Source organism: Pinus tabuliformis, chromosome Q, assembly GCF_031772625.1.
Source record: "Pinus tabuliformis cultivar Carrire ecotype Pingquan chromosome Q, CPIR1, whole genome shotgun sequence".
Classification (NCBI taxonomy): domain Eukaryota; kingdom Viridiplantae; phylum Streptophyta; class Pinopsida; order Pinales; family Pinaceae; genus Pinus; species Pinus tabuliformis.
Genome location: NC_142296.1, coordinates 767,255,895 through 767,544,252, shown reverse-complemented (window position 1 = coordinate 767,544,252; position 288,358 = coordinate 767,255,895). Strand labels below are relative to the sequence as shown.

General features: G+C 37.4%; 2 protein-coding genes across 2 annotated transcripts; both read left to right on the top strand.

Annotated features, from left to right (window-relative positions):
* Positions 1-48,201: 48,201 nt before the first annotated feature.
* Positions 48,202-49,218, top strand: LOC149221751 (uncharacterized). The gene has a single exon (XM_089387470.1). It carries the CDS (start codon positions 48,202-48,204, stop codon positions 49,216-49,218), a length of 1,017 nt encoding a protein of 338 aa, XP_089243596.1.
* An 8,843-nt stretch (positions 49,219-58,061) lies between these two features.
* LOC149221750 (uncharacterized) lies at positions 58,062-160,772 on the top strand. The gene is made up of 4 exons (XM_089383025.1): positions 58,062-58,352; positions 114,095-114,197; positions 160,094-160,255; positions 160,387-160,772. The coding sequence occupies exons 1-4, from the start codon at positions 58,099-58,101 to the stop codon at positions 160,531-160,533; spliced, it is 666 nt and encodes a 221-aa protein (XP_089239151.1). The 5' UTR covers positions 58,062-58,098; the 3' UTR covers positions 160,534-160,772.
* The last annotated feature ends 127,586 nt before the right edge of the window (positions 160,773-288,358 follow it).

The window sequence follows — 288,358 nt, the reverse complement described above, 5'->3', positions numbered from 1 at the left end:
CAGAACTTCCTGTAGAAAGCCCCAAAACTTCCTGTAGAAAGCCCAGAACTTCCTGTAGGAGGTGGAATCTTGACCCGAATGTGTTCAAATCCTGGGAAAAGTGAGTGGCTATGGAGGGAGTGTCTGTAAGGAGATCCTGTAGCCTGGTACAGACCCCTATCCTTGTTTTGCGTGGCCTTCTTTATCTGCAATGTATTCCCTGCAACCTGCAATAATTTTACAGAGATTAGACCTGTTTCTTTTTCTTTTTTCTTTCTTTTTTCCTTTTTTCTTCCTTTTTTTTTTTTTGAGAGAGACAGCAGGGGTGCCTCCCTGAGGTTTTCACCCCCACTATCTGCCTTGGGCGCCTGAGAGAGGTTTTCACCCAAGGATCTTTTTTATTCCATTTCTTTATTTTTTGAGGGACAGCAGGGGTGCCTCCATGAGGTTTTCACCCCCACTATCTGCCCTGGGCGCCTCAGAGAGGTTTTCACCCAGGGATATTTTTATTCCCTTTTTTTTTTTATTGATCAAGGTGTGGGCGGAATAGAGGCAGAGCCCTGCTCCACTACCAACACTGATTTTTCCAAAGTTTCAATGAACTCCTGCCTCGAAATGGGTTTCCTGTAGATTTTCAATCGATGCCCATTGACAAGCATGGGGATGACCTCTTCATCAATGGTCCTGATAAGCACTGAACCATTGTCATTGCATTTCTCCACTGTATACGGTCCTAACCATCTTGTCCTCAGCTTCCCTTTGAAATCCTTGTATCTTGAGTCATACAGCAGCGCCCAATCTCCCGGCTGGAATTACTTTTCGTTAAGGTGCCGGTCATGCCATATCTTCCTCTGGAGTTGAACTACTTCTAAGTGGAGGAGGGCCTGCATTCTATGTTCATCTAATCCATTCAGCTGCAATAATCTTTCACGTTGAGCATGGCTGAGATCTAGGTCTAGCTGAACTTCCATCCTCAATGTGTTGTACTCGAACTCTATGGACAACAAAGCTTTCTTCCCGTAGATCAGCTCATAAGGCGTGAAACCTGTTGTAGTCTTCCAAGTAGTGTTGTAGGCCCAAGTGGCCTCAACCAAGCGGTCTACTCAATCATTTCTGCTGCTGCTCACCACCTTAATCAAAATTCCTTCCAATGCTCTATTAGTGACTTCCACCTGCCCATTTGCTTGAGGATGATATGGGGTGGAAGTCCTGTTCTTGATCTTGTAATGAGCGAGCAAGTCTTCAATCAGGTTGGAGGTGAACTGGCTTCCTTGATCGGTGACTAACTCTCTTGGGTAGCCAAACTTGTAGAAGATATTTTCCCTTAAAAACTCAGCCACCTTTTCTTCTGTCGTTGCTTTGATTGCCTTTGTTTCTGCCCACTTTGTCAGATAGTCGGTGCACACAATGATGTAAGATCTTTGCTTTGAAGGAGGGTTGATAGGACCCATAAAATCCATGCCCCACTTCTCAAATGGCTCGAAGGTCACTTGAGGTTGGAGAGGCATTTCATCCCTTGAAGTCGGTTTCCCCATCCTCTGACATCGGTCACACTGGCTGATGTATCTTTTGACATCTTGGTGAAGAGTAGGCCAATAGTAGCCTGCCTGTAGAATTTTGAAGGCAGTCCTTTTTGCTGCAAAGTGGCCTCCATAAGGTCCATCATGACAGGTTAAGAGGATGTCAAAGACTTCCTCCTCCCTAACACAACGCCTCAAGATCTGATCTGGGCCAAGTTTAAACAGGTTGCCCCCGATCCAAGTGAATGGGGCACTCTTCCTTACAATTTTGCTCTTCTCCTTTGAGGATAGATGCAGAGGGAACTGTGCTGAGACCAAGTAATTTTCTTTATCAGCAAACCATGGAGAGATTACTAAGATAGCAAACATGTGTTCATCTGGCATCTAGTCATCCATTGTCCCTTCTTCACCTGCAGACAAATCCAATCTAGAAAATAAGTTAGCAACAACATTTTCTTTACCTGGCTTGTCGACAATAGTCAAATCAAATTGCTGCAAAAAAAGTAACCATCTAATGATACGAGCATTTACATCAGGCTTATTCATTAAGTATATAATCGCAACATGATTAGTGTGTACGAATGTTTGATAACCAGTGATGTAGTGTCTGAACTTGTTTAGGGAATGGACTACAGCTAGGAATTATTTCTCGGTTATAGTATAGTTCATTTCTGCCTTGGACAGGTTTTTGCTGACGAAGTATATGGCATATGGTAGTTTCTCCTCAACTTGTCCTAAGGCTGCCCCTATGGCTTTGTTTGAGGCATCAGTGTGGATGCGGAAAGGTAGGGCCTAGTTTGGACCTCTCAAGATCGGGGCGGACACCAGCTTATCTTTCAACTCTTCCAGAGCCCCTTGACAATTGTCAGTCCATTTGAACTCAACATCTTTCCCTAAGAGGCCAAACAATGGCGAGGCTAGCTTGCTAAAATCTTTAATAAATATTCGATAATATCCTGCTAAGCCTAGGAAACTCCAAACATCTCTTACCTTTTGAGGAGGTGGAACCTTTTGGATGATAGCAATCTTGTTAGGATCCACCTGTAATCCTTGCCGAGAAATGGTATGACCTAGCACGGTCCCTTCAGTCATCAGGAATTCACATTTTTCGGGACTAAGGGACAGGTTCATCTCAATGCACTTGGTTAGAACTTTTCCCAGATTAGTCAATGCTTCTTGGAAGTTGGACCCATAAGGAGTAAAGTCATCCATATAGATTTCTACCGAATCATGGACCAACTCAGAAAATATGCTCAATACTGCTCTCTAGAAAGTGGCAGGAGCGTTGCATAGCCCAAAGGGAAGGACTCGGTAGGCAAAGGTACCCCATGGACAAGTGAAGGTGGTCTTATCTTGGTCCTCCGGGCTGATTTGGATCTGATTATACCCGTTGAACCCATCTAGGAAAGAGAAGAACTTCTTCCCTGCCAGTCCATCCAACACTTGATCTATGAAAGGCAAAGGGAAATGGTCTTTCTTGGTGGCTTTGTTAAGTTCTCGGTAATCTACACAGATTCTCCACTTCCCGTTTTTCTTGGGCACAAGCACTAGAGGTGAGACCCACTCACTATCGGAGATGGGGTAGATGAATCTTGCATCCAACAATTTTTGCAATTCTTCTTTGACAATGTCTTTAAGGGCTGGATTCATTCTCCTCTGCAGCTTCCTGACTGGTTTACAATCTTCTTTAATGTAAATGTGATGGGTACAGACCGAAGGGTGGACTCCTTTCATCTCCTTATAGCTCCAAGCGAAAGCATCCAGATGATTGTTCAGTAAGCTACACAGCTCCTTCTCCTGGGAGGGAGATAGGGAGGAGCTGATCTTTAAAGCTCTTTTGGGGCCAAAATCCACATTCTTAACTGTGGGAGAGGTCAGATCAATCACACAGAGGTCCACTAAAGTGCTGGCTTGGGTACCTTCCACCAATTCCTCTAAGGACAGTGCACTGGGAGGTGGATTTTGAATCAAATTCTCAATCAAATCATCCTCGGTTTGAGGGCCTCCCCTGGTGGTTTCTACTATGCACAATGGAGCAAAGTAGACCTCATCCTCATCTCCCTATTCCAACCAGAGTGGTAAGTCATGTTCTAGCAGAGGTTGGGCATGAGGGTATAGGACTAGCTGCTTGGACATGGGCCCATTCTTGATGGTCATGCTTCCAGCTCAACAACTGATGTAAGCATTCGCAGTGGCTAACCAAGGCATTCCAAAATGAGGGGGTATCCAGTGAGCTTTGCCTTTGGCTGAAGGACCAAGAAGTCTGGAGGGTACTCCCAAGAGTCAACAGAGACCAAGTCATCTTCCACAATCCCTTCGGGAGTCACGGTGGAGCGATCTGCTAACTGCAGGACTGTCGAGGTCTTCCTTAAGGAACTCTGAAGGTTGAGTTTAAGCATGGTGTCCTTGGTCATCACATTAATGGCAGCCCCTAGATCAATCAAGGTATGGGAGATAATGGTGCCATTGATGTGGACATCAACTACAGGACTCCCAGGGTCCAAATACTTTGGATAGATTACTTGCCCCAACATTAGATCGGACAGTTGTCCTATGACATTGATAGTCGAGGCATCTCTCTTTCGCCTGCCTGGGTGCCTGAAACATTTCTCCTTAATCAATTTGTTGTATATTGGTACATCTTTTATGGCCTAGAGAAGTGGTATTTTCACACACAACTGTTTAAGTTCTCCCAGAAGTTCAGTCTCCTCTGGGTTTGGTTGCGTGGTTACTGTTAGTCGCTCAGGAAAGGGTGGAATGGCTTTGGGTTCACTTTCCTATTTCTCTTCCTCGTCCTCTGAGGGAGGAGGTTGGCGATATGGAAGGGTCTTCCTAGATCGCAGGTTGATCTCCTGGATCTCCACAGCATAGGTGGGGCATGTTGTCTCCCTAGTGTATACCTGCTGGGCCTGTTGGTTGTTGGGGTTCAGGTTCGGTTGAGCAGGCATCTGGGGTTGTCTTGGAGGAGCAGGAGGTAATGGTTGTGGCTGAGCCTATGGTGGAGGCAAAATGGCGGGAGGAGAGTTGTATTAGGGCCTCCACCCCCATTGAGGTGCATTCCACTAAAGTTGTGGTTGGACATGTGAGTGAAACGAATGAGCAGTGGGTTGAGTATGATATTGAGATGGATAAGACCACGGAGGAGGTGTGGAGTAGGAAGGATGAGCAGGGGGACCCCAAGAAGGTATGTGAGCAGATTGGTTGGGGCTATAATAAGCTTGGGATGTCCCTTGTATCCCTTGCTGGTAAGGTCTGGGCCCATGCGGCCTCCTTTGGTTGAGGAAGTAGAGAGGTTCAGTGGTTGCCTCAGTCCCTTGGTACATGGCTTTAAATCCGGGTAAGGTTGGGCATTGGTGTGTGGGGTGTTTTTCCTCACAAACGAAACATACCTCTACTGCGTGCAATGGACACTCGTTCTTAGGGTGCTTCCTCGTACATCTGGGACAAAAAATGGCCAAAGCCCTCTCAACTTCCTCTTTCTTTTGTTGGATTCGGAAAGTATCAAGTTGCATGGAAATGGTCTGTCTCATCTCACTTTTGAGGTCTTCCATCTGATTAGAAAACTCATGCTTGGAGAAGGTGGTACTCGCTGAAAGTGGATTTCCCCTACCTCTTTTCCGGGTTGCCCTAGAATGGTTTCTAAACACAGTCTTTATGTCCTCATAAGGTAGCTGGTAGATGTCTCCTCCAGCTAGCATGTGAAGGGTATCTAGAAGGTCTTCAGGGACTCCTCGGAGCAGAACCAGCTTTAGAGATTCAGGGTCAAGTGTGCACCTGTCCCATTTATAGCTGAGTTGGAACCTTTCCTTGTAGTCTTCTAAAGACTCATCATTTCCCATGGTCAACCGAAAGATTTCTCCCTTTGTTTCCTTTGACCTACAGTAGTCCCGATACTTTTTGTTAAAGGCTTGCTGCATCTTAGCCCAAGTGGTGATACTGTTTCCAGGTAACCCATGAACCAGCGTAATGCTGCATCCTTGAGGGTAGAGGGAAAGAATTTCAACTTTTTCTCCTCTTCTGCATAGTCATAAGTTCGACAAAAGACAACAAACTCAAACAGGAAGGTATCAGGGTCTTCAGTGGTCAATCCATGGAAATGAGGTAAGGCTGAGGGACTTATGTTTTTCATTTTCATGTCCCCGTTGGTCTCTCGGATGGGGAAGGTACCTTCTATTCTCTCATCATCTTCTCTACCGTTTCTGTTTTCAGCCATGGTCTCAAAAGGAATGTTTTCTTGCTCTTCTTCTGTTATAGGATCTTTGTATATCTCAGGAGGTTCACCTATAGGTTCTTCTGGGTCACTGCCACCAAAGAAGAGAGAAGGGTGACTCAGTGAAGTAGTGGGGGTGTTGGGTAGGAATTTTCCGGTATTATCTCTATTCCTACGAGGCATGAAAATATTTTTGGTTGATTTTGCTTTTTTCTGCTTGTACTTGCAAAACTGAAACAGATGGAATTGCGACTAACTAAAATCTATCTTGCGGAAATGAAAATGTGGAATTGAAATGAAATCAGGAAAGGACTAATCTATTTTGCTGAAATCAAATTGCAGGAATGAAATGCTAGACTACACTTGCAGAATGGAAATGCTATTATACGCTTGCAGAATTGAAATTCTATCCTACGCTTGCAGAATTGAAATTCTATTCTATGCTTGCAGAATTGAAATTGCGGAATTGAAAGGCTAATCTATGAAAGCAGGAAATGTCTAATTTACTTTTGCAGAAATGAAATTGCAGAATGGAATTGAAATAAACTACTTAGCAGAAGGTTGGAGTAGAAAAAATAGAAGAAAAGCAGCAATCACAAATACTCTGACGCTTCCCCGGCAACGACGCCAAAAAGATGGTGGGCTCCAGTATTGCAACAATAATGCTGCAACTCCTGGGACTCCCTTCTTTACTTTTATCAACCCGGTAGTTCGTAACAAACTTGGAAGCGGTGGTGTTGTATGCACAAGTACTAGCTCTTGCCGCAACTGTCACTTGGTCAGCTGGCACAAGTCCGCTAGGAGCTTAATCCAACTTCTATGAGCTCTGAAGAGAAGCTTCTTAACTGATGGATGAAAGCTAACTCAAAGAAGGCTGATCTACTTGCAGAAAGAAACTGGAAAGCTTAAAGGAAACGTAAACCCTAGCAAACCCTAATTTTACCAGCTAGCCCTACTGATGCAAGAAAGAGGATGAAAGCTACTGAAAGAGATGCCATTGACTTATAGGAAGGTAAAATGCATGTGTATAAGCTAATTCTACAGTAACATCTGAAAAAAAAAAAAAAAAAAAAAAAAAAAAAAAAATTTGTATTTTTGAATAAGTTGTCAGAATGATCATGCATGCGATTTAACTATTTTTGGCTATGCAGAGGTGGATTGGCGAGAGGAAATGCTTGGAGGAGGTCGGGAAGGTTCAGAGAGGGCCAAAGGGTCCCTAACACCCTTCCAAAGAGTTTCACAGAGTTTGGCTATCAAGAAGCCTCATTTGTGAGCTTCTACAGGAAGTCTGCAGGGGTTCTACAGGGTGTTCTGGAATTTCTACAGGATGTCTGTAATTTTCTACAGGATGCTCAGAAATGCGTTTTTGGAGAATGGATGGAGAGAGAAAGGTGAAGGAGTGAGTATGGAGGTAGGACAAGGATGTGAGGAGGTCCAGGACTTGGTGGAGGGAGATGGGGAGAGATGAAGATGGCTAGATCTGTTCAAGGAGGAGTGAAGCAATGTTGCACAAAAATTAGGGTTATGTGAGAAAATGGAAAACGTGAGGCAAGAATCCGCGTTAGGGGATGGAGCAGATGGGATTGATGGAGTATGGGAAGATAGAGAAGTGGTACGGGTGCTCTGCAAGTTGTTCTTCAACTGAACCAACGAAGAATTGGAAAATCAGAGACCTAGTTACATTAACCTAATCTGATCTAGCTAACAGTAAAGAGAATGAACAGAAGTTTAATTGCAATGAAACCATGTATACTAACTATGCAATGAAGCAATCAAGAATCTGAACATGTAACCAACTTCTGCAAATAAAAAAAAAATCGAACACTAATGATTGCATGGCAAAGAAAAGACAATGTTTTTGGTGGCAGCAAGGTCACCTTGATCCCAGCTCCTGATCCCACTGAGGGAGAGGTGAAATCAGAGGTGCTTGATGGCCTTTTTTTAAAGCTTGTCCCTGTTAATAACCTATCAACTCAATCTGAACATCAAAATTCTTTCTAATCATCAACAGTGACCTAGTTAATCAGCAAGATTTTAATCTACTTAACAGAAATTATTTTGCAAAGACATAAAAAGAAAATAACAGTACATAAGGAGGCCTTGGCACTTGGGTTGGGCCCAACCCCTAGAGCTACAGGCTCCTATAAAGAACTCAGAACTAATGCCAAGTAAAGCTGCTCTTCATTACTCAAAAATAATCATCACAAGAAAGTTATACAACAGTAGCTACAAAAAAATGAGGTGAGACAATGATAGCACTATAGTGCAAAATCCAACAGTTCAAAAAGTAAACTATGAAGGTTGAGGCCTCCCTATTTATGCCCTATGAAGGTCCTAGCAGCCCTCCTTAACTCAAGGGACTCGGCTATTCAAACTGCCAGTAAACAATCACTCTTCACAAAGCTGCTCAGCTGCGTTTAGGATTCGTTTTGGTGGCCTGCTGAGCTTCGAGTTGAGGGTGGAGATTTCGAGAAAGGGCCATTTAATGTAATAGAAAACCTCCCTACAAATCCTCACCCTTGCTTCCTCATGCTTGGCTGTCACCTGGCTCATAATTGCTTGGCTTTGCTCCAAAATTTGTCCAAAAAACCTGAAATAACCACGTATTAGCCTCCTTAGTAAAGTGACCACCCTTATTCGTTCAAATAACATAAACATACTCAAAAAACATGCATAATCTATTAAAAATGGTGGATTGATCAAGGACAATTAGGCAAAATGAGCCCAAGAAGTTACTCAATTCGGGGCTCATCAAGCACGACGATACAAATGAAAACAAAGGTGGTGAGTGTGGTCGAGAGAGCGTACTTAAGCTTACGAGAGAGGTTTGCGGTGGTGAGATGAGGTGGAAAGAAGGGTATGCTACCCTTATTCAGACCGTTGGTCCCCACTGCATTGTCATCATGAAACTTTATGCCACCTGCCCGCAATCATTTCCATCATTGGCATTGGAGTTCAAAATATCCGCCACTACCTATTTTGAGATTCTTATGGGTTGACTGGACACACGTGTAGAGTGAACTCTGGCTGAGCGCTATTGAACTTAATGAGGGTGGCCAGTTAGCTGGCCACTGATCTAGTTTAATCTCAACCATCCCATTTGTTCATGCTTTTTGGATCATACAGATGCAACAGAGGAATGGGTTTAGACACTTACTTGTAAGTCAAAATGTGTGTGCTATAGTGTTGCTGCATGCTTAGACTTTGGTGCTATATCCATGTATTTTTGCTACCATATGCTCATGGCTTCTAGATAGGTAGCTCAATTGCCTTGTACAGGTGATCTTAGATCAGGATCTGGCTTCTTACATGTTTTACATACCTGTGGCTGCACCGATTCTTCTTCTGGAGCTTTATTTTTAAGGGAATCAGCTGCTACAAGAATCCTACAGGAGTTCTTGTAGCTGCTTCTCCCTCTAAAATTTTTAGTTGAGGTTTATGCAGGGACTTGGGAAGAGTCTATTGAAGATTCTAATGATCATGGAGAAGCAGTCGATATGCTGTAGGTAAGTGGTAGGGGTGTTGTTTTTCTTATTTCCCTTAAAAAAAAAAATAGGATTTCTGTGTTTTATTTGCAGGGAGGAAAGAAATGATTAGAAATGTGGTGGTGCAGGTATGGAATGGAGGGTTATGATGACGGATGGCTGTAGGATGGCCCATAGGCCTTCTGTGAAAGTTTCCAGCTCTTCAATCCCTTCTTTGACTTGACTTTGAGCTCTCTATGATTTCTACGGGAGCCTCCTATAGAATACACAGTGCCTCCTGTAGGATGCACAGATTTCAGAACAAGCAATACCAGGGGATGGAAAAAGACAAAAATGATGGAAGAGAGTCTAGAAGAGGTGTAATAGGCTTGTGACATGTCCTCTTTCCGTTTGTGGTCCTCCTGCAACCTGCAATGCACTCAAAAGAAGTTACTTTTTCTTTTTGTGTTTTTTTTTTTCAAGAGACAGCTAAGGCGCCTCCAAGAGGTTTTCACCCTACCTGCCTACCCTGGGCGCCTCCAAGGGGAGGTTTTCACCCAGGGATATTTATTCTCATCATTTTTTGTGTCTGTGTGTGTGTGTGTTTTTTTTTGTCATCTCTGGGCTGCCTCAAGAGAGGTTTTCAGCCCTAGGATGGGACTCAAGTGCCTCATAGAGTTTTTCACTGGAGTCCTTATTATATATTTTCTTTTTTCTTTTTTTTTTTAATGAGTGGGTGAAGTGGAGGTAGTGGTTTTCTCCACTACCAACACTGTTTTACTCAGCTCTTCAATGAATTCTTGCTTGGAGAGGGGCTTCTTGTAGATTTTCAACCTATGCCCATTGACAAGCATGGGGATGGCTTCCTCATCAATAGTCCTGATCAGAACTGAGCCATTGTCATTGCATTTTTCTATAATGTATGGTCCCAACCATCTTGTCTGCAGCTTTCCCTTGAAATCTTTGTACCTTGAGTCATACAGTAGCGCCCAATCTCCTTCTTGGAATTGTTTCTCCTTGATGCTTCTATCGTGCCATATCTTCCTCTGCAGTTGGATTACTTCTGTGTGGAGAAGGGCCTGCAATATCTGTTCATCCAATCCATTAAGCTGGAGTAACCTTTCCCTTTGTGCATGGCTGAGATCTAGGTCTAGCTGAGTTGCCATCCTTAGTGTATTGTATTCAAATTCTATTGACAACAAAGCCTTCTTTCCATAGACCAGCTCATAGGGTGTGAATCTTGTGGTGGTCTTCCATGTGGTGTTGTAGGCCCAGGTGGCCTCAACCAATTGATCTACCCAATCTTTCCTGCTGCTGCTCACTACCTTAGTCAAAATTCCCTCCAAATCTCTATTGGTGACTTCCACTTGTCCATTGGCTTGTGGATGGTAAGGGGTGGAAGTCCTGTGCTTGATTTTATGATGGATGAGCAGGTCTTCAATCATATTGGAGGTGAAATTACTGCCTTGATCTGTAACTAGTTCTCTTGGATACCTGAACTTATATAATATGTTCTCTCTTAAAAACTCAGCTACTTTTTCTTTGGTTGCTGCCTTGATTACCTTTGTCTCTGCCCATTTTGTTAGATAATCGGTGCACACAATGATCTATTGTTTCTGGTTTGAAGGAGGGTTGATAGGACCCACAAAGTCCATGCCCCACTTCTCAAATGGCTCAAAAGTCACTTGAGACTGTAAGGGCATCTCATCCTTTGGAGTAGGTTTCTCCATCCTTTGACACCGATCACATTGGCTGATATTGTTGAGCTCTGAAACTACATCTCTCCTACACATTTTCCTAGACTTTTCCCCCTCACCAGTACCTCATAAGCTATCATAGATCATTGCATATTGATTCTAAAAGAGCATTTAAGTGGTTTTCTAACTATGTTTTTGTGTTTGCTATTTTAATTAGATTTTGCTCATTAGTTATGGAATGCAGCCACTTTCTGCAGCTGATTCAACTTTCTGCAGCTGTTTTTGTTGATCTCTATATTACAGGTGTCATCAAGCAAAATGAGGCACATGGGCAGTTCAAGAATGATCTGGACATGGATCAGGTCCTATTGGTTTAGCCGGATTCATAAAGGAAAGTTGTGGTCAAATGGTGGTCAAACGAAGGAGTCTTACAGCAACAGGTCTCTGTTTTTCAACATGTGAAGGGTCCAAGGTCGTTCCTAGATCCCTGGGTTCATTTTGACAGCTGTAGACTGCCTCCACGACGCAAATCCAACAACCATATTTTGATAGATTGAATGATGTCGGCAACCATCATGCTAAACCCACGGATGCCGTCATTTTATGTGTCCTCTGTTGAAAGTGTTTCATGAGAAAATAGTTATGTAATTTCCCTTATTAATAACTAGTTTGCAAATGCATGTAGAGTTAGTTTTTGATGTCGTTTTGCTATTAGTCGTTGTGTTGTGCCATGAACTAGTCCTGTTGTTGTAACGAGAGGAGTCTTCCTCTGTTTTGCAATATAAAAAGACTTTGTTTTATATGACTATGTGAGCGTAATTCCAAACTGATAGCGTGTTGACCAAGGCCGCGCAGAGGGCCCCTGCACGCTTAGGTTTTGTTTTCTTTATTGTTGTAAAGTTTTTATGTATTGTTTCCTTCTTTCCATTGTACATATTTCATAATTTGTTCACCTGTGTATATTTCATAAGATAGTTATGATGTTAACATTACAGTCCTGTACATGATTTTTCAAGCATTGTATATTATTACTAACACTGATCAGTGTGTGTGTTTCAGGATAGGCTAGGCCCTGGTATTTTTCATACAATTTTTACAATAACTAGTGACATGAGATTAGCCTCTCTGCTGACTTTGTTTTTCTTAGCTTTTGAATTTCAGTTATGCTTTGATTTTAGTTTTATTCATTTGCTTTGTCAGTTAGTTTAGATATCAAATTCCTCATATCATTGACGTTATGTCCAGAGCCATAGCTTAGACTACTTGGCGAGCTATCAGACTATGAATGATGTGAATTGATTTTAGCTTTATTTTTCTGCAATTAGATATCAAATTCCTCATAGCATTGACATTATCTCCAGAGCCATAGCTTAGACTACTTGGCAAGCTATGGGACTATGAATGATGTGATTTGATTTTAGCTTTATTTTTCTGCAATTAGATATCAATTCCTCATATTATTGACATTATCTCCAGAGCCATAGCTTAGACTACTTGGCGAGCTATCATACTATAAATGAAGTGAATTGATTTTACTTTCATTAGTTTGTAGTTTTTGATTTGTTTAAGTGCAATAGCTTAACTCATTTTTATTTTTGTATTTAGATAAGCAGCGGAGATAGTGATTTCATGATCAGTAGTTCATTATTTGTTTGATTTGAATAGCAGCACATTTCCATTCTTGTTCAAGTATTAATTTCATTACTAGTATGTTTTAAGACCTTCTAAAGTGTTAAGTTTTGGAAATCATTATAGAGGACATAATTGCCTTAAAATCTATACCCAAACTTGTCTTCTAAAAGTATTCTTAAAACTTAGGAATAGGATTATCATTTGCATTAGGAGACAAACCGAGATAAAACCCCTAAAAACAAGATAAAATTGATAAAAAGTAAGAAAGAGGCTGTCTTGCACATATAGTGCGCCCGACTTCATCAGTTTACGACTCCTGGATTGATAATTAATGTAGCAATTTAGGACATACTAAATTGACTAAACATTTTGGCGTCATTGCTGGGGAAGTGTAACTAGGTAGCCAATCTCTTAAAAAAAAAAGAAGAAGGGAAAATTGATAACTTCTTGAAGTATGCTCTCCTCTTGCACCTAGCGTGATATGGAGGATCAAAAAAGAGAGTTATTAGTTCAATAATTTCTTGATTATGCTCTCTTCTTGCACCTAGTGTGACCTAGAAGATTAGAAAGAGAATTATTAGCCTGACTTAAAAAAAAATAAAAAAAATAATAATAATAATTAATTAATTAAGTAAAAAAATAAAAAAAAATGACATGCATAGAGCAAGAGATTCTAGGGGAAGGTTTATAGCTAGGGCCAAAAGTTCAATTTTCACAACTCCAGCTACTTCAAGGCATAGACAAGATACACCTCCATCATCTCCGACTCATACTCCCAGCCTTAGGATTCCTGGAATTCAAGGGGTAGCAGCCGAATTAGGAGACTCTCCCACACTATCTATTAAATCTGATCTAGGAGAAGAACCTTTCTTCACTTCTACAGGGGAACATATTGTAATCAAAGAAGTAGAATCACCTGAAGAAGAGGAGGGAGAAACTCTTCCTCGTTCACCATTAATAGAAGAACCAGAGGACTCTGAGGACTCTGAGGAAACTATCATGACAGAGGAAGTAGTAAATGGATTTGGAGGAGGGGGTCGAGGTAGAGGAAGAGGAAATAATGGAGGAGGTAGAGGTAACAATGGGGGAAATAGGGATGGAGATAACTCATTTGGATTCCCTATAGCCGATGAGGAAACTCATACAACAATGAAAAACATTTCACCATCTGTCCTCCCAAACTTTTATGGGTTGCGAAGTGAGGATCCTGAAACATTTCTATTTGAGTATGAAGTCTTGTGCCAAACCTATGACTATATGGAAGACTCTCAAAAACTCAAACGGTTTCCTTCAACATTGAAAGGAGCTGCTTTGAAATGGTTCATGGGATTAGTCACTCAATCTATTAGGACTTGGAATGATATGAAATAAATATTTTTGGATAGATACCTGGATTATTGTATGCCCACTAATCATAAGGAAGAGGTATTCAAGATGATGCAAAAAGAAGATGAAAACTTGGAGTATTTACTTGAAAGATTTCAATACAATTTAAAGAGAGAAAAAATGAGTAATTTAGATGAGGAAACCTTGAAGGCCCTTCTACTGAAATCCATTAGAGATGAATGGATAGATATTTTAAACATGATGGGGAAGGGAGGTATTTCTCAACTTCCACTTCATGACATAGTAGAACTATGTGTCCATCTCTCGAGGGGAAAATCTAAAATTGGGAAAGGGTCGAGAGATCCTTCTCTTATTAGAGTAAACAAATCTACAACTAGATCAGTAAGTAGGGCAAAGATTGGTAATATTCTTGATGAGTTCAAAACTGATATTCTAGGGAGCCTTAGTGAACAACTAGACACCCTTAAAATACAAAACAAGAAAAAGAAGAAACTGATGCCTTGGCCATCTTTTGTCCAAAATGTAGAAAGAAACATGCTCTAAGGGAATGCCCCTTGGATGCAAAAGTTGTAGAAACATGTATGATTTGCTCAGAAAGCCATGAGACCAAGGATTGTCCCCCAATTCCTGGGCTCAAAGCTGTCTTTCAGGAAGATCCAAATTTAGTAGAGTCCCTTTGTTTTGTTTCAAGAAGACCATGGCAGGGGCAACAAAATCAGGGATTTAATAATCCTATGGATTTTCAGCTCCCGCCAAATTGGAATTCTTGGCAACAACCTTGGCCCCAATCTCAAAATCCATATCAATCATGGGCACAAGGGATGCAAAATCCTTATGGGAGATTTACTCAATTTTATCAATATCCTCCATCTTTTCCAAATCAACAAAATCCACCAATTCCAAATCAAAACCCACAACTTTCATTACCATTCCCACAACAACAACCTTCTCAAAAAAATCCAAATTCTCAACTCTTGCTTCCATTTCAACAAAAGACAAATCAACTACTAGCCCAGCCATTGTCAAATCCCAACAACAAAAATCCTCAGAATGCTTACATGGTAGAAGGACAACAATTTCCTACCTATATGATTGTTCCTCTTAATGATGTTCAACTCAGATCTGGTAGAGTTTTAGAAAAACCTTCTATAGATGCTCAAGAGCAGGGTACTTATGAGGAGGATTCTCTTAAAGTCAATAAAGGTTCCGAGGAAGCATCTCTTAAAAACCCAATCATTCAAAAAGAAAAATAAAAAGAGTCAACCCCCACAACTCCTATAGTTGAGTAACTTGCATCTTCATCCACACCTCCTTTCCCTCTAAGATTACAAATTGACAAAGGGGTGGAAAAAAAAATCCTGTTGCCTGACTATGATTTTCTAGATGAATTGAAGAATGTATGTATCAAGATTTTCTTGCTACAAGCCATTCGAGAGATTCCTATTCTAGCGAAAACAATAAAGGAGTTGAGTCTTAAAAGACCAGGAAGGAAACCAAGAGATACAAGAAGAATCCACCTGGTAGGAAAAATTGCAGATATCATGATGGGAAAAATTACCATGCAGAAGTATGTAGATCTAGGTAGTCCAATTGTCAAGACACATATAAATGGGATAGAAATTTCAAACACTTTGATTGACTTAGGGGCTACTATCAACATTATGAGTAGACAGAATATGGAACAACTTAAACTTCCTAATCTTCTTTCTACACCCACCTTATTGCAACTTGCAGATAGATCGATAATCAAACTAGATGGTGTACTAGAAGATATTTTAGTCTCCTTAGATTCTTGGGAGTATCCAGTAGATTTCATGATTTTGACTCGCAATAGTAATTTAGGAGGACATCCACTCATCTTAGGAAGACCTTGGCTAGCCATAGCTGATGCTTTCATTAGTTGTAGATCTGGAGATATGTACATTTCTGATGGTAGTTCGACAAAGAAATTCAATCTGTATCCTCCAGCAAAGGCAATTACAGAAGTAGGAGACAATGAATGGGTTGACTATGAAGATATTATACAACATGTCCTTACTGTTTCTGAAATTAGTGAAGATAGTCAAATTTTGAACACATTAGAAAATTTTGAAACATCTTCAGAATATGACCACACACAATTTCAGTTAGATTCTGATATTGAATATCTATCATCAAGACAAATATCTCTTTACTCTATGGAAGAGTTTGGTAGCTCTACTATTGAGATTTTTCCAGGAAAAACACTGAATATCAACAAAAAATTGGAAAAGTCACAATAGGAAGAGCTAACCAAAATCTTGCAAAAACATTCTACTACATTTGCATGGGAGTATACTGATATGAAAGGTATTGATCCTAAGACTTGCATCCATCATATCTATATCGAGGAAAATAGTAGACCAATCAGACAACCTCAGAGAAGGATGAATCCAAATCTTAGGGAGATAGTGAAAGAAGAGCTCCAAAAACTACTCAATGTAAATTTCATTTACCCAATTTCAGATAGCCGATGGGTTTCTCCTTTGGTTATAGTACCCAAAAAGAATGGTAAATGGAGGGTATGCATTGATTACAGGGAATTGAATAAAGAAACTTTGAAGGATCACTTTCCCTTGCCCTTTATCGATCAAGTATTAGATACATTAGCAGGCAAAAAGTACTTTTCATTTCTGGATGGTTTTAGTGGTTATAATCAGATTCAGGTAGCACCTAAAGATCAGGATAAGACCACATTTACCTGTCCATGGGGAAATTTTTCTTATCGAGTGCTTCCTTTTGGATTATGTAATGCACCTGCAACATTCCAAAGAGCAGTACTAGGAATTTTTTCTGATCTAATCCATGATTGTGTAGAGGTTTATATGGATGCTTTTACAGTTTATGGTGATTTGTTTGAAGAGGCATTAGAAAATTTGGAAAAGGTCCTTATAAGGTGTAAAGAAACAAACCTTTCACTAAGCCATGAAAAATGCTTTATGATGTTTACTGAAGGTATTGTTTTGGGACATCATATTTCAGGGGATGGGATTAAAGTTGATAGATCAAAAGTTGAAGTCATCTCCAAGTTGCCTATTCCAAATTGTTAAAAAGATGTTAGAATTTTTCTAGGATTTACTGGATATTATAGAAGGTTTATAGAAAACTTCACTAAAATAGCATCTCCACTCTTCAAACTGCTTACAAAAGACTGTGAATTCAAATGGGATCCTGATTGCCAATCAGCATTTGAAACTTTGAAAACAATAATATCTGAAGCGCTTATCTTGAGAGGACCAAATTGGAAACTTCCTTTCCATATTTCTACAGATGCTTCAGATACAACTCTAGGGGTTGTATTGGGACAAAAAGATTTAGTTCCTTATGCCATTTACTATACCAGTAAAAATTTAACTCCTACGGAGTTGAACTATACTGTGACTGAAAAAGAGTTCTTAGCTGTTGTTCATGCAATCAATAAGTTTAGACATTATATAACAGGGTATGAAACTTTTATTCATACTGATCATTCTGCAATTAGATATCTAATGAACAAACCCATTACTAATGGCAGAGTTACAAGGTGGCTCTTACTTTTACAGGATTCCAATATTACTGTGTTAGATAGACCAGGGAAACAAAACACAGTAGCTGATTTCTTGTCTAGGATTCAGAATGCTAAAGAAGATTCTCCAGTAGAGGACAAGTTTCCTGATGAATATTTATTTGCAGTAACTACTAAGATTCCTTGGTATGCAGATATAGCTAACTATTTGGTTATAGCGAAACTACCTCCACATTTATTTCCTAGTGAAAGAAGAAAGATTATTCAGGAGAGTTCAAATTTTCATGGATTTCTAACGAATCGTTTAAAACAGGGCCAGACTTTGTGATCAGAAGATGTGTTATGAAAGATGAAATGCCTGATATTCTCAAAGCATGCCATGATGAACCATGCGGCAGACACTTTGCTGACAAAAGGACAGTTTATAAAATCCTCTCTTTAGGATATTATTGGCCATCCCTTTTCAAAGATGCAAAACAATATGTCAAAAGGTGTGACAGCTGCCAAAGAGTAGGGAAACCTACCCTTTCAAATGAAATTCCATTGCAGCCACAGGTACTCGTCGAACCCTTTGAAAAATGGGCTTTATATTTTATTGGACCTATTAACCCACCATCTAAACAAAGAAAGTATATATTGGTATGTATTGATTATGTCACTAAATGGGTAGAAGCCAAAGCATTATTTTCTGCTACTGAGCGTGCAGTTGTTAGTTTTCTTTATGAGGATATTTTTACTCACTTTGGTGTTCCAAGAGAAATTGTGATAGATCAGGGAGGACAATTCACATCCAAACTGGTGGAGAAGCTGATGGAAGAGTACAAGGTCAAGCACAGAAAATCTACTCCTTACCATCCGCAAGCAAATGGTCAAGTGGAGTCTACAAACATAGTTCTTGAAGGCATCATTACCAAGGCTGTTCATCTACACAAAAGAGATTGGGCAGAAAGGCTTCCTGAAGCCTTATGGGCCTACAAAACTACATGGAGGAATACAACAAGACATTCTCCCTATGAACTTGTTTATGGGAAAGAAGTCCTGCTCCCCATTGAGTTCCAAGTCAAAACTTTCAAGATGGCAGTTCAGTTGGGAATGGATCTATCAGAAGTCCAAAAGCATAGAATGGAGCAGTTGAATGAGCTAGATGAGATTAGACAAGAAGCAACCCTAAGAATTGATCTAATTCAATATCAAAGAGCTAAGTGGCATGACAAATAGATCAAGGAGAAAAAGTTTCAAGAAGGAGATTGGGCATTGCTATTTGATTCCAAGTTTAAAGATTTCAAAGGAAAATTTCAGACTCATTGGCTTGGGCCATACGAGATTGACAAAATCTTTAGCAATGGAGCTGTAAGAATCAAAACCATTGATGAACATCAAAATTCTCTTATTATGAATGGCCATAGATTAAAGATCTATCATAAGCCACTCTCAAAGGAGGAATTTGTCAAAATCTTTCAAGATAATTCTGCAATAAGGCTGGTGAAGAAGAATCCTTCTTCTCCACCAGCCTAGTCCTTGTTCTTTTCTGTTTTAAAAAAAATAAAATTGTATAAGCCTGAAAACCAATCACTAATTGGCAGTCTTATACAGAAAATACAGGGCGAAAATCAGAAACTTCTGACGCCCTATATTTTATTAAAAAAATTTCCTCATTGTATTCATAGTTTCATGTCATTTCACTTCATTTCACTTCACTCCATTTCATTTCATCATCTCATTTCGCCAATAAAATTCCTTTCATGACCAGTTTTACTATATCATTCACTCAGTCATTATTCATTTCCATCCATCTCCATTCAGTCATATGTTCACTGTGTCAGTTTCTACAGCTGAATTCAGTTTCCGTGGCTAGAAACTGATTCCATAGCCAGTTGATTGATTCCGCAGCTAACACTGTTATTCAACACTAACAGTCAGATGTTAGCCAAATGATGATGAGAACCAAGTGCAGGTATGACAAAGGAAAATATTTTGAAGTTATAAAGCACCTAAAGCACCAACAGGAAGCAGCTAATCAAAGGTTAATGGATGAAAGTGGCAAAAATTCCAAGGTATGGGCAAGATTTATTTCAAATAGCATTTAAAAAAAAAACACATTCTATATAGTTATGAAACCACGACTCCATTATATGTAATGATTAGCATTGATAGCTTCCATAACCGCTCCATGACCTTTACATGATTTCTCCACGAACCTTGCATTAATTTTTAAATGGCCTCATGATCCGCCTCCGAATTTAACTCGTGTTTATTTGTACGTTGGCATTCCACCTACTGAACCGGGTAATTATGAGGACGTGATCTATTTGATCACGGCTCTGTCCTACCGCACATTCCGCAGCCATTTTGAGAACGTGTTCACGCTTATTCCGCATCCGTCTATCTCAAAAGCTAAGCTCACTCTATTCCCATACTATCTCGTTTGTTATTTCCGGCCTGTTTACACTTCTGCGAACTCATTCTCATTACCTGTTCTCTGCTCTTTCGTTTAAGATTACTGGTTTTTATCCACAAACCTTTGCCATTCCCCCACTAACACAGCCATTTCACCTCTGTCAATCCATTATTCACTCAGATGTATTTTAAGGCAGGAGGTAGGAATGGGTCTTTTTCTAAGAGCAGAACCTGAAGGGCCTAAATTCATGGAGGGGTATCCCCAATTGAAAAACATATTAAGGAAGACACGATGGCTACGGTTCATCCAAAAATTCAGAGGCTGCAACAAAGAAATTACGAAGAATTTTGCGAGGTCTTTTAATGACGTGGAAGTTGAGGTTGGAGACCTTAAATTTTCAGTCACAGAGGCATCTATCGCTGCAGCAACGGAACTCCCACAAGAGGGGGAACGGTGGTTCAAAAACAAAAGCTTTGACGAGAGGGCCTGGAGGGTTATCCTACGCAATCCAGGTATGGATATAACCATTTTCAAACGTGGAATCCCTGTCTCTGCTTTAGAAGAAAAGTGGGCTAGTCTATTATTGATAATCCAGAAGTTTATTACATGTGAGGGACGGTTCAGGTCCATGTATATGTACCACACCCGGTTGCTAATGAATTTTCTAGAAAATCAAACTATCAATTTGCCTTACTTTTTATTGAATAGTCTGAAAAAGATGTCCATAACTGTCCAAAATAATCTGGAGGACATAGAACCTCACCTATACCATCACGGCCTTGTGAAAATTTTGATAGAAAAACAGTTAAAGGAAAAGAAGGACACCTGGGAACATTTTTTGGTTAGGAACTTCTTTCAAGATCCACCTGAAACACCCGAGAGCAGCTCAGCAAGGAAAAGTAGGAGAAAGAAAACAAATGTGAGAATTCAGGACACTCCTACTAACATAGCTAAAGAAACTAATAAGGAAGAAAAGCTGCCATAAATTAGGAAAGAAAGAACTGAGGATAGGAAGCAAAGAAAATTAAAGGGGAAAAGAAACATTGAAGCTGTCTATAAACCCCAGAACCTTCCTCAGAAGAGGACCACCAAATACTATTTGAAAGACTAGTTTATCTTCAGGAACAATCAGCTGCAACAAAGAAGAAAGGGAAAGAAAAACAGAGTGTGGAAAAAGAAGACACTAGCTCACAAAATTTAAGGAGGAGCTCTAGACTTAAAGGAAAACTGAGGAAAGTACAAACTAAAGGGCCCCACTTCATTGATTTAGGAGGGGAAACACCGGAACAACCTCCAAAAATCCCTCCTGGTCGTGGCCCACACCATACTCCTATTCCTCAGCTAGATTTTGAGATTAGTCCTTCTCAACCAGATCTTGAGATCAGTCCTTCTCAACCAGATTTTGGGGACAGCCCAAGGAAGACTACACTTGAGATAGATCCAACCCAGTAAGAAATGTATGATTATATTGAAACGTTAGAGAAAACTACCACAGGTCAAGGCACTTCATCTGCCCAGCCTAATACAGCCCAGGAAGCTCAAATCCAATCACTAAAACAGGAAGTTTTTGAGTTGGAGGTCCTAAATAGACACATCAAAAGAGAAAATGAAACATTGAAAGAACAGGGCAGGTTAGATAAGATTATTCACGACAACACCATGTTGCATCTTGGGAAATGGCAAAAGAAAAATAGAAAATTGAAGAAAAAGAATAGGAGGTTGAGCAGGGCTCTCATCAACCTCAAATTCAAGTGCCTAATGAGGAAGCCGAGGATGACAGTGGTCCCAAGAAAGAAGAAAAGAAGGCTGGATGTGTTGGCAGAGGTCTCAGAACACATGAACTGAAGGGAGGATGGTCAAAGTTTTGGTTGCATGAGGACATGCAACACCTTCACAGTGGGGGTATGTTGAGCTCTAAAACTACATCTCTCCTACACATTTTCCTAGACTTTTTCCCCTCACCAATACCTCATAAGATATCACAGATCATTGCATATTGATTCTAGAAAAGCATTTAAGTGGTTTTTTAACTATGTTTTTGTGTCTGCTATTTGAATTAGATTTTTCTCATTAGCTGCGGAATGCAGCCACTTTCTGCAGCTGATTCAACTTTCCACAACTGTTTTTGTTGATCTCTATATTACAGGTGTCATCAAGCAAAACAAGGCACGTGGGCAGTTCAAGAATGATCTGGACATGGATCAGGTCCTATTGGTTTAGCCGGATTCATAAAGGAAAGCCGTGGTCAAACAGTGGTCAAATGAAGGAGTCCTACGGCAACAGGTCTCTGTTTTTCAACACGTGAAGGGTTCGAGGCTGTTCCTAGATCCCTGGGTTCATTTTGACAGCTGTAGACTGCCTCCACGATGCAAATCCAACAACCATATTTTGATAGATTGAATGATCTCGGCAACCATCATGCTAAACCCACGGATGTTGTCTTTTTACGTGTCCTCTGTTGAAGGTGTTTCATGAGAAAACAGTTATGTAATTTCCCTTATAAATAACGCGTTTGCAAACGCATGTAGAGTTAGTTTTTGATGTCGTTTTGTTGTTAGTCGTTGTACTGTGCTGTGAACTGGTCCTGCTATTGTAATGAGAGGAGTCTTCCTCTATTTTGAAATATAACAAGACTTTGTTTTATATGACTGTGTGAGCGTAATTCCAGACTGATAGCGTGTTGACCAAGGCCGTGCAGAGGGCCCCTGCACACTTAGGTTTTGTTTTCTTTATTGCTGTAAAGTTTTTATGTATTGTTTCCTTCTTTCCATTGTACATATTTCATAATTTGTTCACCTGTGTATATTTCATAAGATAGTTATGATGTTAAAATTACAGTCCTGTACATGATTTTTCAAGCATTGTATACTATTACTAACACTAATCAGTGTGTGTGTTTCAGGATAGGCTAGGCCCAGTCATTTTCATACAATTTTTACAATAACTAGTGACATGAGATTAGCCTCTCTGCTGAATTTGTTTTTCTTAGCTTTTCAATTTCAATTATGCTTTGATTTTAGTTTTATTCATTTGCTTTGTCAGTTAGTTTAGATATCAAATTCCTCATATCATTGACATTATCTCCAGAGCCATAGCTTAGACTACTTGGCGAGCTACCAGACTATGAATGATGTGAATTGATTTTAGCTTTATTTTTCTGCAATTAGATATCAAATTCCTCATATCATTGACGTTGTCTCCAGAGCCATAGCTTACAATACTTGGCGAGCTATCGGACTATGAATGATGTGATTTGATTTTAGCTTTATTTTTCTGCAATTAGATACCAATTCCTCATATTATTGACATTATCTCCAGTTCCATAGCTTAGACTACTTGGTGAGCTATCAGACTACAAATGAAGTGAATTAATTTTACTTTCATTAGTTTGCAGTTTTTGATTTGTTTAAGTGAAGTAGCTTAACTCATTTTTCTTTCTGTATTTAGATAAGTAGCGGAGATAGTGATTTCATGATCAGTAGGTCATTATTTGTTTGATTTGAATAGCAGCATTTCCATTCTTGTTCAAGAATTAATTTCATTACTAGTATGTTTTAAGACCTTCTAAAGTGTTAAGTTCTGGAAATCATTATAGAGGACATAATTGCCTTAAAATCTACACCCAAACTTGACTTCTAAAAGTATTCCTAAGACTTAGGAATAGGATTATCATTTGCATTAGGAGACAAACCAAGATAAAACCCCCAAAAACAAGATAAAATTGATAAAAAGTAAGAAAGAGGTTGTCTTGCACATATAGTGCACCACACTTCATCAGTTTACGACTCCCGGATTGATAATTAATGTAGCAATTTAGGACATACTAAATTGACTAAACAGATATATCTGCTCACATCTTGATGAAGAGTGGGCCAATAGTAACTTAATTGTAGAATTTTGAAGGCAGTCCTCTTTGCTGCAAAATGGCCTCCACAGAGCCCATCATGACAGGTCAGGAGAATGTCAAAAACTTCCTCCTCCCTGACATATCTTCTCAAAACCTGATTTGGGCTAAGTTTGAAGAGATTGCCCCCAATCCAAGTGAAAGGGGCACTTTTCCTCACGATCTTGCTCTTTTCTTTTGAGGACAGATGTGGCGGTAACTGTGTTGAAACCAAGTAATTCGCTATATCAGCAAACCATGGAGAGAGTACTGAGATAGCGAATAGGTGTTCATCTGGCATCTGATCATCCACCATTCCTTCTTCACCTATAGACAGATTTATTCTAGACAAAAAGTCAGCAACAACATTTTCCTTACCAAGCTTATCAACAATGGTTAGATCAAACTGCTACAGTAAAAGTAACCACCTAATAGTGCGAGCATTCACATCCGGTTTGTTCATTAAATACCTAATTGCAACATGATCAATGTGTTCAAAGGTTTGATAACATGCGATGTAATGTCTGAATTTATTTAAGGAATGTACTACAGCTAGGAGTTCCTTCTCGGTTACTGTGTAGTTCAACTCTGCCTTTGACAAATTTTTACTTATAAAGTATATGGCATAAGGTAACTTTTCATCAATTTTCCCTAAGGCTGCTCCTATTTCTTTGTTCGAGGCATCTGTGTGAATGTGGAAAGGTAGGGCCCAGTTTGGACCTCTCAAAATTGGGGCAGTCACAAGTTTACTTTTCAAGGTATCTAGGGCTTCTTAATAGTTGTCAGTCCATATGAACTCGACATCTTTCCCCAAAAGACCAAACAATGGAGAGGCTAGCTTACTGAAATCTTTAATGAATCTTCTATAATATCCCACTAAGCCTAGGAAACTTCAGACATTTGTCACCTTTTGAGGGGGTGGGACCCTTTGGATGATGGCAATTTTGTTAGGGTCCACCTGTAATCCTTGCTAAGAGATTGCATGACCTAGCACGGTCCCTTCAGTCATCAAGAATTCACACTTTTCCGGACTGAGGGACAGGTTCATTTCAATACACTTGTCCAAAACTTTTCCCAGGTTAGACAAAGCTTCCTGGAAGTTAGAACCATAAGGAGTAAAATCATCCATATATATTTCCACTGCATCATGAACCAGTTCAGAGAATATAATCAATACTTTTCTCTGGAAAGTGGCGGGAGCATTTCACAAACCAAAAGTAAGGACCCGATATGCAAAGGTACCCCAAGGACAAGTAAAAGTGGTCTTATCTTGGTCTTCCAGGCTGATTTGGATCTGATTGTACCCACTAAACCCATCTAGGAAGGAGAAAAACTTTTTCCCTGCCAGACCATCTAACACTTGATATATGAAAGGCAAAGGAAAATGGTCCTTCTTGGTGGCCTTGTTTAGTTCCCGATAGTCGACACAGATTCTCCACTTACCATTTTTATTTGGCACTAGCACCAAAGGAGAGACCCATTCACTGTCAGAGATGGGGTAGATGAATCCTGCATCTAGTAACTTTTGCAATTCTTCCTTAACAATATCTTTAAGGCTGGATTCATCCTCCTTTGAGGCTGCCTGATTGGTTTGCAATCTTCCTTAATGTAAATGTGATGAGTACAGACCAAAAGGTGCACTCCCTTCATCTCCTTATAGCTCCAAGCGAAGGCATCCAAATGGTTTCTCAATAAGCTACACAGTTCCTTATCCTAAGAGGTGGATAGGGATGAGTTGATTTTCAAGGTTCTTTCTTGGCTGAACTCTATATTCTTAACTTGGAGAGAGGTTGGGTCAGCCACATAGAAATCAACTAAAGGACTGTCTTGGGATTTTTTCACTAGCTCCTCTAATGGCAACATACTGGGGGGTGGATTCTGAATTAAGTTTTCAATGATATCATCCTCAGTTTGTGGTCCCCCCCCCCACCCACCCCGATGGCAGCTTCTACTACACATAGTGGTGTAGAATAGACTTCATCCTCATCTTCCTCCTCCAACCATAGAAGTAGATCATGTTCTAACAAAGGTTGGGTAGGAGGGTATAGGACTATCTGCTTGGACATATGCCCATTCTTGATTGTCATGTTCCCAGCTCAACAACTGATCTAGGCATCTGCAGTAGCCAACTAAGGTCTTCCCAGGATGAGAGGATACCCAGTGAGCTTTACCTTCGATTGGAGAACCAGGAAATCAGTAGGGTACTCCCAAGAATTGATGGAGACCATTACATCTTCCAAAATCCCTTCAGGGGTCATGGTGGAGCGGTCTGCTAACTGCAGTACTATTGTGGTATTTCCTAGGGAACCCTGGAGGTTGAGATTGATCATAGTGTCCTTGGTCATCACATTAATGGTAGCCCCCAGATCAATCAGGGTATGGGAGATCATGGTGCCATTGATGTGGACATCGCCTACTAGGCTTCCAGGGTCTAGATACTTCGGACAGATTACCTACCCCAACATCAGGTCAGACAGTTGTCCTATGACATTGATGGTTGGGGCATCTCTCTTGCGCTTGCCTAGATGCCTGAAGAACTTCTCTTTGATCATCTTGTTTTATATAGGTACATCCTTTATGGCTTGGAGAAGTGGTATCTTTACACATAATTGTTTCAATTCTCCTAGAAGTTCAGTTTCTTCTGGGGTAGGTTGTGTTGTTCCGGATAATCTCTTAGGAAAGGGTGGAATTTCTTTCGGTTCACTTTCCTCTTTATCTTCCTCATCCTCCTTAGGGGGAGGCTGGTTATCTAGGAGAACCTTCTCAGATCGTAGGTTAATCTCCTGAATCTCCACAGCATAGGTTGGGCATGATGGTTCCCCACTATATACTTGTTGAGCCTGTCTGTTATTTGGGTTCGAGTTCAGTTGAGAAAGCATTTGGGGTTGCCTTCGTGGAGCAGGAGGCAATGGTTGCGGTTGAGCAGGTGATGAAGGCAAAAGAGCGGGAGGAGAGTTGTATTGGGGCCTCCACCCCTGATGAGGTGCATTCCACTAAGGCTATGGCTGAGCATAGGAGTGAAATGAATGAGTAGCTGGTTGAGCATGATATTGAGATGGATATGCCCAAGGAGGAGGTGTGGACCAGGAAGGATGAGCAGGGGGGCCCCAAGAAGGCATGGAAGTGGCTTGATTGGGGTTTTAGTATGCTTGGGATGTCCCTTGCATTCCCTGCTGGTAAGTTCTAGGTCCATGCGATCTCCTTTGGTTTATGAAATAGAGTGGTTCAGTGGCTCCTTCGGTGCCTTGGTATACAGCTTTAAGTCCAGGCAAGGAAGGGCACTTATTTGTAGGATGATCTTCTTCATAGACTGAACACACCTCTATAGAGTTCAATGGGCATTCGTTCCTAGGATGCCTTCTAGTGCACCTAGGACAAAAAATGGCCAAAGCCCTCTCCGCTTCCTCTTGTTTCCTTTTGATATGCAAGGTATCTATTTGCATGGCAAGAGTCTGCAACATCTCACTCTTGAAATCTTCTAGCATGTTTCCAAATTCACCTTTGAGGGATGAAATGGAGGAGGAGGTACTGGCAATGGGTTGACTCCCCCTACCTTTCTTTCTGGCTGCCCTAGAATGGTTTCTAAAGACAGTCTTGATGTCTTCATAAGGTAGCTGGTAGATGTCTCCCCCACCCAGTAAATGGAGGGTGTCTAGAAGGTCTTCTGGAATTCCTCTGAGTAGGACCAACTTTAGAGATTCGGGGTCAAGTGTGCACCTAGCCCTTTTATAACTAAGCTAGAATCTCTCTTCATAGTCCTCCAAGGATTCATCACTTCCCATGGTCATTCAGAAGATTTCTTCCTTGGTATCTTTTGATCTATAGTAGTCTCGATATTTGTTATTAAAGACTTGCTGCATCTAAGCCCAAGTTGTGATGCTGTTGCCGGGTAACCCCGTGAACCAGTGCAATGCTGCATCCTTGAGGGTAGAAGGAAACAATTTCAACTTCTACTCATCTTCTGCATAGTCATAGTATGATAGATAACAACAAACTCAAATAAGAAGGTGTCAGGATCTTCTGTAGTTAATCCATGGAAGTAAGGTAGGGCTAAAGGGCTTATGTTCTTCATTTTAGTGTCTCCATTGGTCTCTCGGATGGGAAACGTACCCTCTACTCTTTCTCCATTTCCCCTAGCATTTCTATTTTTAGCCATTGTCTCAGGAGGGATGGTTTCTTCCTCTTCTTCTCCTATAGGTTCTTCAAATATTTCAGGTTGTTCTCCTAAAGGATCTTCTGGATCACTGTTGCCGAAGAAGAGAGAAGGGTGGCTTTGTGATGTGGTGGGGTTGTTGGGTAGGAATTTCCCTGAATTATCTCTGTTCCTATGAGGCATGAAAGGAAATCTCTTTTTTGGGTGACTTTTGTTTTTTCACTGCTTGTTGCAAAACTGAAATTGATTGAACAAACAAATTGCAACTACTGAAATGAACTTGTTGAAATGAAAATTGCAGAATGGAAATGAAAGCAAAGAAATGACTAATCTACTTTTGCTGAAATGGAAATTGTAGAATTGAAATGAATAATCTACTTTTGATAAAATGGAAATTGCATAATTGAAATGACTAATCTACTTTTGCTGAAATGGAGATTGCAGAACTGAAATGAAAGCAAGGGAGTGCAGAAATTGAAAGAAAAACTACTTTACTTTTGCCAAAATAAACTACTTAGTAGAATGTTGCAGTAGAAAATAGAAGAAAGCAGTAATCACAAAATACTCTGACGTTTCCCCAGCAACAGTGCCAAAAAGTGGTGAGCACCAGTATTGTAGCAATAATGCTACAACTCCTGGGGCTTCCTACTTTACTTTTATCAACCTGGTAGTTCGTAACAAACTTGGAAGCGATGGTGCTTTATGCACAAGTACTAGCTCTTACTGCAGGTTGTCACTTGGTCTAGTGGTGCAATATCACTAGGAGTTCAAGCAAACTTCCATGAGTTTCCAGAAGAAGCTTTTAACTGTGATGGAGGAAAGCTAACTCTACAAAGACTATTCTACTTGCAGAAAGAGAAAGAAGACTGGAGTGTAAAGCAAACCCTAATTTTTCCAACTAACCCTACTTTTGCAGAAAAAGAGATGAAAACTGATGAAATGAGTGCCATTGACTACTAAAAAGGTAAATTACATCTATTCAATCTATTCCTAGAAGAAAATGAGAAAAGAACATCTTGTTGCATTTTTATGTGTTTTATGTGAAATTGTTATGCATGTGATTTTGTCTGTTTGTGACTATGGCAGAGGTTTGGTGGCGATGGAGGGAGGATTTGTTTTTGCAGAGGTGTAAGAAGGTGTGGAGGGGTCCTAAGAAGCTTTTGGTAACCTTCTGAAGACTTCCCCTGCAATCGTACTTTGAAAATCACTCACAGGAAATTCTACAGGAGGCTGCAGAGGATCTACAAGAGGATCTACTAGAGGATCTACAGGAGGATGTCGAGAGCTGTTTTTAGAGGTTTTAAGAGTGGAAAAATGGTGGGAAAGGGTAGCTAAAGACTAGAGGGATGCATTGAGGTGTTTGGGGCTTGAAAATGAGGATCATGAAAGAAAATGATGGTTGGATTTGTTCAAATGACGAGAGGAAAGCTTATGGAAAAGTGCAGAAATTAGGGCAGATTAGTGAAGGACTGTGAATGACTTGTGAAACCTGTGAGAAATGAGATGATGTTGGCTGCTTTATTGATTTATTGTGAGCTGATGTGTGTTGTAAGAGATCTACACATTTAACTACTAAAACTGAGCAAGAAAAGGACTAGCTGCACCAAGAAGATAGAACCATATCTCTTGTTAACCTAATTTCTGACCTAGAAACATGAAGTGTTGAATAGTACCCTATGAATAGAAAATATTGCAAAGAGATTTATTACATAAACATGAAACAATCTTGGAAAAATGAATATGAAGCAACCATTTAACTTTTCAAATCAAATCATGACACTAGAAATTGCATGGAAGAAGCAAAATTGTGTTTTTGGTGGCAGCAATGGTGCCTTAACCTCAAATCATGGTCCTAGGAAGGGAGAAAGGAGATAAGGGCCTGTTGTTGGCCTTTTTGAATCTTAGCCTATCAGTGTATTAACCTACTTCAGCTACTGAAACAAAAAGCAGCTATGCAAACCATCAAAAGCAACCTATTCTAAACATGGTAAATTGAATCTATGTAACAGAAATTAACTCTTGAATTGAAGAAAAAACATATAAGTACAAAGAAAGAGGTGCTGGGCAGCTTGGGTTGGGCCCTAATCCAAGAGCTTAGCCCTCTGAAATAGATCAATGCTGGCTCAGAAAATATTTCATCTCCATTATCAAAATAAAAGTCACATTACAAAAATTGTTCACAAAAATAAGCTCGAAAATGAGCTTAACAAGAGTTGCACAAAAGTGTAAAAATTATACTAATAACTGGCTAGCCTATTGAGGCTCTAAGACCCCCTATTTATACAAATGGATTCTCCCAATAGCCCTCCTAAAATCAAGGGGCTCGACTTCCCAAAACTAGAGATAGACAACAATTCTTCTTGACTTGCTCGGCTGCCCCTTGGATGCATCGATGTGGCTGTTGGTACTGCGAGTTTCTAGTGGAGGATTTGAGGTAGGGAGTCATAAATGAGGGGGAAACCCTCCTACAAATCATCTCCCTTGTTTTCCTCGAATATTGGCTGCCAAATGCTCATTAATCCTTTGACTTTGTCCTAAAATTGACCAAAAATCTGCATAAAGCACACATTAGACTTCATGGCATAATGACTAACCCAATTCACTCTATTAGCATAAATATAATAAAAAAAATGAAATAAGCTAATGAGAATGGTGGGTTAAGCTGAGTTAGGAGGACAAATGAGCCCATATAATTACCCATTTCTTGGGCTCATCAACCACCATAACCCTACGCGCAGAATCTTCTGTGCGGTCGCGCGTCCTGCATAGTGTTCTCCCATAATGCCCCCATGTGATTCCGTGAGGATTTGACCTTGTTCAAATTTAGGTACATATCTTCGCAATATCTCATCATTGCCCATCTTGTAGAGGTGCCCCACGATGACAGAAAAATCTACGGTGCACACCACCAATTCCTTCTTTTTTTGGATTGAGTATTCCTTCGGTGCAGTCCCTGTTGTTAGAAAATGGATTATATCTTCAAAGTGTTCGTCCACGACGTGCACTACAAAGAGTTGTGCATCAGGTAGTCCCTCCTCCATATTTTTTGGTTCGTCGCCTGTCTCAATTTGTGACAAGTGGTCTGGTCCTGCGTTTAAGCGTCCCAGCTTGACTACGACCTCAAAGTCATATTCTTGAAATAGTAGAAGCCATCTGCATATTCGTCCCCCCAACACAGGCTTGCTCACTGGGTATTTCAATGCGGAATGGTCGGTATACATCTTGAAATGTCCTCCAAGTAAATAGTGTCGGTATTTTGGAACACGTACACCATTTCCAACCCCTTGCGCTCGGTGGTAGAGTAGTTCTTTTTTGTTTTGGAGAATCTTTGACTCACAAACGCGATCGGGTGATCCACACCCTCCGCACCCTCTTGTGTGAGTACGTGTCCCAACGCGATACACGACACATCCACATGTACATGAAATTCCGCATCCCATTTTGGGAAGTCCAGGATTGGAGTGGAGGCCAGTTTTGCCTTTGAAACATCCAAACTCTTCATGCAATCATTATTCCAACAATATGTAACATCGTTTTTCAATAGTTTTTCCATCGGCGTGGTTATTTGGGCATAATTTTTTATGAACTTCCTATAGTATCAAGTGTGTCGCAAGGTAGCGCGCAGTTGTTTAACACTCCATGATGCTTTCAAATTTAGGATAATGGCAATCTTCATAGGGTCCACCATCAGACATTCTTTGCAAAGCACATGTCCCAAAAGGTTTCCAAAGGGAACGAGGAATTTGCACTTCTTCAAGTTCAATGCAATATGGTGTCAGCGACAAGTATCCAACATCAAGCATAAGCTCGCTACATGGTGCTTAACTAATTCAAAAATAGTCCAATCATCCAGATAGACCTCCAAAAACTTATGGATGTATTCTTTGAATGTGGCTACCACGATGCGCGAAAATATAGCTGGCACATTCTTTAGTCCGAATGGCATAACGGTGTACTGAAAGCAGCCCCATTCTGTTGTGAAGGTCGTTTTGCTCCTATATTCTGGCACGATCTTGATCTGGTGGTACCTTGAGAATCCATCCGTGAATGAGTATGCCTCCTGACCACCAACATTCTCCAGTAGTTCATCTGTGAATGGTGTTGGGAATGAATCGTGTACATAGGCATTGTTCAACTTCCTGAGGTCTACACATATTCTTATTTCACCCTTTTGTTTTTTCTCCTGTACTACCATAGGACTCACCCAGTCGGATTCTTCCACTGGTTCAATAATTCTGGTTGCGAGCATTTTGTCTAATTTGTTGCAGGCCTTTTCTTTGTATTTTGGATTCAAGCAATATGGTCACTGCTTAACTGGATTCATGTCGGGTTTTAGGGTGATCTTCATCATCCCTAAATTGCCCATGATCCCTTTTAAGTCTGTAATTTTAGTCAGGAACAAGTCTTGGTATTTGCAGAGTAACTCAACGACTTTATCGACCTTGGAATCGTCCCAATAGTCCCCAAGTGTTGCGTACTTTGGCTCTGCCTCTGTTCCAATATTGACTTGCTTCGTCTTTAGCGGCGTGGTGATGTCAGGGTCTTCAAGTGATGGTCCACAAATCTTGCGACAGGCTTCCGCTTTTGAAATGTTAATGTTCTGTGGGTCCTCATCATCCTCCTCAACATTCACGTTATAACACTCTAGTGTGCTGCTTAACCGTGTCACCCATTCTGGCTGAAGTACTCCCATTGGCTCTTGTGGTATTTTGAAGATAGCGGCTTTTACTTCTTGTAGCGTATCGTCAATAGTATTCGACCAATGATCTTCAAATGTGAACGTTAACAAGAATCCCTCATGCAAGACATCCCATTCGCCCATACCATGATGGAGCTCCATCTCCGTATACCAATTCATGGGTATGACGTCCAGGGTATGGTAGAATAAATGTACCCATTCAGGCTCTGGCTCTTCCCCATAGACCTTGGTCCATTTCGCAAGGTGCGTGCGTGGATCATCTTGTCCATCATATTTGTCGACTAGCCGTATTTGTGGTTTCCCAAATTGTAGGCACATCATTCTTCTGTAGCCACGTCAGTCCTCAAAATTTCCTTGATGCGTACCCCACCATCGTATGGGTGTTGCGCGGAGGGCCCACTTCAACGCATCGAACCACTGCTGTTCTAATACTATGCTTTCAAATTTTCTCAAAAATTCATCCACCGCTGTTAATCCATCATATGTCGGCAACTCCCTTGCCTCTGTTGTCACGCAGCGCAATGATCTAATCATCATGTTGCAATTAAGCGTTGTTACTTCGTGCAGCCAATTCTACCATCGCTCTATCTCTTCGTCTGAATTTGAAGTGCAGGAGCTTTCGCGCTCCCATGAAATCCTTCCATCTGCAGTCGGATTCACCCAATCTTCTTCTTGCACAGTTATCTTGTAAATACAATCGAGATCGTCATCACTATCGTCATCGTGCACTGGTTCAGTGTATCGCTCTCCTTCAGCTGGATCTAGCGGTATTACCACGCATAGTGACTTTTTCTCAAAGATCATTTTGTGCTTCTTCAGATTTATAACTCCGTTCATATTGGTGGCCCAGTCTATTCCTAGTAGCGCAGGATAGGGATTACTGCCATCGAAAATCTCTATCACTTCAAAATCAGCATGCGTGCTCGCACCTTCAATATCGACTATTACCCCTTGCAATCTTCCCATGGGAAAAATATTCTATTGGTTCTCCATTCGTAACTGAACAGGGTACCATTGTAACGCAGGTCTGCCCATGCATTCCCATGTTTACTTTGGTAGTACATTCGTGTCTGAACCCAGATCCAAGATTACCTAATCCATTTCGTACTCACATATTTGTGCAGTCAACCTCATTTCCCTTCCTGTGCATAATGCATGCTTTCCAAGTTTCTAGACCACGCGTGGTTCTCCTGACCCCGCGCACCTGGTGATAAGTTCCTATAGTCCTTTGACTACCTTTCTGTCGCGTATCAGTTTCATGCATGTCTCCAGAAAGGTAGTGAGCATTGAAGGATCCATCCCTGGTTCTAGTTGATCCTTATTACCTTATGTGGAGGCCTCCGTGAAGCTCTTGTTAGCTTCCATGAATGTCTCCTTCGTGCATTCTAAATCAAACTCAAGTTCCTTTATAGGAGCCTTGTGAACCCACACACTTTCTTCTGGTTGATTCCCTTTATCATCTCCCATGGTCATATCGCTCCTGAGCATCATGTTTACATTCGGGTCTTATTTGCGTGGCTCAAACCTCATCATCTGTAAATTCTGAGTCAGAGGGGGCTGGAGTACCCCCTTTTCGTGCATCCTCGCTATCAACGAAGGGCAGTCTTCTACCTCATGATCAAACTAAGTATAGTACCAAAATGATATTCTTTTTGGGTTTGTACAATCATAGGCATAATGCCCTGGCCCTTCGCAATTGTAACAAATTAGTTGTCCGCAACCCCTTCCTGGTCCCATTCCATGTTGATCCCCACCGTGTCCCTGAAATCCAACGAGCGCCATCCCCGCATTTAGGTCGAGGGCTCGTGTTTCAATCTGAACCCTATAGGTAGGAGTGTGATCCATCATTAGTTCGTAGCTTCAGTAGGTGCATTTTTCATGGCCTACCAACCTGCAGAAATTACAAAACAATTGCTGGGATGTCTGCATATACTTTTGCAACAGATGACAATTATTTTTGGTGTGTTTTCCTCCTATCTGGCAGATCACACACCATAATGTAGACGCTATGCTTGGCCCTACATGTGCCTCAGGTCTTACCGGCATCAACCCTCCTCCTGCCAAGTAGTTCACGAACGTTGGACAATGGCCCTTGTCGTGCCCTTGGCCTTTGCATTTTATGCACCATACTTCCTCGTGCACCTCTAGCCGAGGTGTCCTATCCTATTTCAAACTTTGCATTTCTATACATAGATTTTGTAGTTGCGCTTCGATTTGTTGGACTCCCAACCCAGGGTCTTGTATAGGGGTCTCACGCAATCTCATTTCCATATCCAATGCTTCGGCTTGGGTGGAAAGTTTTTGCTGTGACACCGCCGTCTTTAAGTGTGGCGTAAGTGAGGCCACAAACCATGTACAATGTTGTGCATCTATTAACGTCATATTGGCTTGGAGGATCGTACTCTTTAGTCTTTGGTCCAGATCCCAAGGGGTCTCACCTGGGATCATCGCGATCTCCTTAAACCCGATGATTGATTGTGTTCCTGATTTTGGCCTGCTAAATTCCCTGTTCAGCATGGCCTGGATTTCTACAATTCCTACGTTCGGGTGGTCATTAGAATGCTTGATATACCACGTTAATACGTGATCCTGCAACACGCTCACCAGCGTAGCCTTTTTAATATTGTCATCCACGACGCCTTGTGCTTCCCATACTGCTCTTATCACGAACCAGAATTGGTCTGGATCTTCATTCCCTACTCCTCTGAACACCGGTAGTTTGATTGCATTCTCCATACTGAACTGTGGTGGTAGCAAAGGTGGGGTGGGTGGAGATGGAGGTGAGGAGGGTGAGACGGGTGGTGGTGTGGGTGGAGGTGGTAACCGCGGAATGCACTGCCTTATCAGAGTAACCGCACTTCTTGGGGAAACTTTCGTGAGCTCTTCCTCGTTTTCCCATGAGGTTGAGATTAAGGAATTGTTTTCCAGCTCTTCACTACTTCTGCTTCTATAGATCTTCCTGCTTCGCGTAGTTCTAAACATTAATTTATTCGCATAACCCACTTTTCACACAATAGCATCTTAATCCAAGTGTTCAAAGATTTAATATACTTACCTCGCGGTCCCTTGAGAAAACTTCATTCCGCCTCACTGTAGCTGATGGTTGTGTCAACCGCGAACTTAGTGATAAATCCTCCTATTATTCAGTTGAGCCAATGGTCCACAACTCGCGCTATCTTATCTCTTGATGCTTCTAGTCTGCGCACTAATTCCAAAGTCCACACTAATGGTTTGTCAAGCCTACGCCTCCCTTGGTTGTCTGCTAACTTCACAATCCACTCATACAGCTCAGAAGGAAAGGATGCAAAGAAAATTTCATGGATTTCCATATATAAGTAGTGCTCCAACCATTATTCCTTAGATACTCGCGGATTCCTATTCTCTTGTGTTGTGAACTCGTGAATCTTCTTGTCCAGCCACTCTTCAATTTCTTTCTTTGTTGGATTCTAGTGGATGGACATCAGACATCCTTTATGCAGATCCTGGTCCTGGAAACAGAACCATTTGTTGGCTTGTATGGGCCTGACCCAGGTTCATAGGTGATTCAGCCAAGCAAATCCCGGTACTACTGGCCCTTTCGGCAACAGTCCGCGGAGCGCGGACTGAGGTCTCACCCGAAATAGTATGGGAGGGTGCTAGAACTAGGTTTCCTCACCCTGGGGATGTCCGATGAGCTTCTGGAGGTTCGCGATCTAACCTGTCGCTATGCACATTTGCTATCCCTCCACAACCTGCAATGCTGCTTCCGTGCAACCCTATTCGGGGTGCAACCCATATAATACCCAAGTTCCTTGCTATTTAATCTGTTATTATCTGATTACTTAACTTGTTTATGCAAGACTAATGATTATTATGGCATATTCAACACTCATATTAGTGTGCACGATAAATAAAACAGTATAAACGTAAAGAAGGCAAGGCATAGCAGATACATAGAAATAAGAATTAACCTCTCTTTATTAATCTTCAATCCATATTACAGACTCGACACCACCCTGCGCACTCAGCTGCAGGGGTCCGCGAACTCAGCTGCAAACTTTACTAGGCCTCTGTGCACTCAGTTGCAGAGCCTCTTCCTACTACTATGACCCAATACACTTAGAATCCTACTCTAAGCTCGAATCATTTGTACTCTTCTCTTTTATTCCTTAGCTCCCTTTACAACTCAGAGCCTCACTCTATTTATACAATCCCATGGTCTACGAACCATGGGTAGGCTGACAAGACTTTACATTACTTTACAATATTTTAGGGCGGAAAACCCTATGACTTAACCTATACTTCACGCTCCGTGCCTGCAATTCGTGGAGTCTTACAAAACCTTTGACCAAAACTTGGGCTTTGAGCCCTAAAACATGATGTGGGGGGATTCCATGCCCAACACCCAATAGAACCACTTGTGGGAATATTTAGTGAATATTCCAAGTAATATTCCCTAGAATATTATTTTTTTTTACTAGGTTGTACAGATGCCTAGTCAACATCCCAGTCAGCCTGTACCCAAAATTTCCCTGTTTGATAAAACGATCAAAACGCGATATCTTTCTCATACGAGCTCTGTTTTGAGTGAAACGAGTTGCATTGGGATCTTATCACCGAGACATATCTATTCATTCATGTTTTGAGCAATTTGGAGCACTTTTATTTTTGAGTAAATTTTTTCCCCTAATTCGGATTCTGATAAAAACATCCCAAGTTGTGGGATGAAAAATAGCCTTATGTGCAACATGGATACAATCGAGAAACACATTCATCTACATAGAGCTCACCGTTTGAGACATGTTTTGGCTATCTACCTAGAGATCCCTTTGACAAGGTCTTTGGGAAAGAGGAGGATAGCAATGGACAAGATGATAGGGACAAAGCACAAAAGTTCATTCAACGGATACAGGTGATTCATCAGGTAGTGCAGGAGCAATTTAAGAAGAGTCAAGCTCAGTATAAAGCTCAACATGATAAACACCGATTTGATCATCAGTTTCAACTTGGGGACAAGGTATGGCTCCATATTAGCAAAGATAGAATGAAGGGAGAAGGGAAGAAACTGAGACCCATTAGATATGGTCCCTTCACCATATTGAAAAAGATTGGAGACAATGCTGTTTGTCTTGCCTTGCTTGCTTATATGCAAATGTATTACGTGGTAAATGTGGAAAACCTTAAGCTTTATGAAACTCCATTGATTATGGATACGGAGGAGGTTGCAAAAATTCCTACAGTTGATGATTTTGCACTAGAGTATCTAGATAAGCTGCCTGAAGATATCATACTCGACCGGAGAATCAGAATTTCACAACGGGGAGCTATGGAGTATATCCGTGTTGGCTTCAAAGGAATGCAGCCAAGCAAAGCTCGATGGATGGAGAAGGAAAATGTGAGGGAGCAATTTCCTCACTTGCCAATTGACTTAAAAGTCTTTTGGTGGTCCAAAAGCTCCCAGTGGGGAGGATTGGTCTAGGTGGATCTTCAGAAAAGTACCAGTGGCATGGTGAAAGGCTCAAAACTCAAAGTGGTAGAATATGGATAAAATTAGCATTGGATCAAAGTGCTCGTCATCCTGATTCCAACGGTGTGAACAACACTCAAATCCGAGTACAGATGACAAAGTTAGAATAAGTCAAAGTTTGAGTTTGACTTGTCCAAGTAGCAGGGAGAAGATGACATGGCAAAGTAACAGTGAATGAGGGAGCACCACGTGGAAAGTTTCCACTAGGCCTCACATATCACATATCGGTGAAAAGGAGGAATGGTGTAAGGAGAATCGGCCCTTGGCGTTGCCGACTGCGATTTCTTATCGCATATCAAAGGCTAGAGGAGGAACAAAAAGGTTAAGAATTGGCCTCGGCAAAGACCCAGTTGCGATATGATATTAGCGCATATCGCAATCACAAACAGGGATATTGCTACAAAAGGCCCTAGCAAAAAGCACCGATTGCGATGGGGGGCCAGACCTAAAATGTGATGTATTGTGATTTATAAATCTCGGCCAGTCTGCCATGTCGCAAAGCATTGGAGCTGGGTTGATACATCGATGCGTTCTACGCCGATTGCGATTTTCTAGGAGGATCCAGACACGATATTTTGTATGGTGTGTTCTATAAATCCGACGGGTTCGTATATTGCAGGATGCTTGTGTCTTGGCTTAGACTGTGCATCGATAAGTTGAAAACGCCGAAAGACATGTCACCGAGACAGATGCGAAGTTGAGATGGGTTTGCCTTGTTGGGAAGGGACTTCACTATTGCGGTAAGGTTGTTGTCGTGAATACTTCCGACCCGATTCCGCCTGTTAACTTGCGTTCTTATGTTAGAACTACCCCAATTTTGAGGGATGTCGCCATGCTTATATATACGATTGTTTGTGTTGGGAGAAAGCGGAGAGGACTAGCCGAATACTTAGAATATATTACACACAGTAGACCCTGACCCTGGTAGCAGGTTGGAACCTCCCCTTGAGCAGCAGGGAGGTTTCGAGAAGGTTGTAGAAGCCCTGATTATCCAAATTTCGAATTTGGATAGGTGTTTTTGCACTATTTTTTGTGAGGAGTTCAGTGGTACGATCTGTTTCTAAAGATGGGCTCTCCATTCTCTACCCATCTTTCAGCTTGGAGGTATAAGGGTTGTAATTTCTTGTTGCTTGTACTTTAATCTCTTTTATGCCACAAATAGAAAGAAGGCCTCCCCAGTATTCATCAGGGCCCAGAGACTTAGTCTGAATTGGAAAAACTCCATAATAAAATCATTATGTCATGGGTTTTGTGTTTTTCTAATTATTTCCACGTTTTTTTATGGGATTTTAAGTTCCATGTTTGATTAACTTTGTTATATGTAATTTTGATGCATCTATAAGTAAAAGATCTTGGATCAATTGAGCTCAGATCCCCTATGATATCAAATCATTCTTCTTCAAATTCAAGATTTCTCAATACTTGGAGAAAAGTTGAGACAAGTCAAGATGAGATATGACTTGATGACAATGATGATTCTATTTCAACGGACCACATGCTTCTCTATGATGATGAAGTGGGTTGAGATGGATTCCCCTATGATAATTCTTCTTCTTCTTCTATTTAGATCGAGATTGTTCAGTTGATGATCAAAGGAAATTGAGATGAGATGTGATGAGGTGGATGATTTGCTGATATAGTTGAGATGGAAGTCATTAACAAGGGTTTGAGGATTTATCTCCCATACTATTGTTTAAGGATTCTTCTTCTTCTAAGATGAGATCTAATGTTGATCAACTACCTATCTTCTTATAATGAGATGGCATCTGACATGAGTTTATTATGATAAGAAGTTGAGCAAAGATGAGATGAAATGAGGCTTATGATGGTAATGGAAATTCCTTCCTCGCTAAGAGGGAGTGTTGAAATTTGGTAGCTAGGAGACAAATTTCTCTAAAGGAAACCCTAATGAAAACCCTTGTGTCCCATGATAAATTGTATTGATCAAAATTATTAACTCAATAAAGCATTTATTAAAAGGAGGAATATATTTGGAACAAAATTTGAAATTTAAATTATTGTGTTTCCCTCAAATATTTAAAACTCTGCTTCAAATGGCTCGTGATCCTTCATCCATGATAATCAACTATAAATATCTGGATGAGTCAATATCTAAAAGGTAATTTGATGCTTTGGGGTTCGATGAGTTTGAAGTTCAATGGCTGATATTTTAGATGCTTCATCAAGGTACCATGGTGTTTAGGGTATTGTTTCAAGGGTTATGTTCTCAAATACACTCGGTCATCCACAACGCTATAATGTTATTCCACTCTACTGATATTGCATGAAATCTCATTGTAATGATGTACCAATTTTTTGCATCTCACTGTAATGGAGTATGACTTTGATGAATGTCGACACTATATTTGGCACCTCTATTGTTTATATGGCACCACAGTTGTATGCGAATGGTAAATAGACTCAACATTGGAATAATGAATGATAGGCTCGAACCTATGGTCATCACACGATGGCTTTGGTTTGTTCTCATTCATGACACTATGGAATTATATATTCGATCTCTATCATGAAACTATATATTTTTTCCTTGCAATTATGTTATGTATTTAGTATCTTCAATGGCATGATGTATTTGTTCTCTTTGGCATAGAACCTTCACCCTCACTATAAATCTTGACCATCACATTACTATATGGCACTCATCACAGTAAGTATGGCATTCACATAACATTTTTACATCACATCATTATTCGTAAAGATATGGTCTCGTACATATTCTTAGTTATGGTCTCGTCACTATATTGGTATGATATTCACTGTATGGGAATATTAGTAGTCTCACACAACATTGTATATGGGCACAATCTACAGTCTATGCATATCATTATACAAATATATATGTATGGCATCATTGGCAACAAATGTATAGTATGCTCTTTGCATAATGTATGGTATGGTCTCCGAATAATCTTTGATCCAATAATTAAATATTGACACAGCCATATCTATCTATCTATCTATATATATATATATATATATATATATATATATATATATATATATATATATATATATATATAATATATATATATATATATATATATATATATATATATATATATATATATATATATATATATATATATATATATATATATAGAGAGAGAGAGAGAGAGAGAGAGAGAGAGAGAGATACCTTCGATATGCAAAGACCTCTTCAACAGTATGTACATGGCATCAATTCTCAGTTTCCCTGTATTTAAGGTATTGTACAACAATATTGATATTGTATTGGCATTGGTATCAATAAATATGACATAACTTGATTTGTATGGTATCGTATATAGCCCCCGTACCCTGAAACCCTGAAGAGAAACCTTTACACTCAATTCAGACATATGCAGAAGTATTCTTGGTTGATGCATCTCTCCATGGCATGGTTGCAGTTTAGTATATTGGTGATAATTATATGTTGTAACCCTAATGCCAAGTATGGCTAGCTATTGATGATAATATTATGTAACAGCATTGTCAATGAATCTTGTTCACAAATGAAGTTGTGAACTAGACATATATATAGGCCCTAGGCAGGCTGTTGATATTTGTACTTTGTATCTCAGTTAAAAAATTGATGAAATCTAATAGAAGAAGAAGAATTGAATTTTTTGTTTTCCCCCTTGTGGGGTTTTTCCCTGATCTTCGACCAATCCTGGTGTCTCTATGTGTGAATGCTTTTCTTTTCTTGTTCCTTATTTTGTTCTGCTGAATTGTTGTTGATATTGTTCTTTCTTCATAATTACATATGATGTAATAATGTTATAATGTTGTTGGGTGGATTCAATATGAGAATGATGTAATGCAATTACCAAAGAAAAGAACAATGAAGCCCTTAGAAATATTAATACGAGTAAGAGATTTGGCCCATTTCTTTACAAGAGAAGCCTTAGGAGGCATTTCATTAGGAATTAGGGAATCGAAGGATTAGATGCTCTCATGGTGGTGACATTTTGAGATGGGGTAGGCCCCCATTTGTTTATTTTACTCTAAAATAAGCATACGTGTTTATAACGAACCATTTAAATATGTTGAGAGATATAATTTGGATTCAAATTTGGTTTGAGATATGGTGGCCAAATATTTCTACTTTTTTGTGCCTAATTGCATGAAAAAAGCTTCTCACTTGGGACAACATTAGGAGGAAAGGGTATATTGACCCATCTCTATGTTTTCTTTGTTTTCAAGAAGAGGAGAATGTGGATCACTTGTTTCTTTCCTATATGTTTTCGTTGGAGGTTTGGGATATTTTCAACTGCGTTTTTGGTATGAATAGATCACATTAGAAAAGTATCAATACCATGTGAAATCAGTGGCATTTTATGAAGTTTAAAAATCCTATAGTTACTAGGACATGGAATCTAGTGATCAGATTTATCCTATGGAATTTATGGAAGGAGTGTAATCTTTGGATTTTCTAACAAAAAAAGAGAACAACGACGGCGATCAAAGATCTGGTCATGATGAATTTATGAGAAAATGTCTTAATTGTTTCTTAGTCCTCTAAATATCAATGGGAGAACATAGTTACTAATCAAACAGGAACTATTGCCTCAAAACAGGTACTCGAGCCCAAAAATCCAAAAAAAACAAGAAAAGACAACCCAAAAATAAAAAGTGTTGATTCAGCATCACCATTTATTTTTTTCAGAGTAAATTTTCAATATTTTTTAAAAATAACAGTAAAAAACAATAAAAAGCCATTTTGTTTGGTGCAAAAAACACCTTGAAATCGAAAAGTGTTGATTCCAAAATAACATCTTTTTTTTCATGGTACATTTTCAACATTTTTTAATAATGACATTAAAAACAAAATATTGTGACTCTGAAAAACTTTTAAATTTTGATGATTTTCAAGCATGACATTAATGATAAAATATCACGTCTTTGAAAAGCCTTAAAATTCCAATGATTTTTAAGCATGACATTAAATTTAAAATATCACTTATTTGAAAAACCTTAAAATTCCAACAATTTTCAAGCATGGTGCTAAGAAAAAATATTTATAATTGTTTTCAACCATAACATTAAAGATAAAATATAATGACTTAGAAAAACATTAAAATCTCGACAAATTTTTCAACCATGGAATTAAAACCAAATATTATGACTACAAAACAATCTGAAATTTTCAAAATATTTCAAGCATGACATTATGGAAAAATTTTATGACTATTTTTTTTTTAAATGAACACATGAATGAAAGATTTATTATACCATATGTAGTGATTTGGAGAAGAGGCGGGAGACGGAAAATCGCGCAGAGCTCTGAGACACGCAGTCTGTGACCCTAATGGCGGCCCGCAGAGGAGGGAGCTCCACTCCCTCCTACAAAAGAGTTGTGGCTGGCAGAGACAAGACCCATCTGAGTAATGTCAGAGGTACAGGGGAAGAAGAAAACAGAAGTAAGGAGAAGGAGACAGATGGGGCAGAGTCAAAGGAAAAGGGCAACACTAAGGACAAGGAGGAAGAAGACAAAAACCAGGGAGGCAAAAAAGAGGACGTCAATCAAAAGGGACCGTGTAGACCCAGAGTGAACATCACTCCAAGAGTAGTTTTAAATAATCTGGCACTGCAGGAGCACAGGGAACATATGGAAACGTACGCCATCATATGCAAATTCATGGGAGTATGGCCCACTGAGAAAGCTTTGCAAACCTGGATCAAATATCACTGGAAACCTAAGGGCAACATCGATCTTCACCTTGGGTCAAAGGGTTTCTTCACAGTGGTGTTTACAAACATCGAAGACAAGGATAGAATATTCGAAGGAGGGCCCTACTTTTTTGTAGTAGTAGGCCTCTATATGCGGCCTTGGGTGATGAACTTTGTTCCAGAGAGGGAGACCTTCACCTCAGTTCCTGTTTGGGTAAGGATTTTTTCGCTTCCCCTGGATTATTGGCAAAATGAATCACTTGTGGCTATAGGAAACAAACTAGGTCGTTTTATCAAAGCCGTAGAAGCCACCAGAAGGGGTAAATATACTTCCTATGTAAGGATTTGTGTGGAGATGGACCTTTCAGGAGCTCTTCCAGACGAGGTTATCTTGGAAGCCTTTGATGAGGAATGGGTGCAAACGGTGGACTATGAGCATATTCCGTTCAGATGCCGTAAATTCCATGAACATGGACACTTGACCAGAGACTGCCCTCTCAGAAGAAGAAGAAAAAAGAAAACTAAAAGCAAAGAAAGACACTGAAAACTTTCAGAAAGTTTCAAGCAGAGGAAAAGGAAGCAAAAGAGAACCAAAGCAACAACATAAAGAGGGACAAAAGGCCAGTCAAAATAAATTCCAAGTGCTGGTTGAGTTGGAAGACATGCCATATGAAAACCAGTCTATGGAGAAAGACCCTAAGGAGAAGGAGAAAGAAGAAAACAACACTCCAGCACAAAATATCAATGAAGAGGAAGAAACCATGATGAGTGAAGCAGAGCTAGAAATGGACCAGGAAATGGCCCAGAGCGAAACAGATCTGGAGGATCATGAACTACAGGAAATACTAGATAAGGAAAACCTAGATCTAGAAGGATTTCTACAACAGGGAACCAGGGTGGGGATAGATTCATTACCTCCAGATGAATGCAATAGAATACAACAGCTGTTTCTGTGGAAAACCCAGGAAAAGGGGGCAGTTAGAGGAAGAAACAATGACGGGCAGGAATATAGAGGTGTGAAAATGATGAAAGCTAATCCAAGTTTAGCAACCAGAAGTACAGGTAAGAAACGAGGAAGAAAGAAGCAGAAGGAGCTTTTAATGGAGTGTGGGAAGCTGATGATAGATTCAGGTAAGATGAAAGACCTGACTAGTTACTCCTTCACAAATCTTTAATTATGAAGTTTACATCTTGGAATATAAGAGGTCTGGGTAGTAAAAGAAAGCAAAGAATGCTAAGTTTTAGAATGAAACAAGATACGCTGGATATAATCTTCATTCAGGAAACGAAGAGTTCCATTCAGAAAATAAAAGCAATCCATAGCAAATGGCTTCAAAGATTTGAGTTTTTAGAAGTTAAAGCAGATAACACAGCAGGGGGCATTCTCACTCTATGGAACCCTCAAAAAGTTAGAGTTTTAGATGCAGAGGCATCCAGAAACTACTTGTCAGTAGTCATTCAACCAGAAGGGGTGGCTGAAACCTTCCTAGTCACTAATGTTTATGGTCCTCAAAGAGTAGAGGATAAACTCAGATTGCTAGAATCCCTCACTGATCTCAGGATCAGACAAAATGGCATCCCCTGGATCTTGGGAGGGGATTTTAATATGATAAAATCTCTTTCGGAAAAGAAAGGAGGAACCAGAGTGCTAAACAAAGATTCATCAGCATTTCAAGCGTTCACGGAGAACTTGAAATTGGTTGACTCAGACTCAGAGAATGGCCTATTTACTTGGAACAACAAGAGAGGAGGGGAAGCCCAGGTGGCCTCCAAGTTAGATAGGTTCTTGGTATCAGAAGAGCTTATGCTTATAAATAATGAAATTACAGCAAGAATTCTTCCCTTTGGTGGCTCAGATCACTGGCCGATACAATTGGAAATTAAGGGTTTGGATTCTCCAAGGAACAAACCCTTCAGATTCGAAAACATTTGGCTCACCCACCCGGACTTCTTGAGTAATATCAAAGATTGGTGGAGTGAGGACTTACAGATCCAAGGATCTAAAATGTTTCTCCTTCACAAAAGACTAAAGCATATTAAGAGCAAACTCAAAGACTGGAATAGGAAGGATTTCGGAAACATTTTTGTGAATAAGAAATCTGTGGAAAGTAAAATTCAGGAACTCAACCAGAAGCTGATCCAAGAAGGCTTTAACTATGACATAAATGAACAGTCTGAAAAACTGCACCATGAGTGGGAAAACCTATGTAAACAAGAGGAAATATTCTGGAGACAAAAATCCAGAGTGCAATGGCTCAAAGAAGGAGAGCGCAATACGAGCTTTTTTCATAGATCCACCATGGCCAATAGGGCATTCAACAGAATCTCGGCAATAAGGGATAAAAAGGGAGAGACTCAGAACACTCATAAGGAAATTGAAAAAGTGCTTGTTCAACATTTTCAAGACATTGCACGAGAAAACAATCTAGACAGGGAAGATTCCATAAAGGAAATTACAAGATATATCCCTAAGCTGGTGTCTAGAGAGGACAATATCAACCTAAACAGACCAGTTTCTGAAGAGGAGGTTAGCGAAGTACTCAAAGATATGCAGAATGGCAAAGCACCAGGCCCAGATGGTTTTAATGTGGATTTCTTCAAAGCTTGTTGGGATATAGTTAAACTGGATATTTTAAATGTTGTGGAGGATTCCAGGGTTAATAAAACTATCCTGAAAGCCCTCAATACCTCCTTCATCTCCCTGATTCCCAAACAGGACTCGGCTCAAACAACAGATAAGTATAGACCCATAGCTTTATGCAATGTTGTTTACAAGATTATATCCAAAGTAGTGGCTAATAGACTCAAACCCCTCCTCCCTAAACTAGTGTTTAAGGAGCAATCTGGTTATGTGGAGGGCCGACAAATTTTGGATAACATTATTCAAGCTCATGAGGTGGTTCACTCTCTCAAAAGAAAAAGCAGGCAGGGATGATCATGCAACTGGATATTGCTAAAGCGTGTGATAAGGTCAATTGGGGGTATATCAAGAAGATACTCACAACCTTTGGGTTTGATCACAATTGGATAAGATGGGTAATGGCTCTGGTAACTACTTCTAGCTTTTCTATCTTGGTTAATGGCTCTCCCTCAGATATCTTCTTTCCCTCTAGAGGCCTGAGACAGGGAGATCCACTCTCTCCCTTTCTCTTCATCCTCATGATGGAAGGACTGGGTAGGGCTATCAAGCAGGCTAAAAACATGGGAAAAATTAAGGGTCTTCAAGTATCGGAGAATGGACAGACTCTTACTCACCAACAATTTGTAGATGATACCATGTTGCAAGGTATTCCCACAGTCAAAGAAGTGGCTGCCTACAAGAAAATCCTCAATGCTTTTGCAAAGGCTTCAGGTATGGAAGTTAATCTCACAAAATCAAAAATATTCTTCTTTAATACTAACATTGCTATTCAAAGGAACATCTCAAGAATCCTTGGCTTCCAAAGGGACTCCCTCCCCTCAAAATATTTGGGAGTACCTCTCACAGACAAACCAATGCTTAAAAACATTTGGGAACCTGTGCTAATTAAGTTGCAGGATAAAGTTAAAAAATGGACCTTCAGAGCCTTGAACTTGGCGAGCAGATTGGTTCTGACAAAGGCAGTTCTTCAATCCATCTCGGTTTTCATGTTATCAGCCCTTCCAACTCCCAAAGGAGTCTTAGAAAAAATCAGAAATATTCAAAGAGATTTTCTGTGGGGTAAGGAGGAAACAAGGAAGAAATGGGCCCTGGTTTCCTGGGAAAAAATCTGCAAACCCAAAAGCCATGGGGGTCTAGGCTTAGATGATCAGGAGATTCTAAATAAAGTACTAGGAGCCAAGCTTTGGTGGCGATGGGTGCAAGAGCCAAGAGCCCTTTGGGCAAGGGTCTGGAAAGAAAAATATGCCAACTCTTGGCACACTAATAATCTCATCAGAATGTCAGGAGATATAAGGGGCTCTCTCATCTGGAACAAGGCTTGGGAGAATAGAAATATAGTGCAACAACACAGTTTCTGGGAAATCAGAGATGGTGAGCAAGCACTCTTTTGGGAGGAAAAATGGAAACAAGAACGGTGTTGTTAAAGGAGGACTTCATAAGTCTCAAACAAGAAACAGATTCCCAAGGATTGAACAAAGTTAAAGATTTCTGGAACATCCCTCAGGGCCAGGACAAGTGGAGAAACTGGAGTAACATTGATTGTAGAAATAACAGCCTCATAACAACAAAAGCAGAAGCACTGAGAAGCATTTTAAAACAAAGGATGATCATGGTCACAGAGGGGCAGGATCAATTGAGATGGGGTAACAACAACAAAGGTACCTTCAATCTCAAAGAGGCAAAGTATATTCTCCTGGGGCTGGAGTCCTGTGTGCCAGAAAAATCTTGGAGGCAACTCTGGTCTCACCAAGGTTGGATGAAAATCAAGCTCTTTATGTGGCTGGTGCACCATAAGAAAATTTTGACTTGGGACAATATTAGAAAAAGGGGTGTCTTGGGGCCTTCTAAATGTCAGCTTTGTGAAGAGCAAGAGGAGACTATGGAGCACATCCTCAACTGCTGCTCTTACACCACCTGGTTGTGGAATTCCTTTTCTAACATTTTCCAACAATCAGACAGGGACAGAGAGAGCATCACAAATACCCTAAATAATTGGAGGAGGAGCTTTTCGAAGAATGAGGTGCTTAATCGGGCATGGGCTTTCACACCAGGATTCATTATCTGGAATGTTTGGAAAGAAAGAAATAAGAGAATCTTTAAGGATGAAAAAGCCAACCCTCAGAAGCTATATGATTTGATTCTAAAGCAGATAAGGGAAACAGTCAGCACCACAGTGCGCAATATCCCAGAGACTCCTCCCTCAACAATGGAGCTGAGAACACTCAGACTGCTGGGATTGCACAAGATCATTCCGCAAGGGCTTGGAAAAAAGAAAACGACAATGAATACAGAGAAAGATTGCTGGCAGCCTCCTCCAAAAAACTACCTGAAATTCAATATTGATGGAGCCTCCAAAGGTAATCCCGGATTAGCTGGGTTTGGAGGAGTTTTAAGGAATGAAGAGGGAAGAATCATATTAATCTTCCACAACCATTTAGGTAAAGCAACCAATAACATGGCGAAACTAATGGTGATGGAGCAGGGCCTAGAAATTCTTATTAAAAATCGTAGCTCAAATGTTATTATAGAGGTAGACTTAGAAATCACCATCAATTCTGTAAAAAGAATCAGCTGTGGATCCAAACCGGAGAAAGTCTCAAATCATTGGAGACTAATCCAGGTTTATCAAAGGATTCAAGCTCACCTTCAAGGTTTGGGATCTGTTAGTTTCAATCATGTGCGCAAAAATGCTAATAGGCTTGCGGACATTCTAGCCAACCAAGGGGTGAACAATGAAGATTGTAGGATGGTGAAGAAGTGGCAAGATCTGCCCCAGAATCGTTTAAAGGTTCTTTGCTATAACCAAGCGGTAGAGGATAGTCAGGTGATCCGTCATAGTGGGAGGGTTTCTTGCAGAGGTGAAGTGTCCCCAGCCAATGTTTCCTTGGCCTCTTGATTTTCCCTTTGGGCGCCATTGGTTCGCGGATGGGTTTGAGACAATCCTTTTTGCCTCTTCAATTCATTCTCCAGTTATGGGTCCTTCGTTAGAGTGGAAGTGGTGGGAGAACTGTTCTTTCAGTTTCCAAATCAGTTTTCCCTCTCGGATTCGTGTGAAGAGCTTGGCTGGTTTCGTTCTTTTGGGGCAAACAGGTAAAAGAATGGCCCTGGTGGATAATGGTAGGTGGTTTATCTCTTCTTCTATAATCCTCAGTGTTTGGCATAAGTTTTCCCCAATCCAGGAAAATGCTTTAGTGAATAATCGTCGGCAGTGGAGTTGGGGGCTTCCGCATCCTAATTCCTATGGTCGGGCGAATATTCAGCAGGTGGAGCGGTATTCAGGAGTTCACACCACTTTCCATCAGAAAGTGGTTTCGGAGTATGGGCAACGATTCCATATAAAGAGTGACACGTGGTGGTGGGATGGATTCGAAAACCACCCTCATCGTGCCTTAAAGTTCGGTGCCTTTTGGCTGTGCGACATCAAGCACAACCGTCCTTTTTTTCTAAGCCATCCGACGGTCTGGATGGATCGAGCAGTTTTGTGGCACGGAAGTGGTTTTCGCGGCCCCAACAAGCGGGAAGTGGTTTTCCCCATTCGGGAGCGATCACAATCGTTGAGCTCCATGTGGCGGTGGGGTCGGGAGGAAAACTGCCCTCATCGCAAGTTATCTTCCGTGCTTGTTGGCTGGTCTGATATTAATATACACCGTCGGCTGGCTCTTGGGGTTTCAACGGTTCAGATCTCCCGTGCAGGTTTGTGGTCCCGGGTGTACAGGCAAGCAGCTCTTCAGTACGTTTTTGGACCGTTTTGTCTAACCCAAGAGGTCGAATCATAGTTTGAGATCTCGGGCGTTGGAGCCACCTTTTCTTGTCGACCGCTTTGAGTTTTACGACTCCATGTCTAAACTCATTTATTTTTCTTCTTTAGAAAGGTTAAGTTTGATGGTAGGAAGCAAGGAAAAGTTTTGCTTTAGTTCTTTTCCTTAGTCAACGACCTTGAGGGTTGTGTTGTAACTCTATGTACTATATTTCTTGATTAATGAATGGGAAGGTCCGACTCTTGCATTAGCAAAAACAAAAAGAAAGATTTATTATACCAAGAGTAATTTTTTTAGAATGTTAAATGTATAGCGATTTTGAAAACTGAGCCTAAGACAACTTAATACATTGCAAAAAAAAAAAAATCAACTATCAAATTGCACATAATGGGATCGGGTTGCTAGACAAGCATCGACACAGACCCTACAAAAAAGGTTATATATATATATATATATATATATATATTTGAAAACAAAAATTGAAAATATTGGAAAAAAACAATAAAAAAATACAAAAATTCAAATATTGAAAAAAATAAAAATAAAAAATAATAAGAAGTAATAAAACATAAAAAAAGGACATGACAAAAAAAATCAAATATAAAAAATATATAGTAATGACATAAAAAAAAAACTATAAAATGAAAAAAAAATTAACCATACCATGTTAAATTTAAAAAAAGAGTAAAGTAAAATAAAAACCAAATAAATAAATTAAAAAAAAATAGCAAAAAAAAAATAAAAATAAAAATCTCTAGCCACCCCGAGGCGGCCCAACTACCCAAGGGTGGCAAGGGGATGATTCATGACAAAAGATAAATTAAATTCCATAAAATATATATTATAAAAAACCATTAAAAAGGTAAAAAGAAATCAATATTAACTTGTAAAAATGAAAAATTTAAATAAATAAAAATAAAAACATATATGTGTGTGAGAGAAAAATCAAATAAAAATAAAAAAATAAATTTTGTAAGTTAAAAATAAAAAATAAAAACATCATTTAAAAAAATGTTAAATAATTACCAAAAATAAAATAAAATAAATAAATATATAATATATATATATATATATATATATATATATATATATATATATATATATATATAATTCAAAACAATTAACATTTTTTTTTAAATTAAAAATATTTATTTATTTTTAATTATATTATAAAATTTAAATTATAAAAAAAAAAAAAAAAAAAAAAAAAAAAAAAAAAAACAATTAAAAAAAACAAAACAATTAAAAATAAATAAATAAATAAACAATTAATGCTACCTCACTACTCCCCTCCCTAACCTCGGCCCACCCCTCTCCGCTCGCCCGCCCCTCCCCCATCTACCTTGCTCCTCCCTCCCTTCCCCACCCTCGGCCCTCCACTCTCCCCTCTGGCTCCCTCCCCTGAACCCTGCGCATCCCTCTCCCCTCCCCACCTAGACCCCAAGCCAACAACTTTTTGGCCACTAGTTGGGGGCCCAGGTGGGGAGGGGAGAGTGGTGCGCGGGGGTTGGGGGTGAGGGGGAGGGAGTGGGAGAGGATAGGGGAAGGCTGAGGGTGGGGAGGGGAGTGGTCAGAGTGGGGAGGGACGGGGATGTCAGGGAGGGAAGGACGGGGAAGGGAGAGGGGAGAGGTAAGGGGGGTACGGGTGGAATGGGAGAAGGGAGGGTTCGGGGTTGCAGAGGAAGGGGGAGCAGAGGGTAGCGGGTGGTTTAATTCTTAAAAAAAAAAATTGTTTTTTGTTTTTTTTTTTCTTTTTAATTTTGTTTTTCTTTTAATTTTTAAAGTTAAACTTTTTTAATTTTTTTTTTTGAATTTTTTTATTTTTTTTATTTTTTATTTTTATTTTTAATTTGCTTTGAATTATTTTTTTTTATTTTTTTTTTAAATTTGTTTTGAATTTTTTTTTAATATGTTTTGAATTTTTATTTTTTTTTGTTAATTTTTTTAAAATTTAATTTTATGTTATTTCTTTAATTTTATAATTTTAATTAAAAAAAATAATTCTTAATTTTTTATTTTATTTTGTTTATTTAAATTATTTAATTTAAATATTTTTTAATTTTAATTTTAATTTTAATTTTAATTTTTTCTTAATTTTTTCTTTTTGGTAATTATTTTATGTTTTTTTTTTACTAATGAAGTTTCTCCTTTTTATTTGTTTTTTTAACTTAAAAAAAAATGTTTTTAGATTTTTTTTTGCAGTTCAATTTGTTTTTCTTTAACTTACATGTTTTTTTTTTTGAAAAAAATCATTTTTATTTATTTATTTATTGTTTGGTTTTTTTGTCTATATATATATATATATATATATATATTTATTTATTTTTACGAGTTAATTTTGGTTTTTTTTTTTTTACTTTTTTATATATTTTTATGTTTTATTACTAACATGTTTTTTTTTGTCATGTTTTTTGTTTTATTTTTATGTTTTATGTTTTTTTTACATTTTAATAGGTTTTTTGTTTTTTTGTTTTTCATTTTCTTATATATTTTTTTGTATTTGATTTTTTTTTTGTCATGCTTTTTATTTTTATTTTTATGTTTTATTACTAATATGAAAATCACCAACATTTTAAAAAAATTATCCACATTTAATTTATTAGAAAATTTAAAGTGTAAAAATTAAGCCCTTTAAACAAAAAAGGTTGATGCAACACTTTTCAAAATCAAGTTGGAATTCACTAACAAATTTTTTTTTTTCACACTTGATACATAAAAAAAATTAAAGTGTCAAAAATAAGCCCTCTAAAAAAATGTGTTGATGCTGCATCAACACTTTTCAAAATTAGCATGAAAAACACTAACATTTAAAAAAATGTTCATACTTGATACATAAAAAAGTTTAAAGTGGCAAAATATGCTCCAAAAAAAATGTGTATTCTGAATCGCCATTTTTCAAAATCTAGTGATTTTTTGCTACCTCAAAAAAACGGGTACTAGGTCATTTTCTCGTTTGATCGGTAACTATGTTGGAAGCGGATGAGACATAATCACTAATTTTGAAGAACATCAATTTAGACCAATTAAGGATTCCCTCCACATCGAGGCCAATGAGGAATTCACGTTTTATTATTAATGTTTTTTTTATCCCTCCTCCCTGTAATCATGTCAAATTGAATTTTGATGTGGTGTCTAAGGGCAACCCTAGTGTGGCATGGTTTGGGGGGACTTTTCGTGATCAAATTTTTGATCCCTTGAGAGTTTATGCAATGAATTATGGGATAGCTAGTAATGACTTGGAAATGTTCTTGGCATTGGAAAATGGTCTTCAACTAACTATTTAGGAAGGCTTTTATTTGTATAGGTTGGAGATTCTCAGATTGCAGTACAATGTCTTCAGAAACTCTTGAATGTTCATCTTGCTATGCAATATGTGAAAAGTTGGCGTTTGGAGGGGGTGGTGTCAAATATTACTTCTTTGATTGATAATTTGGAGTATGTAATTGTTCAACATACTAGACGAACAAGAAACAGGGTTGTGGATTTCTTGGCTAATATGGGATGTCGATTTAAGGAGTTAAATATGGATGAACCTTGGCTTTTGATTTCTAAGGCAGATGAAATGAAGACTCTATAGATATTGATTGAAGAGGTCAAAGCTCCCCAATGGGCGTGTACAACCGAAGCATGCGAGGTTTTTCGAGATGGGCACTAGTGTAACATTTGTTACAAATTTATATGGCAGTGGACAGAGCGATTTAATGCACCTTCGTTAGTTTGTGTGCCATGATGAGACTTAAATCTTGGTTAAGGATGATGGTTGTTCATCGTGCAGGTATTTAGTGAATGGAGGTAAGGTTCCTAACTCGTCCTCTATCTCTAGTAGTTCTTTGTGCATATGCTGGCGGTTATTCTTTGTTCTATCCTCTTTGTAATTATATTATGGTTTTATAGCTATTCTAGCTTAGGTTTATATGGTCCAAGCCTTGGTGAGGAATTCATTATTCGTCTCTTTCCATCAACTTCTTATTTCTATCTCTGGCTGTTCTCTATGCATTATTCAGTCGCTATTATCTAAGTTTGGCTTACAACAATTATATACAGGCCTTATAGTTGTTTTGGTTTGGGTTTCAATGCTCCAAGTTTTAGTGTGGAGTTAATTGTCTGAACATTTTCACCAGCTTCTTCTTTGGGTGTGTCTTAGTCTTAGGGTCCTTGTGTTTCACCTTAATTTCCATTTTCTAAGGTGGATGTATATGCAAATTGGGTATCAATTTCTTAAGTTTTAGATTCTCATTTCTGGGTTTAGTTGGGGTCAAGCATGGAGTCACTCCAATTCATTTAGATATCTACCATTTTCTCTATTATGTGATTCACTGATAAGCTTTGAATTATTAATTTGGGGTCCTCATTTCTAGGTGGTGGTTATGCTTCTATTCTTATTGAGTACATATGGACGATTTGTTGGGCTCTATATTGGATGTGCACTAAATTTCATATTGTTGGGCCTGGGTCCTATGGAATGCTTTTATTGTGGATGGCATTATTTTCTATAGGTTAAGACTACAGGGTATTCCTTTCTATCATTCAATGTCCTTCATAGGTTGTGGTATCACTTTTGGTTGTCCTCGTCATCTTTCATTAGCAATGCTTGTGGCCCCTCGACAACGAATGGTCATTCGAAGAGGAGGCAGAGGCAATGTGGGATAGAAAAGGTTATACCCCTTTTCTTATAACTCTATTTCCACTTCCTTTGATTTTGTCCCTCTAGAAGTTCATAAATAAATTTTGGACCTGGAAAGTGTGGAGTTTAGGGATCGTCCTTATGGCTCAGACTTTGAGCTGGCTAGTACAAAGGTGGGGTGGCTTCCAAATATTGGTCATTTTCGTAAAAGAAGGTCGTGTTTCTTAATCTTCTTGGCATTAAATCAACAAACTACCACATTCCTTCGTCTTCTGTTCAAGTATAAACAAGTAGAGAATTATACTGCATTCTTATCTTTGGAATATATAATGAGAATAGTTTGCAGTATACGGTTTTGTTTAAACAATGTGGATTCATGTCTATCATGAGTGGAGTCTTTCTTGGTTACTGACTCAGGCTCGAGTGACCTCATTGACCCTCTTGCTAATAGTGGGAATACTCCAACCTTGTTTTCTTCTGACAATGAATCATATGGAAATGATAAGTGAGGGTAGGTACCTCTTTGTCTTTTGTTTAGATAGTTGGCTTAGACTTTTGTTTTGACTTCTTATGGTTCTCATTCTGGTGATGTATATGGCAGCTTTCCGTTTATTTTGCGTAATTTCTAGATCTGGTATTATGGTGCCTGCATGGAGGGCATTTAAATTATGTTCAATGTCTCTTCACAAGTCTCCTTGGTTTAATTTTAGTGTCGGTGGCATTCTGAGAAATACATTGCATTATCTTTTTGTTGTAAAACATGTAAGCTGATGTATGGAAATGTCCTATAGTATCAAATATCTCCTCTCTTTTTCTCGGCGAAATTATAAGTCTGGTTATGTTTGCGGATGGTAGTTGGGTATCTTTGATGACATAGATGGGCTTGTGTTTGTATAATGATTGTATCTCATGAGGCAACTTGTGTTATTGGATAAGTTTTTGGATATGGGTTATGATACTCTGTGATATTGTAAACATTATGGGTTGGTAATAGGTTGACCATGCTTTAGCATGTGTTTCTGATGTACATCTTTTTTTGATATTAAAATACAAAACTATATATTTACAAAGAAAAATTGATTGATTGCAAAAAAAAAATGTATACTTGTTTTTTTAACCATTTTTTCTTTAATTTATAAAACATGTTATATATGAGTATTATATATATAAGTGTGAAAAAAACAATATTATAATAAAAATATATGATAATTTCTAACAACAATTTCAATTAATTAAAAGGTTAATTTGCCATTACATATATATCCTAATATAGCATGATTTTTATATCAAAATTTATCTTTCTTCACACAATACATAAATAAACCTATCTTTTAATGTTTTGGAATAATCATAATAAATAATTTATAATGTTTCGAAATAATTAATAATTGATTTTGAAATAACCTTGCATACATTTTTCAGTTAATGTTTTAAAAAATGTTTTTTACAATTCAAGTAGGTGGATGTATCATTTCTACGATAATAACTTATATATATATATATATATATATATATATATATATATATATATATAAACTTATATTTATATTATATATTTATATATATATATATATATATATATAGATATATATATATAGAGTAAATTTATTTTTAATCAGTCATATTTCCATTGACTAATTATGTATTGCAAATGCAAATTTTTGTGTCATTTCGATAGTAGTATATAGTAGTTAGAATCTTCTCTATCCTTGGATGTAATGCAAAATTTTATGGCTTCATGTTAATATATCTTTTTAATATAGATATATATATAGAGTAAATTTATTTTTAATGTTAATGTATTTAGTTTTGTCTTTGATTGTATATTATTTTCTCTTTGATCAAAACTTTATGGTGTTTATTCATAATTTAATATTGAGAATTCAATTTTTGTTATTATTTAAATTTATTTATTTGTAAAGTGATTGGTATGGATTTTATTATGGGTTGTTTAGTAACTTTTATTTTTATTAGTTACACATTTTTTCTGGATATTTTCAATTTAAAGAAACTTATTATTATATTAAAAACATATTTTAATAAATTTAACTATAAAAAATTATATATATTAATAAAAAATAAAACACACATATAATATAATATAATATATTTATATATCTATATATATATAAACTTAATTATAATTTTTAATTTTTTATAATGATATTGAAAAATACAATATTTTATTAATTATTTTAATTTTATGTTTATTGTTTTTAATTAAATTAAATTATATTTAAATTAAGTAACCAATACTAATTTTAATATTAAAATAATTTAACATATATATTATAAATTATAATTTTTATGATATAACATTTAAAAGTACATATAGACATCAAAAAACTATCTCTTTATACATTCAATGAATCCGAAACTAAAATCACGCTATAATAATACTTTCCATTACCTCTCTCGAACGCGAAATTAGGAAGGAAGGGAAGATCTATAGAAAGCTTAAAGTGTGCATACTTTTATGAGTGTGCCATTTTGTTTGTTACCACATTGCCACTCGTAAAATAAAACCAACATATATATATAAAGTGTATATATGTTAATATATATAATATTAATTAATTATATTTTTTAATTTTTCAGGATGACATTTAACAATATAATAATTTAGTTATTTTAATTTGTTGTTTTTAATTTAAATAGATTATATTTAAATTAAGTTAGAAATATTAGTAATCTAATTTATAGAAAATAATGTTTTTCAATTAAATTCATCAAAATTCAACAATATAATTTCAAGTTTTTTTGTTATTTAAAATATATTTTTGAATGGATAAATGAATTTAGCACCCTGAAAAACCCAAAGACACTAGAAATAAATGTGCAAATTAAACAATTTAAATTCAAATTTTTAAAAATCATTATCTTTTAGTTAAAATTAATCGTGAAAAAAATATTTAATATATAAATTAAACTACACCGTTATTTAATATTAAAAAAAATAAAAAGTACACATAGACATCAAAAAATTATCTCTTTATAGATTCAATGAATCCGAAACTAAAAACACGCTATAATAATACTTTCCATTACCTCTCTCGACGCGAAATTAGGAAGGAAGGGAAGACGTATAGAAAGCGTAAAGCGTGCATACTTTTATGAGTCGGTAGCACATTGCCACCGCTAACATAAATTCTGATACATTACCACCGTTTCCGTTACAATTAAAAGAGGTGCGTGCACCATATTTTCCTGATTACTGCATCATCACTGACCGTCCGTTACCAATGCCGTGGGCTGGGCGCCGTCACGATTTTTCGTTGAATTAAATTTAGGCGGACTATACAGTTTTTTCGTTACAATTGCATCATTTATAAATTCTTCGCTGCCTTTAATGGTGACGTTGACACAGAAACGGCGAGAGCAGATAGCAGACACGATGGCTTCAAAGGGAACGCTGTTCGCACTGTTAATGGTGGTGTTTACAGCACAGAGGATCACGGCGCAGCTTCCAATTCCTCCACGATACGATGGATTTTTGTACAAGAATCGTCTACGTGCGAATTCAGTGCTGGTGGAGGCGTTCTTTGATCCCCTGTGTCCAGACAGCAGGGACTCATGGTGGCCATTGAAGAAGGTCCTTCGCTTCTACGGTGACAAGCTTACCTTCATTGTCCATCCCTATCCGCTACCGTATGCTCTCTCATCCTCTCCTCTCCTCTCTTCTTTCTCCCTTCAATTTCCATGTCCTGTGTCTACTGTTGTTAAAGAAAAAGGTTTTTAATTATTTCTTATACATATTAAATCTGTAGGACTAAATCTTCCCATCATCTAATTATTGGATTAGTTAGTCTAACCATTGTACCACGTTCGTTTTATTACTATAGTTAGTACTAGAGACTTACCGTTATTGAATGTAGAAATTTGGGAGATAAGGAACAACTTTTTATTAATTGAATTTTAAAATACTTCAAAATCTCCGATTAAAATAAAAATATCAGACCTAGATTCAGCTTATCATGCAAATTATATACAACTAAGAATACTAAATTTGACAAAATCAAGATAAGAATACCAAACCTAGAACCACGCAAGGCCAGGAATACTAAATTTGACAAAATCAACATAGCTTTAGGCAGAGTCTCTTTCAACCAATAAATATCGTAGTTACCACTGTAAAATTCAATAGAAAAACTATTTGAGATTAAATTTCTTATTAATACTTGTAAACAGAATTGTTTGTTATTTAAATTTAGTTTTTTTTTAGCAATTATAAATTTTTACTATAATTTAAAGTGAAATTTATTGTTTTTTATAATTGTAAATTTTTTAATATATAATTTATTGTTTATCATAACCTTTTTAATATCGAAATCTCTATTTTATTTTATTTTTAAATTAAATTTTTTATTAATAATTTTTTATTATTATAAGTGACTTAAACGGTCAATTAAGTCAGCAAAAATATTAAGGGCTGCTATGATAAATATTCAATGACTTAAATTGTCAATTAAATCACAGAAGTATTAAGCACGATACACTAAAATAAAGGTTAATCCAGTATCTTTTCATCTAAGCAATTCTCTCTGGTCAAAATAAAATAAATTTGAATTTTGACTGTACACTATTGAAATCTGCCTACCTGCAATATAATTGCATATACTTCTAGGCAAGAAATCATGGGTGTATTTCTCATTTTTAACTCCCGCTTAAGTCAAAGGCACTTTGTGGGCATCCAACCTTCAGTTAACTGATTGAAATATTTATCAATGAGAAGTTCAGGCTCAAGAACTCTGATAAAGTGGTCTGATTTCTTAATGAGAAGTCCATGCTTAAGAACTCTGATAAAATTGTCTTAGATGAAATCAAGGTTAATTCCAGACTCCCTTCGTTTAAGGTAACTGGAAAGATTCCTCAAGGAAGGAAGGAAAAGTTCAGAATGAAGAACCCTGATAGAATGGTCGTAAATGAGATTAATGAGTTAATTTCAGACTCCTTCCATTTTATCTCTTATGTCCTCTTCTCTCATCCACCAGATTCCAGCAGGGCCTGGTGTAATATGGTCAACGCAGCATCGCCCTGAGCAAGTATAGTACACGTGTAATTTTCTTTTTCCTTTCTAAGGCCTATGATATCTCAAGGTGGCATTCACCTAACCAACTCAGTTTTTGTGTTGAGACAACATACTCTATTGAGGTAAATGTTCATTGCTACTTCAAGAGGGAATTAGAGATGAACAGTAAATTCATTGCCAAGTGTCATCAACTTTCATTCTCTCGCATGCTCCCCTTTTTAGATTGTATGGTTTTGTACTAGCATGCAATCAAGTTCATGTGAAAAAACTCTATACCATCCACTACATCTTCTGCCTCTACATTGTGCATGACTCCAACCTAGTGGAAATGGCTATCTCTAGCATTCTTGTTGCACATATTAGTTGTTTACTTGCATACATGACAGGATTATAGTGGGATACATAAATAGGAAACATCTGTATAAGCTAATGATCCATAATTAAGGGATTAGGAATATATATATTTAATTGATATAGATTCTTAATCTAAAATAAAAAATTGTTTTAATCAAGTTAAGAATAAGTTAAATTTGTTTTATCTAATCATTCACAATTTAATTAAATATGGAAAAAATGTCTTTCAATATGGTAAATATAGTGAAAAGGAAGTGTTATGTATCAAGAGATTCAAGGCTCAAACACCCCCAAGTTACATGTGTCTATGGAAGAGGAATATATAGGCACATAGGGGTTATAGTGGTAATGGTTGGAATCGATCTCATATCACATGAGTATGAAACTAGCCTAGTTGTCGATTCCTCTAGTCACAAAAAACACCTTGAAGATAGAAAACTAGGCACACTTGAGAGTTGTATGCCAAGGAAATTTGAGTTGCAAGGAAAGTTTGATGACTAAAGAGGAGTATTTTGATGCCTTCAATCAGTTGGGAAAATGAGGTTAAATGCATCCTAAGAGACGGGGGATGCTCTACTATAGAGAGGAGGGTGCTCTAGCCCCAGCATATAAACCACTAACAAACCCTAATATAATTTCTTAAGAAAAAAAAAAATTTATTATGTATCTTTTCCAACTAGATAAAACCAAAGACTATGTAATCTAAAGGACTACTAGGAAATGTTCTTATGAGGGTTTTACCATTTGTTGAGAAAAAACCAACATATAAAGTGCTTCTAAATGATAGTTAGCCGATGAGTTGCAGCAATGCTACTAGGGTGCATTATTTGCAAAGCCAATGATGAAAATATTCCCCAAACTAAAATGCTTAAGAAGTAGTGTGGACTCCAACCTCTAAGGTGAGCATTGAAGCAACCATAAGCTATTTTTTTAGAAAATAAAGTGTATATCTCAAATTTATATTTGTTGAACAACATTTTCACAAGTGATGGGGGTTGCATAGATAGCCAAAAGGTCAAACCCCAACGGCTATTTTTTTTCAATGGCTAGCTCAATAAGAGGTGCAATTGGCTTCTAAAGAGGTTATGGTCTCTCTTATAGAGGCTAGGATGACAAAAACATCCCCTTAAAATTTTTCTTCATGATGAATAAATAGATATAAGAAGGAGGAGTGCACCTTAGTTTTTAGCTTGAAATGCTAGATCATATGTGATATGGCATCCATGTGGGCCCCAAGGTGGCACTCCCTCCTTCATTTTCCATGGTTAATGTTGCATGACACCCTCTTAGTGAAATTGGGGAAAAAATAGCTTGTGCACCCAAAGCATAATGATTATGAGTTTTTTTTAATAACTAAAATTAATTACTTTAGACATGACTTAAGAAATCAATCAAATGACCATAATTGGTCCAAAGTATATGTTATATTCATTAGGAATGTGCAAATACATGTAATATGTGTCCTTTATGGATTATATACACGATGAAAGTTCTAGAGCTCAAAATATGACTAACGTACTAAAAAGGCTTGTGAAATGGATGACATGGTAGATCCTCTTAACCTAGCACACCACTGAGGAAACCATCCATGTACTAGAAAATTGGTACTCAATCTTCGATAATGACAAAGGTGTGATGAATGATGAATATATGCTATAATATATACGCATGCATGCTTCTTTGGATTTACTGCAAGACCATAGTATTATGTTGCATGGCCCCTATGTGATGTGTGTGGTAACAATGACTTCAACATGGGGCCATGCACTCTAAAAGAGAACATAAGAACTTTGGAATATCTGCTAATACCTGCACCTACAACCACCTTAACCAATCAAATAGATAATGCAGGGTGGTACAATCACCTTCAAATCCATATAAAAATAAAATCAAAATATAAACATAAATAAATGCACTGGGATGTAGAACATCAAAAATGGTCGAAAAGGAATGCAAGGAGCCAAAATGATAACAATTGCAAGAGATTAAAGCAACTACTCCAGCCTACCACTATAGGGAGTTTATTTATTTATGCAACCATTTTTTTATTGTGTGTGTGTGAAGACATTAATCACATTTTGTATATATAACTTAAAAATATTCCCATTTACATATAAGGGAAACTTCTTACCATTCAAATGACTTAGATTCAAATAATTATTTCATATTTTTCCATGGATCTTTAAGTGACTAAGTTATAACTCTTAAAATTTCCATGCATCCAAGAATTTTTTTTTCATTTGTTTCGTAGCAAGACCAAGTACCTAACTTCAAGTAATATTTCACGAGCTTTTTCAAGTAATATTGCAACAATTGGTATGCAAGAACATTTAGGTGGATGGGAAACTTGAAATTTAGTCCATTTACAAGCTAAAAAGGATTCATATCCATGGCTTGATTCTCGGTGATTATGTTTACCCACCATGCATACTTTATCTTGCAACCCCAATTCTTCTTGTTGTCACTGATCACTTTTTTTATAGTTTTCATAAGGTTCTTGTTATTCAATTATATTAAACCATTGCTTTATCGGTGATAATTTGAAGAATTAGATAATATGATTCCATAATTAAAACAAAATGTGGATAGCTTGGTAGACTAAAGGCCTTTGCATTATCAATTGTAATCCTTAATGGAACACCAAAACTCATTATAATTTTTTCTTTATCAACTCGTTAATTGTTCTTTTAGTTGGAATGGCCTCAACCCATCTAGTAAAGTAATTGATATCCATCAAGCTCCACTTATGGCCATTGCTAGAGTTATCCTCAATTTTTTTGATGAAATCAAAACCCCATTAATTAAAAGCTTCCTCTATCACCACCACTTGCAAAGGAAAAATATCCAAATGATTCTTCCTAGGGAAGAACTAACATGGTTTACACCCTTTCACAAAATTGTGTGCATCAATGAATAACATGGGCTAATAATACCCAATTCTTAGTATTTTATGCATTATGGTATGAGCAGTAAAATCATCCCCACATAAATCTTAATGGAACTCCTCCATAAGATTTTTTAACTATATTTTTATCACACATACTAGGATAATTCCATCTAGATCCCTCCATCCTAGACTATCTTGGATGAAATAGTACTTCGTAGAAAGTATTTTCGGATTTCATCTTTTGTGTCCTACTAATTGATCTAAACATGATAATTTTTTGAGAAAATACATGATGCTTGCATACCACTTGTCCTTTTCAATATCCTTGGTTATCACAAAAACCATCTCAATGAAATTAAGACCGAAAAATTTCTAATTGCGTAAATATAACATCATTTGTGGACCCTATCTATTAACTAACTTCATGGATTTTAATTGAAAATAATATTTCTTTAAGTAACATAATTTTATATCAACTTTAGAGGGAGATAAAAAAATTGAAAGTTAAAAGAAAACTTATATTATCGCTTTTGAGTGTCAGGAAGATGTATAATTCTTATAATTTTAAAAATATTTCAATATAGGACATAGAAAAACTACTTGAGTATCCATGTTAACTAATACATCTTAATAATAACTTCATATATATGTATATATAGAGAGACAAAGTAACGAAAAATTTAGTTTAATGTGACCATAATAAAATATTTCAATGCCTAAAGAGAAGTGATTGAAAGTAAGAAAAATCAATTACTTCCTAATATAATAGATATGTGTAATTCATTGAATTGTTAATATAAAATTGTATGTAGCATTTAAAAAAATACTAATAATAAAAAAATTCAATTTGAGTCATAAATAAAATATTTCAATATACAGGGTTAAGTAATATTAATGTCTATATAAAAATATATTGATAACAAAAAAACATTTTAATGTGGACAATGTAGTTCATACATAAACTATTTCAATGTCTATTTTAAGTAAAAAATATTCCAATGTCCATGGTTTTAAAAAAGCTATGTATATTTTACATAAAGAAATTGAAAATATATATTCTTATGGTTCAAACATTTCAAGTTGACATTCGATATTGTACATTTTGTGCCTTTCTTGGGTATATTTATTGGGCCAATTTTGTCTAAAATCCAACAAAGATTTGTTGGAATTGCAAGTTTAAGATGTGTAGTCTACACAATCCAATTCCAAGTTCCCAAAGGAATTTCCAACAAGTTCAATAGATTTATGCATTCAAAAATGAAATTTAAACAATGTAAAATTACACTGTGTGTATGTAGAACCAATATAGATCCATATTAACAATGAATCTATCAAGCACCAACAAGGATCAAATCTCTTGACGTGCAAACCATTTTTCAAGTTTTTCACTCTAAAAGAGGTTTGCACTTCAAGAGATTTGATAAGTCTCGACGCTTTTTAGACTAATGGTTAAGATGTATCTATACTAGTATGTACAACACCTCTTGAAAACTTGCCTCATACAATCCACATGAGAACCTCCATCTTTTGAAAATATTATATGATTATCTTTATATATATTATATGATTTTCCAATAAAATCTATGAATGCAAAATCCATTGCCTCTTCAAATGTAGATCCAATATTTAGTAACCCAAAGGGAATCCTAATGTACTCAAACATCCTCCATGGTATTATAAATGTTGCCTTATTGTTGTCTTCTTATTTAACTAGGACTTGATTATACCCAAAAAACCATCTAACATATAAAATATATTTGCACTAGTGACTCTGAGTAATAGTTGCTCCATATTTGGGAGGAGGAAATTATTTGTAATGGAGAGTTTATTTAGATTTTCAAAGCCCATGCATAGTATAATTTCACCATTCTTCTTTATCAAAATCACCAGATTTGAGAACCATGAAGAATGTTTGATGGGTTCCCTGTTGTTAGTTATGAATAGCTTCAATAGCTCACAATTTTCTATAACTCAAAGGAGGTCACCTAAGAAAAAATTAAGAAATTAATAAAATAATGTCATGTAGACAATTTTTGTAATATATATATATATATATATATATATATATATATATGATTTAATAAAATTAGCTCCAAGGGAGTCTGCCTGGGGTAGCTCAAGTGGCGATGGCTATGGAATGAAGTCTCACTGAATCAGAGATGTTGGGTTCGAATCTTGCACTACCCTCCCCCCATTGCGGGGTGAATAATGAACATGTAAAATAAAAAATGAGAGGGTCTTGCCAAGCTTAATAAAAAAAAAATTAGTCACAAAGGATAACTTAGTTGGTTGAGTTACTATTTCTAAGTACCTTGCCCATCAAGAGGTCACTGGGTCAAATCTCCTTGACGCCCTTGGGGTTAGGCCTTGCTAGTTTGGCTGACATGTAGATCCCTAAAGGTTGATCTACCTGGATTTTCTAGTGGATGTAGCGACCACTCAGAGTTCGTGAACCACCCTTAAAAAAAGATTTAATAAAATTTGGTAATCCAAAATTTAATATATTGTTCCAAATTTATTATATAAATTCCAAAATATAAGGAGCAAATCTATCCTATAAATTCATAAATATAAGCAACAAAATTAGTTATTAATAAAAAAAATTTAAAATTAATTTGTTTTAGCAATGTCACCTTTTTAATATGAAAATAAATATGCACAAAAATTAACACTACTAAACACATTTTTCAAATATTTGAATGGACAATATTTTATTGTCAAAATTTGCTTTTTGCCACATTTTTTGAATTAATATTTAATAAACAAGTTAAGAAAGTTTCAATGATAATCATGACAAACCGTCTCCAAAGTTTTTCCTATATGTAATGAGGCTAATTTAGATTCAATCCATCCAACGTCCTTTTTTGGTGCAATATTAGCGACTCTTACATTATATAACCACTTATATTAATATATATTTATAACACATTATGGTTATATTTTCATATATCCTTTTCAGTTTTTATTATTGTTGTGGATAAATTTACATGATTAAAATTGTAATTAAGTTTGAAAAATACTAATACCCATCTAAATCGATCATGATTCTATCTTATTAAAAAGTGGACCAATGCATTCATAAGTTTCTAAGGCCAAGACCGGTCAAGTGATAATAACTCTATGGGAAAATTAATCGATAGAAATGAATGCTAAAGTTTGATGCTAATTTTTAAATAGGGCCATGTAATTTTTTAATATTGTATTACCTTAGTTGTAAGGTGTAAGGTAACTATCATTATTAAGTATAAATTGTTGATAAATCAATGCTTATAAGAATTAGGGTTTGACTCCTCTTTCTTGATAATTATATGTGAATTATGTTGGTTTTTTTTAGTTCTTTATTAGTTAATTATTCATCAAGAAATTACCAACTTGTATGTATATGAAGACCACAAGACAAGAGACATAAGATGTAGGCACTTAGCCAAGCAAAACCCCTTCAAGGGGAAAACCCAGTCCAATTCTTCCACTAGTAGATTCAAATCAAGATGAGACAATCCAAGACCCTTTTGACCTAGACAAAGACCTCCTGCAATCACCAAGTAATCCCTTCCTTCCAATAGATGATCCCTGTCAAAGTCTCCAAGTGACAGCTTGCCAATAGAAATTATAATCTAGAATTTTGGCCCCCAGCAACATATTTTCAGCCCCCAGCTTCAGAATTTTGGACCTGTAGTAGATTCAAAGTTTCAACCCCCAACAAATTCTTGAAAAATTCGCACATGTGAGGGATAGATAGGTCAAGAACTCGTTTTATGTATTCCTAACTTTTTTTGTCCTTCTGCAGCTACTTCGCTCTCTCTTATTCTTCTCTTCCTTGTAGATCGAACTTGTTGAGTGAGTGTGACTAATAGGTTGAGATGCCTCTCTATATATAGCCTTTATACTGAGTTTAATTTCCCTGATGTAGGCCAACTTCATGAGGATAGGTCCGACTTGTTGTGGAGGTGACAAATAACCTTTTCGACTAAAAAATAATTATTTTTACATGAGACAAAAGCCCAAGAAGTGTATAAAAAAAATGACAATGACCCTATTGACTCAAGAGAAACCCTAGAAGCATTCAATGGAGGCTTAGACCTAGAAAACACTGACCCAAACATGAAATTGATGCTTTAATAAGTTATTTTCTTTAACAATAAAATTTCTTTTGATAAGTACAATTATAAAAAATCCCTCTTAACTAGGGAGGTATTCATAATTACATACATATAAAAGTACATGGAATATCCCAAGGTTATACTAATTATAAATAATTCTAGCACACACAATGCTACAAATTAGATTCCTGACCAGGGTACTCTAATCGGGTGGGGCTAAGGTGAAATCAATATTTAGCCACTCTAGGTACCATCAAGATTTTAAGCTCTATCACCAACCCAGGGATCTAGGTGTGTATCCAAGGTCGAAGCTCCATGAAAAACACCACCCTCCCTATTTTAGGATCTAGACATCAACACATAAGTCGACCAAATGTCCTCCCAAGCATCTTGTTGCCACAAGATGCTTCATCTCTTCATATCAACTAAATATGTAACATCAATCAATATAAGCATGCTTTTAAAATATTCAAACTTATTATTTGGAAGAGATTTCATCAACACATCAACTACCTATTCATCTGTTAGAATATATTGTAGCTTCATGACCCCATATTGTACCAAACTCCTAATGTAGTGGTACTTGAAGTTGATATGCTTTTTCCTAGCCTAGAATATGGGGTCTTCAGACATCTTGATGCTACTTTGATTATCACAATTTATCACTATAAGATCTAGAGGCTTTTGAAACAAATTTTACAATAGTTTTTGTTAGGGCCTAAATCTACCTCAGGCTGAGAAAGGTAGGTCTAGGGTAACATCAAACCATGCTTAACCTGGTAGCTAGCCCTACCAGGTCGGGAGAGGGCTCTCTCCTTGTTAATCTCAAAGAAAATATGGCAAATAAGGCTTGAGATGACTGATATGAATACTAATTTTAGGCTAGGTATGTTTGCTCAAAGGAATTTGTTTGATTTTAATGGTTGGTTGTTGGATCAAATGAGGAAGGCAACTTTGGGTCTGGGAAATCAACATAGATTTGTAGAGGTTTTTGTGGGACGAGGTAGGCAAGTGTTTTAGCACTTTGAAATGAGTGTAATGGTGATTCTAAAGACTGGTGAGGAGTTGGAGAGGGCATACAAGTGTCATGAGTCCTTTTTATACAGTAGAGAACATGTAAAACTAAATAAACCCTAAGGCAGAGCACTGAAACACCAATGGATTCTACCTTTTAAACTTGATTCATTTAGTTATACAGAAAGAGAGAGATGATGGCACACATAAACATAAGATCAACTGAATTATAGAGAAGAAAACAATGCTAATTCACATTACCACAAGAATCCCACAAAATGCTGCAAAACCCTGGTTTATTTCCTTGCCAAACTGCAGAAGTGATGTACAATAGTGCTCAATGCATCCACAAGAGTCCAAACTTGACAAATGACTAAGAAAGTACAAGATATAGGGATCAAACTACCTATTCTAGCCATCAGGGGTCGAATCCATGAGTCAAGGAGCTGTTTCAACAAGATCTAAACTAGGAATTGAAAAATAGCCAATCGAACAACTTGCCTCTAAAATTATGGAAACTGATTCATTCATCCTTAAACCAACTCTAAACTGATGTATCTACCTCCTCAAGTCATATTTCATCATATTTATATCATAGTACATCAAGTTACATCCTATTACATCATCAATTTACCAAAGAGAGAAGAAAAAGTCAAATTGACAGCAAACTGGGCGAAATTCTGAACAAAGAGGCAAAACTAGCAAATTTTTCTCCTATGTGTAGTGCTCTTTCCAGGCCAGTTTTGGTAGGCTTCCCTAAGTCCAAATCAGTTTCAGAATAGTTCATTGGAAAGCTTGGTGAGTCTACTTTATGGGACAACTTGAATTTTTTGATTTGGAGTCCATTTGCCCTGCCAAAATTGAAATCTCCCAAGACTGCTTCCTGTGTGGCAAAAAAGTGGCAGAGAGGGCACTTTTTGGGTGTTTTTGGCCCTTCTGGAGGTCTAGAACTTGTCAAAATTTCTCATCCATTCTGAGCATGCATAACTTTTCATTTTGATTCCAAAAGCGTAGCACGCACTTGCTGAAAAAACTTGTTTTTGCATTAAATTGTTCAAAAATGACAAAAAATGCTCCAAATTCCTTGAAATTTGGCATGAGTGATCCCTTTTAGGTGCTTTGTTGGGCAAATGATGCTTCAGCCAAGATCTTGAGTTTATCATGCTCTTTCTTTGCTCCTTAAGGCCTTCCATGGAACTGTCACTAAGGGTTTCTGCCTCCATTTCATACTCACTGTCTATCTCCATTGTTTTCCCTTGGTTTTGAAAAATGTGGTTGTACATGGATGTTTTATGGATAATAGTGTGGAAATAAGGTGAAGGAATGAAATGGGCAGAGTGTGTGTGAAAATGTATGCTGAATAGAGTTTAGGGATGAGTAGGGTTTTAGGGAGAGTGGGTAGAGTTTGATGATGTGAGTAGGGCTTGTAGGGTTTGGGAAATTATATGTGGAGAATGGGATTAAGGGGAAAATGTATGAGGGGAATGGGATTAAGGGGATAGGGTATACAACCACTAGTGCAATGAAGAAAACTAGGGTTTCACCCTAGAAGCTAGGGTTTCAGTTTGAAGAACACAAAACACCAATCTTAGTAAACAAACCCTAACACACAAGATAGGATTCATGTACTTACTTGTTTAGAGGGAGAAATTGAAGTTTTGAGGAAAAATGGTGAAATTTGCAACAATTTTTAGCCCAACTTCCAAGTGCGTAGTGCACTTTGTATGCGTAGCGCCCAAACAAAACCCAGTGTAAAACCTGCACCAGGTGCATAGCACCAATTCTATGTGTAGCACCAACTGACAGGTGTGTAGCTATTTTTACAGGACACTTTTGGAGGCCTTCCTAGTGTCCAAATTGGGCGTGTGATATCTCGTTGAAACTTTTATTGAGTCTAATTTCCAACAAAACTTTAATTTTTCAATTTGGAGTTCATTTTCTCTATCAAAAGTCCAATCTCCCAAGAGTGGTCAAAATGTGCAAAATGAGGCTACCTAAATGTAGAGTGCTGTTGCAATCAACTTTTGAAGGTCTTTCTTAAATCCAAATTGAGCTCAGAATATCTCATGGGAAAGCTCTCTATGTCTAGATATCATTTCACTCATCAAGAAAGTCATTTGGCCAACCATGCTAGGAGAAATCTTGATTTTCCTAAGGCCACTCCAGAAGTGCAGCAACCCTCCTGAGGCAACTTTATTTTTGACATTTCTCTAAAACCATGACACCTGTGTAAAAAATGAAGGAGGTTTTTCTTACTTGGCCTATTTTAGACAAAAAATTCTCTCATTTTTCCCAAATTCATTTTTTTTGTTCAGAAAAATCATTTTAGTAAAACCTATCCGAATGTGTGGAACAGGGGATTTGTCGAAATGAAGTGAAATGAAGGGGATAAGGGGCTTATAAATTATTGAGGAAATTTTGGGAAGTAGGGAGGGATGTTAGGAAATATGGGAAATTTTAATTTCAAAGATTGAGTGAGGGTAAGGGGTCCAAAAGGGAAAAACACAGGCTTAGCCTAGAAAATTGTCAAATTGTAGCAAGAAACTAGGGTTTGTGGAAAAATGGGGAATTTGAGGGATATCAGTGATGGGAAGTGTTTAATAAGGTACATTAAGGATAGGGGAAGGTGTATGAACATCAGGACACAAGTTTTTTTGATGATTTGACCATCCAAGAGAAATTACCTTCAAAACCCTAGGAGAGGGAAATGAGCTTTACCTAAGCACAACTGAAGCATGAACAAGGTTTAAAATGACCCATTGGAACCTGAAATGATGTTGACAACTCTCTGAATGATGGTACACTCAGATGAATGGTGACATGGACTGACATTTGGACAACTTTGAAAGGAGTGAAAACAAATCCTAGACCTAATACCTAGTGACCAAATTTTACTTGAAACCTCACTGAAATGACAAAATTTGACTTTGACACCCTAAGACCACTTTGTAAGAGCATATTTGATCACTGGTGGAAGGTTTCAAAGACTGACACTAACATTGGCTCCAATGGGGATGGTAGCTCCTTGGAGGTGCCAAGAACCACAGATCTTTGGGAGAGCAGACTAGTGCCTTATCCATTGGGCATGGAGTCAAAAACTCAATCTGAAATGCATGACTGAAAACTGACGACTTGACGACACAAACTGACTTGAAACTGACTCAATACTAAAACACAACTGACAAACTGGAAAATATGCTCAAAATAGAGCTTATTCAATAAAACCTACTCTAACTGTTCCATTCATCACCTGATCAAGTGAAATGAAACAACCAATGCAACCAAGTAAGCATTCTGGCTACTGTTTGCATTCTCCACAAGTGCTTTCTTATGAACAACAAGAAAGAACTACTGAAAGGCAACTCCCATGAAAACTTGTAAACAGATCCGTTGAATGATATGGATTCTCTATCTGACTCCAAAAACACTGCATAAGGATCTTGAAATTCATGCACATTGGGACTTATCTCATCCAATGGATTACTTTTCTTCTCCTCATACCATGAATACAAACTTTCATCTGAGCTTTGTGACGAGACTCCTACTGAAAATGACAAAGAAACCGACTGCTGGATCAAGTTTGTATCAATACTTTTTTCAAGCTCATAGGTAGCTAATGGAGAAGGAATTTAACTACAGACATCATCCAACGCATTAGCTATTGGATCATGAAAAACTTGAAAAGACTGTTGCAACCCATTTTATATTATTTCCAATGAGATTTCATGATTTTCTACAGGCTGCTCATTTGAAGATATACTATGCAATTTTCCCTTCAAAAACTGAAATGATTCAAAACAAAATGGTATGGAATCATCCTGCATCATTTGATCATATGTGCCAGCTTCCAAGTCTTCATCTGCAACTTGACAATCAATGGCATTCGGGGGCTGCAAATCTGGATATGACAAGTCTTGAACAAGGTTTTCATTGCCATCAAGATGGTCCAAATCAAAACTCATCGACAATTGATTTCTGATTGTATGAAATTTGTCTCTGATGAACTGAAATGAAGAAAAACAAAAAGGTAAAGATCCTTCACTTACTTCAAAATTTGCTGCAATTTCCTCGTCATTTCCATAGCTGATATGTAACGGCTGATCACTATACTCGATTTGCTGAAAGTGAACTTCCTCCTTCCACAAACTAGCTGTTGGTTTGTCTACAAGACTAGCTTCTGTTTGGAGAACATAATCATCATCATACTGATCAAATTGAGGCAAATCATCAGTATAAAACACATCATCAAGCATACATGTCATATCAACAGATCTCTCTTCTCCAAGATGATCTATAAAACAACCATTATCAGGTCTATGACAACTAGGATAAGAAAGAAAATGTTTTGGATTAGCAACTTGTTCTTTTTCAATCAGCGAGCCATGGTCTTGAAAATCATACTTATTCCTTGTGGTGATCTTTTGCATCATCTCTTCCATTGCAATTACCAATATGTCGAGCTTTATCTCTAAAGATGTCGATTCCTTTGGGTCTATGTTCTTCATCTCTTCTTCCTTCAACTTTGACCTTCTGATCGACAAATTAGCCTTTTGCATCTACTGCACTGTTTTGCATCTCTTCAAGTGTTGCAAGATTCCTTGCTCTTAGCTAAAACTCCATTTCCATATCAAAGGCTTCCGGGTAGTGCAAGAGAGCGGATCCAAGAGGAGGTATTATATTAACCGGCATCAAAAAGTAGACTTGGTTAAACCTGGCAGAAAACTGTTGCACCGTCTCCCCTGGCTATCTTTTCAGCTGGTTATACTCTTCTATAATCAAGAAAGGGTTCTGTCTGATCATCCACTTGTCGTGGAAAACTTTGAAGAACTACTGGAAATCTGAGATGCTCACATCAGGAAGGGTTTTGAACCAACTCTTGACTTTGCCTTGCAAAGAAAGAGAAAAAAGCCTAATACTGACATCCTCTTCATCAACTTCAAAAAGATCAAGAAAAGACTCAAAATTCAATACATGTCCCTCAACAGTGATGTTCCCGTAGTCACCATCAAATCTTGGTAGATATAGATCATGATTTTTAGGGAAAGCATGGGATATAGGAGGTAAAATCATAGGCTTGTATCGATCTGGAATTTTACAAGGTATAGGAGTATGTACAGAAGCTGTAGAATCAATCTTGGTCTCTTGAGGCTCATGAGTTTGAAGACGGTCATCATAAGATTCAAAAGAAGGGTCTTGATCAAGCTCAAAGGCATGTAAATCTTTAGTATTCACGATCTTCAAAGGGAAGGAATCAAATGCAGGCCGAGGATCTTTTCTCAAATACAATATACATTGCAAAGCCTTCTTGACATTCTCGGGAAAAGAGAAGAAATAATTTATAACAAAGAACAAAATGTCTTGGATGAAATTCCAACTTGAATACTTGATCTTTCCATTTTTTCCTTTCATGTTTCTTCTGGTCAAGTTCATCTTCCAGTGGAGTCCTTGGATCTGATCTCGAAACTGATTTAGAGTTGCCAGGTGAATGATTTCAGCCTTCCGATGTCTGATCGTTGTCCACCATCAACAATCAGATCTGAACTTGATTACATTTTGCTGAGGAACACAAAACTACGTTCCCCAGTATGGTCGCCACTATGTTAGGGCCTAAATCTACCTCAGGATGAGAAAGGCAGGTCTAGGGTAACATCAAACCACACTTAACCTGGTAGCTAGCCCTACCAGGTTGGGAGAGGGCTCTCTCCTTGTCAATCTCAAAGAAAATATGGTAGGTAAGGCTTGAGATGACTGATATGAATACTAATTTTAGTCTAGGTATGTTTGCTCAGAGGAATTTGTTTGATTTTAATGGTTGGTTGCTAGATCAAATGAGGAAGGCAGCTTTGGGTCCGGGAAATCAACACAGATTTGTAGAGGTTTCTGTGGGGCGAGGTAGGAAAGTGTTTTAGCACTTTGAAATGAGTGTAATGGTGAGTCTAAAGAATGGTGAGGAGTTGGAGAGGGCATGCAAGTGTCATGAGTCCTCTTCAGAAAGTAGAAAACATGTAAAACTAAATAAACCCTAAGGCAAAGCACTGAAACTCCAATGGATTCTACCTTTTAAACTTGATTCATTTAGTTATGTAGAAAGAGAGAGATGATGGCACACATAAACATAAGATCAGCTGAATACAGAGAAGAAAACAATGATAATTCACATTACCACAAGAATCCCACAAAATTCTGCAAAACCCTAGTTTATTTCCTTGCCAAACTGCAAAAGTGATGTACAATAGTGCTCAATGCATCCACAAGAGTCCAACCTTGAAAAATGACTAAGAAAGTACAAGATATAGGCATCAAACCACCTATTCTAGCCATCAGGGGTTGAATCCATGAGTCAAGGAGCTGTTTCAACAAGATCTAAATTAGGAACTGAAAAATAGGGAGTGGAACAACTTGCCTCTAAAATTATGGAAACTGATTCATTCATCCTTAAACCAACTCTAAACTGATGTATCTGCCTCCTCAAGTCATATTTCATCATATTTACATCATAGTACATCAAGTTACATCCTATTACATCATCAATTTACCAAAGAGAGAAGAAAAAGTCAAACTGACAGCAAAGTGGGTGCAATTCTGAACAAACAGGCAAAACAGGCAAATTTTTCTCCTATTCGTAGCGCCACTGATCCTATGCGTAGTGATTTTTCCAGACTAGTTTTGGAAGGCTTCCCGAAGTCCAAATCAGTTTTAGAATAGCTCATTGGAAAGCTTGCTGAGTCTACTTTCTGGGACAATTTGAATTTTTTGATTTGGAGTCCATTTGCCCTGCCAAAAATGAAATCTCCCAAGACTGCTTCCTGTGTGGCAAAAAAGTGGCAAAGATGGCACTTTTTGGGTGTTTTTGGCCCTTCTGGAGGTCCAGAACTTGTCAAAAATTCTCAGCCATTTCTGAGCATGCATAAATTTTCATGTTGATTCCAAAAATGTAAACTTTTTTGCAAATGGAGGCCCCCATCAAAAGCGTAGCGTGCGCTTGCTGAAAAAACCTGTTTTTGCATTAAAAATTTCAAAAATGACAAAAAATGCTCCAAATTCCTTGAAATTTGGCATGAGTGATCCTTTTTAGGTGCTTTTCTAGGCCAATGATGCTTCATCCAAGATCTTGAGTTTATCATGCTCTTTCTTTGCTCCTTAAGGCCTTCCATGGAACTATCACTAAGGATTTCTTCCTCCATTTCATACTCACTGTCCATCTCCATTTGGTTTCCCTTGGTTTTGAAAAATGTGGTTGTACATGGATGTTTTATGGATAATAGTGTGGAAATAAGGTGAAGGAATGAAATGGGCAGAGTGTGTGTGAAAATGTATGCTGAATAGAGTTTAGGGATGAGTAGGATTTTAGGGAGAGTGGGTAGAGTTTGATGATGTGAGTAGGGCTTGTAGGGTTTGGGAAATTATATGTGGAGAATGGGATTAAGGGGAAAATGTATGAGGGTAATGGGATTGAGGGGATAGGGTATAAAACAACTAGTGCAATGAAGAAAACTAGGGTTTCACCCTAGAAGCTAGGGTTTCAGTTTGAAGAACAAAAAACACCAATCTTAGTAAACAAACCCTAACACACAAGATATGATTCATGTACTTACTTGTTTAGAGGGAGAAATTGAAGTTTTGATGCAAAATGGTGAAATTTTCAACAATTTGTAGCCCAACTTCCATGTGTGTAGTGCACTTTGTATGCGTAACACCCGAACAAAACTCAGTGTAAAACCTGCACTAGGTGCGTAGCGCCGGCTGACAGGTGCGTAGTGCATTTTGTAGGACAATTTTGGAGGCCTTCCTGGTGTCCAAATTGGGCGTGTGATAGCTCGTTGGAAATATTATTGAATCTACTTTCTAAAACAACTTGAATTTTTCAATTTGGAGTTATTTTCCCTGTCAAAAGTCCAATCTCCCAAGACTAGTCAAAATGTCCAAAATGAGGATGCCTAAATGGAGAGTGCTGTTGCAGTAAACTTTTGAAGGTCTTCCTTAACTCCAAATTGAGCTCAGGATAGCTCATTGGAAAATAATCTCTATCTAGATATCATTTCACTCATCAAGAAAGTAATTGTGCCAACCAAGCTAGGAGAAATCTTGATTTTCCCAAGGCCAATCCAGAAGTGCAGCAACCCTCTTGAGGCAACTTTAGTTTTGACATTTCTCTAAAACCATGACGCTTGTGTAAAAAATTAATGAGGTTTTTATTCCTTGGCCTATTTTAGACAAAACCTCTCTCATTGTTCCCAAATTCATTTTGTCTTGCTCAAAAAAATCATTTGAGTAAAACATATCTCGATGTGTGGAACAGGGATTTTGTCGAAATGAAGTGAAATGAAGGGGTTACGGGGTTTATAAATTCTTGAGGAAATTTTGGGAAGTAGGGAGGGATGTTAGGAAATAGGGGAAATTTTAATTTCAAATATTGAGTAAGGGGAAGGGGTCCAAAAGGGAAAAACACAGGCTTAGCCTAGAAAATTGTCAAATTGTAGCAAGAAACTAGGGTTTGTGGAAAAATGGGGAATTTGAGAGATATAAGTGATGGGAAGTGTTTAATAAGGTACATTAAGGATAGGAGAAGGTGTATGAACATCAGGACACAAGTTTTGTTGATGATTTGACCATCCAAGAGAAATTACCTTCAAAACCGTAGGAGAGGGAAATGAGCCTTACCTAAGCACAACTGAAGCACGAGCAAGGTGTAAAATGACCCATTGGAATCTGAAATGATGATGACAAATTTATGAATGATGGTACACTCAGATGAATGGTGACATGTACTGACATTTGGACAACTTTGAAAGGAGTGAAAACAAATTCTAGACCTAATACCTAGTGACCAAATTTTACTTGAAACCTCACTGAAATGACAAAATTTGACTTTGACATGCTAATACCACTTTGTAAGAGCATATTTGATCAATGGTGGAAGGTTTCAAAGACTGACAATAATAGTTTTCTTAACCAAACAACTTATTTTCCTACTTCACATGCAACAACATATACCGCTTCAACACTACTTAATGCAATAGGATCTTGTTTTCTACTCTTCCATGAAATCATTGCATATCCCAAATTGAAACAACCATCGATAGTGTTTCTTCCATCAGTGTCACTTCCACCCTAATTGAAATTGGTAAAACCTATTAACTTGACTTCCTTTCCATAATACTTTAGGAATTGATGAATTGTTCCACGTAGGTATCTCAAGATATGCTTGGTAGCTATCCAATGGTCATGAAGAGGCTCCAACAAAAATTGACTAAGAACATTTACAACAAAACATATAGCAGGTCTCGTATTCACCAAGTACACTAGAGAACCCACCAACTTACGATAGCTTGTAGGATCAATGAGACTAGAGTCAGAGCTTCTTAACTTCTTGAGATTTGTGATCATGGGAGTAGTCATAGGCTTCGAATCCATCAGACCAAACTTTTGTAACATATTGATTATGTATTTAACTTGGCTAATATATATAGCATTGGGTTGTTGCCAGAATTCCAAGCCCAAGTAATAGTGCATGAGCATGAGTCCTAAATCTTTCATTTCAAATTCTGTTGCCATCATTTTCTTTCATTCAAGAATTTTGTGCTCCACACCTGTAATAAACAAAATCATCCACATATAGTAGTATAATGACAGGTTCATTCTTCACTATCTTGATGTAGAGTTTTGCATTAGAAGAACTTTTGACGAACCCAATCCGTAAGAGATATGCATCCATTCTTGCATATCGAGCCCTAGGAGCTTGCTTCAAGTCATATAGAGCTTTCTTGTTTGCAAACATGTGTATCCCTACTATTTATTTCAAATCATTCTATTTGTTCAATGTATACTTCTTCATCAATGGTTCCATTTAGGAATATTGTTTTTGACATCCATTTGATGGATATTCCATCCCATAGTAGAAGCTAGTGAAACCAAAGATCTTAGAGTAGTATAATACCTGGAAGTAGGAGCAAAGGTTTCTTCATAGTCTATTCCTTCCTTTTGTGAGAAACCCCTTGCGACGAATCTAGATTTTTATTTGTCTATGCTTCCATCAACGACATGTTTGATTTTGTAAATCCATTCGGAGGTGAAAACTAATTTGTCACTTGGTCTAGGAATGATTTCCCAAACCCCATTATTCATGATAGATTGATATTATTCCGACATCGCCTTCTTCCATTCCTTTTGATGAGAAACTTCTTCAAATGTAGTTGGTTATGTGTCTACAATTTCATCATGTATGTTGCATATTCTAATTATCTCTCCAATATTTTCCTTCTCTAAAATATCCTTTAGTTGCTCCATGTCCTTTGGCATCTTCAAGTGTAGATTTTAAGCAATTTGGCCTCTTCTTCATTTTGGGAATGGTTATAGGTTGAATCGGCTCACTTGGTCCTTCTTCTTATTATTATTGGTTTTTAGTTGTCTTGTCATGATTCTCTTCTTCTTCAAATAGTGGTATATCTACCTCATCAGATTCAATTGGACCTATATCCTTGGATCTTTTGTAGGCGTGACTTTCATCAAATATAACATCCTTGATAACTTTGATTTTTCTTCCTTCTTTGATGTAGATTCTATAAGACTTTTATGAAAGGCTATAGCCAATGAATTTCCCTTTTATGCTTGTATATTCCAACTTCTTGCACTTGTCTTTTAGAACATGGATGTATGTGGGAAACCCAAAGATTTGGAGATGATCTACACATGGCTTCTTCCCTGCAAATGCTTCTTCCAGTGTCATATTATAAAGGATTCTATGAGGAATTCTATTTTGTATATATAATGTTGTCATGGATGCCTCTCCCCATAGAAACTTTGGTAGGTCTTGATAAAAAATTATAGTCCTTATACACTCTTTAGTGATTCTATTCTTTCTTTATGAAACTCCATTGTACTCGGGGTTGTAGGGAACAATGATCTCCCTCTTAATGCATGCTTCTTTACGATATGCAATTAGCTCATTTGAAGTGTATTCCCCTCTATTATCAGATCTCAAAGTATTTATATCTATTTTGGTTAAGGTCTCAACTTCGTATCTAAATTCCTTGAACTTTTCAAATACGCTGTCCTTTGTCTTGAGAAGATAGAGCCATGTCTTTCTAGAGTGGTCATGAATTAATTTCATTTAGTAAAGATGACCTCCAAGAGATTTATTAGACATTGTCCCACACACATTGGAATGTATGAGGTATAATATATCCTTAGACCTTGTATTGTTGCTTGTAAAAGGTTTCCTAGTATTATTTCCCAAAGCACATCCCTTGCATACTCCTTAATGATATTCCTTGATGTTGGGGATGCCTTTTACCATTTGAATAAGAGAGGGTATTATATTATAATGAATATTCCCATATCTTCTATGCCACAATTTGGTAGGGTTGATCTCCATGTGAACTAAGGTTCGATGAGATGGTGTTATAACTCTATATAGTCTTCCCTCACAAATTCCAATAACCTTTTCCTTTTTAATACTTGAATCCTTTCCCAAAAACTAAACTTTTCCATCTACAAAAGAAACCCTACCTCCTTTATCTTCTAAACAATTAAAGGAAAGAAAATTGTTTTTCAAACCTATGACAAAAGGATGTTGTTGAAATGTAGATTTTCTCCACTTGCTAGCTTTAATGATGTATATCCAAGGCCCTTGACTGTATAGTTGTTGTTGTCTCCTAGCTCCACTACATGTGGTGATGTTTCTCTTGATAGAGTATGAATTTTTCCACTTTCTCCCTTAATATGTATTGATGCTCCACTATCAATGATCCATGTGCTGTCATAATCAAGAGTACCTGTAAGTGCAACCAATAATCCTTTACTCTTAACTTTCCTAGATAGATTGTAGATGATATTTCCAATCCATCATCCTGGAACTTTTATGATATTGAGACCCATATTCAAATAACTTTCCATAAAGAGAGTAACCTTTTCTTCCAAGACTACTTTTCCCTTCTTCAAATGATAGTCAATAAAGTAATCTTCAACCTTCTTCCACCTTAGCTTTGATACCATGTTGAGAAATCAATGCTTATAGGAATTAGGGTTTGATTCCTCTTTCTTGATAATTACTTATGAACTATGTTGGATTATTTTACTTATTTATTAGTTTATATTTCATCAAGAAATTACCAAATTATATGTACATGAATACCACAAGAACAAGAGACACAAGATGTCAGCACTCAGCCAAGGAAAAACCCCTTCAAGGGAAAAACTCGGTCCAACTCTTCCACTAGTAGATTCAAATCAATATGAGACAATCCAAGACCCTTTATACCAATACAAAGACCTCCTCCAATCACAAAGTCATCCCTTCCTTCAAATAGATGATCCATGTTAAAGTATCCAAGTGACAACTTCCCAGTAGCAACTACAATCCAGAATTTCGGCCCCCAACAATAGATTTTCAGCTCCCAACTTTAGACTTTCACACTTGTAGTAGATTCAAAGTTTCAACCCTAGAAATTTCCCATAAAATTTGCACGTGTAAGAGATAGATAGCCCAAGGACTCATTTTAGGTCTTCCCAACTTCTTTTGTACTTCTCCAACTACTTCTCTCTCTTTTCTACTTCTCTTCCTTGTAAATCAAACTTGTTGAGTGAATGTGACTAATAGGTCGAGTTGCCTCTCTATACATAGCCTTTCTGCTGAGTCGAATTTCCCTAATCTAGGCCGACTTCATGGGGACAAGGCTGAATTGGTGTTGAGGTGACAAATAACCTTTTTGACTAAAAAATGATTCTTTTTACATGATACAAAATCCCAAGAAGGGTCTAATAAAAGTGACAATGACTTTATTGACTCAACAGAAACCCTAGAAGCCTTCAATGGAGACTTTCACCTAGAAAACATTGAACCAAGCATGAAACCCATGCTTTAATAAGTCATTTTATTTAATAATAAAATTTCTTTTGACAAGTAGAATTATGAAGACTGGCACTAGTTACATTCTTAAACATAAACTATGTAAATTCTTTAAGCATGGACTAATGGATACAATTATTACATTAATTAAAGTCATGGAACATTAGACCTTAATGGGAACATTGCGAGGCAATTAACCGAGATTCATATGTTGTTGTCACTCTCAAGGCTTAATTTATGGGATGGAATGATAGGTATATATATTTAATTGATCCAAATAATTTACAATGTGTCATCTGAGTAAATGCTTCTTTGTACACTATTAGTATATATCTTGTTTATGATACACAAGAAGATAATTGGATATGTATGATGAGTACAAACAAACCTTGGCAATGGTAGCATCAAATTACCACACTCATAATAGATGAATAATTATGAGTCTATCATGAATAACTTAATAATTCCTATATGTGGGACAACTTATATCTTTTAAGTAATTTTTATATATATTTAACCTTGAATAAAATCAATTATAATTAATTACATGAATACAAGTTTATCAACCTCTTATATTGCAAGTGTTGTTACTTCCAACCTTCAAATTCGTATTTATTAGATGGTTTGATGTTCACATAGTGAATTAAACTATTTAAATTCCATAAATTTGAAATACAACACTATCCTAGCGAGATGGTTTTTTTAACCCACATTTTTTTGCTTCTTACATTCATGCTGAATTTGTTTTTTCATGTTTCTAAATCCATACACTTCATGCCTTTTGGGGCTCCATCACCTCTAGGTTTGGACTGCCCATAGTTTGGCTTCCAATATTGCATCTGCCATGACTGCTTGGGCCTTCACACTACTCACCATGGGAAATATTCCATGACACGTTGATGCCTCTAAGAACATTTTGTAAAACCCCCCGAGCTCTAGACTTATATGGGTTTTCTCTAAGCTCTTTCACATATTAATATATAATATTTTGAAAGAGATATAAGATTAAACAAAGTCCTTCAGTAGAAATCACATGAGATCATATTTTGGCCGACGCTTTTCGAACTAACAAGTGTGGTTCATCATCAGGACCAGATGAAGAGGCAGACCGTGGCAAAGGCTTAAATAGAGAGAAGATATTCATTCAATTTCTTAAAATGAAAAGAGTGAAATCTATAAAAAAAGATATTCATTCACATTTTTCTTAAAATAAAAAGTAGAAGATATTTAAAAAATTATTCATTCATATTTTAAAAAATAAAAAGAGAAATATTTTTACAAAGTATAAATTTTAATTATAAAAAAAAATCAAAATTAAATGTAAAATGTTATGAATTGGAAATGAAAATTAATATTTATAAATTTATAAATATTATTAAGTTTTGGTATTCTGTTTTTAAATATTTGTGCATAGAAGAATATTCTATTAATATTGTATGGTTTGGAATTTTCAAAATTCTTTTCTAATTAATTTTCATCCTAGGATTTACACTTCATTAAAAAGACACTCAACCCATGATTTACTTTTCATTAAAAATATTCATGATATTTCAATTTATATATATTAAGATATTATTTTTATTTTTAATTGCACCAAGATGCGCTCTCCAACATGGTATGGAAGTGATGTTGTAATGTCTTGTCTTAAAAAGCATAAAAATAATAAAAGTAAAAATAGTCCTACATTAAAATAACAATAACTTCAAATTGAAATAATAAAAAATAAGAATTATTTGTTATTATTATTAATTTTTGTTTGTCAGTTAAGGTAAACTTGACTTAGTCAAGTTACTGGTGGTTTTTGAGCTTCAAGTTTACGATCACCCTTGGTATTGATCCATGGTATTCATGTATAATATATCCTATTTAAAGGGGAAAATTAAACAAGCCTAGATCCATTTTAACTCTGGATCTACCAAGAACCGAGAGGGATCAAATCTCTTGAAATGCAACCTATTTTTATAGTGAAAAGAGATTTGATCTCTTTTGATGCTTGGTATATCCATACTTAACATGAATCTAGGTTGGTATTTATATATTTTTAGGTCACTTGGGCACTATTCACGCTTAAGGTAGATAACTCATTTTATTAAAAAAATTCACCTATACCCAAATTAAATAAATAAATTTTTCCATGTCATATTTTTTTTTGTAAGCTTGGTAGGAATTTTCATTCATTTTCTTCAAAAAGCAGGTTACAACCATAAATAAAGTGGTTAGGTGGCCTCAACCCGCCTAGAGGGAAACCAAGTTTGATGGCCACCGAACATCATTATAAACCATCCAAAAACATAAATGTTTAAGTCTATCTAACAATGCCTTATATGACTGAATGTCTTGAAGCCTTCTAAGATCCAGGTACTTAAAACAAAATATCATAGCCAGTAGATTTCCATATAGATTTAACAAAATTTAAAACAAAACTGAGCCAAGCATACTACTATTCATCAGAGGAGTCCATGGGCGTTGGATCTCTCACAGTGGAACCGAATAATTCAGACTGGGGAAGACAGGGAATGTGTTTCTCGATGTGGCTGAGACGAGATTTTTGCTACTAGATTTGAAGTTGAATAAGTTGAAATTCCTTATGAATTTCCTAAAGACCAAGATCAAACTTGGATGAGCGAGCTAGAGGGTTCATTATGTCCTTGGCCAAAATATTCTTCATTAACTAGTAGAGGTGTACAGTCTGCTTATATTGAGAAGTTCAGACTCTGGAGTGGCCAGGTTCTAGAATCAAATCTCTCCATCCTTCCAATTATATCTCATCAGCTGCTTGACAATTTAGTTATTCCTCCCAATTAGAAATCAGTTGATGGATTTGCGTCGATGTGCCTGTCTGATATGACTGAGCAGAGTCACGGATAAGCCTTGAGGAAGATTTGTGTCCCCTTCCCCTTGCATGGCAAGGATGGGCTTGAATATTTTCACCTTGCTTCCCCACTCTTCTTCCACACCCTCAACTGAATTAAAAGAGGGACAAACCATCTTTCCACTTGAACAATATGTATGGAAATAAAAAACCTTGTGACAGACAGCCTAGACCTTGAGCTTGTAAAAACAAGATTGCTTGAGGTCCCGACGATCACACTGCAATTTAAAACCTAAACCGGTACCAAAGCATAAAGGAATAGAATACTGAACGTTAGGCCTGAACCCAACAATTATCCCAAGAATGATTTGGGTTTGTCGCCAAGTTCCAAAATAATAAATCGAGGCTCCTCGAGCCCTCTTAATACCAGACATAGAATTAAAATGAGAGGAACCATACACAAGAAACCCTTAATCTTAATAACCTTCCAAGACAACGAATGAGCCAGATAATGAACATAGACATCCATAAGTATGATATATAAAAAGATACATGCCAAAGAGTTATAATACATCTCCATGCAAGATAGTATATTCCAAAGAAAACAAAAACAATGAGATGGTAAGAAGACAACTCATAATAAAACTTGGAGTGCGCCTTCCAGAAATCACGACATAGATTCCATTTGCTTGCAGGCTCCAAATTATCAATACTTCCCCATCAAATTGGCACGGGAGTATAAGTCTCAGGCAACATACTATAAAAGGTGCGGAGAGAAAGAACATACACGTTGACTTTAGTCATATGGCAAGAGGAACTAGCTACATCATGGTGAAAGACCACAATAGCCTCCCTCTCGTACTACCTCGAGCTAACCCGAAGCCCAGAACCGATACCAAAACCTAGAACAAGGTAAGTTCTGCCTGGGAAGGAAGATTTTCTGCCACCAATATTTCACGATAAGGTGTCTCTTCAACCAGTCCTTACAACATTTAATTGTTGCATGCACAATGCCACATTACGACGCCAACCAAATGTGCGAGGGATGAAGTGAGGTCGTCATACCACCCATTTTGATTTAACTTTAATCATGGCCCAGATCCAAAAGGCTCCTTTATGCTGGCACACACCCAATTGGGGAATTTTTCCATGTCATATTAAGTACCTATATCTCTTTTAAATTTTAAAGGATTTTTATTGGTGTACACAATTTGATGTGGAAATTCAATGTTAACTTTTTAAAATAATATTTACTAAAATATGTGATGCATGAAATATTTATATGTTTTTCAATCATCATTAGACTAGGGAAATATATCCTTGTATTCCCTTCTTAAATTTTCAATCTTCTTCCTTTTTTAAATGGAAGTACTTTTTCCCATTTTGGTTATTCTTAGGTTTTCCTCTGAACCAATGTTTATCTCATAGTCATCCCCAGATTTCTCCTCTCCAAGTGGCTTATTATAAATACCATGCCTATTAAACATCCTCTCAAAAGTGATCATTCTTTGATGAATTATCTTGTTTGGAAGGTATTTTAACTCAAAATCACCAACAACATCCTCATTTTACCAATTGATATAATTGTTTTCAAATTTACTCCAATTATTCAACAACCTAGAAATCATTATGACATTTTCCAGTGCTCATGGTTATCTAGTAGTAAGGCCTTAAAAATAAACTCCATCTTATAATATCTAGATATTAACTCACAACACAACTCTAAAGTGGATGCTACTATTGCTAACAAGATAGCCTTGTTATTCTATTCTATAGGCACGACTCTAATGTCAAATTCTTTGGAAAGCTAAATACTATCCCATATTGAATTTATATACCTCTTCATCCTTTAATTCTATGTAGAGAAATCTCTTTTAAACTACAAGACTATAACATATCAATCACCAAATGTTTTCAAGTTCTTGATTCCCATGTCCAAGTCCAATTATAAACCAAGGAAAAAAGCTTCATACTTAGCTATTTTATCTGTGCATTCAAATTTTAGGTGATATGAAAGTGATCATTCTTTTCCTTTAGGGGATGTGAATGCAATCCCCACTCTAGCACATCATCATGACTAAGCTCCAACAATATTATTTCTCCAAACCTTGTTACGTTCATCATTTAAATGAAATTTGTCATCAAGTGTTATTGATTTTACTAAGATCAAAAAATTCCACTATCTTCCTCATAGAAAACTAGCTCAATCATTAGGTCCTCTGGATCTTTCACATGACATCTATAAGAAGGATCCATATAAAGAGTAACAAATGAATCCTCTTCACACATTAGGATGGTGGTGTAAGATAGATCAATTTGAAGAGTACCTTCCAAATTGTTACCTACCTCTTTAATAATAACATTCCCTAGGCATTAGGTTCATCAATAACCACCACATCCATCAAAATAGAAATATTTGGATAAATAGGAAAGTTAGCTTTTAAGTATGCGATCATAAAATGGAATTTAATTTGTTAAGAATCCACAACAAAAACATTTCTATAGGAAATAGTGTTTTTTAAACGCAGTTTATTCATAACCTTTAAAGACATTACGTTTATAGACACTCTAGAATGTTGCATACTATTATGTAAGAGGAGGCCATTAATGCCCAATATTATATAAAAATTAGGATTTCCCCATCTCTTGCTCCATGATGTGTAGGAATTATTGTGTAGATCTCAAACTGCTCATGAAATTTACTAAAACACAAGACTCAAATTTACTCTACTTTTCTCTAGAATTCAATTCACGATGAAGAATACAAATCATAAACATGCAAAAGGAAACATCATACATGCACAAAGATTTATCTAGGGGATATCAACTACTCAAAACCCCTTCCTATATATATTTCATTAATCAAAGAATAGAGATGAATACATATGCTTTCTCAAGCCTGAGCACAACCTAAGTGTATAGTCTATCTCTTTTCCTTACTGACTGATTATGGCCAACACTTAGAAAATTTTCAAGCCCTCCAAGCTCCTATTTCCTTGCATTGTTCCTTGAGTAATTAGGCCCCTATTAATTAGGAAATTCCTTCATATGGATTATGAAATTATTCTAGTATCTTCCTCTGACTGCATGCACCACCTGTACATGTTGGAATAGTCTACAACTAATAGTACATTTCCTTGGAATCTACATCTCAACTGGGTAACTCGAATTCTCTGCATGCATGAGCTAATTTAGGTTGATTGACCGGTTATCTCGATGATTACTGAGTGTGGTTGAAGTCACACTTCCACAACTTGACATTCCACTAGTTCCTCCAATAGTTAGAACTAGTTTAACTAACTGTAACTCAATTTAATTGAATTAAATTGCTACAACTGAAATTAACTGAAACTAGGATCCTAAAATTTAGGAGTCACAACACACAACTGAACTCTATGCCCCTAACTCGAATTAACTGAGTTAGACTCCTATTTTTTAGGAACCATCTCAAGCAAACTGAACTTTAACTCATTAACTTGAATTGAGTGTTCTTAACTGAGTGAAAAGATCCATGTTACCTTAGTTAACTCCTCCCAGTTGTCTATTGATGTGGACTTTTGAATTTCATCAATTTGATTAAGGCAAAATCAATTTGAGACTTTATTGATGCATTTTCAACACTCCCTCTCAGCAAGAAATGGATTATCAACCACCCCTATCCTACACCTATGGAATGTACTACATGCAACACCTCTCACTATTGTTGCTACTACTGCAACTGAGAAGAATAAAAAAGAAACACTGAATCAACTGCGTCTGCAACTGTCTACTTGGAAACTGGTGTTGTTGTTGACTCTGCTACTGAGCCTTCTAGTCTGTTGTCAACACTCCTTTGCACTTCTCAGTATATGATTGACATTGATCCTGCTACTACTAAATATTGTGGGCCCCTCTAGCAAGGTAATGATCCATGAGGAGAATGGCTCAAAGGACCCTGCCCAAATTTATGCAATTCTAGGACTAAGAATCCACATTTCCCCACCTCACTCCTCCAAGTATAGTTGCATGCATGGAAAAATATGCTCTTCTCATATTGTTGTTGCTACTACTCTATTGTTTCTTTCACATTGTTGTTGCAAACATTGCAATAATGAGTATGATCTCCCCAGATCCTAAAGTAATAGCTTCCATAGAGTTGTTCCCTCTGAAACTAGACTCCCTTTGAGTTTCAATCACAACCTGCAAGTGTATAGTCTATCTCTCTACCTAACTGGATGACTCTAACCAACACTTAGCCAATTTTCAAGCCCTCCAAGCTCCTATTTTCTTGCATTGTTCCTTGAGCAATTAGGCCCCTATTAATTAGGAAATACCGTCATATGGATTGTGCAATTCTTCTAGGATCTTCCTTTGACTGTATGCACCGCTTGTACACATTGGAATAGACTACAACTAATAGTACACTACCTTGAAATCTCCATCTCAACTGGGTAACTCGAATTATCTGCATGCATGAGCTAATTTAGGCTGATTGATAAGTTATTAAGATGATTATTGAGTGTGGGTGAAGTCACACTTTGATCTATAATGTAAAATTGAAGGTGATGGTAAAATTGCAAGTAATTTTTTTATGTGTTGTAGGAAATGGATCACTTTTCAAAACGCATAAAATTATGGATTTTAAACTTAATTAATAGTATAAAGTAAAGAAATAGACCACATTAGAAACACATAACAACAAAAATGATAAAGGAGTTCACCCTTCTCTTGGGCTATATCTCCTAGTCCAACTTCCAATGTTGGGCCTCTTCCATTAAGTGCTTAAATTTGTGTTTACATGGATTTATAGTGCTCAGAATGTAAATATTATGTCTCTAATGACTTCAAAACTATCAAACACCCCCATCTGGGCAAAAACTAAGAAAGTTATGCTTCTTCCAAGTTTTTTCCAATTTTCACAGCTAACCATCCTACAATTTGCCCCAAAATTGGCTTGAGTGCCCCAAACTTGGAACTCACGCACAATTTCGGCCTACAATCATGCATGATTGTGAAAATTTTCAAACGTTTTAAATGCCCTCTAACCCCCAAATTTCTTAAATTTTGGGTTGTATAAAGGCACGTGCCAAGGGGCTGGGTCTAATCACCCTCCCCGTCAGTCGACCCCCAATCGAACTACACTTGGGCATATTGGTCACCACAAAATGGAGGTTGAGTGCTAAAAACCAGCATGTGCTGAACAATCCATAGGTCTCGGTCATTTGAGGGCCCATGTGGCCAGGGGTTGGTCCCTGCTACGGGCTCCTAGGGGCTGGACTCCCTCCACTAGCCTCCGTTATGGTCATGTTGCATTGGGTCGTGACTTGGTGCTGGGGTTAGGCCCTGTCCCTTGGTCCCACCCCCTGGCTCTTGTGGGCACAGTGACTAGGCCTGGGGCTTAGCCCCGACCCAACCCTAAACAATGAAATGCACCAACGTTAAATATAATGTGGGGAATTGTATTGTTAAGTCACAATGTTTGGTGTAGCCATATAACACTTTGTTTCTTGGTGGTAGGTTGTGTGTTCAACCTCGTTTCCATCCCCTTGACCCTTAACAAAATTTTAGCATGCCACGAGGTGGCCACATGGCAGCCATTCATTGGCCCACATGGCTTCTAACCATTGGAGCCCATACAAACTAGTCAGCCATTAAAATAATAATATAAAATTTGAACCAATTAAATTTCATAAATTTTGCATCAATCTGGAGTGGCCAAGTGGTAGCCAACCATTGGCCCAAAAATGTATAGTTAGCCTGTCAAAACTACAAATTTTACATGTTTTGGAATTCGATCAGAACTTGATATCGAGAGCATACAATATCAATTTTGAACGATTCAAGTTGCATTGGATTCAGGTCACCGATATATACGCACTGGTATAGGTTTCAAGCACTTTTTAACACTTTGAATTTTAAGCACTTTACTTATCCCTTGGATCACTCCTCCCCACTTGAAGCTTTTGGACCTCCAAAAGACTACTTTCAGTCAACAAATAGATGAGGGTATAGTTCCCTTATCCTTCTAACCTCAATACATTTGGATTTGCTTCGATTTGTGCCTTTGATACCAACACGAAGGTACTCCACATTCCCTTGTTTTGAAGTTCTTGTTTTTATGTCATGGATGGTATCCTATTGCAATTATTCAAGAAATTTAGGAGACAAATATGATATTGAAGGAATCTGAACATGCTGTCATTGATCATCAATCAAAGAAGCCTCATATAATAAAAAATTCTCAAAATTAAAAATTGCATACATTTGCATATATAGAGGCAAATCCAACTGGAAAGCATTATTACAAATATTTTCTAGAATCTTAAAAGTTCCATATCTTATTGGTTTCGGTTTTTTACCTTCTCCTTTAAGCCTATCCTTGCTAATGTAAATCCAAACTTAATCTCCAACTTGAAAATTGTGGTCAACACAATGCTTATCATGGCTTGTCTTATACTTGCCTTGGCTCTTTTCTAACTATTCTTGAACCATCTGATGCACCAATTGAACTTGTTCAATGAATCATTTGGCCTTATCAATATCACTAGGACCATCAATAACAACATATTTCCCAAAGATAAAATATAAAGGAGATTTTGGTAAGTAACCAAAGCATGCCTCAAATGGAGATGTTTGAGTCGTTGAATGCTTTTCTCGGTTATAAGCATGTTGAATGTAATGTAAGTGTTCATCCCAAAGCTTAGGATGTTTGCTGCAATAACAACGAAGAATATATACTACCATTCTGTTCACCACTTCTGTCTGACCATGAGTTTGTGGATGGAATGTTGTACTCTTTTTCAACTTGGTGCCCATGAGTCCCCATAAGCTTTACCAAAATTTCCCGACAAATCAAGAATCTTGATCAGAAATAATGGATTTTGGCAGCCCAAAATGTACCCATACATGTTGAAAGAACATTTGTTCAGTTTGTTGAGTTGTAACCTGCTTCTTACAAGGCATCATAATACACATCTTGTTGAAACAATCCACCACAACATAAAGATACACATGATTTTTTTTATACATAGGAAGTCCTCCTACAAAGTCCATAGAAACACTTTCCCAAGGATGGGAAGGAACTGGAAGTCGAGTATACAATCCTAACTTTCTATTGCTAGGCTTACTTGTAGAACATAAATAACACCCTCTTACATATTGTGACACACTTTCATTCATTCTAGGCCAATAACAATACCTTTGTAATTGTGTCATCGCCTTGCCTATGCCAAAATGGCCATCAATAAGAGAAGTATGTGCTTCCCTTATGATGTTGACTCTTTCACCCTGTTGAATGCTTAGCTTTCCAAGATGATACAAAATTTTATCATGCATATGGTAATCCAATTCTTCTACTTGGTTGCCTTGACACAAAGTTGCATATACATCTTTAAAGTCTTTATTTAAAGCATATTATTCAACATAGCTTTCATGCATGATAGAATTATGCTTAAGAATAATTTAAGCACTAACAATTGGTTTAGAATGCATGTCAACAACCTTGTTATAGATACCCTTCTTATAACTTATCGCCAAATGGAATTGCTGCAAGAAACCCATCCATCTGAAATGCCTCACTTGATGTAGCTTAGTTTGTGATTGCAAGTATTGTAATGGTTGATGATAAATATGAATGATAGTTTCCTTTCCCATCAAATAGTGTTTCCACTTTTTCACACTATGCACCAATGCATACAGTTCCTTGTCATATGTAGGATAGTTAAATACTACACCATTAAAAGTTTCAGAATGGTAACATATGGGCTTACCATGTTGCATCAAGACCTCTCTCATGGCATAGTCACTTGCATCTGATTGTATCTCAAATGCTTGTCTTAAATCAAGAAGTCAAGAACTGGAGTTGTGCTAATTCTCTCCTTCAATGCATTGAATTATTTTTGTTGCTTGCCTCCCCATTGAAAAACTTGCTTTACACTTGTCAAGGCATGTAATGGAGTTGAAATTGAAGAAAAAATATAAATGAACTTTCTCCAATTTTGGGTTGCTCCCAAAAAGCTTCTAACCTCAGTTACATTATTGGGTTTGGGCCAATCTATAATGAATTTGACCTTTGAGGGATCTGTTAGCACTTGAAATTTCACCTCAGGCTGAAAAGGCAAATCTCAAAGCTACATCAAACCATTCAGCCTCGTAGCTAGCCCTACGGGGCAAGAGAAGGCTCTCTCCGGTCAATCTCGGTAAATTTTCAATAGGAAGAGATGACCAATCAAGGTAACACTGATATTAGGCTAGTAAAATGATTAAAAGGTTGATTTAGGGGTTTTTGGGGTTTTTGGTGGCAAATTGAGGAGCTGCAATTTAGGGTGCAGGGATTGGACACAGTTTCTGCAGGGGGGTCTTTGGGGCAAGGTAGGAACCTGTATTGATGTCTTTAGCTGAAGTGGATGATTAGGAAGAAAGAAAAGAAGGCTAAAGAGAGCAAACAATGGATTTGAATTCTCTTTAGACAGCAGAAAACATAGAAATTAAACAAATTTAAAAGTAGAGCATGGCAAGCATGAATTCTAACTTTATCACTTCATTTGTTTAATATGCAGCAGTATAGAAAGGAAATGAATCACATAAAAAAGCTTACAATAACATGAAGAAACACACCATCAACACCTGAGTCCACATGAATCCCAAAGATGACTGCAAAACCCTGGTCTTCCTTAGCCAAAAATTGCAGAGATACAAGTGAAATATACAATGATAGCTCCTCCCTCAAGAGTCCAACCATGAAAATGAGCATGAAAGTACATAATATAGGTGATCTAACCTCTTTCCCTGCCTCCATGGGTCGAGATCACTATCCTAGGATCTGTTTGAACAACTTCTAAACTAAGCACTACAAAATAGGCAGTCAAAACAACTTGCCTCTAAAAACTTGGAAACCAGTTCATACAGTCAATTTTACCCTTTTACATGAGAGAAACTTCTAGAAGAGTAAAACAAGAGTAAAAGTATCCAAAAAGTGCCATAAGTACAGTCAAAAGGACCACCATCAACCTCAGCAAGTCAAACTGGAGCTAAACTGCAAATTCTGGGCTGAACTGGTCAAATCTGGCACAAATTCCTCAACGGGTCGCGCACATCATCCTCAACGGGTCGCTCACTTTGGAGGCCTTCCCGGTGTCAGAATGAGGTGCAGGATAGCTCGTTGGAAAGGTATCTGAGTCTACTTTCCAACCCAACTGGAATTTTTGGATTTGGAGGTCATTTTCCTAGTCAAAAGTCAATTCTCCCAAGACTACTTCTGCAGCTCAAAAAAGGGGCAGAAAGTCAAAATTTGGCTGTAATTTGACCTTTTGGAGGCCCAAAACTTCATGAAAACTCAAATCCATCCATAGACATGTGTAACTTTGCATGAAAAATCTAGAAATGCTGAGTTTTCACAAAATGGAGCTACGATGACAAAGGGTCTCACCGGGGGTGAGACCCGTTGAGAAGCCAAAACCTGTAAATTTCCCAAAAATGCCAAAAATGAGCCAAAACTTCCAAAAATTTTTGTGCTTGGTGCTGTGAAGAGGCTAGTGGGTGTCATGATCCTTGAGGGATGCCTCAGCCAAGATACAGAGGGGGTTGGTCTTCTTCTTCCGCCTAAGAGCCTCGGACAACCTCCTTTGGAACATTTTCATTTTTGCCTTGCAAACATGCATCCTCGCCCAATAATGATTCTTCATGTTCCGTAGCAGATTTTTCTCTTGGTTGGCCTTAGCCAACAGCCTCTCCAAGTGGGCATTCTCCTGAATGAGCAAAGACTCCCGGTCAACAGGCAATGGATCACCGGGCCTCCTACGGTTTAGGACTCGGTCACTACGAATCCTCCAAATCTCATCAAGTGCCTTCTCCTCCTCCAGCTGTGTGTTCCGTTGCTCTAGATATGTGATGGTCCATTGGGCACCCTCAAGTCTCTGCTGCAAAACATCATTCTCGGCCCTGAGCTGCTGAATGATCTCCTTTGCCTCTTGGCTAGGAGAACTGACCTCAAGATCAATCACCGGATCCTCATGAACCATGGGCTCTTTGCCCCTCTGCAATACCTGTGCTGGCGAAGAAAACGAGGCCCCTTCCACCTGCTGTGGAGATAACACTCGTTGCTCTGAAGATGAAGGCGAGACCCCTTCCACCTGCTGTGGAGATAATACTCGCCTAGCTGCTGCAAATGAGGCCCTTGGGCCTTTCTGATAGGTGACCATAGGAGTGGAGCTGACATGTCGGGTGATGGGAGCATCAGGCTGCTGAGATGGTCCTCCATCCTCATGGATAGCCTCCTGATGTGGCTGAGGTGGCACTGTGAAAAACTCACGGGAGATGAACTCCTCCCATGAGATACCCTGCTGAGTCAACTGATGAGAGACTATAAGCTGGATCAAACCATAGTGACAAAGGCTCCTGTACTGCTGAGCCGGGGTCTTCCTCTGCAACATGGGCACCATCCTCTGAATGTTATGAAACAGGAAGACCGGGAGGTTCATCATCCTCACTCGGGTGAAATGCATCAACAGGCGAATGTGATATGAATACACCTGTGAAAATCTGCCCTCACATGTAAAATAATGCATGATAAGTCTCATGAGGGGAGCATACTCACTCCGAAGAAATCTGAATGGGAAAACACCCGTCAATAGTCTCACAAATGATGGCCGGACATAAGGCTCAAAGTGAACAAAATCAAGTAATCTGCGCTTAGGCCACACCTCACCCACATTTGGTATCCCTGTAGCCTCTGAGATCACCTCGGGTGTCAATATGAAATTCACCCCTGCAAGAGTGACATGTCCATCATGGAGGTGTAAGACAAACAAGCGGGCCAACTCTCTATGATGCTGAATCTGAGAGAGCCTCTCACAAAACTGATAGCATGACATATACTGGAAACAATTCAGTGCCAAAGGACAAGCCTGTAACTCTGCCAAAGAAGTAGGCTCCTCCCTCTTATGATGGCCTCCCTTACCTCCTCAATCTCTGTAGATGATGAATGGTCATCACCTTGCTCATAAGTCTCGGTATCTGACATGGTTTTGGAGCAAGGTGGGCAAACTGAAGGACAAATTGAACTGCTGCCTCTGCCTGCAAAAGTACTGAACTCTATGCTGTTTCAAGGGGAAAAAACATGAGGGGAATGTTAGGGGAGGGAACTTCTTAACGAGGAATGGGAATATATGAAAATAACAGGGAATTTCAAGGGAAACTTTATAAATTGTCATGCATATAGGAACACATTTTAACATTGGGAAATCATTTGCAAAGAACATCTCATATGGGACAAAAACATGTATGATAATGAACATGGAAGGGGCATACATGTACCAATAGGGACATAGGGACACCATACACCAAATTTGCTTATAGGAGTTCATGTGTGTCATAAGGCAAATTTTTGCTCTTTTTGTTCTTAAGGAGTACATGCACATTGTTTTCACATAGAGGGAAGGTTTTCATGTACAAGGGGATTTCAAGGGTATATAGGGGTTATGTACATGCCTCTAGATATACAACAGCATTTATTTTCACATGACTCTTTCTTTATTTACAAATGTATCTTTTCTTTTTGTTTTATTTTTTGCATGTGTATGGTAGAGGGAATTAGGGTTTTGTGTGCTTGTGAGAGGGGTAGGGTTTATAGCTTAGGGATGGGGGAAAAAGTCAACATTTTATGTACAAATAATATGGGACAGAGATGCAAGCATGACTATGAATGAAAGAGGAAAAGAGGGAAGGGACCAAATGGGACAAAAACACTTGAAACAGTCACAAAACCCTAGCATTTTACAAACATTAGCAAGCAGCCATATTAATCCATTCATTTGCAAATTTAGAAGATGAAATCATAGCGTACATCTATATTTTCACTACCAATATCAACAACCATGCATTAAGAGCCTACCTCGACCGATTGAGCAAATTTGAAGTGGAATGAAGGAATTTGATTGAAGTTTTGGTGGCAGACAGTTGAACGGGTCGCGCACGCTCCCCAACGGGTCGCGCACGCTCCCCAACGGGTCGCGCACAACCCAACTGGTCGCGCCCGTTATGATTTTACACTGCCAGAGTGCGCTGGACGGGTCGCGCACCACCCAACAGGTTGTGCACAAGCCTGGACGGGTCGCGCACCTGCAAACTGCCCGAAACCGTTGCAATTTCGCCTCCTTCGCCTATCACTCTCTCACAATCTCTCTTGCAAGCTTGAAATGCACAATGAGAGTGAAAGGAGGGAACATTACCTTTTATAATCTCATTTGAAAAAATTTCATCCATAAACCCACTTTATAAAGTCTATTTTGACACTTTTTTAAAACACTAATTTTCTTGGTTTCCTTTATCCTGAAGTTGACTTTTTGAGTGCTTTGACCTGATTCTTTTTGCAGGTAGATCATCTGAAGGACTGTGGCAAGGGGACCAGGGTTATTGCTGCCTTTTTGAAGACATTTTGGAAATTTATTCTTTTTACAAAAATTATCATGACCTTGGCTTTAAAAACAGGGTTTTTAAATCCAAGGTTAAAAATGAACTGTACATGATGAAAATTTCAAAGGAACATGTTTACCATCCTCCCTCTGGCTTGCTGGTCACTCAAGGACTTTCAGAGACATGACCTTGCTAAGATAACTGACCAAAACCCTAGACCTAGAATTTTGACATTAAGACCAAACAAGAGCAGCTTGACAAACTCAATGACTGATATGACCTGATCCAGCAAAGCCAAGAGGGGTATGAATAGACCTGCTCCTCCATCAGGATTATGGCATGCCTAACGGGATGCAAATTTTGACACTGATGAGACACCTACTAATGCAAATGCAAAGAGCTTTGATCACTGATGGAGGGCTTTCAAGACCGACACTAACAGGATCTATCTTCAATTCACCCCCTCCAATAATATGTCCCAAATCTACTATGAGGCCTTTCCAAACTCACATTTAGACATCTTTAAGAACATTTTTTCTTTCTTCAAGACATCTAAGACTTTCCTAACATGCCTAACATGTTCTTCACGGGTTTTACTGAATATCAATATGTCATCTAAGTAAGCAATCACAAAATAATTAGGAAAATCCTTAAGACATCATTCATAACTCTCATAAATGTTGCAGGAGAATTACAAAGCCCAAAAGGCATAACTAACCATTCAAACAAACCATGCTTTGTTTTGAAGGTTGTCTTCTGTATGTCTCCTTCAGAAATCATAATCTGATGATAGCCACTTCTCAAGTCCCACTTAGTGAAATACACAACATGTTTCAACTAATCAATAAAATCATCAATTCGAGGAAGAGTGTAATGATTATTTACCATAATATTGTTCAAGGCTCTGAAATATACACACATGCGCCATGTACCATCTTTCTTTGGTACTAAAACAATTGGTGACCCGCATGGCGATGTGCTTGGTCTGATGACATATTTATCAAGCAACTCTTGGATTTGTTTCTTGATTTTTGGATTCTCCATAACTGATATCATTTACATGACATTGTTTGGAAGAGGACAATCTTGCTGCAATTGGATCACATGTTGGATGCCTCTTTTAGGAGGCAATCCTTTGGGTTCCTGAAACACATCATCATAGGTGTTAACAACCTCATACAAATCATATTTTAACTTTGAATCACATCCTTGGAAGGCTTCATTTTCAACATTATCTTTTGTTTTAATCATCAAGAGTACAAAGTTCTTACTAGCATTAACAAGCCTGTTCATTTGTCTAGCATTCACAAGTGATAAATTTAACTTCTTTCTATGTGTTCTACCAATGTACTCAACCCCATCTTTAAACAAGTCATTTTGTTCTCATGGTGATGAAATATGGCTCTCTTATCATATATATATGGGTTTCTCAAAAAAATACCACAAGTTTCAAGTGGAATGACATCAATCTCTACCTCATCTATAAAATTTGTAGTGATGGCAAATCTCAATTTACATCTTTTTTTCACATGCAATTTTGCATTGTCACATATCCAATCTAAATGATAAGGTTTAGGATGTGGAGTGGTTTCCAAATTCCAATTCTTAATCAAATGTCTTCTGAAATAAGGTTTACTTGTGATTCACTATCAAATAATGTATCTATCTTGGTATGTTTTGAAATGACTCTAATGTGGAAAAACTATATTCTTTCTTTTTCATGTTGAATTTCAATGAGGCGACTTGAAGAACTGGCACTTGCAATAGGACCTTTGAATCCCATGGTTGTGATCTTTGTTTCATCCCCGGAATCAGATCCTAAATCATGTTGTGTAGTTGCATATGACTTTTGTTTCCCTCTTTTGTTAAATGTTTTGGGTCTCATTTCAAGATGAATTTTCCAACAGTGGTCTTCATCATGGCCTTCTTTTGAACCATGTTTACATGTGATTTTTTCTCCCTCTTTCTTGACTAAAAAAATATTTTTACCTTTTCCTTTCCTTTGTCTCCATTCTTGAAAGGCTTTTTTCGACTGCCTTGAGGAAAATTATTCCCTCTTGCTCCTAAATGAGTTTCCTGTACACAAACTTCATCTAGTTTTGTAGGGTTAAACATGAGTATTGTGTGTCTCAAATAACTATGAAATCCTCGAATGTATTTGAGTAGAGTGTCTTGGGAGGATAATTATATACCCAAAACCAAATCTCTTTTTCTAAATTCCTGAGTATAGGTTTGCACATTTTTACCTTTAGCTTGCCTAAGGTTTTGCCAATCCATAATAGCTTTTTGCATGTATGCTAATGGATAAAATTTCCTTCTTATTGCAACAGCAAAATCATTCCAAGAGGATAAAACCTTACCATGTTTCTTCATGTCCTCTTGAGTTTTTGCCTCCGACAAAATAAGTGTTGCACCTTACCATCTAAGATAAGCAAGCTGAATTTTGGTCTCATCATCCTTGATTCTTTGTATCCTGCAATACACTTCAATCTGACGAATCCAATTATCTAATTTATCAGCATTTACCTCTCCATTGTACATAGGAAATTCAAACTTTATATCAAGCTTTAGCAAAGGAGTTTTACCATGTAGATTTGGAGAATTTGGAGGTATTTGTGAAAGGGTTGAAGAAGTAGGAGAAGATGGGGATGAGTATGGAGGTGAAGGTAGTGGTTTGTCACCATTCCATCCATTCCCTTTTGGAGGCTTGTCTCCTTTTCCTCAATCTCCTTTTGGAGGTTTTAAGCTCTCTCCATACAACCTTGAATTCCTCTCTTCATAAGAAACTTTACCATTTCATACATCTCAAATAAATATTTTCTAAAAGTTCTTTCATCTTCAGACATCCCTTAAGGACCTTTTTCATGTGCCATGATTATTAAAGCTTGATGTATGTTTTTTCTCCTTAAAACAATTTGAGATCTTGGCTCCACAAGTTCTCCTTCTCCTGTTTTAAGCTTAAACCTTGTAAGCATAAAAAAACACATGAAAACAAAACCAAACCTTCACAATAACCTTGGGCTCTGACACCAAAATGATTTGTAATGTAAACTTGAAGGTGACGATAAAATTGCAAGTAAATTTTGTATTTATTGTAGGCAATGGATTACTTTTCAAAACACATGAAATTATGGTTTTTAAACTTAATTAACAACATAAAACAAAGAAATTAGACTATATGAGAAACACATAATAGCAAAAATGATAAAGGACTTCACCCCTCTCTTGGGCTACATCCCCTGGTACAACTTCCAATGTTGGCCCTCTTACATTAAGTGCTCAAATTTGTGTTTACATCTATTTACAATTCTTATAATGTAAATATTATGTCTCCAATTGTTTCAAAACTGTCAAAAAACCCCATCTAGGAAAAAACTAAGAAAGCTATGCTTCTTCCAAGTTTTTTCCAATTTCCACAACTAACCATCCTATAATTTTCCCCAAACCTGGCTTGAGGACCCCAAACCAGGAACCAACGCACAATTTCAGCCTATAATCATGCCCGATGGTGCAAAATATTGGATGTTTTAAATGCCCTCTAACCCCAAAATTTCTGAAATTTTGGGTTGTATGGGGGCACGAGCCTAGGGGTTGGGGCTAGCCACCTGCCCCCATCAGCCAACCCCCAACCAAATTGCACTTTGGCATATTTTTTCCCATAAAACCATGTAGAAATTCTGACTATAGATTAACCTAATAATGCAATATAACTAAAGAAAAATACTTTAATCTACTTCTACAATCAATTAGCGGAAGCTTAAAATATTTGAGAAAGATCAAGCAAAAAACATATAACCAGAAGAGGAATCAATGCACATGAAACACAGAAGAATACTCTGGGGAAAGCCTCAGCTAAAAAACCCCGCTATCTGTATTATCATACAAGGTGGAAATATCTCAGAATTACAAAAATCCTTAGCTCTCACAGCTAACCAGCTCTCAGTACAATCCCCCTAGATGCTCACAGGCAAATAAGGCTTTTCACAAACCTTCTCCTCTGCCCTCCAAGCCTCCTATTTCCTTGCGCTGTTTCTCCTGGGTGATCCTACTATTACCAAGTGTAACACTGATCACTCACACTGATCTCACACCCTGTAAAACTGCGCAATCCTCAAGGAATGAATTCCTTCTACATGCATGAGTTTTCCTTATAGGAAAATTCTTACAATTGATAGTACATTGTCCTTGTCTTTAGTCTCAACTGGGTTTTTCTCTGAATAGACATGCATGAATTATTTATGAGAGAATCCTCAGTTATCTGGAGTACACTAGTTTGGTGCATGCATGCATTAACTAACTGAACTCACAATTAGTTCCTCAAACAGTTTGGAACTAATTTAACTGGACATAACTCAGTTAACTGAGCTAACTAATTACAACTCAATTATAACTCATCCTTATCTCCTTAATCTAGGAGATAACTTTTGCATGACTTCACAAAGACTTCTAACTTGAATTTCTCCAACTAATTAACTCAAGATGAATTAATTAATTATTTTTCAAGCAGCGAGTGAGACTAAATTCGAATTTTAATTCAAGGACAAACTAAAATTGGAATATTCTGGATTCTATTTTTAACATTTCTTGTTGCTATTTTCAACACTCCCTCTCAACAAGAAAGGAATTCAACTTGATTCAAATCCTGAACCTTTGGAATGTTCTGCATGCAACACTTGTCTCTAGTGTTATTGCTCCAACAATCTCTAGAAACAAAAAAACATCCAACCTGAATCAGAATGATGCATCTGTCATCGAAGTCTCTGACTGTTATTTCCTCTATCAACTGAAAACTCTGACTCCATCAATCCCACTGATTCCTCCCGCTACTATGTACTTTGGGCTCCCATAGAAAGGTACTATCCATGAGATAAAACCTCTCAATGAACCTTGCCCAATTTTAGCCTTCTTGGGACTATCACTTCACTTCACCCCACCTCACACTTGGATGTATGGTTGTATGTAATCTCTCTGCTGACTTGGCTCAAAATTCCCCCCTACTGGAGGTCTCTGCATGAGTGGATGCCTCCACTCAGTCTCCTCTCAGCATCTCCAATTGTGGCTCCTCCACAATTTTCTGAGACTTCTTCTGGGGCTATATGTTGAGAGGTATTTACTCTCCCTCTGAACCTGCTCCTCAAGGCTTTGCATGCATCTTGAACCTCAAGAGTATACAGTTTCTTAACTCGTGAACCAATCTGTTTCACCTGTTACATGGTGATGTCTCTAAGGAAAACCTTTCCCTTACTGAAGACAACATCATAGCCTTTGTCCTCCAATGTCGCGATCGATAACAAATTCTTCTTCAATCCAGGCACATACTTCACATCTGTCAAGGTGATAAGAGCTCCATGCTCCCTCTGAAAAGCAACCGTGCCCTCTCCTGAAACACTATACCTTTCATCGTCACCCATCTCTATGCACATCTTGAGGTCTTTCTCCTCTAAGGTATTGAATAAACTTTTATTGCTAGTCATGTGGAATGAGGCTCCACTGTCAAGAAACCAACCACAACCCATCATCGATGACACCATGCATGTGATGAGGGTGAAGTCCATCTCGAACTGAGAGGATAATGCGTCACCTTTAGATCCTTCTGAGGATCGCTTCTTGGACTTCTTCGATGGGCAATTAGTCGCATAATGACCCATCTCATGACAATTAAAGCATCTCACTTTAGACTTGTCAACCTTCTTCCCTCCATGATAAGAATTCGGTTTGGAATGAGAATCCTTCTCCTTCCCTTTACTTGCCTTACTTGCTAAGGCCAAATTTTCTTCATCATCATCCTTGGATGAAGAACCATCTCGTGTGCTCCTCCTGATATCCTCCTGCATGAGATTCGACCACAATCATTCCCAATCCGGCAGTTTCTCCCTTCCATTCATAGAGTCCTGGTAGCTATTCCAGCTCTTTGGAAGGCCAAGGAGAGCGAGGCTCACCATATCATCATTAGCAGTAGTTATTCCCACACTGCTGAGCTCATCTCTGCAAGTGGTGAGCTTTTTCAGATATGTGGAAATAGTATCGCAGTTCTCCATCTTGATTCTTCGAAGCTTGTCCTTGAGCGCCAATTTCCTCTTGTCGTTACTATTCTGGTAGAGGTCCTTCATTGTCTTCCACATTGAATATGGAGTATCCTTCCCATGGAGACTCGAGACAATATGGTCTCAAACTCCCTCAAGGATGATCTGTCTCGCCCTCGCCACACACTTCTTCCACTCAGCCATCTCTTGTGCATTAGTTGAAGTTGGCTTTTGGATTTCTTGATCAATGAAATCCTTCAAGCCATTGTCTTCTAATATAGCCTCCATGCAATCTTTCCATGCTATGTAATTTGAGCTTCCTTCCAAGGTATACTCTAGTCTAAAGCCATAGAACTCCATTGACCAACTTGAGGTATGAGATGAATTCGATTTGCACCTGCAACCCCGAACTTCAAACTTCGAATTCTTTGCTCCGTATACTATTCACTGCTCCGATAAAATTGGCTCTGATACCATGTAGAAATTATGACTGTAGATTAACTTGATAATGCAATGTAACTAAAGAAAAATACTTTAATCTACTTCTACAATCAATTAGCGGAAGCTTAAAATATTTGAGCAAGATCAAGTGGAACACATATAACCAGAAGAAGAATCAATGCACATGAAACACAAAATAATACTCTGGGGAAAGCCTCGGCTAAAAAGCCCCACTATCTTTATTATCATACAAGGTGGAAATATCTCAGAATTACACAAAGCCTTAGCTCTCACAGCTAACCAACTCTCAGTACAATCCTCCTAGATGCTCACAGGCAAACAAGGCTTCTCACAAACCTTCTCCTCTACCCTCCAAGCATCCTATTTCCTTGCGCTGTTTCTCCTGGGTGATCCTACTATTACCAAGTGTAACACTGATCACTCACACTGATCTCACACCCTGTAAAACTATGCAATCCTCAAGGAATGAATTCCTTCTGCATGCATGAATTTTCCTTATAGGAAAATTCTTGAAACTGATAGTACACTGTCCCTGTCTTTAATCTCAACTGGGTCTTTCTCTGAATAGACATGCATGAGTTATTTATGAGAGAATATTTAGTTATTTGGAGTACACTAGTTTGATGCATGCATGCATTAACTGATAGAACTCGTAATTAGTTCCTCAATCAGTTTGGAACTAATTTAACTGGACATAACTCAGTTAACTGAGCTAACTAATTACAACTCAACTATAACTCATCCTTATCTCCTTAATTAAGGGATAATCTCCTTAATTTAAGGGATAACTATTGCATGATTTCACAAAGACTTCTAGCTTGAATTTCTCCAACTAATTAACTCAAGATAAATTAATTAATTATTTTTCAAGCAACTTGTGAGACTAAATTCAAATTTTAATTCAAGGAAAAATTAAAATTGGAATATTCTGGATTCTATTTTTAAAATTTCTTGTTTCTATTTTCAACAAATAAGGGTTGAGTGCTAAAAATATGCACACACCCAACAATCCAGAGGTCTTGGTCATTTGAGGGCCCATATGACCGAGGGCTATCCCCTGTTGCACGCTCCTAGGGGCTGGACCCCCTCCACTAGCCTTCGCTATGGTCATGTTGTGTTTGGTCGTGAATTGGGGTTGGGACTAAGCCCTAGCCCTTGGTCCCGCCCCATGGTTCTTTTGGGCATGGTGACCAGGGATGGGGCATAGGCCTGACCCAACCCCAAACAATGAAATGTGCCAATGTTAAATATAATGTTGGGAATTGTATTGTTAAGTCACAATGTTTGGAGTAGCGATATAGCACTCAGTTGCTTGGTGGGAGGTTGTGTGTTCAACCTCGATGCGGTCCCCTCGGCCCTTAACAAAATTTTAGCATGCCAGGAGGAAGCCACGTGGAAACCATTCATTGTCCCATGTGGCTTCCAACCATTGGAGCCATACAAACCAATCAGCCATTAAAATAATAATATAAAATTCAATCCAATCAAATTTCATAATTTTTGCACCAATCTAGAGTGGCCAAGTGGCAGCCTGCCATTGGCCCAAAAATATACAGTAAGCCTGTCAAAACTACAAATTTTTACATGTTTGGGAATTTGATGAGAATGTGATATCATGAGAATACAATATCAATTTTGAACGATTCAATTTGTGTTGGATTCAGGTCACCGATATCTATGCACTAGTACAAGTTTCGATCAATTTTGAACACTCTGAATTTTGAGCACTTCACTGATCCCTTGGATCAGACTTCCACAACTTGAACTTCCACTAGTTACTCCAATAGTTAGAACTAGTTTAACTGACCAGAACTCATTTTAACTAAATTAAATTTCTACAACTGAAATTAACTTAACCTAGGCCCCTAAAATTTAGGAATCCCTGCACACAATCGAACTTCATGCCCCTAAATTGAATTAACTGAGTTAGACTCCTATTTTTTAGGAATCAACTCAAGCAAACTGAACTTCAACTCATTAACTCAAATTGAGTGTTCTTAATTGAGTGAAAAGAGCCATGTTACCTCAATTAACTCCTCCAAGTTGTCTACTGATGTGGAATTTCAAATTTCCTCAATTTGATTAAGGAAAAATCAAAATTGAGACTTTCTTGTTGCATTTTCAACATGATGCATAGACTATATATTATAGGAGCATCAATTTTTTTCTCCTTATAACTTACAAATTGTCTAACTGTTTTTCCACTTGAGGGAATTTTTATTAACTTGTATAAAAGAAAAGTATCATTGTCTTTGCTAAAACATTGGTCATGTCTATATTCAAAACCTTATCTCTAGTTATTTTTGGGTTTGACATGAAGTGAGTTTGTGATGTACTTAGAGGGTGACTCACTTATTCATAGACTAACTTTAATCTTGAAAATTTTGAAATCAGAAACCTTGTGTGCTCCCAAGAATTTGATTTCTTCTTTGATATTGAATTAGTTTCTTCTTCCTAATATCATCCTAGGCTTACTCATCAATATAATTTGACATGTTTGTTTTAACAAAACTTACATACTTTATGCTCTTTTCTCTATGCTTATTCATCTATTTTTTAGTTAGCAAAATATTTTTATGTTTTAACATGAAAACACAATCTCCTTCTCCAACCTAGTTAAAAATTGGGGACTTACCAATAGTAGTGTGGAATTCTCTTTGATAAGACTAGTGTATATATACCATATTTTCATCCCAATCTTCATATGCTTATGATTGTAACCCATTAAATTTTTTACCAAAGTCTTCTTGAATACTTATTTTTTCCAATTTGTTTGTGGATGGAATATTGTATAGCTCTTCAAATTTGTTTCCATCTTCTCCCAATGTAGGAAAAAATGCATGAGAAATATAGTGTCCCTATATACCAAAATGCTCCTTGAAATACCAAAGTGCACTCAAACTTGTGCAAAGAACAATTTTTGTTGCTTCTTACCCACTTATGGTCTTTTTTTAGGGCATTCCAATACACATTTTTATAAACATTTCAACTACCATGAATAGGTAGTCACATCCCTTCTTTTTTGTTGGTAAACGTTCCGCAAAGTCCATATGAATGTTTTCCTAAGGAAGAGTAGGTACAAGTAAGGAATGATATAGACCCTATTTCTAATTGTTATGTTTGTTGGTAAAATAAAGCATACATCCTCTTATGAACCTAGATATGTATTCTTCCATTATGTGATAATAAACATACCTCTAGAAGTTTTCCATTGTTTTTGCTACACCAAAATTCCCTAGAAAGTTGGAGGTGTGAGAATATTTCATTCATTGCAATCACTAACATTTAGGAACACATAAGTTGTCTAGATTGTAGAGTAACCCATTTTGAAGATGATTTTAAACTAGGCTATCTCCATTTTTTGCATGACTATGGCTTTGTAACTACTTAAACACATCCTTGAATTCACAATCATCTATATATGTATTTTTATGCATCATGGGTAAAAGGTTACATGTGCATTAGAATTACCAAAGCTATTATTTTTAATGTGCGTGGCCTTGAAAGCATGTTAGCCAACCTATTTATGTTTCTCTTTTTGTACATGGTCACTAAATGAAACTATCATAATAGCCACATCCACTTGTAATGCATGTTTTTCTGTAACTTATCTTGGGCCTATAAGTACTATAGACACTGGTGATTTATATCAATGACTGTCTCCTTTCCCATTAGATAGTGTTTCCACTTCTTGACAACTTGTATTGGAGCATATACATCCTTTTCATAGGTAGGGTAGTTGAGAACTACACCATGAAAAACTTTAAAATGGTAGCATATCAACCTTCCATCTTGCATTAATATTTCTCCCATGGCATACCCACTCGTGTCCATATCCATTTTGAAGGTATGTTGCAAACTTGTAATGAAAGAATCAATGCTTGAATAGTTTTCTTCATCAACTCTTTAAAGGAATTCTATTGACCATTCCCCAATGGAAACTCTTTCCACTCATTTTTATGGCGAGAAGTGTGGCCCACTATTGAAAGTGACACTTTTAATTTCCTTAGGTACTATGTTGCCCCAATGATATTGTCGACCTTAGGAACATTGTTAGGTATTAATCATTTCATATTGGAAAGGTCTTCCTTGAGCTTCGCTCCTAATCAAATAGCCCAAATACATGAAAGACTATTGTGCAAACTCACACTTCTTTATATTTTCTAGCAAATTTTACTTCTTCAATGTCTCTAGAACCTATATGAAATATGAGATGCGTTGCTCCTAGCTAGCATTGTATACCATTATATTTTCTAAATAAACAAAAACAAATGAATCTAGATATGGGCACAATATATCATTCATTATTTCATGAATGTAGTTGATGCATTGCATAGTCCAAATGGAATGACTAACCACTCATACAAACCTTTTCTAGTTTTGAAGGTTGTATTCTAGGTATCTTATTCTTTGACTTACACCTGGTGATACCCTGATTTTAAATCTAGTTTGGTGAAATATTTTTATTGATAAAAATGTTCTAATAGGTCATCAATATTGGGTAGGGTATATTTGTTCTTGAGAATATTTTTTTTAATGCAATCTAATCAATGCACATTTTCCAAGTCCCATCCCTATTTGGAACAATTATAATGTGTGAATGACATGATGAGTTACTTGGTCAAAGAACACCCTAATCTAGTAGTTATTACGAGTACTTCTTCACCTCATTTTCTTGGTAATGGATAGCCCAAAAATATTTGGATCTCATACTCCATTTCCCTCTTTGGTTTTATCCCTTTAGTCTCTTGTAACACTCCCTTGTATGCTTATAAAAACTCTTGTTGTTGCTCTCTCTATTCCTTAGTGCACCCCTGTAGGGATGCCTTTGTTCTCATTGACTCTTCTACAAGCTAAGTTTCTCTTAAAAATAGTAAAACATAATTCTTGCAAGAACTAATCAGTTTCTTCGGTTGGTAGGCACTTATCCATGATAAAATTAAAACAATTATTAGGATTATTAATGAGGACATGACACTTAGATTGATTGTTGTTTCCACGTAGTGCAACATTCTTGTGGCCAAATGGGTGGTTCATTATTTTGAGGGTTTCACACCATGGTAAGTTTTTTTTTGGAAATGGTTGATCATTTTGCCTAATAAAAGGCAAGTTTGAGGGGATTTTGGACTATGTTACATCACCTCATAAACCCACTTATTTTAGATGTTTTCATCCCTTGTCTTTAGGACCATTTAGAAAAGATGGAAAATTATTTAAGGTTTGGTTCACTAACATTGGGAGGACATTTGATTATTTTTGGATTGGCTTGTTAGTCCTTTTAGAGTTGGTGGGAGTAGGCTCTTATGTTGTTGAGTTGCCTTGTTTTAAATATTATAGTTTGTTTCAAACGAGAATCTTATTTTAGGGTGTTTTGTGGGATTCTGCATCTCCTTCTTGGAAAGAATGGCATACTCTTTCTAAAGAGTATGGTATTATTATCCTTAGTCGAGTTTCAATAATTGAATTGAAAGGGATTATTCTAAAGTCTAAAGAGTTTAAATGAACTATGTAACATTTTTGTTGGACAAAAATATGATTTTTGTATCTTTATCCTTCTTATTCTAGTTTCAAGATTGGTCAAAGATAAAATGAAAAAAATGTATAATTTCATTATAGCACATGGTACATTAAAGTTTCAACTAGACTTCTTACTCAAGATCAATGAGGAATGTGAGTCATTGTAATCCAATTTACAAAGTGAGCTCTTACTAGGCCTTCAACTATTTTTCAAGTTTTCCCCCTTTAAACAAGGGAGGTTTTAAATTCCACTTTTAGCTTAGGAGAATTACAATTCCACAACAATAGCCCACATGATCTTTATTTTTCATCAATAGAAGACTATTTCGTTTAACATGAGGAAGGATATGGGGTGAACCTATCTCCTCCTTTATCCTATTTGTTAATATATCTCTTTAGCTTATCTTCTAAAGAGCTTTAAAAGGTAATAAATGATATTTTTCTATTGAAATACAAGTTCATTATTTCTCCTTAGTTAGGAAGAGGTAATAGTGGTTCACAAATTTACATGCACAAATTAATTCCTCTCTTTGACCTAAATTAAAAATGGTTGTTTTTCCAATCTCCCTATCAAATTATAGCATTTTTAAATGTCTCCTACAAGTTCCTTTTACAAATACATTTTTCCTCCAAGCTCTTTTACCAAAAGTCATGAGTTTTAATACATTAAAATGGCTGGGGAAAACACTTATATCTCTGTCATTTTAAAATTGTTTACAACTCTCCTTTATAAGAAAAAAATATTTCATAATCACAAAGGTTCCATTTCATTTATTTTCCTTTATGGATGGAAACCTTGGAATATAAAGAAAAAAATTCCTATGTATGTTCATGATTTGTTTTAAAAGAATATATACCTCCTTTCTAGTTGGAGTTTGCATAGTGCACACACATGGGTGCTTCTAGAGTTCTTGTATTCTCTTTGTAGTAAGATCCTGCATGCATGTGGGTCATTCCCATATTGTAGTATACCTAGGGGGGGATAGTATGAGGTACAGAGGGAGGTACCCAAGGGAATAATGTAATAATGGGATGGGCCATAGTTAATAAATAAAGTGGTTAACTCGCATCATGTAAAGGACCACAAGTAGTTAGTAATAATGTGATAATACCATGGTATTAGATATATGGTATTGAGAGACCCATGGTATTGTATGTATGAAGCATATATAGAGGCTAGAGACTCCCCATTGAGAGATGTCAAGGATTATTGTATTGGCAAGCATATGGCTTGTGGAGTGTTCTCCTTCCTTAAGGAGTGATTATATGGTGTTACCCTGCCTCAAGGGTTTTGATTAATAAAGAGAAGATTTTTTATTTCAAATCTTGTTATTTCTGGGCATATTTATATTTTCATATATTTGCAAGTCAGATCTATTACAAGTGGTATCAGAGCACTTTCTTGGGTATATTTTAGTTATCATATATTTACTGGTTAGATCTATTACAAGTGGAATCAGAGCCACTCAATTTCTTCTTGGAATTGTTGCATACTTTTCCTTCTATGAAAACTACATTATTGGCATGCACATAGCAATCCCTCTTCATGAATGGGTTGTTGGGAATGCACATGGGGTCCCTCTTCACATGGGAATTGGATTGTTTGTATGGAACATAGTAGGTTGAGATGGAAATGCAAGGAAGTGGCGGAAAAGGAAAATATTAATGGTAATGGCATTAGAATACCATTTCAATGAAAACCATATGATTACTCCATATAATACACAACTAAATATTTTCAAATCAATGATTGGTTTACAAGTAGATTGTAGAACTAAAATGATTTATTTTTAATGGATGAGGACATGATCAATGATTTTCAAACATATACAATATGTTAATTTAATTTTTGTGCTCCATTTTAATGCTAAGCTACTGTTGAAATTGTGCCTTTATTGGACCCTTGGAAACATACTTGAAATAAACAATTAAATAAATATCACACTTTTCTATGTCCAACAAATTAATAATAGCCAATAGATTTCATAGTGGAAGTCACTTGCAACAAGGGAAACTTCTTCCCACATAAGAAAAAATATTCGAACTAAGCAAGTACATGCACATAGATCCACAATTAAATACATGAATTAGGTCTAGTGCTATGAAGAAAACACTAATTAGTAGTGATACATTAACAACTAGAGCTAGAACTAGACTATAAAAAATTCTACATCAACTTTCAATCACCATATGGTGGATGAGAAGAAGATTATCTATATGCATGAATTCCATATCTAATTATGAAATCACACTATCTTACCATTATTGAGGTAATACCACATTTATTGAGGTCATCCCACTCCTATTAGTTGGTTATATTCATGGACCATATTCCATGTGTCCCTATGGTATCCTCTTGGGGGACGAGGTGGTTATATTCTTGGAAGGAGCACCTTGAAAAATCTATATATTTTTAGTTTATCATGGTTCTTCCAAGTTGACTTTCCCAACATCCTAAAGCTTTGTTCCCTTATATGGACTGTTCTATGCTATTTCTAGAGATTCCTTTGGGGGTGCACTATTGAAGTATATTGTTTATCATTATTCCAAAGGAATTCTCCCATTTATGGGGTATTTTATTATAATTTGGAGGATCCTTGGAGGTCACACTTGTGGAGGTTCATATGTGGTCCTATTGGAGAATTTTTCATGGTCAAACCCCCATGTTCATGAAGGGTATTTTGTACAAGAGATGGACTAGTAGCTTTATTACTTGTTCCATTTTATTATTTAGGGTTGTTGTCTTGCCATGGGTTAGTTGTAGAATATTGTTTGTTTACTATGCCTAAAGATAGTTCTAGTGATTTGCATTCATTATTATTATATTATTGGACAAGGTTTTGAAATTTTTAGATATTTAAGATGTGATCCCCCTATTGTAATGGTTATTGATAGTTTGAGGAGGCATCATACTCTTTTTTCTTATATTTTATTGAAGATATTTTTGCATCTATGTAATAGTGGACAATAAGTTTCTTATGTGGCATTGTTCATCTTTTCATTATTCTTTTGTTTATGTTCCTAGAATATAGATATAATCCTACTACAATATGGTTTTAAATACATGGTATTTATGTCTCTCGGATGAGAGCTTTAGATGTGGTGAATTCCCTACAAGGTTCTTGCCATGTTTTCTTCCTAGTTTATGCTTCTATATATGCAATTTCAGGGAAATTTTTCATGTTGAATTTTAGCTAGTGGTAAGATCACATATTATTGATTTGTATGTGGATATGAAGTGATGGTTGTAATATAATTTCAACCATACAAATCTACCATTGTTAGTGATTTTTTTTCTTGTTTTTACTAGAGCTAATCATTGATCTCATCTACCACCCATTTACATCCCAATGTGTTGTTGTGTCACTTCATTACTCTCTTGGACTATTTGCATTAGTATTTCCCCATCAACCACATTTAAAATCAATCTTATAAAACCATATTTTTTTTAAATAATACCATTCCTCATATGACATTGAGCCATATTTTTCCATTTCCTTACTAATCCTATTCTAGGGATAGTTCCCTTACACTAGAAATATGTTGATCTAAAATGAGAAGAGGATTGTGTGGGTATATTGGCCTCATAAAATATTTTTTAATAATGTAACTCTTAAAGTCACCTTAAATCCTATTTTTCTATTGACTTAGTAATGTTATTCTAGGGATTGACCCCTTTTTTAACAAAGGATGGAATAGTCTAAAGTGAGAAGAGGATTGTGTGGTGAGATTGGTATCTTCCTTGAGTTGTTATTTGGGTAGCATCGATCTTGGAGTTTGGATCTCAAGTACCAATTGGAGATATAACATAGCTAATTTAGTTAGCTTAAGAAAAATATAGAAAAGTCCATGACACTTTCTTTGGTACCAATATTTCATAGAAGCCATGGTAAACATTTAGGTTCTTAGATCTTTATCTATTATTTTTTTTGACATATATACAAGGATTTTTGAATCTCTTGTTGGACATTGGATAAAACAATGCTCCTCGTGTGTTTCATATCATGGACTAACTGCCTCTCGTGTATCTTTATCTCTAGCGATGCAATCGTTAACTAACACCTGCGGGTTTTGGCCTAACGACAATCGTGATTCCAAACATCTCTTTGGTGTAGTTTCCTATTCAATTTACTATAAATGAATTACTTATTCATCTTTGAAATATAAGAAGGTACATCAACATTATTTTTTAATGTGTTATCAATGAATTTTGTTACTCATCTATGTTCCATGACAATAAAACAATTGTGAGAAAATTGTTAAAAACATGTTAGATATTCTATAAACACAACATGGTCCCAAATTAGTTTATGGTGTTAACTAAATAACTTATGTTGATAGTAATCATACTAAAAGATTTTTCCAAATTATAATGGTGCAATTCCAATTAGTCTTAATAGTCTTGTTTCCATGAGCTTCTTTAGATAGCAAGGATGGCTTATATACCTATAATCAAAAAAATATTTTGAAAACATTCTAATTTATTATTTTATTTTCTATTATAGTTGAGATAAATGCATTATTTTATTTTTTTCTAGGTTATACATAACTATGGAAAACCCTTAAGTACTATTCATTTTGAGGATGGTACCTAGGGTAAACCTTAGAAAGGCACAATGCTAGTCAATAACGAGGCTTAAAGTCTTTAGAATATTATACTTGTTCAGAGCTCAGAATTTCACTTGAAAGCGAACTAAAATTGGGTGGGGAAGATAACAAACATTCCTTTCAACCACCAAAATTAAATTTAATTGAAATAAATCCATTTTTATATAAAATTAGTCACAATTAAGGTTTCTCCATAGATCCTATTTACTTTCTTCATTTGTCGACTACATATAATTATAGATGAATACATATTCCTATATCTAAAGCGATTTTATTTTAATATTAACCTAAGTGGATATTAATATTTGGTTTTATTTAAAATAAAGATAGTTTGACTTTTATTTCAATAGATCCAATTATGGATTAAGAATTTTTTTAAACAATGTGTCTATCTACTTTTATTATCATTGTAAATGAAATGTTTTTAGTTGTTAATATTAGAAGTTGTTATTCATATATTTGTATGTAAAATATTTTTCCTTAATGTACTCTCTGATCTTAAATTACATGGTAGTGAAAAATACTTTTTTACATAAGAAGAAAATAACAACTAAGATAGAGTAAACTTATGAAACTATTTAATTGGCAATGATGAGAGTAGTAAGAGTTATGACAATTTCATAAGATGCTATAGTAAGGATAAAAGATATGAAGTTTAAATAGAGTAAGGAACCTCCTCCACCCACACGTTCAATGAGTTAGTTACCAATATTTACAGTAACATGTATTTGTTTGCATAAAAAATAACTTCTATGTGAAAGCCCCCATAAGAGGAAATGTTTTTGCTAGATATATAGTCCTTAGAACCTCAAAAGCATACTAAGGTTGACTTTGACTCCATCCGGTTCATAGAAAACAGATGAATAATTTTTCTCCCATTATACTTAGGATGAATGTCATTTCTTAGTGCTTAAATATAATATATGGAAAAGTACATTATAATAAACGTCCATTACACTTTTCAAAATCCCAAGTCATTAATAGTCATCAATATTAACCTTGCAGATGTCTACTCTTATCCTAGTATATAAACACTCCTTTTTCCATTACCCTTTATCTCTACTTTGGAATAATTTCCTATATGTGAACATGATTATTTTCTAATTACTAGAGATATATTATAATTTGTTGGCGTACTTTTCCCAATTTGTAAAGAACATTTTCTATCTTTCCATGTTTTAAGAATCTTAATTTTCATGGAAAATTCCAAACCTTTTTAGTGAGATTTCATGTTGTCTAATATTGCACAACATTTCATGTATTTACTCACTAATAATTTAAATTAGTAAAAGTATATCAATTCTTAAATTGTCTCACAAGTAATTTCTTTTGGTTTCATGCATGCAGGTATCATAATAATGCATTTATTGCAAGTCGCTCATTACACATTGCAAATGAAATAAAAACGAAGTACACATATCCTCTACTAGATCATTTTTTCAAACATCAGGTATTTTCTTTAATACTAGTCTTCTAGTTTACATCAAGTGCAATTATCTTCTATGTAACCATTTTGAATAAGAATGGTTCTTGAAAAAAAAAACTTTCCTCTTTTTACAAAAGGATAGAGACTCATTCTCTACTGCTACATTTTGTTTTTAGTCTACAAATAAATGAAACATTGGATCCTTATATCCAAACTATAGGAGACATGCATACCCTAACAATGTAGTAGACATGATGTATATCCATTATATGGCTTCAAGTTATTGGAACATGATAAAGCATACAAGAAAGACATAAATCAGAACTTTTCACCTTATAGAGCGAAGGGTGATAATGTTATTCCTGTGTTGTAGGAAACACTTGACCCATTATTACCTCCTACGGACTCACTTAGTAAAAAATATCTCCCTAAAATCAAGTTGTGAGACACCAAGAGTAATTTAGGCAAGCCACCAATGTCACCTTAGTATCCTTTCCTTTCTCACTTTAGGTTAGACAAGGTTTTAGTTAAAGGGGGTTTCCTTATCGTCAAGTAAGCTTAGATCATTGTTGGTTTGGAAGGTTAATGGGTTTAACTTCATATATGGATTGATATTGATGATTATTTATCTGATTTCCATATTTAAACCAGATTTTAATTAGCCTCAAATGGATGTGTAAAATAGCAAAAAAGAAGGCCAAGGAAGAGAAAATTAGCTATGAATTTAAAATTAGAAATTGTATATTTTCTTCTAGAAAACACATATTGAATCTTAAATATGTTCAAATGATATATGTTGCTATAATTTTCAGATTTAGAACATAAATTTAAATTCCTTTTTTAAGAGTATAAATCAGCAATGGGAGGTTCATGAAAAGAAAATTGATTAGGTATTTAGAGCTAGAAAAGTAAAGAAGTTGCTTCTAAAAATACAAGATGATTCACAATATCACCTTACTAATTTGATTTGATGAATTTTTCTGATATAAACCAAACTTTAAATGCCCTTTTCTGATTTTATAAACCAACACTCAAATTAGGGCTAAACCAAGCAAGTTGATTTAGGATTTTAATGAAAAATCAACAATTTTCTTGAATTTAGTGAAACAAACTCAAGATACTATTTTTTAAATGTATATGGATCCTCAACGAAATATTATTTATGTTTTTTCATTCAATGTAAATTAAAATTACAAAAACAAAAAATAAAAGAAGGTCCATATTGAAAATTATAGGGTTGGTTGAAAGGGAAGAAACCAATGCCATGTTAGGACATGGGATCAAGATACAACCTTAAATTAGTGATTCTTGAAGTGAAGGGGTGATTATTCAAGAGACCTAAAGGGAAAACTTGGCTATCAAAACAAGATAAAAAGATTCCTAGAATTAGTAAGAAAAATATCACAAGAAATCCAAAATGGAGGGATCTCCAAGAATTGTGTCACCTCCAAATTGATTTGGGAGAGTTGTTTTCCTAATTATCAAGTTATTATAAAGTAAGATTATTTCTCTTTAATTACACTGTAACAAAAATGATATTAAGATACTTTTTCCAACATATCAACTTTACTCCTCTATGACATCCAAATGACAATCCATGTTGGCATTACAATGTATGTATTGAACTTGATGGCAACCCACTTGTAGCAGAACAACTCTCTTGTCTATGGTAACTAGATGAATCTACAGAAGAGATATCAAATGTGCAGGGTAGCTTCAAGGAATTAGTTCAGAAAGCAACTCACTCAGATGTCAGATCACAGTATTGCAGGTTAACAACACAAAGTTACAGATCGGACTACACAGAATGAAGAAAGAACGATATACGCAGGTTCACCATTGACCAAGACGTGTATATACATGGGTTCACCGTATACAAGTCGTGTATACGTACACACGCACTTTCACAAAAGGAAAACCGCGTATACCTTGGAAAACTAAATGTTTGGTTCGAAGTATTTGGTCCATGGTATTTTGATCCATGGTATTGGTCCAAGGTATCGAGTTCGAGGTATTGACCCCAGGTATTTGATCCAAGGTATTGGTCTTAAGTGGTTTTGGACCATGGTATTGAGAAAGGCCTAAAACTATAAAAGGAGGAGAAGATCATTAGGCCAAGGTGTGCAAGTATCGAATATCTGATATAGTGTGAGATCTAATATGCAGGTTATTGGCTTATGGTGTCGTGCTTGATCTGAACCGAGGAAGAACCTTAGCACTTGATGAAGGATAAGATCTAATGATGTATCAGGATCTTAAGGCTTGAAGTGAATTATCTTTATGTGGTTTGATCATGTATCTGAATAACTGGCGCATGTTGTAGTCTGTAAATATGATGATCTGGGTATGATTGAAGTCTGGAACTATTGTTATGTTTAAATCATCTTTTACAGATCTGTACACAGGTTCACTTTAGAAAAGAAGTGTATACACGCTGGTTCTACATATCAAAACAACGTATACATCATAAATTTGATTTGTAGATTTGTACGCTGGTTCACTTTGAGGAAAGCGCGTATGCACGTAGGTTCGACACTTGGAAGTAGCATATACCTTATAAAATATGTTTTAGTTGCTTCTATTTTTTGTTGCAGTGTTCTGGGCTATTGCTTGGTTTCTGGTTACTATATTCTGGTGACAACATTCTGAATGATCAGAGTGATTGATTGATTCGGTTATGGTTGGTTCAAAAGGAGATTGGTTGATGCAAATATATTTGATGATTGAATGATGTTGTTGATAGATCTAGTATGAAAATTTACGAAACGTGGTCCTTGGAAGAATAGAGAAGGTTGTAGCCTTCGGTAGGTCGGCACCTACGTACTAGTAAACATATCATCTAGTACAAGAGCTAGGGGGTTGTAGGTCCCTTCCAGTAGAAGCTGGAGAACGAGAGAAGGTTGTAGCCTTCTGCAGGTAGAAGCCTGCGTACTGGTATAAGACTACACCAATACAAAAATTGTAAACAGAATTCTCTTATTATTAAAAGAAGACAGAGACGATTGCAGTAGGTGGTTTTCCCCCACATTGGTTTTCCACCTTATATCTTGGTGTTCATGTGTGTTTCTTATGTATGATGATCTATTCTATTTTTACTACACCTGGTTACTGTTGAAATTTGGTACCAGAGGACAGGTGGTTCCCTAAGGCTTTGATCTTTGGCCTAGGGAAAAGTGTCCAAAAGAATTTAATTTTTCTCCTAAAGTAACTTTATAATTTTTTATAAGATCATTCCGGATGGCGAACCCTAGCTCCCCTGTCTCCTTGCCCTCGGCCGCCGTCAGCTCCTGGACTGCGCTGCGTGAGAAAAGATTGGAGCGATCGGAGCATCGAAACAGGGGCTATCTCTCTGCTGCAGATCAGCAACAAGGCCACGCCATTTTCAATGGTTCGAACCCCAGCTTTGATGCTTCCAGGCCCCAGACCGCCGTTGGGTCACAAATCGCTCCGACCGCGGAAGGATTGAAGAGATCTGGGCAAAGATCATCGGCAGGTACTCAAGATCTCAATGCCATGATCGCTGGGATTGTAGATACAGAAGAGTCTGCTTTCCTCTTATCGGAGAGCTCCGGGAAAACATGGCCCCGTCCCCCTGCTTCCACGGCGCGACGGAGCAGCCCCCTTTCGACTATTGAAGCAGTGGATAAGGAAAATCGTGCGGCTCCCTTAGCCTATCCTCGGACCAGCGCTTCCAGAAAAGAGGGAACGACACTAATCAGATGTATGCCGCCCCTGCACACTAGACCAAAGCCGGATTCGAAACTCTATCAAGGCATCTGCCTTCCCGCCCCTCAGAACGGTTGGGGAAAAAAGCCTTCAGAATCATCCGCAGCTTTCCAGATTCAAATCAGGCTTCTTTCAGGAAAAACCATGCTTCAATGGGTTTGCCAGGCGGATCCAGTGCGGAATCTCAAGCATGCATTGGACATCAAATTGGGAATCCCTTCGGCAGACCAACGGCTTCTCTACCAAGGTAAACATCTGGAAGATCTCTTTCCTATTTCTTTTTACGGTATTGAGAAAGATGCATCTATTATCCTTTCCCTTCGTCTTAGAGGAGGAGCTGGGGGAGAGCCTTCCTCAGCTAAGGCTTTTTCGTACAAAGATGCAGTCCATGGCAAGCAAGCTGAAAAGACAGAGCCACCAATACAGACTTCACCCAAGGCCTTTTTGGTTGACAAAATGGAGGAGATCCCATCAGTTGAAATCTCCTAACCTGATCTTGAAGACGAAACCCAGAAATTTGCTGAAAGAGCCATCATCTGCAGATTCAATGGGCTCTGGCCGCGCTCACAGGATCTTTATGACTGGATCAAAGCCACCTGGACGGATCGTTGTAAGGTTTATTTCTGTGCAAAAGGATATTTCATAGTGTTGTTCGATGACCTAGAGCATTGCTACAATGCCCTAGACGAAGGCCCTTGGTTCATGGGATCAGCTGGTCTCTTCCTAACTCCATGGTTTCCCGACTTTGACCCAGCTTCAGCAGTCATCACCAAGGCTCCGGTATGGATCAGGCTTCCAAATCTCCCAGTTCACCTGTGGCGTACAGAAGTATACAGGCAAATAGGCAATGCCCTGGGTCGCTTCTGGATGGGAGACTACCAGAGTGTGTGTGGAGCTTGATTTAAGCAAGGGACTGCCAGAGTACATCAATCTCAAGATCAAGGACGCTATCTGGACCCAGTTTATAGAGTACGAGAACACTGCCTTCAGATGCCGTCATTGTCACCAAACAGGGCACCTACATATCTCTTGCCCATCGCTGTCAGCAAGAGCAAAAAAGGGCCTCTATGCTCATACTAAACCCAAGCGTTGGGCCCCCTGCCCACCGCCGCCAACCGGAAGCTCCAGCCCCCCTAGTATGGAAAAGGTTCCAAGTATGGAAAAGGAGGAAAATTAGTCAAAACCAGATCAGATGCCGCAGACGATGGATCCGCCCACGAACATTATGGAGCACACCCATGTCTCAGCAAATTCCCAGAAACGTCCCCATGAGACTTCCTCCTCAGACTCAGAGAAGGAGTCCCCAATGATAGAGAACTCCAGTCTCCAAGTTGTTCTTGCCCATCCTCCTCACGAGGGCTAGACATAAGTTAACAAAAAGAAAGGGAAAAAACATTGTGGTGTAATCACTATCCCGCTGGGGTAACAGCTTGTATTTGCTTTCGATTCTTCAGGTGTAGCAGTGTTTGTTTACTCCTTCCGAGACCGAGGTTGGTGAATTTATCATTTCCGGTCTGTCGGTCTTTTGTCTTTCCTGCAGCTCAGGGTTTGTATCTCTCTTCCGGGACCGAGGTTGATGTATCTATCATTTCTGGTCTGACGGTCTTTTGCCTCTCCTGTTTGTACCATATTGATTTCTCTTAATAGATTTAGTCTTTACCGATAAAAAAAAAAACTTTATAATTTTTTATAAAGTTAAATCTAATTTGAAAGTGACTTTAAGTGATAAAGTTACTAAGTCTAATTTTAAAGTGACTTTTATAAAGTCAATGAAAAATTAGAAAGGAAAAGTGACTTTGGAAATAAATGACTAAGTGGGTCTTTATTAAAGTGGGGTGAATTAAAAAATAGAAAGTGAGATTTAAATGAGTATTTAATCTCAGCCATTGATCTAAATCTATTTCAGCCATTGGATTTTGGGATCACCCAAAAGTCATTTAGGGTTGGGTTAAGGGAGGAAAAGGAGGAAAAGATCATTCATTCTTTCATGAGCAGATTGGGAGAAGGAGAGCAAGAGAGAAAAGGAGATTTCTGGACAAGGAGGAGAAAGAGGCAGCAGTTTGGCACACATACCAAGGCAGCACTTCAGCAAATCCGTACAGCTCAAAGAACAAGTAAAAAAAGGCAGCTTTTGTGAGCAAAACAGTGGAAAATTGATTTTCAGCACGAATATCGAGGAGGCGATTTTCTGCACGATTTTCGAGGACTATCCGTACAAGTCTGTACGGTCCGTACATCCATACGTCCGTACATTCTGTACATCTGTACGGTCCGTACAACACGTTCAACCATTTTCCAGATTGTCTGTTAGCTGAAAAACAGATAAGTTTGCTTGCTGGAAAAATTTCTGTTTTGCTGATTTTTGCTGAAAATTTTTCTCTCTGTAAAAAGGCATTTTCCAAAAATAAAGAAGAGCTCTCAAACTGGTTTTCCCCAAGAGTTGTAGGGGGTTTTTCCAGGGTCAAGTTGACCAAAAATATCAGTGTTTTAATGTGTTTTAATGGCTGTTTTTTATTGCTGATTTTTAATTCTGCAATTTCTAGCATTCTGAAAAATTTCCAGAATTTGTGTTTTCAGCAATATTTATTTTTTTCAGTCTGTTAAATGTATGGTTATGGGAATGGGCATTTAACTACATGGGAAAAATAAGGAGAAACTGAAAACCGGGGTGGGAAAACAGAAAATTTTACATGGTATCAGAGCTTGAGTGCTGAAGGGCAGTTTGGGACAACAAAAGAAAAAAAATACAGCTGCTGATTTTTTCATTCAGAAAATTCCAGCAAGCTGATTTTTCATAAATAGCAGTTTTATCTTTACCACAACAGTGCTATTTTTCAGTTTTGGGACAGCAAGATGTCATTGGGATTGAGGGTGGAGGATAGGTTGGATGGGCATACAAACTACAGCGTTTGGAAGGAGAGAATGCAGAGTATCTTTGAGGAGGCAGAAGTCTGGGATATCATGGTGCATACAGCACAGCACCCTATTGTTGTGCCTACTGATGCTACTCAGTTGGCAGCTTATAATAGAAAGAACAACAAGGGTAAGAGGCTGATTCTAGACGGAATCAAAGACCATTGCATTCCTCATGTGAGAGGAAAGAGCAATGCCCATGAGATGTGGACAACATTGTCCAATCTCTACCAGAGTACCAATGAGAACCGGAAGATGGTCCTGAAGGAGAAGCTGAAGAACATTAAGATGGGAATGATAGTGCAGCTGGATATCTCACAAAGATTACCAATGTGAGAGATGAGTTGGCAGCGATTGGAGAGGCCATTCCACCCACTGAGTTGGTGCGTATTGCAGTGAATGGCCTCCCCCGTTCATGGTTGAACTTTGCTGATGGGGTTTGTGCACGTGAGACCCTTCCCACATGGGAGAGGTTTTGGGATGATTGTATTCAAACAGAGATCAGGAAAGGACAGCTTGGGGCAGCCAAGCCAGTTGAGTAGGATAAGGACGTAGCACTGGTGGCAGGAGGCAAGAAAGGCAAAGGGAAGAAGCAGGCTTCCACAAGCGGTGGTGGAGGCAAAGGCAAAGGTAAAGGTAAACAGGGTAACTCACAGAAGGACTATTCCAAAGTGAAGTGTTGGAATTGTCAAAAGATGGGACACTATGCAGTTGTGTGTCCGGAGAAGAAGAAGAAGAAGGGGAAGAACCAAGATGTGGCAGCTTCAGCTGAGATTAGGGACTTTGCAGGTCGTTTTGACCGGGAGTTTGTGTTCACTACATGTGAGTCCTCTAGTGCAGGATCACCTGCCACACAGGTTCAGAGGGAGCATGCTTTTCCCTCGATTAGCGGAGCATCTACAGGTATCTGGTATGTGGACAGTGGGGCTTCACGTCATATGACAGGAGTCCGGGAGTACTTCTTAGAGCTTTCAAAGAGTGGCACTGATATTGAGGTAGTACTCGGTGATGACAGAGTTGTTAGAGCAGTCGGGGTGGGTACACTGACATTTCAGAGGGAGTCCAGACCTCCCTTGAAAGTGTCAGATGTTCTTTATGTGCCAGGGATGAGGAAGAACCTCATATCCGTCTCAGCTTTGGAGGACAGAGGATATGAGGTACTGTTCAGGGGAGGACAGGTGTTGATGTATCCCAGGGGCACTCCAGCTGATTCAGCTAGAGTGATAGGTGTACGCCATGCAAAGGTGTACAAGTTTGCATTCCAGCCCCTTTTGGCATTGAGCAGTAGTACCGACAGCAGAGCTAGCAGTTCTGAGTTGTGTGAGATTTGGCACCGCAGGATGGGACACATGTATCATGGAGCCTTGAGGACATTGCGGGAGATCACCACAGGTGTACTGATCACTTTGATACTTGCAGAGGTTGTGCAATGGGCAAGTTTGCCAAATCCCCTTTTCCCAGCAGTGACAGCAGAGCGACGGGGATACTTGATTTGATTCATTCCGATGTGAGCAGTCAGATGTCTCATGTTTCCTTGAGTGGATATGAGTACTATGTCTTATTCATTGATGATCACTCCAGGAGGACCTGGATTTATTTCTTGAAGACCAAGAGTGAGGTCTTCAAGCGGTTTTAGGAGTTCAGAGCTCTTGTGGAGACTCAGACAGGTCGAAAGATCAAGTCCCTGAGGTCGGACAATGGAGGAGAGTACACCCTTGGAGAGTTTGTTGACTATTGTGCGAAGGCAGGCATTAGGAGGGAGTTCACTGTTCCTTACAACCCCCAGCAGAACGGGGTTGCGGAGAGGAAGAACAGATCCATCATAGGGGCTGCCAAAGCCATGTTACATGATCATGGGTTGCCATTGTTCTTGTGGGCAGAGGCCTGCAACACAACTGTTTACTTGCAGAACAGGAGTCTGCATCGTGCCTTGGGGCATATGACTCCGGAGGAGGCTTTCTCTGGGAAGAAGCCTGATCTTGGTCATCTTCATATCTTTGGATGCATTACATACTCCTATATACCCAAGGAGAAGAGGACCAAACTAGAACCCACCGCAGAGAAGGGTATCTTTGTGGGCTACAGTGAGACCTCAAAGGCCTTTCGGATTTACATTCCTGCACAGAGGAGAGTTGTTGTCAGACGGGATGTGAAGTTCGAGGAGGACAGGGCCTTTAGGAGGTCACGGGAGTTAGAGTATCTGGATCAGCCAGACCCTCAGCAGCAGTTGAGTCAGTCACAGGGATCCAGTGGCAGGGATCAGGAGGATCCGGAGGTAAATCTATGAGGATGTCAGGTCCATCAGTGAGCAGTGGCTCGCCGAGCCAGAGGGGTGGTGCTCCGAGCAGTTCACAGAGCAGTTCACTAGGGAGTCCACTGATGGACAGTTCACACGGTACCTCAGATTCTATAGGTTTAGGTGCAGGCAGGAGGACAGTAGACAGACAGTCAGGAGTTCAGGCTACTGATGGTGATGAGGAGGAGGAGTTTCATTCTCCTATGGGAGAAGCATGCTCAGGGAAGAGGAAGCCCAAGTGGCTTCAGGACACCTTGAGAGATGCCACATCTGTTGCTGAGCCGAAGAGGCCGGTCAGAGAGAGTAGAGCACCTGAGAGGTTTTGTAGCTATATGGCGATGGTTACCAGCATCCTTGACTCTGAGCCTTCTAGCTATGAGGAGGCAGCTAGCCAGCAGGTCTGGAGAGAGGCCATGCAGGAGGAGTATTCTTCTATCATGAAGAATGATGTTTGGGAGGTGGTGCCGAGGCCTGAGGGCAAATCCGTGGTTATTTCCAAATGGCTTTACAAGGTAAAGCATGTTGCAGATGGCAGCATTGAGAAATTCAAAGCGAGGTTTGTGGCTAGAGGGTTCTCCCAGGTAGAGGGAGTTGATTATGAGGAGACCTTCGCTCCCGTGGCTCGATATACTTCGATCCGCTCCATTATATCGATAGCAGCAGAGATGGGTTGGAAGATCCACCAGATGGATGTGAAGACCGCATTTCTCAATGGCTTCATACAGGAGGAGGTGTACATTGAGCAGCCACAGGGCTTTCAGGTGCATGGGAAGGAGTCCCATGTGTGCAGATTGAAGAAGGCCCTTTATGGCCTGAAGCAAGCTCCCAGAGCTTGGTACTCTAGGATAGATGCATACTTGCAGGGGATGGGTTTCACAAAGAGTGAGGCAGATCTGAACCTTTACTTTATTGTGATTGGTGAGGAGCCTTTCATTCTGGTGCTGTATGTGGATGACTTGATCATTACAGGTGCAGAGAGACTCATAGAGCACTGCAAGAGAGATCTTGCGGCGGAGTTTGAGATGAAGGGCATCGGCTTGATGCATTACTTTTTGGGTTTGGAGGTGTGGCAGGAGGAGGGGCATTTCTCCCTGGGACAGGGGAAGTATATTGTGGACATCCTTAGCAGATTCCACATGGAGGATTGTAGACCCATGTCGACACCGATGATCACCAAGTGGAAGAAGCTTCATGCTTCGGATTCCGAGTTGGTGGATCCCACATTGTACAGGCAGCTGATTGGTTCCTTGATGTATTTGGTCAACACTAGACCAAACATCTGTTTTGCAGTCAACACGATGAGTCAGTTTATGTGTGAGCCTAGGAAGGTTCACTGGGTGGCTGCAAAACACATTTTGCGGTACTTGCAGGGGACAGTGGATTATGGTCTGGACTACAGGCAGGGAGATGGAGTGAGATTGGTAGGATACACTGATTCTGATTGGGCAGGTTGTGCTTCTGATAGGAAGAGCACTTCAGGGTGTTGTTTTGGGTTGGGTTCAGCAGTAGTGTCATGGTTCAACTGGAAGTAGCAGTCAGTAGCACTGAGTTCAGCGGAAGCAGAGTATATGGCAGCCAGTCTAGCTAGTTGTGAGGCCATCTGGCTTCGCAAGATGTTGTTTGGCTTATTTGGTCAGCCGTTGAGACCTTCAGTGATTTACTGTGATAATCAGAGTTGCATTAAACTCACGGAGAATCCAGTATTTCATGACAGGTCAAAGCATATCGGGATCAAATATCATTTCATCAGAGACTATGTTCAGAAGGGAGCTGTGAAGCTTGAGTATATTTCCACTGATGAGCAGGTTGCAGATATTCTTACCAAAGCCTTACCACAGGGCAAGCATGTCTACTTCAGAGACAAGATGGGTGTGGTGAGGAACACCTTCCTCGGTAAGAGGGAGTGTTGAAATTTGGTACCAGAGGACAGGTGGTTCCCTAAGGCTTTGATCTTTGGCCTAGGGAAAAGTGTCCAAAAGAATTTATTTTTTCTCCTAAAGTAACTTTATAATTTTTTATAAAGTTAAATCTAATTTGAAAGTGACTTTAAGTGATAAAGTTACTAAGTCTAATTTTAAAGTGACTTTTATAAAGTCAATGAAAAATTAGAAAGGAAAAGTGACTTTGGAAATAAATGACTAAGTGGGTCTTTATTAAAGTGGGGTGAATTAAAAAATAGAAAGTGAGATTTAAATAAGCATTTAATCTCAGCCATTGATCTAAATCTATTTCAGCCATTGGATTTAGGGATCACCCAAAAGTCATTTAGGGTTGGGTTAAGGGAGGAAAAGGAGGAAAAGATCATTCATTCTTTCATGAGCAGATTGGGAGAAGGAGAGCAAGAGAGCAAAGGAGATTTCTGGACAAGGAGGAGAAAGAGGCAGCAGTTTGGCACACATACCAAGGCAGCACTTCAGCAAATCCGTACAGCTCAAAGAACAAGCAGAAAAAGGCAGTTTTTGTGAGCAAAACAATGGAAAAATTGATTTTCAGCACGAATATCGAGGAGGCGATTTTCTGCACGATTTTCGAGGACTGTCCGTACAAGTCTGTACGGCCGTCCGTACAGTCCGTACGGTCCGTACATCCATACAGTCCGTACATCCGTACGGTCCGTACAACACGTTCAGCCATTTTCCAGATTGTCTGTTAGCTGAAAAACAGATAAGTTTGCTTGCTGGAAAAATTTTTGTTTTGCTGATTTTTGCTGAAAAATTTTCTCTCTGTAAAAAGGCATTTTCCAGAAATAAAGAAGAGCTCTCAAACTGGTTTTCCCCAAGAGTTGTAGGGGGTTTTTCCAGGGTCAAGTTGACCAAAAATATCAGTGTTTTAATGTGTTTTAATGGTTGTTTTTGATTGCTGATTTTTAATTCTGCAATTTCCAGCATTCTGAAAAATTTCCAGAATTTGTGTTTTCAGCAATATTTATTTTTTTCAGTCTGTTAAATGTATGGTTATGGGAATGGGCATTTAACTACATGGGAGAAATAAGGAGAAACTGAAAACCGGGGTGGGAAAACAGAAAATTTTACAGTTACTGCTTATATGATTCTAATGCACTGATTAAAGATCAATATATGATGAATTAACTGAATCATAAGTTTGTTGGACACGCTAGTTCCACTAAACACAGTTGCGTGTACATGCAAGTTCCCTTAACTGAAGTAGCGTATATGAATCTGATTATGGAAATGAAAAATTATTAGTTTAACAATACTGATTCACCCCCCCTCTCAGTATTATTTCCAAAAACTAGTAACAGAGCAGGTCTTTTAGAAGAAGCTTGATCGCTTGAAGGAAGATCCATCATCATGAGTAATCAAGAGAGCGGGGGATCCATCAGACCACCAATCTTTGATGGGAGAAACTTTGTTTATTGGAAGGTAAGAACCACATCCTATCTTCAATCTCTTGGAATAGATGTCTGGGAAATTGTGGAAGGAGGATATACATTTCCATAAGCAATTCCTATAGATGCAGCAGGTAAAAAGAAATATGAAACTAATGCCAAGACTGTCAATACATTATTGGCAATTCTGTCACGATCAGAGTTTGTCAATGTTATGCAGCTCAAATCAGCCAAAGAAATATGGGGCAAAATCGTTCTAAGCTACGAAGGAGACTCTCAAGTAAAACGTGCTAAACTGCAAACTCTCAGAATTCAATATGAAACTCTCAAGATGCATAATGATGAAAGTGTAGCTAGTTACTTCTTACGTATAGATGAGATTGTTAATTGCATGAATAATTTGGGTGAAGAGATAAAGGAAGTTACCTTAGTTGAAAAAGTTTTGAGATCCTTATCTGCTAAATTTGAATCAAAAGTATCTACCATAGAAGAAAAGAAGGATCTACAAACTATTACTATGACACAACTTCATGGAATCTTAACTACCTTTGAGATGAGAAAAGGAGGTCCATCAGATATGAGAGAAGCCGCATTTAAAGCTTTAGCAAAAGGAAAAGAAGAACTCAATGAACCAGGCAATATTTCAGAAGAAGAAGAGGAAGCGAACTTTGTCAAGAATATTCAATGGGGTTCCGGTAGATTCAGAGGTAAACTACCTTTCAAATGTTTTGCCTGTGGTAGAGTTGGTCATTATGCTGCCAAATGTCCTCATAAAGATAAATATGATAAATGGAAGGAAATTGCAAAATGGAATAGAAAACAAATTGTAAGTAGAAATAGCTACTATACTCATGAAGATAGCAATGTTTTATTAAATAGTGATGAAGATGAAAATAGTAATGGCTATAGAGTTCTGATGGCTTACGAAGATGATGATTTTTTAGATGCTTTAGATGAAGATGACCTTTATGAAGAAATGTCTAAACTCAAAATCTGTTTAGAAGAAAAGAATATGATTATAGATACCTTGACATTCTAGCTTGCTAAAGGAGAAAAACACAATGAAAAGCTAGAATGTGAAATTGTGGGTCTAAGAAAGGATCTTGAGAAAACAAAAGCTCTCAATCTTAGATTTGCTAAAGGATCAAAAAACTTAAATGAAATTATCAAAGTGCAGTGCTCTCCTCTGATAAAGACAGGTCTTGGATATACTGAAGAAACATCTCAATCACAGAAGTCGTCAACCTCCACTAAAAGCTATTGCGATGCAGCAAAGAGCAATGAACAATTCGACAATCATCAGCAAAGGCATAAAGTAGATCACCAGGTGAATCAGGCTCAATTTAATTCAAGGATGAACAGAAGCCACAATCAACCTCAGGTGAATCATACTCAATTTGCTTCAAAGAATATCAATCAATAGGTCAGTGGGAGGAACTTCAACTACAGTCAATAGGTCAGTAGATTCGATAATCGCAGGAACTTCTTTAATGGTCAATGCTTCTCATGTAATAATTTTGGACATAAAGTTGGTCAATGTGTTGCTTACAAAACCATCATGACTAGAGAAGCACGAAATCAAAGGAATGTGACAGGGATCAAGAAAAGTTCCTATAATAACTTTTCTCTTCTTGAAAATGAAATAGAATGCTCAATCTGTAACAACTTTGGCCATGAAGAATCTAAATGCATGAGTAAACTTTGGAAAATAGCTCAAAAAGAGAAAACTCCATTAAATCCCAAAATATGGAGAAAGAAAGAACCACAAACAGAAAGATGTGGTATAGCCTTGTATGCAGAAGGACAAGAAAACCAGTGGTACATCGACAGTGGATGCTCAAAACACATGACAGGTGACAAAGAAAAACTACACTCATATAATGCCTTAGAAAAGGAAAAGAGTGTCTCATTTGGAAACGACACTCCTGCTGTCATAAAAGGTAAAGGATCTGTTTTCTTGAAAGAAAAGGTTAAAGATGGGAATGTTATGTATGTTGATGGTTTAAAACATAATCTGTTGAGTGTGAATCAAATGTGTGATCGAGGAAATGAAGTAGTGTTTCGATCAAATGGATGTGTTGTTTGTGAGCTTGATATAGGAGAAACCATGATTAAAGGGACAAGAACTCCAAACAACCTATACATACTCAAGGGAGGACAACAACAATGCTATCTAAGCAAAAATGATGAAAAATGGCTATGGCATAGAAGATTGGGACATCTAAGCTTTTCTCAAATAAGAAAAGCATGCAGATTCCAGGCTGTTCGTGATCTTCCAAATATCAACATTCCTGAAAATACTATATGAAAATCATGTCAATTCGGTAAGCAAACCAGATCTCAATTCATCGAAAAGGAAGGGTCAGCTAGTAAGCCTCTTGAACTTGTTCATATTGATTTATGTGGTCCATCAAGGAAAAAGTCACCTCGTGGAGAAGAATACTTTATATTGTTCATTGATGATTTTTCCAGAATGTGTTGGATAGGTATTCTAAAGCATAAAGATGAAGCATTTGAAAAGTTCAAAGCCTTCAAAGCTTTGGTTGAAAATGAATCAGATCGCAAAATCAAATGACTCAGATCTGATCGAGGAGGGGAATTTACCTCAGATGAATTTGACTTCTGTGAACAACATGGAATAAAAAGGCAGTTCTCCACTGCAAGGACTCCTCAACAAAATGGAGTGGTAGAAAGGATGAACATAACTGTTCAAAAAATGGCTCGTGCTATGCTAGATGAATCTGGAACTCCTGCAACCTTCTGGGGTGAAGCTGCATTCGCCGCCGTCACTCTTCTCAACCAAGCAAATGTTCGGGTAAACAACACTCAAACTCCACATGAAATTTGGTATGGAAAGACTCCTACAGTAAAATACTTCAAAGTTTTTGGAAGCAAATGTTACATCAAAAGGACTGATAAAAAACTTGGTAAGTTTGAACCCAGAGTAGATGAAGGTATTCTACTTGGCTACTCTTCCCGAAGTAAAGGATATAAATGTTACAATAAAAGACTTGGGAATATTATTGAAAGTATTGATGTTATGGTTGATGAAGCATGCAAAACTTCAAAACAAATAAAAACCGAAGATTATGAAGAAGATGAGGATCATTTTCCCACATCAAATCACATTGATTTTGAAGAAGAAACCAGTGAAGCACTAGAAGAAGAGATAATGATAGAAGAAAAGACTCCAACCAAGTATGATCAGAAAATCATCCAAAAGCTCAAATTTTAGGAGAAAAAGGAGAAGGTGTGAAAACTAGAAGAACCATTGCCAAAACTTCAAGCTATCTAGCATTACTATCTTCCATTGAACCTCAAAATGTAAATGAAGCATGCAGAGATGAATGTTGGGTTAAGGCCATGAACGAAGAACTTGAGCAAATTGAAAATAATAATACTTGGGAATTAGTTCCTAGACCTCATGATAAGAATATCATAGGAACTAAATGGATATTCAAAAACAAGCTTAACGAAAATGGATAAGTTATTAGAAACAAGGCCAGACTTGTTTGTAAAGGATATGATCAACAAGAAGGTATAGATTTTGAAGAAACTTTTGCACTTGTTGCTAGACTTGAAGCCATCAGAATGTTTCTTGCTCTTTCTAGTTTTCAAAAATTCAAAGTATACCAAATGGATGTAAAATCTGTCTTTCTTAATGGAGACTTAGAAGAAGAAGTCTATATTGAACAACCAGAAGGATTCATTCTTGGAAATGATGCAAAACTTGTATGCAAACTCAGAAAATCTCTCTATGGTCTAAAACAGGCTCCAAGGGAATGGTATTACCGTCTCGACAAATATGTCCATCAACAGGGTTTTTCAAAGGGGTCAACAAATAGCAATGTATATACAAAGATGGAAACTGATAAATTGCAAATAATTGTTGTGTATGTTAATGATATCATTTTTGGTAGCAATGAAGAATCCATGAGTCAGAATTTTGCTTCAGTAATGCAGCAAGAATTTGAAATGTCCTTGCTTGGTGAGCTTACCTACTTTCTTGGTCTACAAGTGCAACAAAATAAAGATCGTATTTTTCTCTCACAAACCAAATATCTCAAACAGATCCTAAAAAAGTACGGCACGGAAGATTCTAAACCAGTATTTACTCCAATGGTAACAGGATGTAGTCTCATCTCAAATGATTAATCAGCAGCAGTACATCAACCAACTTACAAATCCATGATTGGCAGTGTGCTCTATCTAACAGGTACCCGACCAGACATCATGCATGTAGTGGGAATAGTTGGAAGACTCCAAGCAAATCCAAAGGAATAAAATCTTCGGGAAGTCAAAAGAATTTTGAAATATCTTCAAGGAACACAGAACTTTGGCTTATGGTATCCTAGAGATACAGATCTTACACTTCATGCATATATAGATGCAGATTGGGCAAGAAGTGTTGATGATAGGAAAAGCACTAGTGGTGATGAATTCTATATGGGTTCCAGGTTAGTGTCTTGGTTCAGCAAGAAACAAAGACAATTGCGTTATCTATAGCGGAAGCAGAATACGTGGTTGCTACATCTTGCTACACACAATTACTTTGGATGATGCAAACTTTCGAAGATATTCAAATCACATTTACTCCACCCATCTCCATTCTATGTGATAATACAAGTGCCATTAGTATTTCAAAGAATCCAGTCATGCACTCCAAGACCAAGCACATACCCATCAAATATCATTTCCTACGTGAACAAGTGCTTGAACAAAAACTCAAATTGGAGTATGTTCCCTCCAAAGAACAAGTTACTAATATATTCACCAAACCATTTCCCAGAGAGACATTTGAATATCTGAGACAAAACCTGGGAGTAGTTTCTGCATCATCCTGTTGTTAAATCCTATTTTTTTAGAGAAAGGTGGTTATATGTGAGTGTCATGAAGTGTAGTCATGTACATATGCGAGTTTCTATGGACACAGTCACGTATATGTTGGTTTGAAGAAAAACAGTGGGCCAAACTCAGGGAAAGGGGACTGATATGGTTCATTATTTTCTCTAGTTGATGATGGTTACAATCTTTTGATGATGTGTGGAAATGTGTTGATACTCATAAGATTTTATTTAGAAGTGCTTTTGATCCTCACAAATTAACCTGATGTATATCTGATTGATGATGATGCTTTGATACTTCTTGCTGATATATGCATGGTCATATCTGACAGTGAACAAATGGAACAGGTTCAGGGGGAGAATATGCTCTGAATAATGCATTGTTGGCATTATGGTTAGAAGTCCTTGGTGATGATGCTTATGTGGCTAAATGATACATCTTGCTACTGAGTGTTGGTTGGTCAAGAGAATGGTATTACAAGTTATAGGTCTAGATGTTGTGGACAGATGCTTATGGTGCAGATCATATATGGTGTATGATAGTTGCTGATAACTATCATAATCTTGTTTAGATTGCTGGTCCTTGTTATAAAAATCATGTATATCATTTGATGTAAAGGTCATGAAAAGACCTAATTTGTACCCCACTATGCATGGAAAGATGATGTAATAATGTCTATTTCAATCATATATAAACATTTGGTATATCCCCACTTGATTGGGTGGATGACTCAAATTTGGTATATCCCCACTTGGTTGGGAGATGAATGCATGTATGAATCATTGGTGATAGGAAGGTCATTTATGATGTATGTATAGAGTCATGTTCTTCTTTAGAACATTTTTTTTTGCAGACTTTACTTATGCTCAGGGGGAGCATGGACTCGATCATGGGAGCTCAATCAGCACTTCAGCATATTAGAGAATTCAGCATGCACTTAGGGGGAGCATGACCCTTTGCCCTTGATGTCAAAGGGGGAGAGTGACTTGGTGTGGTTGTTTCCATCAAGTCCAAGGGGGGATATTGTTGGCATTATGATGTATGTATTGAACTTAATGGCAACCCACTTGTAGCAAAACAACTCTCTTGTATATGGTAACTAGATGAATCTACAGAAGAGATATCAGATGTGCAGGGCAACTACAAGGAATTAGTTTAGAAAGCAACTCACTCAAATGTCAGATCATAGTACTACAGGTTAACAGCACAAAGTTACAGATCAGACTACACAGAATGAAGAAAGAGAGGTATATGCAGGTTCACCATTGACCAAGCCACGTATATACGTAGGTTCACTGTATACAAGGCGTGTATACATACACATGCACTTTCACAAAAGGAAAATTGCGTATACCTTGGAAAACTAAATGTTTGGTTCGAAGTATTTGGTCCATGGTATTTTGATCCATGGTATTGGTCCAAGGTATCGGGTCCAAGGTATTGACCCCAAGTATTTGGTCCAAGGTATTGGTCCTAAGTGGTTTTGGACCATGGTATTGAGAAAGGCCTAAAACTATAAAAGGAGGAGAAGATCATTAGGCCAAGGTGTTCAAGTATCGAATATCTGATATAGTGTGAGATCTAATATGCAGGGTATTGGCTTATGGTGTCATGCTTAATCTGAACCGAGGAAGAACCTTAGCGCTTGATGAAGGATAAGATCTAATGATGTATCAGGATCTTAAGGATTGAAGTGAATTATCTTGGCCGGATAAATCGATCTTGCGGACAAGACCGATCTCCCTAGTATCAGAAGATAGTCTAGCAACAAACAGACAAACAAATCAATCTTTCTCTAGACATATGTGATTTATAAATAAATACTACAAAGGTGTTAAGACCCTACCTTAGATCCAGTGCTTTTCCGTAGTAGTCATCCTCCAATCGTTCGAAAGAGTTAACTTTGAAGACCTGCAATCACAAACAAGCAAACATTAAATAGCACTTGCATAGCAAATATCATAAATCATGTCTATTATGGTGATCAAGGAATCCATAAAATAAACCATGAATTAAAAACTTATTGAGAAAAACAAATTTATTTGTATTAACTTTGAAGTAGAAGAACCTTACAACCTTTTTAGCCTTGATGTTGAACAAGCTCTTCCTAGGGTCCGGAATAGGAATTTCATTTACTTTGACAAGCCTTGCACTCCTCCAAATGAGATCTTAGAGGCATGTAATCTCTCCTCATAAAAACTCAACTAAAGAAGACTAAGTTCCAACAACATTTCACTTCAAAAATATTCAGCTTCTAACCTCTCAAGTAACCAGCCCAATGCTTCTTTTTATAGTGCAGAGGAGGAGGTTACAGGTCCACCTATGAAGGGATAGAATCCTCCTTCAAAGGGATAAGCTCCTCACATCAACGGGTTAGCTCCTTAAGTTATGGAATGCATGAACCTTAAGAGAGCGAACTTGCCACCTCAAGATTCCTTCAAGAAGCTTCCAGAAATGACTGAAAGTGAGTTTTTCATAATATACTCACACCTTTTTAACTTTTACAGGGGTCCGCACCTTTAACATAGAGACAAAGCGGTCAAGTGCGTAGGAGACATGACCATTAGGTGCAGAACCGTAGGTAATACAAAGAGAAAGTGCGGAACCATAGTTTTAAAGACTTTTGAGGGCTTTTCCCTTATTTTCAAGGTTTGATAAGAGGAACTGATGCTTTAGACTTGCATAGGGGGGAAGTATGAGTGGTAATGAACTCACACAGATAGCAGAATGTCAAGGTGACAATTTTTAGTGCAACAGATTGCCCCCTAAAGTGCGAAGTCTGTAATAGATGAAGATAGAGTCTGTCATTTATGAAGATTGAAGTACTTTATCATTTCAAGGATCATCCTATGGACACCCCAGTCGGAACCTGTAAAAAAATTCAATGCAAAATATATATATGTAGACATATCATCGCTGAGGTAGACATTCCCATACTCAGATCAAAACTGACTAGAAAACTGACTAAACTGTTCTGATATAAGAATGATTTTGTAAAACATCTAGAGTATAGACATGTGTAGACACAGTATGGGCACATCCATCTATTTATGAATAGTCCACTGTATAATGAATAACAAAATTCCTCGCAGCCTGGATGGTAGAAACTAGATCCAGGGTCTTGATTTCCGCTTCCCAAACTAGTACGATTCTATCCATGTGAATGAATGTGTCGAAGTCAAACATGGTAGAAACCACTTGATTACTAGTCAATGATGTGAACTGTTAACAAGTGTGAGAGAAACCACCAGTAATGTCAATGGCTTTCAAAGTACTCAGTACAATCCATGAATTGCAAATAAATGAGCTGAATTCGAACATGTCATAGAATCCTTTGATCGAAGGTCAATGATGCAACCTATCATCAAAGGCGAGAAAACTGCCATTAGGACATGCAGTTTTCAAGGTACTGATAATTTCTAGATCAACTTCCTAGATAATGAGCTGAAGTCGATAGAAAGCGATCCATCGTAGGCAAGCCCACAACACAAAATCATAGATCAAGTTTTGAAGAAATATATTGGCAAGGACTAACTCAGGGATGGTCAAAATAGATGAAAGATATCTTGCAGATGAATGGTTTGTTTGAATTTTTCTCTTGAACACGTAACGACACTACAGATGGCTTGGTGACAATTGACCCAAAGCTAATACTCAGAAACCGGCTGAAGATTTTCAATGTGGTTTGATTAACTGTTAGGCAAAGGATTTCCCAACCCAGGTGAACAAAAAGTGTCATGTTCAAGAGTGGTTAATGGCTTTTCTAAAAAACAAAGTGTAACAAACAGGTTCATTTTTCTCTCTTTTCCCCCACCATTTCTGGCAAGTACCTCTTTATTTTTGACAAGCTTGAGGAGAATAACATTTTCTTGTTTATAAGCTCATCCTTTCGATGAGTCCAACTTAGTTTAAAATTTGAACAATAAGAAGGAGTGGTTCGTTCCTGTTTAAAATTGAACAGGTCCTTTACTGTCAAATTTTAATGAGTCCAGTATAGGAAAAACTTGGTGTTTTTCAATTTTAGGGAGTCAGAAGAAAAACTTAAGAAAACTCCATTGGGGTACTTTTTCATAACTCTAGTCCCTCGAGCCCGAAAAAGGATAAAATAATGCGAGAGAGAACTCTATTGACCATAATTAGTCAACGTATACCTTTTTCGTAAATAGCCCATTTCATTCCGTAAAAGGGGTAAACTTATACTGAAGGGACGATCATTCATTTATTTTAACGAGTTCGAACAATCAAGTGCTCAGCAATCTTTTCAATTTTCGAGAGTCTGAAAAGAGCTTAAAGAGGACTCCAATGTTTCGTTTTTTGGTAAATTTTTTGAGAGAGTCTGAAAAAGTGATAAAAGTATGCTCTTTGTTGAAAAATGATCAATTTTCCGAAAAATCCAATATTTTGCACAATAACTCAAAACATTACACATACGTGTTTAAGATAAATAAAAATTATTTTTTAAAGTTTACCTTTTTAAAGTGAAAAATAAATAAATTAAAAATTCATTTATTCGAAAAACTTATAAAAAGGGCTTTTCTATCTTCATTTTTACCATTTGAGTTCAGAGTGAGAAGTGAGAGCTTTTGGGTAAGAAAGTTCCTGTGAAGATTCTGGAAAATCCATCTGTCAGAATTGAAAACCGTCAGCTCCAGGTAATCCACATCCTCCTTAACTTGCATTTCATCCGTTTACATTTCGTTCTTAGGATTTAAATTTGATTTTTGAAGGAAAAATAGGTTTAGAAAGTCGCTCGCGGGGGTCCGCAGGTTCAACACGTGGCCCCTACGGACCCCGACTATTTCTATAAAGAAAAAAGTTGTGGGTCCACATCTATTGCTCACAACCCATGCGGACTTATGCACTGTTTGTAAGTAGCGGGTGTGGACCTTGTCCAACGAATTTTAAAATTGAAATTTCTCCATTTTCGCCCAAAATTTTTCAAACTAGCTTGTTCTAATATGTCTTTTTGTGCATTGTAGGACACTCAAGCTTATTTGGCGAGAACGCGAGCATGAGGATGTAGATCTTGCCGCAATAAATCATATGCCTACATTGCAGGCATTGAGAGCATGCAGACTGTTTAAGTTCTAGGCCATACCAGGGATGAGGGCCCAAGTAGACTTCTTGCAATGGCTGGTAGACAGATGGAACACGTAGGACCAATGCTTCATGATTGGTGGCCACCGGCTCGAAATCGAGCTGGAGGATATATACTTTTTGACTGGTTTGTCCAAGAGGGGTGAACAATTATCTCTTTTTGGGACTAGGCCAGGTGGCCAGTCTGTCACTAGTCTCCGATTGGAGTTTTGCGATGATCAAACAAAGGACAAATGGATTGATATTAAAACTATCAACCATCCTAAGCTTAAGGTTATTGCATTTGCTATTACCAGGCTATGCGGGAGTGCAACATTGCATGTGGCTACTGGATCCCAGATGCAGATGGTTGTAGTCTATTTTCGAGGCACCATATTCAATTGGTGCGAGGCTCTGTTGGCAAATTTTAAAGGCCAACTAACCAAAGCAAAGAATGGACAGCTGAAAAACTTTGGATACAGATTTATCGTAGTCAGCTTTTCTCTAGAGAGGATCCCCATGTTAGCCCCGCAGCATATTCCTGTTGATGCTGGTCTTCCTCGAGAACCTAGGATAATTCGTTGGGTTGCTTTGATGGCCCGTCACCCTGAGGAGGGTACAGAGGTTGTTCGATTTCTGCCTGAGTATTTTCATTGGTTGAACAACCAACTTTTTGTGATTCAGGATTTTCCATATGCCGGGATGGATTATCGCGGTGATCCAGACATGACTCTTCCTCCAGGAGAGTAATGGGATGATTCAGGTAAAAACATTTTCAACACTTTCTAAGTTTTTTTTTTTTTTTTAAACGTCCAAAACTGATAATCAAAAATTTAAATGCAGATGTGGGTCCACAACGACCAGCCGCTCTCTAGCCTTATGAGAGGAGAGACCCAGCTGTAGCAGTACCAGCCCCATAGGACCAATCAACAGAGATCCTAACCGACTTGGAGCATCATCTAGAGCACTTGATAGTAGATATTCCAGAGACTGGCATAGATGATATTCCACTTAGGTTACAGAGATATGTGATTGGGGTCCCATGACCTTTTAGGAGGTTCCTATGTAGGGTGGCCTGAGCAGTAGTTTCTTATCGTGATCATCACCAGGGATAGGATGATCGATTTTGTAGACTCACACGACATTTTTTTCTTTTTGTATTATCATTTTTGCCGATCATAAGGTGTTTTTCAACCTATGATCGAAGACAATGTATATTTTGAAACACACTTCTATGCTATGATATATCATTATTACCGGCTATCTTGTGTAACATGTTATTGAATGTTATTAAATTTACTATTTTGATTATTTCAAATATCTATTTATCATACGAGAAGCAACTGCATCTGCTAATGTATTTAAATGTCTTGGAATATGATGATATTCAATGTAATCAAATTCACGTTCCAAGAGATGAAATCTCAAAAATGACCTTAATAACGCTGGATTTCTAATGGCATAAACCCTGTTAAGCTGTAATACAACGAGTTCAAAATCCAACCTAACAATCAAACTCCAAATCCCAAATGAGATGGATTCAGATAATAACTCAATCACTGCACTATACTCTGCAATGTTATTCGTTGTTTGACTGAGGCTTACCCCATGCATAGACACTAACTCATCAGAGGGTGAATAAATAACCCAAGCTGCGGAAGAAATGTTCCGTGTACTACGACAAGCACCATCAGCAAAACTGATGTATGTTTGAAGAGACGTCGACATATGCAATATCAAGATAAGCAGGAATAGTGATAAGAGCATTCTCTAAACTAGGCACACTTTTCTAATCTAAAACACACCAGTTGTAAAGAAACTAATCTAACAAAAAATCTCCACATAGAATTTAAGCATAATATCTCTTCAGATAAAGTCCATTTCTGGGTTTACCCAAAGAGACACTGTCAAAATCGATCAATTCATAAGCCCCTTTTGTAAGCTTTCATTTAACAATGTAAGGATCATGCCACATAGGTACAAATTTTCTAGCCCCTAGCTTATCGTTTGCTTGATCATATAGTAAAACTAGGTCTCCTTCTGAAAAATTACGAGGTGTAACATTTCTGTCGTACTGAACTTTTATTCGTTTTGCAAGAGTCTCATTTGCTATTGCAGCAGTGTGTCAATTCTCATCTAGCTGAGCTAAGTACAAAAAGTGTTTCTCCTCTTCAAAAGTAGCTTGGAGTAATTCTATGGCTAATTGTAATGATGGAATTTCGCATTCAATACGTAGCATTGCTTCCAGACCATAGACCAATTGAGAAGGAGTGAAACCAGTTGATTTTTTTACTGAGCTCCGATATGCCCAAAGTGCTGAAAATAGCATGGTATGCCAATTCGACTTATGAATACCAATGATTCGTTGGATCATAGTGACTAAAACTTTATTGATAGCTTCAACCAAACCATTAGCCTGCGGGTAATACGAAGTAGAATTATCGTGGCGCAGGCCAAGTTGATCTGTCAGTTCAGTCATCATGATATTTCGAAAGTGACTTCCATGATCAGTAATAGTAGCTTGAGGAACACCGAATCTAGAAATTATATGATTGAATACGAAAGTTGCAGCAGTCTTGTTGTCTGTCGAAAATGTAGGCATCGCCTTGGCCCACTTAGTAAAATAATCTACCGCTACGATAATATACGCATGCCCCCCAGCTGAGTGAGGGTTACATGTAATAAAGTCAATACCCCACTTTGTAAAAGGACAGACAACAATTATAGGGTGGAGAGGAGTAGGTGGAGCATGCATTTTATGATCAAAGATTTGACAATTATGGCATTTCCGAATTGCATAGATACAGTATTTAAATAAGGATGGCCAGAAATAACCAGCGTGCAATATCTTTTGGGTTATGGCATACCCATAGATATGACCGCCACATGCTCCAGAGTGACAATCATTCATAACCTTTTTAGCTTCTTCATGAGTTAGACAACATCAGAAAACAAAATCCGCCCCACGACGATAAAGTGTATCACCAATAATATTGTATTGTTGGGATTGGAAACATATTTTCCGTCACTGAGATCGTGAGATTTCAGGCCGAAAAGATTGGGTTTGGAGATAAACAATAATATCTCCATACCAAGGATCAAGAGTACTGATAAGAAACAAGGATTCATCCGCAATGGGCTGCTCCGCCACAGTTTCAGTATCAGTATGCGGGAAATCACACATCAGTTCAGCAAAAACCAAAGATTTCTTTGCCTTGGATTTTTCAAATTCCAAGTAAAATTCCTGCAGGATAACTATCCATTTGGAATACTTGCCCCCTAGCAATTTTTTGGTCAAGATATACATCATAGGGTTACAATAAGAAATTACCGTGGTTTTGCGTAATAAGATGTAGTGACAAAATCTTTGGACAACTTGGACAGCTACCAAGGCCAATTTCTCCACATGTGAATATTTAAGCTCAGTTGGATGCAGAGTTCAACTAAGATAGTAAATCACATGTTCATTGTTGAATTCATCTTCCTGAACTAAAACCATGCCAATGGTGGAATGAGAAGCGGCGAGATACAAAAAGTAATCCTGGTTGTAATTGGGAGGATGCAGTAACGACGCATGGGTTAACGCATGTTTAAGTGCATCAAAAGATTTATCAACGATCTCATCCCAAAAGAATGGAGTATTTTGTTTCAAAAACCTGGTAAAACCTTTTGTTATCTCGGCGTAGTTAGGAATGAAACGACGTAAAAAGTTTGCTTTCCCTTGCAAACTTTGGAGTTGGCGAAGAGTCGAAGGAGGAGGTAGATTGACGATAGCTTCAACCTTCGAGGGATCGACACGAATGCCAGCCTTTGAAACGAAAAATCCCAGTAAGCAACCCATTTCTACACAGAAAACACATTTGTGTGGATTCAACCGAATTCAATAATGCCTACATCTCATAAAGATAGCTTGTAAATGAGTGAGATGATCAGCTCTACGCAATGAATGGGCAGGTAAATCATCGAGATAAGGCTGCACAATGTGCTTGATGTCATGAAATGTGTAAGACAAAGCCCTTTGAAAAGTTGCTCCAGCATTCTTCAATCCAAATGGTAATTTGCAATAAGCAAATGTCTCCCATGGACAAATGAAAGTTGTTTTAGGTTGATCAACAGGGAGTATGTTGATTTGATTGTAACCGGAAAAACCATCCATAAATGAGAACATTTCACTGCCGGCACAATCATCAATAATTTAATCGATATAAGGGGTTGGATAATTGTCTTTAGGACAAGCTCGATTGATATCCCTATAATCGATACATATTCTTATCGTTCCTTGTTGTTTGTTAACAGGAAAAATATTTGATACCCAATCGGTTAAAGGAATTGGATAAATGAAACCTACGCGAAGCAATTTCACAACTTTAGCTTTGATAATAGCGGCTTTTCTTGGATGTATCAGACGTAAACGTTGCCGGAAAAGTTTAGCATCCGGGTATGTTTTAATTTCATGGACAACAATTGATGGATCGATTCCTGGCATTTCTTCATATGACCAGGCAAACACGTCGCGTAATTCTTGAAATAGGGCTTTATAAGTTTGGATTTCATCGTCCATACAAGAAGAACCTATATGAATGTTTTCAATAATTTTGGGCTTAATTGAAATGTCAATAGGAACCATTCGAGAGATATTTCCCAAATTTAACTCAGAATCAGAATGTTGCAATGGATTCTGTGGTTCTTTGACATAGTCAGTAGTAAAAATAGAAGAAAAATCATTTTCAAAATGATCAAGCTCAGGTAAAAACGAAGATCGGTGATGAAGATCTTCCCATGGGAGATCTTCAACAGACAAAAGTTCACGAATCTGCTCATCAGTATGAACAGGATCAGAAAGTGTTGTTGTAGCTGAGGTTGATATCGAAAGTGATTCCCCATGGACCACATTCATTGGATCAGTTTTGGTTGAACAAGAATCAGAAAATGACTGTACAGCCTGATATGCAATTTCAAAGGGACTCAAAGGCATCACGCCATTAAATGAATCCACCTCAGAATCAGAAGGTACGATCCAAGGATCATCAAAAGCAATGGTGTTCAATGAAACCATATGAATAGTTGCAATAGAAGGCGATACGTTAGGAGGAGGGAAGGAAAATTTCCCAATAAACCGGAATCTCTAATCAAACCTATGCAAACATCCTTGTAAGGGATAGTCGTTTTACCAATATGCTGAATACTATCTGTAGAGGTTGGGTCGGATGAGAAATATGTCAGCTGGTCTATCGTAACGATCTTTCCATTATGAGGAAACTTGATAAGCCGAAAGACCGATGAGACAATAGCAGTCATAGCATAAGACCAACTGCGACCCAAGAGAAGGTTGTAATCTAGAGGGGCATCAACCACTTCCACATATAGATTTACAGTTTTGCCTTTGACCCCTATAGGTAAATCCTACAAAATACCAAAAGGATGGAATCGTCGGCCATCAAAAGCCTTTAGATTTGTTGGAGACTGATTGAGTGTGGGAGAACCAAGTGATCTCCAACACTGGATCGACATAATACACGTAGAAACCCCTTCATCAATCACAGTCCGAAAGCAAGGTATGTTTTTGACTAACACTGGAATTTGGAAAGCCATTTGATGAGGTAGGTGGGGTGTACTATTCTCTAAATCGAAGATTATTAGGTTCGAATCCTGAATATCGACAGCTCCTATAGTAGACAATAATAATTTACGTTGTGCTGGGCACGATTGCAGCACTTCCAAAGCTGACATTGCTGAAGGGGAAATAGCTAAGTCTTCAACAATATTATAATTCTGAATAGCTCTCGCATGTGGATCCTGACATGAGACATCATCATAATGGGTTCTTCTGAGGCATTCGAGGAAGAACCAATCATCTTACTATCTCGAGTAGGAAAAGGATCCTTCAAGACAACATGCATTTGAGAACCTTTAACGATTTCCGAAACCTCTGCTCAATGTGGGCAATCTTTGGTAAAATGATCCTCATCGCAAATGAAACAAGGATAGTGAGGTTTACGTTTTTTGTCAGTAGATTCATTTTTATCTGTTTTATCTTTTGAATTTTGTTTGTTTTTCTTCTTCCCCTTCTTTTTACTACCGAATTTTGATTTGGTCGTAGATGAGTCTACGACATGGATGTCAGCAGAAAATTTAACGGAAGAATCTCCTTTTAGGGAATCAGGTAAAGTTATTATAGGAGAAGAATTCTTTGAAGATTTCTTCTTATTGTTAGTACTAACTGAACCTATCATACCATCAGCGGCATGAGACCCTGAAGGAGTTGCAGTTATTTGACCGTGTTTTGGAAGATTAGGAATTTTTTCATGTAAAGTACCTAACTGCGTATAGACAAGGTCAAGGTATTGAGCCTGAGCAATGACTTGCTCTTTAGTGACAACTCCTCCCTTGTCTACATCTTTAGTGATTTTGGGTAACAATGATTTAATGAACCATTTCGCTAAAATTTGATCCAGAATGAAAACTTTCACTAAACACCTTCTACGTCACCATTCATATCTGACAGACAACTGAAAATGAGTTAAAAAAGAAGTGGCTAACTGATTGAAATTATAAAAAGAGGCTCGTGGTAACTCAATGTACCATTTGGCGGCAAGACCAATAAGAGTTTATTGAAAAAGACGCAATTGAATTGAATCATCAATGATTGAATTAGATGCACACTAGAGGTGATAAGTCATAACATGATTTGACAGATCCTCTCCTGACTTACCCTCGAATTTCGGGATATGACTGCGCAACTTACTAGGCATTGGCGACCAATACAGAAGATAGTAAATTGGATCGTTCGTAAGGCGTGAAAAATCAAGTAAATCCAAAGTTGCAATAAATGGTAACTGACGGTTAGGGTTGCGAAAACCTTGAGTCATGAGACCAGCTCCAGGATACGGTTGATACTGATAAACTGGGTTTTGTACAGTAGGACTGAATTGATACTGTCCCTGGTACGATTGATAGGTGAATTGCGGTTGACTTGTGAAAATCGTACTTGGAGCAGTTTGTCTTGCAGGCATCTGGATCAAAGTATGAACTGTAGGTCCTGAATGTGGCACAAAGACTTGAGGAGTTGGCATTGATGCAGGGATAGTAGAAGTCAGAGCTACAGATACTCTAGAAATAGGTGTGGTAGGTTGAACAAAAGTTGCAGTAGTTGCAGCAGTTTGAGGCGTAGTCTGAGGTGAGCTAGGCCCAGGATGCTGAACTAAACTGGGTGTAGGGGTTTGAACATTAGGTTGGATCGGTTGCTGGGTTGGACCAGAAACCAAAGGTTGTCCAGGTTGATTAGATAACTGCACATTAGGTTGCATAGTCTGTTGAGTCTGAGACAGATCCCACACCATATTCATTCCGGAGTATGTACCCATAAAAGGTTGTGCATATGGAAGACCATAACCTGGTTGAACGTAGGGCTGATAATTAAGCGGAACATTTCCAGCTCCTTGTAAAAATGATTGACCAGAAGGCGGTTGGAAACATTGAGTTAGGTACTAACCTTGAGGTTGATAACCCTGAGGCACATACTGAAACTGGGGTTGACCTTGAGGTATGTACTGAAACTGGGTTTGACCTGGAGGTATGTACTAAGTCTGGGGTTGACCTTGGGGTATGTACTATCCTGAAGGTATGTACTATCCTTGAGGTTTCCCCCCAGGCGGTAATTGACTACCTTGAGGTTGACCCCCAGGTGGTAACTGAATACCTTGAGGTTGCCCCCCAGGCGGTAACTGACTACCTTGGGGTTGCCCCCCAAGTGGTAACTGACTACCTTGAGGTTGAGGATTTTGAATACTACCAGACATCATAAGGATTTGTTCTGTGTTTAACACTTGAGTTCCATTACTACCAGTTGATAACTCATGTTCAGTCTGTCGAGGAGATGCTCCTGAAAAAGTACCAGTGAGTGACTGGTACCCCGAAGGAACAGAAGGACTGCCATATAAAAATGTTTCCGGTGATTGGGAAAACATAGATGACTGTCTTGACATGATCGATGAAGGATAATAACCTCTTGGTGTAGGATGAAAAGGAATTCGAGGTGGTAAAAAACTAAGACCCAGATTTTCTAAAAAATTTGTCAATGATACATACCAAGTGTCACTCCTAAAAGGACTGTGGAATATTGATTCATGCTCCCTAAGATTTAAAGTCTGTTGGTTTTCATGAAGAGTTATGTCTTCGTCTGGACTAACAAGTTCTTCAATAGAAATGAGGCCAGAAGGAAGATTTTGAGTAAAGATGTTTCCTACCTTAGGTGAACCAGGACCACTAGAAGTTGGAGAAGCAAATCCTGAAGTTGGAGTAGCAGCAGGTTCAGTGTCAGGCTCAGAAATTTCAGGTTCTTCAGCTAATTCATTGGAAGGAGAAATACTACCAGTAACTTCGGAAAATGAAATTGGCTCTTGAATATACTCTGTTGTTTGTATTTGATAATCAGGATGAACAATTAAAGATGACTCTCCGGCTTTTGGTGATCCAACTCTACTGTCACTAGGTGATACGAGTGCTCATAGCCCTTCAAGCTGGCTTGGTGTATACTCAGGAGGTTTTCCCTGAAGTCTACAAGATTGTCTTAGTAATTCAGCCATGATTAAATATTAATTAATCACACGCAAACAAAGAAAATTTCAATAAAACCACCTAAAGTCTCTAAAGAAACAAACAACTGAATCACACGCCTAAAAAATATAAGAGTTCAAACCACACACAAACAGTAACTTCTCGTACTAAAACACTAGTTGGTGATGTAATCCAACTTAGTAGAACTTTAATACAGAAAGGGTAGTTGGAACAGTTACCCCGACAACCTGCTTAATGAAACAGACTGGCACAAGTTTCTTCACAAAACCATCTCGAGTGAAGAGAACCCCCCAGAGAGTCCAAGTGAGTCTAGTCGGCGTCTACTCCAGGTATAGTGAGATCCTTCCTTCACCATCACCTTAGGAAATAATCTTAAGTTTATGGACACTAAGGTTACCAATAGCAACAAATACAACTGGGGGAATAGTCTACGATCTGATCTACGTGCAAGGGCAGAGTAACAAAGCTCAATCCCCTTGAAGGCTCCTCGACATGGTCAATCCAAGGTTTACCAACAAGTGACCCTAGGATCCTCGAGAATGGTTAATACGAGATTTACCATTTATAATACACGCAAATCTTCTATCTTTCCTAGTGAAACAGAATTGATTGTCTCAAAGGTTCAGACATGATCTCGTGATTGACTCCTTTAAGAGAAGCTTCCAAGAATGTAACAATTACAATTGGATTTATTTCCTACCACAAGATGTATCTACTTATTTGTTTTAACTATCTTGGAGATTTAATTACTCCCTACTCCAAGATACTAGCCTAAGTTATATTGGTGATAAGAGCCCTAGAAATAGAAAAGATTACTAGATCAATTTTAATTAAGTGTTGCTTTTATGGGTTGTTCTTTAAGTCAATAGGTATGGAAATGAAACTTTGATGGTGTGAAGACTCGACTCCAAAAACACTAAAAAATGCACCTAAAATGATAAGCAATTCATTTTTCTTTCAATGAAATTCTAGCTAAAAGAAAGAGTTCGAGAATGCAACTCTTTAAGAAACAATTCCTTCTTTCAACATGGAAATGGAAAGAATTTTTTTTTTTCTTTTTTAATAAGAACTCAAAACGAGACTGAAAATTAATGCTCACAGTAAATCCCTTTCCCTTTTCAAAACTCGAAACTACAAAAAACAATTTGCTTCAAAAGAGATCTACAAGTTCTAGAAAAACACTCAAAACTACAAAAACTAATTATGAGATCTAAAAACTTTTAAAAAACTAATTAAATAAAAGCTTCAATTTTTTTGAGGACGTTTTACTTAATTGTTCAGTAAACTAAGGATTCATTTGTTCAGAATAAAAAACCAATCAAAAAACGTCCATATATGTTTTCTTTTGTAAAAATGAAATTCAAAACTTATAACAAGGTTTGTTCAAAGATTTGCAACAAGAAAACTAAATCTGTTTCTCACAAAGGATAGATTTCACAACCAAGTCAAACTCATCAAGAAGATGAAAAGACACCAGGGTGATCTAAGGTTTCTCAAGCTTCTGATATTTGAGTCACTACATATACCAAGTGAAAACCACTCCAAGCATGCAAAACTTCTATAAAATCATCGAAAACAAAAATACTATCGGAACTCACTCACAAGAGATTTTTGACAAGAAAAATACAGATCTAGGTAGACATTAAAAATCCTAAATGAAACCTAAAATTAACTGGAAGAAGATATTTTAGGTTTTTCAAAAAAAATTACAGGGTCCACAGGCTCTAGAAGAAACAGGTGCGGTTCCGCTCTGTTTACTAAAGGAAAAGTGCGAAGATGCCCACACTGTCTGTAAAGAGAAAGTGTGGTCCCCTGAAAACTTCGAAAAGAACAAAAAATAATCTAGATTCTAAAAATTACCCAAGCCAGTATACATCAATCAAAAACCAGAAACGAAAACAATTTTCTCAAGTCAAAACAAAGGAAAAACCAAAAACTAAATTCATTCCCCAATGGAGTCGCCAATTTGTTGGCCGGATAAATCGATCTTGCGGACAAGACCGATCTCCCTAGTATCAGAAGATAGTCTAGCAACAAACAGACAAACAAATCTATTTTTCTCTAGACATATGCGATTTATAAATAAATACTATAAAGGTGTTAAGACCCTACCTTAGATCCAATGCTTGTTCGTAGTAGTCATCCCCCAATCATTCGAAAGTGTTATCTTTGAAGACCTGCAATCACAAACAAGCAAACATTAAATAGAACTTGCATAACAAATATCATAAATCATGTCTATTATGGTGATCAAGGAATCCATAAAATAAACCATGAACTAACAGCTTATTGAGAAAAACAAATTTATTTGTATTAACTTTGAAGTAGAAGACCCTTACAACCTTTTCAACCTTGATGTTGAACAAGCTCTTCTTGGGGTCTGGAATAGGAATTTCCTTTACTTTGACAAGCCTTGCACTCCTCCAAATGAGATCTTAGAGGCATGTAATCTCTCCTCATAAAAACTCAACTAAAGAAGACTAAGTTCCAACAGCATTTCACCTCAAAAATATTCAACTTCTAACCTCTCAAGTAACCAGCCCAATGCTTCTTTTTATAGTGTAGAGGAGGAGGTTACAGGTCCACCTATGAAGGGATAGAATCCTCCTTCAAAGGGATAAGCTCCTCACATCAAGGGGTTAGCTCCTTAAGGTATGGAATGCATGAACCTTAAGAGAGCAAACTTGCCACCTCAAGATTCCTTCCAGAAGCTTCCAGAAATGACTGAAAGTGAGTTTTTCATAATATACTCATGCCCTTTTAACTTTTATAGGGGTCCACACCTTTAACACAGAGACAGAGCGGTCAAGTGCACAGGAGACATGACCATTAGGTGTGGGACCGTAGGTAATACAAAGAGAAAGTACAGAACTAGAGTTTTAAAGACTGTTGAGGGATTTTCTCTTATTTTCAAGGTTTGATAAGAGGAACTGATGCTTCAGACTTGCAGAGGGGGAAAGTATGAGTGGTAATGAACTCACACAAATAGCAGAATGTCAAGGTGACAATTTTTAGTGCAACAGCATGACCCTTTGCCCTTGATGTCAATGGGGGAGAGTGACTTGGTGTGGTTGTTGCCATCAAGTCCAAAGGGGGAGATTGTTGGCATTATGATGTTTGTATTGAACTTAATGGCAACCCACTTGTAGCAGAACAACTCTCTTGTATATGGTAACTAGATGAATCTATAGAAGAGATATCAGATGTGCAAGGCAGCTTCAAGGAATCAATTTAGAAAGCAACTCACTCAAATGTCAGATCATAGTACTGCAGGTTAACAACACAAAGTTACAGATCAGACTACACCAAATGAAGAAAGAGAGGTATATGTAGGTTCACCATTGACCAAGCCACGTATCAACGCGGGTTCACTGTATACAAGTCGCGTATATGTACACACGCACTTTCACAAAAGGAAAAGTGCGTATACCTTGGAAAACTAAATGTTTGGTCCGAAGTATTTGGTCCATGGTATTTTGATCCATGGTATTGGTCCAAGGTATCGGGTCCAAGGTATTGACCCTAGGTATTTGGTCCAACTTATTAGTCCTAAGTGGTTTTGGACCATGGTATTGAGAAAGGCCTAAAAGTATAAAAGGAGGAGAAGATCATTAGGCCAAGGTGTGCGTGTATCGAATATCTGATATAGTGTGAGATCTAATATGCAGGTTATTGGCTTATGGTGTTGTGCTTGATTTGAACCGAGGAAGAACCTTAGCGCTTGATGAAGGATAAGATCTAATGATGTATCAGGATCTTAAGGCTTGAAGTGAATTATCTTTATGTGGTTTGATCATGTATTTGAATAACTGGCGCATGTTGTAGTCTGTAAATATGATGATCTAGGTATGATTGAAGTCTGGAACTGTTGTTATGTTTAAATCATCTTTTACAGATCTGTACGCAAGTTCACTTTAGAAAAGAAGTGCATACACGTTGGTTCTGCATATCAAAACAATGTATACATAATAATTTGATTTGCAGATCTGTACGCTGGTTCGCTTTGAGGAAAGTGCATATGCACGTAGGTTCGACACTTGGAAGTAGCGTATACCTTATAAAATATGTTTTAGTTGCTTCTGTTTGTTGTTGCAGTGTTCTGGGTTATTGCATGGGTTCTGGTTACTTTATTCTGGTGACAACATTCTGAATGATTAGAGTGATTGATTGATTCGGTTATGGTTGGTTCAAAAGGAGAGTGGTTGATCAGATATATTTGATGATTGAATGATGTTTTTGATAGATCCAGTATGAAAATTTATGAAACGTGGTCCCTGGAAGAAAAGAGAAGGTTGTAGCCTTCTGTAGGCCGACACCTATGTACTAGTAAACATATCAGCTAGTACACGAGCTAGGGGGTTGTAGCTCCCTTCCAGTAGAAGCTAGAGAATAAGAGAAGGTTGTAGCCTTATGCAGGTAGAAGCTTGCGTACTGGTATAAGACTGCACCAGTACAAAAATTGTAAACAGAATTCTCTTATTATTAAAAGAAGACAGAGACGATTGCAACATGTGGTTTTCACCCACATTGGGTTTCCACCTTATATCTTGGTGTTCATGTGTGTTTCTTATGTATGATGATCTATTCTATTTTTACTGCACCTGGTTACTTCTTATATCATTCTGATGCACTGATTAAAGATCAATATATGATGAATTAACTTAATCATAAGTTTGTTGGATATACTCTAGTTCCACTAAACACAATTGCATGTACACGCGAGTTCCCTTAACTGAAGTAGCATATATGAATTTGATTATGGAAATGAAAAGCTATTAGTTTGACAATATTGATTCACCCCCCCTCTCAGTATTATTTCCAACAATCCAAACCTACAATAATGACTAGCTAATGTAACACCCCAAGCATTAACCTTGTGTGTATTGTACATATCATATTGAGGCTAGTCATGATGGAAAATGCTTTGGGGCCTAGATTGGATTTGGGGAAGCATGCACGAAGGAAATACAAGAGGTGGTCATGCTTGTTGGACTCCCTTGTAACCCCTGTGGGTACCCCTTCAATTAGTAGTGCATTAGACATAACCACACACAAACTGCACTTCCACGTACCCTTGGATATATCAGAAGTCCCCTAGGCTCACCTGAAACCTCACCTTAGATAAGCCATCAGCCGTCTTGGTGCTACAATACACTAAGAACAACAACTTGGGGAGATTACTTGCACATACGGTAGGGTAGTTGGGTAGTACGGATAAGGGTACGGTTGATCCTCCTTAGTTAGTGACTTGAAAGATTGGGCCGAGTACTATTGTTGGACCCTTATGTATATTGAAATCTGTAGCACGTGACACTCTTTTGTGACCATAGTTCCCTCATCCCTCTGAAGATTGCCCATTTTCTTATTTTCTAGATCAGATCCACCAGTTGGGGTTCTATCGCAGTGGTACAATTCCAATATAGCAGTTGGGGTTCTGTCACCGCTGCACTAATCAAATCCACCAGTTGGGGTTCTGCTTCCGCAGTACAACTCACATTCAGTAGTTGGGGTTTTGCGGGCCATATTTTCGCAGGATATTGGGTAGGATCAAGTTCTCTGGAATTTGGCCATTGCAGCATTGATCAGCAGGGAGTAAAAATCTGTTAGAGTTTGAGGCCTTCCAAGGACACTTACAAGGGACTTAGCCCATAAGATTTAGGACGACGAGCTGATCGCAGTCGTACCATTCACTTGTCAACTTCAATTTTCTGGCGGTCCCAAATTTTTTTGAAGTGATTTCAAGTGACCGATCTGTGTATGGTAGAAACCAGAACTCAAGTCATAGCCAATGAGAATATCGAGTGCCTTGGAAAAAGGTTGGATACTTTCTAGGAAGATCTACAAAAAAATTCACAATTCATTGAACACATCACTAAGAGCACGTCGGGGTTGCATCAGGAGGCACATAGTATTGATGAGCACCTTGAAGGAGAATCTAGCCATCATATTCACTTCCATGGAAATCACCAACATTCCCAACTTCGGCCACCCAAGCTGGACATGTATAAATTTGATAGCTCTAATCTGGCAGTATGGGTAGCACAAATGGAACAATATTTCATTCTGAATGATATCCGCGATGATCCAACTAAACTACGTGTGGGATCCCTTTACTTAGACCAAGAGAGATGGAAATGGTTGCAGTGGCATGTGAAATGCTATCCCAGGAACATAACTTGGTAGGTGTTCTCAAAATCCCTTTGTGACCGCTTTGACAGAGAATCTAATTTTTTGGGTCGTCTTACTAAGCTCCGATAGACAAGCACAGTAAAAGACTACATTGCAGCCTTTGAGACATTGGCCATCTGAACAGAAGGTCTCAGAGATGAATTCTACTTGGGGTGTTTCGTCAGTGGTCACAAAGAAGCCATCTAAGCACATGTCCGGATGCACCACCCACCTACATGGATAGACGCTTACATAAACATTGTCGAAGAGGAACTTGATTTAGCTTCCCAGTCTACTCGTCCAAATTTCATAGCGAAGGGGCGTTCCACATAGGTTCAGGGCCCTACCCAAACACTTAAGATTCAAAAGGTGTCTCCAGCAAAAATGGTTGAAAGAAGAAAACAAGGCTTGTGCTACTACTGTGATGGAAAATACTCCCTCTGGCATAAATGCAAGGAACCAAAATTCTTTCAAATTGATGTTATGGATCACAGTTCATCGGAGGAAGCCCCACCCCTTGGGGGGCCAGAGAACAAAGTTGAGGAAACCCAACAGGACAATGATCTCACAACTACGCCAGATGAACCAGTTATCTCGCTACATGCTTTGGCGGGCATTTTTGCACCCCAAACTCTCAAAATCAGAGGCTTTCTTAAACATCACCCTGTAGTAGTATTGATTGATAGTGGCAGCACTCATAACTTTATCCATAAGCGAGTTGTTGAAGATGTTCATTGTTTTGTAAGGGTAGACTCTAATTTCCAGGTCCTTATTGTTGATGGGGGGACAATGAAATGTGAAGGCCGTTGCGAAACTATTAAACTTGAGATGGGAGACTACCACCTAAAGACCCACATGTTTGCAATTAACATGGGTGGTTGCAACATTGTCTTGGGTGATAAATGGATTCGCACACTCGCCCCAATCACAATGGATTTCTAGGAGTTATATATGAGCTCTAAGCAAAATGACCACATTCATATACTCCGTGGAATTCAAGTAGGTGCTCCTTCTATCAGCTCGCATCAAATGGAAAAGTTGTTGAAAAAGGGCCAACATGGAATCATCGCCTAGTTTAATGCCATCCAGGCCATCAAATCTACTACTCTTCATATTCATCCTGAGATGCAACAGGTCTTAAACCATCACCAGCAGGTCTTTGACAAACCTAAAGAGATTCCACCCTCTAGAGGGGAACATGATCATAGCATCACTTTGGTCCCAAGGGCCCAACCACCAAATGTGTGCCCATATTGATATCCTTTCACCCAAAAGAATGAAATTGAAAAAATCATCAAGAAACTCCTTGAAGCAGGTGTTATTCTTCCTAGCATCAGTCCTTATTCATCACCAGTGGTCATGGTCCTAAAGAAAGATGGGGAATGGCGCATGTGTTCGGACTTTTGGGCCCTCAAAAAGCTCACTATCAAAGAAAAATTCCCTGTTCCAGTTGTTGATGATCTGCTTGATGAACTACATGGTGCTGAATTCTTTACCAAGCTAGATCTTCACTTTGGCTATCACCAAATACGCATGAAAGAAGTATACATTCCCACGACTGCTTTCCGAACTCATGAAGGCCATTATGAATTCTTGGTCATGCCATTTTGTCTCTGTAATGATCCATCTACTTTTCAAAGTCTCATGAATCACCTGCTAAAACCATATCTCCGAAAATTTATCGTTGTTTTCTTTAATGACATTCTCATCTATAGCCTCACCTGGGAAAAACATCTTCATCATGTAGACCTGATCTTGAAACTACTCCGGAATCACAATTTATTTGTCAAATTGTCCAAGTGCTCTTTTGGTGTGGAAGAAGTCGAGTATTTAGGACACATTTTGGGTCGTGAACATGTGAGGGTTGATCCGAAAAAGATACAGGCAATGCAAGATTGGCACCAACCAAAAAACTTGAAGAGTTTAAGGGGATTCTTGGGTCTCACTGACTACTATTGCAAATTTGTTCACAATTATGGTCGCATTTCTAAACCCCTCACTAACCTTCTCCTGAAAAATTCATTCCTCTGGACTGATGTAGCACAACAGGCGTTTGTGGCTCTCAAACAGGCCATGCGTTCCACTCCAGTATTGGCACTACCCAACTTCACCAAATCTTTTGTGATTGAATGTGATGCTTCAAGTACTGGTATTGGTGTTCTCTTAATGCAGGAAGGTTGACCCTTGGATTTCACCAGCCAACAACTGAGTGGGAAACATCTGGGACAATCTACCTGTGAGAAAGAGATGATGGCCATCTTACATGCAGTAGATACCTAGCGACCATACTTATTGGGGCGACGTTTCCAAATCCTCACAAAACATCAAAGACTCAAATATTTTTTGGAGAAACGTCTATCCTTTCCACAACAAAATAAATGGCTGGGCAAAATGTTGGGATATGATTATGAGATAATTTACAAGAAAGGTTGTGACAATGTAGTAGTGGATGGTATATCGTGCCAATTCGAGGATGAAAGCACCTTGCTATCAATCTCTCTTCCCATATCACATTGGATTGAAGAAGCCCGCAAGGAATGGTTTTCACATCCCTCTCTCTCCCAACTCATTAATAACTTGAGAGAAGATCCCAATTCCTCATTTGGCTACTCTTGGAAGGTTGATATTCTTCCCTACAAGGATCGAGTCGTTATATCGCCAGCATCCTCCCTCAAAACTCACATGTTGGTAGAGTTGCACTCATCTCCCACTACAAGGCATGTAGGCTTTCAGAAGACTTATACTTGCACTCGTCATTCTTTCTTTTGGATAGGCATGAAAACTGACATTCTTACTTTTGTTGCTGAATGTGATGTGTGTCAACATCACAAAGGAAAAACAGTCAAGTTACCAGGAACCTTACAACCATTGCCAATCCTTGCCTCCATCTCGACATATGTTTCTATGGATTTCATTACTGGTCTCCCGAAGTCAGGAAACAAATCCTTCATCATCGTGGTTGTGGATAGAATTTCTAAATATGCTCATTTTTGTGCTCTACCCCACCCGTTTACCCCCACTTTGGTGGCTCAATCTTTCATGGACCAGATCTTCAAACTACATGGCATGCCAACGTCCATTGTGTCTAATCATGACCTGACTTTCACCAGCAACTTTTGGCAATAAATTTTCAAGCTACAAGGCACCCAACTCCAACTAAGTACTGCATATCATCCCCAAACTGATGGTCAAACTGAAGCAATCAACAAATGTTTGGAGACATACCTATGGTGCTTCACTTCAGAAAAGCAACATCAATGGGTACAATGGATACCTTTAGCTAAATGGTGGTATAATACTAACTATCATGAAGCAACCAAGATGACTCCATATGAAGCAGTGTATGGCCATATGAAGCAGTGTAGTAGTGTATCCTGTAATTTTGGTTATTGAGTCATCTCTTAGGAAAATATCATTGACATTGTACCTTTCATACTTGCAAAGCCACTCCTTGTGAGGATTCATATCAAAATGTACATCTATTTTTACCAACCATGCCTAATGATTTACATGTTTGCTTAAAGAAGCCAAATGCATATCCCCTCCTATATCTGAGGAGGGTTTTGCTTCTGTAAGAGCATCATTAGATCCTTTCCCTTTCTCAACACTTTTGGATATATAGTATTTCTTGTAATTCCCTTATTTTTCAACTCCAACATAGCTTTATGAATTTTCCAGGAGATTTATATCTTACTCTAGATTTAGATATCCTACTTGAGGTCTTAATTTTATTTCTATTTTTGGATAATCCTCTCATACACAAGGCATCTAGATTCTGACTTTCCTTGTTTTCCATTTTATCTCCTCTAATAACAATGGTAACAAAAAAAAAGACAGTGATGTGTGGTTTAATGGTAAGTCTACTTGGGTGAAGCTCAAGAGACCGCGGTTCAAATCTCATTGAGTATAATGTCTTGCTATGGTGTGTGGCTCAAGGAGTAGATTCCCCTTATCTATGAATATCGGCTCTTGCCAAAATCATAAGAAATTAGTATATCGACTTATAGGTTGTTGGATGTAATCTTGGTGTTATAGTGGAAGCTATGAGAATTGATCCTGGGTCTTCCTTAGTTTAGGTCTGGCAGTTATGATTCACCATGTGGTCAAAAAAAAAAAACAAGGATGAGAAAATTTCATAAAAACTAAAACTAATTGTATTACTACCTACGGAAACAATCAGGGCATCCAATGAGTATGGTAAATAACACAACAAATTGGTAAACTTATCTTCATATTAAATATTAATATCAACAGATAATAACTAACTTACCATAGTATTTAAGGCATTCAAATGCTATATCATCAAGACTCCATCCTTCATCCATAGGCTCTAAAGCTTATTTCCATAAGAGCAATTTGTTCGCTAGGGACTTAGACTAATACAAATCCCATAACTTGTTCCACAATGCCTTCATTGTAGCTCTTTTTGAAACATTCAATTATAATGAATTGGAAAGAGACAACCATATTGTGCTCTTTTCCTTCCAATCCAAATTAGTCAAGTCTTTTATCGGCATCCCTGTTGGTGCAATATCCATATCCATCATGTTCCATTGACCTTCGTCCACCATCAAATCTTCGATTTTCCTCTTCCATAACTCAAAACCCCACCCATTGAGTTTATTAATGTCTACATTTTAACTCCTTGCCATTTATTTTCACCGAAAGAATTGATATTGTAGATCTCCTATTGTAAAGAGGTTTTCCATAAAGCCTAAGAGAAAACCCTTAGCCAAAAATGCATTCCCATGAAGGCAAACTGCTCTTATGCCATGTAGGGTTTAACCTTGTACAATTAGTTGTTGCATTTTTTAAAATAAAAATAGAGAAAATGCAATAATGCACACACGCGCACACAGACAAACATATTTTACTTGGGAAATGAAAATTAAGAAAACAAAAAATATTTTGTAGTATATTCTATCTTTGTAGTGTTAAAATACAATATAATATGTATATCCTATGACATCCATAAACTACCAATCCATTTTCCTTGGATTAAAATATAACTATAGTTATTTAATGATAATTACGAAACCATAAATTGAACTAGCATGTGTTATAAAACCACTAAATTTGAAAAAAAACGTGTTGAAAAAAAACAAAAACAAATGAAATTTTTCCCAAAATGTTTTTTGGAGTGCCTTTTCCCGAACCACTGTATAAGAAATTATTGTCCCCCTATGATGCCTATTGCACCCGACACAATAAATTACATATTAGAGTAATTGTGAATATAATACATGCATTACAATATTTTCCCTTATAAACCCCACCCCTCTCACTTGTGCTTGTGTTTATAATTAATACCAAGTGCAAGCCTTGGATTACTTTGGAAAAATCGATACCCTCCTTCCCACAGAGTTTAAGTAGAAATATTATAATTTGAATGTTATAAATTGTCTACATCAATCATAATATTTAAAATTGTAAATTTATTTTTAAAATAAGTGTACAATTGTAACCTGGATGAGCACTACCCTGTTAAAACAATTTCTAAACATTTTATTTTTTTATTAGAATTAATTATTTAAACAAAAAACCAATTAGGATTATACTAACAAACTTTAATTTTGACCTGTAATTTTTAGGTCTTTGAACTTTAACCCCCTTTTTTTTTGGTTCATTCATGTGTTTCCAAGTTTGTGGTCAGGTTTTGAACCATGAACTCTAAATATCATCGTGAAAATTAGATCATGATATAAAATTTAACATGCACTATCTTATATGGTTATTTGGATCTTCTTTGGTTGGAATACCATTCCCCAATGTTAAAAAAATTTAGTTCATATTGTAGTTGTTGTTTATTATGAACAGTAAGATATCTTTATTTTGCGGCACGGAGCAAGTTGCTTTAGATCTAAGATAGGGGAGAAATTAATATGGATTAAGAATATGGTTTATTTATTTAATTTTTTATTATTAATTTATAATTTTAAAAAAATTATCATATTATTGGTGGTTTATGAGATAAGTTAAAACTATATTTATATACCAAAAAAATTATTTTAAATTTATAATGAAAAACATTCTCAATTTATTAGGAAAGTTTAAAACATTTTAATTAGTAAAAAATATGAATTTTAATAAAGAATCTTAAACATACCCTCAAAGATTTCAAAATATTTATATATCACTTCAAGTTGCTCTTAGTACATCAAGTTGCTCTTAGTAAATTTTGATTTCAAAATATTTATCAAGCACTTCAAATTGCGTGTACTACATTTTGAAATCATTTCAATTCATCTTAGGATGAAGAAATGTTGAGAACAACTTTCTCATTAGGTATTTAAATTCATAGTATATATAACAATAAATAATATATACATTGTTAAATCAATACCATATATAATGTGTATATATGGCAATAAGCAATGTGTACATTGTAATGTTTTGGGTATATAATTTTAATTGTTTTTTATTATTTAAAAAATTAAGGTTTTTTTATTTATTTTTTATTGCATTTAGATGTATTTTTGGTTCACTAAGGAAAAGATGTTGTAATAACATATTATGTTAAATAAAAAAATTGATTTGGTCGAAAATCAATATATATATATATAAAATAAAAAAATTCTTAAAAATATTGTTATGGTAATTCAAGAAAAATTGAGATGATAAATTAATTTACGATTAGCTATTTTTAGGCTCCATATTTTGACAACCCATGGTTTTGCCAATAGTAATTTTATGTAATATATTCTATTTAAAGAAGTAAAGACTCCTTTATAATTTGTCTTTAGGATGAATGATCACTAAAATAAAATGACTTTAGTTTTATATATATATATATATATATATATATATATATATATATATATATATATATAGATATATGAAGAAATGTAGTAGTTTTTACATTGGTTAATTATTAGCGGTTTGTTGTGTCCTGAGTTTTATTTAATTTGTAGATCTTATTTATAAAGAGATTGTTCTAATTGCTCAATTGATTTGTAACATGTATAAGAGTGTTGTCTCTCTCCATATTAAAGTTTTGAGCATTTCATCTTCATATATATATAAATAAAGTTGTTTTTAACATTTTTTGAAATAATTTCAAAATATATTGAGAAAATATTTGTATTTCTACCCATTTGATTTATGTTAAGTCTTGATAAATTAAAATGAATTTAATATAATTATACATTTTTAAAATATTTTAAAATCATCTCATTTCATTTTAAAATTAGAAAAAAATTAAAAACAACTTTCTAAATATAAAAATATTTCCCATTCAATCCTAACATAATATATACCAAAATAAATAACATATATGTTATAAATCAATACGACACATATGCATCGCAACATCTCCCGATATATATCTTCAATTTTCCTTCTGCCAGGTCTCCACAATTTTCCTTATCGTGATTGACATTCAGGCTATGATCAACAACAATATTGTGATAGAAGTTTTTAATGCCCCGTTTGTTTATTTTTATTTTTATATAACATTCTATATAGCTTGTTCTTCCCAGCTCATAGACAATTCACTTAAACAAAAACCATTTCCATAATTTAATCATGGATTATTTTAAGGTTATTTATAATGAAAATTTAAAAAAAATATTATAAAAGTTATTATACTTGAGGTAAGTATGATATAAGGTATTTAGTTTTGTTTTTGTTAGGTATTAGTTTGTTATTATCAAAAATTTATGATTGTTATGCATAATTTAATCTTATGAATTTATTTTTTGTTATTTTATTATTATTATTTAAATTTATTTATTTGTAAAGTGATTAGTTAAGGTTTTATTATGGATTTTTTAATAACTTTTATTTCTATTAGTTATTAAAAAAAAAATTGTTTGATTTTTTTTTATCTTTTTATTTTCTCTATTATTTTTATTTTTGTAACTTATTATTATATTAAATACATATTTTAATAGATTTAATTATAAACAATTATATATATTAATAAAAATAAAACACACACATAGATATACATAGGTTAATATAAACAATATTAATTAATCATATTTTTAAATTTTTGGTGATGACATTCAAAAATACAATATTTTATTAGTTATTTTATTTTTGTGATGAAATCTTTGTCTTTGTTTTTTTGTTTAATTAAGCTATATTTAAGCTAAGTAGCCTTTGTTTATAATATTTTTTTTAAAAATAAGATTGAATTAATTGGCCATGTAGCTCAGGAAATTTGAAGTCCAATTATGTTGACGCTTTTTCACTTTTATATTGTCCAATTTATTATAATCATAGGATATATATTTCCTTAAAAATTTAAAAATCAACTTGTTTACTTATTTTTTTTAAGAAATTGATGATGATGATGATGATGATGTTAATGGTGGTGGTTAACGTCCATTGAGACCAAACTTTGGTCTATGGGACCTAAAGAAACGAATTATTTAGTTGGATTTAAGATTTTATTCATGTGCTCAAAATGCTTGGAGAGAAGTCTCCCGAGCTCACTATAAAGACTAGGAAGGTCAATATTGCAACAAAGATTATGAAACTGAGATCTAATGTGGTTGTAAGGGGGGCACTCTAAAAGAATTTATATGATGATATATAAAAATGATTCTTGCAATTATAGTTTGTGAGATAATGACTATTTTTTTAACTAAGTTTTATGTTTGAATTTAGATATGTAATTATTATGTAATTTAAAATGGATTTGATTAATAAATAAATGAATTTAAATTTTTTTATTACTTTATTTTATATATATATATATATATATATATATAAAAGGTTTCTAGTTATTTGATAATAGGTAAAAAAAATTATGGATAAATAAATAGTATATTTGTTGGACGTAGATCTTTGACGTAAACTCCAATAAAGTTTTAATTAGAATTTTTTTACCAAGAGTCATAATGTTCTAAATTTTAGTTGACAAAGATTTTCTTATATTTCTATTGTTTTCTAAAAAGTTTTAACTCATTTGTTACTTTTCTCTGTACTTACATTTTCTCACATTACACCGTTGACCATACACAGGCGAGGTTTTATAATGCGGAAACCTTTCATGTTGCTCCTGCTGACGTCACTGACCAAATTATTAAATTCGCATTAGAGAAAGTAGGGAATTCTTCATTGAGTGTGTTTGAATCAGCCTTCCAAAATACAACAACCGACTTCACAACGAGGATCTCATTTAAGGTAAAAATACTTATTTTATATAAGGGAGAAATATAATTTCATTTCATTTCTTTACCTAATCAATGATTTCATTATAAAACGTTTCATTTATTTACCTAATCGATCATTTCATTTTGTTTTGGTTAATGTAGTATGGTGGCTCAAGAGGCGTGACAGGTACACCTTCCTTCTTTGTAAATGGAATTCCATTGTTCACTGGAAATGAAGCAGTCAATTATACGTATTGGAGGAGTGTCATCGATCCATTAGTAAGCGGAGAAGTAAAATGGATCGCTTAATGATCGTATTCAAAATCATTCTGTGCTTTCTTAATATCTATCACTCTTATGAGCTTAGCTTAAACTTGGGACTTACCTAACAAAACATTTGATTAAAAAAATCACCTAACGCTAGAGCGAGATTATATCGTTATAAAAAATGTTGAAAGTGATATTAATATATCATTTTCCTGATGTAAATATGTTTGAATATTTTTTATATTCTATTCCAATTAATAAAAAGTAGTTTAAAATATCAATTCAATATGTTTTATTATTGTTTGTCTTTGTATACATTTAATGGTATAGTAAAGTCAAAACACATAGGGTGATATGCACCCTATATATATTTTAAATAAAGATGTGAAGTAACTTGATAAATCTCATATTTTTTAATTAAAAGTTGGAAAATATATATATATATATATATATAAAAAGATGGGAAGTAACTTGATAAAATTCATATTTTTAATTAAAAGTTGGAAAATTATAAAATATATATATATATATATATGAAGGAAAGGTAAAGTGAGCTAATATTTTAATTAAAGTTTAGAGGTAGGTAAGCAGGGAAATGGTAATTTTTTTTTATTTTTTTATTTTTAAATTTTGATTGGTAAAATATTAAATTAAAAAATTATAAATATATATTTGATAATTAAAACATAATAATAGTTTATTATTTATATTGAAATTTGTGCAACGTTATAATTAAAATTTATATATATAAATAATATATATTTAATGTTATTCAACCTTTTTATATATAAAAAATAATATAAATAAAATGTAATTCAATTTTTATATATATATACCAAAAACGAATTTATTAACATACATTTTATATATAACAAATTTTATTTTTAAAAGTTTTGAGTTAGAAGTTTGCTTAAGAAATCTGATAGATTTAGAAGTTTGGTTAAGAAATCTGAATAGATTTATTATTTAATATGAATTCATTTCAAAATAATGTTGTGATTAGGTAGCTAATAAAATTTGCATATAAAGAGGTGGGGCTATAGATTAGATTAATGATTTATTGTATGAACAAATGCATAAGTTATATATATTGTAGTGATTTTAAATGTATGTTTATGATTTGAGGATATTTGTTAATTTATTGTTAAATGAAACCCATGTTTTTTTAATATTTTATAATTTTTCAATTTATTATAAATATTAACTTTAATTATAATGTTGATTATGAATAGTAGTTTAATTATTAATATTAATATTATTTTATTTTGATTAATGTATATGATATAAATTTATATAATAATTTTTTTTGTTGATTAATTAGTTTCTATTAATTTGTCAAAACACTATAATAGATTGATAGGAATATTTCTGCTTTCTTGACCTCATTACTATCGAATTTGTTGTCTAGGAGGGAAATACAAAAACTCAGAGAAAAATGTCAAATTTTACGTAGTATCCAAAAACAAAATGATCAAAGAGACCAAAACACAAAGAATGAAAATGCAGGGTACCACCATCAAGGATCATGAAGAAATGTAGTTGCATGTCTGACATTAGGTATTTATGGAGGTCTAGGATCACCATGAACATGGAACTGTGTATTAGTAAGTCGCTCTTCAATCTATTCAAGTTGATCATTTGTTTTCTTTTGACTCCATCTAATAGAATCCAACCGATCAAGGATATCCCACTGATTATGTTGGAGATCATTCATAAAAACTATCACATTGTTATGGTCATGATCATGATCATGTTCATGCTGACCTAGTTCCTCCAAGAGTGCAGTAACATTACACAACTGCAAGTCTGGAAAATCCAAAGAGGGTGGAATATCCACACGACCAAGAGATGGAATACAATCATGAGCCAATTATCCCTCAAAATTTTCCTCCACGCCCCCATCACCTTCCATTTCCATCGCCTATTGTCCATGGCCCCATGGGGGCTTCTTAGACAAAGAAATATCATACCACATGCGTTCATATTGGGGCAAAAAAAATGAGGAAAAAAATGAAATAATATATTGACCATATAATAGGGGGGGTAAAGGGTTTTTATATGTTGTATAGCAATATGTGTATTATAAGGTATTGTTTATATAATACATTGGCTACACAGTCAAAAAACAAGAAGGATGGACAAATAGAGGTTTACAAGTATTGTGGGAGTATTGAGAGTGGGAGGTAGAAAGAAAACACTATGGTAATATTAGGTCCAGAGTAGCCTAATGTTCAAGCCTATGGCCATAGTATTGATATGCAATTTATGGTAATGTTAAATTCTTAAACTAAAAGTGACATTTTCTTCTATCTTTAATTCTCATCCTTATACTTAAATTTTTAACATTACCATGAAATGACTCGGGATGTTTGGAAGTGGTTCCAACCTCATTAGATTTCATATGGAGAAAGTAGAAGTTTAGATCTCACTCAAAATCCAGCAGGCTTATCAGTTTTTCAAGATTTCAAGATTGGGGGGATTGCAATGTTTCCATTGGATTTTGTCATGTACTAGGGTATGGAACTCCTATTTAATCAAGAACACCAAGTCCTCTATGTACCTTGATGTTAGTGAAAGTGGTTATTGAACTCCTTTATCATGACCCTACTAAAAATATACCCAACACTCAAACAAAATCTTGACTTGACATGCTACGTTTTTCTTATCTTATGTTAAGGCTTAAAGGGTGATATTAATAACAAAGATCCCAAGATATGAAACAATTTTGATGATATGTAGGTATTTGTTGTAGAATGATTTTTTTGGATGTTAAAGGCCACCCAAATCCTGTTTTTTGATGTATTTTCGGTTCAGAGATGGATTGCATTCGATGTTATTCTGGTTATGTGCACCATGCTATATAAATGAGAACTTGTATTTTGTGGACCCGTGGTTGATGAAGATTATAACTACTAGATAAATGATGTTATATGGTTCAATCCATGTTTTTATTTTTTTTTATCACAAATTAATCATTCTACATGTTTTTGTTGACATATATGCATCAACATGTATAAAAATATATATTTTATAAAATTCACTCCCAAAATCACTCTCGACCCAGGAGCTTTTGAAAATGTCACTCTCACTTCCCGCTCCCACTCCCAAGTATCCTTGCTCCAGAACATACATGCATCACATTATTAATACCTCTGTGATATTTGTCTAATGCACGTGTTAAGATTTTTTACCTGTTTCTTAGCTAGTGATCCTCCCATGATGGGGCAGTAAAGAAGATAGCAAATATGCCACCTTCACCCTTTTCTTATAGCAGTGATGAACAGGTTGAATGAAAGTGAAGGAGACAATGATCAAAACTATTTCCTAGTATATGGCACATGCATGCCACAAGAGACAATGAAATAGACTATTGTTTGGAAGAGGGTGCATGCATGCTAAGGGCATGCATGTCACATCTTCAGTTGATTTTATTTTAAATGTTGTTTGGAATTTAGCAATTTCAATTTTGGATAGAGTTTTTCTATTATTAGGGATTTTATTTTGTTATTTTTAGCATGCACAATATATTCTTACTAAAAGGGTGCAGATCCCTACTCAATTAGAATACTTATGCATGATAAATTTCCATCTTAGGTAGAGGACATAGATCTCAAGGAAGGGACGCATGCTTGTATGCTCCAATTCATCTTTTGATGGAGACATGCTTACTTGACACTCTTACGATGCAACTATGGTGCTCTAGTTGATCAAGTTAGGGCTATGATTTGACAAAGTCAAACCAGATAGGCTTTTGCATATGTCCATATTCATTGTACTTCCTCTCCTCTTCCTATTATATAAGCGAGATGAAAGGTGCGTCATTGTGTTGGTTATCAATGTTTTGTTTTGAATTGTTGTAGTGTATCTTTTTTAGTATTCAATAGAAGATAGATTCAATTGAGAGTTCAGATATATGTATTTTCCATTCACATTTTCCACATTATGTATTTGTAAATCATCTAGCTTATATCTCTCTTTTTTATTGAAACTTTCAAGTTTTCAACTACCTAGTATTTAGGTTATTCTTTGTAGGTGTAGAATCTACTTATCATTGTTAATGGAAATATAAGGATATAAATATAAAGGGGCATAAAAGAATGTTAATGAAAAATGGATATCTACAATACCTAGTGAAATAAGGGCTTTTTAAATTAGGAAGGTGTATTGGGTTAATATTGGTAGGGGGTTAAATAAAGTTCTTTTTATAGGTATTTTCCAATATGTAGTCAAAATAAGGGTATTGTTTAGTATGTCACAAGCATACACGCTGTGTCAGAGATTCATTGAGTGAAGCCCCCATGCATGGCCCACTAGCTGGCCACGAGTTCCTAACCCCCACCGAGCCCTCACACGTTGCCAAAGAATCACTCCAATTGTGCCAAAACACCAAGAGTAGCTTTGATCTTTCACCCAAGCGCAGGAGACCAATGATGTTATTTGGATTGTAAGTTTAACAGCAAGAGTGTTTGCAGACACCACACCCAAGAATCCTAGAGATGCCCCTTATCTACATTGCCCCAAGTAGCAAAGGGTCTGAGCACCCAGAAATGGAAACAAAGGACACAAAACTCTGAATACCCATCCCAAGCCCCAAAACAACTAGGGGTGAAAACATACAAAAATTTGCACTACAAAATAAATAAAAAATCAGTATAATTTTGCAAGGCACAAGAGTGAAACAACACAGGTAAAACAAAAAACACCACACCGAGGCTTCTTGCAAATGTACCACTCTTAGGTCCAAAGAACATGACAAGAGGACTTAACAGATGGGCACAATAAGAACCTCAATCTCCGTTGATTCGAATGAAAAGCCAATGCAGAGAAGCACCCTCCCACTCCAGTCCTAACCAACAACATGAAAATTCATCACAAGTCATTGTTCTAGGATCCCACACCCTACGAGTTATTTCACTAGAGGAGCCACGACGCAAACCTCGCTAGTTTGCTATAATCTTAGAATTAGATAATACCAATAAGATGAGCATGCACAAATTCTCCACCTCTGCATAATCATTGTTGCCATTACTCACCCATAACCTGAGACACCAACTATCGGAGCCAACCCACCAACCTTATTATAAACCATATGTTTAAAATCTCAAACCTTCTTGGACCCCAGTGCCACTTGTCCCTCACACACTGCATGAGTCACCTCATAATCATGTGCGAATATCAAATCCGATCCCTATCATTATATTATTGTTGAGCTTGTCCACCCCATCATGGTTATATATTAAACATTTAATTTAATGTATAAATTCTATAAATTTGATATATTTTCATTTTCTTTTTTTTTGTAAATTAAGATTCTATTCATTCTTCCAAAAAGAGGTACAATATTAGAAAAATGTAGGTAGTCTCACCCCGCCCAGGTTTATTGACTACCGTGATTAGCATATGACAAAGAAACAGGAAAAAAAAAAATCTAAAGACACAGTCCACAACTTAGGAGGCCAAAGGCACCAGTAAACACATAAAACAAGTAAAACACTTGTAGCCACGTTAGTCATCAGAAGTGATGGAGGCTGGGTTGTTCAGATCTGTTCTTGGATGAGAAGGAGGAGGAGGAAAGGAGCATTAAACATGTTTTTCGAAGTGGGCCATCCAAGCCTCCAACTTCTCTACTTTCTTAGATAACATATTATGGCCTCAACTAACAACCATTATGCACTCCTAGACATGGCACTAGAAGTATTGTATTTGGTTCATAGTGGCAATGAGCTCTTCATGCTCCTCCTGCCCCACTCCAAGGTTTCCAAGCATTCAAGTACTGACTGAATCAAAACCTGACATTTCTCTAAACAAAAATCTTGTCTCTGGCTGCATCCCAAATTACGAGCCTTCCCCCATCACCTAGAACTGCCACGGCGAATCGTTTAACCCTGTTACTAGCTTTGTGGGGTGAGACTCCCACAACCAACCACTAAGCCACCACGACCGTGACCACCATAGGCCTCAGAAGTTACCCAGCCAAAGCGACTCCCTCTACTGTCATCGAGACTGCTAAAGACCACACTTCCTAAGTGACCTGCATTAATATTACCCTGCCCAGAGCTAGTGGTCAACATTTCCATCTGCGAGGGAGACGCACAACCCCCCTAGCTACCTGAACTGGGCTTAAGATGCGAACATGAACGAGCCAAACGGGGAGCCAGATGCATTATGATCGACCCTACACCGCTGGGATGAGCTGAAGCTGCCCGGTTGGTGACTTCAAAAACCTCAACTGTCACCGAGGAGAAACACCTTACCCGTGTAGTGGGACCAAAACCAACCAATCCAAGATGAATGCAAAGAACCGTAATTCCAAACCAACAACGAGGACTCGGTTCTACAATTCACAGTCCCTCTCCCTGAATAGGACCCCCACTAACCAAACCACCCAAGATCCATCACACACGCTCAACACACATCGCATGACCTTACAGGACATTGAGAGGGGACCACTGTAGGAAACGAGCCAAATTTCTTTCCAGCACACAGGGGATGCTACCAGACCCCAACAGAACAACCAAAACAAAACCAGAGCTAGAAGGTCGAATCCTTCCCTGCGTGTGATGACCATAAACCAAATACCAAACTACAAATTAATAAGAATGCACACCCGTAAGTGGAGGAGGGGGCATTGGTGGCGAAGATGCCATCTCTCACAAATAAGGTGCCCTCAGAAATAGCTACTCTCTTGCTCAAAGCTCAAACTGCACTTAACATAACAAGACCAAACCCATAATGTCTGATAGAAAACCTTGCCACTCTCCATAAATCGTTGATGGATGCCACCTCCCAAGAGTTTCAAGACTGATTGAGGTCTCACACAAGTTAAATTACCAACTCCCGTACATAAGATGCATTGAGAGGACAAGGAGGTCAATCCTCGCACCTTCAAACATGTGGTATTCATGAAAACCCACACATTACCTCATTATCGTCATTGGCTTGGTTAGTCACCCCCATCGGGGAGGTCTCTTCCGAAGCCACAATCTTTTTAAATTCCTCAAGGTTGGCACTTGGTGGGAGTGAGAGCTAGTCCTCAATGAGTTCCTGACCCTGATGGTCACTGCCCCAGTTGGCAAGTTTGTCTGCTAGTTTGTTACCTTCGCAGTCAACGTACTCGATGATTACATGTTCGAAGGAAGGGAGCCTGGAGTGAATGTGTTCGCTGATAAGCTCCAACTACCAACTCTTAATCACTTTGTCTATGGGGGGGCATTAATTAATTTCTGCAACATGGTGATTATGATTTTTGAATCGCATGTGACCTGCAGTTTTGTCACCCCCAATTCCGCAACAACTTGTAATCCTTTCTCCAGTGCCAAGAATTCAGCCACATTATTGGTGGAACTACCACATGAGGTTGCATAAAACCTCACCACTTTCCCCCTATCATTTCGGATTAATCCCCTGAGACCTTTCGGTCCCGGGTTTCCTTTAGACGCACTATCAAAGTTAAGTTTATAGAATCCCCATGGAAGTCGTAAGAAGTTGTTGGGTGATCAGTATCTCATTGGTTGGAGGCTTGCAGGTCCCAAAAAAATGGAGTATGGGCTTAAATATAGAGCTAGAAAAATGCCTCATTCCTTGATCCCCGCCTTCCAATCGTCCTCTATCCAATAGGAAATACAGATGGTTTCCTTGATATTACCTAGTACAGTTTTCCATAACTGGTCGGTTAGGATGTTTTTCGAGTGGAAAACTTCCCGGTTTCTTGCTTTCCAATGGTTTCAGAGGACAAATCCCTGAGAGATACACCACGCCCTACTGATAATGGGGTTTTCAAAGAGCGTCCATCACCACATGTCTAGCGATTCTTTCATGCTATTATCTGACTAAGCAATTGCCCCAAACAATGAGACAATTCGGTCCCAGAGCTCCTGTTCCTTTGACAAAAAGTTCAATAAATGGTCAACTATCTCTTCCTCACTAAAGCATAAAGGGCACCGAGAAGGACCGAAAAACCCGTTTTCCTAATTTTATCCCATGTGAGAAGCTTGTCTTTCCCAATTAACTAGAGAAAGAATGAAACCTTTGGCCACATCTTTGAGTACTAGATCTGTTTCCATAAAGGATTAGGACCCGGATCCCCTGAGATAGATACAATCAAATAAGCTTATTTAATAGAAAACATACCTTTCGGAAGATGGCCCCAGCGTAATTTTTCGAGTTCCCCATTGTTGAGAATAGGGTGTTGTCGAAGGATCAGAGTGAAGGCCTCCCAGTCCAGGGGCAGATCGTGGGCTAGCCAATTCTCTAAGGATTTCCACTCTCTCCACTTCGCCATATGGTTGGTTTCATGCCAGAAATCCTTTAATTTCTCCACTCCTAAGTGAGTGGTGAAAGCTTGAATATCTTGCCGATTTTCCTCCAGTTTTAATCTTGGGTGTTGCATTGACGCCTCTCCCAAAAATCTAGCCTTGCACCTGTTTCTGATTTTCCAGAAGTTGTGGTCTTGTATCTAAGCCTTGTGTTGTTTCAACCAACTCCAGATGAAGGATTCGTTTGGTAGGTTGTGGTGAGAATTCAGAGGATCCCACCTGCCATCAATGCTATATTTTAATGACGAAATAGTCTTCTAGATATCTTGACCTCCCTGCATCCACCGCCACCAGACTTTAGCACTAAGAGCATGCGAAAATATTTCAGGATCCTTTAGCCTAAGGCCACCATGGACCTTTTATTTATATAATTTGTCCAAGTCCACGAGAGAACATTTACGCCCAATTTGCGATCCTGACCAAAGAAATTTTTGGAATTTGGTCGTTATATCCTTGTAGATGCTTCATGGGGGCAGAAGGGCTGAGAGCTGGTATATTGGGATAGCCTGAAGAATGACTTTCAAAAGGACAAGCCGATCGAAAGAGTTAAAAACACTAAAGGTCCAACTTGAGAGTTTCTAATATATGCGATTTAGCATGCCTTTTCAATGCATTATCTTTAGGGAATTAGATACCAGAGGGACCCCAAGATACATGCTTGGGAGTGAGCCAATTCTGAAGCCAAGGGTTTGAGACCAGATGGAATTTCACCCTTGGGTGAGTGTTGAAAAAGAAGATATATGATTTGTCGCCATTGATCAATGTGCTCGATGCCTGTTGGGACTCCTCAAGGATGGAACCAAATTGGTTGGATTCTTTCAAGTTTGGTTTACCATATAACATATTTTCATCAAAAAATTGCTGGTGGATGATAGGAGGGGATTCCCTGGATATTTTTCAGCCCTGGAGAGAGTGAGAGTCCACCGCAACCTATATGAGCCTGCTCAGACCTTCAGTTGTTGTGATGAAAAGCAAAGGGGATATAGGATCCCCTTGTTGAAGACCTTTGGACCTCTGAAAGGTGTGTGAAGGTGCCCCATTCACTATGATGGAATAAAAGGGAGTTATAATCATAGATTTGACCCAATTAATCTAGGAGGAGGAGAAACCAAAAGCATTAAGGATGGAAAAAATATAGTTCCAATTCAGGCGATCATAAGATTTTGAGAGATCAAGTTTAAAAAGCATACCTAGAGATTTGGATGAGGATACAAAGTGAAATACTTCATTGACCTCCAATATACCATCCATGATCTTCTGACATTCCACAAAACTGGACTGCTCTGGCCTGATAATATCTTTTAATAGGGGTTTTAACCTCTGGACTAGAATGTTTGAAATAATTTTATATATATCATTACATAGGGAAATTGGTTGGAAACCACTAGGATCAAATGTCACACCTTTCTTTGAGATAAGCGTGAGAAATTTTTCATTCAACCCTGACCAGAGTCTTTGAGAGCGGCGAGAATATTCTACTAATTCATGGGTTTTAGTTCCAAGGATGTGCCATCCTGCTTTGAAGAATTTAGAAGTGAATCCATTCAGACCTAGAGCTTTTTTTGCAGGGAGAGCCCAAACCACTTCTTCCAGCTCTGCATAGGAGATCTCGCGCATGAGAGCCTCATTCTAATACTTTGAGATTAATTTCAGGATGCACTGCCTGATTCTAGAGATGGAATTGCTCCTATCCTTGTTAGGTTCTATGAACAGAGTTTGGAAATGGCCAATCAGCACTTCCGAGACCTCTTCATGTTGCACGAGCTATCGACCATGAGATCCATTGAGAGAAAATATCTGATTAAACTGTCTGTGTTTCACCATGGTCCCGTGAAAGAATTTTGTGTTGCACTTCCCCTATTTAAGCCATTGAACTCTTGATTTTTTCCTCCATAGGATTTCCTCCTATTTTTATTGTTGTTTGAGGTCATTGATAACCTCTCCCTCTTAAGCAACAAGGGCTTCAATTTGCCCTTCCAGAATGATTTTCTGCTGGATTGACCGCATGGCATCCTCTAACCTTCATTTTTCCTAATATATATTGCCAAAATCATAATGATTCTATTATTTGATTTTCCCCTTAAATTCCTTCAGTTTGATTTGAAAAGTTTTCATTGGTTTTTGGTTGACTACTCTGATATATTTCCACCACACTTCTATCCTAGCAAGAAAATATGGCTTTTCGAGCCAGAAGGATTCAAATCGAAAGGGGCAATTCCGAGGAGCCATCCTTAAATCAATTTTGAGACATATGGGCCAATGGTACAAGCCAAGGCAAGGAAGGATCGAGGCTTGGAAAAATAGATCTTGTTGAAGGATATCATCATAAATGATAAAATGATCCAATCATGATGTGATCTGGTGCTTACTTCTCCGTTGGTTGTTCCATGTGAAGGAGCCATTCACAAAATTTGTATCTTCAACTCCGAGGTATTCTATAGGCTCTCAGAAGGAGAGGGAGATCAGATCCAACCTTCTGACTCCTCCCTTCTTTTCTCCTAGGTCCTTAATCAAATTAAATTCCCCAGCTAGAATCTAACTGGCATGACCCAACAAATGCTTTAGATGTCGTAGACTCCTTAAAAAGCCAATCTTTCCCCTGGCAACGTAGGGCCATATACCCCTGTTAGCTAGACTTTTTCTATGGAGCCAATGCATTCGAATTGACCCAAAATGGTGTTAGGAGAGGCAATCCAGTTCTCGAAAATCTCTCTGGATTCGAAAGGTTTCCCAACCCTCAAAAATTACCCCTTGCGTCCAAGGCCATACACTCTGTCGTGGGCCAACTTCTACCTATGAATTCACTTATATTTTCCAACTTTGCTAATCCAAAATGGATTCAGTTTTACCTCCAGATCAAAAGTTTTCAAATGTAGGTGAAAGTAGGCTCAAGTTGAAGTGCTCGTTAATACGAATCCAATGGTGCAAACATCGCATAAATCCAAGTCCGGATGAAGAAATTAGAGCCAATCGAAGATTTAGGTCAAAAGTCAATGCCTATGTCAATAAGACACATGGAAACCCGGGAATGAGTCACAGGTTCTGGATGATGTAAGCGTAGAAGATGACATGGCAATCTATGATTGGCTCACACCATAGTCGTTGGATCGTCCGATCAAAGGAGATCGACGCATATCGCGTCGAGACATGCAAGCAGGTTAACCTTGAAAACAGACACGATGTGGTTACTCAAAATAAGTTAAACTTCTTTGAGTTTGGAAAGGAAAGCGGTAAACAGTTTCTCGTGCGCTTTAAAGGATGGAAATTGTTTTTCAGAAATCTACGTGATTCCACTCAGTGGTTGACACATAGCACACCAAAACAACCTTTCTTGCATTCTTTCGGAGAATTAACTGACGTGCTAGTTGGAGTGCGAGATTGCGCGAAAGCCATCGGATCAAGCATGAAAAATCGATGGTGCATATCATCTAGATTAGTTGATGAGTGGGACGCGATAACCGTTGGATTGTATGGTATCAGGATCTGCACCGGGGAAAAGGCCGGATGGTTGGGGTCAACTCCATGCCTGTCAGTCCTTTGGTTTATCTTCTACTTTTAATGTAATCATATTATTCTATGTTTATTGCAGTTTGTAACTATACATGGTATATTAATGCCATATCACAAAAAGAGTTGACAGAGTGTGGTTTTGAACCATTCCACGGGGTTTGGAGGTCATAATGGCCAAGTACGGTTGATTGTATACTCATTTTGAATCAAAAATTCAAGCTGAACACAACGGTGAGATCCATTTTCGTGTTTGAGACTCTTTTTTTGAGCTCATACCTGTAACAACAATTTGAAGACATAATAAAGAGGTCAGCAATGGAAGTGAAAGGACCAGGAGACATAGCCAGGAAGTCTGGTGAACTCCTTTATTAAATTTGGTTGTGTTGATGGTTTGAATTTGTTTCATAATTTTTTAAGTGTTTATGTTATTCGCAATCTTTTCGATCCGTTGCACTAAGTAACATAGGCAACTTCACACATAGTATATAATACCTTTTTCATTAACGGATCAAGTGGTATCAGAGCTCAAGATTTTTAAGGTTGACAAGTTTGTGTGGAGATTTGAATGCTTACTAGGTTGAGGATTGGACGAGGAGAAGGTGAACTTGTTGAGGCGAATCCAGAAATTGGAAGGGTCTTTTAACAAAGAACGATGGCAGATGAAACACCACTTGGGTCAAAATCCCAATTCTTGGATAGTTTCATGACGATACGTGCAATATTGGAAGAGATGTATAATGAGTTTAAAAAGGGTAAAGGTGAAGGCACTTCATCACCTAAACTAGACAAAGGAACAGAGTAACATTTTCTTTTTGTTCCTCCAGATAAAGAATATAAAGGAAAAGGATAAAATCCTCCTCCACCATCTCCTCCATCATCACCATCATCGTCATCATCGTCTTCTTCTCTTAAAATTAGTTCTTCTAAAAAGAAAAAGAAGAAATCCTCTTTGATCAAACTAGATGTAAAATTTGATTTTCCAATTTATGATGGAGAACTTAACACTGAAAAGCTTGATAATTGGATAAGACAAATTGATGTATATTACAGGGTGCAGAAAGTTGATTCAAAAAGGAAGAAGATCTAGCTTTCTAGCCTTCGACTTGGAGGAACCACACTTGTATGGTGGGAAGGCAAGACACAAGCAGATCTCGAAAAGCATGGTAAAATCATTTCAACCTGGAATGAGTTTGTTTTTGCCATTAAAAATCAATTTTATCCTTTGGATTATATGCAACAAGCAATGATGAGTTGGAAAATACTATGCCAATTAAAAGGCCAAAGTGTTCAAAGTTATACTCAGGAATTCCGTAAGAGAGCTTTAACATTAGGCATATCACTGGACTCACTAGAGACATTATTGAAATACATAGGTGGTCTTCATAGTTATTTGAGGCATACTATATTTATGTTTAATCCAACTAGCTTAGATGATGTATCAGTTCAAGCAACTCATTTAGAAGCTAGAGGTAAAAATGTAACCCAAGATGTGGGGAAATCATCCAAACTTATTGAAAGAAAGAATAAAGGAAAGAAGAAACTGAAATGGAAGGAGAAGAAAACAAACACTGTAAAGAAGGATAAACCTTCATGCACTCATTATAAGAAGGAAGGACATGATGAGACACACTGCTGGTCATTGCGTCTATAATTGAAACTAAGAAGTTCGGGAGTAAAGAGTGAAAAAATGTTGTTGCTGTTCAAAAGGACTTGGGATCAGACTTAGGTGACGAGACAACGGTTACAGCTACAGGTATAAAAAGGTAAAGATTCTAAATCATCTACAAGTACTTATTCATATGTTGTTGATAATGATAATTATGAGAGGAAAAGGAATGAGCTATTTCATATTAGAGTCATTTCCAAGCATACTAAAATTGATACATTATTTGATAGTGGGTCAAAAGTTAATTTGATTTCTAAAGCAATTGTAAAGAAGTTGGGTCTAGAAACAAAACCTCACAAAAAGCCATATCCATTAGGTTGGGTGTTTGATAAAACTAAGCTACAAGTTACGAAACAATTTAAACTTCGTTTTGCTATTGGGTCAAAGTTTGTAGATGAGGTTGAGTTAGACATAGTCCCATTGGACATATGTGGAATTGTACTAGGAAGTCCATACTTGTACGATAGAAATGATATCTTCTATCGAACTGAAAATAAGTATCAGCTCACTAAGGATGGAATTGAATATATTGTATGGGCTCATAAACTCAAAGATAATTTCTCTCTCATAAATTCAGGACAGATGAAAAGAATTGTAAATTCAAGTAAGAATTTTTTACTTATGATTGTAAAAGCAAAGGATATTGATAAATCTGATGCATTCCAAGGCTATAATCCTAAACAGAAAGTAGATATAGTTAAATTTGTTTCCGATTATGATATTTTGCTTCAAGAGCCTAAAGGGCTTCCACCCAAGCGAGAGATAGAACATGAGATTTATTTGCAGCAAGATTCTCCACTACCCAACATTGGAATGTACAGGTTATCAGCTCTAGAGAATGCAGAGATAAAGAAGCAGGTACAGGAGTTTCTCGATCAAGGGTTTATTTGACCAAACATATCACCATGCGGATCAACTATTGTGTTAGTGCGAAAGAAAGATGGTTCGTGGAGAATGTGCATTGATTTTAGAGCATTAAATAAAATCATAATAAAGAATCGTTATCCTCTTCATCGTATTCATGATTTGTTAGATCAATTAAAAGATGCAGTTTACTTCTCTAAATTGGACTTACGAAGTGGCTACCACCAGATCAGAGTTGCAGAACAGGATGTATGGAAGACTACTTTCAAAACAAAGCAAGGACTCTATGAATGGTTGGTTATGCCTTTTGGCTTAAATAATGCTCCAGCTACATTCATGCGAGTCATGAATGATGTATTTAGACCATTCATTAATTATTTTGTAATAGTCTATTTAGATGATATTCTTGTTTTTAGTAGAACATGGGATGAACATGTAAAGCATGTAAAGGAGATTTTAGCTGTTTTGTAAAGAGAAAATCTATATGTAAAATTGTCAAAATGTGAATTTGGCAGAAAATCTTTGAGTTATTTGGGTTATATTGTAGGGGTTTTTGAATTGAAGATAGATCCCTCTAAGGTCAAAGTCATTGTAAATTGGCCTAAACCCAATACTGCTACAGAAGTTAGAAGTTTCTTAGGGGTTGTGCAATATTGGAGAAAGTTTATTGCTAACTTTTATTTGATTGAAACCCCTTTACATGCTTTGACAAGTGTCAAACAGGTGTTTCAGTGGGGAGGCAAACAACAGAAAGCCTTCGACACATTGAAAGAAAGGATTAACACAATGCCAGTACTAGCATTACCAGATCTTCAACATCCATTTGAGATTGAGACATATGCAAGTGAATATTCCATGGGAGAAGTGTTGATGCAGCACATAAAGCCTATACGCTTTCATTCTGAGACATTTACATCAGCAATAGTTAACTATCCTACATATGACAAATAATTATATGCATTAGTTCAGAGTGTTAAAAAGTGGAAACATTACATAATGGGTAAATAAACAATCATACATACAAATCATCAACCATTTCAATATTTACACTCACAAACTAAACTGCAACAATCATGACATTACAGGTGGATGGGTTTTCTACAACAATTTCATCTTGTTATCAGATATAAGAAGGGAATACATAATAAGGTTGTAGACATGTTATCAAGACCAATTATAAATGCATCCAAAATACTTAAGCATAATTCTGTAATTCATAAAATTTACATTGAACAATATGCTCAAGATACAGATTTTAAGGATGTATATGAAACTTTAATTCATGGCAAACAGGTAGAATAATTGGATTATTACATAAAGGACAAACTCTTATATCGTTCAGGAAAGTTATGCATTCCACAAATTGAAAGAGTTAATATAATTCGAGAAGCACATACTTCTCTCATACCAGGATATTTTGGTGTAAGTAAAATAGTTGCATAATAACAAAGATTATGCTATTGGTCATGAATGAATGAGACAATTTATAGATATATTAAAGGATGTACTATGTGTTCTACAAGCAATCCAAGTAATAGAAAATTAGGCTTGTATAATCCACTTCCAATTCCTTCTCGTCCTTGGGAAAGTGTTTCCATGGATTTTGTTGGAGGATTGCCAAAGTCTAGAAAGGGTCATGATTATTTGTATGTAGTTGTGGATAGGTTTAGTAAGATGTGTATTTTGACACCATGTAATAAACAGGTCACAACTGAACAAACTGTAAAGTTGTTCTTTCAAAATATATGGGTTCATTTTGGGTTACCCACTTCTATTGTATCTGATCGAGATTCTCGATTTGTTGGGAAATTTTGGTCAAGTCTATAGGAGTTAATGGACACAAAGTCAAAGAAGAGCACAACATTTCATCCTCAAACAGATGGTCAGACAATAGTGGTCAACAAGATAGTGATACGGTTGCTTCGAGAATACTGCAACAAGCATCCCAAACTTTGGGATGAGCATTTGTGTTATGTGCAGCATGCTTACAACCATGTAAAACATTCTTCTACTCAGAGATCTCCTTTTGAGACTTATTTTGGTTTTATACCAAAGTCTACCTTGGATTTTGTCTTTGGTAAAGACATAGCAGTTGATGGACACAATGATGTGGACAAAGCAACCAAGTTCATTGAACAAATCCAGGAAATTCACCAGGCAGTACAAGAATAGTTGGAAACAAGCTAAGTAAGGTATAAGGCGTGATATGACAAGCATTGAGTTGAGCATAGTTTTCAAGTTGGTGATCAAGTCTGGTTGTACATTAGCAAAGAAAGACTGCAAGCGGAAGGTAAAAAGTTGAAACCAATTAGATATGGTCCTTTCAAAATACTTGATAAAATTGGTGAAAATGCTTTCCACCTAGATCTACCGGCTTACATGCAAATCTATTATGTCGTAAATGTTGAAAACTTGTGTTTGTATGAGTTGCCGTTGATTGAAGATCCCGAAGAGCAAGCTCAGCTACCTTCTATTGAAGATCTTTGCCCGAGTATCTCAATGAGTTACAAGAGGACACAGTTCTAGACAAGAGGATAAGAACTTCGTGATGGGGAAATGTTGAGTATCTTTGAGTTGGACTCAAAGGTACAAATCCAAGTAAAGCATGATGGATAGAGATTGGAAAAGTGAAGGAACTTTATCCTCACTTACTCAATAGCTAAAACCAACTTTTGGTGGACCAAAAGCTTCCAGTGGGGAGGAGTGATCCAAAATGGATTCAGTTTTACCTCCAGATCAAAAGTCTTCAAATGCAGGTGAAAGTAGGCTCAAGTTGAAGTGCTCATTAATACGAATCTAATGGTGCAAACCGTGCATAAATCCGAGTCCGTATCAAGAAATTAGAGCCAATCAAAGATTTAGGTCAAAAGTCAATGCCTACGTCAGCAGGACACGTGGCAACCCGGGAATGAGTCACAGGTTCTGGGTGATGTAAGTGCAGAAGATGACATGGCAGTATGTGATTAGTTCACACCACAGTCATTGGATTGTCCATTCAAAGGAGATCGACGTATATCACGTCGAGACATGCAAGCAGGTTAACCTCGAAAACGAACACGATGTGGTTACTCAAAAGAAGTTAAACTTCTTTGAGTTCTGGCAAGAAAGCGGTAAACGGTTTCTCACACGCTTTAAAGGCTAGAAATGGTTTTTCATAAATCTACGTGATTCCACTCAGTGGTCGAAACGTAGCACACCAAAAAATCCTTTCTCGCGTGCTTTCAGAGAATTAACCGACGTGCTAGTTGGAGCGCGAGATTGCGCAACAGTCGTCGGATCAAGTAGGAGAGATCGACAATGCAGATCATTTGGATTAGTTGACGACTAGGATGCGATAACCGTTGGATCATATAGTATCGGGATCTGCACCGGGGAAAAGTCCAGATGGTTGGGGTTAACTCCACGCCCATCGGTCCTTTGGTTTATCCTCTGTTCTTAATGGAATTGTATTATTCTGCGTTTATTGCAATTTGTAACTATGTTGACAGAGTGTGGTTTTGAACCATTCCAGGGGGTCTGGAGGTCATATTGGCCAAGCACGGTCGAGTGTATACTCGTTTTGACTCAAAAATTTGAGTTGAACATAGCCGTGAGATCCATTTTCATGTTTGAGACTCTGTTTTTGAGCTCACACTTGTAACAGCAATTTGAAGAAATAATAAAGAGGTTAGCACTAGAAGAGAAAGGACCAGGAGACGTAGCCAGGAAGTCTGGTGAACTCCTTTATTAAATTTGGTTGTGTTGATGGTTTGAATGTGTTTCCTAATTGTTTAAGTGTTCATGTTATTCACAATCTTTTTGATCTGTTGCACTAAGTAACATAGGCAACTTCACACATAGTCTATACTACCTTTTGCATTAATGGATCAGTTACTTTATTTTCCTGTAGTATATTATGATATCTGGTTTCTCCTTCTGAATGCATTCCTTCAAGTACCTCAACTTACCCTTGGAGTTGAGGCCTCTTATGTTCCATGATACTAGCTTCATTAGGGAGGGGTGGGGAGAGAGCGCTGATAGTACTATGTCAGAATGTTAGTTTGGCCTAAGTTAACTAGGATTGCCCTTTCTTCTTAGATCACCTCGCTAGTGGATCGGCTACCTTTTCCCTAGAACTCAAGCTGGATTCCACTCACCTATTGGGTGTTTTCCCAGCTCGTATAGATAGATCCATTTGAGGAGGGGATTCCATCAATGCTTGGTGTTGCTCCCAATCTTTGTAAATTTGATGGAATTAATATAACTGGTCCTATGGGATTTAGGTTGATCCACCTTTGGCCCAGCTGCGCAAATATGCTACCATGACCCATTCATCAAAGTTGATTTGGTCCATTTTGACATCATGTTCAAAGGTGTGTCGAATATGGGTAAGGGCTTGCTAGATTTCTTTGCCTGTTGGCTACTCTTCCAATGAATTGTGTTTACCTGGATGTTTATTCTAAGGTTTTTAAGGTTCTACATCCACCTCCATTGTTACTTGTGAAGGAGGTGCAACTGTGGGTGCATCTAGTTTTACTTTCTCATTCGGCTCTGCTAGGAGAGAAAAATGATTGCTAGAAGTGTGACTGGGGGCCGCCTGAGGAGGACTCGATGAAGCCTAGGGAGGAGGGGCTTTACTGGGTGGAGGACATCACCTTGGGACTTCTTGGAAGCCGTCTGGAGAGGGAGTTGGAGAAGGAGCAGTTCCTACTGTGGGCAGTCTTGAAATAGGTGCCCATACTCATGACAGAGCCTACATTTAAAGGGAACATGCTCATAGTCCAATGGCTAGGACCAGATTTCATCAAGGTATTCTATTTATAAGGACTCTGGGATAGGTTGATATATGTTCATGTATACACAGATGATGGCATAGGATAAGAACCGTCGTTTCCTGGTGATCTCAAAGACTTGGACAAAGTCATCAATGGAGTTACCTATCGATTCTAGAATATCCATTTCCCAAAAGTCCTCTAGCAAAGAGTATATTCAAACCCAGATGGGTGTTGCAAGAAATTTCCCCTTCTCTAGATTGTAGTAGGGTTCCCAATGCCTCATTAATAAGAAGGCGTTGTTCATGAAATAGGGCCCATTTTCTAGGATACACTTACGGTCCTCAAAATATTCAAATATAACTATGAAGAAACCCTTGGCTCGAAGGCGAAGATCAAATGGAGCGTTTAGCTGCCATTTAAGTTGGATCCATCAGAGTATATCTGATTCTCTAGGCCAGATCCCCAATAATTTGAAAATTATGGCATGATCCTACATAAATTGTTGAGATGGTTCCATGTGGTGGTTAGTGATCACCACTAGGGGATTCTTTGCGGCTTTAGGAAGGCACCGATCCCTCATTTGGGTTGCAAGTGGGCTCCTAGATCAGGTGATTTAGGTTGCTTCCCCTTGTGTTGCCCCGAACTGGAGGATTGGTCGACAGACAAGTGATGAGCACCCGATAAGACTGCTTTGAAGGAGGGGGTCGATCCCCCTCCCCCAGGCAGGACCAACATGAGTCCACTCAGTCAGAAGATGGCGTCAGAACGTTGTGGCAGAGGCGTGAGCGAGCGAAGAGAAGAGTTGCAATGCGTGACTAGGAAGCTGAAAACCCTCGTGCTGACGAAACCTTAGCAGAGCACTTGCTCATCTTTACATTATATACCAATTCTACTTTTAATTTTCATTTTAAAAACAATCTAATATAAAAATTGTTTAGCAAAAATGAGTTTGTGATGCCATATTTCTTCACAAATAATAACATAATTATACTAAGAAAAGAAAATAAAAATTCAAGAAAACATGAAAAACAAGGGGGGTTGCAAGGCAGCTACTCCCTGCCCTAAGCGAGAGGAACAGGGGAACTGGAGTTGACTAAGCACTTATGTTTCAACGGTTTGTAAATGTTGATGTTGCTCAAGGCAATATGAGACATTAACGAACATAATTCAAAATAGAAGAAGTGTTGAGACTGGTGAAAGAAAGAAAAACATAGTGAAAGAAGGCGTGCATGTTGTGGTTATCTAATACTCTTAAACATGTGTGGAGCATTTTATAAAGGTATCAGTGTGGGAGGCAGTATGCCAGATTTATCAAGGAGAAATGGCAGTTGCAGTAGTGGAGTCGGAAGTAGTATGCTTGGCGGTGGAGGTGCAAGAGACACAATTAGATTAGACTTGTCATACTCATATTCAAACATTCCATTACCCAAAACCTCTATTGTGGGATTCCAATTGAGAAATAGTGATTTATCCCTGCCCGCCAACACATATCTTGCTTGTGTTCCAATAGAACATAGATTGTGTTTAGGGAGCCTCATTTAGGTAGGGCCTCATTTTAGGGGCCTCTCACCCACTCTTTTGATGAAATGCGTTGCTGGTCCAATCAATAATCTCCAGGTTTACTTATGTGCTTATTGCTGGATCGATTGCATGCACAATCGCCACAGGATCAAGATAGGATCCTAGTTTCACATCTATTCACAATCTGTAATCAACAAATACAACTTGATAGTGTATAAGAATGATAGTATTCAACATCTAGCCAACAAAATAAGAGTAGAAAACAATAAGCCAAAAGCTCACAAGTTGATGTATTCAAACATGGATAACCAAGACACTATAACCACAAGAAGCTCCAGTTCATGGAACCTTCCCTACAAAAGAACCATTGTTACTAGCATCTCGATAATACATAGGTTAATAGCATATGAATTCACTTTACTTGTCTAGGGTTGTTGATCATGAAGTGGGTAGCGCAGATTGAGTGTCTTCTTGCAATTAACAACTATTTAAATTGCGTAGTAACTTTGCAATTGCTTTTACTAAGCTATTGGGCTAGAGTCATCACATAGAATGCTAAACTTAGTTACAATCATGGATTATCATTACTGTAAGTTGTGAATTCAAAGGGACAAAGTGTTGTAACTTGTGAATTTAGAGGGACAATGTGTTGCAACTATTAGTCCTATTCAATCACAGAGATGAAATCTCAGACCTGAAATATGCTTGAATTTCAGTCCAAAAAAACAAGCAATATGCAGATTTTCATTTCCATATATAAAAGCACCTATATTCTATACAAATATGTTCTTAAAACCCCATATGTACAAAAAAACCCAACTGAATATGTTATGTGATGAAATCCAATAACAAATCATTTTCAATCTGTTTATGGCTTTAGTGCCTTCCGTGGGTTATTAAGTTGAATATAGCAAAAATAGGACTTAGTGGGATGATTTTTTGGATCACTCAATCATAAAATGAAAGTAAAAGAAATAAAACATGGCTATAAAATAAACGATTACTTAGTCAAAAAAAAAATCGACTATAAATGTTTAATTAAGTAGAAACAACCTGTATTCCTTCCAGATTTGAAAACCAAGTTAGCTAAATTTTGATTCCTAAGAGCATGGATAAGTGAAACAAAGTAATGATGCACATAGGTGCAAGTGCATCATAGAAAGTTTTCACATCTATTCATCATCCATAATCAACAAAGACAACTTGATAGTGTATAAGACTGATAGTATTCAACATCTAGCCAACAAAATAAGAGTAGAAAATAATAAGCTGAAACCTCACAAGTTGATGTTATACTTGGGATTTGCATGAAAACTACTACATGCTAAGTTTGTTCCTCTAATAAAAACTAGATAATGTGTAAGTCAAAAAACCACACTTATAAACCTTACATGGGACCATGTTATACTTGGGATTTGCTCGAAAACTACTACACGCTTTTGTTCCTCTAAGATAAGGAACAATCTCTTCATTCCTTTCACCTCACAGCCAATCTGGGTCCCAAACTTATCCATATCCACATTTTAAGTGCTTGCACGCCACTTCCTGAATCCAACCACGTCACGCAAGTGTAGGTCATGCTTATCAATGAACTCTGACATGCTAGAGATGCCATGTCACAAATGGAGGTCCAATGACCAAGTTGGACAATAAGTTTCATATTTTCAGCCATAGATTGAATTCCAAGTCACTCGACCTATTGATTTTTGTGTACAGAAGAAGCCATAGATTGAGTTCCAAGTCACTCGACCTATTGATTGTTGTGTACATAAGAAGTAGCTTTGTTGGACATTTTTCAATTATAAAATTAGCTTTATTTCTACCCACATGATTGTTTTTTCATGAGAAACACAACCACGTATATCTCATATGATGAATTCCAAATTGCATGCATACCAAATGCCTTATTCTGAATCTGGGAGGCTTCTTTTTCGGGTTCAATTGGTATGTCAAGGTTTTTTCGATTTTTCTGTGTGGCCCATTCATTCCATCTCTGATTCCATCTCTGTTGAAGGAGATCCTGCTTTTGATGAAAATGTTGTTGGTGGAGGCAGGAATGTTTGCCTTTACACTAGCATGGCAGCATAAACATTGGCCTTTACTCCAGTTAGCATGGCATCATAAACACTGCATGTTGGGGAGTACCTAGACTGATCAGATGCAACTAAAGGGGTAAAGCGAATGGCAGAATGGGGGGAGAAGAGGTCAATGCAAGGACTGAGCGATTTCTAAGAAGGGCAAGCATTACAGATCATTTGTGGATGAACCAAATGAAAGTAGTTTGGAAAAGGAGTAATCAATTGCAGAAGGAGATTAGCAACGAGGAAAGTAATGAGGAGAGGGAGCAGGAGCTGCAGAGACTAAAGCGATAGGGAGAGTTGACTAGCTTGTGTTTACGTGATCAAGGTTTGTTGTGGTGGGGAGCCTGACTCCAGGAGGAAACAAGGAAGAGGATCAATAGGATTGGAGGTGTCGATAGAGGAAGAGTTGTAGGCATAGGTGGGAAGAAAGACAATTTGCCTCGTTTAAGTAGTTGTTCGAAGGCAAGATCAAATTCTAGGTGCTTAACTCCAGGTAGATACCGAACAACAGAGCTAGCAGATTGAGTAGCAAGTATCTCCACCTGACATTTCCATAGGTATTCCCAACAACTTTCATTATAGGTATTCCCATATTTCATTAAAGACTCTTCATCTCATAGAGGTGTTGTTATTGATATATACTCGTCATCTCATAAAGCTATTGTTCCTCTTATCATAGTAGCCTTCCTCTCTATGTAGCAGAGATGAGCCCTTGGAGATCAATATTCGAAGCATTGGTTGTTTGCTTCCTGCGTGCCCTTTCATTCTTTGAAAGAAGTAAGTGTCGGTCATGAATTATTTACGTAATAACACTAGATTCAATTTTCTAATCAGAATGCATGCTGCTATTATATGAAAAGATTTTATTTCTAATTACAGATGAGCATATGATATAGGCTTTTCATTACAACTAATAGAACCTTAAGTGTAGCATCAACAAAGCGTTAAGATAAGCCTCCCAGATGGGTATCATGTTAGTTGCTGGAATCTGCCAGAGATTTTCTAACATTTATTAGCTACTGCAATCTACCGGGATTTTCATAAATTTGTAAACCTTCGGTGGAAATGGCGACTCCTAATCGAACTTGCGAACTTTATTGTTCAGGAAGCACAGGGATGCTTTGCGTGATGTGAGAAAACCGTCATCTTCATCTTCAGATCCATCAACTTCCAGGCATGGTGGAAGCAACCTTGTTATTGAATTGTCGAACATATTCATATTTAGAGCCATCAACTTCTAGGCATGGCAGAAGTGGTCCTGTTATTGAAGTCGTCCTGTTATTGAATTTTCGAACTCCCCCTTCATGCATCACCGCTGGTATGCTCGAATGATTAGGACATCAATTGATATGCAAAGATGACAACTGATATGCACAAGTGAGCTCACATTCGTTATATGCTATAGTAGCCTATAGTAGACACTGCCAACAACATGCAACAACGGACACCTCAACAACATTCAACAACATGCACCCCCTAGCAGCTGTTGCACCTGGCAACTTCAACAACTAGCACCTCAACAACATGCACAACATGGAAACTTCAATGCACCACCTCTCAATCAAAACTTGGGAACTTGCTTTAACTTACCATTATAGCATTTAATATCTGTTAAACTGTGAAACTAATGCTAGCATTAGTTTACATAGTGAAACAGATTTACGAAATAAGTACACATAATATATGCTTTTGGCCTCTCTGCCTCAGGAGTAATAATAAACACGTGAATTAATGTTTTGACATCGCCAATTGATTACAATAGTCCAGTTGTGCCTAGGTAGGGACTAATAAAAATATAAAAACATATGTTCAAAATAGAAGCATATGTTAATAATGGGTTAAGGGACGTGCTAAGGGACTCAAAATAGGTGGATATATGATAATTTTCTCGTGATTCAGATGTTGCTAACCTTAAATGGGATGGTTGGTATCTTGCAAAATTTCCGCCAAAGGAAATTCTTAAAAATGATGGTAATGCGACTATACCTTATGTGGGTTGGACACATTATACCATTCAAGATTCACTCAACTAATTTTATTTTTTTTGCTTCTTTCTGTGGGGAATTTTTTCGGACGGTCATACATTTGGCTGGAATTAAACCTATTACATCTTGTGAACCTTTCCATCTCAAGCTTAAGCTCTAGGAAAACATCTCAAATTGTTAGGGTAATGCCACACCATGAGTTGGGGTAAAATATATTCAATGTACATACAACCTTAGGCGTCGAGCTCAAAATTAGAACCGCAATTCAATTGTGCCCATGAATAGCACTTATAGCCTTGATATGGTTATAAAGATGGCGTAATGCTTTGGGAAGTTTACAATAAGAGGTATTGGCCAATGAAATGTGAAAAGTATATATATATAATTATAAACCTTATAAAATTAAACATTACATATTGGGTCTACTTCTAATAGTTTTTTTATTTTTTTTATTTTTATTTTTTTTTAAGGAAGAAAAAAGCAGGATATTATATTATCAAGTATAAAATATACATGAAATTGTTTACATCATATTGTCATTCCAGGAATATATGAGAGCATAAATGTGTCCCAATCCCATAAATTAGGTCATATAAAACTATATAAAATGCACAGGCCAAGTGCCCAGAACCGGTGATCAAAATATCTGAATCAAAACATGGTTCCGAATGTAAAAAACATACTATCAGATCAGGTAATATCTAACCAGTATCTTCCCATCACATAGCCGGCCATCTGAAGAGCTAAAGAAAAAAATCATTAACACAAAAATTACAAAAAAGATAAACAGAGAAGAGAGAGTATTATCCTGGAAATGGAAAATCCCCCATATCAAAAATATTATGTTCCCATGTAATCTCCAAGTACCATTTGTCGTTCAAACCCTGCAATCCCTTTTTGGATAGTCTATCTGCTTCCTTGTTTTGTTCTCTGCCAATATGCTGAATTGTGGAGTCACTGAGATGTTGCCAAAGTAGATCAATCCTCTCCAGCCAGCCCTGTAACATGGGGTTGTTTATGAATGCTTTCCCCATGACCTGGTCAATGATGACCTTTGAATCTCCATATAGATGTATGTGGGGATTATCAAGGAAATTGTTGAACCATAAGAGTCCCCATAGGGCCATAGCTTCTGCCCTGGTGTTGGTGCCGCAACCGCCATTCCAATAGACCCTGTATGACAATTCAGTAGACATGGCAATCCAAAATCCACAACCATAGGTATTCCTTTGTGTTGCCCCATCAAAAAACCCCATAGGATATATGAGCTGCATATTGACTTGCTTGTGAAGTCTAATATTAGAGCATGGGGTTTGTGTGGAGTAAATGGAAAGATTTGTGATGATTCTATCAACAACCATATAGAAATCATCAGGAGAATTCTGGAAAATATACCTATTTCTCCAATTCCAGATTGCCCAGAATAGGAAAAGTGGGATGGCTCTCCAAGTAGTTTTCTGAGTACTCCACCATTTTAGAGAGTTCACAATGCAATCATGTTGTATATAAGGAAAACCAATGAGAGTTGATAGTTTTTTCCATACCTATATATTTAAATGTGGCAACAAGAATATTCCAATTTTAATTTGTCCTTGAATTAAAATTGAGAATTAAAATTCGAATTTAGTCTCACCAGCTACTTGAAAATAATTAATTAATTCATCTTGGATTAATTAGTTGAAGAAATTCAATCTAGAAGTATTTGTGAAGTCATGCAACAGTTATCCTTAAATTAAGGATATTATCCCTTAATTAAGGAGATAAGGATGAGTTATAATTGAGTTGTAATTAGTTAGCTCAGTTAACTGAGTTATGTCTAGTTAAATTAGTTCCAGCAGTTTGAGGAACTAATTGTGAGTTCAGTCAGTTAATTCATGCATGCATCAAACTAGTGTACTCCAGATAACTGAAGATTCTCTCATAAATAATTCATGCATGTCTATTCAGAGAAAGAACCAGTTGAGATTAAAGACAGGGACAGTGTACTATCAGTTGCAAGAATTTTCCTATAAGGAAACTCTTGCATGCAGAAGGAATTCATTCCTTGAGAGCTGTGAATTTTTACAGGGTGTAAGATTAGTGTGAGTGATCATTGTTACACACGGTAACAATAGGATCACCCAAGAAAAATTGCTCTAGGAAATAGGAGCTTGGAGGGCAGTGTGGAGGACTTAATGAGAAGTCTATTTTCCCTATGAGCATCTGTGAGGATTGTAGTGAGAGCTAGCTAGTTGTGAGAGCTAAATTTGTGTGTAATCCTGAGATATTTCCACTTGTATGATAATACAGATAGTGGGGTTTTTAGTTCATGCTTTCCCCTAAGTATTCTTCTTGTTTCATGTGCATTGATTTTGCTTCTGGTTATATGTTTTTAGCTTGATCTTGCTCAAATCTATTAAGCTTCTGCAAGTTTGATTGTAGAAGTAGATTAAAGTATTTTCTTTAGTCATATTGTATTATTAGGTTAATCTACAGTGAGAACTTCTACATGGTATCAAAGCAAAGGTTATCGAAGCTGTGAACAATATACAGATAAGATAATTCGAAGTTTGAAGTTCGGGATTGTAGGTACAAATCAAATTCATCTCATACTTCAGGTTGGTCAATGGTGTTCTATGGATTGATACTCGAGTATGCCTTGGAAGGAAGCTCAAATTACATAGCATGGAAATATAGAATGGAAGATTTATTAGAATACAATGGTTTGAAGGATTTCATTGATTAAGAAATCCCCAAGCCAACTGCAGCTAATGCACAAGAATTGGCTTAATGGAAGAAGTGTGTGACCAAGGCGAGACAGATTCTTTTGAAGGAAGTTTGAGACCATACTGTCTCGAGTCTCCATGGGAAGGATACTCCGTTTTCAATGTGGAAGACATTGAAGGACCTCTATCAGAACAGTTGCGACCAGAGGAAACTGGCATCCAAGGATAAGCTTCAGAAAATCAAGATGGAGAAGGGCGATACTATTTCTATGTATCTGAACAAGCTCACCACTTGTAGAGATGAGCTTGGTAGTGTGGAAATAACTACCTCCGATGATGATATGGTGAGCCTTTCTCTCCTCGATTTTCCAAAGAGTTGGAATAGCTACCAAGACTCTGTAAATGGAAGAGAGAAACTCCCGATTGGGAAAGATTGTGGTCGGATCTCATGCAAGAGGAGATTAGGAGGAGCACTCGAGATGGTTCTTCATTAAAGAATGTTGATGAAGAAAATTTGGCCTTAGCGAGTAAGGCAAGGAAATGGAAAGGGAAGGCTTCCCATTCCAAATCGAATTCTTCTCATTGAGAGAAGAAGGGTGACAAATCTAAAGTGAGATGCTTTAATTGTCACGAGATGGGACATTATGCAACTAATTTCCCATCATAGAAGTCCAAGAAGGGATCCACAAAAGGATCAGAAGGTGAGGCATTAGCCTCTCAGTTCAAAATGGACTTTACCCTCATCGCATGTATGATTTCATCGATGGCGGGTTGTGTTTGGTATCTTGACAGTGGAGCCTCATTCCACATGACCGGTGATAAAATTTTATTCAATACCTTGGATGAGAAAGACCTCAAGATGGGCATAGAGATGGGTGATGATGGAAAGTACAGTGTTTCAGGAGTGGGCACAGTTTCTTTTCAGAGGGAGCATGGAGCTCCTCTCACCTTGACAGATGTGAAGTATGTGCCTAGACTGAAGAAGAACTTGGTATCGGTCGCAATGTTGGAGGAAAAAGGCTACGATGTTGTCTTTAGTAAAGGAAAGGCGTTCCTAAGACACATAGCCACAGGTCAAACCAAGAGAATTAGGATTCTAGTGAAGAATATCTATAAACTAGAGGTAGATGACTGTGTTGCATTGACTTCAAAAGCAGAATTGGTTCAAAGCCAAGAAATTGGCAAGTTATGGCACAGGTGGTTGGGCCATTTGCATCATGGTGCCTTGAAGGTAATGCAGTAGATATCTATAGGACTTCCCAAAGGTAAACTTGAGCAAGTTAACACATGAAAAGGTTGTACCTTGGGAAAGTATGCTAAGTCTTCCTTTCATGATTGAGACAGTTGAGCATAAGCAATATTAGAGTGAGTTCATACTAATTTGTGTGGACCATTCTCAATGGCATCCACAACGAAGCAAAGGTATTATGTTATTTTCATTGATGATTATTCTCGTAAATGTTGGATTTATTTCATGTAGAAGAAGGATCAAACCTTCTCAAGATTTTGTGAGTTCAAAGCTTTGGTTGAGAAAGAATCAGGGAAGAAGATCAAGGCCTTGAGAAGCGACAACGGTGGATAATATGTCTCTCAAGAGTTTAAGGACTTTTGTGCAGCGGAAGGAATTAAATGGGAGTTGACAACACCTCATAACCCACAACAGAATGGGGTGGCTGAGAGGAAGAACAAAACAATTGTAGGGGAAGCACGGGCGATGCTGCATGACCAAGGCCTACCACCTCATTTGTGGGCTGAGGCATGCAGCACAACAGTCTATTTGCATAATAGAAGCCCACATCACATACTTGGGATGAAAACACCAGAGGAAGCTTTCTCCGGTAAGAGACCAGATGTGAGTCACTTCAGGATCTTTGGCTCATCGGTATATTTCTATGTGAAAAGGGATGCACAGAAGAAGCTTGAGCCGACAGTTGAGTTGGGGATACTTGTGGGGTACACTGATACACCCCATAACTATCAAGTGTACTTGCCTACCAATCGGAGGACAGTGGTTTGCAGATATCTCAAGTTTGATGAGCAGAAGGCCATGTGAGTTTCCCTTGAGAGGGAGCTCCAACTACAGGCTGTGGAGGAACTGTTGGTGTTGAAAATAATACTGAGAGGGGGGGTGAATCAGTATTATCTAATTCTTTTAATAAATCTTCCTTACTTGTTCTTTGAATTATTTTTGCATGTCAGTACCATAAAATAATGAGCATGAACAAAGAAAACAGATAGTCACACCAAAGAACACAAGATGTAAGGTGGAAACCCAATGTGGGTGAAAACCACCTGCTGCAATATGTCTCTATCTTCTTTCAAATTAGAAACTTCTTTTACAATGGTTTTGTACAAGTGCAGTCCTTTACCAGTACGCAGGCTGCAACCTGCAGAGAGCTACAACTCTCTCTCTCTCGTTTTCCAGTCTCTCCTGGAAGGGAGCTACAACCCCCTACTTCTTTTCATAAGGCATCAAATGATCATCAAGTACATAAAAGTTACAGTCCACTACAGTTATCAGATCAGCAATAACAGAACTAACCCAGAACACCTTATCAACAGAAAAATTCAGTCAACAGAACATTTTAATACAGGTACGCAGTTTTCCCTTTTGTGGCCTGCGTCGCTACGCAGTTCACCTTCTTCTTTCCTGTGTATACCCGCAGGGATCCTTCTGCTGAACTGCGTGCCCACGCACTGATCCTTGAACCGCGCTGCGTATTAGTCCTGCAGGGACGCACCCAAAAATACTATCGCGCCGCGTAGGACGCACCTGGAAATACTATCGCGCCGCGTACTTTTACTGCATGGACGCACCTGAACTTTAGTCACTCTGCGTACCCACGCAGGTCTCCTTCTTCTGCTCTGCATACCGACGCAGGTCTCCTGTTTCTGCTCTGCGTACCGACGCAGGTCTCCTGTTTCTGCTCTGCGTCCCTACGCAGATCTCCTGTTTTTGCACTGCGTACCCACGCAGCTCTTCTGTTAAACACCTGCGTCCTTCTGATTAGGGCCGAATAGGCAGTCCACCAGAGTGGCACAGTTGCTCAGATCTGATCATGCGCTCGAGAGATCACCCTTCACAGATTCGCCTTCAACCTCCCTTTCATATAGATCAAGATTTTAAGACCATAACCCAATATTTCAGATCTAAAGATATTCAATTGCAAAAGATGCTTAGCCAAGTGATCTCCTTTGCTTTATATAGGCAAGCTCCTCCTAAAATCATGGAACAATACCACGAGCCGACACCATAATAACCCAATACCGTCGGCTAAATACCAAGAGTAAAACATAAGAAACCCCATGTGTGATTTTCTCTGCCTTGAAATGTGTGCACTGGGGGGACGCACCTCCTGAACGGCTGGCCTGCGTATCTGGACGCGGTCCCTGCATGGTGTACCTGCGGGTACGCACCTTCTGAACTGATTTCCTGCGTCCTTCTTAATTTTCAACAAATTGAGAGCCTTGCCACGGGAGTTGCCATCAAGTACAACATCTGTAACATATAGCCATACCAGAAACATAATGCCAACAATCTCCCCCTTTGGACTTGATGGCAACCTCACAAATCTTCTTCATTCTCCCCCTTTGACATCAAGGGCAAAGGGGTATGCTCCCCCTGAATATGAACCCGATCTGCAACAAAGAACCATAATCCACCATGAAAGAGATAGAGACATATTGCAGTTGTTTCCAAGATCTCCTTCTGACCATCCTCCATAATGCCAACAATGCATTATATGCTCCCCCTGAACCTGTACCATCAATCAAAAAAGGTTCAACAATAAGATGATGCATCAACAACCCCCAGCTTGTGCCTGAGGTATTCAAAAGTGTCCCTGGGCAAGGGTTTGGTGAGAATATCAGCAACTTGTTCCTTAGAAGGAACATACTCCAACTTGACCTTCTGTTCAAGCACTTGTTCCCGGAGAAAATGATACTTGATTGGTATGTGCTTGGTTTTTGAATGCATAACGGGATTTTTTGAGATGCTGATTGCACTTGTGTTATCACATAAGATGGGGATAGGTGGTGTACAAGTGATTTGAAAATCCTGCAAAGTCTGCATCATCCAAAGGAGTTGAGTGCAACAAGATGCAGCAGCAACATATTCCGCTTCAGCTGTAGACAAGGCAATCGAACTCTGTTTCTTGCTGAACCAAGATACCAATCTGGAACCCATAAAGAACGCACCACCACTTGTGCTTTTCCTGTCATCCACGCTTCCGGCCCAATCTGCATCTGTATAAGCATGAAGTGTAAGATCTGTATCTCTAGGATACCATAAGCCATAATTTTGAGTCCCTTGAAGATATTTGAAAATTCTCTTCACTGCCTGAAGATGAGTCTCCTTCGGATTTGCCTGAAATCTTCCAACTATTCCAACTGCATGCATGATGTCCGGTCGGGTACCTGTCAAATAAAGTAAACTTCCAATCATAGATCTGTAGGTTGGTTGATGTACTGCTGCAGATTCATCATTTGCACTGAGGCTACATCCTGTGACCATGGGTGTACATACTGGTTTTGCATCTTCCATACCATATTTCTTCAAAATCTATTTGAGATACTTGGTTTGAGATAAAAAGATTCCTCCTTCTTTTTGTTGGATTTGCAAACCAAGGAAATATGTCAGTTCTCCTAGCAAAGACATTTCAAATTCTTTCTGCATGACCGAGGCAAAGCTTTGACTCATAGCTTCTTCATTGCTCCCAAAAATAATGTCATCTACATACACAACAAGTATTAGCAATTTGTCATTTTCAACTTTTATAGAAAGATTGCTATCTGCTGATCCTTTTGAAAAACCTTGTTGATGAAGATATTTGTCCAAACGGTAGTACCAAGCCCTTGGAGCTTGTTTGAGACCATAGAGAGCCTTTTTCAATCTGCATACAAGATTTGGATCATTTCCAAGAATGAACCCATCTGGCTGTTCAATGTATACTTCTTCTTCCAGGTCTCCATTTAGAAAGGCTGATTTCACGTCCATTTGAAATACTTTGAAATTTTGAAAACTTGAGAGAGCAAGGAACATTCGGATGGCCTCAAGTCTTGCAACAGGAGCAAAGGTTTCTTCAAAGTCTATTCCTTCTTGCTGCGCATACCCTTTACAAACAAGTCTGGCTTTGTTTCTAATTACTTCTCCATTTTCATTCAATTTGTTTTTGAAGACCCATTTTGTTCCGATAACATTCTTATCCTTTGGTCTAGGAACCAGTTCCCAAGTGTTGTTCTTTTCGATTTGCTCAAGTTCTTCATCCATTGCTTTCACCCAACATTCATCTTTGCATGCCTCTTTCACACTTTGTGGTTCAGTAGAGGAGAGTAATGCCAAATAGCTTGAAGCTTCTGCAACTGTTCTTCTTGTTTGTACACCTGCTTCTTTCTGCCCCATAATCTGAGATTCTGGATGATTCTTCTGAACATATCTGGATGGAGTCTTTTCTTCTATTCTTGTCTGCTCTGGTTCTTCTGGTTCTTCTTGAGGTTCTTCTTCTTCATCATTCTGTCTTTGAGGGTAGCCTTCATCTTCTTCGATGTCTTCATGATGTACTTGCCTAGGAATGTATCCCTTCTCATCAACCACTACATCAATGCTGTCAACAATTCTGCCAAGTCTTTTATTGTAGCATTTGTATGCTTTGCTATGTGGAGAGTAACCAAGAGGAATGCCTTCATCTGCTCTAGGTTCAAGTTTGCCAAGCTGCTCATCAGTATTCTTGATATAGCATTTGCTCCCAAAGATTTTGAAGTGCTTTACCGAAGGAGTATTACCACTCCAGAGCTCATGAGGAGTTTGAGTGCTGTTCACCCGGACATTTGTTTTGTTGAGAATAACAACCGCAGCATGTGCAGCTTCACCCCAGAAAGTTGCGGGAGTTCCTGATTCATCAAGCATAGCACGAGCCATTTGTTGGACTGTTCTGTTCATTCTTTCCACAACTCCATTTTGCTGAGGAGTTCTAGTTGTAGAGAATTCTCTTCTTATCCCATGTTCTTCACAGAAATCGAAAAATTCATTTGAGGTAAACTCCCCACCTCTGTCGGATCTGAGGCACTTAATTTTGTGACCTGATTCATTTTCAACCAAGGATTTGAATTTTTCGAATGCTTCATCTTTGTGCTTCATAAGTCCTAGCCAGACAAACCTGGAGAAATCGTCAATAAATAATATCAAGTATTCTTCTCCTCTAGGTGTTCTTTTCCTGAATGGACCGCATGTATCTGTATGTACTAGCTCGAGAGGCATGCTAGCTGATCCTTCCTTCTCTGGAAAGTTAGTTTTGGTTTGTTTTCCAAACTGACATGATTTGCATATGGTGTTGTCAGGAATTTTGATATCTGGAAGATCGCGAACTGCCTGATATTTGCATGCTTTCCTTATTTGTGAAAAGCTTAGATGCCCCAACCTCCGATGCCATAACCAGTGCTCATCATCCTTGCTTAGATAGCATTGTTGTTGTCCTTCTTCAAATATGTACAGATTATTTGGAGTTCTTTTGCCTTTGATCACTGTTTTACCTGTATCAAGATCACGAACAAGACATCCATTTGATCTGAATATAACCTCGGTTCTTTGATCACACATCTGGCTGACACTTAGAAGATTATGTTTCAATCCATCAACATACAAAACATTTCCAGCCTTGACCTTTTCTTTTAACTGAGCAATGCCCTTTCCTTTTATAGTTGCAGGAGTATCATTTCCAAAAGAGACTTTCTTTCCCTTTTCTAGAGCGAAATAAGACTCGAGTTTTTCTTTAGCACCTGTCATATGCTTCGAACATCCACTGTCAATGTACCATAGATTTTCCTGTCCCTCTGCATAAAATGCTATCCCACATCTTTCTGTTTGAGGTTCCTTTATTCTCCATGTTTTGGTGCTTGAGGCTTGTTCCTTTTTCTGCTGAAACCTGCTCCTGCATTCAGAGTCTTCATGACCAAAGTTATTGCAAATAGAACATTCAACTTCATTTTCAAGAACCGAAAAGTTGTTATAGGTCCTTTTTGTAATCCCTGTCATACTTCTTTGCTTTTGAGCTTCCCTATTCATGATCGTTTTATATGCAACACATTGAGCTGCTTTGTGACCAAAGTTATGGCAAGAAAAACATTGTCCATTGAAGAAACTTCTGCGGTTATTGAATCTACCAGCCAACTGATTGTAATTTCTATTTTCATCTATTCTTGAACCAAATTGAGAAGATTTTACCTGTGGCTGGTTGTAGCTTTTGTTCACCCTTAAGATGGATTGCCCTTGATAGTTTCTGTTTGTAATTTGTCCCTGCTTTACCTGTTGATCTTCATTGTTCTTTTGCTCATTTCTTCTTGCTGCATCAAGATAACTTTTTGAGGTGGATGCTTGAGAAGTTTCTCCATTATAGCCCAGACCTGTCTTGTTTAGTGGAGACCGCTGCACATTGATAATCTCATCCAAAGTTTCAGATCCTTTGACAAACTTGAGATTAATAGCTTTTGTTTTCTCAATCTCTTTTCTAAGACCAACAATTTCACCTTCTAGTTTTTCAAGATGTTTTTCCTTTTCATCAATTTGAAATTGTAGAGTATCAATGATCATGTTCTTTTCTTCTATACTTCTCTTGAGTCTAGTAATCTCATCATACAGATTATCCACATCTACAACATCCATATAATCATCATCTTCAAATGCCATTAATAACTTATATTCATTACCTTGTTCATCTTCATCACTGTTTGATAGACCATCACTATCTTCATGAGTGTAGTAGCTTTTCTTATTCGCGTTCTGTTTCTTGTTCCATCTAGCAGGTTCCTTTCCTTTATCCTTATAAGGACATTTTGCAGCATAATGACCTACTCTTCCACAAGCAAAGCATTTAAAAGGTAACTTACCTCTGAACCTTCCAGAACCCCTTTGAAGATTTCTGACAAAATTTGATTCTTCTTCCTCTTCTTCTGGGATGTGGCTTGCTTCATAATAATCTCCTTTGCCTGATGCCTTGAAAGCAGCTTCTCTTCTATCTGATGGACCTCCCTTTCTCATTTCATAAGCAGTTAGAATTCCATGTAGCTGAGACATAGTAAGAATTCGTAGATTTTCCTTTTCTTCTATTGCAGATAATTTAGATTCAAACTTGGGGGACAATGATCTTAGAACCTTTTCAACCACAATAGCCTCTTTTATTTCTTCACCCAAATTTTTCATACAATTAACAACCTCATCTACCCGAAGAAAATAGTTAGCCACACTTTCATCATTATACATTTTGAGAGTCTCATACTGAATTCTGAGAGTTTGAAGTTTAGCACGCTTTACCTGTTCGTCTCCTTCATAGCTCGTGACAATTTTGTCCCATATCTCTTTTGCGGATTTATAGTGCATTACCTTCATGAATTCTGATTGAGATATACATCCTAATAGAGTACTGACTGCTTTCGCATTTGTTTCATACTTCTTTTTCTCGTCTGCATCTGTAGGAGTAGCTGAAGGAAAAGCATAGCCTGTCTCTACGATGTCCCAAACTTCTGTACCGAGAGATTGAAGATAGGCAGTAACTCTTACCTTCCAATAATTGAAGTTTGTCCCATCAAAAACCGGTGGCCTGATTGATGCTTCTCTCTCGTAGTTGCTCATGATGAACGATCTACCTTCAAGCGATCAAGCTTCTCTGAAGGACCTGCTCTGATACCAATTGTTGAAAATAATACTGAGAGGGGGGGTGAACTAATTCTTTTAATAAATCTTCCTTACTTGTTCTTTGAATTATTTTTGCATGTCAGTACCATAAAATAATGAGCATGAACAAAGAAAACAGATAGTCACACCAAAGAACACAAGATGTAAGGTGGAAACCCAATGTGGGTGAAAACCACCTGCTGCAATATGTCTCTATCTTCTTTCAAATTAGAAACTTCTTTTACAATGGTTTTGTACTGGTGCAGTCCTTTACCAGTACGCAGGCTGCAACCTGCAGAGAGCTACAACTCTCTCTCTCTCGTTTTCCAGTCTCTCCTGGAAGGGAGCTACAACCCCCTACTTCTTTTCATAAGGCATCAAATGATCATCAAGTACATAAAAGTTACAGTCCACTACAGTTATCAGATCAGCAATAACAGAACTAACCCAGAACACCTTATCAACAGAAAAATTCAGTCAACAGAACATTTTAATACAGGTACGCAGTTTTCCCTTTTGTGGCCTGCGTCGCTACGCAGTTCACCTTCTGCTTTCCTGCGTATACCCGCAGGGATCCTTCTGCTGAACTGCGTGCCCACGCACTGATCCTTGAACCGCGCTGCGTATTATTCCTGCAGGGACGCACCCCAAAATACTATCGCGCCGCGTACGGACGCACCTGGAAATACTATCGCGCCGCGTACTTTTACTGCACGGACGCACCTGAACCTTAGTCGCTCTGCGTACCCACGCAGGTCTCCTTCTTCTGCTCTGCGTACCGACGCAGGTCTCCTGTTTCTGCTCTACGTACCGACGCAGGTCTCCTGTTTCTGCTCTGCGTCCCTACGCAGATCTCCTGTTTCTGCACTGCGTACCCACGCAACTCTTCTGTTAAACACCTGCGTCCTTCTGATTAGGGCCGAATAGGCAGTCCACTAGAGTGGCACAGTTGCTCAGATCTGATCATGCGCTCGAGAGATCACCCTTCACAGATTCGCCTTCAACCTCCCTTTCATATAGATCAAGCTTTTAAGACCATAACCCAATATTTCAGATCTAAAGATATTCAATTGCAAAAGATGCTTAGCCAAGTGATCTCCTTTGCTTTATATAGGCAAGCTCCTCCTAAAATCATGGAACAATACCACGAGCCGACACCATAATAACCCAATACCGTCGACTAAATACCAAGAGTAAAACATAAGAAACCCCACGTGTGCTTTTCTCTGCCTTGAAATGTGTGCACTGGGGGGACACACCTCCTGAACGGCTGGCCTGCGTATCTGGATGCGGTCCCTGCATGGTGTACCTGCGGGTACGCACCTTCTGAACTGATTTCCTGCGTCCTTCTTAATTTTCAACAAATTGAGAGCCTTGCCACAGGAGTTGCCATCAAGTACAACATCTGTAACATATAGCCATACCAGAAACATAATGCCAACAGTTGGTTCCTAAGGAGGAGGAGACTCAGACTGATACGGAGCATCCACATGCAGAGGTTCCAGGAGTGGAGACATCCACTCAAGCAGAGTCTTCTAGAGATGGATGGAAGCGCACAAGAGAAGCTAATAGATTGTTGTTGGATGCGAGAGAGAATGTGGGAGAACCACCTTCTCAGCGTAGACAAAGGAGGTCACCTGAGAGGTACACTAGATACATGGCCCTTGTTGGGGAATGTGTTGAGAGCGAGCCATCTTCCTTTGAGGAAGCAGTGCAACAGCCGATTTGGGTTGATGTTATGGTGGAGGAGTATGATTCCATAGTTCAGAACAATGTTTGGGATGCGGTTCCAAGACCGGAGAACAAGTCAGTTGTGAGTTCCCATTGGCTTTACAAGGTAAAGCAAGATTTTGATGGTAGTGTGGAGAAGCATAAGCCAAGATTTGTTGCCCATGGCTTTTCTCAGGTTGAAGAGATTGACTATGATGAGAATTTTTCTCTTATCGCAAGATACTCATCTATCAGATCGATGTTGGCACTATCAACACAGATGGGTTGGAAGATCCATCAGATGGATGTGAAGACTGCATTCCTTAATGGCAAGATTGAGGAAGAGGTGTACATAGAGTAGCCGGAAGGTTTTGAGACCTTCAATCGTGAGTCACATGTGTGCCGACTCAAGAGAGCTTTGTACGAGATGAAGCAAGCACCTCGTGCTTGGTACACCAGGATCGACAACTACTTCACTGGGTTGAAGAGAACTTGTACCACATCATGGTGAAAGGTAAGTAATTGATCATTGTACTTTATGTTGATGATCTCATATTAACAGGTGATGATCAGTTGATCATGTCTTGCAAGGAGGACCTTGCAAGAGAATTTGAGATGAAAGACATGGGTCTCATGCATTACTTCCTTGGCATGGAAGTATGGTAGAAGGATGGGGAGTTGTTTGTGTCTCAGGGTAGGTATGCCAATGAGATACTCAGGATATTCCACATGGAGAAGTGCAAGCCCATGCAGACTCCTCTAGCAGGTAACTGGAGGAAGGAGGATGCTACTTCAGGAGAAGTAGTAGAAGCTACTGTGTACAGGCAACTTGTGGGTTCAATGATGTACTTAGTGAACACACAACCAAATTTGTGCTATGTGGTGAACCAGCTAAGTCAAGCTATGGTTCAGCCTACCAAGATGTTTTGGAAGGCGACAAAGCATGTATTGAGATACCTTAGAGGCACATCTCAGTATGGATTATGGTACAGACGGATAGAGGGAGTGAAGCTATAGGGTTTCACTGATGTAGACTGGGAAGGGAGTCCATTAGATCGGAAGAGCACATCAGGTGGAATTTTCAACCTTTGGTCAGTGGCAGTTTCTTGGTACAATGGGAAACAGAGGTTGGTTACACTCAGCACGACAGAGGCTGAATACATGGCTGCAATTCAGGCAGCATGTGAGGCCATCTGGGTGCGGAAAATTTTAGTTGGTTTGTTTGATCAGAGGATGGATCCAACTGTGATATGTTGTGATATTTAGAGTTGTATCAAACTCTCTGAGAATCCAGTATTTCATAACAAGTCCAAGCACATCGACATGCGGTATCATCATCTCAGAGATTATGTGGTGAGGAGGATCATGTTGTTGCAGTATATTTCGACCAAGGAGCAAGATACTGACATTTTGACTAAGGCATTGTCAAAGTGTAAATTCGAGTTCCATAGAGACAAGATAGGGGTGGAAGATAATCCCTTTCTTGTTGAGAGGGAGTGTTGAAATGTGGCAACAAGAATATTCCAATCTTAATTTGTCCTTGAATTAAAATTCAAATTTAGTCTCACCAGCTGCTTGAAAAGTAATTAATTAATTCATCTTGGATTAATTAGTTGGAGAAATTCAAGCTAGAAGTATTTGTGAAGTCATGGAATAGTTATCCCTTAAATTAAGGAGATTATCCCTTAATTAAGGAGATAAGGATGAGTTATAATTGAGTTGTAATTAGTTAGCTCAGTTAACTGAGTTATGTCCAGTTAAATTAGTTCCAAACAGTTTGAGGAACTAATTATGAGTTCAGTCAGTTAATGCATGCATGCTTCAAACTAGTGTACTCCAGATAACTAAAGCTTCTCTCATAAATAACTCATGCATGTCTATCAGAGAAAGTCCCAGTTGAGATTAAAGGCAGGGATAGTGTACTATCAGTTGTAAGAATTTTCCTATAAGGAAAACTCTTGCACGCAGAAGGAATTCATTCCTTGAGATTTGCGCAATTTTACAGGGTCTAAGATTAGTGTGAGTGATCAGTGTTACACATGGTAACAGTAGGATCACCCAGGAAAAATTGTGCTAGGAAATAGGAGCTTGGAGGGCAGTGTGGAGGACTTAATGAGAAGTCTATTTTGCTCGTGAGCATCTGTGAGGATTGTACTGAGAGCTGACTAGCTGTGAGAGTTAAAGATGTGTGTAATCCTGAGATATTTCCACTTGTATGATAATACAAATAATGGGGTTTTCGACTGAGGCTTTCCCCTAAGTATTCTTCTATGTTTCATGTACATTCTGCTTCTGGTTATATGTGTTCTGCTTGATCTTTCTCAAATCTATTAAGCTTCTGCAAGTTTGATTGTAGAAGTAGATTAAAGTATTTCGCTTTAGTTATATTGTATTATCAAGTTAATCTACAGTGAGAACTTCTACACTATACAATATGCTGACAATGGAGAAAAATATGATTATTATTTTCGACATCACTTTTGCATATGGAGCACATGCCAAGACCATGCCATTGTCTTTTCTGCAGATTCTCCCAAATAAGATTTCTGTTGTGGTAGACCAGCCATGTGAAGATGATAATTTTGTATGGAATTTTTGTTTTCCAGAATGCATATAAGACTTGATGCTCCCCCTGTCTAGCCTCCAAGTTGTAGAGGGTTGTATATGTGTCAGCCACAATGATATTATCTGATGCCATCTTTCCTGTCCATATGATTTTATCCTGAGATTCCAAACAGTGGATGCCGAGGTGTTTCATACCATAAATTATCTGGTTCCATTCCATTTCCTTTTGTCCATACAACCCAATCTCCTGTGCATTTTTCCATATGGGGACCGGTCCCTGCCAACGTTCAATGACTTGTCCCTAGAAATATATGCCACGACCATTAAGGAAGTGAATAAGCCTCTCAGAAAAATTACATTCTATTCCAGCACCCAGAATTGGGTCTATACCAATAAGGATGCGGTGGCCTGTTTGTAACTTCCATGCAAGATGATGAATATTTTTTTTTTCAATTTTCAGAAAACTAAGCCAGATAGTTGATCCCTGTTTGATGTCGATGGTGCCTTTTTGGTACCAAAATAAGAAGTCTTTATCCTTAAGATATTTGTGCTAGATGATCTTACTCCATGTGCCAGATCCAAATATAGCCCTCCAAAGGGATTTGATTAGCAGTGATCCCCCAACCGACGGAGGTCCATGATGCCCCATCCCCCCATACCCTTTGGAAAAGTGATGTTGGATAATTTGACCAAGTGGTATTTTTTTTTTTTATCATGGCTCCCTCCCCAGATGAAGTTAGCCATTAAGCGATTTAGACAGTTTATAATAGAGGCGGGGATATAAAAAATATGTGCCTAGTAAACCCCCAATTGAGACAGGACCACTTGGGTGAGTATGACCCGAACCCCAAAAGATAGGCACCTAAACTCCCACCCAAATATTTCTTGGGGTACACTGATACACCTCACAACTATTGGGTGTACTTTTCGACCAATAGGATGACAGTGGTTCGCAAGGATGTCAGATTCGATCAGGAGAAGGCCATGTTAGTTTCCCTTGAGAGGGAGCTTGAGCTACATGCGGATGAGGAGCTTTTAGGTCCTAAGGTTGAGGAGCCTCAGATTGATGTGGATCAGCCACATGGAGAGGATCTAGGAGTGGAGACATCCACTCAGACAAAGTCTTCCAGAGAGGGAAGAAAGCACACCAGAAAGGCTGACAAATTGTTGGATGATGCACGATAGAATGTGGGAGTACCCAATTCTTAGTGCAGACAGAGGACATCACCTGAAAGGTACAATGGATACATGGCTCTTATGGGTGAATGTGTTGTGACAGAGCCATCTTCCTTTAAGGAAGTAATGCAACAACAGGTTTGGGTTAATGCAATGGTGGAGGAGTATGACTCCATAGTTCGTAACAGTGTTTGGGATGTGGTCTCGAGACCGGAGGATAAGTCAGTGGTGAGATCCTGTTGGCTTTAAAAGGTAAAAAAAGCTATAGATGGTAGTTTGGAGAAGCATAAGACTAGATTTGTGCCCCGTGGCTTTTCAGAGGTAGAGGGGATTGACTATGATGAGAGCTTTTCTCCTATTACAATGTACTCATCAATCAGATCTATATTGGTACTATCATCATAGATGGTTTGGAATATACATCAGTTAGATGTGAAGACAACCTTCCTTAATGGCATGATTGAGGAAGAGGTGTAAATAGAGTAGCCTGAAGGTTTTGAAACCTTTGACCGTGAGTCGCATGTGTGTCATCTCAAGAGAGTGTTGTATGGGTTGAAGCAAGCACCTCGTGCTTGGTACACCAGGATAGATAACTACTTCACCAGGTTGGGCTTCACAAAGAGTGAAGCGGATGCGAACCTGTACCACATAGTGGTGTAAGGTAAATTATTGATCATTGTACTTTATGTTAATGATCTCATATTAGCAGGTGATGATCAGTTGATCAAGTCTTGCAAGGAGGACCTTGCAAGAGAGTTTGAGATGAAGGACATGGGGTTCATGTATTACTTTCTTGGCATGGAGGTATGGCAGGGAGATGGGGAGTTGTTTGTGTCTCAGGGAAAGTATGCCAATGAGATACTCAGGAATTCTGCATGGAGAGCAACAAAACCATGGAGACTCCTCTAGTAGGTAACTGGAGGAAGGAGGATTCTACTTTAGGGGAAGTAGTGGTAGTTACTATTTACAGGAATATTGTGGGTTCATTCATGTACTTGGTGAACACACGACTAATATATGTTATGCAGTTAACCAACTTGTTTAAGTGATGGTTAGGCCTACCAAGCTATATTGGAAGGCAGCAAAGCATGTGTTGAGATACCTCAGGGGAACTTATCAATATGGAATATGGTACAAACGAATAGAGGGAGTGAAGCTTCAATGCTTCACCGATGTAGATTGGGCAGGGATTCCATCCGACAGGAAGAGCACATTAGGAAGGATCTTCAGTTTTGGGTTAGCGACAATTTCTTGGTACAGAAGGAAACAAATATCATTTGCACTCAATTTGGTAGAGGCATAGTACATGGTTGCGAGTCAGGTGACATGTGAGGCCATCTGGATGAGCAAGATCTTGGTTGGTTTGTTTCATCAGCAGATGGATCCAACTATGATTTATTGCGATAACCAAAGTTGTATCAAACTATCTGAAAATCGAGTTTTTCATGATTGGTCCAAGCATATTAATATCCGATATCATCATCTTTGAGATTGTGTATTGAGGCAGATTATGTTGTTAGAGTACATTCCCACTGAGGAGAAATATGCTGACATTTTGACAAAGGAATTGTCAAGATGTAAATTCGAGTTTCACAGAGAGAGGATCAGGGTAGCTAATAATCCCTTTCTTGTTGAGAGGGAGTGTTGAGAAATGGCAACAAGATATTCCAGTTTAATTTGTCCTTGAATTAAACTGAGAATAAAAATCGAATTATATTCTCATAGCAGCTTGTAAATAGTTAATTAAGTTTAATTAACTTAATTAGATTAGGAATTTAAAGTTGGAAGTCTTTCTGTAGTCATGCATATGTTCTCCCTAAGTTTTATGGTTCCAGTATGAGTTTAAATTGAGTTGGAAATTAGATCACTCAGTTTACTAAGGTAAGTTCAGTTAAATTAGTTCTAAATTGATTTTGGAACCAATAGAGGACTAACAGTCAGTTGGTGCACTAATGCATCCATTAGTGCTACTCTAGTTAACTGAAGAATTCCTCATGAGAAACTCATGCATGTCAGTTCAGAGAAAGACCCAGTTGAGACTAGAGTGCACAAACAATGTACTATCAATGGTATTATTTACTGAATGTAAATATCATGCATGCATCAGAGATTGATCCTATGTTTGGATTGCACAGTTTTGGAAGCATGAATTCCATTTAAATACAGGCTATTCATCCTAGGAATTATGCAAGAGGGGCTTGAAGAGATGCAAAATTGGCTAAGTGTTGGCCAAGAGCTAGCTTGTGATCTGAGAGAGTTGAGCATACTTGTGTGGGATTTTTCTAGTGAGAACAAGATTTGTATCTTCACTCATATTTATGATATATGTAATATAGATAGCGGGGTTTTTAGCAGTGGCTTTCCCCAAATGCATCTTGTGTTATGTGCTATTGATTTTTCTTCTTCTTTTTCATAGTGTTTTCATCAATCTATTGGCTTTCATTGGTTGAAAGTAGAAGTAGATTCTTGTCTTTTGATTTAGTACATTGCATGAGCTTGTGAATCTACAGGAAATTTCTATAACACCATTTTATTGGGGACTATAAGGCATGGTTGTTTGATGTTTGATCCCATGTTGGCAGAGATAGTTTTCAACTTCATTTTAAGTATCACTGTTTTCCATTATGAGTATGAACAAAGGCAATATGAGATTGTGTATCATTTTCAATCCATGCATGGAAGTTCTTGAAAGTTTCAAAAGATTCAAATTTTTTCTTCAATAGATATACCCAACACATTCTGGTGTAGTCATCAATAAACGTCATCATGTATATATTACCATTTGCAGAAGGAACATGCATTGGGCCACATAAGTTAGAATGAATGAATTTAAGATTTCTATGTGCTTTAGAACGAGCATAATGAAAATATTGTTTGTTGTGCTTTCCTAAGATATAAGCATCACATTATTTAAGTTTCCTAGGAATGGTAGGAAAACCAGTAACACCATTTTTCTTCAACAAACAAAGGTTGTCATAGTTCAAATGTCAAAATCTAGAATGTCATAAAAGACTGGATGAAGTGTAACTTCATCATAGTGAGAACTATATGGAAAGTTTAGTTCATGGACAGAGGTTCCTTATAGTTTCAAAAGTCTTTCTTCTTCTATCCCATTCATGACAAGTGAGTTGTCTAATGCTTTTCTAACCTCAACCTTGCCATCAAATATGTGAATGGAGTGTCCTTGTTATTGAATAGGAACCAAAGACTTCAAGTTTCTCCTTAGCTATAGGAGATAGAGAACATCATGTAGAAGAAGTCTAGGATACAAGGACATTTTAGCCTGATGGTGTCAAGCTATGATGGTGTCAAGCTCTGATGGCTTGAGTTTTGACTTGTTTGCAAAGTAGACAAATCCATCAACAATGTCAATGAATTCTTCAAATAAATCTCTTCTAAAAATCACGTGGCAAGATTCTCCTAAATCAAACAACCAAGCATCTTTCCATGAAGCAAGTGAAGCATTAAATAAGTCTTCAATTACTCCATTTTTGCAATGCGCCATAACATAATGAGTGGATTCAGGTGCTTTACCTTTCCCTTTATCTGATGATTTTCCTTTATCTTCATCCATTTCTTGTCTAATCCTGTCCCATGACAGTTTACATGTGGAAGCATCATGTCCATTTTTGTTACATCGTATGCAATGAAGATTAGATCTTTCTCCTTGGAAATGTCTACCCTTCTGCCTCTATTATTCTTCCTTGCTCATCCTCTTTGGTCACCTCTTCCTGCAGGAGAACCTTGTGCTTAATTCTTCTCCTTTTGTGTAAGTCAGACAACTTCTTTAGGAGACTGAGTAGCTCTCTTCTTCTTTCCAAATTCCTTTTCTCTTTCAGCAAACTTCTCCACAAGAGAGTCAAAGGAAGCCTCCTTAAGTGTGCCACTAGCTTGTAATGACTCAAGATAATGGAAATAAGTGGGATACCATGCCTTGACAAAAGTTGTGAGAGGAACATCCATTTTAACATCGATGGCTTCTATATTATGCATAATGGCTCTTATTTCAAAGGCTAAGACAACAATATCATCATCCTTCAATTCTAAATTGAACAAATTGATCATTAATTGGACAACTTCAAGCTTAAAGTGTGAGTCATATAAATCCTTCAGCTTCTTTAAGGCTTGAAAAACATTTGTAAATGACATAATATGATGACTCACATCTTTATTAACTGATGTTGCATCAATGCATGGGACATGTTCTTGTTCTCCCATATGGTAAGCTCTTTATGAGAAGTGTGCTTCTTAGGATGATTGCCTCCTCCTTCACAAGGTCCTTTCCACAACTCATTAAAAATCAGAGTATGATTTATTTTCATAGAGCATTCATAGTAGTTCTCTTTTCTAGAGAAAACTACTCCAACTATGAAGACAAGAGAATGCATTATAAATAGTCACAATACTAGTAATAAAAAAATGATATGTCTTTGCAATAAAGTTGCAAAACCTTATTGGCATACAACTATTTCTTCAAAAAAATCATCAACTAAAAATACAAGCTATCAATAATATATACCTTCCAGCACATACCCTAACATACCACTCACGACTTTCATTTAAAAAAAATAGCTCAACACACATATGAAATATGATATATGGTCATAAAAACACTCATAAAACAATTATATAATATATATATGCACCATGCTCCAAATAATATATATATATAACTTAAATATACACATGCCTTCAAAACATACCATATCCTTCATACATTAACATATGCTCTCTCTTTTTTTTTATGTATATAGAGATATATATATATATCACAACTTTTATGCTACTTAAGCGCCCACTTGCCTTCAAAACATACCATGGCCTTACATCAAACTATACTCTTTCTTTTATTTATATATATATATATAAACCTTCGTCTTTATACTACTTAAGTGCGTACATGCCTTCAAAACATGCTATGGCCTTCACACATGAACATATATGCTCTCATTTAAAAGAATGCAGCATACCAACAATTCAAAGGGTACACACATTAGAATTCTTTAATCAAAACTTCAACGCACTTTCCAAAAACACTCAACGGACCTTCCAAAGAACATATGAGTGATTCATACCAAACATTACATCATTTGCAACGCAAACTTTCATACAATTAAGTTCAAAAGGAACACACGGTCATATATATGGTCTTCAAAATATATATATCGCCCTTTGCACACCAAAATTACACAGTCACCAATAACGATTTGCGGAGCTTCCATTCAAACACACCATTCACAGCAACCAACGCAGCAATCCAATGCACAATACAACGCAGGGTACAATCTTCAACGCACTAAGTGAGACGGAGTTGAATTTGGCTCCAATTAGTGCAGAGGAGTAATGCAGAGATAATTCAAGTCTTTGTACGCACAAACATTAGGGAGAGAAGGATAATATGTAGCAGCAATTAATAAAATGACGAGAGGGCAATTAATAAAATGACCATAGGGACAATATATAGTATAGAATGGCCAGAGTTATGTTAGAATAATTTAGAAATGTAAGTGTTTAGTAATGTGATACGTTTGTTGAGTTATTTTATTAGATGTGTGTGAGTTATTAGAGGTTCTACAAGTCATTGATTTGAGTTGTATCTGAGTCATAGACTTTACTTTCCTAGTTGTTATGTTGATTGAGTCTAGTAATCTCATCCTTATATAATGGTACATATTGTATTTGATATAAGCAAGTAAGTAGGCTTGGCCTGAATTAATACAGTGTTCCTTTGTGTTAAATTTTGTAATATGGTATCAGAGCCACAGAAATAGTGAGGCCTCAGATATGAGAGCAAGAGGCCCAGATCTGTAAGAGCTATGAGTGAGAGGGCGTTGAGATCTGCGTTCAAATGAGGGAAGTTTGTGTTGCAAAAGAATTTTGTGTGTGACTCGTGCAGTGCTTGGACCTGCCCGCAACTCTTGTAGATTTGGGTGTAGCTGTTGCGATCCAGATGTGGTCGCTGGCGGTAGAGAGGGGCCTGTGGTTGCTTGAGGCATTGCCCACAACGTCAGAGAAGCAGTCAACGCTGGTGGATGCATGGATTTGTGGACACAACCGAAGCGTGGTGGTGTTTATTCATGGTGGTGCCTTGGTGCCTGTTCGTGGTTTTTGTGGATCTGTGAGACAACCATAGCCATCGCTGAGACACTGGCTAGGTCCTGAAGGCAGCATTCCTCGATTTTTGGGTTTCGTTTCACCCTGTGTAGAATCTGTGATATATATGTGTCGTTGCTCGACATCCCACGCAGAATCCCGTTGCTTCACATGAAGACACAGGAATCTGTGAAGAGGAGATTTGTTGATGAGCTGCGGACTTGAGGTGGAAGGGTTGTTCTAGTCGGCGCAAGAGGAGGAATTTTTTTTTCCCGAGGTGTGAAAGCATCAGATCAGTGAATTTGTTGCGTCATTGTTTTTAAACCAGCACCTGCAGAGTGTTGCAATCATTTTCATTGGAGGTCCTGCATTACAATTCACGTGGAAGTGAATATTTCATGCATTACAATTCACATGAAAGTGAATAGTTATTCACCACTATTCTTGCCTTTTGCTCAAAGGCATGATTTGATTTTTAAAAGAAGCCAAGCCAAACGTTCCAAGTTGTTTTTATGGAGTAAAATTGAGTTTTTTTTAATGTGCCCATGGGTTAAAGAAGACATAAAGAGTTAATTTGGTGAATTTTTTCTTAATTGGTCAAAAGTATGTTTATCATCAGTGTTTTTTGGAGTTAAAAAAAAAAAAAAAAATATTTGTTATAAAAAGTGTCTGGTGTTTTTTTGGTGGAAGTATTTCTATGAGGTAAATTAAAATAAAAAGGTATATTTATTAAAAATAGGTGAAAGGCAGCAAAGGGGACTATTTGGGTATTGTAGATGTGGTAAAATTTATGGGTATGATCTCGTAATATTGTGTAAATCAGAGTTGTGGAAGTGTGGTGAAAAAAGTGCAAATTTGTAGGAGAGTGTTATGTTCATGAAATAATTGATTGGTGAGTTGCCCATGAATTTGTAGCTGATTGTGGGCAAATAAAATGTAAAAGTGAAAAGAAGCATGCATATTAGTCATGGATCACCAAAGGAGAATTAAACAGTTCCAAAGAGCACTCAAGTGATTGAGGCAAAAGAATCAAAGGGAAGAAGTTGCAGAAAAATTGGAATGTTTCCAGCAGAAGAACCTATACATGAGGATCAAAATGCAGAACTGGGCCAAATCAAGGAAGAATTTGAAGAAACTGATGCAATATTGAAATGATTAATGCCAGTTTTGGCATCATTTTCAGGTAAATTTTTTGAACTCTGGGCAATTAAAATGGAGGGTCTAGTTGGTTCAGTATATTTATGGGAATTTGTTCAAGAAACTTCTATAAATTTTCAAGATAAGAGTAGAGGTGTAGTAGCATTGTTTCTTCTAGAGGATAATATCTTGTCTAGTATTTTGCATGAATATGGTGAAATACATAATGCAAAAATATTTTGGGATATTCTTGAAATGAAGTACAATATGCAATGGGGTGAGAAAGCTTACAAAGATGAAGACAGAGCTTTAGTAGCAAATCTACAGAAAAATTCTGAGATTGCTAAGAGAAAAGTTTTGGAGGACTTAGCAGCAACAAATGAGTTGAAGAAAGTGAATAGCCTCTTTGAAGTAGAGGTGGTGAATTCAACAACTATGGTTACTAATGTTAAAGAGGAATTTGCAAAATTTGATGATGGATGTTTGTTTTATGAAAATGAATTGTAGGTTATATTTGAAAAGAATTTGATTGATAAACTATTGTTTGTTGTTCATAAAGTGGAAGAATATGAAGAGTAAATTGTAGTAGCAATTAAAGGGAAAATAAATTTTGAAGATGCCAAAACTGATTATGATGTCTAAATAAAGTTTAAATGAAGAATGGGTTGAGAAACATTTTGAACAAATTGATGCAGATCTCAAAACAAAAGCCATAATAGTGAAGGCTCTTGAAAATGAGCACAATGGTAAATCAATGAATTATTCATATGGTATGGAAATGGAACCAGTGGTGGACACATTTGAAGAAGTCCCTGGTGTTTTCATATATTGGAGCCCAAAGGAAATAAAACATTGTTATGGATTGATGAGGCAACAGCCAAGTAAACAGGAAATTATTGATGATGAAAATGAACTTGTTGAGAAAGGAGTTGAGATGGATTGGTATCATCCTAGTTGGAATAAGAAGCACTATCCATACTTCATGATCTGGAGAAAGAAGAAGACTAAACACGTTGAAAGTGTGAAAGTTTGGAGCAAGGAGTTGAGATGGATTGGTATCATCCTAGCTAGAATAAGAAGCAATATCCATACTTCATGATCTGGAGAAAGAAGAAGACTAAACACGTTGAAAATGTGAAAGTTTGGAGCAGCAAGTCAAACAAGAAAATTTCATCAATATGTTTGATGTAAATAAAGTTAAAATGAATTCATATTTGTAAGCCTAGCTGAGACTGAGACCAACAGAGATTGTTATGCATTGTTGAAAATCCATTTCTCCATAAAGGGGGATGTTAAAATAATGTAGAAATAGAAGTGTCTAGTAATGTGATAGGTTTGTTGAGTTGTCTTATTAGATGTATGTGAGTTATGAGATGTTCTAGAAGTCATTGATTTCCAGTGTAAGTGAGTTGTATCTGAGTCATAGACTCTACCTTCCTAGTTGTTATGTTGATTGATTCTAGTGATCCCATCGTTATATAATGGGATATATTGTGATGTCTACCTTCCGAGTTGTTATGTTGATTGATTCTAGTGATCCCATCGTTATATAATGGGACATATTGTGATGTATTTGGTGTAAGAAAGTGAATAGGCTTAGGCCTGAATTAATAAGTGTTATGTTGTGTTAACTCTCTGATTTTCTAATAAGTTACAGTAGAAAGAAGCTAATTTGGGACTTGTGCTCTGATATCATGTTAGGCTAGATGAGTAACTCCATTAATTGATAAGATTTGCTTTAAGAGATTATTAATTATATACATTATGAGGGAATTTATTAGAATTTAAATGATGAGATTTGCATTAAAAGATTATTAATTATATATAATGAAAGAAGTTATTGGTTATTGGAATTTAAATTCTAATGTATTTTTATTTTTTTTATTTTTTTATTTACAATATTTTAATAAATTTTCTAATCCTAAAAATTAAATGTCAACCATACATGCTCTAAATTTATTTTAGAAATAATATTTAAAATTTTATATTTGAACCAACTAATGTATATGTGATAATGTATATTTAATCAATTTTATTTGAAATGATTCAACAATAAAAGTACTCTAAATTTATTTTAGAAATAATATTTAAAATTTTATATTTCAACCTACTAATGTATATGTGATAATGTATATTTAATCAATTTTATTCGAAATGATCCAATAATAAAAATAAAAGATTTTTAAAAAGAAAGTGTATATATGTACACAAAAGAATACATAATCTTAAAAACACTTTATTTATATTTAACGAACGAAAACATTGGGATAGTACACAATTTTCCTTTTGATATGTTGGGGAAGGGAATCCTTGGAAGCTATCTGTGAGAGGAATCCATTGCGTCAAATTAAGTTTCCAAATTCAAAGATGATGAAGATGCCCATTATGAGTCGGGGACTCGGAGGTCAGATTCTGTATGGATTGAGATTTCAAGTGGGATTATTTTTAATTCGAAAACTAAACTCATGGCTAACATTTTAAAGAAGGGAAACGACCAATTTTCACCGGAATTTATTAAGAGTCTATTAGCTTAGGTAAGGGATAATATCAATGAATGATTTCGGAGAAAAATAAAACAAAAACAAATTGAGAATATTTGTAGGAAAAAAAAGATTAAAAACATGTTAGAAAATGCTTCTCTCTTGTCTCCCAACAACCGGAATAAGAACATAAACTTAAATAAGTTTTTACAACTTTTTGATGGATTTTTCTTTTCAATTACTTGTATACATTACAGTTTTTAAAGTTTTATAATTTAATCATTTTAAAGAATTCAATGCTAAAATGGCAATTCACTTGAAATAGTAAGTTATTATAAGGGCATATTTATCATCTGTTTTTGAAACATTTTATGAAAGCCTTAACTAGGTATTATGAGAATTTTTTTGTTATATAAAAAAAATAATATATTAAATTATTTGAAAGAAAAAAATATTTATTTATTTATTGGTAAATTGTAATATTAAAGATTTCTCTTAAAATGTAGTTAATAGGTGTGTCTTTGTCGTACAATATAATTTCAACATTTTATCTTTTCAGGAAATATATTTGACATGTAAATGTTTAAAATGTTGCAAATTCTCCTAGATGGGAGATGAATAAATCTAGTGATAATATAATCTTAATTCTTTTCTTATTGTAGAAGATTGAAGGAGGATGCCTGTAGAGTGAAAACCCCACCTGAAGTGCCCCTTGAGCGTACCACCATTGCTTTACTCCCTTTCCAAATTGTTTTGCATTTTGCTAGAGCTTTACGCTCTCCTAATTTTATCTCTTAGAGGAGGAGGACATGGGGATTCCCTGATCTAATTAAGCTTTTGTGTTTAGATTCCCTTTTCTCACTTCCCATCTTGTTGCAATTGCAGGAGATGATATTCATTGTTTTTTAGAACCTTCAGAATGGCCATCAAGGTCTCTTGAAGGAGGAGGACATGGGGATTCTCTGATCTAATTAAGATTTTGTTTTCATATTTCTTTTTCTCACTACTCATCCCTACAGTTCCAAAAGATGATATTATTATTTTCTAGAAGCCTTAGCAACCCCATCAAATTGAGGGTCAAAGGAACCAAATTTCTTTTGATTTTTAGGGAGTCTAAAGAAAGAAAAATCAATCATTGATTGAGTTCCCTTTTTTTATCCCTTTTCATATTAGTCAACCAGAGATCCTAATTATATTTTTTGTATCCTTGTAAGTTTTCTTGATTCAAAACACCTTTCTATTTTATATTTTCATTTGTTATTAACTAAGGCGAAGAAATCAAGGTGATATTTCCCTTCTTGTGGAGATTCAAAATCTCCTTCCTTTTTCGAAAACACATCTTCTACTAAGACATTTCATACAAGGTCATCTTTTGGTTCTAGAACTTTATTCTCATCTTGGGATTTACCATCTCCCTCTTCTCCTTGAGTTTGCTATAATTCTTCAAGCCCTTGAGCTTCTCCTTCATCCTCCTCATTTTCCAAGACAATGAACTGATTTGTGTATTGATAAGTATTCTTCCTAGCTCCCAAAAACTAATCTTTCTTTCCATTCTGAGGACTTGATAGAGGAGGTGGGGCCCTTTGGGGGGGACCCTCACTCCTTCTGTGATTTTGGCATATTTTTTCTCTTCTACATTTTCCATTCACCCCCATCCTCCTTCTACTTAAGGGCATCCTCATTTTTGGGGAAATTCCTGGCAATGTGCCCATACTCATAAAAATTTTTACACTTTAAAGGGATTTGATCATAATTCACATGTTGAATGAAATACCCATTATCAAATGTGAGATTAATTTCTTCTTGAAAGCCTTTCCCTAGGTTTATTTTTTCAAAAATATGAGCACATGCACACATTGAATCTCTTGGTTATGCTTTATCTATGTATCTTTCCAAGGCATATCTAATGTTTCTCAAATTATCCTTAACCCAACGATGAAGAGGTAAGTGAAGAAGTTTCACCCATATTAGAACTATTAAGGAAGCATCCTTCTCAAGATTAAAATACAGGGTCCAATAATACAAGAAAATATTGTGAGTACCCATGATGTAAGGGTTTCTCCCAAATATTAGATCCCAATCTTCTTTAAGTTCAATTAAAAAGGTGAAGAAACATTTGGTGCAGAAGGCACATTCAATAGGATATTTAACCGGGGGTCTCTAGTTTCTTTCCACCCATAGACTGAGAGATCTTAGAGAAGGCCAAACCCTCATAAATTCGAAAACCAAACCTCTTTCAACTAGAGTGATAGCCAGTGCTTGACATTTAACTTGATTCACCTACACTTTTGGAATCCTATCTAACTTCTTAACAAATTTCTTTGGTCTGGGTTTCATAGACTTGTTGACACAAGACCTTTGTCAACAAGGGAGAAGTGACCCAGATCAGAGCTTTTTAAATAGCCAAGCTACTTGGCGCGGTCACTCTCTATGGATTTTAAGTCTTCGCTAGCCTTTGGATCCTTCCTCTCATGAAGAAGAATACGAGGGGAAAACTAATCCTAACCTATATTATCTATGTGAAACCTAAACTATTGTTAATATACCTAAAACTACTTGTTAATAAATGATAAATACAATATATAAGTTAACTAATATAATGTGTGTAATAAATCTAAACTACTAGTTATATATGTAAAGTTATCAATTAAATAAATATAATACATAAATCATATTATCATTAGTGATAAGAATACAATGAATTTCCTAAAAATAGTATCAGAACTCAAAAATAACAAATGAGAAGAGCGGAACCTAATGTAACTTGCTCAAAAGATTGTTATATTTGTCTCTACAAGATATATATATATATATATATATATATATATATATATATATATATATATATATATATATATATATATATATATATATATATATATATATATATATATATATTAAAGAGAATGATTCTTCATGCAAATAAATAAAAAGACACATAATTATAAAAATGCAAGCTCCCTATCTTTTTAAAAGAACACAACTCAAATTGTGTTTGTTTTTAGAATTAGCATCAAGAATAAATGTAGAAATCTAATTAATGCATTCTAATTCCTAGTTCTTGGCCAAGGTGTATATAAAGGGTAACTGTAACGATCTTTTTAATCTAACAAAAATTCAATCATTTGTTTATGAATTAAACCAATAAACCAATAATAATAAAAAAACATCACAAATAAAAAATTGCCATAGTAAAAAAATTAATTCAACTTATACAACAAAGGTAACATTTCTCTATAACCCAAATCTCTAGAATAAAATCATAGCACTCTAGTTTACATAAATGCCCTGATCAAATATCAATGTCAAGGCACAAATTGTTGGATAATGACACTAATCAAGCGTGAATAACTATAAATGGGACTAATGTGAATCATAAAAGAAATGCAATAACATGTTGGTTGTTTATGGATTCAAATCACAAAAATAGTAAAATGTTGTCCTCTAAACCTTGAGAAGTCAAATTACACAAAACCTAGAAGACCACAAAAATAAACAACTATGCAAGATAGAAGCAAAATAAGTGCATTTGATTGAATAAAATCAAGTCCAAAACCTTACAATGATGTTTATAAGTATTCCATAGTTACAATAAAATTCACCAACATTGATTTTCTCCTCCAAAATCCTCCTCTTATTTCAAAACAAGAGAATTATATAAAATTACATCCACCAAGCCATGTCTAAATTCAAACTATAAAATGTAAATTATTTTTACAAAAATACTTATTTTTGACTTGGCCTACTGGTTGTACCGCAACTAACAAAATAAATACACAAAGGAATTAATAGGAATCCCTTGCTAGATTTACAACAGTTGCATGTTTATCTAGAGTAACTTGTTCAGTGAAGAGAAAGACCATTGTTTTAGCCAATAGGAAGATCTGTTACAAAACAAGAAAACAAAATTAATAATCGATATTGTTTTCAAAAGAGTGTTGTTACATAATCTAAGATTCTGTAACAACCTTTTCAATTTAGCAATCAAAATCATAACAAGTTCATACCTTAAATGTTTCAAACCTGAAATATAGATAAATAATAAAATATGTATATAGCACGACTCAAATCATCTAGATCTGTAGTGATTATCAATTTGACCCTGGATGACTTAACAATAATATGTGTATCAAAAGATCGTGTTTTTCTTTCCAAGTTAAAAGATTTTTGTTGCTTTTATCTTTTCCCTATCTTAATTTGATGTTATGACCTGGTTATTTTATTGAGAAACTTGACTTATATGGTGTTCCAAATGAGGGACTTCCATCAAGAATTGTTGATGCCAATACATGTTTAATATGTTTTCATTAGAACAAGTATCACCCTAAGAACCTTTTCCATAATTACTATCAACATCATGAGTATTATTTTCATCATCAGGAAAACTAAAGTTGTCTTGAGTTTTAGGTTTAGTATTTTTTTGGTACAAGCTCAGTATTTTTTTCTAGATCCACAAACACTTATTTGGCTAGGAAGTTCTTTCACCTATTATGTCTCAACCTAGATATTTTCCTTTGTGCCTATCTATTTTTGGCTCTAGACTTAAGGTTTTGATTAGACTAATAAAATGGCTCTTTATGTGTAGGTTCTATATTGCAAGGATCACAGTTCGAGGTATTCAAAATTTCTTCCCATTTCTTAAATTCTGTTTTCTATTTTATGTGTTGAAATAAGGTATCTTTAAACCTACTCCTAGTAATGTGAACAAGTGGAGTATTAGGGTTTTCAACCCTATTATTGTTGGAAAATCCAATTGTTCCTCATGAATAGACTGCTCAAGGTTGTTTTCCTCAATGGCACAAAAATCATATGAAGCCAAGTCATGAGACAGAGGATTTCTTGAAACCCCCAGTGTTGCATAAGGTTGGTCAAAAGCTAGGGCTTCTTAGTAACCACTCCAAAGAAGGAAAGTTTCCCATTCAAGGATGGTCTTACAAAAATTATGTTTCACTAAAATACATATGAGACCATAGTAAAACAATGATTTGTCAGAGTTTTTGTGCTCAGACTAGTATGCCTTTACCATTTTGGCTAGGCTCTTATATAATAAATAAGGAAAATTAAGCTTATGACCCATGAAAACCATTAATAAATGTATTTGGTATGCCAGGGCATGACGACCCTCACAGGATATATGGCGATGCAACAAATAAAATAAATCCTTCCACCTAGGCTTAAGATTGGATACTCAAAATACCCTTCACATTGTAAACATAATCCTTGTGCGCTAGAAATTGTTTCCACGAGATGTCATGAACATGGAAATTTTTTTACTAGTGTTCACCATCTGTGGGGAGACAAGTGGCCTCGATGATAAAATCAACATTGACTAACATTTCCATATCATTGAATTTTTCTTGTTTACCAATGAAGGTGGAAGGAAAATATTTCACCACTCCTTCATTAAACCCATGAAAAAGATGGATAAATTGTCACTAGCCAACCTGCTCGAAGAGAGGAAGATATTCATCATAGGTATCGATAATGTCACTCCCTACCAACTCTATCCTAATTACTAGAGGCATGGCCAAAACCCTAACATAATCTCATTTGGGATTGATCTTGACAATAGGAAGAATGAGCAAATGAAGGTCTAAAACCTAAACAAATTGTAAATAAAACGGGAAAGTCGAAGCAGGAAATGAGACTAGAGAAAAAACAAGCATGAAACCCTATGGCATGACTTGGGTAGCTGGAATGCGCGATTCCAGAATATACCAATGCATACTAATGGAAATTAGAAAGTACGATGACCTATAGGTTTAACTTATGACCACAAGCTTCAATGTAAACATATGTCACAAATCATGATCTCCCATTCGGAAGTGTAATACCAAGTTACGCAAAACAAAACCCACTTAATACTATTTGCATCGCCAAACATCATCTCAAGCATGGAAAACTGATAAACTTCATTATCAAAATTTAACTACACACAGAGCCATATGTAATTTCATTGAATGTGATATAAATAAAAGCATAATTGTGAGTATAATATCACCACAGGTTTAACAATCCTAAAGTTATAAAATGACCGCGTTTTGCATGCTAGGAAGGCCTTTGGAGAAAAATTGTTATCATGTTATAACATGACTGACGACTAATACATTAATCCTTGTATCAAAATGGTACCAACAATATGACTAGTATATCTGAAAACCATCACAAAGGAACATATAAACATTTAAATGATTTTCCAGAATCATGCAATCCCATATTAATATATAATGGGAAATCAATAAAACTCATAAAATGTTAACACCATAGTATATAAGAATACAACATTTTATATTGCCAATAAATCAATTTTCTACAAAACAGAAAGCCAATGAAAATTCATAAAACCTATTAAAATACAACATAATCAATATTTATACAAGGGAATGAAAGGGAAAATATATACTCAAACTAGAATGAATACTTTCATTTCATGTGATCAGCTAGGTTCTTAATATTTGCAACCAAATAGGATAGCCTAGGAGCATAGGTCACATTATTGCTACAAAATCAAGATAAATAACCAAAATCAACATTTTAAAGGCAAGCATCAAATTTTGGTTAGAAAAATGTTCCAATCACAAATAGAAGGTCTTAATAAAATCGATATTTGAAAAGAGAGGGGCCCATATCATTTTTAAAATGAGAGGAGAGTCGGTTGGGTAACCAACAATTGGTGAATCGTTGGATGAACCAGTTATCTCTATCTTGAAATAGATTAAGTAAAGAGGACAAACATTAGATGTTATATGAAAATAGTTTCTAAGATGATCTGAACATGATTGTTGTAGTCTTGCTTTAACATAATTGATTTTTTCACAAATACCTATTCAAAACAGTAAACATAAACTACATATAAACCCCAAATAAAATTTTAGAGAACCCAATAACCAATAGAGTGAAAAGATAGAGTTGATATCCAAGATGGTGTTGTAATTTTTTGAATTTAATACCACGAGCATTTCATTTTCTACCAACAGACATTCATAGCCTCAATAGGGATGCCCTTTAATCCGAATTAGACACTAGGATCCCATTTGGCTGATCATAGGTTCACGGTTTAGCATTTTGATTATTAGCTGCTAGGGAAGGAGACCCAAAACCCTCTTAAAGGCATGGATGACATGTATATTTTGGAAAATTAATTTGCAATTTTATTAAAAAATTAAATTTGGAATCCCGAATATCACGGACGAAGCCACTGCTACCAGCAGGCGTCCATAGCCTTGGCAGGGATGTCTTTTTCTCCAGTTTTACTTGAATGTTTTTATCCCAGAGAAAGGAAACAAAGAGAAGCTAAGACCATGAGTAATTTCATATCAATCTTGACTGGAATTGTCTAGACAATGGGGAAGAAAGTGTTAAAATATCGTTAAGAGATGGAATGGTGTAAATTGTCTAATATCATCAACCTCATATTGATCATACTCTTTTAATCTAAAATTTTGTTGATAGTGCCATGGGTTCCCTTGACAAAGCAAGATTAAACTAACATGAATAGTTTATGTAGTGCTAATTAAATTTTACGATAATTTTGAATAGAGAATTTAGTTTATACCACAGTAAATAGACCAAATATTTAGAGCATAAACTAACAACATCTACTTTAAAATTTCCTTGAGACATATTTCAGACATAATTATTCATATCCAGGCTATAGAATTCATCACACAAACCAAAAGAGAAACGAAAAAAACACTCTGAAATCAAAATGCAATGAAAACTAATATTATGAAATCCTTGGAGGGACTTAGGAAAAAATACTTTTTCAATAGTTGTCCATTGATCGAAAGAGGTTCTAGCTGGCCTTCCAAAGTTTGTAGATGAAATGTACTAGGACCAATCTTTTATGTAACAATGAATGGTCCTAGCCATAACTTCTGAAACTTGGAATGTTACCCTTTATCCTCATGGGCATTATGCCACTTCAAAACTAAGTCGCCTAACTCAAAATTCTCATCAGAAGAAGCTCTTCTAGCAAAACAATGTTTCACAATCTACTGGTGTTGATGCAGTTTATGTTTTGCTTGTTTTCTCTCTTCTTCTAGATTCAGCAAGGCATCTATCTTATTCTGCATGGTAGAGGACATGCATTCCTATACATGTTTGGAAAATTGCAGAGAAGGAAAGAAAATATTAGGAGGTAATATGGCTTCTCTGCCATAAATAAGAAAAAGAGGGAATTCCCCATAATAGATTTAGGGGTCACTCGATTAGCCCATAACACATTGAAAAGGGTAGTATGCCAATTTTTATGATGCTCAGAAACTATTCTTTTAATGGTTCTAATCAAATTTTTATTTGATGACTCAGTAAGACCATTTCCCAAAGAGAAGTAGTTTGTATTATTATTTAATTTGAATCCCTTTATCAAAGGCATAGGTATCCAATTACGGAGAATCAAAATAAGAGACATTATCAAACACTGTGATTCTGGAACTCCAAAAGAGTAACAATGTTAGTATCTAAAAATGTAATCACATGTTTGGCATTGACTACTCGTAGAGGTATCACCTCCACCCATCTCGTAAAGTAATCTATAATTGTTAAGATATATTTATGTTTTTTAAAGGACAAAGGGTTCATGGTACCAACAATGTTAAGGCCCCACTATTGAAATGGAAATTTAACAGTAATAGGTTGAAGGGGAAAAGATGGTTTTTTAACTCTAGCAGCAGTTTTTTTTGGAAAGTCTCTCATTTTCGTACTAGGACATGATCATCCTTAAACAAGGTGTTCTAATACTAGTTGACCCTTAATACTTTGTAAGTAGTGGTGTCTTTCCCAAAATGACCGCCAGTAATAGTTGAATGGAGTTCGTGAAGTGCTTTATGGGAATCACCATATTCTAGAAAATAAAGCAATGCATTGTCATAATTTTTTTCAAACATTGTTATTAATCAAATGATAAGGGGCATACTTGAGCCTTAATGCCTTTTTTTTTGCCTCAAGATATGATGGTGTTGTTCCATTCTGTAAATAAAACCTGATGTCAGAATACTGATAATTAAGATCATTTAGAACAAAAAAGATTCATTTTGTAGCATAGATATTTCATTATCAAAAATAGGGTCTTGATTGGGAAGGTTAACAAACTCAACAATTAGTTTACAAAGATATTGACCTTTCACTATTTGAGCAAGCTTAATCTCCAAGTCATATTCTTGAAGAGTTATCATCCACTGGGCCTTTTTTTGTCCTAAATATTTTTGCACAATTAAATTTCTTACTGTTTTATAGGGAACTATTACCTTGGTTTTAGATTTTAGCAGATAAAATCTAATTTTTTTTACTACCTTAAAGACAACAAAGGCCTGTTTATCCACTACTGGGTAATTCATCTTAGCTCCCTTAAAAGCAGAGATCATAAATGCAATAGGAATTTCACAGTCAGACTCTATTTTTAGTGAAAGGACAACAATGTAAGAAAAATGAAAAGAAAAAGTATGAAGAATAAAATTTTTAGAAAAATTAGGGCTCGTCAGGGCATGAGATTCATAAATGACTTGTTTTATAGTACTGAATGTCTATTTTCACAAGTATGTCCGCTTATAGGTAACATTCCTTTTTACAAGATCTTGAAGTGGCTTAACTATTTTATAAAAACTTGGGATGAATTGTCTAACAAAATTAATTTTTACCAAGGAAAGACTGTAAGGCCTTCTTGGATTTAAGAGGTAGTAAATTATTAATGGCTTGTTTTATTTTCATGTCAGTCATTATACCTTTTTTGGGCACGACACAACTTAACAATTTTCCTTTTGTGACTGCAAAGATAGACTTTTGGGGTTTAATGAAATGCCAAATTTCCTGTAACGTTCAAACACATTTTTGAGATGGGAAATATGATCAGATCTATATTTAGAATAAATGATAACATCATCAAGATAAATGAGTACAAATTCATTAATCAACCCTTGAAAACTAGTATCCATTTCCCATTGAAAAGTTTCCCCAACATTAATCGAGCTAAAGGGCATCTTTTTGTAGGAAAATGTTCCCCATGGAGTTCTAAAGGTTGTTTTAAGATGATAAGAGGGAGCCACCATAACTTTGTTATAGCTTGAGAAACCATCCAAGAGGGACAACATCTTAGAGCCTGAAACCCGTTTTAGGATTTGCTCCATTGTTGGTACTAAATAGTTATCTTTGTCAGATGATTTATTCAGGGTTTTGAAGCCCACACAAGTAGAAGGTCTTAATAAAGTCGAGATTAGAAACCATGCTTCCAATGTTAATTATAAAAATCAAAAACAAAAATCCAAATGGAAAGAGAGAAGCCCATATTATTTTGAAAATAAGAGGGAAGTCGGTTGTGTAGAGAACAAGACTTAATACCAATTTTTACAAACTAGTTGAAAACAATGTCCACTAAAAATGACGATGAGAAGTAAGAAGGATGTGGCTAATCTGTATAGGGATAACACTGCCAAAAAAAACTATGAAAATTTACTTCTATTAAATCAAAAGTTATAATATTACTAAATCTATTCATCATTCACAATTAACAAGTATTTATATATTTTTCTTGTTTTCTCCAATACTTTCAATTAGCATCATATAATAATTCTTTTTCCAAGATAATAATATTTTTTTTTCTCCTTTTCAAAAATAGTTGTGAACAAATAATATTCCCTTTAAAATAATATATAAGTTAATAATTTTATGTTTCATGCTTTTGAATATATTTGTTAATTTTTGTAATGTCCTTCCATAAAAGCGCATGAAAAAACAATTTTATCATAATCCAAAATTTAAATAACAACACGGGTCACCCTTGTTTCGCCTGTATGTTCAGGCAACGGCTGACTATGAAACAGAAAGAGAGTCGTCCTTATTTTAGTTATATGTTCACATGGATGGGCTGAAGCTAAAAGGTTAACTTCAGAGTTGCTTAGTTCGTTGTCAAATGTACAACCAATTTATGTTTATATACTATTTAAAAGAGCTAGAATGTACTTTTATAATTAAAAATATAATTTAAATAATAAAATACTATAATCGCGAGAGTGGTATGAATGTATTTTTATATTTAAAATATAATTTAAATAATAAATTATTATAATTGGGAAGAGTTGTATGTTGGTATGACAGGGTCAATTCTTTTTAGTAAATATGATAATTTTTTTTTTTTTTTTAATTTTTTTCATTATTAATTTTATCAATTATACATATAAAAAGATTTTAATGATAAGATATTAAATAGTTAATATTTTTATTTTTATTTTATTTTATTATTATTTTTTTAATGACTAAAAAAATTTGTAACTAGGTTGGTTTTTTATTAGGGTGAAATGGGGTTGATTCTCACAACTATCACTATAATCCTTAAGTGCATAAGTATGACTTTTTTACACATATGGCACCACTATAATCCCTAGGTGCCTAGGTATGTCGCTTTCATAGATATAATCCTTAGGTGGTGTGTAGGTATGCCCCTTCTATAGATACGAAACCATTATAATCCATAGGTGCATAGGTATGCCCCTTCTACAGACACGACAACACTATAATCCCTAGTGCATAGGTATGCGCCTTCCGCAAACACGACAACACTACAACCCCTAGGTGCTTAGGTATGCCTCTTCCATAAACACCACACCACTATAATCCCTAGGTGCCAAGTTATGCCCCTCCCACGAACATAATCGTTGTAGGTATACCCCTTCAGTAAATAAGCTAAAATTCAGGGGAATTTGAACCTCTAATCTCTTTGTACATAACACTTAATTTTCACGACATTTTCCAATTAAAATTCCCCCAAATTCTTTTTATTTTATAAGTTATATATATATATATATTTTTATATATATATATACATAAATTTATTTATAATTTTTTATTTATAATTTTTATTTATGTTAAATAATTTTTTATTTTCTATAAACTTTACCAATAAAACGACAACGAGATTACCGCATTTTCACTCTTACTAAAGATGCTTCTAATTCCATTCTCTATTTATTTGATTAAAGTGTAAACATTTATGTGGTGACAACGAGATTACCACATTTTTATGCTCATAGGTGTTATCACCGCGGGCTTGGGATGAGCAAACACTATTCACCCCAGCCAATAGCAGAGCGTTATTTTTGTCGTTCCAGCCAGTTATAATCTGACACGTTCCGGGCAAGTTTTTTAGAATTATGAAGAGTTTCAGTCTATAAATGTCTCGAGCAGAGTTTTCACCGAGAACTCTTTTTACCAAGGGATTCAACACGACTCAGTGATCCATTGTGAATGCATGGGGACCTACGAATCCAGCTTTGGGGCTTAGGGTTGGACCACAATATTAGAAAGGAGGTCCCTGGTAAAAGCATTCATGGGTCGGGTGTAGCATTTGTCCTGCCTGGAGTTTGATCACTAGGTTCACCTTGTTCTAGATAGGGATAGTGACTATAGGGGCTACAAATCACCAAAGGAAAGGCCATTACAAAATATCAAGGGGAGGAAGAGGTAATCAGGTTTTGAATCCGTATTTCTTTTTATATCTAGTACTTAGTTGAAAATAGGTAGTTCTTCTTGGATGTAAATGTAAGGTAACGATGCAAGGTAGCAAAAGCCTTAGTACCAGACCTGCTACTACAACCTATTACTATATGCGATATCACATTGAAATGACCCCTACAACCAAGTATTCGATATTTTTCGAATTGGGAAGCCTGGAAGGCAGAAACCTAGAGAATAGATTACTGCTCACATCCAGGGATTATAGGTTTTCCCAATCACCCAATTCTTTAAGAAAAATCCCATAAGACAATTCATTTTAACGTTCACGTGAGCCATATAAGTTGGAATGCAAATTTGACTGGGCAAATTTCTAACAATACTATTGAACGAGAGATCAAACCCCACAAGCCTCCCGCATTGTGACATTTCCTCGGAATCAGACCAGATAGATTGTTATTAGCCAATGTGAAGTACCTTAATCTCACACAGTTCTTGAAGAGGGCGCTGCTTATATTTCAAGTTAGGAAGTTATGCGACAAATCTAGCAAGCACAAGCTGTACAAATTCCATAAATCTAGCGAAACAAGCCAAGAGAACCCATTATGGCTTAGATTCAACTTCCACAAAGAGCTTATCTCTGTCAACTCCAGCGGAATTTTCCTACTAAAATCATTTCCAATTAAAAACAATGTTCATAGGGACTCTTAGGAACCTTGCTAGGATTCTAGAGATAAAGCAAAATTTCATTGATGAGAATGCCCTTCCTATTTTAATAAGGCTGAGTACTTCGGGCACTCCCCTTGCTCAAGAACATTCAGTCAATTGTCTGCAAAACTTGGCATCTAATGATGATAATCTGAGGGCATTGATTGCTAAAGAAGGGGGAATTCATCCTCTTCTATTCTCCTCAGATAAGGCTTCAACTCTTGGGATAGGGTTTCAACTCCTAGAGCACAAGAAATTGCAATCGGAGCACTGAAAAACCTTTCTTCTTGTAGGAAAAATTGGGATGCTCTTATTTTTGTTGGTTTTATTCCTCAACTGGACAATGATTTAACAAGTGGAATTCTGATTGTTCAACAAATGGCAGTGGTTGCTACATATGAACTTGGTACTACAATGGAGAATGTGAAGATTCTTGGAGAAGCTGGTTGTATTCCTGCTTTAGTTACAATGCTTGAAGCTAAAACTACTACTGAACAAGAAGCGACAACACGGGCCTTATCAGTTCTTCTTCACTTTGATGGTAACAAGACATTATTCAAGAAGGAACCAAAGGGTATTCTTAGAACAATGCAACTCCTAGATCCATCAAATATCAATATAAACAAGAAATACCCAATTTCCATTCTACTTAGCCTTTCCAACAATTCTCAAGTGCAAAAAGTAGATGATACCAGTTGGAGTCTGCATTCACTTGGAAAAACTTGTAGAATTGGATTGTGTTGCCAAGAAACTTCTTGATTGTTTGCAAAGAGTCCACCTTTGGAATATATTTGGTAAAAGATAGAAGTACAAAGTTTTTAACCAAAGAGATTTATTTATTTTCAGTTTTCCTCCCTTTGTCTGTGCATTTTGAAGGGTCATATTGAGAGAGAAAGAATGGTAGTTCTTATCAAACAATAAGAGCTAAATCTTGTGCTATACGGGAACTTCAAAGTTCAAGGCATTCCCCCTCAGCATTGCAGCCAAGCACCCACTGAGTTGGTTTGCACATTGAGTCCAACTTATGAACATGCTCTATACACTTTCTTTTTCTATCTGAACAAATTGACCAATCTCATTTCAGTTGTCAATTTTTTTGGACTAAATACCATATATTTTTTAAATGCTTGAAGAAATTAGTGAGCGAAAAACTTTAAATCTTTCATTGATGTAAGGATTGTATATTATATTGGAATAAGAGAAATTCGTTAGTGGATTTTGAGAAGCCTAGAATGCATTTCAAAGATCAAAGATAATTCATATTTTTACTAATTCTTTCTGCAAATGATGTGTTCAACATATATATGTGACTAATTTTGTCCTTTCCTAAGCAATTATCTTCATCCATTTTCCAATTTTTTTCCATTTTCGTTGATTTTGATTACAATTTAATGTTTTGCATATGATTGCATTATTCGATGTCTTTATAATGTATCCCAATTTGTCTGAGAAGATAAAGGTCCTATTCACAAAGTATTGTGTCATACTATAACTGAATGAAAGACAGAGTTGAGCTGAAATTTTGATATTAGGGTAACATGGTGAAGTGCATATTTTTAATTCAAACTAAAATTTATTTCTTTGCGACTACTTGTCAGTTGTTGAATTTTGACATAAATTCAAAGCATTTTCTTTATCTTTGGTTTCGAGATCTTGATTAAAAGAACAGAGTTGTGGGAGGTGTAAGAAAATTACTTTTTGATGTTATGACCTGAATGATACAAGAATTAACTGGAAATTGGGACATGAATATTTTCCATTTTGCTCCATCTGGTTCCTCATAGGTTTAAGCTCAGAGGTCTCCATGCTAGATGATTCAGTTTGATGTGATCCTATTTCGGGCTCACAAGTAGTTGACGCTTTATTGGCCTAGTTACCTCATTGGATTCTTGTGGTGTGCTTTGACTTTTCGTTGACATAAATTGTTCCAAATATGTTAGGCATTAAAAAAATCAATACAAAGGAATGTAATTGCAGTGGATTATGGACAAACTCTAAAAGCCCTATATATTTGCAGTTTTCAGATGTTTTCTTTAATGAACTTGGTAGTAGATCACATATTTTCGCTTATCTTTCTCTGCAAGAATGTTTAAAATATGAAGTTAGCTTTTATTTGCACTCTCCATTACAAATTTTAATGAGTTCCAAAATTTTGTGAGTTGATTTTTAGAGTTGGACCTTGTTGAGGAGACAATGTGGCCACCCCGTGGTCCCTAGAGAAAACAATGAGTTTAACTAGAGTCATTGTTTTTGTGAAAACCATATTTGGTAGGATATGTCATGAATGCAACCAGCTCTAATCTGCCTACTATGCACCACACATCGACGTTGGTGACTTTGATTACATGTGCCAATGAATAATGCACAATCCCATAAGGCTTCTACAATAAAAACTCATCTTCTTTTTATAATAGTTTGCATTTCCAGTCTTGGTTTTACGTGTAAAGCAGGAGAGGTCACAACATCCAAATTATATCTGTTACAGATTAGCAAAACTCATCTGCCAAATTCAGTGAATTAAAACTATTTTGTGGCCTTTTTTATATTCCATCTATTTTCTTCTCCATTGTATTGTAATTTGCAGCTATATAGGATTTATAGCTGATTTGAAATATGTGAAGAAGACTTGAAGGGTTCTATAATGGATTTTCATATCTCCTCAATTGTTTAAGTAGGATCTAGTGAAGTTCTAGAAAAAATTTTATTGGGAAAGAGTCTAAATGGATTTTCAGATATCCTCATTTTTTTTACTCAAGTCTAGTGAAAGCTCAAACAAATTTTTTATGGGAAAGAGCCTTTCATGTGTGGTTATTTGTCCTTCTTTGTATCTAGACTTCTCTCAAGGACTTGAAGGTTCTGATGAAATTAATATATTTTAAGAAAACAAGATTTCCCACTGGACTACTTATTTTGGTTTCCTCCCAAAACCCACAACAAGCTTCTAAAGAGATATCTATGAATAACACATTTCAGGGTTTTATTTTATTTTTAAAAATTTCTTTGCAATCCATGAAAAAAGAAATTATTTTTATTTTTATTTTAAAAGCTAAAATATGATAATAGATTTTTTTTTGAAATTATTTTTATTTTTATTTTAAAAGCTAAAATATGATAATAGATTTTTTTTTAAAGCATAATAGGGTAATTGAGCTCACCAAGGTAACACATGTAAATGCCCTCAAGGAGTGAATCAGGTTCAATTGGGCAATCGGGAATGAGAAATTGGGAATGGGAACTGACCACCTTCTCATCACTGAGGTAAGTGCTCTAAGTACTAGGTTCCGTCAGTATTTCACGTGTTTATTTTATTTTAAAATTTTTCTTCCCAATCTATGAAAAATAAATGATTTTTTTCTTTTAAAAGCTAAAATATGATAATAGATTTTTTTTTTAGCATATTAGGGTATTTGGGCTCACCAAGGTAACCAAGGTAATTGTCCTCAAGAAGTGAATATGGCTCAATTGGGAAATCGGGAATGAGAAAGTGGTAATGGGAATTAACCACCTTCTCATCACTAAGATAAGTGCTATAAGTACTAGGTTCCATTTGATGCTAAGCCTCACCTCTGCAAGTGCCCCTAACTATATATGTAGCTCTTTATATCGATTACTCTAAAAATTAGTTGGATTTTGGAAAATTATTATGAAACAAAATGGGGAAGGACCTCAACACCCTTTTTACACATGAATATGGAAACCAAAACTTCAAACGAAGTGATTAACAAGGTACATGTATCATTAATCTTATATTCATGTCTACAAGATTATTGCGATGTAAGGCCACTTAATTTTTACTATAAAGCACTCTCTATGTGAGTTTTTAGTTTATAGCTCATTGTTTGCAAGAACAAAGTTTAGATGGAAAGCACAAATTGCACTTTTTAGTTTAGAGTCATTCTTTGCACAAAAAAAAAAAAGGTTAGATGGAAGCCATGATGTCCATCTTGACATCTCTCGATATGTATTAAAAAATTCAAGAATAAATGGAGTAGGTTTTTATAAGTTTCATTGAGGTATTTATTGGGTTTGTTTTTGTAATATTAAAAAAAAAAAGGGTTTGTAGTTATTAAAGTATATTTTTTGGGTTTGTTTTTGTAATATTAGAATATTAAAAAAAAGGTTTGTAGCTATTAAAGTATATTTAAAAAAAAATCCTTGAAGTATTGAAATAATTTAAGGGTACGATGATTTCATTGTAGGAGGTTTTAATATAATCTATTTAAAGGCATGTTGACTCTATTGTAAGACGTTTTTGGGCCAGATAATAATAAATTTATTACTAGGAGTTGGTTTTCTCGCAAAGGTTCCCATGATCATTTATGGTCCATGTGTTTTCGTATCTATATGTTTCTATTATGTTTTTATTTATCTATCTTTTTATAACAAAGGTATCAAAGCTGAGGGAAGAACACTCTATACAATAGAGGCTTTGTGGTTGAGCACTCTATACAACATAGGCTTTGTGGTTGTACATGGGTCATGGAGAGATGGGTGTAGTACATCTAGGTTGCATTGACGATAATCGAGCTATAGTAAGGAGGCCATGTAGTTGCATGGATATAAATCTCCAAGGTAGCCATCGAATATGTGGTGAGGTATTTTATTGAAAGCGGAAACAACTTGCATCCATTGGCATAAAAGATGTCACCAAGGATGATGAGGAGCTTCTAGTAGAATGCAAGGCATGGTGAGAGCCCTAGTGGGCACCTAGAGAGATGGGTGCAACAAATGATTGTTGAGTGGGGGTTAAGGAGTACGTGCAAATTATAGAATAACATGAGTTAGAGACATAGTGAAATAAAGGTCACATAGCTACATGGATGAGAGAATGTAAATGGAGTCAATGGTGTTGAGGCTTGGTGAAGGAGCCAACATGTTTGGGAGAGCCACAATAGTACATAAACACCCTAGAGTGTTTGGTATAAGCCCTAGCTTTTTTGGTAATAGTGTAGTTAAACATATTTTCCCCTTGAGATATTCATATCCACATTGAAGATTGTGAAGTTTCAGGCTAACGTGTTCAATTCATGTCAACAAGTTTGGTTAATTAATCATTGGGGAGTACAAACTAGTGCCTTGCAAACACCATGACCTTATTCCAACTATGTCATGGTTTCCTTGTAATATTGTAGTTAAACATATGGAAGAATCCCCAAATGTACAAAAAAATTGTCACAACTCAAGAGGTTTGAAACCAAAAAATTGGACTCATAGCGATTAGACAACAAATATTACCGATGCGCCATTATACCAAGCCCAATTTCACAATGAATAAAGGGAGACCGGGCTTGTACCTCGAATCAACCCTCTAGTGTGAAAAGTTATTGGAGCTTAGGAGTTGCCTGAGTTACAAATAATTTCCTTCAAGAATATGATGTGTGTGGCTTTGTAAATATAATAGAATCAAGAGAAATAAGATCAATTTCTGAGCAACATTTTTCTTTAAAATGTGAGTTTGGGAAAGGGGATCAAAATTTCTATTGCCTCACCAACTAAAGCACCCCTGTTATTGCTTCCAACAAGACTAAGTACGTTATCCTACCCTTCAAAATGTCTCACCAAGTTAGCAGGTCATCAATTAAATCACATGAGACTAGGATACAAGATACACATGACATGTGGATATGAGTGTCCAATGTGGGACACTTTGACCCTTGAAATGTGACCTAAGGAACATTTCAAAATTTCAAAAAAAGTTCAAGAAAAATTTAAGAAACCAGCTCACAAAAAGATAGAAAAGATAGATCAACACCTTAGAATTCAGCCTCTTCGAGGGGGCAACCTTCTTTACATTACACAAATGAACAATTCTTCGATGATACAAATGACAAGACCTCCTTTTCTATACATTGGAGTCTAAGGGGTCATAATATAATCGGAGCCGACATAAAAATAATAATGTAAGGGCACAATAATAACAATAGTGGGCTTCTATGGGGTACAATAGTAACAATATGGGGACTACATGGGTACAACAATATAATAAGGGGGTTGTACTAATAACAATAAGGGGTTACACTAGTAGTATAGGGGCCTAACATGCCCCTCTCCTTCAAAAAGTGTTGTCCTCAACGCTTGACTAGTTCTTGATTCTTCTGTATAAAATTCTTGTCCTCCCATGTGGAATCTTCAGTGGGTAAATTCTTCCACTTGATGAGATACTCTGAAATTGATCGATTTCATAACTGTCAGGTTCTTGTTTATGTGACTGCTCCAGGTTCCAATATGATTTTTCCTTCCTCTTCAAGTTCTGGCAATATTGTTTGAATTGGGTTCTTTTGCAACTTTTGAATGAGTGACCACACTTTTTTGTCCTTCTTACATTCATCCATTGCTTCGTTTATCCAATCTGGTTGGATAATAGAAATAGCACAAAACAATGCTTCCACATCCTCATCCTTTCATAAGAGTGCATCTGCAACAAAATTTTGCTTCCCTTTTCTATAGATGATGTCAAAGTCATAACCCAACATATTTGTGACCCATTTTTTTTGTTCTTCTAAAGATAATATTTGTTCTAAAACGTATTTAAGACTATCATGATCCATTTTTACCTTGAAGTGTCTTCCCATTGGGTAAGGTCGCCATTTCTTAAGTGCATGTAGTATTGCCAACTTTTCCTTCTCATAAATAGCTTGCCTGAGATGTTGCCATAAAAATACCCAATCACTTAGATCAAAACATTTTTCACTGTGATGTTGATCTACCTGTTGTTTCATTCAATTCTGCACCAACGTGGCGTTGTCCTTTAAAAGTTGGAGAACTTGTTGTTGATGCTCGATGTGTTCTTTCACTGCTTGAACCTTTTTCTTCTTGATATGTCCTTCTAACTTTAGAGTTTGAGGAGTGGCAATTTCTTCCAATGCTTTACATGATATGGTCGGATTCATTTCTTGATGCTCGATGTGATCTTTCACTTCTTGAACATTTTTCTTCTTGATATGTCCTTCTATCTTGATAGTTTGAGGAGTGGTAATTCCAGCCAATGCATTACAAGATATGGTTGGATTCATTTCTTCTTTCTCAATGTGATTTTTTGTTGGGTTGTGTTATATTCTTTCCACGACTAACCTACGTATTGAACCGGGGGGTTAGAGGGGGGGCGGAGCCCCCCCTTCATTGTGCCGATTGCGCAGCGGGGGGGCGGGGGGGGGTCACAGGGGGGGCGGTAGCCCCCTGTTCGGGGGGTTTGACGGGGGCGGGTAGCCCCCCTCTACGGGGTCCGGGGTAGTGCCCCGGGAAAATTTTTTTTTGGACCCTATATTAGGTTGGGCGAACCTACCTATGGTTTTCGGTCCATGGTTTTGGACGTGATGGTTTTCGGTCCATGGTATTGGATGCTTCGACATGTATAATTATGTATTGTAACATTGAAAGGAATATAATGAAAAATCAAGCCGGTAGTCCCGGTTTTGGGATCCAGGGGAAAATATTTGTGTATATGTGTTATGCTCTCGCATTGTTTATTTTCTGTGATTTAGAATTCGTATGCAGGTAATTTCTGTACGGGGTTAAAACCTACATTTGGTATCAGAGTTGTTTTGGCTTCAAGGGGATGCCTTTGTTGCTGAGGGGTTTCGCTCGGGCCTGTGGTAGACCCTGTTCAGTGGGAGATCTGCGGGATCGATTCTGGTGGTGAAAGAAGATGGCGAGCAACGGAAAGATAGAGATCGAGAAGTTCAATGGTCAGAGTTTTGAGTTGTGGAAACTCAAGATGGAGGATCTGTTGGTGGATAAAGATCAGTGGATCGCGGTAGATCCAGGTACTAAACCAACGGGAGTGACCGATGAAGAATGGAAGAAGTTGGATCGGAAGGCAAAGAGTACAATACGATTGTGTGTCTCAGATTCAGTATTGCTGAATGTATCAGGGGAAGCTACGGCGAAGGCTTTGTGGGACAAGTTAGGGACTTTGTACGAATCTAAGTCTCTGGTGAATAAACTGTTCCTGCAGAAAAAGCTGTATAACCTGAGGATGAAAGATGGAGACTCGGTGACAGAGCATCTGAACGCATTTAATACTGTGGTAAGTCAGTTAGCGTCTGTTGATATTAAAATTTCAGATGAAGATAAGTGCATCAGTTTGTTGTGTTCTCTACCAGATTCGTGGGATAGTCTAGTTATTGCAATAGGTAGCAATGCAACTTCTTTGCAGTTTGATGAAATAGTCTTAGCCCTGCTGACGGAGGAGATGAGACGGAAAATAATGGAGAGCCAGAACGGTGATGCCTTGTCTGTACGAGGACGGTCCTAGAATAGAAACAAAAATAAGTCATCGAGTGGGAGATCTAAATCTAGAGGGAGATCTAAATCTCCAAGAAAACCTGTAAAGGTGGTGTGCTAGAAATGCGGAAAGGAAGGGCACTTCAAAAGGGACTGTAAATCTAAAGCTCCTGATAAAGGAAAGGGATCTGATGATGCTCCTTCTGCAGAGGCGAAAACCACCTCGGATGAAGGTGGGGATGTGTACTTGGCTTCTTCAAGTACACATGTAGATCATGAGGCATGGTTGATTGACTCAGGTGCATCCTTTCACTTCACTCCCCATAGAGAGTGGTTCTGCGAGTATCAGAAATAAGATGGTGGTGATGTCTTCTTAGGAGATGATAGGAAGGCTAGAATCATTGGTTGCGGAAAAGTAAAGTTGAAGTTGCAAGGTCGAAGGGTTAGAACACTTCCGGGTGTTCTGCATATTCCTGCATTGGCCAGAAATCTGATTTCTGTAAGCAAGTTGGATGATGCAGGTGTAAAAACAGTGTTCGAGAAGGATACCTGCAAGATGGTTCGAGGAGCACTGGTATTGATGCGGGGAGTTCGAACTGGAACTCTGTACAAGCTGCAAGGTAGCACTGTTGTTGATGGGTGCAACAGTTCTGTGGTTCCTGAAAGTGGAGCTGAAAATCTAGTGGTCTCTGGAGAGAAGACCATGCTGTGGCATCAAAGGCTTGGACATATTGGAGAGAAGGGCCTTCGAATACTTCATGGTAAAGGTATGGTAGAAGGTATGAGCAATAGCTCTCTGGATTTTGATTTCTGTGAAAATTGTGTAGATGGGAAGCAGAATCGAGTGAGTTTCCCCTCTGGTGCTAAGAGGGCGAAACAGATATTAGAGCTTGTGCATAGTGATGTGTTTGGACCTGTGAAAGTTCCATCACTGGGTAAGTCTGTGTACTATGTATCATTTATAGATGACTTCTCAAGGAATACATGGATATATTTCCTTAAGAAGAAATCTAAAGTCTTTGACAGGTTTAAAGAATTTAAGGCTCTGGTGGAAAATCAGACAGAGAAGAAGATAAAGGTGCTGAGGACAGATAATGGTGGAAAGTTTTGCAGCAAGGAATTTGAAGAATTTTGTAAGAAGTGTGGTATAGCATGGCAGAAGACTACTCCATATACACCTCAGCAAAATGGAGTCGCATAAAGAATGAACAAGACGTTGATGGAAAGGGCAAGAAGCATGCTCAGTGGTGCTGGGTTAGGACAGGAATTCTGGGCAGAGGCGGTGGATATTGCATGTTACTTGGTCAACATGTCACCTTCATCAATGTTGGAGGATAAGACTCCACAAGAAGTATGGACTGGTAAGAAACCCTCTCTTTCACATCTAAGGATATTTGGATGTGATGCATATGTACATGTTCCAAAGGAGAAACAAACCAAGTTGGATAGTAAATCTGAAAAGTGCATCTTTATTGGGTATAAGGATGGTTTAAAAGGTTATAAGCTTTGGAACCCAGTCACACAGAAGGTTGTGTACAGCCGAGATGTGGTGTTCATAGAGGTAAAAGATGTTATTAAACATGAAGTCCAACCAAAGGACCCTGAGAAGATAGAGTTTGAGCTAAAGGAGGAAGAATCAGACTCTGCAGCAGAGGAGGAATCAGAAGATGAAGAGCCACAAACTCCGGCTGTGAGAAGATCAGTTCAAGAAAGAAGGTAGCCAGAAAGGTATAGTCCTTCTGCTTTCTGTTCAAATTTTGCTTTGTCTGTTACTGAGGATGATCCCAGAACTGTGAAGGAAGCAATAGATTCAGAGGATGGAAAACTCTAGAAAGAGGCCATGGTTTATGAAATGGCATCTTTGCACAAAAATGAGGCTTGGGATCTGGTGGAGTTGCCGGCTGGAAGGAAACCCATTGGCAGCAAATGGGTGTTTAAAAAGAAGACAAATGCAGAAGGGAAGGTGGAGAAATACAAAGCTCGGTTGGTAGCAAAAGGATATTCCCAAGTGCCGAGAATTGATTTTGGTGATATTTTTTCTCCTGTTGCCAAGGTAACTTCTATTAGATTACTTTTATCTGTTGCTGCTGCTTTTGATTTTGAGGTAGAACAGATGGATGTGAAGACAACATTTCTTCACGGGGATTTGGAAGAGGAAATCTACATGAAGCAACCTGAAGGCTTTGCGGTGAAGGGTAAGAAATAATTGGTATGCAAGTTAAAGAAGTCTCTGTATGGGTTAAAACAGTCACCAAGGATGTGGTATCAGAAATTTGATACATTTATACGGGGACTTGGCTTCACCAGAAGCAAAGTAGATCACTGTGTGTATTTTAAATTGATTGGTGACCGTGTTATTTATCTGGTCTTGTATGTGGATGATATGTTGCTGGTTGGAAATGACAAAGAAATTATCCAGGATTTGAAGACCCAATTTTCCTCCAAATTCGACATGAAAGATCTTGGTGCTGTAGACTATATTTTGGGCATGGAAATTAAAAGAGATCGGGCAAAGAGGAAGCTCTAGTTAAACCAGAGGAAGTATGTCGAGACAATACTGCAGAGGTTTAATATGCAGGATAGTAAACCGGTGAAGGTTCCTATTCCCGTAGGTGTGAGGTTATATGTTGAACAGTGTCCCAAGACACAAGAAGAGGAAGAGGACATGTCCTGTGTTCCATATGCAAGTGCATTCGGTAGCCTAATGTATGCAATGGTCTGTACTAGACCAGACATTGCACATGCAGTGGGAGTATTGAGCAGGTTTATGTCAAAACCAGGGAAGGAGCACTGGACAGCAGTGAAGCGGGTTTTCAGGTATTTGCGTGGCACTAGTGATTATGGTTTGTGCTACCAAGGAAGACCAGGATTGGACAAAGTGTTGGATATTCGTGGCTTTTTTGATGCAGTTTGGGCTGGAGATCTGGATTAGAGAAGATCTACAAGTGGGTATGTGTTTAACCTATTTGGAGGTGCAGTCAGTTGGATGAGTAAGAAACAATCTGTAGTGGTACTATCAACTACAGAGTCAGAATACATGGCAGCCACTCATGAAAGCAAGGAAGCAGTTTGGTTGCAAAGATTGTGTTCAAGTATGGGGTTAGCATAGAGAGCTATAAGAATAGACTATGACAGCCAAAGTGCAATTTTCTTGGTAAAGAACCCTGCTTATCATTCAAAGACAAAGCACATTGATGTTCAGTATCACTTTGTGAGGGATATGATAGAAGACAAAAATGTGTTGTTGGTAAAGGTGGGCACTTTGAAGAATACTGTAGATGCATTGACAAAATCTGTGAGCTCTGAGAAGTTCTCTTCGTGTAAAGAAACAATGGGCATTTGAGGGCTGGAAAAATGACTAAGCTCTCCTATGGCCCCATGTGGAAAGAAAACAACAAGTGGGAGATTGTTGGGTTGTGTTATATTCTTTCCACGACTAACCTACGTAGTGAACTGGGGGGGGGCGGCAGAGCCCCCCCTTAGTTGCGTCGATTGTGCAGCGGGGGGGTCACAGGGGGTTTGAGGGGGGCGGGTAGCCCCCCTCTATGGGGTCTAGGGCAGTGCCCCGGGAAAAAAAAAAAATTGGACCCTATATTAGGTTGGGCGAACCTACCTATGGTTTTCGGTCCATGGCTTTGGACGCGATGGTTTTCGGTCCATGGTATTGGATGCTTCGGCATGTATAAATATGTATTGTAACATTGAAAGGAATATAATGAAAAATCAAGCTGGTAGTCCCGATTTTGGGATCCAGGGGAAAATCTCTGTGTATATGTGTTTTATGTGTTATGCTCTTGCATTGTTTATTTTCTGATTTAGAATTCGTATGCAGGTAATTTCTGAACGGGGTTAAAACCTACATCTTTCAATTCTTGAACCTTTTTCTTCTTGATATGTCCTTCTATCTTGAGAGTTTGAGGAGTGGTAATTCTTGCCAATGCTTTACAAGATATGGTTGGATTCATTTCTTCTTTCTCTGGGGTTGGTTCCTAGTGTATATCATGTTCTTTTGATGTTTCTTGATCCTTTTCTTCCACCTCTTCATAATCTATGTAAAATAATTTCTTCTCGGCACACTTATGACCTTTAGTGCATTTGCTATCACAATTGTGACAAAGCCCATTTTTCTCTTTTTTCTTCCAATTGTTGTGGTGTCACCTTTGTAGGTTGTGGAAGGATAGGAAAAACAACACTTCCATGTTTATAGTTGTGAGGGGTAGAATTCCTTGTTACCATAACTTTGCTTTCCACTTTTCTTGCCAACCTGAATGCATTCTCCAATGAATCAGGTTCCCAAAGATGAAGCTCATGTTGAATGTTATCCTTTAAAGTCCCTATGGAGACATCTATTCTCTGCTTCTTTGGAATATCATTTTCCTTTATATTCAATTTTTGAAAGTCCTCAATGTGCTCTACCATTGAACACTTTTGTTTAATATTTATCAATTGGCTAAAGAAGGTGTTTCTCGTTGTATCCTCATAATTTTCTATCATTTCCTCTGTGAAAATTGACCAGGTGACAAGTGGTTTACGAGAACAAAGCCCTTTATACCATAAAAATTGATTCAATTCTAAATAATTAGATGCAATACATAACTTTTGTAACAGTACACCATTTAGATCAAAATATTTCTCCATCTGTAGTATCCAATTTACCGGATCCTTGCCATCAAACTTCCTCATCTTGCTTTTTCTTGATTTTAGGAGTTCGATCTTGAAAAGACTGTAACTCTGTAATTTCAGATCTTCCAATTCTGAAATCATGACTTGCAGTAGTCCTTTGCGTCCTATTTTCAATGCCACCAGTCTAATCGAAATTGGATTCTCCAATAAAGAGTTATGCACAATCTCCTAAGATGACCTGATTATACACATTTTCAAAATAGCGAACTTGTATGACGTGCCACGTGTCACTGTTTTGACCTTCGGATCTACAAAATACATACAAACAACTACCATCCGTCCTCTTTCTGTAACTTCTTACGAAATTTCAATCTGATTCTCAGAGAAAACGTTATGACGATTTTCCCAAGGTCACCTGTTTAAGATGTAATTCGGGAGTCTACAAAAGCCCTAACTTCCTCAAATCCTATATTTGACAATATAGCGAGACAAGATCTGAAATTTAGACCTAAGGTTTAGACCAATTTCCTCTCAAATGGGTTTTTGTTTTAGCTTTTGAAACTTTGTAGAGAAAACGTTATAGTGAAAATTCCACGATGACCTATTTTAGATGAAACTCTAGAGCTTGTAGAAACTATAAATTCCTCAGATCATATCTCTGCAAAAATAGTGAAACAAGCTCTAAAATTCTGACCTGAGGTTCAGCGAGATTTCATCTCAAATGGGTTTTATTTTTAGCTTCTGAAACATCACAAAAAAAATGTTATAGAGAAAATTCCACGATGACCTGCTTGGAGCAGCGAAAACCCTAGAATCCAAAGCTCTGATACCAAATGTTATGAAACCAGCTCACAAAAAGATAGAAATGATAGATCAACACCTTATAATTTAGCTTCTTCAAGGGGGAAACCTCCTTTACATTACACAAATGAACAATTCTTGGATGATACAAATGACAAGACTTCCTTTCTATATATAGGAGTCTAAGGGGTCATAATATCAGAGCCGACATAACAATAATAATGTAAGGGCACAATAATAACAATAGTGGGCTTCTATGGGGAACAATAGTAACAATATGGGGACTACATGGGTAAAAAAATATAAATATGGAGTTGTACTGATAACAATAAGGGGTTACACTAGTATTATAGGGGCCCTTTCCTTCCCAAAAAAATTTCAAGAAAATTTCTTGAAAATTAAAAGCTATCGTACCCAAAGATTGTAGCCATTGGACTCCTAGTAAAACATCAACACCACCCATTGGAATGGAAAACATTGTGCTATTCAATACATATTCTCCCATGGATAGCTTGATATTATGGCACTTTCTAGAGCAATTTATGGTTCCTCCACTTGCAACCATCACTTGACACTCCGGTGTTGGATATAGGAGGCAATTCAATTCCTTGGCTATCTTAAAATCAATAAAATTATGGGTACTGCCCGAATCAATCAACACTCTTACCTTTTTCTTCTTGATATGTCCTTCTATCTTGATTGTTTGAGGAGTGGTAATTTCTTCCAATGCATTACAAGATATGGTCGAATTGATTTCTTGAGACTCGATGTGATCTTTTAATTCTTGAACATTTTTCTTCTTGATATGTCCTTCTATATTGATAGTTTGAGGAGTGGTAATTTTGTCCAATGCATTACAAGATATGGTCGGATTCATTTCTTCTTTCTCGATATGATCTTTCACTTCTTGAACCTTTTTCTTCTTGATATGTCCTTCTATCTTGAGAGTTTGAAGAGTGGTGATTCTTACCAATGCTTTACAAGATATGGTTGGATTCATTTCTTCTTTCTCTGGGGTTGGTTCCTAGTGTATATCATCTTCTTTTGATGTTTCTTGATCTTTTTCTTCCACCTCTTCATAATATATGTAAAATAATTTCTTCTCAGCACACTTATGACCTTTAGTGCATTTGCTATCACAATTGTAACAAAGCCCCTTTTTCTTTTTTTTCTTCCAATTGTTGTGGTGTCACCCTTGTAGGTTGTGGAAGGCTAGGAGAAACAACACTTCCATGTTTATAGTTGTGAGGGGTAGAATTCCTTATTTCCATAATTTTTTTTTCCACTTTTCATGCTAACCTGAATGCCTTCTCCAATGAATCAGGTTCCTAAAGACGAAGCTCATGTTGAATGTTATCCGTTAAAGTCCCTATGGAAACATCAATCCTCTGCTTCTCTAGAATATCATTTTCCCTTATATTCAATTTTTGAAAGCCCTCAATGTGCTCTGCCATTAAACACTTTTGTTTGATATTTACCAATTGGCTAAAGAAGGTGTTTCTCTTTGTATCCTCATAATGTGCTATCATTTCCTCAGTGAAAATTGACCACGTGACAAGTGGTTTACGAGAACAAAACCCTTTATACCATAAAAAATGATTCAGTTCTAAATAATTAGATGCAATACATACCTTTTGTAACAGTAAACCATTTAGATCAAAATATTTTTCCATTTGTAGTATCCAATTTACTGGATCCTTGCCATCAATTTTCCTCATCTCGCTTTTTCTTGATTTTAGGAGCTCGATCCTGAAATGACCGCAACTCTGTAATTTCATATCTTCTAGTTTTGAAATCATGACCTACAGTAGTCCTCTATGTCCTCTTTCTAATGCCACCAGTCTGATCAAAATTGGATTCTCCAATAAAGAGTTATGCATAATCTCCCAAGCTGACCTGATTATACACCTTTTAGAATAACGAACTTGTATGACATGCCATGTGTCACTGTTTTGACCTTTGGATCTACAAAATACACATAAACAACTACCGTTCATCCTATTTCTATAACTCCTTAAAAAATTTCAATCTGATTCTCAGAGAAAACGTTATGATGATTTTCCTAAGGTCACCTGTTTAAGATGTAATTCAGGAGTTTGCAAAAACCCTAACTTCCTTAGATCCTATATCCAACAATATAGTGAGACAAGATCTGAAATTCAGACCCAAGGTTCAAACCGATTTCTTCTCAAATGGGTTTTTGTTTTAGCTTCTGAAACTTCGTAGCAAAAACGTTATAGTGAAAATTCCACGATGACCCGTTTTAGATGAAATTCTGGTTGCAAAAACTATAACTTACTCAGATCATATCTATAGAAATATAGCGAGACAAGCTCTGAAATTTGGACCCGAGGTTCAGTGAGATTTCATCTCAAATGGGTTTTATTTTTAGCTTCTGAAACATCGCAAAAAAATTACAGCGAAAATTCCACGATGCCCTGTTTGGAGCAGTGAAAACCCTTGAATCCAAAGCTCTGAGACCAAATGTTATGAAACCAGCTCACAAAAAGATAGAAAAGATAGATCAATGCCTTAGAATTTAGCCTCTTTGAGGGGAAAACCTCCTTTACATTACGCAAATGAAAAATTCTTGGATGATACAAATGACAAGACCTCCTTTCTATATATAGGAGTCTAAGGGGTCATAATGTAATCAGAGGCGACATAACAATAATAATGTAAGGGCAAAATAATAACAATAGTGGGCTTCTATGGGGCACAATAGTAACAACATGGGGACTACATGGGTACCACAATATAATAAGGGGGTTGTACTAATAACAATAAGGGGTTACAATAGTAGTATAGGGGCCCTTTCCTTCCCAAAAAAATTTCAAGAAATGTTCTTGAAAATTAAAAGCTATCATACCCAAAGATTGTAGCCATTGGATCCTAGTAAAACATCAGCACCACACATTAGAATGGAAAGCATTGGGATATTCAATACATATTCTCTCATGGATAGCTTGATATTATGGCACTTTCCAGAGCAATTTATGGTTCCTCCACTTGCAACCATTACTTGACACTCCGGTGCTGGATATAGGAAGCAATTCAATTCCTTGGCTATCTTATAATCAATAAAATTATGGGTACTGCCCGAATCAATCAAAACTCTTACCTTTTTCTTCTTGATATGTCCTTTTATCTTGATAGTTTGAGGAGTGGTAATTTCTTCCAATGCATTACAAGATATGGTTGGCTTGATTTTTTGAGACTCGATGTGATCTTTCAATTCTTGAACATTTTTCTTCTTGATATGTCCTTCTATATTGATAGTTTGAGGAGTGGTAATTCTGTCCAATGCATTACAAGGTATGGTCGGATTCATTTCTTCTTTCTCAATGTGATATTTCACTTCTTGAACCTTTTTCTTCTTGATATGTCCTTCTATCTTGAGAGTTTTAGGAGTGGTAATTCTTTCCATTGCTTTACAATAAATTTGAAAGTTTTGTTTTTGAAGAGAAAATGCAAAACTTCACAAACTATCAGATAGTTTATATGTTACAAAATACTAATGATATAGCCAAAGATGTCCTTGAAACCAAAGAACATATTAAGAAATTACATGTTGGTTATGATGAAGTATTAGGAGTACAAAATGGGTACAAGTAGTCATTGAATGATATACAGTCCAATATGGGGATAATTTCGAAATCCCTAGATCATCTGCAGAATGCTATTTTGAAATCTCATTCACCCCCCAGGTATAGAGAAGTTGATTTGGCTAGCTCAAAGTTTTCTATAGCCTCAAGCTCCAATCAACCCCAAGATGGTATTAGAAGCTTACTTTTTAAGGGAATTGAAAATGTCAGCATCCCAGAATTTGAAAAGATCAGTAAAGGAATACTCTTAGCTAGAGAAAAAACAGATTTTATGAAAGAAAGAGTGAAAGGATTTCCCTCTGTTGAAAGTCTAAGATTGCCAAAGAATTATGTTAATCTTAAGACTTTGATAGAAAATGGCCAACCATCTACTCCCCAAATTTTGGCCATGTCATGTGCTACTTCCAGGACACCAGGAGAACAGACCCAAGGGGAATCTAGTTCAAAAAGAGAAAGGACTGAACATTTTTTCTTCCAAAATAAAGGAAGCAAAAATCCTAATGATACATCTACACATGAAGCAGCAACAGCTAGTCCATTTTCGAAATACAGAGAAAATTTGCAGTCGGTTAATATCAGATTTTATAATCCTAGTACAAAAGGATATGGTAATACTTTATTGGTAAATATTGATTGTTTACCACATGATGAAGTTATTACTACTCTTCATAATCTGCATGCATGGGCACTTCAAAGAAAAGCAGAAACAAAGGCAGACTGGTCAGACATAGTTACTCAAATTGTTTGGTCTTTCACTGGAATTTTGAAACAATGGTGGGAAAAGTTATCAGAAACAGACAAAAATCAGATAATTGAACATATTGATGATCCATTAAAAGCATTATTTGATGCCTTAGCACATGAATTTGTAGGTGTTGTTCCTGAAGATTCTTCCCATCATTCTCAACTATTTTTGTCTCAGAGGTTATGCAATATAGATCATTTGCATGATTATTACTGTGTGATGAAAAAGTTGCTATACCAAGCATCTGATCCTCATAACGTTGCATATTTACGATACTATATTGCATCCATGCCAGGAAAGATTCCAGATTTGATTGATCATTATTTTCAATTAAATAAAATTCAAATTGAAAATATATCTTTTGCTGCTCTACATCAGTTGATTGTTACTATATTACAAAAGGAATGTGCTGCAAAAAAGGCAAAGAAAAATTTCAAGAAACAAATGCATTTCAACAAAAAATTATGTAACAATTTTGCAGAAACATATGACTTTGGATGTCACAGTAAGATGAAAAGAAAAGCTGCTAAGAAACATTGCTTTTGTAAGTCAGATAAATCTACATACAAGAGAAAAGGTTATTATCCAAAGTACAATTCTAAGCGTATAAGGATGATATTTAGGAAAAGAGGAAAACTTCTAACAAAGTTACTTGCTTTATCTGTGGAAAAGAAGGACATTTTGCTAATAACTGCAAAGAGAAGAAGAACAAAAAATAGGTAAAGGTCATGGATATATTCTCCAATATCCAAAATCCCCAAGATTGGGATCTCATATCCCATTTTGATGGAGAATACTTTGAAATATCCAGCAGCTCAGATTCTTCAGATGATGATTTACCTGATATCAGGAGGATAAGTTTAAATTCTGACTTTTCTGATTCTGATGAAACATTCATTCCTGATATTAAGATGTTTCATTTCAGCTCTTCAAATACATTGCAGGCACAAATAGAAAAGGTAAAAACTCAGCTATCATAGCTGGATCCCACTCAGCTGATAGTGAAAAGAAGATTGACAGAAAAACTTGATTGCCTAGAAAAACAGCTGCCTTCAACCAGAAATAAAGATGTTTTTAAGAATGAAGAATTTATCCAGAAAACGTTTGGTTCAATGTTCCAGCCTCTGAAGATCAAAGAATATATTTATGATTCAGGTATGGAAGAAATCAGTACTCTCAAAAAAGAGATTGGAAAAATAGAATCATCAATACAACATACCAGAAATGAAATGATTTAGTTATCTTCCAGATTGCAATATTTACTTGCTGAATATGATGATCACAATTCTAAATTGGCTAAACTATTGCTGAAAGAAGTTTCAGAGGAAGAAATGCCTATGAAATCAAAGGATGTTGATTTGGTAAATATTTTAGGCATTGATGATAGAGTGGTTATTCCTATAAAGATTGAGTTGCCAAAAAAAATGTAAACTTTGAAACGGGAACTGTAAACTCAAAACGGGAACTCTAGCCAAAAAACCCCTTAAAAGCATCAAAAAAAGTGTTAAAAACGAAAAGTGTTGATGCTGGAATAACAAATTTTTTTTTCTAGGGTAAATTTTGAACATGTTTTAAAAAGGGTGGTGAAAACCAATTTTTTGTGCAAAAATTGTCCAAAAAACACCCTCAAAACAAAAAGTGTTAACGTTTGGATAAAACTTTTTTTCCCTTTTTTTTCAAAGGTAATATTTCAACATTTCAAAATAATAGCGTAAAATATTTTATCATGACCCTGAAAAAAATTAAAATTTCAAACAAATAATGAAGACATAAAATAAAATAAAAAATAAAAAAATTAAAACGATAAAAAAACACAAAGCAAAAAAAGTTTAAAAATTAACAAAACATAAATCAAAGTATATACTAAAAAAAAATAAAAAAATCAATCATAAAAATGTTAAAAAAAACACTAAATTAAAAAAAAAAAAAAAAAAAAAAAACAACAACAACAACAACAACAACAAAAAACAAAAAACAAAAAACAAAAAAAATTAAAAATTATAAACAAATAAATAGCAAAAAAAACGTATTAAAAAAAAAAAAAACGAAATCTTGTAAACCATAAAAAAATTATCAAAAGAAGAAAAAAATAAATAAATAAATAAATATAATATATATATATATATATATATATATATATATATATATATATGGTAAAGAAAAAAAATTAAAACAAACTATAAAATTTAGGTAAAAATAAAAAAATTTCAAAAAACATTATCAAAAAACTAAAAAAAAAATTGTAAATTAAAAACAAACTAAATTTAATAAAAAAAAAATAGAAAATTAACCAAAAAAAAAATTAAAACTACTAAAATTAAGATTAAAATGTTATATATATATATATCAAATGTGAAGTTCCTTAGTTCTTGCACATTACATAGTCACAATGACTAGACCATCATCACTTCCATTTGGAACTGCACACTACCGAATCCCTAAGTCACCTCCTTAGTCCTGTACTCTGTCCTGGGTCTTATCAGTGAACAACATAAAGAAGTTAAACTAGGATATTTTGGGACTGATGTCATCGTGTCATGAGTGAATTTCATCTACATGTACTATATATTAACATGATAAGATGATTATCAAGGAGGATGCCAAGGAGGTCATGCAAAAACACACATGCGAAGTTGAAGAGACACATAGACTATCAAGCAATAAGATGAAGGGACACTAGACCATGATGGAAGATCAAATATAAAAATCACAAGGAAGACTTCGTATCATCCAAGCTCTCCCAACCCACAAAACAAAGAACCAAGCCAAGGTGGGGCTACCCAGGATGGCCCGTCGAAGCTACAAGCAAAAAATAACACCATGAAGACAAAGAAGGACATGGGAAAATGGTGTGAGTTCCATAATAGCTCCAATCACAATACAAGTGAGTGTCAGGCCAAGCTGGTGGCCGAGCTGAAGGTTTCTGAATCAAACGCATGTTCTAACTCTAAATAAGAACTTGATAAGGGAGCTGAAAAAGGGAAGTAGATCATTGATGTGGATCCTAGTGCCACCATCGCCACCACCAAGATCCAGAAGATTAAGCGTGAAGATTCAGAGGAGGCGGAACACCTCTTCCACTCATAGATCTGGGTGAATGGTTCTCCGCTGCAGTTCATTATCGACAGCGAGAGCCAAAAGAACCTCATTTCAGTAGAGGTCATGAAGCAGTTGGGCCTAAATACTACAGCACATCCACAGTCGTACACCATACGGTGGCTTCACCAAGGACAAGTTCTCCCTGCCAGCCAGCAATGTCGCCTTCCTGACAGAATCAAGCCCTTCACGAATAAGGTACTGTGTGATGTTGCTCCTCTTGAAGTTTGTGATGTATTGTTAGGACAACCATACTTGGGGAAGCGACATGATGTATATGAGTCTAGACCTCGCTTTGTGATTATTACCTTGGCCAACAAGTTGTACAGGATACCGGAGGTAGCCCCTTCTTCTGCCATCTCTTTGATCACTAAAAATCAATGCACTAAGATCATTTATCAGACCGGGAAATTTGTTTTCCTTGTGGTTCGACCTCAGGGCAAGAAGAAGGTTGTGGCCACGGCTTCTAGGCAGGGCTCCTCTACACAAAAGTAGTATATGGATAAGGTTTTGGAGTATAGGGATATTTTTTCCTCACCTACAGGGGTACCTCTGCACTATCAGGTCAAGCACTCCATCGATATGACCCCGGGCATGTCGTTTCCCAATGGGTCGATCTATCAACGCTATGTTCTAGAGAACGATGAGATTAGGAGGTAGATTCAAGAAATATTGTAGAAAGGGCACATCAAGCCAAACTCATCACCTTGTGGGAGCCCAATTGCATTGGTACATAAGAAGAATGGGTCTTGGAGGCTCTGTATTGACTACCAGGCATTAAACAAGATCACTGTTAGGAATAGGCACCTAATCGCGCGGATTGATGACCTTCTTAACCAGCTCAAGGGGGGCAAATATTTCAGCAATATTGACTTGAAGTCAGGTTATCACCAGGTGCCTATCGAACCCTCTGATGTGTGGAAGGTTGTCTTCAAATCCAAGGAGGGCCTTTTCGAATGATTGGTCTTGCCGTTCAGATTGACGAATGCCCCTACAACCTTCATGAGACTGATGGGCGACATCTTGCGGCCCTTCACCAATGCATTCGTGGTGGTGTATTTAGATGACATATTGATCTTTAATCCATAGTTGGGTCGAGCACCTCCACCATATTCGACAGGTCCTTCAAACCCTATGACAACACAATATGTGTGCTAACTTGGAAAAATGCACAATTGGCCTGTCCCAGGTTCAATATCTAGGGTAGATAATTGATGAGCAAGGTGTACATGTGGACCCATCCAAGATACAAGTCATTTGGGATTGGCCAGCCCCAACCACTCTAAGAGAGCTTCGTAGCTTTTTGGGTCTTGCCAACTTCTACCATAGGTTCGTGTTGGGGTTCTCTCATATCACTTGGCCTTTAAGTAAAGTCACCAAGGGCAAAGCAAAAGCAAAGATTTGTTGGTATGTAACCCAACAACAAGCGTTCTTCGAGTTGAAGAATCACCTTTGTTCTTCACTAGTGCTCACATTACCATACCTACAACAACCATTTGGGATTGAGACATATGCCTCTGACTATGCTATTGGTGTGGTTCTTACTCAGCATGGGCATCCAGTGGCTTACCATAATGAGACACTTTTAGACATAGTCTTAAAGTACCCCACTTACGACAAAGAAGTGTATTCCATTATGCAGGTCTGTTGTCAATGGAAGTAGTACATTATGGGGAAGGAAACAGTCATCCACATAGACCACCGACCTCTATAGTTCATACAGACACAAGGGAAGTTGCAGAATGATCGCCATCAAAAATGGTCCACCTACCTATAACAATTCTTTTTGAACATTAAGTATAAGAAGGGTAACACCAATAATTTCATTGATTGCCTCAGCAGACCACCGTCATGGCATTGATCATTATGCTCGATTCCTATGGGCATGAGACATCGGGGTCGCCGCAGCATTACAAGAGCGATCCAAAATTCGGCAACACATACCAGAAACTCCTGGAAGGGAAGAAATTTCAAAATTTTAACCTTTAGGATGCACTATTATGCCACCTGGGAAACATTTGTGTTCCTTCAAGCCAGTGTGCCAAGATGATTTGGGAGGCGCACTACAGTCGCTTCGCTGGACATTTCAGAGTAGATAAAACAACGATGGTATTACAGAAGTATTTTTATTGGCTGAAACTTCGTCAGGATGTTGGGAAGTACATTAGATCTTGCACCTCCTGTGTCATTACCAAACCAACCATCAAGAAGCAAGTCCTTTATACTCCTCTAACTACTCCTAATCGACCTTGGAATTTGTCTCCATGGATTACATGTCGGGCCTTCCTTCTACTAAGCACAACAACGATTGCGTTTTTGTGGTCGTCGACAGATTCTCTAAGATGGCCATCATGGCAGCCTACAAGAAGAGTATCACAATAGAGGCCACTACTAAGATCTTATTTGAGCGAGTGTGGGTACACTTTTGGATCCCACAATCCATTTTCTGAGTGCATTTTGGTCAAGTCTCTGGCCGACGCTAGATAAAAAAAAAACTTACTAAGTTCATGGCTTTCCATCCCCAAACTGATGGCCAAATAGAAGTTGTCAACAGGATGATCATACACATTCTACACATGTACAACTCGAAGCATCCACACACATGGGATGAAAGCCTCCCCTATGTCCATCACAACTACAACAGAGCTCTCCACGGCTTAACAGGCCACAGCCCCTTTCAGGTAGGGTTGGGATTTCAGCCATTATGTCCCATTGATGTGGCCATACCATTTCCATCTACTTAGGTACATTCGGCTCATGTCCATTCCGAATCCGACAAGGCTAATAGATTCATTGAGTGCATCCAATACATCCACCAGTAGGTCCATGATATATTGGATAGAGCCAATGCTAAGTAAAATCAATGCCATGCTCAGAATCAGGTGCCGCACAAGTTCCAGGTGGGCGACAAAGTTTGGCTACATTTGCAGAAGGAGTGCCTCGTTGTACCCCACTGCAAGCTTTTCTCACTCCAATATGGGCCATACACCATCACCAAGGCTATAGAGGGCAATGCCTTCGAGCTTAGCATTCAACCATTCATTGGTCTGCCCCCAGTGTTCAATGTAGACCGCCTTCGGCCATACTTTCCACCATTGTTGGACACATTCGACGCTGTAGAACATCTCACACCAACAGAGCTAAACCTAGACTGCATGGAACATGCCACCACTAATTGGATCATGGACACACAGATCAAGAACACTCACCAGCAGAAGATCCAACTATATCAGGTTTTCAAATCTGGCCAATGCCTTGACCAAGGCAAGTGGCTCACTAGGACCAAGTTCAACAGAAGTTTCCCCATCTCACGGAGGCACTCAATGCAATGGGGACCATTGCTTCCTAAGGGGGGAGGAATGATCCAAGTGGATATTGGTGGCCACCCACCTATTCCACTTGCACCCCCAACACTATCTCTTTCAGTTTTTCGGTTTCCTTAATTATAGCATAGTTTGATATTTTTGGCAGTTTTTCGGGTCCCGAACTTCCGGAGACATTTTGAGGCCCTAAACGACGTTTTTAGGGAAAACAGAGAAACTGAAAACGTCCCAAATTTGCTTTCTTATTTTCTTTTGGTATTTTCTTCAAGATCTTTTAAACGAGGTATTATGATAGCCAAATGAAGATTGTATGCCAAAGTTATGACCTCGGGAAGTTAATGTACCAATTTATCCAAACAGGGCCCACAGTTTTGGTGCTTCATCTCCTATGGTTGCGATTTTGGATATTTAGGGTTTTCCATTGTTTCTCAATAATAAATAGGCCTTTGAACCTCATTGTATCACAGTTCAGAGGCATGTAGTTGCCACATCTCTTCTCAGAGATAAGCTAATATCGCCCGAGCTATCTTATTTCCATTCTATTTGTAAGCATAGCTCAATATTTTTCTATTAATGAAATGAAGTGTTTTTCGGCTATATCTATGTATTTATGTTTATATTTGTAAGTTGTTGCATTCTTGTTTAAGTTCGGATCATTGTGTCACACAACTCCTAAAGTATGTAATATATTTTGTGACATTCAGTGCATGATGATAAAGGTTTATTTTTTCCTCTATTTTTGTTGTTAGTTGATCATTTGTAAAATTTGGATGCAATATGTATAATTAATATTATTTACATTAAGCAGTACTAATTTTTTTACTATGGTGTAGATTTCTAGGTGAATTTCTATGACCATTGTCAAATGTTTTACTTCGCACTTATCAATATGTGCATGCCATTTTGAAAGATATTAGAATGGAGTTTCAAGTTATTCATGCATGTCTTAATAATCATATTTTGTATTATGGAGAACATGTGTTGAAAGAATAATGCCCGAAATGTCAAATTAGTAGATATCGAACCGATCAATCAACAAAAAATGTGTCTCACAAGGTTCTTTATTATATTCCCATAATTCCACATTTGCGGCAATTGTTTAGGTGAAAAATCATAACACAATTTACGGATTACCATGCAAAGAACAGAAGTAAAGATAGTGTTCTTCGAATGTCTGCAGGTGGATTTACATTTAAGAAGATAGACGAAATATGGCCATATTTTAAAAATGAACTTGGTAATCTTAGGCTTTCATTGGCAATAGATGGTGTCAATCCATTTGAAGAGCTTAGATCTACTTACTTGGTGTGGCTTGTTTTTGTTATCAATAATAAATTTATTCCATGGATGTCAATTAAGAGGGAGCACATAATGATGGCAATGATTTTTCCAAGTATTTTGTTTAGAATAAAAATTTTCAATATGGTAACATCTCATTTGTCTTTTCTGTTTCATAAATATGTCTTATATGTTTGATATTTTTTTATTTATCCATATATGTAGTAATTATGTATTGTATGTTCAATCAATTAGGTAAGTACCAAGTCAAAGATATGAATTTATATATCAAGCATCTTATTGATGATTTACTAGAGTCATGGAAGGGCATCACTATGTATGATATCTCTATACTAGTATGTGTGCAAAGGGAATTTTGATTCTATGCAATTCTTGTATGGAAAATTCACAATACCCCAGAGATAACACTTTTTTATGGTATGTTATAACGTTATACTGCACTTTAATATTTTTTAATTTTATGTTCATGTTATGCATCGTTTTCAAATAATCCTTCATTATATATAATTGAAATAATTGGTACATAATTTAATCCATCTCGTGTAGGTCTTCAAACAAAAGGTAAATTCTCATGTCCATTTTTAAGATGAAATCTCATCATTCTAGAAGTTTAGAAAATGTGGTGTTTGATGAGTACAGAAACTTCCTCTCTAAGAACCATTGATATCGAAATATGGGAAAAACATTTTTTCAATGGGAAAGAAGAAACTATATTAAAACCACAGACAATGACACCTTGTCTATTGCAATTGCAATATAATAGAATTAATCATCAATTTTTGGATCAAAAAATCATTTATGTATCATACATGAAATGTTTGGGATATTTTATAATTTTATTGCATTTTGTTGATTGTGCTAATTAACAAGAATTGTTGTAATATATTTAAATGTGCTTCACCTTGAAGTTCATCATGAAGGCATTAATAATGGGGTGCTTCCATGAGTAATGAAAAGTTATCTAGTACAATTCAGTAGGCTACCCTACTATGAGCACCTAGAAATTGTTCATTTTTTTATACAATTAACATCAGTAACAATGTAATAGAAACATTAATATGGTGAATCTTATATGGAAGGAGTAGCAAAGAAAAAAATGCCAATATTTGTAAGGATGTTAAGGAGGCCAATCATGCAATGCAAAGTGTGATTCATTCAAATAGCGATGGAGACCAAAATATAAGCGCCCTTCCATGGTTATTGACAAAGAAACAAAGCAAGGATGTAAAAGAGGTCATTGAAAAAATTAAATTTCCCACTGGATTTTCTTCAAACATAAAGAATATCCTAACAAAGAAAGGTGAATTAAGTGGGGTAAAAACTCATGATTGGCATACCTTGATTAAGGTAATTATTTTGGTGTATATATTTGTATATTGGTGAAACATCTTGTTAGTGTTTTTTTCTACTAATTTAGGAATAAATAATGATTCATTTTTTTTGTTACAATATGTTCTACCTCTATCTCTCCCAAAAAACTTTGACAACAATGTCAAACAAGTTATATATCAGCTTGGAAAATACATGAGGTAAGTGGTGATTTATATGCAGAGTTAAATTTGTTCAACTTGTCGCGCAACTTATATTTGACAACATGTGTTTTACTTGTAATGCACTTATATATACTTTTTTTTGAAACCTGTGATTTGCTTGCATCAATTGTAGATGGTTGTCATCTAAAGAAATCAATAAAGAATAAATAAAGTATTGGAGGAGACAAATTCCTCATCTAATGTGTGAAATGAAAAATTATCTACCTCCAAAATTTTTCATTGCATAAGAAAAATACCTCATACACCTAGTTGAGGAGATTGGAAAGTGTGGACTAGTACAAACAAGGTCAATGAAGATGGTTAATGATACTCAATCTGCACTTGAAATCATTGAAGGGTTTGGTTAGACAAAGAGCACATCCTACGGGTTCTATGCTAGAGTGTTACCGAGAAAAGTGTCTATTTAGAACTGCTATATCCCACTAAGGTGTGACAGCTGCCTTAGAAACAAACAGAGAAAACTACTTTTGTATCTCCTTTATGAACTATAAACAAAGAGGAATAGGAAGAACCAACCTGTGTCTTGCGCTAGTCCTTTGATCCAATCTCTCTCCTCTTTGACAGCTTCCAGCTACCTGCTCCCTTACTTGACCAGCTTCACCAAGTACCTGTAAGATCACAGAAGAAGGAAACTATACAAAGACATGGATTTATATTCATAAATAACTTAGGATCAGATTTAAGTTAACCATACAAATGTAACAAGCATCAATGATACAAAAGCATGGAGAAGAAACTCAAATAGTTTTTATTGATATACAAGAAGATCCAGGAGGAGTTACAACCGATGATTCCTGACCCAGCATCAACCTCCCAGCAAAGAAGCCCCTCTTCACCTCCAACAAAGCATAGATCACCCAATTCTCTGATATGTGTCTCAAAACCAACAGCAATTCCTTACAATGTGCAAAAATCCAGCCTCCGGATCTCTGGGATGAGGGATCCATATATAGATGTATGCAAGGAGGATGAGTCAGCTTGTGATTTTATTAGTGGCTTCTCTCTGTCAGTTCTTGCTTCCACTTGGAGACTGAAGGCCTCTTACTCATCCTTGGTCGAACTCAGTGAGGCAAGTGTCATGGGAGAAGATTCTGGAAGCTTCCATTGTCTCTCCACCTCGTGGAATGACACTGCCATTTGTCATTTCCCACTCAACGCACCCTGGTAGTGCATTTAGGTGTGTTGCAACGCACCTAGCTAGTGGATTTAGGTGCTATGCAACGCACTTAGCTAGTGGAGTAGCTGAAATGATCCTGTTTTGACTTATTCTGAGCAGTTTCTGGTAGAGAACTTCTAGGAGAAGCTGTAATTTGTTGACCTTGTTCCTTTAGGGGTTAGAACAACACTTTTAGGGACTTAGGAGCCCTTGGTTTATGGACATTTCATGCTTGGAGCTGCAAGGCACAAAAATGTCTATAACAATTGCCCCCTAAAGTATGAGGCCGTTTATCGAGTGAAATTCTTTATTATGAGGATCTGAAGTTCTTTCAATGCTGGGAGGAGACCTGTAATAAGATACAATACAATACATTATCTTCATACTGTTTTCATGATCTAGCTGAGGCGGGCATTCTCATGCTCAGCTTTATAAATTCATTTTCATGTACATAGGACAGACAATCGTCTGATGGTAGATTGATGATTCTGATAGAGCCATCATCCTTTTGGTAGGATGATTATCTGTGCTGCAATGTTGTACATTTGAATGTCTTTATTTCCCTGAATATATATCGCAGCCCGGATGGATGAAACTAGATCCGGGGTCTTCAATCTCGTCCGATGTTCACTCGAAGTACAAGTCGATCCATGTGAGAAATGTTTTGAAGTCGAACATGGAAAGACATCGCTTTATTACCAGTCAATGATGTAAACTGTTAACAAGCACGAGAGGAATCACCGATAATGATAATGATCCTCAAGGTACTGCAGTACAATTCACGTGGTGTGAATAAAGGACTTGGCGTCGAACACCACGCAAAATCTTTCGGTCGAAGGTCATTGATGTAAACCTGTCGCCGGAAGTGAGAAACTTGCCATTGAGGCATGCAAGCTTCAAAGTACTGAATGGGGTGTTCCTAGACCAACTTCTTGGATAATGAGCTGATGTCGACAAGAAGTGATCCGTCACAGGAGGGCCTTAATGAATCCCACATCAATGACACGGAACGGAGCAAATGATTTTTGATGGAGGTGAAAACGATCTGATGATATATGGTTCAAGGTGGCGGTCATGAAAGAATGGAGTATAATGTATGGTAGTGGGCGGGACACAGGTGGCCTTTCTGGATGACTTCTCTTGAACATGTCGGCGACACTGATGTGATGGATTGGTAGCATTAACCCCAAATGTGGATGGTATGGCGTGACCATGGCGATGTGACCGGTGAATGAAACAACCCAACCCGACTCGGACACGGAGCGGAAGTGTCATGTTCAAGAGCGACTTGCTACCAATAAAGATTCTTTGAGTTTTCTTCCCAATTTTTCCCCAGTCATTGCTGACCAGTACCTCTTTATTTTTGTCAAGCTTGAGGAGGATAACATATGCTTGTTCTATAATTTTCCCTTCGGGCAAACCCATCACTATGTTTTAACGAGCCTAGCGATAGTGAAACTCGTTCTCGTCTAAAGACAAGTTTGTCGCTATTAATCTTTTTAACGAGTTTAACGACAAAGATAACTCGGTCCTTTTCATTTTTAGAGAGTCTGAAAAGGTACGTAAAGGTAACTTCAAAATTCCTTTTTCGTCATCTAATCCCTTAAGTCCGAAAAAGTATAAAACAATACAGAAGGGATGAATTTTCGATAGCTTTAACGAGCCGAACAAAACAAGCGCTCGATATTTTTGTGTAATAATCCCTCAGGTCCAAAAAGATTAAAATCTAGAGGAGGGATAGCACTTCCTGTCCCTTTAACGAGCTGGAAGGCCAAGGACTCGGCAATCTTTTCATATTTTACGAGTCAGTTGAAAAGAGCTTAAAGAAGACTCGTCTTTTGAGGAACGAGTGATAAAAAGGGTAGCAGCTGATTCCAGGTAAGGTTTGGAATTTTCCAATCACGGCAGTGTCACAAGGATGGCTAGTGAAATCACTCTTCGTAGCTGTTCCTCAGAATGGGTAAACAATCAAATGGAGGTGAATGATCGACCAATGAAAAAGTGGAGGTGACGGTGCAAACACGACCAAGGCTTTAATGTCTGAAGTACTACATTCACGGTGGTTATTTACCAGGGAATAGTTCATTTTTTAACGAGCTTAAACGCGGGTGGAAACATTTGCTCGGTGCGGGTTTATTTTTTAACGAGCTTGAACCTTGCGGTAACACTGCTCGATTAATCCAGTCATATGATAAGAATGTCTCATATAAAAATGGCAACTTTTAGAGTTTTGCCCCACATCCTTTCTTTATGCAAGTTAGGTGACGACCAATCCTACGAGTTTAAAGGGTTAGAGGTCCTAAAAATTTAAAAAAACAAATAGTCACCCTTCGCTTGCACTCCAAAAGGTTTGCATGCCCCTAGGTATAAAACATAGTTTCAAGGTTACCCCTACTTCTTTCCGCCAAAACACTTGTTTTACCGAGAGAGGCCTACCTCTTACAGGTCACCCAAAGATTGTTCTATTCACGGCGCAAACAAAACACTTCTTCGGCGATGTCTACCGAGATAAACAAAGGTGAGCGACGATGCTCGCCAACTCACATAACTTTGACAAGAGAATCTTGTTCTAGAATAACCCCTCTTCCAATCACGGACGGGGTACAGACTAGTCATAATTTCCCGCGGAAACCTACCCTATACCTGAAGTTTTCCTGCCGAAGTAGACCAGGATGCATGCCCCCTGGGTTTCAGTCATATCCTTCCGAATTACTCGCGCTCATCGGGAGGACAGACTAGGGATCGAGACATTTCTTGCGAGAAAAGACCATTTAGGGATGGTATATGACTATTTGCTATGTGTGATCCGGGAAATGAAAGCTGGTCCACGAGCTTGACCACTCTTCCTTCGTGCGGAAAACACATCACTCTAAAGAGTGAGGAGACAATTGCTTCCATGCAATAAATATAGTCTCGTCCAAGGAGTAGGTTATAATCCAAGGGTCCTTGAACTACCATTATTTTCATGCGAACTGTCTTCCTTCTCAATGTTATTGGCACATCGGGAAGGATCCCTAAAGGTCGGCTGGTTCCTTTATCAAAGCCTGTCAGATTTCTCATCTCAGGCAAAAGCGATGGCGAACCAAGCGCTTTCCAAGCAGTTGAGGAAAGGATACTCACAGAAGCCCCCTCATCTATGATGGTACCAGCCATAACCATTCTATATATTTGAACGATAATTCGGAATGGTATGCTTGCTGGTAAATGGGGTCTGCCTAGTTGATTCCAGTCGAAGGAGACAACTAGGTTGCTTGGAGGTGGGACCGAATAGACGGCCGGGTACGGCTCTGACGAACTTCCTTCCTGCGGTAAAGGAACGGGTAAATTGCCCCCATGTTCGTCGGAGTCTTTGTTTATGAAGAGAATTTGGACGGTGTCATCCTTGTTCTTTCAGTGATTGTATCATCTGAAGATGAAACCTCTGAAGGCAAGACCGGGTCAACTGCTGCCTCGACCTTTTGACTTTCGTCTGGTATGGATCCAGATGGTTTTATCTTCAATGATAGGTTCTTCAGCCGACCACCTGAGCGGGGCAGCTGGATTCTCAACTAGTGATGGACTCGGCAAGAGTTTTTTATATCCAGGAGGAAGTCGTAACGGTGAAACCGGACGATCATCCAAAACTCTTTTAGCTTCATCTAAGAAGGGACAACGGTGGACGGCATGATTGCCTTCACACAGTTTACAAGGAAATCTAGCTTTTCCTTTTTGTCCTGGGGCTTCACTTTCACTAGTTGACGATGTGCTTTCAACATGATCACCAGAGGTTGACGACACCGGGTTGTGCAAACGAGGACACCAGTCCCTTAATATCTGAGGGATGCAAGGACAATCTCTGTGAAAGTGGTCTCCTTTGAAAATGACACATGGCGATTTAGGCCTGGTCGGTGCAGTGTGTGGATTTTCGTTAGACGACACTCGTTTTCCCCCATTCGCCTTTGGCTCCTTCTTCTTCTTCTCTTTCTTCTTCTTTTCCTTCTTCTCCTTAGGAACTTGACTTTTGGCTTTACCAGCCCCATCAAGCGAAGAGGAAGGAGGAGAGGAAGAATTAGAGGAAGTAGAAGGTTGGTGGGCAACTCTGGACTCGTCTAATTGCTGATTCGATTGTTCAGGAATAGTGGTGTTCTGAACGACAGAAGTTGAGAAGAGCCATACAGCAAAACCAATTGTCAGTCCTGGAAGTGACAATGTGGCCATATGGGGCGCACCAACATCTCCCCAAGAGGAGAAGGGACTAGGATTTCCACCAAGGGGAATTCCTTGGTTGGTAGGCTCCATTTTCTCAACCCAAGATCAACGTAGGAAAAGGGTATGAATATTCCGTTTAAAATAAATTTTAACACGCTTTGACACAACTTGTTTTTTCAGTTTTTAAGAGTCGAGAAAAAAAAAAAGATGACTCTAGTCTCCTTCGATTTTTAATGAGCCTGAAGTGACAAGTGCTCAGATGGACCTTTTCCGTTAAAGAGTCTGAAAAGGAATGAAAGGGACTACTCTGGAGGTCTAGGTAGAGGGAGTACCAAACCAATCGCAAAACTGCAGAATACTTTTTACGGTACGGCATTCAATCTTCCCGAATGCTGTATTCGGTGCATTGCGATCAGTAGGGCGGCCGACACGGCTTCCTATGGATAAATGATTTAAGCCTATAGGGGTCTCCCAATATATACTCGATGGTACGTGGGAGCACAAGTCCGTACTGGCACTTATCGTCTCAAAGTGGAGGAATCACCCAACCATCAATGAGGACAACAGTTACCAGGCTTTACGACGCCGAAATACGTCTCTAGCCTAGACCTCTAAATGTTGTGCGTTAAGTTCCAAAGCATTGTTAGGTTCATTGAATTTATTTTAAGTTGATCTTTCTTATGAAGTTTGCCTTTTGGGTTCACCACGAGATGTAGATGTAATTCCTAAAATGCAATCTAAAGATGATAAACAAACTTTTATCTCTTTTCGGCAATGAAAATCCTAGCTACTAGGGGAAAAGAAAGACACAATCTTTTCACAAAGAGAAAAGAGCACACTGTAAATGCACTTTCCTAAATCAAGCCAAACAGACTGTCAATATGCAAATGCACATGCATGTATTTGTTTTTCACTTTCTTAATATTGATGCTAAAAAGAAAGTTGATGTACAAATCTGAATTTGCTTTCAAGCGACAAACACAAACAAGTTTCTTTTTCGAAATCAAAAGGTAGAGATGATTACGACACTTTATGATTTTGAAATAGATACTCGTTTTGACACTAGAAAGTCACAAATTCAAACCAAAGGCAATAGTAAAAGCATAATCGACTATCAACAGCAAATAAACTTTCTCCTATGATCAAAATCGACACTTGCGACAGATCTAAATCAAAGGACGACAGTACGACTATTATACTTTTGCAATGGAAAACTGTAAACAACTCAACAAACACACAAAAACATCTACAGTTCTTTTGTACAAATGAGGCGGAATATCAGTAAAGAAAAGGGGTTTGAAACAGTCATATACTGATTACAGGCTGCAAAAATCAGAGACAAAACTAGAAAGAATGAAGCAAAGAACCTCAGCTGCACAGGGCTAGGCTGATCAGCGCAACTGTTACACAGAGAAACTGCATTGCAGCGCAGGTTTCCCTCTCGGGAAGTGCGTTGAAATGCAGAACCTCTTCACAGTGCCTGTGTTGGGGCAGAAACGAGAATTCTATCTGGGTTCTGGGTCACAGTTTGCAGTTTAATCTTTGGTTTTTGGCCGAGTAAAAGCAATCAGTAATGCACAATCAGGGGTAGATCTAAGGAGGGTCTAAGAACTATGACAAAGGCAATCAGATAGTCTATGAATCAGTTGTTCAAATCATAAACAGATCCAGTGAATGGATTGAAGCAGCAGATGTCTACTTTGCATTTGTTATGGCAAATGCAGTTCGATTGCTACTTATAAGTTTATGAAATAAACAACAAGAGATACACAAACAAACTAATTAGACATTCATCCCCAGTGGATTCGCCATTTTGTTACCGGGAAAAGTGTCTATTTAGAACTGCTCTATCCCACTAAGGTGTGACAGCTTCCTTAGAAACAAACAGAGAAAACTACTTTTGTATCTCCTTTATGAACTATAAACAAAGAGGAATAGGAAGAACCAACCTGTGTCTTGCGCTAGTCCTTTGATCCAATCTCTCTCCTCTTTGACAGCTTCCAGCTACCTGCTCCCTTACTTGCCCAGCTTCACCAAGTACCTGTAAGATCATAGAAGAAGGAAACTATACAAAGACATGGATTTATATTCATAAATAACTTAGGATCAGATTTAAGTTAACCATACAAATGTAACAAGCATCAATGATACAAAAGCATGGAGAAGAAACTCAAATAGTTTTTATTGATATACAAGAAGATCCAGGAGGAGTTACAACTGATGATTCTTGACCCAGCATCAACCTCCCAGCAAAGAAGGCCCTCTTCACCTCCAAAAAAGCATAGATCACCCAATTCTCTTATATGTGTCTCAAAACCAACAACAATTCCTTACAATGTGAAAAATTCCAGCCTCCGGATCTCTGGGATGAGGGATCCATATATAGATGTATGCAAGGAGGATGAGTCAGCTTGTGATTTGATTAGTGGCTTCTCTCTGTTAGTTCTTGCTTCCACTTGGAGACTGAAGGCCTCTTACTCATCCTTGGTCGAACTCAGTGAGGCAAGTGTCATGGGAGAAGATTTTGGAAGCTTCCATTGTCTCTCCACCTCGCGGAATGACACTGACATTTGTCATTTCCCGCTCAACGCACCCTGGTAGTGCATTTAGGTGCGTTGCAACGCACCTAGCTAGTGGATTTAGGTGCTATGCAACGCACTTAGCTAGTGGAGTAGCTGAAATGATCCTGTTTTGACTTATTCTGAGCAGTTTCTGGTAGAGAACTTCTGGGAGAAGCTGCAATTTGTTGACCTTGTTCCTTTAGGGGTTAGAACAACACTTTTAGGGACTTACGAGCCCTTGGTTTATGGACATTTCATGCTTGGAGCTGCAAGGCACAAAAATGTCTATAACATAGAGGGATATATGGTATATAAAACCATGGTTTATATTACTCAATATATTCCTAAATTCACTGCAAGTATTAATGTGGATCACATTTAGGATGTCAACTCCATCAACAAATTTTAAGGGGAGAACCTATTGGGGAAACGTAGAATGAGGAAAGTGGCATGTAAGTAGATAGTGGATATTTATAAAACATTTGAGTTTTTGTTTTTATATACATCTTACTTATTTAATTTCCAGTCTTTCTACATAAGCCATTATTATGAAGGTCTACAGTAGTAACTAATTATATGTGAATTTTTCTTTTTGATACAGTTGGACGAGAGTGGGATGAAATACATTTATACATTGCAAACAATCTTGATTGGATGAAAGTATGGATTAAATTATGTAAACAATCTAATTATGGTAACATATCATGGAAATGCATGGCTACATTGGTCAAAGAAGCTAAAGATGAAAGAGACACCACTATTACAGGGAGGGAATTTTATTAAGTAAAGAGTTTAAAAGAAAAACAATCAAGCATGTCCACGCATACTATCTATTTTTTTTAATATTATGTTGATTTATATGGCATGTTTTTTCTTGATTTGCATAGTTTCCAGGTATAAATATGTTTATCAATTGACAATGAATTTTTTGCGTTCCTGACATATTGCAGTTGAAACACTACAAGGCTATGTGGTGCAATGACCACAAATTTTGCATCAAAAAGTTGGATGAAAAGATGAAAACTTTTAATAATGGGATAACTCCAGTATTTCGGGTTACTAATGTTTCTTCTTGAAGTTATCTACATCCATATTCTCTAAAAATTGATATTATGGATATTTGGAAGATATACTTGAGTGTTGCTTTAAATCCTTCAAAATAGTTCTGGTGGACATCAAATGGTACTGACAATGAATGAATGAATGTGATCCTGATATAGTCGTTATTGAGCATGCTAATGGATTTACCATGGCTAATACAATGAATATTGAGCCAGGATTAGAGCCTTGTATACTTCCAAGAACAAGTATTATACTCAAAGGTTATGGGTATAGGGGGTTGGTCACATGTTGCTAGCTATGATCCAAGGGGAAGGTCGTAAAGTATAATGTAGTGGAAGAAGATGATATTGAGGAAGAACATGACGTAGAGGAGCAATTACTTCATGTGTCAGATGAATATGTCGAAGAATTTCATGCAACATATGTTTGAGGAAATGTTCTGGTAGACGTTGATATCAACAATGTATAGTTAGATGAAGAAATTGAAGAAGTTGAACCAAATGTAGGAGACAATGTTCCTGATGATGATATAGACGATGATATGATTGGAAATGGTTACATTGAAGATGATGTTGATATGGCCAATCCTTTCAACATCGAGTTTGAATTGTATGATATAGATGTTGATTTGGATGAAGAATAAGATTAATGATATCAAAATGTTGAAATGTACGAGGTTTTTGTTTATATTTTTTCAGATGATTTTTTCTCTTTCATTTACCTTAATTGTTTATTTTCTTAGTTTCTATGCTTGATTCTTACTATGATGCTTTCAAACATTTTATAGTAGATAAATTGGGTTTTGGGGAATTAAGAGTGATGCGAGGAGCGAGGGGGTCGAAGAGGGGCTTATGAGCTTCCACCTTCATGTAGTTCGAATTTTTTAGTAGAGAACATATTATTCTTGAAACCAAGAGAATCACATTCATGTTTATGCCATCATCTCCAAATTTAACTTTGGTTTGTCTAAAAAATTTCGAGGTTGTCCAATTACCAATTAGTGGAAATTATGCTTTAATTAATTGAAATCGCATAGAGTGACCTATGAATGGGGCCAACGTTGAATTATTTTCAGTTTGTGATTGTATGCACTAAATTTGATATGGTTCTAGTAGATGGATGCATTAACAGTATGGGAGGGTATTGAAACTCAAATACATCTCACACAAATAAATTGGAAATAAAACAATATATTTTTAATACAAATGTCAAGGATATGTAATTATTTATTATTATTTGGTTTCCTTATCATGGTATGCATTTTTCTTAAGTGATGGATATGGTTGTTCTTATTAAGTGTGTCTAAAAAAGGGCTTAGTTATTTTTCTTATTAGATAAGCTTAGTGAGTTAACCTAAGGAAGAAGGGGAAATAGATTTGTTTTTGGAAAGTTGCATTTGAAATTATATTTTCCATTTATATGAAAATGAATTATGTGGCCTTAATGAATCACACATAATTTATTTTATGTCTCTTATGCACCCACTTCCAATCTCTAAGGATATGAGTTCCTATGAATGCAAAAACTATGGCTAGGAACCAATTATCTACACAAATATCAAGCTTATTGTTTCCAATTGCATGTATACCCCCAATTAGGACCCATCCACTAATTACCATTTACCAATTAGTGGAAATTATGGTTTAATTAATTGATCTCGCACATAGTGACCTGTGAATGGGGCGAGCATTGAAATTTTTTCAATGTGTGCTTCTATGCACTGAAATTTCACAGGGTTATAGTATATGGATGTGTTGATGGTATGGGAGGGTTTTGAGACTCAAATATGAATCACACAAAGAAATTGACAATCAAACGACATAATTTTAACATAAATGTCAAGGATATGTAATTATTTATTATTAGTTGGTGTCCTTACCATGGTATATATTTTTCTTATGCCATGGCTATGACAGTTCTTAGTTAGTACATCTGGAAAAGTTCTTATTTATTATTCTTATTATACAAGCTTAGTGAGTTAACCTAAGGAAAATGGGTAAATATATTTAATTTTGTAAAGTTGCATTTGAAATTATCTTTTCCATTTATATGTCTCTTATGCTTCTACTTCCAATCTCTAAGGATATGAGTCCCCATGAATGCAAAAATCATGGGTTAGAACCAATTATCAACACCAATCTCAATCTTATCTTTTCCAGTTGTAGGAGTGCCCCTAAGGACCAATCCACCACTTAATATTTACCAATTAGTGGAAATTATGCTTTAACTAATTGAAACTTCACATAGTTTTTGGGTCTACAAAATTTCATCCATATCACCTCTTTTCTTTCACTTTCCTTCAATATTTACAATATTCCATAGCTCCATCATCTTACACTAAGACCATTTTCATGATGACACATGGGTTTAAATTTATTATTTTCCAAATAATTTATTTTAGTATTTTGAGTTAATTTATGGTTACATATTATAAAAATAACATGTATTCACTTATATATAAAAGTTGGATGAGTTTTGTTATGTGTGAAGGCATATTTGAAGATTCCGGCAAAGTTATATTTGGCCTCTAAGTCTCAAATTCGAATTTAATCTTCAAAACTTTTAATATTTGAGGAAGATTTGGGATCATTGATCAAGCACATTTCATGGAGATGAATCATGGAAGTCTTCATAAGTGTCTCATATTGAAGCTATGAGATATTTGTGAGAGTATATGAATAGGTGTTACTTGCTAGATGTTAACACATGGTTGTAACCACATGAGCTATTTGTGGATCTAGGAGAGATATGTGGATCTAGGATTGATTTTTGGACCTACATTTATTAATTAGTTATCTTATCTATTGTATAAATAGGAGTGCTTTCTCCATTCAAAGGCATGTTATGTAGAAATTATGGTGTAGATTTGCAACTTCTCATGAAGTTTTAATCAAAATCACAAGACACAAACCTACTATACTGCTTTTTGGAAGTTAATTCATAATATAGAACAAAAATTTTAGACATGGAATGAGAAATAACACAGATGCACACAATAGTTTTGCTGAGGAAATCTATCTGCTAAAAACCCCACTGCCTACTTGCATTAATATGATGAATAAAGATGTATTACAATTTATTTTCCCAATTGAGCACAACCTGCAAGTGAATAACCTCTCTCTCTACTCACTGAGAATCTCTGAACCAGACTTAGCCAATTTCTTCTTCTGCTTGAGCCCCTATTTCCTTGCACAATTCCTTGGGAAGTTAGGCCCCTATTATTTAGGAATTTCTCCAAAATGGATTGTGAAAATTCCAAGGTTGATCATCAAGTTTCATGCAACACTTGTACACTCTGGAATAGTCTATAACTAATGTTACACTGCCTTGGAATCTCCACCTCAACTAGGTAACTCGAATTCTTTTCATGCACTATCTATTTTGGGTTGATTGATCATCTAACTAGATGATCATTGAGTTTGACTGAAGTCTCACTACACAACTGACCTTCCACTAGTTCCTCCAACAGTTGGAACTAGTTTAACTGAAAACAACTTGAGATAACTCACTTTGATTGATACAATTAGCAATCACACATGCTTAAAGGAACTCTAACTCCTCCAACTTGAATTTGATGAGTAAACTAGGTGACACAAGCCATGTCACACAAGTTAACTGCATCCAAGTTGTCTGTTGATGTGGAAATTCGAATTCTCTCAATTTAATCAAGGAAAAATCAAACTAAGAATTTCTTGTTGCATTTTTCAAAACTCCCTCTCAGCAATAAAGGGATTATCAACCACCGTTATCCTACACCTGTGGAACTCAAACTTCCCTCTTGACAAGGACTTTGTAAAAATGTCAAAATCTTGTTCCTCTGTCAGAATGTATTGTAACAACATTAATGATGGATCCATCATTAACCAAAGATTCCAACAATTATATTTCTCATACAAATCACCTCACATGCTTCTTGACTTGTAGACATGTATTATGCCGAGTTGAGTGCCATAGATATTTGCTTCTTGTTGTACCAGGAAACTGCTACAGAACCAAAATTAAAAATTCCACCTAATGTACTCTTTCCATCTAATGGTGTCCTCTCCCAATCTACATCTATCAAGCCACATGACTTCATTCCCTCTATCTGTTTGTACCATAGTCCAAACTGGATAATTCCTTTGAGGTACTGTAAAACATGCTTAGATGCCTTCCAAAATAATTTGGTTAGCCTAACCATAATTGGTTGACTTCATAGCACATATCTAGTCATGTGTTCACAAGATACATGAGTGAACCCACTAGTTCCCTATAAATATTAGCATCCACTTCCTAAGTTGAATTGGCATCCTACTTCCTCTAGTTGGTTGTTAGAGGTGTCTTCATGGGTTTGAAACTCTCCATGTGAAATATCTATAGTATCTCATTTGCATACTTTCCTTGAGACACAAATATTTTCCCATAACCTTGCCATACTTCCCACCCAAGGAAGTAGTCCATGAGACCCATGTCCTTCATTTCAAATTCCCTTGCAAGGTCCTCCTTACAAGGTTTTATCAACTTCCCATCACCAGTTAAATTAAATCATCAACATAAAAGGAAACAATAAGTAATTTACCTTCTATCATGATGTAATAGAGGTTTGCATCCACTTCATTTTTGGTGAAGCCCGAACTGGTTAGATAACTATTGATCCTGGTGTACCATGCACGAGGTGCTTGTTTGAGACCATAGAATGCTCACTTGAGTATGCACACATGAGACTTTTGATCAAATGTCTCAAAGCCTTCTGGTTTCTCGATGTACACTTCCTCCTCAACAAACCCATTGAGAAATGTTGTTTTTACATCCATCTGGTCGATCTTCCACCCCATCTATGCATCAAGAGCAAGAATTGATCTAATGGATGAGTACCTTGTTACAAGAGTAAAGGTCTCCTCATAATCAATTCCCTCAACTTGATAGTACCCAATGGCCACAAATCTGACCTTATACTTCTCTATGCTTCCATCTTTTGCATGCTTTACCTTGAAGATCCATCTCAAACCCACTACTTCTTTATCTGTTGGTCTTGGGACCACTTCCTAAACATTGTTTTACAATGGATTCGTACTCCTCCACCATTGCATCAACCCATACAGGCTTCTCTACTAATTCCTTAAAAGAGGATGGCCTAGACTCTAAAAACTGAGTCATTTGAGCCATGTAGCCAGTGTATCAATCAGGTGACCTTCTCTGCCTATGAAAATTTGAAGGAGCACCCACATTATCCCTCGCATCCAGCACAATTCTCTCGAATTCCCTTGTTTTTTTTCTGCATTCTCTAGATGGTTCTACTTGAGTGGTTGTCTCTAATATCTATTCCTCAATTTGTGGCTACTCCATAAGTTCTTGAGGCTCCTCCTTTGGAGCTAAAATCTCCTCTTCTCACAGGATTTGAAGATCCCTCTCAAGAGAGCACCACATCACTTTTTCCTCATCAAACTTTACATCCCTTCACACAACTATCATTCTAAGCAATGGAAAGTACACATGGTAGTTTTGTGGAGTTTCTATGTAACCCAAAAATACCCCCAATTCTACAGTTGGCTCAAGTTTCTTCCTTGATTATTTAGAGACATGGCAATAAACAGAGGCTCCAAAAATCCTGAAGTGCGACACATCTAGCTTTCTCCTCAAGAAATCCTCCTCTAGTGTAATCATGCCAAGAATATGACGAGGAATATGGTTCTGTAACTCTACTATCGTGTTTCATGATTTAGCCGACAAATGTAGAGGTAGGCCTTGGTCATGCAACATCTCCCTTGTTGCTCCCACAATACTATGATTCTTTCTTACAACTGCCCCATTTTTCTATGGGTTGAGGGTGTTGTCAACTCTTGTCGAATGGATTCTTTCGCACATAAATTTTTAAATTCATTCGACATGTACTCACCTCCATTATCGCTCCTAGGAGCCTTCACCTTCTTGTTGGTTTCTTTCTCAACCAGTTCCTTGAATTCTACGAACTTGGAGAATGTCTCGTCTTTCTTCTGCATGAAGAAGATTTAGCACTTTTGTGAGAATTCGTCAATAAAAATAAAATTGTGGCTGGAAGTGGAGGCTATTGAGAAAGGTCCATAAACATCAGAGTGGATCCTTTCCAAGAATGAATTTACTTTGTTGTCCCGATCATGAAATGTGTATTTTGTGTACTTCCCCAAAATACATCCTTTTCATACATCCTACTAATCAAGTGCTCCTTTGTGGAGGCCTGTGGTTATTTGTTGAATAATTTTCAAGGCACCATGATGAAATTGGCCACGCCTTTTGTGCCAAATTTCACCAACATCGTGGCCCTACACTTTCTCCACCTTTGTGCTTAATGCAACATAGTCTTCCACATCTAGATTATGCAGGTTCTTCGCACAAACCTTAATCTTCTTCACCTATCCCCTGGTTATGTGTCTCAAGAATTCCTTTCCTTTGCTAAAGATCACATCATAACCATAGTCTTCCAAAAATGAAACATAGATTAGATATTTCCTTAGGCCTTGAACAAACATGACATTAATGAGATTGAGAGGGGAACCCAACTCCCTCTTAAAGGTGACTGTACAAATCTCGGTCGCATTGTACCTTCTGTCATCCCCCAATTCAAAGTGAATTTGCAAGTCGTTCTCCTCCAGGTCACTGTAAAACTATGTACACCCTTTCATGTGGAAATATGCACCTAGGTCCAAGTACTACACGCTCCCCATCATTGTGTTGGCCAAGCATGCGATAAGAGTAAAGTCAATCTCGAACTGTGAAGTCGAGGCTTCACCTACTACTCCTCCTGAAGTCTACTTGCTTTCCTTTTTGTGTGGACACTTCATGGCATAGTGTCTGAATTCATTACAATGGAAGCATTTAATTTGGAAAAATATTTCTTCTTGCCCCCTTGGTTAGACTTTGGTTTGGATTGATATTTCTTCTCTTTTCCCTTATTTCCTTTTCCAACCAATCCAAATTTTTCTTCATCCTCACCCTTGGATGGAGTCCCATCTCTGGTATTCCACCTTATTTCCTCCTATACCAAATCAAACCATAAGCCTTCTAAATACGGTAGTTTCTCCCCCTCATTCACTGAATCCTGATAGCTATGCCAGCTCTTGGGAAGGCTTAGAAGGGCTAGGCTTACCAATTTCTCTTCTACAAAATTAATACCAACCCCACCAAATTCATCATGACATTGTGTGAACCTACTCAAAAACTACAGAATAGTGTCATTCTTTTGCATCTTGATACTTCAAAGTTTATCCTTGAGTGCTAGCTTCCTGTGGTCATTATTGTTCTCAAACAATTATGTCAGTTCTTTCCACATTGCGAATGGAGTTTCTTTTTCGTGGAGATTTGATACAATGTGATCCCATACACCCTCCAATATTATTTTCGTCACCTTGGTTACATCTTTCTTCTAATGAGCAAGGATTTGGGCATCAGATGTGTTATCCATGAAAACTCACTAAAATAAATTTTGTTTTTATTAGCCAATGTTTTCCACCACTAATCTTTGCATCTATCTGTTGTTTTTTCTGAAAGAGGTTGTTGTGCTTTACATTTGAAGACCAAAGAAGGAAGGACAAGTCTATTCCAACAACTTCGTTTTAACATGAGATTCATTCCAGTTTTAGTCCCAGGTTTTCATGCTTTGTTATTATTAGTTTTCATAGTATCTTGATTACTTGGAATTCTGTCAAACATCTCCAACTTCCTTCAATTTTTTGTGATTACTGTGAATGTCCATTTCCACCTTAGGAAACCAAAGATGCCTCAGTTTCCATAAAACAATGTTTTTTGTTGTTGTTTTCCTTTGACTGACTCCATTACCAACGGTGGTTGCGCTCACACTCTTTCACCCAAAAGAAAAATAAAATAGAAAAATAGAGTTAGCCATCTACATTCTTAAAAAATATTGAGAGAGCCCTCTCAAATTGGAAGGGCTAAATTCCAATCAAAAGATGGTTTGAAATAGTTACATTAGGTTGAAGGGTTGACACAGCCTAACCCCCACTAGCCCGGTTGATAACATTTTGGTGTGTCTGACAGGAGCTGAAAATATCCTTTTCCAGGATTCTCTTTGAGTCTCTTCATTCTGATTCCTAAGGGTAACAGGAAATCAGAGTGTTACGAATGTTGTGATATTACCCTGGTGACTCCACTCTTAAAGGATTCTATAGATCGAAGTTTCATGGTGACTCCACTGCTTGCAGATTAGTAGCTTGAAGATTTTCAAGATGGGTTCTACCGCAAGACTCTTTCAGTCATTAGTGAAGGTGAATTCTCTTGCATTTATTAGCTCAAGTGATGGATTTAGCTTTATTTCTAAGTTGCCAAAAATTGATGAGCACTGTTAGGGTCCCACCCTAACCCCCTTATTTATGTCATGGGATCACGTCATAGTCAAGAGTCAATAAAACCCATATTAATATTTGTAAATGGTTAACCCGCAATTAATGACGAGACCACAGTTAGTTGCAAATGGGCCATAGTATTAGATAGATGGTATTAATAAAACCCACGGTATTGGCCCATTGTATTGCATGTATGAGTCATATATAAAGGATAGAGACTCCCTGCGAGGAGCATCGTGTCTTATTTTGTAGTCAAGCTCTGCTCTATTGGAGGTTTCCCCCTCGAAGAGGCAAGTGAACATTACTCTCTGAATAATAAAATCATTGCTATTCTGTGCTCTGGGTATCTTTTCTTCGCATATTCTGTATTTGGGTATCATTTTGTAGGTTAAGAGCATAACAAGTGGTATCAGAGCACTTTCCAGGGCTGGTGGGATCTCCAATTCTTAGCAAAAAAAAAATTCAGCTAGAGACGTGTTCCGGCGTCTTTAAACCATGGGATCTGCCGTTGAGCGCATAAACCTATGGATTTGGGGAGGCATGCACGCAGGAAATACAAGAGGTGGTCACGTCTGTTGGACTCCCTTGTAACCCCTGTGGGTACCCCTTCGAGTAGTAGCGCATTAGACAGAACCGCGCACGGACTGTCTTCCACATACCCTCTGGGTATATCGGAAGCCCCCTAGGCTCCCTTGAAACCTCGCCATAGATAAACCGTCAGCCGTCTTGTGGCTACAGTACACCGAGAGCAGCACTCGGAGAGATTACTCGCCCGTACGATAAGGTAGTCGGGTTGTACGGTAGATCCTCCTTAGTTAGAGCCCTGAAACATTGGGCCAAGTACTACTGCCATACCCTTATGTATATTGCGATCTGTAGCACCTGACACTCCTCAAGACCATAGTTCCCTTTTCTATCGGGGGATCACACATCATCTATATCAGATCTGCTTGTGCAAAGGAGTGCAGTAGCAGCAGCAGACATCAGTCCCGCAGTCTCGAGTTCGTAGATCAGTCATTCCAATCTATTCGATCCAGCCGATCCGCAGCAGCAGTCTGTTCCGTAGCCCAGAGCTATCCGATCCACCATTCAGATCTCTCAGATCCACCAGATCGGAGTTGTTGTGAAGGGTTCCTATACCGGGGTATAATTTTCGCAGGACTTTTGGCCGCATTGACATTTTGAGGATTTGGCGACTGCAGTATTGATCAGGAAGGAGTAAAACTCCGTTAGGAGTTTTCAAAAAAAAAAAAAGTCTGAGATCTTCCGGGGCGCTTATTGGTGATCTAGCCCATCAGAATCAGGATGACGAGCTGAGCACGGTGGTACCATTCAATTATTAGTGAAAAAAATTTTGGCAGTCCCAATTGTTCATAAGGTTGGTGTATAGTAGAAACTAGAGCCCAAGCGATGGCCAATGAAAGGATGGACAAACTTGAAGAATCCATGCAAACCCTCAACAATCAGCTTAATAGACTATGTATCCAGGTCCAGCAATTAATCTCGAAGGGCAAGGAGCAAGCCCACGAGGAGGCATATAATGGCCATGAATACAATGAGGGTGAGTCTAGCCACTCTCCTCATGTCTGGCACACCCACCAACCACCCAGTCAGCGACCTCCCAAGTTGGATATGCATAAATTTGACGGTTCACACCCGTCGGCATGGATAGCACAAATGGACCAGTATTTCAAACTGAATCGTATCTTAGATGATGCGACTCAGCTTATGTTGGGGAGCATGTACTTGGACAATGAAAGGTGGCAATGGTAGGAATGGCATCAACGTTGCAATGGACCTTTTAAGACTTGGAACCAATTTACAAAATCTCTTCAAAGCCGCTTTGAACAAGAGGACTCTTTTTTGGGTCGTCTTACTAAGCTCCGACAGACGGGTACAGTGGATGAATATATTATAGCTTTTGAAGCCTTAGCCTTCCGCACTTGGGGTCTCTCAGATGTGTTCTACATGGAATGTTTTATCAGCGGTCTTAAAGAAGCCATCAAAGCTCAAGTCTTACTGCACCACCCTCCCACATGGACAGAGGCTTGCAAGGTAGCCCGTAATGTGAAACGTGCATTAGCAGCCCAATACAGTCGCCCAAATTTCTCCACTAAAGGTCGCCCCCCACAAGCTCACAACACGACTCAAACACTTAAGGTCCAAAAGGTGTCACCTACGGAAATGACCGAAAGAAGAAAGCAAGGACTATGTTACTATTTTGATGAAAAATACTCCCCAGGTCATAAATGCAAGGAGCCTAATTTTTTTCAAATAGATGCCACTAACTACAGCTCAACAGAGGAAGATCCACCACTTGAGGAACATGAGGCGCTAGAAGAAGACAACCAAAAGGACAATGTCTCTGACGAACCAGTTATTTCGTTGCATGCGTTGGCAGGGATTTCTTCCCCTCAAACTCTCAAAATCAGAGGTTTTCTTAAACATCGCCCAGTAATAGTCTTGATTGATAGTGGAAGTACACATAATTTCATCCATCAAAAAGTTGCAGAAGCAGTGCATTGTTTTGTACGAGCAGTTTATAACTTCCAAGTCCAAATTGCGGATGGGGGCACAATGAAATTTGAAGGCTGCTGTGAAAATGTCAAACTTCAAATGGGGGATTATCAGTTGAAAACTCACATGTTTGCCATACACATGGGGGGTTGCGACATTGTCCTCGGCGCTAAATGGCTCCGCACTCTTGGGCCAATCACAATGGATTTCCAGGAGTTATATATGAGTTTTAAGCAGAACAACTCCACACATACCCTCCGTGGACTCCAGGCGGGAGCCCCCTCTATCATCAGCTCGTATAGGATGGAAAAATTGTTAAAAAAGGGCCATCATGGAGTGGTAGCTCAATTTAATGCCATCCAGTAGTCGACACCAAGTCTCTGCCAATTCATCCTGAGATGCAATAGATTTTAAATAACCATCTGCCAGTCTTTGACAAGCCTCATGAGCTTCCACCCTCGCAAGGGGAACATGATCATAGCATAACCTTGGTTCCAGAGGCCCAACCCCCAAATTTGTGGCCATACAGATATCCGTTCACCCAAAAGAATGAAATAGAAAAAATAATCAAGGAACTTTTGGAAGCAGGTGTCATTCGTCCTAGCATTAGTCCTTATTCATCCCCAGTGGTCATGGTGCTCAAGAAAGATGGGGAGTGGCGGATGTGTCCCGACTTCAGGGCCCTCAATAAACTGACAGTCAAAGATAAATTTCCCATCCCGGTGGTTGACGATTTGCTAGACGAACTCAATGGGGCTCAATTCTTCACTAAGTTGGATCTTCGCTCAGGCTACCACCAAATTCGCATGAAGGAAGTCAACATTCCCAAGACTGCTTTCAGAACTCATGAAGGCCATTATGAGTTCCTGGTCATGCCATTTGGTCTTTGTAATGCCCCCTCTACTTTTCAGAGCCTTTTGAATCACATTCTCAAACCATATCTCAGGAAATTTGTCCTTGTCTTCTTCGATGACATCCTCATCTATAGTGGCACTTGGGCTGCACATCTTCAGCATGTAGATCTACTCTTGCAACTGCTCTGCAAGAATAAATTATTTGTCAAGATGTCCAAGTGTTCGTTTGGCATGGAAGAAGTTGAGTATTTGGACCACATTGTGGGGCGTGAAGGTGTCAAGGTGGACCCCAAAAAGATCCAGGCAATGCAAGAATGGCCTCAACCTAAGACCTTGAAGAGCTTGAGAGGATTTTTGGGTCTCACAGGCTATTATCATAAATTTTTCCGCAACTATGGCCGCATAGCGAAGCCCCTCACTCAACTCCTAAAGAAAAATTCCTTCTTTTGGAACGAGGAAGCACAACAGGCATTTACCGCTCTAAAAAACGCCATGTGTTCCACTCCAGTCTTAGCACTACCTGACTTCACCAAATCCTTTGTCATTGAATGTGATGCTTTGGGGACAGGTATTGGGGTGGTCTTAATGTAGGAAGGGCGACCTTTGGCCTTCACAAGCCAACAACTAAGTGGGAGGAATCTGGGCCAATCTACCTACGAAAAAGAAATGATGGCCGTCTTACATGCAGTCGAGACTTGGAGACCTTACTTATTGGGGTGACGTTTTCAAATCTGCACAGATCATCACAGTCTTAAATATTTTTTGGAGCAAGGCCTATCCTCCCCACAACAAAATAAATGGCTCGCCAAAATGCTGGGATATGATTATGAGATCATTTACAAGAAAGGGAAAGACAATAGTGTAGCAGATGCATTATCTCGCCAATTTGAGGAAGAAAGTACTCTGCTAGCAATTTCCCTCCCCATTCCAGAGTGGATTGAAGAGGCTCGCGAGGAATGGTTTTCACACCCTGGGCTATCCCAACTCATTTCTCAATTGTAGGTAGATCCAAATTCCACCAAGGGCTACTCGTGGCAGGATGATATTCTTCGCTACAGGGACAGAGTCGTAATAGCACCAACATCCACCCTCAAAAGTCGCATTTTGGCAGAATTGCACTCATCTCCCATTGCAGGACATTCGGGCTTTCAGAAGACGTATGCTCGCACCAGAAGATCATTTTTTTGGACAGGCATGAAAAATGACATCCTTACTTTTGTAGCAGAATGCAATGTCTGTCAACGCCACAAAGGGGAAACCGTCAACACACCAGGCACATTACAACCATTGCCCATTCCGACATCAATTTGGACGGAGGTTTCTATGGATTTCATTACAGGTCTTCCAAAGTCCGGGAACAAGTCAGTCATCATGGTGGTTGTGGACCGACTATCGAAGTATGCTCATTTCTGTGCCCTACCCCATCCGTTTACACCAACTTTGGTCGCTCAATCTTTCGTGGATCAGATTTTCAAATTGCATGGCATGCCCACTTCTATTGTGTCTGATCGCGGCCCGATCTTCACCAGTAATTTTTGGCAGGAACTTTTCAGGATACAAGGCACTCAACTAAAACTCAGTACTTCCTATCATCCGCAAACGGATGGTCAAACTAAAGCCGTCAACAAATGTCTAGAAACCTACCTTAGGTGTTTCACTTCAAAAAAGCAACACCTTTGGGTACAGTGGTTACCTCTGGCTAAATGGTGGTATAACACCAACTATCACGCCACCACCAAAATGACTCCCTATGAAGCAGTATATGGTCAACTTCTGCCTTCCCCTACTTCTTATCTCAAGGGGTGCTCCAAAGTACAAGCAGTGGATCAACTCCTACAACACCGCGCAACCATGCTCGCCCATCTTAGAGAGAATCTTCATCAAGCTCAGAACCGCATGAAGCAACAGGTCGACCAGCATCGCTCAGAGCGCCAATTTCAAGAAGGGGATCAGGTCTTTTTGAGGCTGCAACCATATAAGCAAACATCACTCAAAGACAAGGGTTGTCAAAAGCTCTCTCCAAAATTCTACGGACCATACCAAGTACTTCAGCGCATTGGAGAAGTGGATTACAAGTTGGCTTTGCCACCTACTGCAAAAATCCATCCAGTTTTCCATGTATCATGCCTCAAGAAAGTGATTGGGAACAATTGCCGAGTTCAAACCATTCTACCTGAATTGGACGAAGAAGGGTCAATTTGGCTTCAACCCGAACAGGTTCTAGACACACGAGACAAGCACCTGCGCGGCCGCATGATTAAGGAAGTCCTCGTCAAATGGAAAGACACCTCTCTGGAAGATGCAACTTGGGAACCAGCCACTATTCTTCAACAGTTTCCGCAGCTTCAGCCTTGAGGACAAGGCTAGTCTTAAGGGGGAGGGCATGTTAGGGTCCCACCCTAACCCCCTTATTTATGTCATGGGATCACGTCATAGTCAAGAGTCAATAAAGCCCATATTAACATTTGTAAATGGTTAACCCACAATTAATGACGGGACCACAATTAGTTGCAAATGGGCCGTAGTATTAGATAGATGGTATTAATAAAACCCACGGTATTGGCCCATGGTATTGCATGTATGAGTCATATATAAAGGATAGAGACTCCCTGAGAGGAGCATCGTGTCTTATTTTATAGTCGAGCTCTGCTCTATTGGAGGTTGCCCCCTCGAAGAGGCAAGTGAACATTACTCTCTGAATAATAAAATCATTGCTATTCTGTGTTCTGGGTATCTTTTCTTCGCATATTCTGTATTTGGGTATCATTTTTCAGGTTAAGAGCATAACAAGCACCAGTATTGCAGCAAGGATGCTACAACTCCTAGGGCTACCAACTTTACTTCTTCAACCCTGGATTCATACAAACTTGGAGGTGACAATGTTGTATACACAAATAGATGTAATGGGTCCACTATTTTTTGCTGCTGAGCTGGGGAAATAGACCACTAGGGCTTCTCAAACTAGCCTTCTATTGATTTAGAAGAAGTTTGATTACCAATTGAGAGAGGATAATTTTACCCAAATTGAGAGAATTGAAATGCCACTTACTAGAGTAATGAAAGATTGAAATAGATGCCTACAAAACACATAACTCATATAGTCATTTGTTAATATACCTTTCTTTCAAAAGAATTCTAATTTAACACATGTGAAATCTTAACTAACCTAAGCATGAAATCTGATCTAAATAAGCACTTAACTGTTGTGTGCATGAATGAATATAAAGTTTTTTTCTTTTTTATCTTTTTTGTAAAAATGTGAATGTTAATACTTCTTGGTTGCATGGAAGGTGAGATAGGTGTGGAGGGAGATGAGTGTAATGGTTCATACGGCTTAGGAGGCAAGAAGGGGTCTACTCCTAGCTTTAGTGATGTTTTTTTCATAATTTGGGTTCAAAACAGGCCACTGCAGGTTTTCCTACAGGATGTCCTAGTTCACCTACACAATCCCCCATTTTCCTACAAGAACAGGCTGAAAGCATAGGGAGTGGTATGGAAGGTGGTATGGAGTTTAGGGAGGGTGAGTAAGGAGGAAATAAGGCAAGGAAGTGGTAGGCACTCACTCATAACTCAAACCAAAGCTTTATGATGGTTGGATTTGCTCAATAAGCATGGCAATTTTTCCTTGTAAAATGATAACTCGAATTGAGAACTTAGTGGCTTTTGGCGATCATGGGTGGATATGGTTTGGCTGTGGCTGATGACATAAGGTCTTCCTACAATGTAGAAACTCCTGCAACATATACATCGGTGTTGGCATTTATCCATAAATCATCTCAAAACAAGAAGGGTTTACAAAAATATAAGAAAACAGAATTTGCATCATTTATTTGCCAAGTTTATGCATGGGAATGCTTGAAACCTATTATGACAGCCACATGAGATCTAATGCAAGACTTAAGATATCAGAAATGACAAATGCAACCTATCTTCTAAAATTGAAAGATGATGACCTAATTAGCAGAAAAACCCTAAATTTCATAAGAAATCAGAATTCTATCTTTTTGGGTTAAATGGGAGTTTTTCCTCAAGCCATGGTCCCAGGGAGGGAGGAATGAGGTAAGATCCACCTGTTATCAGCCTTTTTGAATATTTTCTTATCTCTAGAATGCTACTGTTAGAGCTATTAGAAAATGGAAGCAAACTAATCAAATCTACCAATAATTTCAATTTAACAATACCAAAATCAAACAACTAATTTATGAGATAAACTAAGCATACAAGCACAGTAAGAGGAACCTTTGCTACTAGGGTTGGGCCCTAACCCAAGAGCTTCATCCCTCTGAGTCAACTTAGTGTTGGATCAAGGGAATGCTGCTCATTTTCATTAACATATCAAAAAAATACATAACAGTGTTTGGTCACAATCCTTCAACTTGAAAAATGCTTACTTATCTTGCATAAAAAATCTGAATCCTAATGAGGCTCTAGGACTCTTTATTTATACCACTAAAGTTTCCAACAACTTCCTTAAATCTAGGGTAGATTGGCTCCCAATATTGAGATTAACTGGTGCCAATGATCCTCATTACTTGGTTGTCTGCAACTCCGAGCTAGTGTGATTTGATTGAGGGGTCTTCAAGTGAGTGAGGAGTTAATAAGGGAGATCCTATCTCCTATAATCTCTCCTTCTTGTCTCATTCGAGTTCTTGCACCCTAATTAGCCATAATTTGCTCCCAAAACCTGTAATCAATGCACATTAGACCACTAGACATGACATCTTACTTTTACTCATCTCATTAAGAAAAATATAATTAAAACATGTAAAGAATTATGAGAAAAGTTGATTTTAGTAAGTTGGAGGTGCATTAAGGCCCATATATTTTACCCAATGATGAGCCTCATCAACCTCCATAAATTTATGCAAATAAATATGGCAAGTATGCATTGGATGTGATCTCAAGAATATAAAACAAAGAAAATAGTGTTAGAAGCATGATCATGTTTCCTTGGATCTCAACAACATAAAATCATATCCTTGTTCACATAGGCTAATGAAAAATGAATGTTAACTAACTGTTGACGGTGTTGGACCCGCCAACATTCTGGGGATCTCCCTGGTATGAAGTCCCAACTAGACCTCACACCGTTTGGTGTAGGAGTCCCATCTGGTATGATGGCCCGATTTCCATTATCTTAAAGATATGCCTTAGCTCTTGCTTCTTAGAACATGAGAGTGGTTTTCTTAGTCTTCGAACAATTAGGTTCGCATGTTTAGTGAGTTATTAGTGTCACCTGTGTCAATGTTCTTTTACTCCAAAGGGAGAGGGTGAGAGTGAGTCTCAAGTCGAAAGGTAATAATCCCAACTCTGTTAGAGACACACAACACAATAGGACATGTGCAGCTTCCGACGAAGTATTCCACACAGATGTAGCATTCACAAAACACAAGGTGAGAAGATAGCACGTACAACACCATGTGGAATAGTCCACATGAGTACAACGTCATTATAACAAGTTTATGAGAATGAATCTATCGAGTACCTATCATATCTATCATACCTACTGCTTCACTCATTTGATGAACTGTAGGTATAGCCAAACATGTACCTATCATATCTATCCTCATCAAGCAAGGAAAGTTAAGGTAGACTGTAGGAAAGTCAGAGATATAGTATATTTAACAAACAAATATCATCAACTAGAGGTGAGAAGATCAGAAGAAAATTTCATAGATGCATGGAATTTCTTTTTACTTAATGGGGGTCATGTTATTATGATGCTGAGAACATAGACAACATTAAGGTTCCCTTGAGGTATAAAAATCTAGTGAAATGATGGGTACCTAAGGACCTTCATCAAGTAAACATTGAATTTTGTCTCAACGAGAGCATATATCGCATTGCTCCATCATCACTACATGGTTTGGGGCTATTTTTCATGGACAACATAAAGGCTTGTTACGACTGATTAAATAAATTGATGGAATATGTCAAACCTATTACAATTATAGATCTTAGATGTATCTGGTTTGACATACGCAAGGAATATGGAGATACGGGTTGGCTACACATTATATACAACTAAGAGACAAAGATAAAAACAAAGGGCATATATATATATATATATATATATATATATATATATATATATATATATATATATATATATATATATATATATATATATATATATATATATATATATATATATATATATATATATATATATATATATATATATATATAGTTATTGTTATGCAACCAGCTCACAAAAAGATATAAAATAAAGATCAACGACTTCAAAATCAGCCTCTTCGAGGGGGAAACCTACTTTACATTACAAAAATTAACAATTCTTGCAGCCAACGTAACAATAATAATGTAAGGGCACAATAATAACAATAGTGGGCTTCTATGGGGCACAATAATAACAATATGAGGACAACGTGGGCACAACAATAACAATAAGGGCTACAATGACAATAATAATGGGGGAATACACTAGTATTATAGGGACCTCACATGCCCTTCTCCTTCAAAAAAGTGTTGTCCTCAACGCTTGAGTAGTTATGGATGCTTCTATATAAAATTATCATCCTCCCATGTAGAATCTTTAGTGGGTAAGTTCTTCCACTTGATGAGAGACTATGAAATTGATCGATTTCATAGCTACCGAATTCTTGTTTCTATGATTGCTTCAAGTTCCAATATGATTTTTCCTTCCTCTTCATGTTCTAGCAATATGTTTGAATAGAGAGCTTGTCACCTATAACCTTCTTTAAGCATGAAACATGGAAAACTGGGTGCACTTGGGAAGATTCAGGAAGCTCCAATTTGTATGCCATAGTACCAATATTTTGCAACACCTTATACGGACCATAATACTTTGGTGATAATTTATTATCCCTCTTAGATTTCTTTAGGGACATTTGTTTGTATGGCTCTAGTCGTAGAACTACCTAGTCACCTACATCAAAACTTGTTTCGTTGTGATGTTGATCTACATGTTGTTTCATTCTATTCTGCGCCAAAGTGAGGTTATCCTTTAAGAGTTGAAGAACTTGTTGTTGATGCTCAATGTGATCTTCCACTGCTTGAACCTTATAATTTTCTCTTAAATATGATGTGATGGACGGTGGATGATATACATAAAGTGCCATAAATGGGGTCATTTTTGTTGCAGTATGGGAGTAAGTGTTATACCACCATTCAGCCAAAGGCAACCACTTAACCCATTGTGTCTGTTTATTAGCTACAAAGCAATGAAGATGTCCTTCCAAACATTTGTTGACTATCTCAATTTTCCCATCAGATTGAGGATGATAATATGATCTATGAACTAACTGAGTACCCAAACAAGAAAATAATAATGTCCAAAAATTTCCAGTAAAAATGGGATCTTTTTCGGTTACAATAATCTTTGGGTTTCCATGTAGGTTTTTTATTGTTTCCATAAATGAAGTAGCAACTATACTAGCTTTAAATGGATGAGATAATGCACAAAAGTGTGCATACTTAGTAAGTTTGTCAACTACCACCATGATGACACTCTTTCCTTCAGACTTGGGTAGACCTGTGATAAAATCCATTGAAACCTCCTCCCAATGTTGACTAGGAATGGATAAAGGTTGTAATAGACCTGGGGTCTTAATTGTTTCAACTTTATTTTTTTGGCAAACCAAACATTCCACCACAAACTTTGAATATCATATTTAAGTCCATCCCAAAAAAAGTCCTTCTTAACCCTGTGGTAAGTTTTTAAAAATCCTGAGTGTCATCCTAACTGAGAGGTGTACAATTTGAGAAGAATCTTTTGTTTGAGTTGGGAATTCTTACAGAGGTATAAGCAATCTTTGTACCATAATGAATCATTTTTCCAGCTAGATGTGTCAGATGTACTGGGATATTGCTGCAACTTTTGAATGAGTGCCCATACTTCTTCTTCGTTCTTCCATTCATCCCTTGCTTCGTTTATCCAATATGGTTGGATAATAGAAATGGCACAAAACCATGCTTCCACATCCTCATAATTTCTTGAGAGTGCATCTGCAACAACATTTTTCTTCCCTTTTTTGTACATGATTTCAAAGTCATAACCTAACATCTTTGTGACCCATCTTTGTTTCTCTTTTGAAGATAATCTTTGTTCTAAAAAAATATTTAAGATTATCATGATCTGTTTTTACCTTGAAGTGTCTTCCCATTAGGTAAGGTCGCCATTTCTGAAGTGCATGTAGTATTTCCAGCGTTTCCTTCTCATAAATAGCTTTCTGTAAGTACTTTCCTTTGATTGGACAACTTCCAAAAGAAATGGGTCTTCCTTCTTGCATTAAAACAATACCAATTCCATTTCCTAAGGCATCACATTCCACAATAAAGGTTTTTGTGAAGTCTGGCATAGCTAATAACAGTGCTTGGCACATTGCCTCTTTAAGATCTTCAACGGCTCTCGTTGCTTCTGGAGTCCAAGAAAATGCATCTTTCTTCAGTAATGTTGTTATAGGTGCTGATATTATCCCATAATTATGAACAAACTTGTGATAATACCCTGTCAACCAGAGAATTCCTCGCAGATGCTTTCTGGATGTGGGAATTTTCCATTCCTTAATGGATTTAATTTTTCTAGGGTCTACCTTAACACCTTCATGAGATACAATATGACCCATATATTCCACCTCTTGTACTCCAAAGAAACATTTGGAGGTTTTTGCATATAATTGTTTCTCGTCCAATAGTTTGAGAACCCTATCAACATGTTGAACATGATCCTTCCAAGGCTTGTTGTAGATTAGTATATCATCAAAAAATACTAACAAAAATTTTCTAAGGAAGGGTTTGAAAATGGAATTCATCAAACCTTGAAATGTAGAAGGTGAATTGGTAAGGCCAAAAGGCACGACCAAGGATTCATAATGACCCTCATGATTTCTAAATGTTTTTTCGGAATGTCTTCAGTCTTCATTATGATTTTATGATATCCTGAACGAAGATCCAACTTAGTGAAGTAAATTGATCCATGTAATTCATCAAATAATTCATTAATGACTGGAATGGGAAATTTATCTTTAATAGTGAGCTTGTTGAGCCCCCTAAAATCATAACACATGCACCATGATCCATCCTTCTTGTGCACCAATACTACTGGATCAGAGAAAGAACTTTGACTAGGTTGAATTATACCAGCCTCTAGTATTTATGTAACCATACATTCAATTTCACTCTTTTGCGAATAGGGATATTTGTAAGGCTTTTTTTTTGGAGGAAAACTTCCTGGAATCAAATGAATAGCATGGTCATGATCACAAATAGGTGGGAGGCCTTTGGGAGTCTCAAATACCTTCGAATGATTGTGTAAGACTTTTTGGAGATCTTGATAAATAGATGATTTTGATGTGGGAACCTCTAGTGAACATAATTGTGCAATTATGCCCCATTTTTCTTTCTTTAGAAGATTTTTCATGTCGTTAGAGATTATTATTTTTCCCGATTTACTTGGGATACCCCTTAATTCAACTTCTTTTCCTTCCCAAAATAGTTTCAAGAAATTTTCTTGAAAATTAAAAGCTATTGTACCCAAAGGTTGTAGCCATTGGACTCCTAGTACAACATCAACACCACCCATTCGAATGGAAAGCATTGGACTATTCAATACATATTCTCCCATGGATAACTTTATATTATGGCACTTTCCAGAGAAATTTATGGTTCCTCCATTTGCAACCATCACTTGACACTTTGGTGCTAGATATAGGAAGCAATTCAATTCCTTAGCTATCTTACAATGAATAAAATTATGGGTACTACCCGAATCAATCAACACTATTGATCCGGATTTAAACAAGAACGCAATAAAATACAGAGATAATCATAAAGTCAGATATGCAGTGGAAGTAATACTTCTTTTCATTACTGTAAAATACTGAAATATGCTTACAAACAAAAATGGAAATAAACCAGCTAGGGCGATGGTAGCTTATCTCTGGGAAGAGATGTGGTGGCTACATGCCTTTGAACTGTGTTACAATGAGGCTCGAAGGCCTATTATTGTTGAGAAACAATGGAAAACCCTTCACATTCCAAAACCTAACCCTAGAAGATGAAAATCCAAATTGTGGGCCCCATTTTTTTTGGGTAATTTGGTACATCAACTTCCTGGGGTCACAAATTGGTCGTATTATCTCCGTTTGACACGCATGATAGCCCGTTGGAAAGATCTCTCTGAGGACTATGACGCAAAAGGTGATTTTTAGACAGAAAAATCACTGGTGGTAGATTTCCCTCAAAACGTCGTTTAGGGCCTCAAAACAGCTCCAGAAGTTTAGGACCCGAAAAAATGCTAAAAATAGTAAACTGTGCTACAATTTAGGAAACTGAAAAGACTGAAAGAGACAGTTGTGGGGGTCCAAATGGGATAGGTGGGTGGCCACCAACACCCACCTGGATCATTCCTCCCCCCTTAGGTGTTGAGTTCCTCCCTGAGATGAGGAAGCTTCTATTGAGCTGGATCTCTAGTGAGCTGTTCTAAATCTCAGATTTGTCCAGAAATGGTGGGAAGCATGGTCGACGACGGTCCACATTGATCGCTTGGTGCAAGCGAAGGAATGGAGGAATTTTGTGCTTCAAAGCATTGTTGCCCGTAGCCTTGGTATTGGTGTGAGGACCATGTCGGAGTGGTCTGAGCTTCTAATGTGTTCTGTTAAGGCATTCTTTCTGTCGATGCAAAAAAACTTTGTTGCCCACCTTAAACTTGTGTGGTACCCCTGTGGGTGAGAAGAATTTGTTCCTATGTTTTGTCATGATTGTATCCCTTTGCTGCTGCTGCGTGGAGGAACCCTTCGTGGGGGTCATGGATGTAGCAATGATCTTCCCCTTCCTTTGGGAGCGAACCAGACAGAAAATAAATTTCCTAATCTGTGAGATGAGCTTGTTGCATTTCTTAGCAGTGATCAAAGAGGTGGTGGTAGGTGGGGCTACCTTCGGTATCCTGTATAATGAATTATCCAAAGAAATATTGATAGCGCGAGGCCTTGACTCATACATAGCATGTCGCCTCCACAAGTATGGCTGGCCTAGTAGTACATCACAAACATCCAGAGGTGTAACATCACAAAATACCTCATCTGTGAAGGGCTTGATGCTGTAGGGAAGGCGGCACTGCTGGCGAACTTTGAGATCTCGTCCTTCATGACGCCACCTGATACTGTACGGGTGTGGGTGTGGTGTAGTTGGTAGGCCCAACCGCTTTACGACCTCTGCTGAAATGAGGTTCTTTTGGTTGTCACTGTCGACAATGAATTGCAGCGGCGAACCCCTCACCCACATCTATGAGTGGAAAAGACATTCCCCTTCCTCTGGATATTCGGGCTTATTTTTTTGGATCTTGGCGGTGCCAACAGTGGCGCTGGGCTCCGCATCAATGATCTTCTTCCCTTTGCCATTCCCCTTGTCAGGTTCTGGCTCAAGGTCGGAACATGCATTGGATTCGGAAGCCTTCAACTCGGCCACCAACGACTGCTTGGTCTGACACTCACTTGTGTTATGAGTGGGACTTTTGTGGAACTCACACCACTTTCCTGTGTCCTTCTTCGGCTTCGTTGTGGTGTTCTTTTCTTGCGGCTTCGAGGGGTTTTCTTGGGTCACCCTGCCTTGGCTTTGTCCTTTGGGCTTCAGATTTGCAGATCCAAAGTCTCACTTCTTCTGTTTGAACTTTTGCTCGATTTTGACAGCGTATCGGTATGCTATGCCGAGTGAGGAGATGTTCAAGAACTCCATCTCTTCCTAGATGTATCTGTGTAGGCAGCCGCGGTATTTGAGTACTAGATGCAGCTCAGAATATTTTATACCCAATTGTGTGCGAAGGGTATGAAAAATGTTTGTGAACTCCGGCACATCTTGCTCTCGTCCCTGCCACAGTGTGGTCCATTTGATGTATTTGTCCTCATAGCTTTTGACAGGGTAGTACTGCTCCTTGATGGCATCCCGAAAGTCATTCCAAGTGGGTGCGGCTGAAAATAATGAGCCTGTACTTTCATCCTTCTGCTCGCAGTAGGTTTCCCACCAATCCTTGAAGTGGGGGGCTGCTTTGAGAAGAGTGAAAATAATCTTTTTCCGACTTGAAAACTCATGAACAGAAAAATACCCATCTAGCATATTTAACCATTTATCTATGGCATCTACGTCTATTTGACCCTCGAAGATGGGGATTTCAAAATTAACTTGTACCTTAAACGGTGTGACGTTTCCAGAGTAGCTGTTGGAAGCCGATGTGTCGCCTCTGAGTAGCTGCTGAAGGATCTGGGTAAAGTTGTCCATCATTGCGTTCCTTTGTCGCTTGAGGGCTTCTTCGAGCAAGATTTTGATAGGATCTCCTGCCCCCTTGTTTTTCTTCTCATCCGCCATGGGAGATCGTCGAGATTTGCGAGGCTGGTCTTGCAAAGGTTCGACCAGTTCAAGCCCTAACTCCTTATATCCCGACCTCGTTGGGGACATGCAAAGAAAAAACAGAGAAAAAGTAGACCGCTCTGATACCACTGATCCGGATTTAAACAGGAACACAATAAAATACACAGATAATCATAAAGACAGATATGCGATAGAAATAATACTTCTTTTCATTACTGTAAAATATTGAAATATGCTTACAAACAGAAATGGAAATAAACCAGCTAGGGCGATGGTAGCTTATCTCTGAGAAGAGATGTGGTGGCTACATGCCTTTGAACTGTGTTACAATGAGGCTCGAAGGCCTATTTATTGTTGAGAAACAATGGAAAACCCTTCACATTCCAAAACCTAACCCTAGAAGATGAAACGCCATATTGTGGGCCCCGTTTTTTTTGGGTAAGTTGGTACATCAACTTCTTGGGGTCGCGAATTGGTCGTATTATCTCCATTTGACGTGCATGATAGCCCGTTGGAAAGATCTCTCTGAAGATTGATGGAAAAGGAGATTTTTAGACAGAAAAATCGTTGGCGGTAGATTTCCAAAAAAACGTCGTTTAGAGCCTCAAAATGGCTCCAGAAGTTTAGGACCCGAAAAACTGCTAAAAATAGTAAATTGTGCTACAATTTAGGAAACTGAAAAGACTGAAAGAGACAGTTGTGGGGGTCCAAATGGGATAGGTGGGTGGCCACCAACATCCACCTGGATTAACTGTTACCTTTTTCTTCTTGATATGTCCTTTTATATTGAGAGTTTGAGGAGTGGTAATTCCTACCAATGCATTACAAGATATGGTCATATTCATTTCTTCTTTCTCTAGGGTTGGTTCTTGGTGTATATCCTCTTATTTTGACATTTCTTGTTCCTTTTCTTCCTCATATTCACAATCTATTTAAAATAATTTCTTCTCGGCACACTTATGACCTTTAATGTATTTGTTATCACAACTATAACAAAGCCCTTTTGCTCTTTTTTCTTCCAATTGTTGTGGTGTCAACCTTGTAGGTTGTGGACCGCTAGGGGCATCAATAATTCCATATTTTAGTTGTGAGTGGTAGGCTTCCTTGTTTCCATAATTTTTCTTTCAATTTTTTCTTGCCAACCTAAATGCCTTTTCCAATGAATTAGGTTCCCAAAGGTGAACCTGATGTTGGATGTTATCCTTTAAGGTCCCTATGAACACATCAATCCTATGCTCCTCTGGAATATCATTTACCCTTGTATTCAAATTTTGGAAGTCCTCAATGTGCTCCACCATTGAACTCTTTTGTTTGATATTTATCAATTGACTAAATAAGGTGTTTCTCTTTGTATCCTCATAATGTGCCATCATTTCCTCCGTAAAAAATTACCAACTGACATTTTATTTACGAGAGCAAAGCCATCAATACAATAAAAACTGATTGGGTTCCAAATATAAAGTTGAAATGCGTACCTTTTTTGTGTTTTTCACATTATGGATATCGAAATATTGCTCCATCTGTAGTATCCATGTTATGGGATCCTTTCCATCAAACTTCCTCATCTCGAAATTTGGAACATGGTGGGTCTTCATTTCAATGTTACAGTCTATGAAATCATGCTTAACATTTATTTTGTTCTCATCATGAGTTTCATCTAATACCTTTTCGCCATTAGGAAGAATTTCTTATAGCAACCTTGTCAAACCTTCCTTGAAACCTTCCATGTCTACTTTTAAACCATTCTTAAGATCTTCCATATTATCTTTCATGTCAACCATATTAGCTTTTATGTCATCCACATTAGCTTTCATGTCATTCTTCAATCCCTCCATGTCCGATTTTAAGCTATTCTTCAAACCATCCATCTTAGCTTCCATTTCATTTTTGGTTACTCTTTATGAGAGTGAAAATTGTTGTACTTGGTCTCGTAATTTTGAAATGTCATGTTGCATTTCTTCTTCTTCTTCATGTGTCATAGTAGAACTTTCACGTTGCTTACTATGTGTTTCCATTTTATTTCTTTGGGGCATAAATTAATGAGTATTATGCTTCCCTATGCCCTTTGAATCACTTCAAATTATTTTTTCAAACAAAACTTATGCAAATGTTAAAAAAATACACTCCTTGTTTCTTTTTCTTTGCAAGAGCTTGATATTGAATTTGTTGTATCTCTGTAATGATAGATATCCAAGGTCTAAAATTTCGTCCTGTGGTAGCCCTTTAAGTCCTCGTTCCAACCCCACAAGTCTGATTGAGATTGGTTTCTCCAAGAAAGTGTTATGACCAATCTCCCACCAGGACCTGATTATAGACTAGTTCAGTAGAGCGAACTTGTATGAAGTGCCACGTGTCATTTTTTCGACCTTCAGACCTAAAATCGATACCCAACAAATGACATTCCATCCGCTTTCTATCACTTTTTATGAAATTTGAATATGCTCAGAGAGAAAGTTATGACGATTTTCCCAAGGTCACCTATTTGAGATGGAATTCGGTAGCCCGAAAAAACCCTATCTTCCTTGGATCATATATCCAAAAATATAGCGATAAATACCTACAATTCAGACATGACGTTCATAATGATTTCATATCAAATGGGTTTTTGTTTCAGCTTCGAAACTTCATAGAAAAAAATTTATAGCGAAAATACCATGAGGACCTTTTTGAAGCAGCAAAACCCTAAAATCCAAACCTCTGATACCAAATGTTATGCAATCAACTCACAAAAAGATAGAAAATAAAGATAAAGCTTCAAAATAAGCCTCTTTGAGGGGGCAACCTCCTTTACATTACACAAATTAACAATTATTGGGTGATCCAAATGAGAAAACCTCATTTCTATATATAGGAGTCTAAGGAGTCACAATATAATCATAGTCAGCATAACAATAATAATGTAAGGGCACAATAATAACAATATGGGGGCAACATGGGCACAACAATAACAATAAGGGCTACAATGACAATAATAATGGGGGAATACACTAGTATTATAGGGACCTAACATATATATATATATATATATATATATAGAGAGAGAGAGAGAGAGAGAGAGAATCGGAGAATATTTTAGGGTTTATAAATAGTATACAACTCGGGACAACAAATAGGCAACTCAAATGCATATTTGAGGGATGTGAAGGAAACCATGTATTAGTATGTGCAATGAAATCTATAGTTGCAGGAGACGGGTTGTTGATCAATTACAACTTCAATCAA

Excerpts from the sequence above, each read along its gene's own strand:
- LOC149221751 (XM_089387470.1), top strand. The coding sequence starts at position 48,202 with ATGGAGCACATCCTCAACTGCTGCTCTTACACCACCTGGTTGTGGAAT.
- LOC149221750 (XM_089383025.1), top strand. The coding sequence starts at position 58,099 with ATGGCTTCAAAGGGAACGCTGTTCGCACTGTTAATGGTGGTGTTTACA. Across the intron at positions 114,198-160,093 it reads ATCATTTTTTCAAACATCAG|GCGAGGTTTTATAATGCGGA; the intron begins GTATTTTCTTTA and ends GACCATACACAG. Across the intron at positions 160,256-160,386 it reads CAACGAGGATCTCATTTAAG|TATGGTGGCTCAAGAGGCGT; the intron begins GTAAAAATACTT and ends TGGTTAATGTAG.